The sequence below is a fragment of the Gavia stellata genome, chromosome 9 (genome assembly GCF_030936135.1).
Source record: "Gavia stellata isolate bGavSte3 chromosome 9, bGavSte3.hap2, whole genome shotgun sequence".
In the NCBI taxonomy this organism is placed as follows: Eukaryota; Metazoa; Chordata; class Aves; order Gaviiformes; family Gaviidae; genus Gavia; species Gavia stellata.
In genome coordinates, this window is record NC_082602.1 from 25,505,628 (window position 1) to 25,785,060 (window position 279,433).

The following is a 279,433-nucleotide window of genomic DNA, read 5'->3' on the forward strand; positions in this document are numbered from 1 at the left end:
CTGGGGGCTGTTGGGGCTCGGGGGGACCACCCGGAGCTGGGGGCTGTTGGGGCTCGGGGGGACGACCCAGGCTGGGCTCTGGGGTCCTGGGTCGTGTCCCTGCTGCCTGTGGGCTCTCCAGCTGGGTTGGGAGCATAGGTCTGTGCCGGTCTGATTTGCCAGGGCAGGGAGCAGGAGCTCGCAAGGGGCAGGTGTGGGGCAAAGGGGGAATGGAGAAAGTGGGATTTTTTGTAATGGAAATTTCATAATGGAATTTTTTTACAAATACGGAATTTTTTGTTAAAACTCCTAATTGGAAAAGGTTGGAGTTTCATCAAGGAAAGGACACCCTTTGGGTCTGCTGGCAATTGCGAAGAGCGGCACGTTTTATTTTTAATACCCCCTCCCAAACGAAGTGTTTGTATTTTTTTTCCTTGCTAGAAACTGGGGAAAAGGGAAACAAGTTTCAGAAAGAAAAATCCTGAAAAACTTCAAAGAAAAAGCCAAACCAAACTAGGGGAAAAGTATATTTATTTTTAAACTTTCGCCGGGGGAGGAAGCCCTTCCCCGGCTGCTGCCGAGCTCCTCAGCCGGACCCGGCTCCTGCATCCCGGGGAGCGCTGGTGCGGGAGTGGGCGGGGGGCAGCTCTCCGGGCCCCCCCTTTTGGCCGTCACTCCGGGCCCGTGGGCACCCACTTCCCCCCCCACCCCGGCAGCGAGGGGCGGGTGGGGGGGTTGGTGTGTTAGGGGGGGAGCGGTCGCCGCCGCCGCCGCAGCCATTGTGGTCCCGGCCGCGGCGCAGACAAAGGAAGCGCCCCCGCCCCGCCCCGCGCCCCGCCCGCCCCGCCCCGCCCCCGCGGCGGCCCAGCGCCCGCCCGCCCGCCGCCCGCGCCGCCGCCGGACCCCCGCCCGCCGCCAGCGCCGTGAGTCACCCCGCCCCCCCCCCCGCGGAAGTTTCCCGGTCCCGGGCCCCCTCCCCTCCCCGGTGGCGGCCCCGCTCGGGCGGCGGAGGGGAGGGCCGGGGTCCCGCCCGCGCCGCCCCCGCGCCTGCGAAGTTGTGCGCGGCCGCACCGCGCCGCCGCTCCCCGCCCGGCCCCCCGTACAGCCCGGGATCCCCGCTGCAGCCCCCCGCCTGCCTGCCCCCTCCGCTTCCCCCTGCCCGCCCGCCCCTTCTCCCCCCGCCCGGCTCCATCCCTGTCCCCAGCTCCCCTCTCCCTCCCCGGCTCCCCTGTCCATCCCTACCTAGCTCCCCCGTCCCTCCTCTCGCCCCAGGGTCCCCCCTGCATCCCTGGCCCCCCGGCTTGTTCCCTTCCCACCAGCTCCCCTGCCTGTGCCCCCCCGCTCCCCTGCCTGTCCCCTCCCACCCCGGTCTGTCCCCCCAGCTCCCCTCTCCATCCCCCAGGTCTTGGCCTTTGGAGAGGCACCCCCAGCCCCGCGGGATGCTGCCGGTAGCCCCCATGCCCCGCCGTGCCCTGCTCCATCCCAGCCCACAGCTCCCTTTGTTCTTCCCCCGGCTCCTTCCCCTGCCCCAGCCCCCTGACAGCTGCCCCGCGCCCTCCCGGTCCCCCCATGCATGCTGTCACGGGGGCCGTGGGGCCGGTGCCCGGCTCCAGGGACTGCATGCCTGCCTCCCCTCCCAGCCCGCTGCAACTTCATCCTTGCCCGTGGCTCAGAGGGTCCTGCCAGCCTCCCAAGGGTGCCTCGAAGGGAATAAAAGGTCCAAGGGGTGCAAACAGAGGGGGGCCACGCACCTTCTCGCAAGAGGTGCCCCACCGGGGGTCCGGGCTTGGGGGGTGTGGGCACAGGGGGCTCATCCTTCCCGGCAGACAAGGCATCGTTTGACCCGGGGCAGCTGGAGCGGGGGGCCGGGCTGGGGGTGGGTGCATCATCCCCTGGGCCGGGGAGAACTCAGCGCTGCAGGAACCGCCATGTGTGCCGGGGCTGCGGAGGGGTCTCTTATCCTGAGGGATGTTCCCCTGAAGCCCCCCCCGGGAGAGTGTGCTGTGGCGGGCTGTCCTGATCTTGGGTGGCTGCCCTGGCTCTGACCTCCAGCGGTCCCTGCCAGCCTGCACGCCCGGGATGGACGATAAGATAAGCACCCCAGGGCAGTGCTGCCGGGAGCTTCCTCAGCTTGGGCAGCTCCCGAGCCCCTCACTGCAGGCCTGGCTGGCAGGGGCCGGGCGCCGCGGCAGGATCTGGGGGAGCAGCCGCTGGCTCCTGCCAAGGCTGGTGCTGCAGCAGGAGCCCAAACGAGAGGCGGTGGCTGGTCCCTGGGTGAGATGCGAGCAAAGGGCTCAGAGGCTGTGGGGTCCCATGGGGAATCGCCTTCTGGGGCAGCAAGCAGTGCACCCACCCCACATCGCAAACCCCCGGCTGCTTCCTTCTCAAGAGGAGGGTCTGAGCCAGCTCATGGGTGCCCAGCAGGTCAGGCAGGCGTGGGAGTAAACACCCCTTCTCGGGGTCCCCCCAGTTCGTTCTCCCTGTGCATGCAATAGCACCTTGTTTATCCTTGGCAGTTTTGCAGCGACTCCTCCAGCACCGGTCAGGTATCAGCTCTTACCGCTTCTGTTGTAAGTACGGGCAAATTCGGATGTCCTTACTCCTTCTTTAAAGCCTCAGGTTTTGGAGTGTTCTTGTTGTGGAAGAATTGTGGTTTTCACTGAAGGAGAACCAAATGTGGTCTCTGCCCTCCTGGTTTTGTAGAAATCCCGGGTCTGTGATCTGAGCACGCCTTAAAGACTGGGGAGAGAAGCGCCGAGCAGAACAACATGAAAGCTGTGTTGCTTCAAAAAGGGAAAGAAAAGTTGTGATCCAAGGGGGAACAGGCTGGTGCCGGAGGGTTTGGTGATACAGGGTTTTTGCCGTCATTTGGCGGGGACTTTTTCGCTTGCCCACAGCAGGTCACAGTCCATGTAAAGTAGGAAGAGGCCAGTGAATAGCTGCAGAAGTTCACTTGTGAGCAAAGGTTCCCTGGGCTGGGGACCTGGAGCCTCTCTCAGATTCTTTTTGCAGAGTGGTGAAAGCTGGCAGCCCCGAGCCTCCCCAGCCCCTCGAGATGCAGGAGCAGAGGGTGAGGTGGACCAGCCCAGCTGCAGGGCCCCGTCCCTGTCCCATGGCTGGCAGGGCGGCAGCAGAGCTTGTCCCTGAGTGGTCTTTCCCAGAGTGCTGGCCTTCCGCATGCTTGCAGCTCTGCACCGGCGTGAGCTTGAGGTCTGCGTAAAAAATACGAACCCCAGGTCCTGCGTGGTGACAGAGCAGCCGCAGTTCTTCTCCGGGCCCTCTCCTTCGGAAACCTCTCATCCGCCGAGCGACCCGGGGATGGGGTGTTCCTGCTGTTGCTTGCACTGCATGTGTGTGTGTTTGTGGGTTGCAATGCTTGCCGTGCTGAGGTTTGCTGCCCCACCGGTTTCTGTTGTTTCGGGTGGGCTGGTATTGTGACCGGGGATGCCCGGCTGAGAGGGTTTCCCCTGGGCTGTGCTGTGATGGTGGAGATGGTTTTTACAGCACTGTGCTGCTGGGGCTGGGAGCTCGAACTGGGTTGCTCGTGCCTCGGGAGCACCAGGCAGGTATGCTCGGCCATACCCTGTCCCTTCGCTCCCTGGGGTTTTGGCCCCGTCCTGTGCTGGTTGTCCAAAGCCCTGATGCCAGTGACAGCACATGCTGCCAGCGCAGCAGCACCGTGCGAGTCCAGCAACCGCAAGCATTTGCTCTGTCCCCAGCACTGCCAGCAGCCCGCCCCGTCCTTTGCTCAGCCGCTCCCGTGTTGCCTCTTAAACCAAGTCCTAAAGAGAGAGAAGTTCAGCCTGAGCCGGGGGGCAGAGGCTTGCCCTGACAGCTCGAAGAAGTGATGCAGGTACTTTGCAAGCTGCAGCGAGCAGGTTCCCACCATGCTTGCACCGTCCCTTCCCTCTGCGGGCTTCCATGAGTGGTCTGGACCTTGGGGCGAGTGCTGTACCCCCGCGTCGAGACTTGCCCCAGGACACGAGCAACCCTGGTGCAGCCAGCTGGAAGGTCCCAGCTCCCACTGCATCCTCGCATCGGGAGTTATCCAGCTTTTTCTCCCCCCCCCCCCACCCCCGGAGCGGGCGGCTGGCCGGCTGCCAGGGCTGCGGGGCTCCACCTAGGATGCAACATGGAGCGAGGCGGCTGTCGGCGGCACGCCGCCGTCTCCGGAGACTACGCGTCCCAGCGTGCAGCACTCAGTGCTGTTGGCAGCAGCAGGGAGCGAGGTGGAGCGTTGCATCCCGGGATTGCGAATCTCCATGCGCCACGTGGGGGCTGACAGCCTCCCGTGCTCCGAGGCAGCACTTGGGGGTCCTGTGGGTCTGGGGGGTCAGCCTGGGGATCCCCCTCTGTGGCTGGAGGGACAGACCTCAGCCTCTTGCTGCCGCTTCCCTGCCCTCCAGCTCTTGGCTCTAGCCCTCTCGGGTGGATCCTGTCCTTGCAGAGGGCTGCCCCAAGCAGCAGCCCCACAACGGCTTGCAGAGCCATGTGGTTTTGCTCCACCACGTGTGTGGCGGGCAAGGAGCCGGGAGCAGAAGCAGAGATGCTGGCTGCAGGCTCCGCAGGGCCGTCACCGTGGTTGGCTATGGCCGTGAAATTTTCCTTGCTGCCACAGAGCCTAAAAAACCTTTGAAGGTGAAAATCCTAGTTTGTCAGGAGGCTTTTTTTCACAGGATGCTGACAAGGTTTTTTTTTCCAGCCCCGTGGTTCCCACGCCACGTCGTTTGTTTGCTGATGCTGCCCCGGTGCGTGCTGCGGGAGGGACAGGAGCCCGACCACTGCAGGAGCCCCACAGGGTGGCAGGGCCCCAGGGCACAGGGGTCTGGGTAGGAGGGAGAGTGGCTGAAAATGTGAAAGGTGCGTTCCTGAGGCTGAAACCAGCAGCGTTTGATTACGGATCGTCTTTGAGACGGTGAGCCCAAAGGAGTAATTAGGGACAGTGGGATATTTCCCTGAGAGTCACAGGAAATGACTGCCTCGTGGTAAGTTGATAGTAGTGGAGCTGAAACTGGGTTATCTGTGGGATTGCATCTGGGGCTTGCAGCCTTGGACGTGATTCAATTTTCAGCCTGTTTTGCAATTGGCAGGGCGTGCTCTTCTCCTGTTTTCCCTCCCAGAGAAATCCCCATCCACGTGTCTGAATCATCTGAGGGCCGAAACGGGAAAGGGGAGGCTCCTGCCATCCCTAGGGTTACCGCAGGGCAGTGAGGTCCCCCAGGGCTCCCACTGAGTACCCAGCTCCTCAGGATGCCTTCCCAGGAGACCCTGAGCTCTGGCAGAGCTGAGGCTGCGGGTCTGCTCTGAGCCTTGACCCTGAAATCCATGTCCCAGCCCGGGCTCTTCTCATCCAGTGCTTTTCGGATAGCGCTGCCTCGCAGCCTGCATCAAGTTTGTCACTTTGTAGTAATTAGCTGCTGCTAATTATGACTTCTCTGGCTGTCCCCCTGCGTTTGCAAGCCAGTCAGTAGAGAGGAGCACCCTCTGATCCAGGGTGTTTTGTGTGCTGCAGTGGGGGGCTTTTGCACTAATGTTGCAGGATGTGACCTGGAGCTGGGGCACGCGTCCCTCCCCACTGCCTCACGTGCAGGGGACACTGTGCACGGCCACGTGGTGTGGGCAGGGAGGCAGCTTGTGGTCGAGATAAGCTCTGTGGTGGGCTTGGATGTGTGTCTTGAGAAAAGCGAGAGGGCAATCCCTGTGCACTGCACGAGGGCAGTGCTGCGGGTTTCACCTCTATGGGGGTCAGGGCTGGGCAGCGTGCTGGCTGGGTTTGGTCTCTGGATGCGGCTGGGTCCATGGCATCGTCCCATGGTCTCCTCCAGGAGCAGCATCTCCTCTTCCCTCTACAGCCCGGTCTTCTGGGAGCTTCAGCTGGGTCAGTCCTGCGTTTTCAAAGCAAATGGGGATGCTGCAAGTTGAGATTGTTGTTGATTATGTCTTGGGCCATGCCTTGGTGTGTGCTGCCTGGGTTCCTATCAGTTTAATAACAACATCGGGGTTTGCAACTGGCCTCGCTCCATCCCCTCCGCTCTGAAGAAGAGGAGAAAGAAGAGGTGAAGTCATGTTTGTGGGGACTGCTCCATGTGCTTCTGCCTGTCCGAGTCACTCTGGATACTTCTCTGTGTTTGTCCCCCAGCCCTACCAGCTTCCCAGACACCAGGCACCGTCGCCGGGCAAAGCCATGTGAATTATTTGAGATGCTGCCCTGCACCCGGCTCCGGGTAGCACCCTCCTGGCTAGCACCCTCCTGGCAGCCCTGCCAGCAGGGCTGGGCTGGGAAGATGGATTTCCTGCCGCTATCAGGGTTTCCACACCCCAGCAAGGCAGCCCTGCGAAACAATGCCGCTATTTACACTTTAAAGCCTCGTTAGGCAGCCAGGAAGCAGCAGGCACAGTGCATGCCGGGAAGCAGCGACAGCCTTTACGTGAAGGCTAGCCCCTCTTTGCCGCCGGGCTGTTGGGAGGAGCAGGATGCTCCCTGGCTGAGCTGTAACCCTGCGGCCTCTTTCAAGCCCTATTTCTTCATTTATTTTTATCATTTTTTTTAGCCTCTGGAGCCCCTGCCTTGTTGCTGAGCTTTGCTGCTTGCACAGAGAGTGTGCTGGCTGCCTGGCTGGGGACGGCTCCTCTCTGGGACAGGGAGCACTGATTTCTGCCCATGGTCACAGGTGTAGGAGCGAGACACCGGCGCTGCTCTGCCTTTGTCCTCAGCAGCTCTTTCCTCTCTACTGGCAAGACAGAGCGAAGGGAGTGTGGGCAGGGGCTTTTCTCCCTTCCAGACACCAGGGAGGGCTCTGTGTGTCCCCTGCCCAGGCACGCAGCTCCCTGGCCGGCGCTGGTGTCGGCTCATGGTGCCATGCCATCTCCTGGCTCTGCTGGCTCCTCGAGGTGTCCACGGTGCTCTGCTCTGCGCTTGGCTCTTGGGAAACCTGATGTTCCCCCGCTCTGGGGGCTTGGTTTGGGTTTTAACCATTCCCGCTCCAGCGAACCCGCTGGGCAGTGTACCAAAGCAGCTTTCCCTGTGGGGCTGGCAGCTCGCAGGCAGGGAAAGCGGAGGAGAAGGCAGGCAAAGGGTTGGGCAGTGCCAGGTTGTACGTGAGTCACTGACAGAGCACCTGCCTTCCCTTCTCTGGGCGCCTGCCTACCTGGAGCTGCTTCCTCATCCCAGCTCTCGCGGCAGCCCCGTGCAGCACTGGCCGGCTCCATTCTGCCCCTGGCCCGGGACCTGGCCTTGGCAGAGGATGCTGAGCCGGGGCATCCCTCCGTGGGGTTCCCTTCTCCGGCACCTCCCCGATGAGGAGAAGCTGTGGGGCCGCCCACCTGGCCATGGGCACTGCACCGTTTGCCCGGACCTGCCCGGGCCAGTAGCTCGCCAGCAGCAGCAGCAGCCTGATTTTTTTTCCCTTGCTGACCATGCACGTGTTTTTGCGGCACTGGGCAAGTGCCCGGGGATGGCCACGGGAAGCCTCTCCCATTGGCTTGGGTTCCACAGGGGCATCGCACACCCAGCTGCCAAGCGGCATCCCTGCTTGCACAGAGCCTGCTCGGATCCTGCATGGAGAGCAGAGCAGGGACGTGGGGAGACATTGGCTGCGACCAAGTGCTGGGCTTGGCTTGGGAGGGGCTGCATCCTGCAGGCCTGGGTCACTGCTCCTGGCAGGACAGGGCTTGCAGGGATCTGGGGCAGCGTCAAGGGGAGAAGTGGTGATGGAGGAATCTCCCAGACTGGGTGGTGTGACCCTTGTGTGGGTAAAAGTTGGTGTTGATGCTGCTGCTACTGTAAAGTAATTGCATTATTTCGTGTAATGCGTGTAGTGCCGTGTCTACAGTGAGTGTAGAATTTGGACAGCCTGTATCAGATCCTAAGGCTATTGTTAGTGTTACTTAAAACCACTGAATCCAGTAACGTATTTTACACTGCATTAAAAATAATACTTGGTCAGGGTGCTGGTGTTGCTGAGGTCACATAACAGGCTCCTCTCCACTCCTCTAGATCCTGAGATAGGTCATTCAGTGAAGCCCCAAAAGCAAGTTGTGTCAGTATTAACCTGCTTGGGAAGGCCCAGGATTGAAATGGATGCTTGGGTTGGAGTGGCAGGCCGGCTCGGCTGCTGTCCCACCTTCAGGAGCAGCAGGTTAGGGAAGACCACAAGAAGCAGAGCGGACGGAGAGTGATGTGTCCCCCCAAGTCTCACCACCCCAGGAGACCTTCCTGCACCCCGAGAAGTGAGATGGGAACCGAGGACAGCAAGAAACCTTGGGGGCTTTTTCCACCCATCTCTCATCGGTGAATAAAAACAAAGTGCCGGAGGATGGGACCTGCTGGGTCTGATTTTTTATCCGTCGTCCCCCCCCCAAGAACATGGTGACCAGAAACAAGCAGTTCAGCTCCCTGTCTCCAGCCGCTGCTTTCTCTGCATAATGAATTGGTTCATTTTCAAGAGAAAAGACGCATGCTTTTGGGAAGTTTCCTATGCATCAAGCACATTTCAACATTGTGTCATTTAACAGCAGCGAGGAGGAAATGGAAATACTGTATTTCTAGTGCAATTTTGGTTGAATTATAATTTCCATTAGGCACAAGTTGACAGGGATTAGGCAGAAAGCAAAAATTTCTTCGCACCAGCACCGACCTCCCTAGCAAAAAAAAAAATTTTATCTATGAAAACGTTAGGTAAGAGCACGGGGCTGGCGTTGTTAGCAGCTGTATGAGAAATTGTGCCGTGCCCCACTTATCCTCGCTGCAGGCGGGCAGGAGCGGGAGCGAGGAGCCGGAGCAGCAAGCCCCCAACGGAGCAGCCGGGCTGGCTCCAGCCCCGCAGGGCCGGTGCGTCCTGGTGGGTGCTGGGGAGAGGCTGGGTTTGGCTGCCATGGGGAAACATGGTGAAAAGGCACCGGGGCCCTAAGAAGACAAGAATCAAGGAGTAAAATGCAGATTTCCCCTGTTGCAAGTTGGATTTAATGCCGGGGAGGTGACACCCTCTGTTTTTGACCAGCCCTTGCTTGCTCATCTGCGTGTGTGACCCCTGCGACTGCGGGCTCGGGGTCCCAATCGGCTCGGCAGGGATGATGGTGATACCCTGGTCATTCAGGCTCCTGTGTTGGCTAGCAGGTTGCAACAAGCTGGACGTCTTGGCTCCCAGTGCTGGTGGCACCGCTTTCCTTAACCCTGATGCTTTTTGCTCTCCTCCTGCATCCATCGCAGCCGAGTGGCTGCTCCGATCCTGTCCCCGCGCCCTTCCCCACAGCCTGGCTGTGTGGCGGTGACCAGACGGGCTGCAGTGTGCCCGGCGCTTCCAGGACGCTTCCCTCCACCGCTGGGCTCGCTTTCTGCAGCACTGGGCGGCAATCCCGGTGGCTTGTGGGCATTGGGAAGTGCCCGGCCTGGGGCTGTGGGCAGCCGATGGGGATCCCGTCTTGGCCCTGGCTGCAGCCGGGAGCCCAGCACGGCCGGCTTCGGGGCTCCCGCCTGCAGCGTGGCGGGGAGAGACGTGCCTGCGTGCGGTGGGGCCGGCTGAGCCGGTGGAGCCGGAGCTGCCTGGCAGCCTGCCCGCCGCTGTGCCCCATCCAGGTCAGCCCGTCTGCCCGGCAGCCTGCCGGGGGGGAGCCGCGTGCCTCGGCAGCGCCTGGGCCCAGCGTGCCGAGTCCTGCCAGCCGCGGGGTGTGCCGGGGCTCCCGCGGGGCTCCGGGAGGGGTGCTGGCAGCAGCCGCTCCCGGGAACCTGCCCCAGCGGCGGGAGGGGGCCAGCGAGTGTGGGAGCCCCCGGCTGCCTCTCGGGAGCCCGCGTGGGGCTGGCTGCACCGGCGTTGCTGGATCTGGCAGGCATCCCTGTCTCCCGTTGGTGGGCCTGGGGGGGGTCCCCAGGTTGCTTTCAGGGATGGGTGCTGGCTTACACACGTTGCATGCCCCGTTGCACAGCCCGTTGCAACCCGTGGCCCTCCGTCGGGTCCTCGTCCGTTGCTCAGGTGCTGCGGGGGACAGCGAGGCGTTGGGGTGGTTTGATCAGGGCTGGGGGCTGGTGCGTGGGATCTCCCTGTCCACCTGGAGCCGGGTGGCCGCTGGCCTGCCCGAGCAGGCGGCAGATGGCTGCTGCCTGGGGACCCGCCATCCGTCCCTCCGGGCGATTATTCACCCGTCACCATGGCGATAGAAAGGTCAGCAAAAAGATCCTGTGTGATTCCTGGGTCGGGTCGGTGGGATTAGGAGCAGCGCAGGAGGGAGGGACAGGGGGAGGATAGGGCCCAGCCAGCCCCACCCCTGACTCACCAGCTGAACTGTCCCTCTCGGGCACCATCCCCAGAGCCTGGCCAGCTGAGAACTGACAAACTCTGGGCACCAGTGGGAAATCCCTGGGATGGGGCCGGGCCCCTCCAGCTGCTGGTCCTGAGAGCTCAGCCCTGACCCTGTGAGTCCCATCCCGCGTGGGGAAGGCCTGGAGCTGTGTGTCCGGTAAAGGGGCTGGGCTGGCATCGGGGCAGAGCAGAGGAGAGGTGGGGCTCTGCCGATGGGGGCTTGGCTGGTCCTGCATCTTTCCTCCTCTTCCTTCTCCTCCTCCTCGCAGCAGGGTGCCTCTCCTCGTGGGGTGCCCCCGGCTGACCCGTGTCCTCTCTTTCTCTCCAGGCTGTTCCTCTAAGTCATTCAAGCTGTACTCGCCAAAGGAGCCCCCAAACGGCAACGCCTTCCCCCCCTTCCACCCGGGCACCATGCTGGATCGAGATGTGGGGTGAGCTGGGGCCCAGGGAGGGATCTGCAAGGTTGTGGGTGCTCTGCAGTCTACGCTCCAGGGTCTCTCTGTTGTGCTCCCCAGAAGTGTACGGAGACCGCGGCACATGGAGTTGAGTTAGCACAAGGGGAGAGAGGGGATCGGAGCAGGCATAGGTGGGACTGGGTGGAGAAAGGGTGATATTTGGGATGAAGGGAGCTCCCAGGTCCCTGAGCTCTGTGGGGCCAAGCCCCTGGCCAGGCCAAGCCCCTGGGATGACCCAGGACAGGGAGTGCTCCCAGCTCCTACCAAAACAGCCCCTTCTCCAACCTCCATCCTGCCTGACACCAGCCCCAGCTGCAGAGGAGCCAGGCACATCTCCGGAGAGCCACAGGCCAGGTCCCAGGGGTGGTAGAACAGCCACTGAACAGCGCCCAGTTTCAGGGGTGCAGGTCACCCCACAGGGCAGTCAGCAGGCAGGGCGCAGCCTGTATCATGCGTGGGCTTTTGCCTCCAGTGAGCCCAATTGCCTGCTGCTGTGGGCAGGGAAGGGGGAGCTGCAGTGACAGGGAGGGAGATCCCCACCAGCGCTGACCTGCCTGTGTTTCTTTGCCCCCACAGACCTACTCCCATGTACCCACCGACATACCTGGAGCCTGGAATTGGGTAAGCGTGGGGGTCTGGCGGGGACCTTGCTGGGAGGGGAGCTCGTGCCCGTGGCAGGAATGCCTCAGTAGGGCTGGTATGCTGCTGGCTGCAGGGGTTTGTGGGGGGGGGGTTGCTTGGACTCTGCCCAGCCCTGGAGGGGCTGTGCATCCCCTGCTGCAGGCTCGGGACCCCTCCCCACCCTGTGGCTGCCTCCTCCTCTGACTGCTTGCTCTGCTCTCTGGGCAGGAGGCACACGCCGTATGGGAACCAGACTGACTACAGGATATTTGAGCTCAACAAGAGGCTGCAGAACTGGACAGAGGTGGGGAGCTGGGGGAGCAAGGGGCGGCGAGGGATGGGGGGGATGCTCCCAGGTGTGCATTTTGGGGATAGGGTCCTCTGCGCTGCCTGCTGTGCAGGTCTCCAAGCGCCTTGTCCCTCACTTGGCCGTGGGACAGGGTTCCTCATCCCCATCTCTGAGCGCTCAGCCAGGAGCACAGCCCTCCGCGGGCTGAGCACGTGGCTGCTGTGCTTGCCAGCCAGCAGCTGTCTGTCTGTCTGTCTCCCCTCCCCGTAACCTGGCATCTCTCCACCATCCCCAGGAATGTGACAATCTGTGGTGGGACGCCTTCACCACGGAGTTCTTCGAGGATGACGCCATGTTAACAATCACTTTCTGCTTGGAGGATGGACCAAAGAGATACAGTGAGTAGCTGCTTGAGCCCTCCTTCCCCAGGGCATTGCTTCTCCGTCAGGAGATGCGGCAGTTGCACTGTGCAGGGGAATGCAGGTGGGGTGTCGGAGCTCAGCTGCCTCCAGCCAGCGGGAACTGGGGAACCCTCTCCCCATGCAGCCCCAAGGCACGTCAGGGTGAGCCAGGTTTACTGACATTATCTTCCTCCTTCTCCCGCTCCAGCGATCGGCCGGACTCTGATTCCCCGTTACTTCCGCAGCATCTTTGAAGGGGGGGCCACAGAGCTCTACTATGTGCTCAAGCACCCCAAGGAGTCCTTCCACAACAACTTTGTCTCACTGGACTGTGACCAGTGCACCATGGTGACCCAGCACGGCAAGCCCATGTTCACCCAGGTACCGGCTGCATCCGCAGCTTCTCCTGCCCCTCGTGCCTTGGTCCAGTGTGCTCTCATGGTGGCTGCGGTCCCATGGGGCCGTCATGGGTTTGGCTCGTGCCGAGTCTGATTGCAGGGAGGGGCAAGCCACCGGGATCCCAGTGTGCAGCAGTGGGTTCCCAGGGGATCTGGGCTGGAGGAAGTGGGGGCAGCCTGTGCCTGACCCTGCGCTCTGCCTAGGTGTGTGTGGAGGGGCGGCTCTACCTGGAGTTCATGTTCGACGACATGATGAGGATAAAGACATGGCATTTCAGCATCCGCCAGCATCGAGAGCTCATCCCCCGCAGCATCCTTGCCATGCATGTGAGTACCGCTGTGGGCATGAGTGACACAGGGCTGCTGAGCTCCTCTCCCTGCTGTGCAGGTTGGGGGGACCTTAACCCTGTTGCCCCATCGCAGGCTGGGGCACGGGAGGGCTGTCCCCAGCCCAGATGCAGCTGAGCCGTCTGTCCCTCTCACTCCTAGGCACAGGACCCTCAGATGCTGGACCAGTTATCCAAGAACATCACCCGCTGTGGGCTCTCAAACTCCACACTCAACTACCTCCGAGTAAGCATGCGGGGAGAGGGTGGTGACGCAGCTCTGCTCCTGGGGGGGGGGACTAGAGTGGCTACATCTTGTGCTCTCAGCTGCCCGACGCCTGGCTGTCATGGAGTGCAGGGAGGCAGTGGGGCAGGCTCTGCAAGAGGAATATTGCAGATGGGCTGCGGAGAGCCATGGGGCAGTGGGTCTGTTGGAGCCTGCAGGCTCCCAGAGCGGCTTGGGTCAGTGCAGCGCAGACGGCTGCCCAACAGAGGGGCTTTTGCTGGGGCCTGGAGCATCGCGATCTAACCCCGCGTCTGTCTGCTCCCTGCAGCTCTGTGTAATCCTAGAACCAATGCAGGAGCTCATGTCACGGCACAAGACCTACAGCCTCAGTCCCCGGGACTGCCTCAAGACTTGCCTCTTCCAGAAGTGGCAGCGGATGGTCGCTCCGCCTGGTGAGTCTCACGCTGTCTACTGTGCTGCCCACAGGTCTGCAGGACTGTCTGCTCAGGCCCTGCCCTTGGCACAGGCTTCTCCCAGCCCCAGAGCCTGTCCCTGGCCTTGTTTTGTGAGGCTGAGGGTGACGAGTCAGGCAGGCGGCTTCCTTCTCTGCTGGCCTGCCTTCCCGCTGGGGTAGAGTGGGGCTGCAGGCAGCCAGCTCTCCCTGCCCAGGGGCTGCCAGCTGCTTGTGGAAAAAAAAGCAGGGATGGAAATCCTCCCTGCACCCTCTCCTGCCCCCTGCGCTGGGGGGACAGTGAAGCTGCGGAGGGGAGGAGGGTGGTGATGCTGCCCCAGGGGGGATGTGGTCCTTGCAGAGAAGTGGGGTTTGCAGAGACGGGGCTGGGGGGCACCATCTCCTTCTTGTCGGGACTGACCATGTCTCCCTCCTCTGCCAGCGGAGCCAGCACGGCAGCAGCCCAGCAAGCGCCGGAAAAGGAAGATGTCGGGAGGTAGCACCATGAGCTCCGGCGGGGGAAACACCAACAACAGCAACAGCAAGAAGAAGAGCCCAGCCAGCACCTTTGCCCTGTCCAGTCAGGTACCTGTAAGCATCCCGTTTCCATTCTCTCTTCCTCCCCCAGGGTGGAGGGGAGGGCTCCCTGCCCCAGCCCCCGGGAGTGGCTAGGGGGAGACCCCCAGGGACTGCCTGTCCGAGCCCCCCCCCAGCTCTCCCCAGGTGATGGGGTGAAGAAGGGGGTGTCCCAGCTGCCTTCTCTGAGCTGCTTTGCTCCCCTGAAAGGGGGTGAGGGTGTGCTGCCCCGCACGGTGCCCGAGCCTTGGGTCCTGCGATGGAGATGAGGAGGTGGCCCTGCGGCTGGAGAAAGGGGCTGTGGTGTTGGGGGGGGTCTGGCGGCCCGGGCTCCCCCCACCTCGATTATGTTTCGGGACCGTCTCCCCTTTCAGGATGTGATGGTGGTAGGCGAGCCCACGCTGATGGGGGGGGAGTTTGGGGACGAGGATGAGCGGCTCATCACCCGGCTGGAGAACACGCAGTTTGACGCCGCCAACGGCATCGACGATGAGGACAGCTTCAACAACTCGCCGGCGCTGGGGGCCAACAGCCCCTGGAACAGCAAACCGCCCTCCAGCCAGGAGAGCAAGTCAGAGAATCCCACGTCGCAGGCGTCGCAGTAACGGCCCCCCCACCACCCCGTGGACTCAGTCCCAACCGATCTACCTGTACATTTGCAACGGAGAGTGACTGGGAAGCGGCGAGGTACCGGGGGCAGATCGGCGCTGCGCGGCCAACGGGGTGCACGGCCCGGGCACCCGCCAGGCGGGCAGCCCCCAGCCCTCTCCCCCCGCCGCCTCCCCGCTCCCCCCACACCTGCCTTCCCGCCGGACCCCAGGGCAGGGGTGGGTTTCCGGGGCCGTAGCTTCATTATTCCCCTTTCTCCCTCTTTCTCCCTGCTTCCCTGAAGAGCTTCTCATCCCTGCCCTGATGTGCCCAGCCCCTGCCTGCTGAGACGGGGGAATTAGGAGGGAGGTGTTGGCAGTGGCTGGCGTGACCGGGAAGCCAGCTGCATGCAGATGCCATGTGTTGGGGTCTGGCACATCCCAGAGACCCTCCTCCTCCTCCTTCGTGGGTCCTATGGCTGGGATTTGCTGGGCAGCCACCTGCAGTGGGGTTGCACATCCCCAGCCCAACGTGGGGCTGGGTGGTGGGGGCTGGTGATGGAAAGCCTTGCCCGTGCCGCCGGCTCTGCCACGGAGCCTTCTTCGGCAAGGGTCGGATCCTGCTGCGCTGGGGTGGTGCAAGGATAGGGCCCCGTTGCATTTCCCTGCCCTCCTACACCCTCCCCTTCCCCTCGCTCCCCAGGGGTGAGAGCGCAGCAGGGCCATGGGGGGACTCTGTATATAGGAAGTGCGTGGTGGTGGGGCTTGGGGGGCTGTGAGTGGGCATGGAGGACCCACGGCTCTGGCAAAGCAGCCAGTGCCCTCGCTCCCTGGCCGCGGCCCCGGCGTTTCCCCCCATCCCGCGTGAGTCCCCCTGGGGCCCCTTTGCAACCCCTGGCTCCCGGTACCTCCTACTTTTGTCTTTTTTTTTTTTTTTTTAAATAATATTATTAAAATTGTAAGTTTAAAAAAAAGAAAGAAAAAAAAATGGGAAAAGCCCCCTCCAGCCCCCTTGCCAGTTCCCCCCTCCCTGCCCTGAGCCCTCTCACCCTGTCCTGACTTTTGTACAGGCTTCTTCTCTTGGAAGTCTCGTTTTATATCCAGTTCGGAGAGCTTCAAACCAAGGAGAGACTTTGCAGACTTCCTTTCTAATCCCTCCAGGGGCCGGGGGGGGGCAGCCCCCCGCCTCCCTCCTCAATGTAAATCTTGTGTGCTGTTGTCCCCACTCCCCTCTCCTCGGGTTCGTGTACCTCGTGCTTGTACATTTCCGCGCTGTAGACAGTGTGTACGATACTGTTCTTTCAATGTGTTATCACTAGAGCAGGTGCCTCCATTGATGTTAGGGGAAACGATGAGAAAAATAATAATTTTTGGGGGTTTTTTTGGTTTAAAAAAAAAAAAAGAAAAAAAAAAATAGTCCCTTCCAAGGCTTCTTCCAAGGAGAAGACGGGAGGTGCCGGGGGAGGGCGTTTGTGCTCGCTAGCTCACCCCAGCAGCCTCGGAGGGGGGATCTGGGTGAGTCGGGGGTCGGGTTGGGGCTGCCCATGGGCAAACAGCCCCCCCCCCCCGCCGGTGTGGCCCCGAGGTGCGGTTGCAGCAAGCGCTGCCCTGGGGGTGGTCGGGGTGGGGGGGCTACCCTGGTGGGGGGTGTGTGTGTGTGCAAGAGCGTGTGTGTGAGAGGTTTGTGTGTCTGTCTGTGTGTGTGTAAGGGAGCCCGAGGCAGGCAGAGCAGCCCTGTGGTTTGGGGGGGGGGGTGCACCCCACTCTCTGCTGCCCCCCCTGCCCCCAGCTCCCCGCAGGGGATCCCGCAGCACGTGTCCCACTGCCCCGTGGGGCTGGGGGCTGGCAGGTGTCGCTGGGTGGCTGCCCCCTCCACGGGGGCCTCTGGCTGTGGCAGGGGTGTTGCCTGCACCCTGCGTCTCGCCCACCCATGGCTGAGACTGCAGGGGATGGCTGAGGCGGGGGGACACCCTGTGTCTCCTCTCTTTCTTCTGTCCCTGGGGTTGAGAGAGGCTGGGAGAGAGGAGTGCCTTGGCTCAGCCCTGGCCTGATCTCAAGCCCAAAATCCCTGGAGAGATGCCTGCATCAGCTCCTGGGCCCCTCCATGGGCAGCCCAGAGGTGGAGGGCTCAGCCCTGTAGACCCCCAGCTGCAGGCATGGGGGGTCCCCACAGCCCCTTTGCCGGTGGGGGGAAGGTTCCCAGGATGGGAGCCTGGTGTGGTGGGGAGGGGGGGCTCTGCTTTGCAACTAAGGTACGATTCTTGCTGCCACACTGCTGGGCTCCCATGGAGGGTGTGGAGCCCCTTGCCCCCGCCCCCCCCCCCCCCCCAGGCACACTGTAATGCCTTTTTGTTTCTTTTTTTTTTTTTTTTTTTTTCCTTCCTCCCCTCCATAGTTTGTGCCATTTATGAGTCATGTATGGTACCAATAAAATGACTTTTCGGTTTGAGGCTGTCCCGAGCGCTTATTTTTGAGCATAAGACCCAGCCGACGTGGGCAAGGCAGAGGGGGGTCCCCTTGTGCCTCTGGTGCCCTGGCCAGGGGGAGTGGGCACGGGGCTTGCTGTGCTCCCAGGCTGATGCTGGCTCGCCTTGGGCTGCTGGTTCCCAGCCAGGCCCCGGCCGGCTCCCTGCCGCGCTGTGGAAAGCAGAAATCCCAGCAAGGACAGGGCACGGGCTGCTGGGAAATGGCCCTGTCCCTGAGCCAGAACAAACAAGCGGCTCAGGGCCTGTCCTGACACCAAGGTGATGGGCATGTCTCCTGGGGAGCGGCGGGGGTGGCATGGGGCCGGTGCCGCTGTGGGAACAGGGCAGCAGCAGCTGAGTGGCATGCAGGGGTCCTGGGTGGGCAAAGGAGGGGCTGTGACACCCCCCACGGAGAAGGAAGCACAGCACCAGCCTCCATGGGGGCTCCCCTGATCTTCCAGGAGCTCGGAGTCCCTATGCCAGCACTGGGGGCAAGATGCTGGTCCCTGGTTCCCCCCGCCAGCTGGCCCCAGAGATGGCATTTTGTTGTCTCCACTGGGTGGGTGGCCCAGGGTCAGCTGGGCTCAGCCCCCAGCCATGGGGACAGGGTGGGATTAAAATGCGAGTGCCTCAACCAGTGCAACCCCCCCTGCCCTGGCCAAACGTGCAGGGCAGGGAGCCTGCGGCTGTGGGCATTGCTGGGGCGAGGGCAGGTCTGGCAGTAATTGGGGAGGAAAAAGGGATGTGGGGAAAACGGGGCTTTTAAATTAGGGCTGATGCAGCAGAGGGTGGGGGCAGGATGGGCCCATGTCTTCAGAGCAGGGGGACAGGGACAGGGCTTGGGTTGACATCTGCACTGAGGGATGTCACTTTGCCATCCTTTCCCCGATGGGGCTGGGATCAGGGTGGCTGCAGGGTGCCTGTGCCTTGGTGGGAGCTCATGGCATGGTGAGCCCATGGCGTGGTGGCACCCTGGGCCGAGGTGTCAACATCCTCGCTCCTCATGTGCACCGAGCTCTAACAGCCTCAGCAGGATGCACTGGGGCGAAGGGGAGTAACACCCTGGGGTGTAGGCAGGGAGGGAGGCGGGGGCCATGCCACAGCACAGAAGAAGCAGGATCAGCAGCAACCAGCCACCAATGCTCCCGGTGAAATCACCACTCCATGAAGCCCCGTGGGGATGCCCAGCCGGATCCTGCCCACATGTGGCTGTGGGAGCTGGGCGCACACTGATCTGGGGGAGCGCAGCACTGGGGGCAGCTGGCGAGTTCCACGTGGGGTCCCTGGTGCCCAGCTGCCCCCAGGAGCTGGCAGAGGGCCCTGATGCAACTCTTCATGATCATCTGAGCTGGAAAGCTCAAGAATGCCTGTGAAACCCCCAAACCTCCCTTCCCACGTCAGCCCTAGTGTTGTGAGAAACTTGCTGAAGTTTGGTTTTGGTTTTTTTTTTTTTCCTTTTTTGAGGAGGGGGCATCTGTGTCCTCCGCTGCCGTGCCTTGGTGCCAGTGCTGGCTCCCACACAGCTCCCTGGCACCCGGCATGGGCCAGGCCAGGAGGAAACCCCGAGGCAGAGCTGCCTTCCTCCCCATGCCACCTTCGCCCAAGGTCACGGAGAGCAGTGGCTCCTGCTTGTGCTGGGGAAAGTTAAGCAGTAACCTGGGAGGTGGCAGCCAGCAAACCATCAGTGCTGGGGCGCCAGAAGCCTGGCCGTGCGAAGGACATACGGGTATGGCTCACCCGGACTCCCCCCTGGTGCCCATCCAAAAGCACATGGTGCCCCATGCGGGAAGAGGGGGCTGGGGCAGGGGCCAAGGACCATGCTGGGGGCACTGGCTGCCCCGAGGAGGGAGACAGGGAGGTGCAGGGCATGGCTGAGGGCTGGCATGGAGGCAAGGTGGGCAGTGTGGGGGCCTCTGGGCATGGGAGCTGTGGCAGGGTGGGCTGCTGAAGAGGCCAGAGCTGGGTCTCTGTGGGGCAGAGGGGGAGCATCACCTGGGCATGGGGCAGGGGCTGGGCACCGGGGACAGGGGGCTCTCCCGGGTGGGACGGGGCAGGGGCTGGGGTCCTTGGGGCAGATGCAGGGTACTGGGGGGGGGATGCGGCAGGAACAGGGGTCCCTCCGGGGGCAGCCGCAGGGTGCTGGGGTAGTTTGGGGCAGGCGCAGGGGTCCCCCGTGGCGGAGGCGGGGTGCCAAGGCGCAGCGGGGCGGGTGCGGGGGGCTGCCTCCCGGCAGAGGCGGGGGCCGGGGCGGCCGCACGCCCCGGGCAGACCCCGGGGGGCCGGGGCGGAAGAGGCGGCCCCGCCCGGCCCTGCCCACCCGTCCCGGGGCCGCCCGTGCCGCCGTCTCGGTGCGGAGCCGCGCCGTGTCGCGGAGCTCCCGCCGCCGCCGCCCACAGGGACGCGACCCCCGGGGCAGCCGCCCCGCGCCCTCCGGGTGCGTTCGTGGCACAACCGGGAGAGACCCGCGGTCCGCCCGCCCCCGGCTGCGGCTCTCGGGCACCTGGCAGGACCGCGGCGGCGGGGCGGGGGTTGAGGAGCACGGGGCGGTGGCAGGGGTAGAACCACGCGTGGCTCCCGCGGCGTGGGGGGCCTCCTGGGCGGGCGGGGAGGGGGGGAAGGAGCCGGGCAGGCGCTGGCAGACCTCCAGCCTTGGAGGAAGAATCCCGGCTGGGGGCCCCTGAGGCTGGCCCCAGCTTGGGGGGGCTGGGGTGCGTGTGGAAAATACCGAGTTCGCTGCAGTGCCCCGTTTGGGAAGGATTTTTAAATGCAAAACCTGCTTCTGTGGCCAGAGCTGGTTTGTGCCAAAACTGTGGCCGGCGCGGTGCACCCTGTCCTGAAGGGATGCAGCTGGTGCTGGGATGGAAAAGGCGGGATGGTGGCCCTCGGGATCACCACGGGTCACCCAGCTCCTGGGTCAGGACAGGAGGAAAGCAGAAAGGGCACGGGAGCTCCGCGGAGGGCGAGGGGGGAGGCTTCTCCCCAGTGCCTGGGGTGGGGTGGGTTGGTTGTGACCCCGACCTGGGCATGGTGAGGTGGCCCGGGGTGGCTGGGTGCCAGGAGGTGGCAGGGGCAGGGAGGGGCGATCCTGGCGTCGCCACCTTCCCCGGCAAACAGCTTTTCAGCAATCGCAGCTGAAACTTAAACAAACCATAAAGCCCAGGTGCTGGCACTGTGCGGCTGGGCACTGCGGCAGACGTGGGCGCACGGAGGTGCCAGAGGACAGGGTAAGTGCTTCGTCTCCACTTCATCCCCCATAGCCCCTCTGGTCCCTCACGGGCACCTCCTGCCTGGGCCCCCACCCCGCTGCTCCCGGGACTCCCCATCCCTCCTCGGTGCTCTCCTGCAGCTCTTTCCTTCCGGGCAAGAGCTGGCAGGTACCTGTTTTTTTTCTCCACGCATTTCCTGCTCGGAAGCAGGGCAGGCGTGACCCTGTGCTCCAACGACACCGAGAGCCCCTCTCTGTGCCCAGGCACCTGCCGGAGTTGCAACGATGGAGCTGGGGAACATCTCACAGCCTGTGTACGGCCCTGGCCCCGAGGCGCCGGGGAGCAGCACGCCGGGCCTGGTAGGGATGGTGCATGGCTTCCTGCGGCTGGTGCAGCCCAACGCTCTGCCCATAGGTGGGTGCACGGTGGCGGGGGGCTGGCGATGGGGTGGGGGGGCTGCTTGAGCTGCAGGGTCCCTGTTGAGCCTAAGCCCTCCTGGACTGGCGACTGTCCATCCAGCTTTTAAATGCTGGGGTACTGGGTTAGGAGGGGTATGGGGGGTGGAAACAGAGTGGAGTCCCGAAGGACTGCCAGCTGTGTCCTGCCTGTGTCCCATCACAACTGTGGGGCAGTCTCAGGTGGGCCCCAGGACAGGTTTTGGTGGCAGTGCCACCTTGCAGAGTCCTGCCCCATCCTTCCTTCAGGTATCTTCATCCCAGGCCCCAACGAAAGGTGCAGAGCAAACCCCCCGTTGCCTGCAAGTTTGCGGGGTCCTTGACTGGCTTGCAGCCCTCTGTGCTTGCAGGTGACAAGGTGTGCTTAGGCAGGACTCAGCTTGGGGCCACCAAGAGCAGCGTGTTCCACTGCCAGTGCCTGCACGGCAGCGCTGCAGGTACCCCCTGCGCACTGCCCTGCTTGCCAGCACTTGCCCTCCCTCCTTCACCTATGAGGGGATGCATTGCTGGCATGGCTCTGCTCCAAAGTGGCTGCAGGTCAGCATGGGTGATGCCAGGACCCTGTAGCTGCTTGATGCTCCTGGGGCGAGTGCTGCCCACCTTGGGAGGCGTTGCCACTCTGGCTGCCAGCACTTGTGCTTCCTCCTTCACTGGGCTCAGCCCCTGCTCACCAGCGACTTGCAGGCTGATGCGTGGCAGGCAAACGACACAATGGCTTTGTGGCCTTGTTCGTGTAACGCAGATACTGAGGTACAATCACACAGCACGGTGTGCCGGCACGGCTTGTAATGAGGCCATGGGGCATGGGCAGGGCGAGCCCTGGGGAAGAAAGAGGCAGTGCGGCGGGGGAACTTTGCCCCAGTGCCCATCCCATGCTGGCAGTGCCGGCCAGGTGTCTGCCTGGGGCTGGGCTGCAGGACAGGAGCCCAAGGGCAGCCGAGGTGGTTGTTGGAGCATCCTTCCCCGAGCCTCCTCCTTGTGCCTGCTGGGGCAAGGACCGCATTGCTCCATGGACCCCTGAGAGCCTGGGGGCTGGCAGTGCTTTTCCCGAGTGCAAAAGGGCTGTGTGACATGATGGCCAGGGAGGGACAGCTGGAAGGGAGAAACATGCCATGCACTCTCAGCTGCTCTGAGCTGCAGCGCTGGAGGTGATGCCCGGTGCTGGAAGCCCCTCTCTGGGGTGAGCAGGGTGTGGGGCCCTCCTGGAGAGGCCCCCCCAGGGTCCAGCACCTGCTCACGGTCCTCTTCACTCCTTGTCTCCCAGAACTGATTGCAGATTTTGGGCATCCCCAGAGTGAGGAGGCCATCGGGGAACAAGTCCAGGAGGTAAGTGGGCAGCCAGGGCAGGGAGCTGGCAGCCCCAGACCGCCATGGGCTGGGGGATGCTGGTGGGTGCTGCTCTGAGGCTGAGCCCCGGGTGCTGGGCAGCAGCAAGGGGAGATGTGCAGCCCCCTGGGGGGATCCATCCTGCCCCGTGGGGGTCTGGACAGGACCCTCAGAGCTGGGGGGCCTTCAGGGATGCCAGCACTATGCTGCCTCTTGTTCTTCCTCTCCCAGCTGCTGCTCTACGAACTGGGTTTCCTGGTCTGCATGGCCATCGGGCTCCTCTTTATCATCCTTGTGCCCCTGGTGGGATGCTGCTTCTGCTGCTGCCGCTGCTGCGGGAACTGCGGTGGCCGCATGTACCAGAAGCAGGGCCGGCGGATGGGCTGCCGGCGCCGGGCACTCTGGGCCTCCGTCCTGCTGGTCTCTGCTCTCCTCCTGTGAGTGCGCTGGCCGGGAGGCTCCGGATGGGACCCGACAGTGGGTGGAAACGCCGGTGCTTGGCGGTGCTTGGCGGCCATGCCAGGAAGCTGCCATTGTTCCCAGGAGCAGATCCCAGCACGGCGGGACAAAGAGGAGGAAGCAGTGGTGGAGGGGAGTTGGCCCCGGGGGGCTGTGTGTTGGCATGGTGCAGACCCTTCCTGACAGCTTCACTGCGGGGAAATGCAGGCGCGCCAGGCACCAGGCGTCCCTGTGCCTCAGTTTCCCGTGTCCCTCCTCTCTGGTCCCTTGGCTGCGGGCAGGGCGCTCGCTGGGATGCTCTGGAAGGGGGGACTCAGCAGCGTGCTCCAGACCCTGCAGCCTGGGGTCGGTGCCGGTGGATTTGGAGGGTCCTGGGGGGGAACATTGGGACCGAGCTCCCCACATGCTGACCCTGTCACCTTTCCCTTGCAGGGCCGGCGACATCTGCGCCTTCATCAGCAACACGCGCTTCTCCCAGGCTGTGTGTGGCACCTTCCCCAACGTCAACAACACCCTGGACAATGTCCGCACCTACCTGGCCTCCATCCCCCAGGCATGCCTGGTCCTCTTGCCCCGGCTGGGGTGCCTGATGGGGGGCAAAGAGCCCCCCGGGGAAGGGTGACAGTGGGGCTGGAGGCGGGGAAGGGTCCCCACCTGCACTGACACCCCCTCTCTGTCCCTCCAGCAAATCAATTTTGTCATCGACAGCAGCGACATCCCACTGGGCCACGCCAATCACAGCCTCCAGGGTGAGGGTGTGCGGCAGAGTGGGGGCTGATGCATCCTGGGGGTTCTTGGGCAGTGGAGGTGGCTGGGGGTGCTGCAGATGGTTGCTGACCCTGGGATCCACTGGGCTGGTTCTCATGGGGATGTCTAAAAGGAGCGGGTTTGGGGGCTCCTCCAGGCTCCTGCTCTACTCCAGCTGCTGCTTTTCCCCGTTCAGCTTCGTCTCTGGGAGGGTGGTGCAGGTGTTGGCAGGGTGGGGGGGTCCCCTCTGCCCACCTTGCCTGGAGGGTGGGTGTGGGATGGGGTCCTGGGGGTGTTGTCAGTGTTTTTGGCAGCTCCCTGCAAGCCCCGAGCTGCTCAGGGCAGCCTGGTACCGCTGCTGGGGGTCCCATCATTGACACTGTCTCTCCCATCTCCACAGACATCGGGCCCAACCTGGGTGGCATGATCGTCTTGGGCATCAGGAGCAGGACGGATGGGGCTCTGGGATCCCTCCGGAGCCTCTTGCAAGGTAGCGGCCCCATCCCTGGGGGGCCAGCAGGGCCTTGGAGGGGATTCAGGGGGACACTGGGGCAGGTGCATGCCTGGAGGGCTCCAGCAGGTTTGGGTAAGGCCCCCAGGGAGGGGGTTCCATCTGGCCACTCCAGCCCCAGCCTGGGGCAAATGCTGGGACTTTGGGGGGGGTGTCCCTATGTTGCATTTTTGGATGGGTCCCCGAGGCTCAGCTGGGTGAGGACAAGCCCGTGCTGCACTGGCAGGATGAGGCCTTGAGCCCCTGCTCTCTCCCCAGGGATGGAGACGCTGGCGACCGCCTTCGGCAGCATCGCCGGCACTGGCTCACGCCTCGAGGAGCTGCAGAGCAACTACAGCCGGCGGCTGGCCAGCCTGCGGGACGACCTCAACCAGACCCTGCGGCGCTGCGGCCGCCCCTGCGGCAGCGTGTCCCTGGACGGCCTCGCCTTCAGTGCCAACTTCAGCACGGTGAGGAGGGGCAGGGTGCGGGGCGAGGGGCCCCCTGCAACCCCTTCCCCAGCCCCCTGCAGCCCCCTCACCCCAGGCTCTTCCCCACAGATCCCCGGTGTGGAGCAGCAGCTGGAGGCACTGGGTGATGTGTCTGGCTCCAACATAGCCACTGATTTAGAGAAGGTAAGGGAAGGGGTCGTCCCCCCCCCGCACCCAGGCACGGGGCTGGGTGCTCCTGGCGCTGCTGGGGCTGTGCTGTGAGAGGGTGGCTTGGGAAGAGCTCTGCCAGGAGTTAATTGCTGTTGTGTGGAGGGATGTGCTAGTCAGAGGTCTGCCTCGTCCGGAGCCTGCCCGCTGTCCCCACCACCCCCCGGGCACTGGCATGGTCAGGGCTGTCCGGTGCCACCGGGATCTGGGGATGGAGGGGATGTGCTGCTCAGCCCTGGGCTGTGGGCAGGGACATGAGCTGTATGCTGTGCCCCCCTGAATGCAGGTTAACAGCACGCTGGACACGACCCCTGCCAAGGTGCAAGAGCAGTCGCAGGACATGGTGACAAGTAAGCAGGGCTTTGTGCCTTGTGTGCCAAATTCCCCCTCTCCCAGGGCTCCATACTCCCTTCTCATTCCATCCCTGCCTGGAGACCTCCCCTGCTGCCACCCCCCTGCCTGCAGCCCTGGCTGTCCCCACGTGCCCATATCCTGATTCCATTCTTGACCAAAGCCACCCCTTTCCCATCCTCTCCCAGTCCCCGCTGCCCCAGGCTCACCTGCCCCAGACCAGCAGGACCTGGGCAGCAGTTCACAGCATCAAGCTGTCCCCGTCCCCTGCAGAGACCCAGGACCAGCTGGGCCTCATCAGGCAGGAGATCAGGAGCTTGCAGGAGCAGCTGCCGCTCCTGGATGTGGAGGAGAACGTCGGGGCCTTTGTGGACAACACTACGTCAGTGCTGGAGGAGTACAGGGAGCCTGTCATTGCCTTGGATGGGCTCAGGTAGGCGAGGGGCTGCTGCATACCCTGGCTGCCTTGTTCGGGGAGGCTCAGGCTCTCAATCCTCCAGTTGCTGGGGAGCTGGGGGCTTGCTCGGTGGTGGGGCTGTGGGTGCAGGGTAGCCTTGCAGCCACCCATGCCCCTTCTCTGCCAGGATGCCTTGGGGCTTTTTCCTGCCCGAGGAGGCAGCTGGTGGGTTGCCGGGAGCTGCTTGGGGTGCCAGGTCCTGCTGTCTGACTCCTGCCCCTCCTCTTTTCCCAGGTGGAGTGTGTGTGTCCTCCTGTGCTGCATGGTACTGCTGGTGGTCCTCTGCAACGTTGTCGGGCTGCTCCTGGGGCCCCTGGGGCTGAAGGAAAGCGTGCTGCCCACGCAGCGCAGCAGCCTCTCCAATGCCGGCGGGAACTTCTTCATGGCGTGAGGCTCCCTTGGCTGCCGAGGACACGTGCGGGAGCGATGGGACGGGTGGGCAGGGCTGGCCTGGGGGTGCTCAAGCTCCTAAATGAGCAAATTACTGTGCCTTAATGGCCTGCCCCATGGTAGCTCAGTGTGCAGGTGGTAAACGCGAGGGTAAAACATGGTGCCGGTGAAAAGCGTTCGAGCAGAGCTTGTTCACGCCTTGCCAGTGGGGGCCTGGCAGTGTGTGCGTGGTCCCCTGGTTCTGCAGGTGGCTGGTGGCTTCCCAAGCTGGGGGAAGCCATGCCGGGGTCCGAGACCCAGGGTGCAGCCCAGCTGTGCTCCGGGGGCTGAAGACAGAGCGGAGATATGCTTGTGGGAATGGTGGTGCTTCCCAGCATTGCTGGGGGGGGCAAGGGGTGTGCAGGCTTTGGGCTTTCTGAGCTGGAGGTCATGCTGGGCAATGCCGCATAGGGCAGTGCCCCATTGATGCCAGGGCACAGGGCCCGGGGTGCTGATGGCATCTCTGTTGTGGCAGAGGGGTTGGCTTCTGCTTCATCTTCTCCTGGTTGCTGATGCTGCTGGTGCTGATCACCTTCGTGCTGGGGGGGAACATCTACGTGCTCGTCTGTGAGTCCTGGCGCAGCCAGCAGCTCTTCCAGGTGAGCTCCCCGTGGGGACACACCCCTGCCTATAGCCACTACTGCTTTTCCAATGGCTGCTGGTGGAGAGGAGGCAGCGCTGGCTGGTTTGGGATGCTATTCCCAGGTGTCCTGCCCTGCACCGTGTCTAGTTCCTCCATCTCTTCCCTTGCTCTCAGCTCCTGGACACCCCCGGCCTGATCCCTGGCTTCAACCTGTCGGAGTTGCTGGGCCAGGAGAGCGGCGCAGTGAACTTCTCGGAGATGTACAGGTGTGTCCCAGCCCCAGTGCCCTGTCTTTGGGGAGGAGTACGGCTCCTCGGTGCCCTCGGGTGCTCCTCAGGATGGGGGCAGCTTGTCCTACCTGCCCTGGCTGCGGGCAGGCACCAGTGCCAGGGAAGGAGCAAGGTGTGACTTACTTGCCCATGCAGGTGAGGACGTGCTTCTGGGAGAGGGTGGCACTTGCCTGCCCCTTTTCAGCCCTGTGTCCCCCTCCTGTAGGCACTGCCAGCGAGACGCTGCCCTGTGGCAAACGCTGCACCTGGACCAGAGCGTGTCCCTAGATGAGCTCTTGAACATCAGCCAGGTGAGCGCAAGGGTGCCGGGGTCCAGGGCGGTTGAGGTGGGGGTGCAGGGCTGGCGCTGGGGGGACAGTGAGGGGCCGGCGCTGTGCATCATCATGGCTCCCCCCACCCTGGCAGTACACAGGAGAGATCTCCACGGCCTTCGAGAAGATGAACATCACCCTGAGCCCCATCTCGCTGCTCAACCAGAGCCAGAGAGACTTGCTGCTGAACGCCAGCCGGGCTGGGCAGCCCCCCGACTTCTCCCCCACCCTGGAGCAGGTGGGCTGGAGGAGCCTGGTGTTGGGATGGGGGGTTTCGGGTTTGTGTTGAGGGGGTCCATTACCCCCTCCCCTTTGCTACTGTGGGAGTCCCAGTTCAGGCTCCCAGGGTGTCCCCTGCCATCCATGTTACCCCTTGGGGCAACTGGGCACCTCCTCCACCCAGGAGGCCCTGGCTCCACTCTGCCCCATGGGGATGGGGTATGGCCCCCGCCATGTACCCCCAGTCTCACAGCTCTGTCTCTGCCTTTTCCAGCTGGGTCAGAACGTGACCCAGAGAAGCCTCCTGGATCTGGCCGCAGAGCTGGAGCAGCTGGCAGACAAAGCGGTGAGAGACCATGGCACCCCGGGGCCATCGCCACGCTGTCCCCAAAGCCACTGGCTGCGGGGGCTCCTCCGCAGACCTGCTTGGGTGCTGAGGGGAGGCGAAGCCCTTCACTCTAGCCCGGCCCCCCATCAGATGGCTGTGGTGGGGCAGGGACCCTGTGCTGGGGGGCACAGCTGACTGCAGCTCCTCCAGGGCACAGACGTGAAAGAAGACCTGAAGGCTGATGCTCGCAAGCTGAGGGAACTGGACAAGGAGATGCAGATGAGCTTCTCTGCGCCACTGGTGAGTGATGCTGGGGTGAGGAAGGTCCTGGGAGTGCTGGCTTGGCCTCCCCCAGATCTTGGAGCCGCCTGGCAGGGTCTTGGCTGAGCCACGGGGTCCGTGCCTCTGACACCTTCCCTCTCTCCATCTCCAGCAAAGCCTGAAGGAGAACATCCAGTCGGTGCAGAGTGGGGCTGCCCAGCTTGAGGTAAGTGGCACGGGGGGGCTTCCTGCATGCACCCTGCTCCGGGGCACCCTGGAAAGCACCCGCGAGGTCCTGCAGTGAAGATGGGCAGGGGCTAACCTGCAGTCTGGGGGGCTGCTGGCTGCTGTGGGACTCCCTGAGTGTGCAGGGTAGGGGCTGCTCATGGGGCAGAGGGAGGGGGCCTACACCAGGCACCCTGCGGGTGCAGGCTCCCTCCACCCAAGGTGCTCGGGCACTACCTGTGTGTGACTGTGGGGGACACAGCAGCTCAGAGGCACTGCACCCCAGGGATCGCTGCTGGGTGGGGTGGGGGAGATGCAGGGACCCTGCTCCCCCCATCGCACTGCTGAGAGCACCTTTCACCCCAGGCACAGACAAAAGCTGCGCTGGACACAGCCAGTGAAACCCAGGAGTTCCTGGAGAGGGAGACAGCAAACATCATCAAGAATGTGAGCTTGCCTTGCCCTGCTGCCAGGCCAGCCAGCGGGGATGTGACTGGAGCCCCACACCAAGACCTCCCTCCATGCAGGAATACCAAGCAATGTCTGGCTGCTCGCCCTGCCCTGTCATCTTCCCAAGGGGTCCCCTGCACCCTTGGGTGCCCCCTCCCCTTATAGTGCCCCAGGCAAGGGGCCGGGGCAGGTGGGGGCTTGCAGCCCCACTGCTGCTGGGTTGAGGTAGTCTGACAGCCCTGATGCCAACATGGAGGGGACATGGGGCATGGAGTGGGCTGGGGGTGCAGCATCTCCACTCTCTGTTTGCCCCCCCAGGAGACGTGGGCCTTCCTGGAGGAGCTGTTGGACTTTTTTGAGACCTATATCTCCTGGGCCAAGAGCAGGGTGAGTTGAGCCTTCCTCGGTGGGGTGGAGGGAAGGGGAGGACGGGCTGCAGGGTTTTGGGGACACTGACATGTCCTGTCCCCACCTTGTCCTCAGCTGACAGAAGATGTGGCACGTTGCAAGCCCATAGCTCAGACCCTGGATAATGTGGAGGCCATCACCTGTGACTACATCCTGGACTCTCTGGTGAGTGGGGCAGCAGTGTGTGGGGTGATGTGTGTGGGGGGTGGCAATGAGGTCCCCTTGTCTGCCTCATGCACAGGTTGAGGGGTGCCCATCTCTGTCCCAAGCAAGCAGGGCTCGGCACCTCCCTGGCGGATTGCTGTGGATAAGAGCAAAGGCCAGGCTGCAAGAAGGGGTGGGTGGGTGGTCTTTGGGGGGGGGCTGGGAGTGGAAGAGGCTCTCCCAGTCGCTGTCTGGGCCCTGATGGCTCTCCCCTGCACCCAGAATGCCTTCTGGTTCAGCCTGGGCTGGTGCACCTTCTTCCTGCTGCCCAGCATCATCCTGGCCGTCAGACTCGCCAAGTTTTACCGCCGCATGGATATCACTGATGTCTACAGGTGAGCAGCCGCCTGCCCCCTGCAACCATGCTGGGTCTGGGCTCCCCCCTGTGCGCTGCAAACCACTCCTTCATGTGCCCTGTGGCAGCCCGTGGGGCTGATCCTAAAGTAATGCAGGCTGTGGGGGACCAGGGAAGTGGCTTGGGACCTTCAGCTTCCTAGAATGGAGATGCATCGGAGAAGAGCATGGCTCTGCCTGCTCTGCAATTCCTCTTTGGGCAGCTGAAGGTGCATGAGACACCCCCCCCCACGTCAGAGGAAGGAGCCTGGTTTGCACGGCAGGGCTGCAGCCCCCAGCCCGCCTCAGAGGTCTGCCACTTGACTCGCTCTGCTTTGCACCATTTTTTGCGCTGAGGCCCCAAAACGGGAGCACAGCTGGATGCCATGCAGAATGCAATGCACTGCACGGTTGGCATCGCTGCCACGAGGGTGCAGTGCTTGCTCACACACCCATGGCCGCTGGTGCCCTGGGGCTGCCCCCCAGCCCTCGGGGACCCTTTCCCTGTCCCTCTGGGGGCCTTTGACTGGCAGCCTCTCCTCCAGTGCTACTGCCAACCCCTGAGGATAGTGAGTGGTTTCCAGTTGGATTTCTAACTGTGGAGGGCTACGGCTTGGCCCTGCAGTGCAGTCAGTTTGCTGGGGGCTCCCTGCTCAGGCCCCCCGCCTGCCATCCGGGGTCACAGCTGCCTGGGGAGCCAGGGTTTGCAGCACCCCCGTGCCCATCGCGGCCCAGCCAGCCCTTCTCCCCCTGCCTGCTCCGCTCCTCACTCTGTGCCCCGGCTCTCCCAGGACCCATGCTGGAGTTGTACATGGTGTGTGCAGGACGTGGCGCTGAGCTGCGCTGTGCCCTGCCTGCAGCATGCCTGGGGTTCCCACCGGTGGCCCCGCCGCCTTTCACTTCCCCCTGCAGCCGGCGGCTGAGCTGGCTGGAGACACGGGCTCAGCTGCCAGGGAAACTTGGGGGAACTGAAATTGTGGCATGGGGGAGCTGTGTGCCACTGAGATGGTGAGCGTGGGGCCCTGCTCTGCCTGCCTGGGGAAGGAGCAGTGATGCTCTGGGGGCAGCAACGTTCAAGGGGGCTGTAGGAGCCTGTGTTCTGTGTCCAGATGGGGCAGCCGGAATGGAGGGGACCATAGCACCCTGCAGCCCCCTGTGTCCTCCTTGTGTGCCTCAGGGGAGACCCTGTCCCAGCAGGAGATGCTGGGCTGTCGCAGGAGGCACCTTCTTGCACCACTGACACTGTCCTCTCTTTTTTTCTCCCCTCCAGGAATGAAGCCTTGGAGATGTAAGTAGCAGTGTCAGGTCTGGGGGGGGGCACAGCTCCTGTGGTATGAGGGCACAGAGGGAGGGGGGCAAGGAGGGCAAGTGTAGGTCAAGGAGGGTGCTTGTACCAGGGGAGGACTGGGAAGATGGGACCTGTACAGTGTAGACTGTTCTGGGGTCCCCCCATCATCTTCCCATACTCCTCAGTTTGGGGGTGTTGCTGCTCTCAGCTTACCTCAAGCTGGCGGGGTGGGGGGTGGAGTCTCCACACCACAGGGACCATAGGGGTGGGATGACATTTGGCTGCCTCAGCGCATCCTGGGCTGTCCCTTGCTCCCCTCTGTGGTTGGGGGGGGTGACACAAGTGACCTTGGTTTTGCAGGCCACCCACATTCAACTTCTACAAAATCCCCCGGCCGTCCACAAGGCATTAGCCCCCGTTGCCCACAGCACAGGCGAGATGGACATGGCTGCCCCGTCTGCTGCGCCTCCTCCCTGGGCACTGGGGAGCAGGTTAAGACCTCCTGGCTGAAACCCCCTCCCCAGTTCCCAATGTGTGATGATGCCCTGGTATGTGTGGGATGGGGGGCTGCCCCTTGAACTGCCCCAGGTGGGACTTCACCACCCCGCCCCCCCAGCCCCCAAGGGCTCAGGGCAGCTCGCACTGTCCATGCCACTGCAGCCTCTGCGCTGCTGGCCAGCGGGAACCTGCTCACCCAGGCCCCTCGCTCGAAAAACGCGACTATTTGGTTTTGCAGGGAGCCTGACTTTTTCCAAGGCTGTGATTTTTTGGGTGTCAAACAATAAATGGGGTGTTTGCGTGCACTGCAGGCATGCGGCTGTGCTCTTCGTGTCTGGCTGCGATGGAAGGCACAGGGGTAGGGGCAGGGATGGTTCCCTACTGCCAGCACTAGCTGGGGCTGTGTGCCTGGGACTGAGGGCTCTTGCTGCGGTCCCCAAGTGTGCTCTGCCCACAGCCAGCTCTTGGAGTCCTGACCCAGCTCATGGGTCCTCTGGCGACCCTGCTATGTGTCATCTGTGCGTGTCCAGTTAGTTTATGGGGTGCCTGCAGCTCCCTCCCTCTACTGGGTATAGTGGCATGGAGACTTTGTGTCCACCCCTGCATGTCCCACACTGCTGCATGGCCCAGATGGGCACGACAAGAGCTGCATACACAGATAAGTCAAGGACGACTTGGTCTGCAGCCGTGGTGGGGTAGGTGCAGGTGTTGCTTTGTGCTGCTCCTTGATGCAAGCGCAGGAACCATCCCGAAAGCTGGGTCAGGCATGGGGGACATATGTGAGCAGCCTGACTCTTTATCGTTTTTTCCATTTGCCTTCAGATCTTCTAATCATTATTTTTCCCTTCAGGCATTATCTGAAGCTGCACTGGCCTCACCTCCTCCTATCAACCCCCAGCACCTGTCCTGACTGCAAAGAGAGCCCCATGCTTGCCTATCACCCAGCTGAATCTGTCCTGTGTGGTGGCTCAGCCCCCGCTTCCCCCAGGGATGCCCACCCTTTCTGGTCCTTGGGGAGGGATTTCCTGGCACCCCTTTGGAGAGCATTTAGCTCAGTTTTGTCTCCCCTTGTTTTGCCTTTGCTCTCCCCAACCCTAAACCCTTAATCTCCTGAGTTGTGACTGTTTTGTGCTTTTTTAGGGGCCACGTGTGGAAGTCTCCATCCCCAAGCCTCAGGCTGTCCCCACTGCATAGCGTTGCCTGCTTCCTCTTCACTTGTTGTGCCTCGGTGACACCAGTCTGTGAAGGACTGCTGCTGGCTTCAGTTTCCGCTCGCTGGTTTTGTGGGCACTGTTCTCTTCCCGCTCCCCTCTCTGCTCAGCCTCTAGCCACGGCCTTTTCTTCTCTGCAGAGCTAGTCCTGGAAGGCAGGGAGCTTGACCCTCTTTGTTTGCTGCGTCACTGTGGCCACCTGCATCCAAACCCAGCCCTGGCAATGAAAATCCCCCCCTCAAATTACTGTACAGCCTTTGCCAAGGCATGAGGCTTGCTCTCAGCAGCTCCCCATTCAGCGCTGCCCCCGGGTGGCATCCCAGTCCCTGGACCTGTGGCTCTGAGAGGTGCCTGGGTCCCTCTTCCTCCCCCTGAGCAGCCCTGGGAGGAAGGCAAGAGCAGCATCAGGCAGGGCCAGCAGCTGCTCAGGGAAAAGGCAAGGACGGCTCATTGCAAAATGCCCACAGCAGCTGCCCCTGGCTCTCCTTTCAAGCCAGGCTCCCTCTGGTCACAGCCAGAATCCACTTCCCTTGTGGAAGAGGGAAACTTGCAGCACCCCACAGCCACAGCACAAGGCCCCCCATAAGGAAGGTCTCATTGATAACTGGCCAGCCTCTAGAGAATCGTTGCAGCAGTTCCTCTTCCCCTTTTCCAGACTTTTTTCCACCACAGGGACTTTCTGCAGCCAAGCCCTTGTCTGGGGGAGGCTCTGCTGCATCTTTACAGCGGTTTGACAAACCAGGATCCCTTCAGTGGCAGCCCTGCCCCTGCATGCCCAGGGCAGCAGGCTCCTGCGGGGACCATCCTAGTGTTCCCTGTTGCTGTTTTTTTCCGGCCAGGAACAAAGGGACAAGTAGCAGCTCTTGAGAAAAAATTTTCCATTCCTCACCCCTATCTTGGGCCCAGCTGCAACCATGCACTGCCTGGATGGCCCTTCTCTGTGGCACACGCACTCCTGCCTGCCCCTGTGGACTCCTGCCTCCATGGTTTCATAGTAGTAAGGCGCTGAGTGCCACAGGGGGAATGGGCTGTCTGGGCACAGCTCGCTCTCTGAGCCCAGCATGTACCAGCAGTGAGCCACGCTGGGCAGTACGGTGGTGAGTTGAGCTTGGCCCCTTTTCACCAGATGCAAAACAAAACTGCCCTCCTCCTGAGGGTGTGCATCCTCACAACATCCACCACCACCCCAGCACTGCTTTAGAAACCTTTATTTTTAAAAGGAGTATCTTCCACACTTAACCCCACTCTCAAGAGGACTAAATGCAGGTGAATCTCCCCTGTCCCATCCCAGCCAGGCTCTGCCAGCCCGGCAATGCAAGGGACGGTTCTTTCACATCATAGCCCGCACACAGGGGCAAAGCCACAGCCAGGGTCTCTCTCCTGGAGGAGGGGGCCAGGCAGTGAGCACCGGAGAGAGGCTGGAACCTGGATCTTCCTGCATGACTGCTCTCAAGTTACACTGACTTTGCAAACAGAGGCACAACATGAGCCAGACAACCCTGACAAAGCCCCTTTGTGTGCAAAGGGCAAAGGTAGAGGAGATGGGAACAGAGGGCCTGGGCGTCCTGCAGCATAATCTAAGCTTCCACAAAGGAAAGGGAGAGGCAGGGCCAGCCCCAAGCTCATGCAGGCTGCTGCCAGCTTCTCAGTTCAGAAGAGAGTTCGGGTACCGTCTGGGATAGAGAGATAAGGGAATTAGGCTGCTGTCTTCAGCTAAGTAGCTGCAATCAGTCACAGCTACAAGATTGATCCCAGAGGAATTGCAGCGAGAAAGCGCGCAGAGTGCTGCAGCTGCCAGTGCATGTGCTGGGACCCCCACTACCACGGAGCAGTGCCACACCGGCATTTAGCATCTAACTGAGCCCAGAACAGCAGGACTCAGTGACCCCGCTGCAAGAAACATGCACAGTTTCTCACAGGCAGAGCTTGGATGCAGCACCCAGCCCACTGAGCAGAGAATGGGCGGGGGGGGGGGGGGGGGGGGGGGGGAAGACTCTGTGCAATCCTGCCCACCACCACTCCTAGAGGATCAGGGAAGTAGAAGTGAAGTTATAAAGGAGCCAAGCAAACAAAAACCAAAGTGCTTTGGACAGGGAGCAGTTCTGTAGTCCTGTAGTGCAGCCAGCACTTTCATCTGCAAATGCATCTGGCATTTGCTCCTCCGCTGGGGCACACACAATTGCACTTGCTAGAAATAGCCAGAAAGCCTGCCCTGACTTCAGATGAGATCCCCCAGCCACCCAACGGACTTTTTGAGATGCTGCTGCAGGGAGGCTTCAGAAAGGAGCAGCCTTCTGTACTGCCAGGCAGGGCAGGATTTCCTGGGGTGGATGTGGCTTTCCCCTCCTCGTGCACCCAAGGCTTGGGATCCCAGTGTGCTTCCCCCCTTCATGCGGTGTCAGCCTGTACCAGCGTTGAGGGGGAGGAAGTCCTTGCCATGGGTGGCTGAGGGGCATCATCGGCCACTGCTTTTGAGGGGATCTTGTGCTCTCGGGGTGGGGTAGGAGGGGGGAAGGTGGGGCTCTGCAAGGCATCCAAGTACATCTCATCCTGGATGCAGGGACGCTGTACAACCCTCTGCAGCAGTGGCTTCAGCAAGCCTACAGTCAGCTGGTTCCCCTCGCTGGAGAAAGGCACTGGGTTGTCCTGGGAGCAAGGGAGGTGCTGCAGGACCACAGTGAGGATGTCCGAGGCGGTAAGCTCAGCGGGGCACAGCGGCCACAGCGTGTCCAGATATAGGTCCAGCTCCCGGTGCTGGGCAAACTCTGCCAGCAGTGTGGTGAATATCTCCTTGTTAAGCAAGGGGCTAAGCTTGGAGAACTTCTCTGCCACCTCCACCACCCGCTGCCACCGCTTCAGGCGGACGAGAAGGTGCAGAGCTTGCAGCACAGCCTTAGGCCTCTTGCTGCAGAGCAGCAGTTCGAGCTCCATCTCATCATCTGCCTCGCTGCGCTTGTTTTTCCTGGCCAGTACTCCCAGAGCTCTTTTGTACAGTGGCACCCGGCCCTCTGGGCCCTCCTTACTGCTGTATGCCCAAGAGATGCTAACATACTGCTGGGTCAGCTCCACAAAACTGGGCAGCCACTTGGGTTTGAACCTCAGGAAGGAGGCACAGATGAGCTCAAAGAGCGGGACCATCCCATTCTGACCTACCTCCTCCTGCTGCGGCCCTCCCAGGACCTTCTTCCACACTTCCGGGGTGGCCCTGGCTACCAAGAGGCCATCCCCATTCTGCTGCAGCTGCAGGCAGCTCCTCGTGGCCTTCCAGGCAGCCTTAGGGAAGGAGGCAAAGACAGAGTTCAGGTAGGCCAAGTTGTCCTTGTCCATGTCAGAGTGCAGAACACGGCTGACCTCCTGCTCCACCAGTTCCTCACAGTAGCGTTCCACCTCACTCTCTGGGGCACACACCACGCAGGTCTTGAGGAGCTCCAGGCTCATGTAGCTCTGCAGCTCGAGGCTCATTGTACTCAACAGCTTGGCATAAGTGTCTTGGAGGCCTCGGGCTGGCTTTTGCTTCTGGCAGAGGCTGTGCTGCAGGATGGCAGCGAGGGCCACAGGAGCCTGGAACGCACCACCTTTCTTCAACTTCTCCACTGTCAACTTGGAGCTGCTGAGGCTCCTCCTCTGATAGTATCTGCAGGCCTCCTCGAACACCATCTCCACCAGGCACGGCTCAGGTCTGCTGCTGTCCTCAGGTTTGGAGAAGCTAAAGCTGTAGATGCCAGTTTGAGTGAGGAGCTGGATGCTGTCCTCCTCTCCTGGGGACTCCAGAAAATGCACCTCTTTCATGCTCAGGATTTTCTTTTCTATGAGCCTTCCACTGTTCTGGTCGACAAGGTACAGGACCCCAGCCAGCACACAGCCCAAGATGCTGCCAAAGGTCTTCAGCTGGACAGGACTTCCTTGGGCCAGGGGGCCTCCATCCAAGTCAAAGATATGCCTCTGTGTCCCATCTGGCTCCACCATGTTCACTGCACCCTTCGTGCTCACCAGCAGCAGACCCCCACTGTTGGACACAGCAGAGGTGTGAATGTCCAGAGGTGCCAAACCTGAGAGATGACCCACAGAACCAAGCAGAAGCTTCCTGAAGTCTGACTCGCTGCTGGAGTGCAGCACCTTGCTGTGGACAAAGCCTGCAGAGGGGGCTGTGATGGTGAGCTTTGCCTTCTTGGGATGCCAGATGAGGAGGAATTTGGAAGTGGTGGCAAAGCTGGCAGCAGCAGGCACCAAGAAGACGTGCTGGGGGGAGGCCAGGACCTGGTACTCAGGGCTGTTGTGCAGGACTATCCCTACGGTGCCCAGCCGCACACCTTGCTCCCCCACCTCCAGAGCTCGGGTGCAGACACAGAACCTGAAGGCACACTTGCTCATGTCCGAGTGGGCATCCAGGGGAGGCCTCTCCTCACACCACACCAGGCTAGTTCCCTGGCTGCACACAGAGACGATTCGTGCCCGGGCACCCTGGCAGAGCTCCAGCGTCTGCAGCAGCTGCCAGCCCATGGCCACCACGAAGTGCCAGACCTCAGTCCGGCCGTGTTCCCACACAATGGCCAGTACCCAGGAGCCCAGTATCACAGGGCTCTGCAGGAAGAGCAGCCCAACAAGGGCTGCCTGTGGCGGCTGCCAGTTCCTCTCCAGGTCGGCTCCACCGACGCCGTGGCGCTGGAAGGCCACCACCCAGGGCAGAGGGGGCGGCCGGCTCTTCTGCAGGACCAAAAGGTGCTGCCCATCGGGGCTGAACTGGATGTGGCTGGGCTCTTCTCCATGGCACAGCAGCTCCTGCAGCCAGTGGCCTCGGCTGAAGTCACTGAAGTCGGAGACCTGCCGCAGCATCCCGGCTCGCTTCATCATGGGGCGCCCGCCCTGGTCACCGAGAGCATGCACCAGGGCGAGCAGGGGCACGGAGCTCCTGCTGCCACAGAGTCCCCTCCCAGGACCCCCTCCCCTGTTCCCCAGGGTCTCCGGGGACCCCCCGACCCCCAGGGACGGCCCGGGCACCCTCCTCCCCCGGCCAGCCGGTTCCGCGAGCACCAGCCCCCCGAGGTACCCCCCGCAGCCCAGCTCCCCGGACACCCACCTCCGCCCGAGGGGACTCCCCGCTGCCCCGCCTCCCGCCGGGACCCCGCGGGCCTACCTGCCGCGGCGGCTGCCTGCCGGGGACGGGGCGCCCCTCCGCCGGGGCCGGGCCGCTGGCGGCTCGGCTGGGCTCGGCACGACGCGGCGCTGCGCAATCACGAGGCCGCGGGCTTCCGGGCGGAGCCGCGCCGCGCCGGCCCGGGCCGCCCCTCTCCTACTTCCGTCGCCGGTGCGGGGAGGGCGGAGGGGCCGCGGCCCGGGGGCGGCCTGCGAGGCCTCGCAGGCGGAGGGGCCATTTTTTACTGGGGGGGTGGCTGTGTCAGTCTCCCCAGGGAGAGGTGAGCTCCGTTCGGTCCGTAGAGGAGTCTCCCCGCCGCTGTCCTTGCCCGCGGCTGCCGCCGGGGACCGGGGCCACCCGGGGAACGAGCAGGTGGCGAGGCCCAGCGCTGACAGTGCCCCCTGCTCACCCACCCTCGAGCGTCGGCGGCGCTAAGACCGCGCGGCGCGGCCCCCCTCGAAGCGCATGCGCGGCACAGCCGGCGGCGCCTGCGCATTGGGAAGGGGAACGGCTCGCCCGCAGGTAAGTACTGGGGATCGGGGCGGGGGGGGAACGGGACGCGGCCCCCCACCCCCGTGGGGCCAAGCCACGCCCCCCGCCGCCCCTCCTGAGCGGCCGCTCGGGCTCAGGCTCGGGTCTGGGTTTGGGCCCGGGCCCGGGTCTGGTGGGCGGCGCCGTCTTCTGGGGTTCTGCCGCCCTGGGGGGATCTCCGCGGGGCGGGGACGCGGCCCGCCGCGAGGGGCCTCGCCGGCCACCGTCTCCCGGCGGCAGAGGGACCCGCCGCTGGCCACGCCGGTGTGCCTCGCAGGCCCGGCTCGCCGGGGCGCCGCGGAGCCTTGCCCCGCCCGTTGGGCAGCCGGTGCTGGCGGCACCTTGCTGGGGGGCTCGGGGGGGAAGGGCGAAGCCTGCCTTGGCACAGCCCCTGCCGCGGGCCGGTGGCCCCGGGCTGTGTCAGGGCCCCTCACGGCCTACCCTGCCCTGCGTGGGGCCCGGCCGCCTCCTGGAAACTTTGGGCGTGCGGGAGTAGTTTTACACAAGTCTGTTGCTGGAGAAGTTGTCGGTCCGTTCCCCGCCTGCCTGCGGTGTTGCTGTTACCAATAATAAGGCGTTACCACCGCGTTGCCCAAGTGCGTGCCTTCGGTGCCCTGCGGTGAGTGCTGCCGTGCCTGAGGAGGCCTCACAGCTGGCTGGAGTTGCCCAACCCTTCAGCTCTGCTGGCACAGCTGCTCACGGGCCACAGTGTCAGCTGGCTGCTGGAGTGGTTTGGGTTCAAGATAACTCTTTCTCGAAGAAGAATGAGCAGGGTGTATTCTTTTATTATTGATCATTCTAATTATCTGGTTTACCTCACTGTCCTCCAAGCACTTGTATTGGCAAAGCAAAGGGGACGACTAAACAATGGTAAAGGAGTGGGAACTTGTTATGCTTATTATGCTTGCTACATAAGCAAGCTTGCAGCTTCAGTCAAAACCCTGTTGCGTATGCCACTGTAAGAAAGTTTGCTCTTAAGACTGTAATCTGAATTCGGGCTGAGCAGGTGGGTGGAATATGCAAAGCAATGAGATAATTTGGATCATTCCAATATGTGGTGATTGCAGTTCACCAGCTGTTTGAGCTCTAGTAGGAAGTGTGACAGACATTTTTAAGAGGAATTTCGGGGGGCGGGAAATGGACATCCGTTTGGTTTTCCAATAATAATAGCGTAATCCTCTGTCTGTGTCACTTAGGACACTTTTTGCTGTGTGCAAAGAGACTCTGCAGCGGGGGTATATATGACATAAAAATGTTGAACAGTTATTGGCTAGCATGCACAAAAGAAACACTGAGGCTTTAATGAGCTGCTAGGCTAAGCATTCATCTGCTCACCACCCCTGCTAACACACCAGGCAGCCACACAGATATCCCTCGGGAGGGGCAGGGTCAGCCTCTGCTGCTCAAAGTTGCTGAGTTGCTATGTTCTGGCTCCCTGGTATATTTGTTTGTTTGTTTTAGGACTTACGCCTTTTTATGTTTTTGTTTTTCCTCCTGAGTGCTTGTGCTACTAATGGTCCATATCTCAAAAATGTTACCTCTCTGCAGCTCTACCGTTCTTATCTTGGTGTGGCTCTACTGTGCAGCCTCTTAGAACATAGCAGCTTCCTCAGAAGTCGGAGCCAAGGTCATGCAGCTGCGCTGTATTCAGCATGGGCCTTGGATCCACACCAACAGCTGAAGCCATGAGAAAAGGGCAGGGGAAGGTTACAGGGAGAGTGTTTTTCTTCAGAAGGAAGACATCTGAAAAGGTCTCTGAGTTGCATGAGCTTTTAGGTGGGAGTGTAGAGGCAGTGCGGAATATTTCATGGTAAACTAGGTGGGATGGATTCTGAAGGGCTTGAAAAGTGAAAACCCAAAGAGACTTTGTGACACAAGAGAGCTGGGCATTGTAGCCAGGAGTACGGAAAGGAAGCGTGATGAAATGAAAAAATTTGGAAAAATGGTGTGAACAGATGGAGGTTGAAGCATGTCTAGATGGACGTGACAGGAAGAAGCCTAACTAGTCGATGGTGTGAAGTTGATGGATTGGGTGTTATTTTAACTGGACAGATAGAAATGAAAGGCAATTACGGATGAAGTGTTAAAAATGTAGCTTGGATGTTATTCTTTTATATCATTGCTAAAGCAGGTGTAGTGGGAGGCAGTCTGTGGCTGTAACTGCATTAGGAAGCTGCTTTTCCTGTTTTTCAAGGGGGGAAAGAATAGGTCAGTAGTGGTGTAACTTTAGATTGTACTATGTAGAAGCACATATACCAATACTGCTCTGAGCAGGATGGAAGGACTTGCTAGTAAAAATGCATATACTGGGACTGTGCTGGGGGTTATGTTGCTTGGTACTGCAGAAAAAGAAGTAGGATCTATGTGGGTTTTTGTCATTAGCACACCCTCAGAATGTATTCTCGTTCTATACTGCATGAAGGCACCTGGAAATTCTGCCAGATGGATCCAAGGCTTATGTGCTGTGAGTGTTACTGTTTCCCTTGTTGGTGGGTTGGGCACCTTACAGTTGTAAAGGAAGGTACAGTCTGAGCAGTTTTCATTCCAATGGACAATATACAAACAAGGTTGTAAAGAATGGATGAAATATAAAAGCAGTGTGGATGTTGTAGCACAAACCGTAACTGCCAATGCAAGAGTTGGTGGAGAATAAGCTGCAAAAGGGCAGATAGCAGGAATTTGGTCATGATACTAAAGCCTTGACAAAATGTAGCCCAACGTGTTCCTTCTCTCTCTCTTTTCACTAGTGGTCTGCCAGGCTGCTGCTGGGTGGTCCTGGGGGTTTTAATACTGTAGCTTGAACTTGGTCAAGGCACTGTCTATGCATTGGGATTCAAACTCTTGCGTTGGGTGCAGATTGTCTGTTGCTTCCTCCGATGGACAAGTGCTGGAACCTGTGTTTTAACTGCCCGTTGCTCAGGTCCAATATTGACTGCAGATTCATCACATGGAATAAGTGCAAGTTTTTCCTGGAACTTCACTGAAGAGTTTAATGACTACTTGGCTTATAATGCGTTGCTTTAGAAGCTATAGGCTAACTTTTAGGCAAGGGTTTATCCCCCTCTCTTGCATAATTGAGATAATTTTTGAACAACTTTCTTTTAGACTTGAGTGATATACCTGCAAAATACCTTGAAAAGCAAAGCGTGATCACACTGGGTCCTAAGTGCGTGCAATTGGTTGTGGTGGGGCAATTACTAGCACTGAAATAATTGAACAAGTGAGTCCTATCTTAGTAGCAGTGGCAAATCAAGGGATATTGGATTCTAAAAGCAAAAGCATCTCAGTTCGTACTCAGAGTCTTTATAAATATTGATTGAGGTCCAGGGCTTTGGCATTAACAAACTAATATAGGTCACATCATTTGCACTACCCTTTTTCAGATAGGGAATAAATGGTTTGTCAAGTCAGTCAATATGTGAAAATACCATTTTATGTCATCTGTTTGTTTTCTTTTTATTTAGCTGAGAAGTGTTACAGTGTATATATATATATATTTTTTTTTTTTAGGGGTCCACACTGAAAACAATACACTTACTCATGTTTGGTTGTACGTGGGGGTTGTGTGTATGCATCTGTAATCTTGAAAACTTTCAGGTTTGTTAGCCTAGGTAATTAAATGCAAGTGCTTGATGGGTTGCGTGCAAGATTACAGAAGTTACAAGTTTTGGATCCTGATGTCATTATAGTGTAGATGTGCATTAGTGTTATGTTCTCTACAGCAGCATTTTTGCTATTGTGAGGTGATCTATGGAATAATAAGTCTGTACAGGAGCTGAGTGACAATGTGGAGCAGCCACAGTTTTCAGTGTGCACAAGTCTGAGTAAACCTCAGACTCAAAATGTCAGGTTCATTTTTCCTGTGGATATTCTAATGAAAAGCTAACAGAGATGTGTTCATCAGAATGTCACATGTTTGGCTGGAATCTCTGCTATGAGTTCTGGAATGAAATGGAAAGGAGGTGAATGGTTGGATGTGCTCATACCTTTCTTCCTGACTGGATCAGCTGATCCTGGGGTTGATGATAGATAAAGCAAGAGTCTGCCTGAACTTCTGTCTGCCATGCCTTTTATCTTCCTGCCTTTGAGCTGCCAAGACTCGTGCTCTGTTGAGGTTTCTTTTAGTTCCAGATGAAGCATCTTGGATCTTCTGCTGCACAGCAAAGTACTTGCTGTTCTAAAAATCCACATGTGTGTGCTTCTTTTGGTCCTGAGGGGTAGTCCTCTGTGCAGTCAGTGACTACAGCAGGATTCACTCAGCAGCATGTGTTAATGGGACTGACCTATTGACGGAATAAATTATCCATTTGAAACTAAAATGTGGAAAATGCACTGATGCTTTTTAAATGTGGTGCATTTAAAGGATAATTTTTAACTATATTCAGTGTCATTTTCATAAGCTGTCACGGCATCCTGATAATTTGACACCTCTACAACTTATAAATGTTTTGTGCATTTAACTGTTGTTTTCTGCAGCTGCCTAGAAGGTCCCCATTAGCAAAATGCAGTTTTCTGTTTCTGTCTTTTGACATCTAGAAAATGTAATTGCATAAAGTGAAAAGAAAAAGCCATTTGTACAGCCTGATCATCATAGGTCATGAAACAAGCACAGCCTAATAAAGGGTTGGCATGAAAGGCGACTTACTTTTCTCCCCTTGCTCCTCCATATGCTCATTTGTAGAATAGCAAATTACAAACAAGAACATTATTTAATCCTTGCCTCTAGCAGTCTTCTTTGTATGTGCTCTGTGCAGCTTTGGTTGAGAGAATATGAATCCCAAGTCCAATTTTGACAGAGACTAGAATTTTCACATGATCATGTGATCCCTCTGATGCTCACCCAGCATCAAGCCTTTGTGTCTTGTGGGATTTAGATTTTTCTGCCTTTCTGGAAGGGTAGGAAAAGTGCTAAAATGCAGCTCTCAAAGTCCAGGGACTGAGCAGAGCATATTGATCCCTTCCCATTCACGTACACATTTGCTGTGAGACTGCTGACCTAGAAGCACTGAGAGTTAGTTTATTAGTTTTGACATTGGGATTCGTTAGCTGTAATTCAATTAGAAGCACACTGATGGATGAGTTTGTATGCTGGGGCTGGCAGCTGCTTTAGGTTCTGAAACTTACAATTCTAGTTGGGAAATTGTTTTGTGCAATCTTGGATAAGATTTGTATTGCTAGGCTAAAAGTGACGTCGCTCTTGATTTGGTTTTTAATAGATTTCTCTCTGTTTCCAATTATGTTTCTAATTAGAATAATGTCTTATTTCCCATGACAGTTTAAAAATAAGGCAAAGTCTGTAAAAGAGAAGCTATCAAGATGATTGAATAATGTTTTTTTTCATTTGTTAGACTGAAACCTTTTTCTGTCTTAATTGGATATATAGATCTACTAGGCTACAGGAATAATTTCGGTATTTACAGAAGGTTATGGTGCAGTAGTTGCTAAGCTTTCTTCTGTCAATGTGTCTTGGGGCTGTTTCCATTCTCACCCCAGCACACACACCAGCCCTTAATCAGCCAGCTGTGCATATTCCCTTTCTGGTGGGAAGACAGAACACCTCTCCACCTTTCTATATAAATCTCAGCTTTTCAGGTGTGAGATCTGCTGCTCTCTGTCCCACCTTCTGCTTTCCCATCCAGGCAAAGCTCCTTCCCTTCACACCTGGGGTAGGATCTTTTGCAGCAGTGTTGTTTCTCCAGGCCCAGAGATGTTTTCCTGCCACTTAGAGATTTATGGCTCAAGGGATGGATGTCTGAATAACTGACGCTGGGAGCCTGAGAGTCCTAGTTGAGAACATAGTTGTAGTTTAAGACAATCAAAAGCTCTCTGCAGTGGAAAGAATGTAGAAGAGATCTGGAACTGGCATTCAGTGGTTGCTGGAACTTGCTCTTTGAGGGAAAGACAGATCTAAATGTGCTGTGGTTGTGGAAGGGGTTCAGGCAGTCTGGCATGGAGGCTAAATCCAAAGCTGTCTCCATGGCTGCCAGCTGAGAAAGCTCTGGGGTCTTAGATGCTGACTGCAGTGGACTTGCCTCTCTGTGCATAATTTAGCATGGCTGAGTGCAGCTACCACAAGAGCTTGCCCATGTTTTTCTACACCATGACATAAGTCAAGATTCTGCCTGAGGTATGCTGCTGCTGTGTGTGTAATTACCTTTGGAGGTATGGGAGAAAGGTTGGGAGCTCAGGGATATGGGAAGGGATGGCATTCCCTTTCTGCTAACTACCTCTGACAGTGCCGCAGTGATAAAGGAGGTTAGAACAGTGCTAAAGCTGTGATGCTTGCCAGAAAAAATCTGTCATTGCAGATAAATACATATTTGCAAGGTTAGAGTGGTGATGTGCTTTGTAGCATCGGACATGAGGTTGAGAGCACGTGGCAAGTCGTGCGTTCTGACTCTCAGCCCCTGGAATTGGTTGAATGTCACAGAAGGTTCAGGACTATAGCTATGGCTGTTACTTTTTGTAACAGCTCATTTTGTAATAATGATACTTCCTTTTTTTTTTTTAATAGGATAACCAGTAAGCGTGAGACACCAACTAATTGTAGTAAAACCTGTTTGTGTTTCTAGAAAACCCTTTGCTTGTCGAATGGATCAGGCAATTCAGCTCGTTTTTAAAAAAAAAAAAAAAATATTCCTGCAAAGCTTCTCTCCTGTGTTCCTCCATCCTCCTCCCAAAACTGAACCACGTGTGATGCTTTTGAGGCTAGGGTTCTTCTCTGGCTTGATTTGCAGAGCAGCTGGCACAGCTGAGTGATGCCAAGGTACAGAGGTAGGCATGAGCAAGGGTGGCAGGAGTGCTTTAGGGAGGCTTTGCAGCCAAACATTTCCTCGTGTTGGATGCTGCCTCAGAGTGCAAAAGCAGAATTTGAAGTGCTTTGGTAGGCAGCAAATTAAACAGATAAGAGAAGACTTTTTCAAACAGTTTCAGGAGCTTTTTGTCACAAGATGTCCTTGAGGCTTGACCAGCATCAAAAAGGACTGGGTATCCATTTGATAACAAGTATCACAGTTCATGCAATAAGATTAAAAAATACATACTTTCCTAGATGTAAACTGCATTGTCCTGGATCACGAATCAGTTTCTAGCAGAGAAGAATTAAGAAAATTTATCTATAAGGAGCTTATTCTGTATCTGCCTTGAAGAAAAGTTCAAGGTTCCTTAGCCTTTTTTGTCTATTCTTACCTTCAGGGTATACAGTATGGCCCAAACAGAGAAGAAAGGTGGGCTGCTCCGGAAATCTTCAGCCTCCAAGAAGCCATTGAAGGAAAAAGTTGTGTTGATGTATGATGAGATTTTCATGGTAAGGACTTGAGCATCTCTTCTTTCTAAAGTGTTGTGTTAAATTTTCTTGGTTTAATTTGTGTTGAGGGCTCTGCATGGTGGATTCTTTTCCCAAGGTAAGGACTGCACAGTGTAGGCACATGCTTCAGGCTCTCCTAGTGTCATGCAGAACTCTGTATTCTGCTCTTTTCCTTAATGTCACCTTGTCCTGTTGTGTGCCAGGACTATTTGTGATCTAGGGGAAGTCACAGCTTTTCAAGTATTTCTTAAAAAATAATCCAGAAAATAAACAGAGGCTTCCCAATTGAGAGCTCCTTCTGCTTGTCTTTCTCTTTCTGGGAATCTGTGTAGGCAGAATTCTATACTGTGAGACCACTTGGTCATCCAATGGGATGATGCTGACTCTGAGCTCCTCATGATAATTTTCTTTAAATTTTGCCTGAGTGATTTCTTCTTGTTTGTTCTCATGGCTGTTCCTTTTCGTTTCAGACAGAAGACCCCAGTAAATGCAACCCTAGGTTTTGGGAGGAGCTGTTTCTCATGAAGGTAACAGGAACTGAACATCCTCTGATTTGCCGCTGTTTTTCTGCCTACGAAGTGGCAGACTGTTCTTGCAAGAACCTGTGTTTCTAAGGTGTCAGTGGTTGTGTAACATGCATGAACTGCTTCTTAACCCGATAGGTCAACTTGGAATATCTAGAAGGCAAGCTGGAGGCTCTGGATGGGGAAGAATTAATGAAGATAAAAGATAACATCAACTGCTTGTTTCAGCACTGCATCCAGGCACTGGGTGAGGAGCACCCAATCAGAGTGGTCAATGCATTACAGGTACCACACTGAGAGATAGACGACGCTTTCTTTTTTGCTTCTGATGAAGCAATATATTTGCTGCTGGTATCAAACATCGTGTGCTCATTTCTTTGCTTCTGAGGAGAAGTGATGTCTACAGAGCGGTTGCTACTTATTGTCTGTGGAGGTTACAAACATTCATCATCTCTTTAGTCTTTGAAGAACAATAGCTTGTTTCAGGGTTCAAGATGATCTGGTGATGCAGGATGGGGGGGCAAGAGGGGCTTGTTCACACTGCAGGCTGTCAGTTTGGGGGCTCAAGAGTACTCTGGGTAGCTTTGTCTGTATTCCACCTTCTCCGGTTCTCCCTCATTTCAGCCTCTTTTTTGAATTTCCATATGGGTCGAAAATGAAATTTATACAAGGGACTGTCCCTGCTGGACACTTCCTAATTGGAAGCTGTGACGAATTGTCACCCAGAATTAATAGCCATTTTCCTGCAGGTTGCTCCTTACCAAAGCTATGCTGTTCTTGTGTGGGAGACTCCCCTCCTCAGTCTTGATGTTTGATGTTATTAGTTCACAGGCTGATTCTTACAGTTTGGTGAATGCATGTGTCTCAGCTGTAGGAATACAGAATATGAATTTCAGGTTTGGAGGTGTCACCTGTAGGAGACATTGGGCAGGCACAAAGCTGGGAAAAGTTGATTTAAAACAGAATATGTACACCTCTGACATACAATCTTGCATTGTATTATTATTATTTAGAATTAGTTTGAAAGGATGCTGTTAAATATTGTGGTTATAGCTACATAGACAGTCTAGCCCAGCCCTGAATTCCCAAACTTGTATTCAGGCTCTTGGCAAAAGTTAGGCCAGGGCTCAAGTCTAGAATCCTGCTGTGTGAGTGTAAGTAGGAACCAGGTAACACATCCTGAGCTTGAGCTGGGAAAGCTTTCCCTTAATCTGACTGTGTTTGTGTGAAAAGTGATCCTGAAGCCAAAACTTACTTAAGCAATCTTTTCTTGAGAATGACCATTGTGACCAAAGGTTTGTTTAGCCCAGTATCCTGTCTCTGATGGTAACGAAAAAAGGGATGTCTACCTTACCCTTTTGCTTCTGTATGGTTCTAGAGGTCTGCTGATTCCTTGAGGTCTGCTTGTCTCCAGCTTTACATCTTCTGAAACTAATTACTTCTCACAGGTGAATTTAAGCTGTAGTCTAAAACTGCAGTGGTTATATTCCTGCTCATTCCCCTCTTCACAGGCCTGAAAGGTGTCTGATGACAAAAGTCGCCACAGACATTTCCCACTCTTGGGGCAAATGAGACATTTGCTGTCCATAAATTTTCCAGTGTCTGCTGGAAGCATAGTGTGCTGATACCTATATGTTGCCAGTGATCTCCAAGAACTTGGTATGAAACAGCTATCCAGTGCCTGCAACAAGAAACGTGAAGGAGGTTACATTTGGTGGGAAGGTTCTTGGAGCCCCTGAGGTAGTTAGGAGAAGTTAAGCTGCCTAATAGCCTTGGAGACTTTTTTTTTTGACAAAGAGACAGTTTATTGGTCAGACTTAGTGTAGCAGTGTGGTAACCAAACAGAAATTTGTGCTCTCTATAGCAAAAGCATGTGCTGTGTGGACAGGCATAATGTGATAAACTATGTTGTATGGATATTGTATGTTTTGGCATGCTTGAAATAAGAAATTAATGTGGAAGGCTCTAAGGCTTGTCTGTCCATATATTAGACACTGCTTCTGCCTTGCAGTTTCCTGATCAATATTTTTGGCTTTAAAGCCACACTTAGCCATTTTCCATAGATCATGGTCCTGTCTGGTACAAACCGTGTCTGGACAGAAGAAGCAGTAAGATTACCCTTCCTCAGACTGCTATGAAATGAAGGGGTGAACAAACAGGAAAAATAAGGACAAATACATTCTTCTCTAATTTTTTTTGTGTTTTCAGTATCCAAGATCCTCCTTAGATACAACAGAGGTGGAGGAGAGGTCAGACAAAGTGTATGGCTTCCAGGCTGGTGGTATTTATTTAAATATCTGTGCTTTGCCAGTGCTAGAAGAGAGTCTTAGGGTGGGTTTTGCTATTGAGTTGTAGGTGTTGCCTTACATCTTACCCTCTGATTTTTTCCCTTTGCAGACTTTGTGTGCATTGATTCGGGGTGTCCATCAGAAGAACAAATCCACTTCTGGGTTTGACATCATCAACATGCTTGTAGGTTTTGATAAGGCAGAGCTATGTATGAAGGTGAGGCCCTGGCAAGGGAGCGAAACAGTTTGCACAGCAGCCGTGTTGCAGGGCGGTGATTTGTAGACAGGTGTGTCTGCCAAGATGCAGCTTTTGGGGGAGATATCCCAGCCACTTACTAAAACCAGCTGTCCTATAGTCCTTTACCTGCCAGTGGCACAAAGACACTTGGGGTCCCCATGTTAGTAATATAACAGAGCACTTTTCTTCTTTTCCTTTAGTTTCATGCTGTGCAGTCACTATGGTTAAGAAGTCTTAAGGCCAGAAAAGCCTGTCACAGGCAATTAGTACCTAGTATTGAACCTCATACCTTGTGCTTAATTTTTAGCTGATAGTCATATCCTGTGTTCTCACATTTGCATCAGCACATGTACCGTTTTAATTTTATTTGATGCTCTTCACTGTAAAGATGTTGAATTTTGGGAAGTGACAAAGTAATCGGTGATAAAACTGAACTGCTGTTCTATCTTTCATCTCTACAGACTGTAGTACATCTGGGGAAAATATTAAGTAGTAGCTTGCCTATCAGAACTACATTTTTCCGTTAAGAATAACTGTATTATCTGTAACTTAGTATTTGGAAAACAATTATTTATGAATATCTGTCAAACAGCTATATAGTATCTCTTTTTAATCATAACTAATATATGTACTATTAAATTGGAGGTGTGCTGCTTACAAAAATCTCATGATGCCTGTAAGTAAAATGGAATATTGAAAAAAAAGCACTTGATATTACTGTCTTGCAAACAAAAAGGAAGATCATATTTGTAGAGCTCAGAATTACTTTTTGAATAAAATTTGTTGTATATATACAAAGAAAATCATTTGCGCATCTAGAGAAAACTCTTGGAAAATAATCATGATGTTACGCCTGTAGTTGTTAAAATTTAGTTAACACAAAACAATGTTGAGAACCAATGGTGTGAATATGGTCTGTGTAACAGTAGTAATGGCTCAATTATTGATTCTGGAATAACATGGCTTTATATTGATGCTCCTGTATTTGAATGTTCCAAAAAGCTTTTTATAACAAACATTTCAAATAATTTTAAATATTACTTCTAAATGATGTGATTGTTCTTCTTTAGAATCTGATGGAGAGCTTGGACTCGCTCCTCTGTGCAGAAGGTTCTGAAAGCCTCAAAAGCTTGTGTCTGAAGCTACTTCTCTGCTTGGTGACGGTAAATAAATACCAGCTGTACAATAACTTAAATGCTTATATGAGCCACATCTTGAGGGATGGAGCTCTCTCAAAACTTGAGCAGAATGCTGCCGTATGAAGCTTAAGAAGGGGAAAGAAATTGTGAATGAGAATAAGGGTCAGCCCAGAATTATGCATCATTGCTCTAACCACAATGCCAATACAGACTAGCAGGCTGTTTTCACCTCATAGGATAGGTGCCATCTGGGGCAAAAGGGGAGGGACACAGGAGGAAGTGTCAATTGGATTCACAGTTGGTTTTTTTTAGGGAAAAAGATATTTAAGAAGTCTCAGATAAATGGAAAGGGAGCAGAGGAGAGGGGTTGAGGAAAGACAGGAAGTGTGGAGTAGACAGGAGTGGTGAGGATGTGAAGAATGACAAAGTTGGAACACATGGCCACTCATCATCTCTTGGAGATGGTCAACTGTGAACTATTTTGGCTGCGATAAGAGATAATTGAGTGTGGGGGAGGTCTTCACTGCCCTGTTCGTGATGGGAAAGTGCTCAGTTGAGCATATGCGCCCTGTTTTTTCATTCTCTGTCTCCTGTGTAGCAGCCTGCTTCAGCTGCTGATGGCTGTTGTCATGCAGCTGTGTAAAATACCAATCTGTAGAGGAAAGGGGGAGCTCTTAGTATGTGCATCATGCTTCTTGCCAGAGAGAGGGGTGGGAGGCAGGACAGATTTCTTTTACTTCTTGTCTACCTCTACTGCTAGTCACACCTTGACTTGCTGACTAAGTGTGGGATTCTGGATAAATGTGTCCATCTCATAGTAGAACTCTTCTGTTCCCACTGTGTGCCAGAGACAGCTACAGCATCATGGGAGGCTTCAGGTGAGATTTTAAACCTTGTGTTTGTACTCAGGTGACAGATAACATTAGCCAGAACACCATCCTGGAGTATGTGATGATTAACAGCATATTTGAAGCTATTTTACAGGTAAGGGTTCTTCCTTCTACTGCAGGGGCTCTTCTTCCATAGTGAGAGCTTTCAGTGATATATTTGCTTTTCTGCTTTTTCAGTGCAGCATAGCTGACTGGCACTGTGTCTTGCTTCCATTCATAGCTCAGTCACAGGGGTTTTTTTTGTTTGTTTGTTTTGGTTTTTTTTTTTAATGCTGTCTCCTCCTTACTCTAGTCTGCTGTTTTCAGTCACTACTGAGTATTTAAAGTATTTTCACTTGAGACATTTGTGCATAGATAGAAGCTGAAAGGATTTCTGGGCTACCTTCTGTATTGGAGGAACATTTTTCAAGAGGCAGTCTGGATATATTGAGTTTTTTTCTGCTCTTTGATAAATTATGCTTTTTTAGAAGTGGAACTGGGCTTGGGGAAACCCACAAAACTTGCACAGATAATGTTGGTGATGCATGAGATACTGTCCAGGGCTGTAGAGAAATATATTTGCCCTTTATGCCCAGAAAGCCTGTGTGCATCCTGTCTGTGATAAATGAGCTGCTCTGTGTGCAGAATTTCTTGGAAGCACCAACACTCCCTCAACCATAAATATCCTCTTTCAGTTAGGACATAATTTGCTCTTAAGCATACATTTATGGCCATGCACTGTCTGAGAGTCACTACAAGCTTCCTGAAGCAGACCTGAACAGAACAGTGTGATGATTTATTCCAGATCCTGTCCAGCCCACTTAGTCGGAGGGAACATGGCTATGATGCTGTTGTCCTTCTTGCTTTGCTGGTCAACTACAGAAAGTATGAGGTAGGTATTCTTCTGGATAACAGAAACATCACTTCTCTCTGCTTTATTAATTTACACTGGCCTCTGGATTATTAAGGCAGCCTACAGTGCAGTTTTTAGCAGTACACACTATAACATTTATCAGGGTATCAGCACAGATCTACAGAAGTTTTGCAAGGCAGTCATATTATGCTAACTGTATCTCTCTCTGACGTATGTGTATAATCAAATGTGTATGACATTCATACAGCTTGTTTTGTGCAAGCATGAAAGAAACTACCTAGGGGATTTGCATTTCCTTCATGAAAGTATTCTGAGGAAGGTCCTTTTGTAAGAGTTGCTGTTGTGCCAAACTTGCATGTTTGCCTCTGTGTGTGACTGTGCGGTTATACCTAATCTTCAAAGTAAAATGAGCTGTCAGTCATCTTGGGCTTCAGACTGAATTTGTGATTCAGAACTTGACTAGCAGACTAAAAGAGCACAGATCCCCAGATGAGATGGTGAAGCTGTGACCAAAGAATGAACTGAAACATCACAGCTAGAATTTCCAAGAGAAGTCTGTCTCTATCTCTTTCACTGATTCCTCTCTGAGAAACTTCATCTTCCTTTTTCTATACTGGTTGTGCTACTTTGTGGTGTATTCCCTTTCTTTTCTGTTATTCATCACCTTGAAAAAGAAACATTTCAAATGTCAAAAACCACCTAATTGGCTTTTCTTTGCATGAGGCATGATGTTAATGATCAATCTTAGTTTTTCCATAATTAGGAATATCTTAACATACTTCGGCAAAAAATGGGAAAGTGCTGGAATACCCTCTCCTCAACAAAATTACTGGAGGCAGACTCCAAAACCTACCTGGTTTTATAATAAATCTTGTTTTGAGTTATGAATAGACCTAGAGAATAGGCAAATATAGGAGCTACACTTAGTGTCAAAGTAATCCCTGTTAATTTCTCATTCCTGTCAGAATCACGAATTACAGATTTTGTTCAGCAATTTATGCCGTGGTAGCATGGAACAGGAGCATGGAGTTTGGTTTCAGTATATGGCCATGAGGGAAAACTGTCAGGAATGGTATGGGTAGGGTTACTTATGAGGGCAGACTGGAGAAACCACAGGTGTCATTGCAACATTCAGGTCAAAAGGTGGAGAGCTGTGAAGTCCCATCCCTGAGCTATGGATCCCTGTGTACTATAGTTCACGTCCTTAGTAAGGTAGAGTGCTGTGAGTACATCAGACTTATCCTCTGCTCTTTGCAGTAGCTTTCTGTAGAGTATCGAGTTGGGGTCAAGTGCTTTGGAAAACATTGTCCCAGATGTCTTCAAACTGGGGACCCAAAAGAAATCATGCTGATGTTTAAAAAGTACAATCCAACCTGAGGCAGACATGTAGCAAGGGGAATTTCAGCTTGAGTAGTTCATCTGGCAAGGTTGGAAGCAACTTGAAGAAAGGTTTTTTTATGATGGCTGCCTGACACTGCCCTTTGTAAGCAGCGCTACAAGCAAAGCCTGTAGTAATGCAGTCATAATCTTTGTCCTTAAGTAGAGTAGCTGCTTTCATTTGCTGTTCTTTGGCCCTTAGAGTCAGTTGGGTGGTTGCCTGGTTGTCTGGTTGTCAGTGTATTGTAGCATACTTTCATGCCTCAAATCCTTTGGAATTCTCTTTTTAGTTAACTGTGCTGCAGTTGACAGATTCTCTTTTGTTCTGAACTTCATTGGTTGCTAAGTTGTGTTTCCAGCTGCTTAAGAAAATCTAATTAGATTGAAAATTCATTAGTTGACTATGATTTTGTGTCTGTCTTTAACGTGAATACCAGTGTGTTTTGCATCAGGGTGTTCGTTCGTATTTTTGTGATGTGAATTTTGTAGTCTCCTCTCAAATTCCCTGGGGAATATCTGTCTATGTTTTCATTACCAGTGTAGCAGAGATCTTGGCTTGCTCACTAACTTCCGTTCTAGGAGTAAAAATGATTTACTTGTCTTTACATGGAACCTTTAAAGGGATGTCCCTAATCTGAAATATAATAATTTTCAAAAGTTGTTCCAAGTATATACTTATTCAAGTCTTCAGCTATATTTTGGTTTTTTTTAATCCTAGTCCTGATTTCAGAGAAAATATTTTTACCGTGATACTATGTGAGAGAAACATAAACGAGTAACTAAATATTTGACTATATAAGGAAAATGGTGAAGCTAAATGTACACAAAAGCCTGCCAGATAGAGAAAATGCTGAGAGGAAGAGTATTTATTTGATCACTTTCTCAGTGTTTTAAGGGATGGCTGCTAGAATAGCAAGTTAGAACATAAAATCAGGTAGTGACTTTTAAATAGTTAGATTCCTTGATAACATCTAGGTGGAAATTTCTTTGCCTCACATTCAACCTGCTAGAATTGCATATTGTGTCTTTTGCTAGGCAGAGGTGAAAGAAATTAGTCAAAACGTGGGGTTTTCCCTTTGTGTGCTTGTCTGGCAGCATATAGTGTATCTGACAGCCCTTCATGTCTGGTTATGCGGACTTGCCCCTCCTTGATATAGTCAACTGTAGGTGCTGAAGAGACACTTATCAATACTGAAGAGTCAGAAAATTAATCTTTTCTTTTTTTTTTTTTAAATATATCTCGCACAACTCAAATTATTTTAAATTAATCTCTTTAACAAGAAGAGTAATTATTCAAGCTCCAATTCCCTGCAAGATGGCCTGCCTGCAGAGGAGATGGCCTCATCAGGGCTGGCAGCAAAGCTGCTGAATCACCCCTAATGAGCGTTCAGGGAAGAGTCTTGCGAGGGATAATCGAGTGGACTCTGGCCTTCGTTTGTGTTACAGATGTGAAGATAAGTTGAGCACCTAACTAGGGATTATACATGGTTAGCTTGGTTTTTTTCTGCTTTCTTTTCCTACCAGAAAAATTGTTTCCCATAGGTTTGTGTTGGAAGCAGAGGTACGTTTTGGGGCGTGGAGGAGATCTCACTCCCTCTGCCAGTCCTGTGTTCTTCTTCATATAATATTTTGTATGTCATGTCTCACCTGGGCATTGCTTTAAAAATTACCTGATAACGGTCTCCCCGCAGCTTTCACCTTCATTTCTATGAGATTGTTGGCATCTAATGGTGGGTAGTTCATGGAGGGCATCTTGAGTATTCCCAAGTTCAGAGTTTGTGTCTGTTCCTCATCACTGACCAGAAGACCTTAATGCTCTAGTGTTTGTTATGTGATGGCAGTGATAGGAAACAACCTGTGTATCTGAAGAGCTGAGAATCATATATTTGAGTTCTTTCTGGAGGCAGGTGGAGGCAGAAGCTATTTCTAAGTTTGTGTAACTGCTTCACTGACACACTTTGAAGTTTTCAAAATGCTTATCAACCACTTTTCAAGGCTGTTGCATGTTTCTGCATGTTGTGGAGTGGCAGGCGTAATTTAGACTTTTAAAACTTTTGCTGTGATTTCCAGTGAGAGGGGAGCTGAACTCTGAAACAGCAGGATTAGAATAGGGAAGCAGGCAGGGAGTAGGGGGTGGGCTTATGGGTGCTTGGACAACTTGCAGGTTGATGTTCATTGTAGATGTGCAGGCTAATGCTCATAGACAATAACTGGAACTGCTGGCTCTCAAGGAAGGGCAGGAGCAAACCGCACACCCTGTGGGCGGCACAGGAAATACTTTAATCATGCTGGTACAGACTTGCACACTGAAAGGCACTAGAAACTGCCTTGTCCCATATAGAATAATATGGAGTGTGGATTACACTGGCTAGTCATCTGCATGCTGCTTAAGGAGGTAGGGAAGCCTAGAGGAGGCATGGAATACTTCGGGCAAGAATTATTAAATAGACTTCTGCAGATATGGAAATGACAATTGGAAAAGATAGAGGGCAGAGATCTGTAGTAAGCTAGGCCAGCTTCATGACCCTATCAGCCATCCACTGATGACATCTTGTTGCCAAGAGGCAGGACACATGGAGCGTGCATCTTGGAAAGTCAAGGGCAATGGGGGCATGAAGAGTTGTTCATAGGCTGGGGATGACAACGAACTCACTTCCCCTCCCTTTCTGTGATGAGGTGGAGTGCATGACTAGGTCTCAGGGCGGCCTGGTGGCATCGGTCAGTGTAGTATCTCCCAGCTTACTTATTCCCCACATCTGGGAATTTGGATAACCCTGCAGCATCTAATCCAGCATAGCCCTGCTGCCCATTGCCTGGAAAAGCCCTATCACTTTTACTGGTCACGAGTCACTGGCTGGCCTCTCTTCTGTGTGTGAGCTGTGGTGTGGAGAGTTTCTCCTTGTTGTATAAGGAGAGCAAGAAAATGACTGAAATTAGCAAAACTAAGGTATATTTACAAGGATGGATTTTAGTCTATATTTAATTAAGAATTTGTAAAGCTTGCTTCTGCTTTACTGACATTGACTAAATTTAATTTCTGAAGGGGAGCATGGTTGTGCAGAGAGGACCATATATTGTTACTCAATAGGAGCCTCTACTCCAGCCTCAAGGAAATGCTTTGTGCACAGATGGGTTCTGTGTGAGTTTTCTGTCTTTTTATGAGACAGCAGACAGGGATGCATGCTGCTGGAGGCAGGCTGACAGACTGGCTGGGTGTTGGTCTGTTCTGATCAGTTTATTTTTCTGAACCAAAAAGAAAGCCCGATCCTCCCAAAGCACCAGATAATTGAGAGAGTGGTGTTTTCTGATCAGTCTTATTTTTAACTTGCTGTCAAGCCATGGGCATATCAGTCAGATAACTGTGTAACTTGTAGGGCTGCATCTCATGCATGCTTTGTGTTTTATTCTTCCTATCCACTTTGGACTTACTCCACAGATAGAGCCTTTTCTTCTCTGTCCTGGTTCTAAATCAACTTTGTTAGTTTTGCACTGACACATATAAACTAGGAAAAACAAATGTGCATTGCTAATCTAAAATGATTCTTAAATTATGAGGACTTATCTTTATAGATGGAGCCTGCGTGCTTTATTCAGCGAAGTTCAAGGAATTTATATTCTCCAGAGGCTTCTAGCTCTCAGTGGTGTAAACTGTTAAAGGGTTGAGCTCTAACCCAGCAGCAGATGAGTCTATAACATTGTCATGCCTTCCTGGGTCCTTCTTCCTTTAAGCAATCTTTGCAAGGTGTTGCAGAAGGGAGATATCAGAACACTAATGTTCAGTCCCAGCTTCACTGCTTGTTCCTGCTGCATAACAGTGTGTGTGTCACAGATAACAGGCTTGCAGGACAGCTGCTCCACTTTCAAGACTGACACATGAGCTAGCAGAGGAGAAGAAATTCACCCTCTTCTCAATAAAATCAGGAGAGTGCCTGGCTGAGCCAGTAAAGAGAAGGTGTCCCAGGCATAGCCACGTTAGTGTGTGCTGTGACTCCTGTTTCTTTGTGTGTATTCTGCCTTGTGGGACAGGAGAGAGATTCTTCCCAGGTGGCTGGGAAAACTTGGAAAGACTATACTGTCTTTTTCCTGAAGGCTGAACTTAAAACCAATTTTCTTTCTTCCTTCTCCCCCCACCCTGAGCAGTCAGTGAATCCCTACATTGTGAAGCTCTCCATCGTAGACGATGAGGCCACACTCAATGTGAGTATTTGACTTGATTCCTCTGTGCTGCTGGGGATGCTTTCAATTGTGGTGTTAGTGTAATGAATGCAATCATGGTGTCTGATAGAAAGAAGGTCTAGGAACAGTGCTACTGTGAAGAACACCAGTATAGTGGGCTTCTGCCCTAACTGCACTCTTGCAATAGGTTAGGCAGCTCATGATTTGGACAGTTTGATCACCAGTTAAATGGTGGAGGTGGTTAAAAAGCTAGGTAGCAAGGAACATGCTAAAGTTGATCTATTATAGGTTTATGAACTATCTATACATTATTTGCTGTCACGTGCCAAAGAGGCACAATATAGCTTATGCCAAAGAAGATCTCATTTCCAGTGCTGTGTCATCCAATTTTACCAGTCCACAAGTCCATTCTTATAGCTCAGTGGAAGCTTGTACCTGAGTCAAGAGTCCTGCAACATACTTTGGGTTGTAGCCACTGCCTGAGTTTTGTATCCAGGCCTGGATAGAAAGTGGCAGCAGCACACTATGGGCTATGTGAGGTCTGGACTTAGAAGCTGTTCTTTAGGCATGAAGTAAAAAGCAAGCTCCATGCTAACTGAAGGGCAAGAACAATTATTCTGAGTTAATTAAATTAGCTTGACAGAAAGGATGATCAGTAGCTGTGGAGTGGTGGAGGCTGTTGCAAGAAGTGAAAAGGTTACTCATGTTTATGGCCTTTGTTTTGAACTTTCGGATGTCTTTCCTCTGACACCAGCTTCCTTCTGAGGTTCTTGCTGCTTTATTGAGGCTTCTTGAGTGAGTAAGCTCTTTCTGGAGGTCGAAGGAGAGTGAATGTTCTCTGTTGAACTTAGTAATTAGATATTCAACTTTCAATTTTGGTGTCTTGATTTTTTTGGATGATATTTTTGTTGTATCATAGCATGTCTTAATAGTTCAAACAGCTTCCGGGGAAATTCTTCATAGCATGCTAGGTTATCTTGGAGGGGGGCAGCACTGCTATGTGTGTTCAGCGTGTGATTTCCTGCATTGAGATTTGTAATGTAAAGATTTTTTTAATGCTTTTTTTTCAGGGAATGGGACTTGTAATTGCCCAGGCTTTATCAGAATATAACAGGTAAAACCCAATTGTCTCTTGTTTTTCAAAGCATGATAGTTGCTGTACGTTTCCCCAAACCTTTTTTTGTGTTAAAGCACTTATTTATCACCTAACAGCCCTGATGCACCTGGAGAGGCAGGGAATAGTCTTATGCTTTGAGGTACTTCGGCTCACTTGTTGCTGTCATTGCAAGTGTGAATGCATCTGTACCAGCTGTGCTGATGTGCTTCAGGAGAGATCTTGCTGTAGGGGAAGATATCTATTGTATGTTTTTACTGTCATGGATTTTACCTCTGTATGAACCTTGTGTAAAATCTTAGTCCCAAGTGAAAAGATAAATGATTTGCTGAGTTAGATTTACTGTTAGAAAATTGATTTAACTGAAACACGATCTAAAACAAACAAATGTATCCAGGACTATCCATGTGCCAGATCGGAGATGATTAGGGGATGTATGTGGAAAGCATTAACTGCTTCTGAAGAAAGAGCCAGAAAGCCAGCAGTAGCCAACAGCACAAAATGTATAAGTTTTCCTAAGAAGAAAATTTCTGCTTCAGAAAAATTTGGAAACTTACAGCAATTTCACCTGAGCAACCCAAGACTTTTTTTTGTGCAGTAGGATTCTCGAAGTATCCAGAAAAATGTTATAATTCCTTTGAAGGTCTGCTATTATAGATACGCAGATGACTTGCAAGACCAGCAAATCATGTAAATGTATAAATTACTAGAGTAAAGCAGAAAAAACCTCACCCACCCAACTTGCTTCATTCTGACTCAAGCTGTCTCGGACTATGGCCTGTTTTGCTTAGCTCTTTCCTTCCTCCTTCCCAAAAAATTTAGAGTTGTTTTCTTTGCACGTTGCATTGTGTGTGATCAGATTCCTGTATGAAAGACACAATAAATGGTCATGTGAGCTTTGCTAGTCCATTTGAATGCCAAATGAAGCATCTTAGCTTAAATGTGAGGTACCCAACCTATTTGTTGACTTCACTTACTCCAGTTCCAGTCCCTTCACTTACTCCAGGAATGTGGGATCAGGCAGGATCAGGTCATGAACCATATTGGTCCTCATGGTTTCTGCTGGCCATAGGGTGATCGACTCTGGTTTAGTCTGTAGCGGATGATGATTGAAATGAAACTCTTCTGTGGTTACTGACTCTGTGTGTTCGTGTGGTTCATTACTGTTTTGCCAGTGCAGGACAAAATTTCCTAAGTCACCTGGTCCCTTTCCTTCAGTGTTTGCCCAGACTGGATGTATCCTCTATAACAGCGCAGACATTGTTCAGTCTCACATCTTTGAGCAACCCCACTTCAACTCTACACAATTTACAAATATTTTAATACCCTTTGCATCTCTTTTTGTGAGTTCTTGAAAAGGGCTTGTGAATGTTGAAGCTTTCTCCATCCTGTATCCTTATCAGATAAGACTGTCTCGTATGCATTTAGGTAAAATAACCCTAGTTCTATTTCTAACCCTGAAGATTCATCCTTATTCCTCTTTGTTCAGGCAATACAAAGATAAGGAAGAGGAACACCAGAGTGGTTTCTTCTCAGCCCTAACTAATATGGTAAGCAAGGAAGCAGTGTTTTTCTGTTTTTAATAGGTGCCTTCGTGGAAGTTCAGCAGGAGGGTGTTTCAAAAAAATTGTGAGTTTGGGATGTGCGTTCTGGAGGGGGAGGTGCATTGATCCAATCTAAACCACATACAACTGAAATAGCTGTATTCTGCGGAGCGTGTTGTTGTCTGGCTGGGAAAGCTCTTTCAAAGGATGAGATCTCTGTTCTGGTGTTGATATTTGAAATTGTTTTCCTTCATCTTCTTCATTGTAGTTGACTTTATTTTAAAAATCACAATTACTTGTTGGACACTTTTAAATGGTTACTTATTTTTAAAAGCAAGTTGCTGCTCTGCAGGAGTAGCCTAAAACAGAGAAGCTGAATATTTTTGTGGCAAAGTCTAGTCTGTCACTAGCTTTAGAGATCTGTTTCTTTACTGTCTTGTTTCTCAAGCCTGGGTGCACTGTAGCTATGAAGTAAGCTTGGATTCTGCAATGGGCAGTGCCTGCATTTTTGGAGGGGTAGCCTCCAAAGGCAGTTGTGAATTTCCTCCTTGTAAAGATTATCCACTGTTCCCCTTGTTCAGTTTGGCTTTGCTTTGGTCTGAGATTTAATTGTAGTCTGAGATCTAACTGACAGGAAAATTTCCTCTAAGTAAGGATAGTTCAGTGTTGACTCCTGTCTGTCAGGAGTGACATGGGTGAAACTGCTACCACTTTGGGGCAAGCAGATAGGAAATTATCTCTTTTCTCTTACAGAATCGTAAACTAATCCAAGTTGGGATTCAAGATGCAGTCCTTTTTCTCCTCTTTTGTGATTTGACAGGTGAAGCATTGGTCAGTGACAGTAGTGCAAAATAAAACGTGTTTGCAGATCGTCATCCTATTTTCCATTTGTATTTTACTAGTATTGGAAAGAAAGCTGCATGTGTGCCTTGGATGAGAACACCTCTCCCAGGGCACTTCTGATTTAGATAAATCCATGTCTTCTCTCTTGTCATCTAATAGTTTTCACAGATTCCTCCTATGTAATACTCTTTCTTTCCATAGGTGGGCAGCATGTTCATAGCAGATGCTGATGAGAAGATCTCAGTCCAGTAAGTGCACAGATGTTAGTTACACAATGAATGGCAACTCACCATCCTGGTCAATGTGATCAGCTCCATCATGGAGCTGTTCTAATGCAGCAAAGCAAACTAGAGACAAGTTCTCTTGTAACTAAAATGGTACCACACCCCTGCAAACAATGGATTCTCACTTAAGTGAGAAGGGTGCAGCAGGAGGAGCCACAGCTGAATTGCTTGTAATGAAGTGTATTTAAAAAAAAAACCAAAACACCTTGTGGTTTTTATGAGGTATTTTTAATATATAATAGGCATGTTGGAGGTGGCAGATGGGAAGTGATGGTTCATGTGCTCTTGTCCCCGACAAAATATTTTCTAAATCAAGGGGACAAGTGATAAATATGAGGGTTTGTGGTGTCTGTAGGAACCTCTGCCCTTAAGAGAAAGGGCTTTAAAGGGAAAACACTGTTTGAGCAATGAGGGAGACCTTCAGCAGGAAGTGGAGCTCTAAAAATAGCTATTTTTATGGATTGCTAAGTGTGACTAATAATCGGAAGAACAACTGGATTGCAGAGGCAGAGTTTTAGGCAGTTGGAAAAAAAACCCCTTCTTTCAGATGGGCCACGCTTCTGAAAAACTTTGCTCTTGGGATTCTCATCTGGTGTCAGCCCTTAACTAACTGTGCTTTTTGTCTGTATCCTTTCCACAGAACGAATGAAGCAATCCTTCTGGCCCTCTATGAAGCTGTTCACTTAAACCGGAATTTCATCACAGTTCTGGCACAAGTGAGTTTCAGTGTGATGTTTGCCCATTTCTTTGTAGAGGATGTCTTTGAAACTAGGGAGTCAGAAGTGGAATTGGTGAAAAGATGATTTTCCTTTTTTTAACCTTGCATGCTTGTCAGAGGTGTAGATGAGCATGAAAGATCAGAAGCAGGTCATTGTTATAATATATTATTATACTTTTAGGAAATGCTTTTAGGAAATGCTTCCTGCCTTGCCAGAAAATGGGTGAAGTTTTGAGGGCCACGTTGGAATGAGCCGTTCTTCCCACTGAATGGGAAGGGCTGTGTGGAGTGACTTCTGTGCCCTATTGATACTGCCTTTAGGGAGGATGGAGTGAGTGAACTGGTAGGGATAAGATTGCTGCAGCTATCAGAGCAATTCATGCTCTTGTTAAGTTAGGGTTGAGGGAAAGAGGCTGATCCGACTCCAAAGTTGGATGAATTGTCCTGTCTGGGTGTGCACAGACTGCATGTTGTTGTCTGTTTGTGTATCCTTTGCTTAGGGACTAGTCGACATGTGATGACTATTGTTTTCAATACTATTTTGTGTTCAAACTTCCTTGGAGATCCCACCCCCTTTTGCTTGGGAGACTGTGGGCGGAGCATAGCACTCCTCCTTGTGCTGTTTGTGGTGAAGAAATAGCTATAGCAGCTTTCTGAGAAGCAGTGGGCTGCTCCATATCTCTGCTCATAAACCTCTGGATGCTTTTCTGAACACTCTGTGGGTTTGCAAAGGTGGTTATTGCTGGGAGACAGATAATGAGTCTGTCTGATCTGATGATCGTGCTGTGGCTTGCTGGAAGGATAGCCTGATGTGTTTAGGAAAATCTTCAGCTTTAGGCTTTTAAATTTGGCTTGTAAGTACTGCTGGTAATCTGTGAGAAAAATGACATGATCAAAACAATTAACACCTTTCGCAAGTTATTTCAGGTCCTCAGAGTGCAGCCATACATCACAGGCTAGACAGTTGGCATGATGAAGACCTTTGGGGTCTCCTGACAGTAGTGGAAATGGAAGATGTCTGATAGGTGGATCTACTGCCTCTGAAGAAAGCTTCTGTTCCATGGGTCATTAATTTGCTGAGGTTCCCTGCCTCTTTTCCCAGGTTATTCATTCCTACCACTTGTGAGAGATTTCTGCTCTTTCAGTTCTCTGTAATACCAACTCAGGCCTTCCTGTGGTCAAGACATCTTCCCCTGAGGGAAGAGGGGCCTTTGGCAGGGAAAAGAGTAGGGCAGGAAAAGAGCAGCTAGAGTAAAAGCTCTTAAATTAAAAATAAAAGGATAAACTAGTTACTTGTGAAACTGATAGCTGAAACCCACTGATCAGTGGGTTTAATTGAAGTGGAGGCTTGATGTTCTGGGGTGGATTGTCTGTAATCCTTCATTTAAGAGAGGGCGAGGTAGGTCGTGCTGTGCTTTGAAAAAACCTTATAGAAGCTGATGAATGCTCTTGTCTAAGTTGGTGTCCATTGCTAGGGACTGCATGAATGACTATGTGCTGCTGTGTAGGCACATAGCAAGAGCAGGGATACAGTTGTGTTGATGCCTGAAGTGTTAAGGTTTTTGTATACTTACTGGCTTGTTGGTCCTCAGTTTTTGCTGATAGGTGGCACTATTATCTTTCAACTGACGGTTAGTGTTTGGGGGAAAGAAAGGTAAACCCCATAGCAAACCTGGAAGCAAACCTGTCTTATGTAAGATTTTTCAATGGAAAATTGTATTTTAAAGTTTAAATCAGTACCTGTAGTGATGTGAAATTGTCTTTGAATTGTGGTATGTGTGTCTGTGCTTCCCATAAAATACATGCCTTTATAGTTGCTCATAAAATGAGATATTCAAAGACAATGTGGAGGATATCCACTTGTGAAAAATCCTATGGAACTATCATCAAATCAGCAGTTCTGTATCCCTTTTTTTAAATTTTGAAATTGTGATGATATATTAAGGCGAATGATACATTTATGTAAAACTTGCCCTATGAAATGGACACTTTGCTTGGCAGTCAGACTTAAAATAGCATGGCAGATTGCCTACAGTCTCACCAGCGTGGATAGATCCGGAAGCTTACGAAGAGTAAAGTCAAAGCAGTAATTAGCCAGGCAACTATTAGCAAAGATGAAATGGGGAGAGTAACTGACTGATGGAAGCTGAAAAGATCGATGATGATAGTGTTATTTATATTATGCACTCTCTTCCTGCAGTGCCTGGGCTTTACAGTGAGACAGGGTAGTAATAAATTTCCATAATCTTTGAATATGAACAGGTGGAGGGCAGGAGTGAGGAAAATTTTGCTTTTAGAAAGAGAAATAAAAGGATCTTGGAGGGAGACTTCAAATGCACACCCTTGGGTTGTTTTTGGGGGGAATCGGAAGCTGTAAACAGTGTAGGCTTCTTGAGTACCTTTTGCCATTCTACACTGGGGAAGGGCATGTTATCTGTCTGCTGGGCACAGCCACCACTTTCTGATGTGTTTGTATGTTTTGTGGAGTAAAGAAATTGATGTACAGTTTAATTTTAGATGTCCAAGTCAGGAACCATAGCCTTGCTTTTTTGGAGGAGAGGTTGACATTTCTTGAGACTTCATTAGTCATGTCTATTGTGTGAGACAGTGGAACAGTACAAGCAGTGATCTGTATGACTAGTGCCTAGGGAAGCTATTGACCTGCGTGTGCCTGGGCATTTGTGTTTTCTGTTAGAGCCATCCTGAAATGGGGCTGATGACAACACCAACAAGCCCGATTCCGACAACACCTGTCACTCCACTTGGAACCACCCCGCCTTCTTCAGATGGTAAGAAATGTAATGATCTCCTGGGGAAAAACAATTAAAAACTGTAGAATAACTAGCAAAGCATTTTCTCAAGATGGCAGCTAATGAGGTCTGTCTAGAGCAGATGTAACCTGGTGGTCTCTGCCTAGAGTGACTTGCATTACTAAACACAAGTGAGATTCTTTGACTTAAATTTATTTCTGTTTCGCCTTGTATATTGCTCAATGAAATTATGCTGATATTCCTTTTGAAAAGAGTACTGTCCCAGTACCTGCATGAAGATACACCTAATAATTCTATGTAGGCTTTTACTTATGAATATTTCTAGTGTCAGGTTTCTTTGCCTGGGATTATTTGTCATTGGAACAGATTTACAGAGAATCGCAGTGGATTCTGGCTTGTCCTTAATGCACTTATCCCATCTTTGAATTAATTGCAATTTGAATCCAACCTGGATGTGGAGGTATTCCTCCCTCTTATTGCCTTCTCTGTGATAGGCTTTGTAAATGACTGCCCTGAGATCTTCTAAATGAGATGTTATGTGTCCACATAAATATGCTTTGAAATCATCTAAAATAAAACCCTTTTCTTTTAAGGTATGGATAGATATAGTTTAGTGTAAGAGAAAAAATCAAATGGCTGTTGTCACGTACTTTAATGGCATCCTCTAGATCTGAAGAAAGTGTTTAATGAAGGAACAGAGTCATTTTGAATAGAGCACAGTTTGGAAATATTTCTGGGGAAAAGCGGCCTGGGTTACTCAGTTATATCAGCTATTCAGGTCATTTGATATCCTAGTTAAGGATGATCCTCCTTGTGGATGAATTCTGTCTGGTTACCATGGATATCAAAAGCTTCAGTTAAAAAGCCCCCTATGTCTCAAGTCTCCCTGTGCATATAACGTAAAACATAGAGGGATGGGCATTTTGTGGGCTTCTGTTCAACGTGTTCGTTGCAAATGTATCCACCCACACACCATATTACACAACTGACAGAATTTATGCTTACCTACATCTACAGCTTGCTTGCACTCTTTTTTTAGTTTACCAAAAAACAAAAGCAAAACAAAAACTCCATCCTGCTTTCAGCAGAGGTAGTGCTCTTGTGAAGCTTGAGGCTTCTTGCCGCTTGTAAGCTTAGTAACCTTAAGGAGAGGAGCTGATCTTAATGTGCAGCAATTACATCGGGAAGCATTCTTTATTTCTGTTTGCTGTCACCTTGCTGATCCCTACTCTCAGGGACTTCTTTTATTGAGGACTTTGGCTTGGTTCAATTTGAGTGGTGGTGCTTTAGTATTGCTGTTATTTTAAAGGTATGTCAGAATTTTCCTCATTTTCTAAGGTCTTGCAACTCAGCTGTAAAATTTGCCTATGGCTGAGAGTTAGCAAGAGGCTTTTTGGCTTTGGAATGAAAAGATTGCTTTCTTCTTTTTCCTGCATTTATAAAAAAAGTGTAGTTGAGCTATTTTCAAATTACAGCAACATGTAGAAATCCATCTATGGGTTTCAGGCACTTCTTTTTATGCTGACTGGGATTAAAAATGGGTTCAAATTCTGGTTTGAAATTTCTCTGGCTGTTAGCTTATAATGTGAATTAAGGCCTTTTAAAGTTTAAAAATGTCTATTAAAAAATCAAGTTCTGTAGCATGAACCAGGGTAAGCAGTGATGTGTTCTTCAGAGTGATTTCTTCTTTTTTTTTAAAATGAGACTTTTGCTAGAAACTGTTGATCCATAATATGTAAATCAAGTGTGCCTGTCACCATAGTTATCTAAATGTCAGTTTGCTTACTGTTGTTAAATATTCATTCACTGCATTCATTGTAACAGCTCCAGAAGGACCCACTGGGGATATAAATACATTTTTCAGACTTTTAGCTAAATCTTTGAGCTATTCATAATATTGGGGGTGAAAAAGCTTCCAGTCTCATTGCATAGACTTTGCCAACAGACTGGGCATGTTAAAAATGTGTCAGGAGCCCCAGAGCTTCAAGATTGAATGGACTAAAACAGCTCATGCTTGGGGATGTGCAGCCTTTGGAAGCTAAAAGCCCCATTATCATTTCTTTGATGTGATTCGAACAGCCAGGTTACGTTGATCTATTTGGCCTGTTGTTTCCAAGGGCTACAATTTTGTATTCAAGGTGATTGTATAATCCTGAGCTCCATGAGAACCTCTGCTGTGCTCTGGGCCTCTCAGTGCTCAGTTTGAAGAATCCTGCATTTTACTGTTGTTTAGTCTCCTTCATCCTTCGGTGCCTGTGCTTGCCCCAGTTCCGGGGTAAATAAACCTTGCTTGCCTTGTTACAGGGTTATGAGATATAAGACTTGAATTACAAAAGGCATTGTTTGTTAAAGTAGACTTTTCTCTGAACCAAAATACAGTTGCTTATAGGATCAGATCATTTCCCCTCAGGGCCCCAAACGTAGCCATCCAAAAATCAGATGTGAGTAATTCCTCACTTCTTGCAAGGTCCAATCTCATCATCAATACCCTCTTCTTTCCTCAAGAGTGAGAAAAGCCTTGAGCATTCCTGAGGATAGATGGAAAAGAGATGTGTGTCCTAGTGGTCTGCAGATATGTTTCCAGTGCAAAGGGAGCCCTATCTTACGCTATCTTAATAGCTTGAGAAGAGAGAGGGCCTTCTGGCAATCGTAATTCAAGCCACCTATGACGTCCTCCATGTGAAAACCTGCAAGTTTGAGCTCCTAGGCAGCCAGAACAGTAGTGTTATTGTCATCTCAGGAAAGGCATGTAGAGCTGGAAAAATCCCTTTTGACTCCTTGAATCCAGTGCCTCATGCTTGCAGGCACATCATCATAGAATCCCTTAAATTTATCAATCTGTCTTAATTGGTTAAATTTGTTTCCCAGTAATTCCTGTTGGAAGGCAGTTTCAGCATCTTGTTCCTTGGTTAAAAACCTTCTACTTTCCAAACTGCATTTCTTGTCAGTTTATACCCACTTATTATGATGTTAACCTTACTTTGGAACACATATAGTTCTTTTTCATACATGGGGTTACTCGCCTGTGTATTTTGCTGTCTCGTAAGAAGGACACTCTGTTCCTTTGATCAACCTACTAGCCTTTCTCAAGTATGAGTTCATCCCCTTTTGACATGGGATCAGCATAATTATGCACACAGTGTTCGAAACAAGGTCTCACCAGCATCTTTTGCAGGGCATTACTGTGTTTCTATCTCTGCTGGAAGTGCATTTCTGGATATGTTGGAGGACCATGCTTACTCTTCAGTGCTTTGTGCTGGTACTTTGTCATCTTGTGATCTGATAGTGTACCATGGTATCACAACATTTTGTTTGTAGCTGGTGAGCTCTCAGCTTGCCATGGAAATAAATCCCTGAATTCCTGACCTTACGGCTTGTACTGTTGAATTTCATCTTCTATTTATTATCTGGTCCTTGTTTTTATCCTGTTCTTTGTGCGCAGTCTGATATTCCTCTGTGTTTACATATCCCAACTTTCTGCCATTAGCAGATTCATTAGCAAACAACTGTTTCTTGTGCCCAGGTCACTCACAAAAAAAAAAACCCTATTCCCTAAACAGACACCTAAGGAATTCAAGTAGTAACTTCTTCCCAGACTAATAATTTCTCCAATTGTTTCTCCTTTGCCAGATCTTCAATATTGGTTCCCACCTATCTGCTTCGCTCCTAATTTTTCATACAGAACTGTATTAAGTGCTTTACTGGAGTCCTCCTAGACTAGCTCCATCAGTTTTGTGTTTTTTTTTTTTGTCTGAGCTAATTTATCTTAAACAATATCAGACTTATCTGGCAGGATCTGCAGGTAAATGCATGCTGCATTTTTCCCACTTATCTCCACTGCCCGCCCTGCCACTTCAATATTTCTTGTGAAGCGTTCCTGAATGAGGAGGCTGAGAATGGCCCTTGTGGATAGCTCGGTCTCAGTCATTAGTAAAAACGTGGCTCAGTCACGTGATGAGGTTTGACAGCTCATAAACTCAGTGCTTCAGATGGTACATGGGGAGTGAGCAGGAGGCACATTGTGCAATTAGCTGAGTAATTGAGATAGCTTCTTGTGAAGTCTAAGGCAGATGATGTCCAGTGTTAAGGTGTCAGAAGTACAGCTGGTGGTAACAAGGAGAGTATCGTAGAGAAATGCCAATGAAGGGCTGTTCTATTGCAGGTATGGAAAGTACATTTCTGCTCCCTGCTGTGTTGTGATTTCTCTAGCACAAGCTGTGATTGCTTCTGTTACTTGATTTTTATAAAGCTGCTCTTTCTACCTCTCCATTTTGGTCATGCAGTAATTGTTACATTACTGTCTTGTGTGTTGCTTCTGCAAGAGAGGCTGCTGTTGGGAGGGAAGAATGGAATTGATGTGGACCTTTTGGAACTAAAAGTCCAAAATTGCTGCAGCTGAGAACTGTCTTTGCTGGGCATGTTTCTTTCCAAACTGAGAATGGTGTGAATGTTAGCTGTGTTGGTTGTAAGAATTAATTGGGTATCGGTGGGAATATCTCGAGCTCCCTGGCTTGGGAATGTTGATGAGTGCTAAAACAGCAGGCTGATGTCCCTTGGGGGGATGGGGGCGTGGAGGGCAGGACAGTATCACTTTGCTGGGTACCACAACCTATACTTAGAGCAGGAGAAATGGTCTCCGGGGGAGTGGTACCAGTCTTCAAAGCAAAATCTTTGCTGAGTGGTCATGAAGGAGGAGGGGATCAGGTGACCCTGCAAATAAGCTGATCCTATCCCAGATCTGTGACTTGGTTCTCTGTATAGCTGTCTCTTGTATTTGTGGAGGGTAAACATGTCTTATCTGCTTTGTTCCAGTTATAAGCTCTGCAGAGCTACCTTTGGATGCTGATGTGCAAACTAGCAACCTGCTGATAACCTTCTTGAAGTACAGCTCGATTGTGATGCAGGACACAAAAGGTAAATAAATTCTGTTGATGCAGCTGTGGATGTAGCAAGCAGTGCTTCTTGAAGTCAGAAGGGCATAAGAACATGTCTAGTGACTCCAGAAATAGAAGTTAACTGGAGTCCCTTTAGAGGACTGAAGATTCCACCTTTTGAGAAAATGAAATGATTTCTTATTGCGAGATAAGAGTTATGAGACTAGGAGAGACCTAATGCTGGCAGGAGAGAAGTCAAATATGGAAAGAATGTAATAACAATAATACATAATAACCAAGCCTGTCCTTATGCAGGAGGTGTGAGCATATCTGATTCCCAGCTGTCAGAGGGGAAGTCATGTACCAGAGAAATGTATTTTTAAGAACATTTAGAAGCTGACACAGGAGGCAAAGCTCAGCATTAGGAGGAAATATTTGGTACTTTGGTACTTGCTGGTTAAACAGGCAGCTCTAATTATAAAGAGGACAGCAGTAACTTACAATGTACTGGCATTAATTTGCTTGAGAAGGTATATTTCTGTGTTGTGCTTTTTGTTTCTCCTGATAGTTTTGTGGGGGTTAATTTCAGCTTACTAGAGTTGAAGTATTGCTTCATCTCCTGCTCAAGGTACCCAAGGGCGCTGTTTTGCCCAGTGGTTGTATGGGCAGGACCATAGTGTGAACATAACAAGTGATCTTTGTACCATATTTCAGCCTATTACTGACTTTTGCTGTTAAGTTAGATGTAACAACTGAACAAAAATAGGAAGATATCTGCAAAGCTAGGATACATTGATTATTGAACTTCATGAATGCTTGGCACTGAATAAGAGAGCAGGCAGGAGAGTTTCCTTGTACCTATTAGCTTGCAGTGAAATTGTACCTGGCTGTCTTGGTTTTGTTCAGTATGCAAGCTAGTTGAGGAAAAAGTGAATAATTGAAATTAGGACCAAAATGCTCCCCTTAAAACCAAGGCAGAATCAGGTTTACCTGTATCTTTTCTCAGAGATGTTTCTACCAGGTTGGATAAAGACATTCTGATAATGGAGCATCATTTTTAGACTATCCATTCCAGTGTTTAACTACCCTTGTTGTGAGAAAGCTTCATGTGCATCATTCTTTGCTGTGATTTAAATTAATTACTAGTTACCTTCTCCAAGATAGATATTGAGAATGGATTATTTCTTTCTTCTTTGTGACAGCCCTTATGTATTTGAAGTCTGCTTTCATGTTTCCTCTTGCTTTTGTGTTTAAGCTAAACCACCTCAATCTTTCCTCAGTCATTTCTTACAGATTGCACACCTGAGGAGTGCTTACCAGCTCTTTCATCATTCTCATTTGCTTTTCTCAGGGTCTCTCTTGCTGATCGAAGTCTCTAATAAAACAATTTTATGTTTTTCAATTTAACTTCCGCTCTTATTAGTCACTGTAATATGGAAAGTCTGCATAGGGCCTCAGGAACTGCCAAACTGGATTAATTTCAGATGGAGTGAAATCTGATAGAGGGGATTCCTTACTAAACAAGCCAGCAAGAGATGAGTTTATTCTGGTATGAGACAGGAGTTGATGTTTCTTTCTTTACTTTGGTTCTAGCTTGTATGGCAGTTGAAAATTTGTGTGGCTTACAGACCTAATCTCCTTGCCACCGTGGTAATATGTGGCAATGAACTCCACTGACTGATCGTTTAAAAAAAAGTGTGCCTTCCAAACCAGTGCTTATTAATTCTAGTGGGTATATTCCTGTCCTTATATTTTGATGATAGATGGGGCCCTGCCTAACTTTTCTTCTTCTTGTGTAAGACCAAGCGTGTGACACCAATATAGCAACAAGAGAAGAAGAATGAATAACTCTAATTTACTCCATGTGTCTTGAGACAGGTGGGAACACTTAGAGGGGAGACTGGTTTGTTCCACATCCAGGACTAGAGAGTTGTTTTGCTTCTGTCCCAGAGAGCATAATTTCATAGATTGCATTCACTGGATCCTCCTCTTGTGTTCTCTCTTGTGTCAGTCAGAGGCAGCTGCCTTGGGAGAAATAAAAACTGCATCATTTTTTCCCATCTGTAAAATAGGGTTCATACTGCTATACCTTCCCATAGGAAGTGGTCTGCTTTGTTCCTTTAATGATGGATGCCGTGAAAGTATGAAGTGTCTGTGCGAGTCACTGCCTGCATAGCTGCCCCATAACTGCTGAAAATGGCATGATGTTCACAACATGTTGGCTGGAGGCATAGTACTTGGTGTGAAACAGGAGCCTTTACAGCATGATCCCCAGAGAGAGAAGTGGTAGCAGCACCTACAAAAATATACAGGGAGGCCTTACAATAGGAAAATAACAAGGCTCCAGTGTATCAGAGTTCTTTGAGGCCATTTCTCCTGCTTTGCTGGAGTAGAAAACTTTTTCAGTTAAACATTTCGGCTGAGGTAAGGAGACACAGGAGAGACTTTCAACTCTCCCATTCCAAAATTCCTCTTCATCTTACTTAGTGCAGCAAGATGAAATCAGCACACTTCAGGGCACATCTTGTTAGTAAATATCTGTCCCTCAGCAGCATAGAAAAGAGAACAAAAGAGGCATCAAACTAGACAGAACAGCTAGCTAAGCCCATTCTGTCTATGTAGATTACCATATACACACTAACTGGCAAAGTGTTTGTAAAAGTGACCTGCAAAGATGCAAGCAGTTTGGCTGATGCTGTCTTTTGATTTATATGAAAGTAGTCAGAGTGTTTCAGATTTCCCCCTCCTGCAAGTTTGACTCTAAGGCATATGTCTGGGATGGCATGTTTAGTAGTCTTATGCTTTAGAGAAGCTGTTGGAGGTCTCAGGAATGTGCAGTTTTAAGCTTCCTCAGAATTAAGCTATAGGTGTGTTGTGTGGTGGTTTTTTGTTTGTTTGTGGTTTTGGGGGTGTGTGGTGTGAGTGGTTTGTTTTTTAGAACAAAGATTTTTAAATTAGCTTGATTGGACAATGCCTTGAACAGCCTGATCTTGGCTGGCCCTGCTTTGAGCAAGGATTGGACCAGAGGTTTCTTCCATCCTAAATTACTCTGACTGTATGTATCTTGGTTTTTTGGTATTTCAAGGTTAAAATTGAGAGAGAAGAGTTTTAAATAATCCAAATAAAAATTGCGTTTTTCTGCCTTAGTCCCTCTCTATTTGTGTGTCTTTCAGCCCTCCAGTTGTCATTCAGTGCAAAAGTTGCTTGAAGTTGTAAATGAATAACAAGTTGCAGAACATGCTCAGGCGTAAAATGCTAAGTCTTTGCAGACTTCCTTCTTTCATGATTTCGCACAAAGCAAACTAGGTCATGTCGTCTCAGTACTGGGGTTAAAACTCAGGTCTTTGAGCATAATGTCGGGAGTCATTCTGCTACACTGTGCTGTGCCTCTACCAAAGCTTTGCTGCTTGTTTCATAACCTACAACAAAGGTGATCTTTCTCTTTCTATCTTGTCTAAGAGAGGGAAAAAAGGGTCTGCTGTGACAGAAAGACAGGGACTAACACCAGTGTTTAGAATATCTGTGGAAGTAAAACTGAATGAGACAGAAGCCCCATAGTGCTGTTGGAGGTTCAAATCAGAAACTTTGCTGTTGGTGCAGAGTGGTGAAAAATTGGTGGGATTTAGTGGTCAGGCTGGAGGGTGAGCGCTTAATGAGCGTACTTAGACTGTTAGCTATCATGGAGGAAGTAAGAGTATGAAGAATCTCCAGGGCTGGGCTTTTCTCTTGCTGCAATAGCTTTCTTACTCTTCAGCATTGCTAGGCTTGTATGGCTCATGCAGGACTTTTTTTCTTCTTTGCAGATGAGCACCGGCTACACAGTGGCAAGCTGTGTCTGATTATCCTGACTTGCATAGCAGAGGTAGGTTTCTTGTGTGACACTGTTTAACAGATGGTGTGTTACAGGGCTCTATCTGCATGCACATCCCCTGTCTCCTGTTGACCGGGAGCTGAAGATCAACAGTGGTACTGAGTAGTGAGGACCTCAGGCACTTCATGTTTTGCTAGTAAACCTGCTGCAGTACTGTTAAAATTGACTGGAAACTTGCATCATCATTTGGGTTAGCCAGCTCCCAGGGATGAAGAGAGAAAAGAGTGAACCTAAGCCTTTTCTCTCTTAGCTGTTGAGTGACCTTGTGATGCAGCTTTTAGATGAGTAATGTGCTAATGGCTTTCAGCTCTGTGCTGTTCATGGTAAACATGGGCAGTGCCATATCCCTTCTGCCTAAGAAGGGTAAGAGTCTGCAAGAAAGCTGCAAGGTTGTAGGTCCCTACAAGCAAGACAAGTAGCAAATCTGGTAGTAGGGTGAGAAAGCAGTATCAGAGTTAGGTCAGCAGTCCTGGCTGAATGTGGTCCTGTCTCATGGGAAGTATGTACTAATGGCTTGACTGATGTCCTGAATGGTGATTGAGTTTGTGTGGCATTTGCATTTTGCTTGCTTGCAAGTAAAGACCTTTCATTCTTAATAAAGAATAAAAAGCAGTGATGTTGACAGCCAGTGTAAGGATTCTGACGTAATGTTTCTTCAGGGTGCAGTCTGAAAGCTAATCATCTGCATTTCAAATATTTGTTGTTAAATATTTTTGGCACTTGAGTTCTTCAGGTGGATGCATAGGTAATACAAGATAAGAAATTCTGTTTCTATATAGCAAGGGAATGTTTTGGTTCTAGTATTTAATGGGAGGGTATATTTATTGCCCAACCTGGCTGTGTATTATCTGGAGGAATAGGACAGCTGATAAACCAGCTGTGTATTATCTGGAGGAATAGGACAGCTGATAAACCTACCTGCTAGTACTGCAGTAAGTTCTGGCATGATGGGTCCATCAAAATGCCGATAAAAACCTTTGTCCACACAGTCACGGGAACTTGCATGCTGGAGAACCACCTGTATAACACATGTTATACAGCATTTGTTAAAATCTTGACACTGTGGTGTATGCAGTCCAGAATTTGGATGAGCAAAGGAGGAGAACGGAAAATAAATTGCTAACAAAACAAGCAGTAGTGCAGATTTAACTAAAGTGGAGTTGGGATCAGGAGGGGTTTACTTTTGTGTGACTGGAGATATGGGTGGGGACACGAGGAGGTGACAGGTGGCTTTCTAACCTTATAGCTATATGTTGGGAGTTTTACACTGAAACTCATGTGATTTGAGAGGCAAGTAGAAGGTGTTGGGCACTTGCTTGGCTATTCATATCTCCTCCTTTTTCTTGCTCTTTTCAATAGGATCAGTATGCTAATGCTTTTCTCCATGATGACAACATGAATTTTCGAGTAAACCTGCACAGGATGGTGGGTCTTTTCCTCCAGATGGTCTGTTTACTCTTTGGGATAAGAACATAGAGGATTTGAGTCCCTGTATGTTGAAAACTGTGTCATAGACATCTAACCTAGATTGCTAAGGAATGTGGAAATACTGGGAGAAATGCAGTATTTGGGGAATGATTTTGAAATAGCTCTCAGAACGTGTCACTTTTTCAAAGAACAAAGAGCTGGTTGCCCTGTTGGTGAATTCAGAGGCCTGTGTAGTTGGGGAGGAGCTGTGTATTATGAGGTCTCTGAGGAAATCAGTGGCAGAGAGAATGTTCTGCCTTATTCTTCAGCAAGTATTAGCCCTCCTGTGATATATTAATAGCCAGCTGGAGTTACACTGAGTGCTCTGATTTGGCTTATGCTTCATCCTGGGTGGGGTGACTCACCTTCAAAGAGGAAAGTATTTTTTCCAGAGCTTTTTCCTATAGGTACCTGTGGAGGAAGTGTCCTTACCTGGCTCATGAAGCTCTGTAGTTACAAGTAACTTGAAAGGTTATCCTAACTTGGTGCATTCTGTCTTTGTGGTGCTGGCAAGTTCCACCTCATCTGACGGGGAAGCAGCACTTGAAAGTGTCACTAGTCCAGGACAGAAACAAACATCTTACTTTATAGTGAGCATACTGCAAGGATGCTAGTCATTTCCACTTAACAGGAAACTTGCCATTCAGTTAGCCGTTTTGGTCTGTTAGAATGAAGACCAAAGCCATTTAATACTGCACATGCTGTTAAGAACGCAGATCAGACTTGTGGGTCAGGAGCAAATCAATATGTTAACTAAGGGGGAGGACTAGCTGTGTGATTTTCATTTTCTTCTTTTTTTTTGGTTTGTTTTGTTCTTTTTTTTTTTTTTCCCCTCCACTCACCCCTGTGATATAACAGTGCCCTCCAGTTATGCAGCTAGAGAAACAAAAGCCAGGTGGTCAGCATGCTGAAAAGCATGCACAATATTGCTCCAGCCACGGCCTTTAGGATTAATATAGGTGAGATAGCAGTTGGAGAAAAAGACAAAGAGAAGCCTGTGCTGATGGTACTATTTGCCTGCAAAATACAATAATACACAGAATGTCACTTCAGGCTTCTACTGACTTCTTTTCATCTTTGTGTGTTTGAAGCCAATGAGACACAGGAAGAAAGCAGCAGACAAGAACCTGCCCTGTCGCCCGCTGGTGTGTGCGGTGCTTGGTGAGTATTGTTACAGTATGTGTGTGCATGTGGATCCCGAAGCATCTTTTGTTCTGCAACAGAAATATGACATATGTGGATTAAGGGGAGGGGTGGATGGACTTAAAAGGAGGGCAGTTACGTACTAAAGATATTTCCAGCAACGGACTGTGCATCTCTATACCTGGCTGTCTCATAGAGAAATTAAATCCAAGATTGCTGCTCTGTAGCAAGAAATCCTATATATGTTTACAGTAAGTTTTGCAGAAGCCTGTTGGCCCCCTTTACCTGAATAAGTAACAACAAGGAGAGCAGTTGATAAATAAATTCAATTTTAGTTGAGTGTAGTAACAGTTGGTCACAAGTACTTTCTAAATGATACAATGAAGGCAAAGCTACAGAAAGGACAGGTGTTTGTTGGGGGGGAAGGTGTTTTCTGGGCATTTAGTCTTTTCTGAACAAAAATCCAATAGGAATGTCAGTAGCTAGGGTTGGTTTTGCATGTGGATATGGAGGCTCAGTTGAAAGCTTTTCACACAGTGTGTGATTAGATTCTGACACTCATTGCTGCGGAGGCCAAAAGCATAAATGGGTGCAGAAATGGATGGAGCCTGGATCCTGGAATGAGTCTTAAACCTGATGATACAGGAGCAATCTCAGACTCCGGCATTTTCAAACAGGTGGTTATTGAAGCCAAGACACAACAGCTGTGTGAAGAATTTTTCTAGACTCACCAGTTTTCATGTACTCTTTCCCTAGACTGTTTTTAGTCACTATTGAGTCATATTGCTGGGCTATTAGTAACCTAGAAGGTTACATCTCGCAATTGTCACCACTGGCATGGGTTAAGCATTTTATGCTGAAGTTGTGCTGGCCAGAGAACATACACACATTCAGTTAGTGTTTATTAGCTGAACCATGGTAACTTAGCTCTTTCAATTGTATTTCTATGCTCCTTGCCTTTTACACTCACACTGGGAGCCCTTAAATGTTAAAGAGACATTGTCCCTCTTTTTTTTCTTCCCCTGAATAAGCCTTAAGCAGAAGCTTAGCCTGTGTTGAGATCAGACTAGGTTTACTTGCTTCAAGATTTATTTTAGGGAAAAATAGGTGTTCTCTGCAATGTATTCTCTCTAGACGTCTAGGTTGCACGTTTGTGTGTTGTTTCTGATAAGAATGATTTTCTAAAATGTGCTTCTCAGTGGAATTTTCCATTAGTGACAAGGCTTGAAATATGAGAGTAATTCTAAGCATCAGAATTCATGGTGTATTCTTTATTTGACTAATAGTGGGGGAAAGCATATGGGGAAGCAGTGCTTCAAAGCAAATTACATTATGTGCCCTCAGTTTCCAGTAGTAGGGTTTTTTTTTAATTCCAGAGGAGGTCTAATTCTCTTTAAAACAAACAAATAAAAAAAAAATAGGGAAATTTCTCTCATCTAAGCAGGACTATCGTCTGGTAGAGGTAGGTAGGTGGAGTAGTTTGACTTCCTCATTGTTGCCTACTGGAAGTTAACTGTAGCTAGCTCAATACTTACTTTATAATTTTCTTTTTTTGTCAGATTTGATGGTGGAGTTCATTGTAACACACATGATGAAAGAATTTCCTATGGATCTTTATGTGTAAGTGTCTGTGGGGTGACTTGTGATTTTGTTTCAAGTTTGAATTTGGGTGGAATCGTAGTCGTCATAGAGCAATCTTCTAGCTGAAATAACATTTTGTGGCTGATGAGTAGCAGGATGGCTTTTCATTAACTCTTCCAGCAACTTTTTCTACTTCTAAAATGCTCTGTGTACCAGAAAATCGAAAGTGAAATGGATGTCCACCTTTCAGGACTGATTTCCTAATCTACTTGATCAAATATAAAGAGCTTTTCAATCTGAAAGAAGTTTCATAATACACAGTCATTGCAAGAATCCCTACTTTCAGAAGCTGAATCTTGGTCTAGAAACTGAAAAGTCAGTTTTGAAAAACCAAGAACTACTGACGTGAGGCCTGGAAGGCAGTGTGGAGTGTGGGAGAGAGGTTTAAGCCTGAAATAGCCTGCTAGACAGCAAGGGGTAAAACTTAGCAATGGGGAAAAGGAGAGAAGAGGACAGGGCTACACATGAGCACTCAGTGTGTCCCAGGAGGACCCTTGAATGCTTTCTTCTGCTTCAGCCTGGAGGGCAGAAATAGGATTTAGGCAGATCATTGGCTTTGCTCTGACTGTTTGTACAGTACTGAATTTCCCCAAGGCTTGAACACCACTATATTCTGTAGAAGAGATAAAGATACATAGGCTGTTTTCCCTTAAGGTAACTTTTCAGCATGTTCTGATTTTGCCCAAATAACCCTGCAACTACAGTGCCTTTGCAAGGGTTGTACAGTTCAATTATGAGTTTGAGAGAAATGTTTTTTTTATGACAATTACAGAATTAATTGTAGTTGGGTGTAGTGCATTGGAATTTCACAATGTGAAGTGCTTGGGCTGAAAAGTAAGGCTACATCTAGAAACCCAATGAGAGTAAAAATAACGAGCAGTAGCAACCACCAGTGGACATCTGTATCCATTCATTTTGGCATGTTTTTGCAGTCTCTTCACTGCACTCCTGTCTGAAACCGTCCCATAGCTTACGCAGTTATTGCAGACAAAGTGGGTGTTCTGAATGCACAAATAGTGTCATACTTCTCTGCAATACATTTAAAAGGTGACAATATGAAGCTGCTCAAGGGAAGGCATATTAATTTTTAAAAGAGAAATCCCAGTTGCTTTGACCAAGGTGGTTTTTTTTGTCCATTATGTGTATTGTGAATCCTCAGCACAAAGTTAAAGAAAAAAGACACCCCACCACGATGGAAAACTTCATAGCTAAAGCAGTATCATAACTAAAGCAGTGTAGTTTGGAGTCTATAGGCTGGTAGCTGGTGCTCTGGCTCTTTATGTAGAGGTACTAGGACTGTTATGCCTCTCCTCATCCCTTTTCTTCCATGTCTTGATTTCACCCAGAAAGCTGCATGCTACTGTATACAACCACAAGGTTTCAATGCTGAGATACATCTGCAGAGTATTTTGCATTAACAGCTATTGTAATTCTAAAGAAATGTTTTAGCCATTGCCACATTCTCTCTGGTCAGTGCCTTAAATAGTGTTGTGGTTTTTTTTTTATTGTAGAGGCCAATTTTAGTTTTACAGCCAAGCAAATAGGTAGGTGGAAAGGTACTGGGTGTTGTCTGGTACCAGTAACATCAGAAATAGCAGGTGTCTCCCCAGACTGATTGTTGTTCCTGATCTGAAGACAGCTGTCTGTATCCTAGCTGGTTTGTTTCCTTTTAATGGTTGAATTTATGAGAATCCAATTTGAAATACAGCACTGAATGTAAAGCTCAGATATTATAGATGGTTTTACCTTTATTCGTCTAAAGTTAATTTCAGTCCTTACCCCATCGTGGTACTTCTGGGATCATCTAAGGGTCTGAAAAGAATAATGTATACCTTCTGCATAATATTTCTCAAGGCTTTTTAAAGCCTTATTTTGAACTCTTCACCCCATTTTGAGTAACTTCCCTGCAAATTTTTAAAATTTGATTTCTCTGTGTTTGTCTGATATGTAGTGTCTTTCAGTAGTGTCTTTTCAGGGAGATGTTGATATTAGACATAACATGTTTTTGAGAAATAAGGATTTGGGGAGAAAGGAATGTTTCCTTTTTGAAGTCTTCCTTTTGTTTTTTCTAAATGTGAATAACTAAAAATAGCTTGGTCTAACAAATTCAAATTTGTATAGATTTTCTGTCTTGTCCTTAATGATAGCTAGTGCTAGAGAATTTACTCATTATATTTTATATTTAGTTCTGATGTTATTTGTGAAGAATGTTTGTGCACCTAAGAGTTTGTATGAATACTAGATGCTATAGAGACCTACAGGATTCGGAGACTTCACAAGTATACTAGCTGTATGTTGGGGGATTTCAGAGCTTGTAGGTGTATTGCTTGATCATTCCAAAGCTCCTACTTAAATTATTTGTTTAAGGAGACTGGAGAACTTGACAGAAATCTCTTTCTTTTTTTATATAATTAAACTGCATGCCTCAGTCAAACTAAAAAACCTGCAGTTTGACTCTGCCATTTCCTTTAGCCTCATCATTTGGGCCAAAGAAACTGAAAAGCTCCATTGTGTCCATATTTTACAAAATCTGAGCACAGCATCTCATACATATGGAGCCTGCAAGTTAAGTAACTCCTTTTGTAGAGCTTATGAGGCCCTGTAAGGGCAGCAAAGAGTGGAAAGTATTAATTAAATATAAACAACAAACTTGCGTCTGTAATTGATCCAGTCATGTTGGCCTAAAACTGGCATAAAGGCCCCTTTCTCTTCTCATCCGGTTCTTGCGAGTGTTGCTTCCCTTTAAGAGCCCAAAACCGTGAGCCCCATCCTCCTCTGACAGGCTTTTGAGTTTGTCTGTTTCCCTGCTGCTGATTTCAGAGACATTTCCAGGTTCAATGTAGAATTGCTGGGAAATGCAATGTAATTAATCCTTTGCCCTCTCTTTTCCAGACGGTGCATTCAGATTGTGCACAAGCTGCTGTGCTACCAGAAGAAATGCAGAGTGAGGCTTCATTACACCTGGAGGGAGCTGTGGTCAGGTACATCTGCAGAGACAGTCAAATATTAAAAGCCCAGAGTGGATGGCTGTTTGGTGGCCATGACTGCTTGTTCCATTGCTACAGGGTTAAACAGCAAGCAGCAACTCTGTTAAAGCATCTTTATTTTGCTTCTTAGTTGCTAAATGCAAATTACCTCTTTTGGAAAGCCAGGGCATTATCATAATGGTAGCTAATTTACTTTCTTGTCTGGCCATGATCACCATGGTATCCAAGTGTCTTTGTTTTTCTGTTTCATTACCTGAGTTCCTCTTCACCTGATTGGAGAAATGGAGTAATATTTTATGCAGTAGTGTTTCTCTCTCTCTCTCTCACATATTTGTGAGTAGAAAGAAGGTAGGCTCTTGGGTAAAGAGAAGTGGACCTTACTTTTCCTTTTTACTGTAAGAGATGGATACACATAGAATAGTGTGTGCAGCTCCTTCTGAAAAGAGCAACCTAGAAATGTCAGTGGGAGGGAAGAGAGACTTTTAACTCTGACCTTTGCATTGATGGCGGATAGTCTGGTCCGTGCCACTGGTATCCCAAGATAGGTACGTATTACGGGGTTTGACTTGTTTCTCATAATCTAGTAGATGTGGCTTTGTAGGACTGTTTTAAGATGCCATCATTGTGTTGGAGGTCTGAGGAAGGGGGGTAGCAGAATGGATGATGAGACCTAACAGGCTGCTTTTGTGGGTATGGTGTGTGTTTCCATTCTTATCTTGCCAAGTAGTGAAGTTAGCTCAGCTAGGAAAGTACAGTTAATGCCCTAGCTGTTGTGGCTTAAACAAGAGATTTATAAAAATTCAAGGGAACATGGCCCTAATTGTGTATTCCTGGAGCTGTGCTTGAGACCTGGGATCAGCAACTTGGCTGATGTAATGCAATTCCCATCAGAAATTTGAGAGAGGATGACTTTTGAAAAAGGTGGTGATGAGTGGTTTGTGAAGCTGTTCTCAATTAACACTGAATACTTCCCTTCAGTAGCTTTGCACAGCTGAGTGTAGGTACAGAGAAAAGAACCAACAACCTGAGTCACTTTCAGTTATTAAATTTTTGCCTTGTGTGACATGTGGCCCATTCAGACTTTCTAAATATTCCTGTAGAAGGTGAAGTGGGTGCCCCTGATTAAGGGATTAGCGATTTCTTTTCAGTTGTTTTCTTCAGAACAGAGCCCCTAGAGGCATGTCTGCAGTGTAGTGCCAGTTCAGGAGAAGAGAGTGTACAATGTGGATATCTGTTGTGAATAGAAATTGCATCTGATGGTGTGTGTGGTATCTTCTCAGCAGCTACCAGTGAGCTGGATCCATTCCTATTTGGCCAGGCTGAGCTGGGTCTTTCCTACAGACTGGCCCTATGGAAGTCTCAAATATAATGCCTTCTGCTTGAAGGTACTGCTCCACAGTTCAGAGAGTGCACTCTTAGACATTTTTCAATTCTTAACTTTCCCTATTTTAGGGGGGGAAAACTAAAAGTCCTTGCTACACACTGAAATTCCATATCTTGAGATACTCTTGTTAGCTGTCTCTAATTAGCTGGTGTTTGTATAGTGCTTTGGAAACATGAAGTGCCTCGGAAGTGTTAAGTACTCCACATGCTTTGAAAGCAAAGCAATAAAGTAAAAAAGAACTCATATTGGTCAGGTTTCTGTAAAGGACCGGGAATGTCTGCACACCTGATATAGCTGAAGAGCTCCATGCTTACAGTAGATTTCTGCATGTTTAGGGAGATCCTCTCATGCAGGAGTAAATTATGATAAGAATGTTTCAAATTTTTTCTTATAGGATGTTGAGGTGAACAGAGGGATTCTTCAGTAGCTGCTAGGTGATTCATACAGACTGGAAAGACCCTGGGTTGAATGGTACATGTACCTGTAAAAGGGTGTATCCTGGCTGCTCTAAGTGTGTACTTTTAGAGTGCTAGATGTGGCAGACTAAATGCTAATTGCCAGCCCTATCTTGAGAGGTATTTCGTAATTAACTCTTAGCCCTGTCAAGGCTGCTCTTTGATTACCCAGAGTGCTGCTGCCTTTGATGTGAAAGAATGGCTGTTTTTCTGGTCTTGATCTGTCTGACAGATGATTCCAAACCAGAGCACAGGGACTTCTGAATTCATTTCTATCCTTTATGTGAGTATATTCCCCTTTGGACTTTTTATTTTGGATCGAAGAATTAGTTATTACTGCTGGATGAACAGCTAAAAGGGAGCAGCTATTCTCTGTAAGGTCTGACATCTCAGGTTTCCCTATCAGGTGTGCTTTACAGAAGGTCTTTAAGCCCACACTGCCCTTCTTGAATGACAAAGTGTGTGATGACTGAAGCAATGCCCCTGTTGTATAGCACGGATAATAGCAATGGAAGCCCACCAACAGAGCTGGAGTGAACTGGTGTAAGGAAGTATGGAAAGAAAAGGAGAGGATTCTACCTGGCATGTAAAAGGAGGAGAGTTGTTTCAGGCAGAAAATTGAGTGGGAGAAGAAGACAAAGGGAAAACTGTGGGGTAGGTAGTTGGTATAGGGTGCGGAGGAACTGAGATAAAGGTTGTAGGTGGAAGCAGTAGCAATGTATGGAGCCTTCTGTTCACTTGCCGATTCTAATGTTAGCTAGTCTCTACTTAAAGAAAGCAACTCATGTGTCATCTGATGGATAGATGCTCTTCCTTTTTGGGTGCTTTGCCTTCAGTATGAAAGGCCAGCAGCACTTTGAGAAAGTTTCTGCATGTCCTTTTTTGATTTTAAGTTGCAATGATTGCAGAGAAAAGCAGTAGAGCCAGGTGTTTGGCATCTCTCAGGACACGTATCAGGCTGTTTGTACAGTCTGTAATACTTTATCATTTTTTGGATACGCCACTATGTGGCACATTGCTTACATATGATCTTAACTTCTGTTGGATTTCCTTTTTCAACATCTGAGCTTGAGGAAGAGCAATATTGTTATTGAGTCTTTGGTTGTGATGCAGCCTTAGCTTCCCTATTAGATTAATTCTTTAATATTAAGCCAAGGGAGCAGGACCATGGCACTCAATACAGTATAAATATCTAGCTGTGCTGACCAGATGACCAAGAATGTTTAGCTGACAGAGAATAATGCAGGGGTTTGAGAGCTGGAAGCAGGACTGACAGAAAGGAAGATCTGTAGGTGGCAAAAGTATATATAAGCTGGCTCTAGCTAAAAGTAGTGTGAAAATAAATATATTACTGGTGGAGCTAGATTCTGGAATATCCTAAAAAGAGTGCTGGAGAGCAAAAAGCAATCGTAATTTGATTAGCCTATGAAAATGAATACCAAGCGCAGTTACGGATAGGTGGACCAGACATTCAGATCCAGAGATGCCTGTTGATCTTGGTTCCTCTTTAATAGACCTTTTCAGCAGATTATTAGCTTCAGTTGAATCATCTGTGGTTAGCATGTGGCTCTTCCCTCTGAACGCTGAAGAAATTCTTCAGGGTTTTTCTTCCATGACAGTGTACGATTACTGGTGAGTAGCCTGGAAATTTGGCCAAGGTCAGAAACCGTAAGTGGATATGATTGTGTTGACCTGTTCCCTTACAGGCATTCTGGCCAGTTGGAAATCTCCTGGACTGTTATGCTGGGTACCTTATACTTTTTAAACACTGATTTATTGAATGTCAAGTGTAAGGTGCTTTATAGAGCTGATAAGGAAACTTTACTTGGTAACAACCAGTTCCCTGCTCTCAGAAATAGCATGTTATGCCCAGTGTTTTTCTTAAGTTCTGCTCCTTGTTATGCGAAAATGGGGTTGATTTTGCTGGTCATAAGGGTGGGGTTTGTGTTTCAGTTGTTGAACTCTTAACTAGTTTGTACAGCACTTGAGTGATGGAAGGTGCTATATATGTTGTTGTTGTCAAGCATGTATAAGCTATGCCAAAAGAGTTTTCATGAGTCATTTAAGCTTTTTATATAAAAAGACCTAATTTCTTCAACTCCTCCCACCTCAAAATTAGTAATGCTTGAGCAATTCAGTCTGAGCTTAGGGGGTGCAGGTAACTTCTTTGCAGTTGCTATGGTTTGCTTTAAGCGAAAGCCATGTTTAAAGAAACAGAAAAGCAATTCTAATACAGACTTACAATAGCAAGAGTAGATCGTAAAAAAATCTTAAATATAATAATGAATAATAGTGAAATAGCTATTTATTAGGGCAACTGAATGCAAAGTAGGATTAAAAATAAGCTTTGCTATTAGTAAGCATTGAAGATTAGGGCTACAGTTTCCTATCTTGTAGCTTAGTTAATTCAATAGATGCTGAATGCACTGTTAAAATGAAGGTGCTTCAAATGTGTAGCACTATGAAGAAGTTAATTTTTCTCCATTTTTGTTTTATTTATCAAAGCAGTCTTTTGCAATGCTACTGGACAAAATATACTTTTTTCCTTTTTGTAAACTCCTTAGATCTTTTTGTCAGTTTTTGTATTTATAACATGAAGATAATACTGCTTTCAAAATCTTCTTGGGTGAATACTAAAGAGGCAAAAGGTTCCTCTGTGGAACATTTTAGAATAAAGAAGCGATATTTTTGAGGGGAGCAAAAAAACCCACTTCCAGTATGTGTAACACACTTGCCCTGATACAGTGCATGTTGAAGGTAGTATTGTTTAGTTCCTTGTACTTTGCTTTGTTATTTCTGTGGCTGAAATATTGATTACTGATAGTATTTGTTACCTACAGTATTTCTGGTTCTCCAACTGTTGATCAGGTCTGCTTCAGCCCTCTGATTTGTGTTGCTGAACAGATTGGAAATCAGGTGATGTTGTGTCTCCCCTTCATCTCTAATCCCATTGTCACTGTCACATTCTGCAGCAGCTACCTGGCAAGGGGAGCTTGTCATCTTGCAGCTCTTGTGGAGGCAGGATTCATATACTGGTGTACCAGACAGTCTAGTTCACTGGTAAAATGCCTGATCCCTAGGTGCCATGAGAGTTTGAAAGACTATAGAGCTGCTTGGCCAGTTAGCAAATTACTTAAAGATTTTAGGGAAAAGAATTGAAGACCTAAAATTTGACCTTCTTACAAACTCGCAGAATGTCTTATGTGGCTTTAAAAAATACTACCAAGGTTCAAGATCCAACAGCACTGTCTTCTGCATGCTTCTGAAGTCTTAAGAGTTCAGAGGAAGCAGTCATGGTCCAGCTGATGGTATAGATAAGGCTGCTGTGGTAATTTCTGTGCAGTGAAGAATTCTGTAATATAGTAACAAAGAAAGAAATGTCTTTAAGCTGTGAAGGATATTGCAAGCATAAGAGAATGGTCTCTTTAGCACAGCATTTTCAAATGTAACTGATAAAGGTCACGTGTAGGGATAGGGTGGAAGGAACAGGAGCTTATGTGTTAAGTGTAAAATGCTGTCATAAGATGAAATCTAGGGTGAGTACAAAGAAGGTCTGTTTGTCTCTGTTAAAGGGTTCTACTTGAACTTATTGTTTTGGGAAGAAAAAGAAGTCATTATGTGAGACTTGACCTTTCAAATACCTTCCGGCAGAAATGCTTTCTGACTTCACTGCACTGCTTATAGGCTGTAAAGAGAACTGTAGAACAAATGCTAGAGTTTTAACACCTTTGTAGCTCAACATACTCTACCTAATGCAGGTTTTACCTGGTGCTTACCCTCTCATTTCGCCATGCCTTTTGATAGTGGGAGGCTGGCCCAACTTTTCAAAGCTGCACATCGGAATCTCCACGTGACTGAGAGCTCCCAGCCATGTGCCATATGCCATGCTGATGACTTGGGATCTCATGAGTCGTTTGAATACAAGGTGATGCTGGCTTTTTAATGAGTGTGCCACCTCACTGAGGAATGAGGTTGGAAGTAGGAAGGATGGGCTCCATCTGCAGTTTCCAGTGGTAGTTCAGTAGGAGCACCAGGAACTGGGGGAGGAGGAGACAAGAGCCGTCCAGGCTCGTTAAAGGCGAGCTGATGAGCAGTGCAACAGGAGTGAGAGTTCTGAGTTGATGGGGTGGGTAGGTCTTTGGAGCCAGACAGGATCTCGACCTGGGAGGATGGAGAGCCTAAGGGGAATTGGAGGTGATAGTGTGTTAGGAGGAATAGGAGACCCTGAGTACAGGAGGGACTAGGTAGGATGAGGTCTGGGGTGAGAGGGTTACGGAGGCTGGGAGGTGTTACCGGATAGAAACTTTGGGTTAGAAATCATTGCATGATCTGGAAGGGCAGCTATTCAGCTTTTTTAACTCTCAGGGATGGGACTAAATATCCTTTTCCTATTCTTTTACTTGAATGCCTGCCTGGGACCATTCTTCGGTGTGGGAAACTGAGGAGTGAGAGCTAGCGTCTAGTTTAGGTGTGTATCTGGGGTATTGTTTTTTTTCTAGTGCTTCTTGATGTATTGTATGCTAGAAAGAGTAAAGGATGTTTTCTTCTCAGAATGAAGTTTTGACCGTTTGAGACGTGCTTATGACTACTTTCTGTGCTAAGAAGGACGTGGACAGGACTTCACAGGTCTCGTATTAGCACCCTGAGGGCAGAGATGCTTAGCTCTAGGATTGCAACAAATAGCAAGGTCCTTTAGTATTCTGATGAACTGGGTCATTAAGTTGAAGTCTTGGAATTAGTGTTTATTTCTAAGTGGCTCAGTAAATCAGTATTAAAATTGTGATTAACTTGCATTTTATGCAATGTCCTTGTGTATGGCAGCCTACCTCACCTTTACTTGCAGATGAGTGACCGGCAAGCTTTATCTTTGTTTCTTATCTTTGAAATGGAAAGAAAATAGATAATATTGGCCACCTGTTTAGTAGGAAGCCCAATAGGTTCACAAGCACTTGTGCTTGTTAACTCTAGTGAAGTTTCGGAGGAGGTGGAATAATTCTGAAAATCTATTGGAAAGAATATAAAAGGCTGTAACTGTTATGTGCCATGGAGTAGGTAGTGGGAGTTGGCAGCCCTTAGAGTTGCCTATTTTCTTTACTCATAGGAATGCTGGTGCTTGGTTGGACGTGACACACTGTTGGCACAAGCTTGGTACAGGAGTGCAACTGTTAGTCCTGTTAGCTATTTCAGTGAATTTAGGAAAGGTTTGAAATTGAAAGATAGTTTTATAAAATAAATTTTGTTTGTAGTTGTGATGTATGTTGTGGGTTGATATTCATTGATTTATTGAATTTGTACTTCTGGTAGCACTCTGTGTTGCCCCAAAGAAAACCCCAGTCCCATCTTACAAAGCTCACTTACAGGCAGAAGACATGTGAAGTTCAGAGGAAGACTGCAAACGTCTGCTTGTAGTCTTCTGCTACCATTCTCAGCTGGTGGTCCAGTTTCAAATTAACTTTTCCACATTACCTCCTTCAACCAAGCTAAAACACTTTTGTGGTAAGAGCACACAGCCATTTGGTGAAATGTACTGGTATAAGTCTCCTAAAGAAGATAGTGTAAGAAATGCAAAAACTCTGTGGCTCTCCTGTAAAGGAGGATGTTCTAAATTCCCTGCATGGGGCATATTTTTAGGAAGCATCTGCTTAAATCCTTCTTAGTGTTCTATTAATTAATTCTAGTACCTTTACTTTATTTTAATACTGATGATAAAGAGTTTGACCCCAGTTGCTGATGGAGAGAGAAAGAATAATACAAGATTTGTGGCTGTTATTGATCACCTGGTAAGATCAGGATGGGAATTCTTCATCAATAGAGCCTTGCTCAGATGAGCATACAGGGAATTTAGTCATTTAAGTGGATAAAAGTCTAGTAATATTTTGGTCATCCTGCCTCAGCCTGGCAGGTCTCATCCGGATATGTTGCTCTGTCCTGCAAATTACTTTTTAAATAAAGCTAGCTAACATGGGAGAATTTGGTTGTGAATCCCTAACAGTTTGCAGATCATGGTGACCTAGTGGAGATAATGTGATAATTTCTTCTGGGAAACAGTCCCATTGATGACAGAAGTGTTACAGCCAGAGCTGTTCACAGCCATTTCTTTGTCTGCACAGAGGGGTTGCAGCATTCGGAATGCAGTGACTTATCCCTGTCCCCTTTTTGTTTTCAAGAAGCAGCACTCCTTGGTCCCTTACTTTGCTGTCTTTCCATGTTCTCACACAATGTTTCTGTGCTTTCTCCAGATGCTCCTCCTTTCCTGTTTTAAACCCCCATGCAAAAATGTGCAAGCTTAACTCCCGAGACTACTATTTAATTAACAGTGTGAACCTGCACTGTCAGACAGAATAGAATTGAGCTCAATACTTCCCTCTCCTCTAAAGAGGAATGAAGCTTGTGGGTGTGTGCTTTTTTATTTTTAAGAAAAAAAGCATATTGTTCATCTGAAGTTGGAAAATTTGGTTTCTTTCTTTCTGCTTGCTGGATTGCTATCAAGCGGCATTGCTCTGGCATCAGCAATCAGCATTTCCATTAAGCTTGCAATTTTCACACCGTTGGCTGCGGTTAGGTGGGAACAGTGAGTACCAGGGATGGGGACTATATAAAGAAAAGTAAAGGATTGGAAGTGAAGTGGCCTACTCAACTGATCCTGGGAGCGGTGGGTTATGCCAGCATGTGCTCCAGCCCTCTGGCAAGCTGTTTGTTCTCATTGAGAATACAGGCTGCTTTCATGCTTATACCCTGAGAGTTATGGCAAGAAGAGGGAACAGCTGTAGAGTGGTGAGGTGGTCATGGGGACCCTGCCAATAGCTGGCTGCTGTCTGCCACAGATTTTTGGTGTCTGGCAGCAGGAATTCGGCAGTGCCTGTGGCAGCAAGCAGGGAGGCAGTGGTTAGAGGAGCCCTCCAGCCAGGTGAATTGCTACAATTATGAGTGAGGTACTCCCTCCTTATCAGAGCAGAGGGAAGGAGCTGAAGCATGTTGAGTAGTGATGTTGACAGAGCTTTTATTGCTTTCCCTGCTCCCCTGAGAGGGGACTGCAGCAATGGTGCAACAGTCTTGTTTTGAAGCACTTTGGCTGATTGACGGGAAGCTGCAAGTGCTGTCCCTGAGTAATTGGCTCACTTGTCCAAGGATGCTGGGATAGTTTGTGCCTCGGGGGGTTCTAGTGCATTAGTTTGTAATAGCAATGTAGCTATTTCTCGGACACGCTTCCTATTCCTACTGCTCTATCTGGAAACTACCTTTGTGGGTTCTTTTCTGTCAAACCCTATCTGTAGATATTCATCTCCTGCTGAGTTTGTTTTGATCACTGTTGTGCTCAGCGTCTGCCCATGCTGAACGTGGCCAGATCTGTACACTCTGAACACTCAGGTCATCTCAGTATATCATATTTGAGCCTTTTGCTTCCCTGCTACTGAATTTCTCTACGGGTACAGCATTTATTACAGGTGATTACCCTGTTCCAGGGTCTCTCCTTCTCCTCATAACAGCACAGTGGGATATATGGTTATCCAAGCTTAGCCCTTGTGACTTCCAGTCTGGAATAGGAGAGTGGACTGGTCCATGGTTATGGTATTGTCATGTTGTGAAAGTCTGTTATTTCCACACTCTGTGCTGTAGTTTCCCTCAGGTAAGGGGATCATGCTGAATTTTGGAATCTGGAAGAACGTTATGAGAAAGCATTGTTTGGCCTATTACTTTTCAACAGGCATTTGATGTTGACCAATTAGAGTTAGAATACTGAGCGTAGGTGTGCCTTCGGTCTGAACAGGTACAGCCAGGGCTGTTCTCGTTGCTCTATTTATGCTTCCAGTGCTGTTGCAGACAGAATGGTGCTGTTTTCTCTTTTATGTTGGAGGAATTGAAACACAGAAAGACCAAACTGCTGCTTTGTGAGGAATCGAATCCAGTTTCTTCTCAGTTCCAGTCTAATGCACTAATCCTCACCAGATCTGGCTTACTGTGTGCTACAATGAATGGTATGGCCCTTGCCTTGAGATTATGTTTATGAGAACAGGCTGGCTACAAGAGGTCCAGGGTAGTTACTGTGCTGCTGAAGCACTCATAGGCAGAGGATTTCTCTGCAGCATGGAAGTGTTGCCCAGATGTCATTATCAGCTGCCCTGTAGTGACATGTGGGTAGGGATCCTCCTAAGGGAATTGTGAATTGAAACACTGAAAGGAGGATACTGAATATACTGTTGGTACAATGGTAACTTCCAGAGGGAATGGGAAAATCACTGTCCTTCCCAGTGTGCCCTGAGAGTTGGAGGGTAGAAAATTGGAGGATTTTAGTAGAGTACGGGATTCTGTTAATTGATGTTATACTGCAGCTGAGGAGCCCTCACATCTCTTTTTCTCCCTTGCTCCTTTGTTGAGGGCCATTATATGCACCATTAGAAGATTTTTTGACATGTAAGTGCAGCAGATGTGGTGACAGAGGCCTCTATGCTGTGCTGAACCCATCCAAGCTCTCATTGATGTGTGTCTCAGGGCTGTTCTCTTCTGCTCTGTTGTGCAATAACACATCAGAGCCTTCTGATGCTCTTGGCAGAGTCTGTGCTACATTCTGACTTGCCCAAGGGACGGTGCTACTTCTCCTTTTTTTTTTTTTTTTTTTTCCCTTTTCTCTACTTAACCTATCTCCATGCTCCTGTTGCATTACATGTGATCCAAACAGTGAACACTGAGACACTAAACAGAACAAAAACTTTGTGTGAATCCCAGATGTGCTGGGGCTGACTATACTTGTGTTTGAAACAAGGCTTATAGGGAGAGAAAGTAAATCTGCTATGGGAGGAGGAATAGGGGAAGGAGGGAGTGAAGGGCATCTGTCCATAACAGGAATTACCTCCTTCCTGGTAGAAGAGAGGAAGAGATGCTGGCTGCCCACAGTCTTACAGAGGATTGCCTTGAAGAAGGGCGGCAAATAACTGAGCAGGAGTACTGTTGCTCCTCAGCAGACAGACTGGCCACAAGAGCTGATAAGGGAAAGTGTCCTCAAAAGCAGCTGTGCAGCAGAGGAGCTAAAAGCCTCTTCTACTGCAGTTATTTCAGTTTAAAAAGCGGGGAGGGTATCTGTAAAAGCTGGTGATGTCACTTTTCATCCTTTGGCTATAATAATCCTTGGGAGAGAAAATTGCCTAAAAACCAACCTGTATGCTTTACACCACTTTCACATACAGCCAATCATACGGCTTCATGTCCAATTTAAGTGTCCACTCAACATGCTTTTCTACTTGTTTTTGAGGCTGTAAATGTAGGTGTTGAAGGCTGCGTTCTCTTCTTGTTGATTTAAGAAGCATAGCCAGTGTGCTCAGGTCACAAAAGGAGGAGCTTGCATGCAAATACTGATGGCTGCTAGTTTAGTTTAGTTACAGCCTCCTGCTTTTGTTGCTAAAGAAGTTCTAGTGACACTATTGTATTGTGAAGTTATGGATGTTTCAAGGCTCACCGTAGTGGGAGTATTTGTGTCCTGGTAAGGGATGCCAAAGACAGGTATCTTTAGGAAAAAAAGGCCCTAGAGGCTATTGCAAAAATGGCGCTGTTTTCCAGTTAATGTTGAAATAGATCTCATGCCCAAACAATCCATCACTGTTAAACCCTGGAGCACAAATTGGGATAATGTGGCTGAGCCCAAGCAAGGGCCACAATTCTGTCTGTCTGTGCAGCTGAGAGATTGAACTGCTCCTCCATTGGGAAAAAACCTGGATAATTTCCTGGATAGTGTGAGAGTGCAGCCTGCAGATGGGATATGTGAGGCGAACAGTTGATTGCAGCAGGCAAAAAGTGACATATCTGATTTGGCTTCAGGTTGCTCAGGAGTAGCAGCAGCAGTGCCCCATTGGAGCTCAGTTGCGGAGGGGCGTTCAGCCAATTGGACCTTTGCTCTATGGATTTATTTTGTGTGTGTAATTGTCACTGAAGGGCACTGGACATATGAAGCTGGATCTAAAAGTTGTTAATCCTGAAAACTCCAGGGCATTTTCAGTGTGGGGCCTGCCTTACAAGCAAACTACGGAGACACAGATAGCCATAGATTTAAGGGCTCATTTTCCACAGTGTTCCTTTTCCTTAGAGCCACTTGAGGCTGGTACAGAATGTGCTGGTGTGGAAAAAGATTGGTTGCTCTTTGAGCATCGATGTAGTGCATATCCTAATTAGGAACACTGCAACTTTTCTAGGAATGTGTTGTTTCCAAACAGTTGGATAAATTTGTCTGTGCAGTATACACAGTGACTGTAAACCCGGTGAGATTAGCTCTTCTGACCAGCTCTGAGCCCAGCACTGAGTTTCTTCATGTGAAGCATGTCCCTCTCCTTCCTAGTCTTAGGGAAGGAACAGCATAGATCGGCTGTGAGTGGGCTATGATGCAGTGCAATTCAGGTATAAAGATTGATTCAAGCAGCGGTAATCTCTTGTCTTCTTTCTGACTGGAACAGGAGAATTAAACATGAGCAAATTCATCACAATGGCTGGAACAAACGTAGGAGCTGTTGGGGTAGAACAGAGCAACAGTTCTCCTTCAAGTGTTGTCACCAGTATAGAGCAGTGCAAGTGCTTCAGGGAGGTATCTGAGAAATACTGCAGTGGGCAGTTGTAGGGTACTTGCCCCTGTCAGTCGGTAAGTGCTTGTGCTCCAGACAATGATGGTTACGCTCATTCTTTAAAAAATAGTGTCTCCCGACCATGGGCAGCTTTCATATTCACTGTGTTTGCATGTTCAGTGGCTTCTCGTCATGCTGTGTGACCACCCTCTGCCAAAGGCCTTTCAGCAGGGTTCTGGTGAGAGAGTGAGAAGCAATGGGATGAACAAAAGGCTTCACACCACTTGTTATAGAAAATCCAGAGCTCTGCTACTCTGCTTTCAGAAGCCCCAACTGCTAGTAGTTGAACAGCAGCGCCTGGTCACGAGATGTGGCTGTGTGGACTTGTGTCACTGGGAAAGAGGTAAAACCATGCTTACATCTATTAGAACGATGGCCGATATGCTGCTGTGACAGAGATGCAGGGCAGCTGTCTTCAGTCCAAAGCACTGACTGTGGGAGACTACTTTTTTGCTGTGGAGGCTCGGTTACCTTGGAAACCTGTTTTTAGCTGGATATCTGCTTTGGTGGAGAGCCCATATGTACCTGCTACTTCTTTGTTTTGAAACAGCTGTTTTACAGAAAAATATCTGACAGGAGTATTTCCAGAGCTGGATTATTGTGGAATCCAGGCTCTGCTTTTGGTCCCAGGCGTTTGAATCTGATGAGGTGATGATGGTATGGGGAGTCCTGTGGCTGGATTGAAAAGCTATTTATATCTGCTTCTTGAGGTGGGCTGCTGTCAAGGAAGGGAGAGGTGCTGCTGCTGATTGTTAAATCCTGGAGTATCTCTGAAAGATAAATCACTTACATGTCTGGAGTTTGCAGAGAACTTTGTTCTGGTTTGCAGTTCAGCGTCAAGCCACCAGCTGGTAAATTAAACTGAAGTAGCTTCTGTCTGTGATGAATAAATACCCTCACTGGGACCGTAAGCTTCCCTTTTGTGGGGTATGTATAAATTTTTGATCCTCCTGATGAACTTCTAGTATTAGAAGGTAGTGGTTGCAGGACTGTATTCAGAATCTGACAATTTTGTTTAATTCCAGATCTTACCAGTCTCTTCACATCTGTCTTTTTACTGTAGGTCTTTTGGTTTTACCTTTTCCGAATATTGTGTAATCCTGAAGAGGGGGAGGGGAAGGCTATCTAAATTTTTGCCCTTACCTCATTCCTGTTCCCTGTGTTTCATCTGCTCCTATTTCATAGCCTGTACCTTTGAGCTGAGATGAATGGTCTGTTCTGTATTTACTGTGGGGTTCTCCCAAACTAGACTTGGTTTTCTTGCAGGGTACTGGGTAGTGTGTAACAGGGGGAAGAACAGGTTAATAAATTGTAGGGGAACCTATAACAAATCTGTTAGATGCAGTTACCAATTAGTAGGTAATTAAGAACTTTTTTTAAAAAGTCTGTATAGCATTCCAGCTTGACTTTGGAGGCCATCTAATTCAGATGTCAGCAGATTTCAAGACTTAAAACTTCAGAGCAGAGAATACATTAAGAATCTGTTCTAGGCAGGCATCAGCTTTCAGCCCTGAGCAGCTGTAATGCAGAAGAAAATAGCTTTCTTTTTTGAAATTTTCAAGAACTAGAAACAACAAGATAAAAAACTTTTCATTTTATTCAAGTGTATGGAATACAGTTGTTAATTGTAAAGTCTGCTTGATTAAAGCTCTTTTAGCCAACCTTTTTGTTAATTCCCACTATCACTAACTGATTTTGGGTGGTTACAGTAGGAGCTTTTGTTGTTTTCTTAAGACAAGTGTGAACCAGATCTGTAGTCTTTACTGCACAGCCCTAGATAACTGACACAATAAAGTACTATATCCTTCCTTGTACCATTGCAGCAGCATTGACATAGAGCTGCAGAAAAAACTATGCCATGTTTTTTTTGTATTTTTTTGTTACCTTTTTTTTAACTGCATGTATCAACAAGAGTGACAGTTTGGGGCTGACTACACATACATCATGTTGGTGATGTATGAAGCAGAAACAAGATAGTGGGATTCTCCAACCCCAAGGCTCACTTCTGCCAAGGATCTGGCAGGTAGAAAAATCTCCTGTGAACTGACTAAGCTAACAAGAGACCTACTTTGAGCCTGAGCAGATTTGATTGGGAAGTCAGTGAAGGAGAGTAAATGTGGGACAGTAAAATAGCTGTCACTTACCTGTCCAGCACAGTTTTAGCCACAAAAAAAACCCCAAACCAACCACTTGTAAACTGATATATTTCTGAGAGGTGAGCAGTTGGCATTTATGTTAGTTTATACTAGATAATGAAAATGCATCTGTATTTAAGTGGCTTGTTGAAAATGGCTTTGCTTTTAATTTTATTTAAAAAATACATACTATTTTCTCCTAGCTTTGATCAACTTGTTGAAGTTCCTCATGTCTAATGAGACGGTGTTGCTGGCTAAGCACAACATCTTCACCCTTGCTCTTATGGTGAGTAGAGACAAAGCAAATCCTCTTATTTTGAACAACTTAATTAATCTTGAATGAATCTTAGGAAGGAATCCCAGATTTCTGGCCTGGTAAGGAGATATCAGAACAAGGCCACAAAGCTGAGAAATATCATCGTGGTTGGTTTTGCTAGATGTTTGGAAAGAGCGGTGCTTGGACTCACTTGTAGCGTCTGCTCATTGAAATAAACAAGTCTTATCTGCGGAAAGGCTTAGTTTAATTTTCCACATTTGGTAATGCTTTTTCTTGTTCTGTGGCCCTTTGTGTACAAAATAATAGAAACCTGTTTTCCTGGCCCCAGATACTGTAGTATTTAAGCTTCTTGTCTGTCTCTTCTGTACTCTAAGGAAAATAATAGATAAAGCAATGAAGTAATGTAATACTGTGGAATGCAACTGAGATTTATTTATTTGAAGGTTTTAGTCATAGTTTGTATTGTTTCTGTTGCAGAGTAGATTTTGTGTAAATACTCCTGTTGTAACTTCTTTTCACTTCCTTGTATAGGTTGTGAACCTGTTCAACATGTTCATCACTTACGGAGACACCTTTCTCCCCACTCCCAGCAGCTATGATGAGCTGTATTACGAAATCATTCGGATGCATCAGAATTTTGACAACCTTTATTCTATGGGTGAGTACCTCTTGCCTGGTCAGGACTACTGTTGACTAGAAGTATGGGGGGTGGTGGAAGAATGTTTGTGTCAGGTGTTTGCTGTCCGCCTGCTGCTGATGTGTGTCTTGGTGAGTGGAGTGTTTTGTGTACTAGGACATGTTTGGTAAATTAAGAATTGAGAGAGAGATAAACTTGTTAAAGGGATACATTTTTTTTTTTTTAGTCAGAGAAAAATAGGAACAGACCCACTGCCTCTCTAGCAGCCACTTACTGTGGCTGGAAATATATATTTGTTGGCACAACTAGGTACATGGTATTTCATGCATCTTTCTATAGTTTGTATCTATCACCTTTGACAGTTTCAAGTCAGAGCACAGGTATGTGCTGTAGAACCAGCCAGCACAGAGGAGCACTCAGTGCAAACAAGAATTTGGAAAAGAATTTGAGAAACTTGTAACAAGAAGCCTGCTGTGCTAGACAAATCACATCTACTGCACTCATTGCCAAAACAAACCAAGAAAACAGCCCTCACAAACCTGCTTGCAATGACAAGCGAATCACTGGACTGAATAATGTGCCTACTGGCAAAACAGGGAGAAGCTGCCATCCTTCAAAGAGAGAGAGAGGCATGCTGGAATGCACCAAGTGACACCCAGCAGGGAAAAGAGGAACAAAGGAGAACAAGGAATGCACAGAGCCATAATCAGCCAGTGTATACACAGGAGCCAAGGGTAGCTGTAGCAGCGCTGGTGTAGTACCTACATGCTTAAAGGTGTGAAGAAAAGAATATAGCTGTGTTCTTTGTTTGCTTTGTTCTAGAAGGACTCTTCTTCCCTTCACCCCCTGCTCCCTTCTCAGCTTGATCACCCAATGAATAACAGGAGTTAATATAAGCATGTAACAGGAGTTAAAGGGCAGTGGGAGAGAGACAGTTGGCCACAGTACTCTTCTGACATGGGGGAGAACCACCCTCACCTAAAAAAATGTAGCCGAATACTCCCTGCAATTGCAAGCAAAAATTAACTGCCCTTTTGTACAAACTTTCTACAGTTTTCATCCATTATATAAAGGATCATTTGGCCATTTTTGTGCCCTCTGAGCACATAAGATTTTTTGCTAACCCATTTCCTACTCCCAAGAATTGCAGCTAGTAGGATGAGGTGCTTTTACTAGCCAGTAATTTTCCAAACCCGTCCCTTGTGGAAGCTGAAGGAAAGTGGAGTGGAAGAATAACGTACTCAAATACTCAGTTGGGCTGCAATAGGCACAACTGACCTGTTGAAACAATTCATTTGTCACATGAATGTTTTCCATCCTGCCATACAGAGCAAACCCCTTTGAATTAATGTTGTAGATGCCTGAATGGAAACTCTCCGAATACATTACTTCGGATATTCAAGTACAGTACCTACTGTTTGACAAAATAATGTTACTCAGAGCTGGCATCTTTTTTTTCTGCAGATGACATGTCACGGTAGCACTAAGAAGCGAGAAGGTAGCACTGTCTCAAGTTGATGAAAGCCACAGTTTAGCCAGGTGTCCTGACAGCTTCCCTTGGCTTGTCAATCCATCCCACTGGGACTATAGTCACCCTTCTGTCCCCTAACCTTGGGACATTTGTTAGCACAGATGCAAAAGCTACTTTATCCTTTAGTTTTCCTGTTAATGTGGCTGAAACTTTCTACGTTGGGAGTGGAGGTAGAATCTAGTTGCCTTGGTATTTATTTATTTATTTTTCTTGTCCTGAATCTGAACTTCATCCATATCTGCAGGACTCAAAGCTTCTCTCGTGCAATAATAGGCATGAGTATGCAGCCACTGTGCTTATGGATTCAACTGTAGCATCCGTGTTTCTAGATGATCCTAAATTCTGATGACGTGCTGTTCCTTGACTTCTAAGTTGAATGTGAAGTTTTCTTGTGGAATGTGACCTTCAGAAAACCCTGTCTATATAAATTCATAGAAAATTGCCTTCTATTCAGGCAATACTGAAAATTAATCCAAAAATGTGCTACAGGTTCTGTGATTGTTTTGGTACTTACCAAGAGATGTGCAGGTAGCTACCACCATAGAAACACTACAGATTCTGACCTAAATAAATATTTTGGGTGCTCTAGCAGAAAAGAATTTGATTTCCTAGAAGTTCTTCCTGTTGCAGAATGTTTTCAGATCTGCTCCCAAGTCTGTCAGAAACCATCTGTGCAACAGAACAACGCCCTCATTCCTACAGGGAGTGTTTTTCCCTAGGCTGGTGTGTAATCCCTCTTTGCAATTCCAGATAAACAGGGAGGTAAAGAATCCATCACTGCTGGGTTGGGTTTAAATCACAGCATGTGGTCTAGCTGAGACAGACCTTTGCATAAATAGGAGCTGGAGGAGAACAGCAGAATAAAAGGTATCATAGACCTAGGACACTGTCCTGTTTCTGGGGGAAATGAACTTTAATATGTGGTGATGAAAGCAGTTAGGAGGACCTAGACTTTTCTTATCCCCTCTGCTTCCTGTCTCCCAGTCATTATCTTGTTCGGCCTTTTCTATGTTCCTTATGTTTCTTAGATGGGCTTTGAAGGGAACTTCTGCCCTGGATCACAGATTGTCTCAAAGATGATCTTTGTTTTGATGTGGTTCCCGGACTGCCATCTCAACCAAAGCAGATTTTTTTTTTTTTTTTTTTTTACATTTTTGAATTAGAAAATTGCCAGTTCTGTGCCAGCACTGTTAACTATCTTTTTCCTTTCAGTTCTAAGGCTTTCTACCAATGCTGGTCAATGGAAAGAGCCTGCAAGCAAGGTGACCCATGCATTAGTCAATATTAGGTAAGGAGTAGAAGTTAATAACCATTTCAGAGATTGTTGTGTCCTATGTGACTGCATTCTTATCATGACACTTTCACGTTTGTTGTATTGAATTTGGTTTTGAATTTGTTCTCTTTGTTGGGCTAAATTGCAGCTCTAAACAGGGCCCACTGGGATAAAGGGAGGATCACCAGGGTTTGATTGTCCTCTTTCTAATAATTCTCTCAGCTCTTCTGTAGACTGAGTGCTTTCAAAGCTTTGCACAAGCTGTAATGAATTAATCCTCACAGCATTCTTGGGAGAAGTTGTACAGTAGGGAACAATGCTGTGCGGGCAGAGCAATTGTGGACCTAATGGATTTCTGTTGCGTGATTCTATTGCAATTCTATGAAGCGATGAAGGCAACTATAAACCAGCTGTAATAAGCAGATTCGAGGCCTCTTTTAACATTGCAATATTTTTGTGTGTGTTTAAAACTGATTATTTAAGGACATTTCAGTATTCTCTTAAACCTTTTCCTCCTCTTCAAGGGCAGAAGTTATGTTCTACTTGTAAGGCTAAGGAATGTCTGGGGGTGCTTTTGTGCTGTATTCCTTCATGACAGCAGCAATTTCTTTTCACAGTTTCTGAAGCAGCTAGTACGGACCAAGGTGGGTACTGGGCAAGATGCTTATGGATCTGATTGATCAGGAAATGGAAGAATGTTGAGAGAGAGAATTTACTGTTTATCTCTGGCTTATAAACAAACTATAAAAGATGCGAGTATTTATACTGAAAAAAATACCTGTCCATCACTTTGACAGTCATGCCAGACACTTGGTGTCTGTGTAACACCAAGTAGCTCAGTACTGCTACATTGCTAGTACTTGTCATTTTCCTCACTGCAAAAGAGATTGTGTAGGACAAACTCTCTGAGGGCATCTTTCAAGTCAATATACATCTTTTGTGTCTATAAACCACCTTAAAGGTTCCCTTAGTAAAGTCTGTAAGCTTAATAACATCGCGTATGGTTCCAGAAGATTTATTTTGCTACTATCCTTATTTTTATTTTTTGTAAACAGACATAAATGAACGTTTGTGGGCAGATAATGCACTTGGAGTGAAGCAGCAGAACAGATAGCTGTTGGCAAATTAATGTCATTTAATGTGACACAAAGTGTCTGCCCTGGGAATTGTCTGTAAACCCAGGGAGAGAAGTCTAAACTGGGAAGGATAAAAAAAGCAAGCGGTTGCAGAAGGTTTGTGCTCACCTCTGGTTTGTGCAACCAAGATTTTGCATTGGCTTATTTTCTGTTGGCTTAACAGCTGCTTTTGTAAATATCAGCATGCTCCTGAGGCAAGATACAACTGAAAAACTGGCATCATGATACCCCTCCCTGGACAGCCTGTATCAGACACGTTCAGTGCATAGTGCTGTCTGGAACCAGTGAAACCTCTGACATGTTTCTCTTCTAGACTTTTGGTAGCTTTCCCCTGCTCCACCCAACTGCCCATGTACGTTGAAATTTCATGTGGTCTTTCAGTAGCTTTAGAAGTTTTCGTGAATGACTTTCATGGCTTTTCACTCAGCAAAATTAGACAAGGTCTAAATTAGAGATGATTCAAGGCCTGGAGAGAGATTAGACTTCAGAGAAGTTGGTCTGTTTGACTTACCACATTTCCTCTTAAAAAAAAAAAAAAAGTACTATATTTGAAAGGTTCTTTAACTGTAGAGATTTCAGAGCAGTCACTTGTTGGAAGCTGGAGAAATCCAAAGGTACTGTGCTTTTGTGAAAGTGACTGAAACATCACACTGTCAATGTGGTGACTAGGATTAGATGCCTTTTTTTGAGAGAACGTGCTTTAGAAAGTTTCCAATGACTTGTCTCGGTACACGGAAAACAGATGAAGTGAAGGGCCTGTGATAATGTAATACTCCTTTTGGGCCTAAGGACTGAATATAGGTGTCTGAAAGTTGCAGATCGTGCAGCAGAAGGATGAGAGGAATGCCTTGAGCCTTCCAAGGTCTGAAGCTTTCTGCAGTCTCTTGGGAAACACCATTCTATCCTGGTCTGTTGGCTGTCCCACTTCTGCAGCAAGGTCTGTAGGAAGACCCTTAATACTAGGGCCACATGTTTTCTTCTGCTGTTGGACCAGGAGTGCAAACTGGAGCCTTGTGCACATGCACTTGTAGCTCTGTGTTCCAGAGTCAGGGAGGTGGTGCAAGCCCAAATCACCAGAGAAACAGGGGGAGGGGATGCTTGAGGAGAATAAACCCTTTAGGGCTGTCAGGTTGATGGCTTTATTAGAGAAACACAGTACATTAATGAATGACAATATTTTCATAAGTTGTAATTATCTTTTTATGCATTGATAAGGACATGCTGGTTTGAACCTGGCTTGGCTCCCCATTGTCTGGATTGCCTGTTTGTTTGTGCCCCTTTGGTTTCCCCTTAGAGCGGTATTAGCGTATGTTTCTTATTTGGATGCTTTTGCCATGAAGGGAACAAGTTTAGAGAAATGTGCCTCACGTTGGACTTTTCCCTCAGCTTGTTCCATCATTCTGGAAAGTTTTTATGAGCAATGATTACCTACTTTTTGCTGTAACAGTGCAGTGCAAAGTCACCCTTTGGTTTACATCTTCATCTCATTACATCAGCTATTTAAAAATAAATAAATAAAGATTGACATTTCCTTATCCTAAGGATTTTGGTGGGAAAGATTGCAAATGTAAAAACATCTGTGTGTGCATGCACGTGGTGGGCTTTAACAAGTGTCTTAAATCCTAGTGTACAATCTTAGGTGTATTTCTGCCAGGAGAGGAGTGGTGGGTTGTTTACAACTTTTCAAAGGTGCAATGCATTTGTGTTACAGGAGTGACTGTTGGGGAGACATATAAAACAGTCCTGCTTGTACCCCACAGTGCTGGATTGGCAAGGTCATCTGATTAATTCCTTTAATACAGAGTCAGGATGAGTAATACCTAGAGAATCTTTGATATGTTCTTGTTTAAACTCAGCTGCAGAGTGAGATTCCGCTTTGTGTATCCTATTATGGTGTTAACTGTACTTTTTAGTTGGACCCTGTTCTCCACTAAGCAGTCTGATTGGGTTTTGTTGTTGCTGATTATCTGATTTTTTTTCTAGTCCTTACTCCAGGGAAAAGAGCAGTCACGAATGTTCTTTTTGAATATTGAGAGATGGGGAGGCTATTCCTACCTTCTCTCCATACCTCTCCTTTTCATAGACGATTCATAATTTCTGTCCAACCTAAAGAAAATAAAAATTTGAAGACAGAACAATAATAGCCTTATCTGGCTGAAATCTTACATACCATACTGGAATGAAAGATCCCTACTGCTGTCCTATCCCATAATAGTGATTATAACTTCAGTCTGTGGATTTGTCTCTGTGGTTTACATAAACTGAGACATGATGGAGTGCAAGATACAGCTGCCACGGTGATGGGGTTGCAATAAGAAGCTGCAGCAGTTAGTGGTTTGAAAACTCGCCTTCTGACCTATGAGGAAATAAGCACATTTTGAGACAAGTAATTTTTTTTTAAGCTAATGAGCCTCTTTAAGATAACATTGTGCAGGCTTGCATTTAATGAGAATTTTATTAATGCAGGGTTCAAAGGGGCATCTTCTGATTGCTTACTCAGTGAGGAAGGTGGCAGCTGAATCCCTGTATTCTTTTAATAGACTTTCTCCTGATCAGGATTTTTTCAAGGTGAATAAATAGATTAACTCAATGATTAATAGACTGAATTTCCCCATTGTCTGAAATTCAGTCCCATCATCATTTTTAAAGTAATTTTATTTTTCTCACTGAAACACCTTTAACAAGCAGAGAGTAAGTTTGTAGTATGGAACTAGGTGATAGGATATTTTTTTAAAAGGGTGTTTTATGTGCTGTTGTAGCATACGCTGCAATCCTCGCTTGGGTGCTTTCATTCACTCTTCCATCTTGCAGCTACTTCTGTTCCACATGAGCCACCCTGTGTGATATTCTTTCTTTGTACAGGAGGTGCTGCTTCTCCCAAGGCTGCTTTTCGGGACGTAAAGGAGAGATTGGGGATTTGGGAGGAGCACTTAAAGCATTGCACGGATGTGTATAAAATAGTTACGCTTGCTGCCAGTCTGGGCAGGAGCACTCTGAAGGGACATTTACAATTTTACATAGGTGAAAGAAGGCCAAATTGGGCTGTGCTTGTTTGTTGTAGGATACCTGGCATCCCTGCTCTGAAGCTATAGCTCATGTTAAATTACCAGCACTCCGTAGAACTGCACTTATTGAAAACCTTGACAGAAGAGGAGGTTCCATTCAGATAGTTGTTGGAAAGTGAGCAGCTGCAAGCAGTCCACATAGTACCTTCAGCGTTGTTCCGCTTTATTGCAAGGAGTTTAGCATCTGTTCATGGGGAGAGAAGAGGTAAATGCTGCTGACCTAGTCATGTTGTAATGGATGGCTGTAGCATTTATGCAGGATACATGAAAGGGAACCTGCTGACAGATAAGTGCTTCTGTATAGAGTGGAGGCCTATGGATTACAGTCAGCTGAGGCGGTGTAACAGTTATATATTTATATATGTATACACACACTTCCCTCCTTCCCTCTCCCTCTCTGTACAGACATAATGGACACACACACACATTTCTTGCCAATATGAGTAAGAGAACAAAAAGGGAGGGTAAGCTTAAAGCCTGTTTATGAAAATAAATGGTCAAGAAAACCTATGTGCATATATATAAAATACGGATATCTGTGTATATTATATGTATATGAACATATATGAATGTGTGTATCCATATATGTATATATGGTTATCTGTGTATATATAAATACATATGCATACATATTAACGCACATGCATATACTTACAAATCTATATATTTATATATAAAACACACACACAAACATCTTGCCCTTGACAATGGGCTAATCTAAAGCCATAATTTCCAAGCTGAAAAAACCAAGACTCTTGCTTGTTTCCAGCTTCTCTGAGATGAACCACGAGTGTTGGCTAAGGATGCTCAGGTGTTAACTCCTTTCAGCAGTAGCTACCAGCAGCAGCGTTGCACTGGGTGTGTACGTACTGTGGGACTGACGGACTGTGCAGAACTGCTGGGCTCGGGCTGGCCGGCGGCAGCAGAGAGTACTCAGGCATGCATGTTAGCCCGGCGTGATCTGGAGTTCGTTCCCTATCGATTCTTAAACCCACTTGTGAGGGCTACCACTGGTGGGATAACAACTCCATTGAATTGTTCACTGAGGTGTGTTTAATGGTAATGACCTCTGACATACTGTCACTGCTAATCAGTCTGACTGACCTCAGATCACAGGCTAGTACAAGACAGTCAACAAATTCTTTTAAAAAAGCTACAAATCCCAAAGACAAATTCATAAATGTATTTTATTGGTTCTTTAAAATTCTAACATAATTTTGCCAAGATTAAGGATCAAATTGTTACTAAAACGCTGTAAGAGAACTTCCTAGCTTTATGCACGTAAGCTATTTGAAGAATTAGTTCACGGTTTTCAGGTGGTAGCCTGAAAAAATTATGGTGCTGAAAAACTGAAAGTGGGTTCTAGATAAGGATTCTGGCTTGGTTCTAGGTCTTTTCTAGTGAGCTGTAATCACTTCACTCTTCATTGAAGGAGCAAAGTTAGTAGACCCTTCTTGTCATTTCATGTGTTTGTTGTGTGCTTTTCTTGCTACATAGGGACTCTGGCACAACAGAACAGTTCCTGAAATACCGCAGTGGGTATAGCAGAGCTTGGTTACTCAGAGTTCATCTGCTACCACTGCTTGTTTGTCACTTGACCTTACAGTATTCTGGTATGGAAAGTTTATTTGCTAGGAGCAACAGATTTTGACGTGATCAGATTCTGGTATTAGCTGGCACCTGAACAGAAGAAGTAGATGGATTGAAAGGGCAAGACCTCACTTCCAGGCTGTTGTGACCAGCAACATCTTAACAGAAGAATAAAAAAAATAAAGACGCATTCCTATCTCAGGGTGCATTGTTTCATCTTTTCATGGCACTCTACCTGTGCTTCCAGTATTTTTATTAACGTCTAGGGTTTCCCTTAACTTGCGTAACTTCAGCAATTCATTTCTTTTACATTATTTGATTTCTTCTTGAGTCAGCGGTGTTAGTTTTCAGTTATTGCTCTTTATTTACTAGCTGATTCATCTTGGTGTGTTTCTCTTACAGAGCCATAGCCAATTTCATTCTGCTATAATTTTCCTTCATTCTTTCTCATTCATGCAGCGGCTTAATTAAATGTTGTCTCTGCCACTGGCCCAAATCCAGAAAGCAAATCTGTTAGTTGAGTGGCGCTGTATGGACCAGTTCCACTAACACAGCAGCGTGGTTCAGCAAGTCAGGTGCATCCCAGATCATCTTCCTTCTTTCTGTCAGTAACTTCCATTTCAGTCACTGCTTCCTGGGAGGGGACTGACCATGTCAAGCCTATTTTCTCTTTAAGGAACTTTTTTTTTTCTTCAGTAGGTGTTTGGGAGGATTAATTTCTTTGCCTTTTTTTTTTTTTTTTTTGTGACTTAAGGTTTCTAGAGCTGATGTTGATTTTGAGCGAAGCTGTTTGTATGGCAAAGAAATGCCTCCATCTGAGGTGCCATAGCCGTGGCTTGCTTTCTTCAATGCACTTGAAAGCCATGCTGCAGGGATCACTTTCTGTCTAAAATTTCATCTTCAAAGTAAGGAATGCTTTTTGAATTGGGGATGAACTTGATGTGACTTATTCCCAGGATGGCAGCCTCGCTTAACTGACTTTCTTAGCTTCTTTCCAATGTCTGCAATTGTATTGGCCACTTTCATCTCCTTTCCTCATGTCACAAAGTCAACAGGTTGACCTTTTAACTTGCAGAAGGATCCAGTTCTGCATTTCAGCTGCTCTGTAAGGATTGCTGTAGAGGTTAGGCATCTGTTCAAGGGAGGATTGTTTGCTGGGCAGGGAGGAAACTCTTCTGCAGCACAGCTGCTGTTTGGCAGTCTCTTCCAAAGTTCAGCAAGTATCTCTCAGTTCATGTGATTCTTGTAAGGTGAACATCTCACTGCAGAGTTTACCCACTTGTGAACCTTTGTCTTCCTGGCCATTTTGTTGGAAACATTCCTTCCTTTAGATCTGAATGTTTTGACAAGTTAGCCAGGACCTGTAGGCTACTTAGCAAAGTTTGCTGAGAAACGTTACCTCCATTACTGAGGTATTGCAACCCAGATTTCGTCTACTCTGTATCAAATGCAACTGCCCTGTGAATAGCGGAATTCCTCTCTGCGGATCTCATTTACTGGATTCACGGGTGCAGTTTGTGGGCTTACAAGATGGAGTTCGTTAAGCTGCTAGCAATTTTTTCTTGAAAGCTGTGTGTTCAGCTTTGGAAGTATAATGTTTGGCACATAGTTTCAGCTTTTGGCTAGTGAATTCAGGGTCTGGAGCTTTGGGAGAACAGTCAGTAGAGGAGAAAAGAGAGAGACTTCTCAGTGTGATTGTGGTCTCCTGTTTGATTTATGTGAGTGACTTTGCACTGCCTGCTCTGAAGAAGTGTGGCACCAGGCAAGAAATTATTTCTTGTTTTGCTTGCCGAATACCTTTCTCTGTAGAGACACAGAAGTAGTGGAGAATGTATGTTAGCATTGGGAGTGGTTTTGGTTTATTTCAGAAGTGGACATAATATTTATTGGTCAGAAGTTATTTTTCTGACTCATTTGTAGATATTTTGGTCTTGAATCCCCTTGCTGGGCACAGGCAAGTTATGTATGAATTCAGTAATACATTAAAGCATGTGCTGCAAAGCTAGGACGCAGTCTTGTAAACATCTCGGGGGTTTTTGTTGCGGCACAAAATCCAAAAAGGTCTGCTGGTTTCTCACTTTGAATGGTTATATTGTTTCATTCTGTTTACGAGAACAATCTTAATTATTTCTCTGGTACTGTGGCTGGCCTGAGTTCAATTCCTAATTGATAGATTTCAACCTTACAGTTGACATCTTTGTTGGCAGCTCTAATGCAGCCAGGAAGCAATCAGATTCTCTTGGCCCCAAGAACTGGCCCTACTGGAACATGATTGAAGCACAGTTTGAAACAGCTGTTTATAGCTTGTCGAAACTTTGCCCATGCTGTTTTTATTCTTTGGGTAAATATAAGGGACTCTGATCTCCACTGGTCTCAAATCTAGCTTTCAAGATTTGCTTTAATGGAGAGAGAACATTAAGCAGCTTTCTTCATAACCCAAACAATGTAAAAATCATTGTGAGCTTAAATAACACCTTTATCCTTTGAAAAATGATGTCGTATAATGCTGTTTTGCTCTTTCTGTTTAAAAGAAATCTGTTGTTCACAGCAGCAGCCAGAATTATTACTCCCTCTGAAAGTCTGGGCTGTGGGATGTGTACTTAAAAAAAAAAAAAAGCTTTTCAAAATCCAGTAGCGTGTATTTCTTATTATCTTATACTAGTGGGGGGGCCTAAAATTTGGTTTTGCTCTAGAAATGTAAATGCCCTATTCTCTTAATTCTTCCTTTAGGACTAAATTGACAAAGTAACTGCTCATTAAGTACATCTGCTCATTAAGGTAATGAAGTACCTACCTTATCTTGAGCTGAAAGCAAGGATAATACATTGTTAGCATGACTGCAGAACTGCAGTCTGTTTGAAGATTGCACCAGGATCTGGAGCTCAGTTCCCAGGGAACTGTGAGAGGAGGGCATCTTGTTTGTAAGACTTTGTTCATTAAAAGGAACAAGCATCTTAGCTTTCAAAGTTAAGATGCTTGTTTTCAAAGAGCTCTTCTGACTGAAGGTAGAGAAGGTTGTCTCACCCCACTAGCACAGGGGCTAGCTCCACAGCTGTCAGTAAATACCAGTTTAGCCAAGACTAAGGTGAAAGTAAAATGCTATCCAGCGGAAAAAAAAAGAAGCTTGAATGAGGGGTGTTTTTGTTGTTTGTTTTTTTTCCCCCCTCTCTTCCAAAATGTGAAAATATTTTGGGATGTAATATCTGTGCGTCCAGATAGAGACCAGAAGGTATGTCAGAGCTTCAGGTGGTCTGAATTAATGGCTGTTTGGGAATCCCAGAATGTAACCTTTTGTTATTACCTTTTTTGGTCTTTAACTTTTTTTTCCAACTCTCATAGCTAGAAGAATAATTCAGAAAATGCTTCTGAAGTAGTGATTTCTCCCTTAGCTTTGAGGTCAGATTTCTGTTGCCTGTCTCAAGGGATGCTAATTGTGAAGGCTCGGCAGTCAGAAATGCCCATGTGCTTGGCTGCTTCTCAGCTATCAAAGCCAACCAGATTAAGGTAACAGTGATCTCATGAAGAATTCATCTGTGACAGGTGTCAGATTCTGATATCTCGTGCTGATAAGGGTTTAGTTGAAGGATCTTACTCTGGCAAAACTGCCCCAGTGTGCTTCCCCAGCCTGCGCTTCTGTGATCGCTTGGAGCAGGTATAAACTGGCAGCGTTGCTGAGCAAGGAGGATTCACCTGCCATTCATTCCTGCCATCTCTTCTGTGGGCAGCAGCCTGCACTGTGCAGCTGCATGTAAAGGGGGGGAGACTGGGGACCTGACCCAGGATAAAACTGTCTAGGCAGGAAAAAAAAAAAGAATAAAACAGTGCGGTTTAGCCTGGGTCAGTCCTCAAGCCTGGTTCATCGCATACAGATATGCGAGTGGTTGTGTCAGCCCTGTAGGTGTGCGTACAAGCAGCTCGGTGTCAGGGATGACAGGACAGTCTCTCTAGTGGCATTGAACTGTTACACCAGTTTTAGGCTAATATGCTGCGAATTGTTTTTTAAGTTTGTCCACTGTCATCAGTTCACTGATGTGACTCTTTGCTGGGCTCTAAATACCTGTTCTCTTGTTTGTGCTGGTAGGGTGGTTTTTTGCAAACTGTTCTTGCCATTAAGAGGAATATCAACATAACCATTGCCTAAAGTTTCAGTTTGAGTACTGGGCTTAGGACACTACTGCCACGAGCCCAAAAGGTGAGAACTTGGATGCTACTTAGAAGGGAGTCTTGAGCAGGAGACCGCTGACGCATTGAAGGCATCTCACGGCACTGGGCTCCTGTTTGATAGGATATAAAAACATGGTTTCAAATGTGTCTTATTTTGAGGATGGCCAAAAGAGGAATGACCTTAAAAGCTCCCTGGCAATCCTTTTGCCTGATTTTGCTAGAAGACTTGGAAAGCCCAAAAGCTTTTTCATGTTGCTGCTTTAGTGATTAATTAGGTCATCACTTTGTGTGTTAATTACAGTGACATTTTTCTTCTCATTAGTTGGATTATGGAAAGTTTTTGAGTCTGTGTGGGATGGGAAGTAATGCAACCTTTGTGGCCAAGGGAAAGATGATTTCAAATTTTAGAACACTGAATTTCAATGATGGCTTTGAGTGCTGTGAAAAAATGCTTCTATCCGCTATAGAAAATGTAGCTGGTAAGTGTTTTGAGGGCAGGATAAATGCCGTTTATTCTAAACAAACTCGTGATGTTGCCCACACTTTGGATGAGGAATTTTAAACTGGATCCTTCTTCCAGAAGGTTATGTGTTGTGTTAATTAATGTAAAGCTCTTGCTGCTGACAGAGGGGCGTGAATATGGTATACCTTATCTAATGTCCTTCATGGGGTGTCTGAAAAGGCTTAACAGGGAGCAGGGCAGTGTACATGAACAAAGCCCAATTGCTTTTACTTACACTTTTTTATAATTATTTAATGTCCTTCTTATCGTTTTGCAACACTGTTTGCTTTGGAATCCGTGTTTGACATCAACTTTTAATGGACATTTGAGATGAGCTTGTCTGATGCAGACGTTCCTTTCTAAACTCAGAAAGCAATAGGTCTGCTGTATGTTCTTGATTCCTTTGTTCATTAGTGTTTGAAAGTTGTGGTTGCTTTGAGGATAGCCCATGTGTGGCATCTTGAGCCTTGTTGAAGGAGCAGACTGTGCAATTCTCACTGGGTAGCACCTATTTTTCTTCCTTGTTTGGTGGCTTCCACTCTCAGCATAAACTTCTGTCAGAAATGAAAAAGTCACAAAAAAAGACTGCTCCAAGATCTTAAATTTGGCCAGGGAATAAAATAAGTTAGATTGCAGTAAGGGAGGTTCTTCCTAAATTCTTTTCAATATGGGTGATCTAATACCGGAACAGATTGCTCAGGGAAGTTGTGCAATCTCTATCCTTGGAGTTACTCAGATTTTGCCTGGACAAAGCTGTGAGCAAACTGGCCAAACTGGCCCTATGCTGAGTAGAAAGTTGGACCACGTAACCTCCAAAGCTCCTTTCCAACCTCACCCATTTGATTTTTAAAGAGCAGTCTCTTCACTGCATGGTCAAATGGTAAAAGAAGCAAGAAAGCTTGTTTCGTTTGAGTGCACTGTGCTGTATGTTAACTCTGGGTCCAACTGGTAAAGATGCTGAGTAGAGCACTTAATTAAATCAGTGGGAGCTTGTGGTGCTTGGCATCTATTTTCTTTCACTGAAAGATTAGTAAAAGGTAAAAACTTAGAGGACTCACAGTATGTGTTGCTGCAGATGCCTGGTATTGTCTGCTGTCTGTGAACTTATCAGTAAATTGGATCATACTGATGAGATCCAACTATGCCACTCAGTCATTTGTGAGAAGAAACTATTCTCAGTGTGATTAATGCTGTGGTTGATGGGGATAGAAAGCGCTTCTTTGAATAATGCCTATAATAGCATATTCCCCCGTGTGTATGTTTAAAGGAAGAGTCTATGGTTATATGAAATTGAGGGCATTTAAGACGCAGTTAATGACAAGTGAAAATGATAGCTAGGGTAGATTAATTGTTAAATGAATTGTGCCTGCACTTGCTGTCATTTTAATGTATATTGGTCTCATTGTAAATATGACGTTACATAGCAGGAAGGCATCAGGAAACAATACTGTGCACTTAGGTTCAGGTCAGAGGAGTTTAAAGTCTTAGCCATCAGTAGATTTTTCTCAAGTGTAGACATCTTTTTGTTGTGGTGTGTGTTTTGGTTGTGTGTTTTTTGTTTTTTTTTTCCTCTGGAGTGCCAAAATCTGTATTCTAATTTTGCTTTTCTAAGCTTTTCCCCATGTTTTTTTTGACAGTGCAGTAAAGCAGTATTTACTCATAATCAGTTTAATATGAGTTTTATTTTAACTTTGTTTTGGAATGAGGTGATACTAACTGAACTTGGTCTGGATCATAGCTCATGGATTTATTTTTTTTTTCATTGCACTTTATCTCCAGGCCTATTTATTTAATTTTGATTTGGCATGGGGCTACTTTACATTCATGCCTTCAATCTGAGTGGAGCGTAAGGGAAATGATCAGGATGGCAGAGGACTGAAAGTAGCCGGGCATAGGTCTCATCCTGTCATTACTCTGAAGTAGTCTGTCTTTTGAATTGATTTGGAGTGACAGTGGGGCAGGAAGGCACTGGAGGAAACTGTATGTCTCTAGGAAGCTTTTTTCACACATGGCCCATAGTCTCACTTGAGTGAATTTTGTGTGGTTTCTAGATGAAGTGAAATGTTGCCACATATCTTTTGGTAAAATTTAGTGGTCCCTGTTAAGACTTAAATGCACTGAATGGTTCTTAGGGCCCTTTTCTCTGTCTGATAACACTTTTTTATTTTTTTAAAGCATTTGCTGTGTTTGGAGGGGAATCAGTTTGGGACCAAGGACACCTAGAGGATGTGAGCTTTGATTGCTTTCAGCCTGCTAATCTTCATGATCCAAACTGTGCACTCAAGCAGAAGAACAATAATGCCCTCTACACAGTGAGATAGGAAAATACTCAACAGAAAGCCTTTCTTAGGAAGAGAGGAGGTCTTCAAATTAATCTTCTAGAAGGGTAAACTTGGATGGGGACAGGTGCAGACACAAGCAACAAGAATCATGATTTCCTTCCAAAGGACACTTTGTGGGTGCTTTGCCCAATCCAGCAAAGTGAAAATTAGTGGTTACTAACATAATGGGAAACAGAAGTGATGTAGAACAGCTTCTGAAGCTAAAGGGCAGTTTGTAATGTGAACAAATGGGCAGGGAGTATCATGAGTAAATAAAGGTTGGAAGTGAAAGGATTTCGAACATTAAGAGCACTGAGGGTCTGGGGCAGTCTTGTAATTACTTAGAACAATGCAATCTAAACTGATCTAATTCCATTTAAAACTAGTCAGGGAAGGATTATCTTGTAGCTGAGAATATGAGACAATGGAGAGACCCATAATCCCAGACTTGCACCAGGAGGAGCCAAGGTAAGAGATGCCTACTGAGGTTCTCAATGAGCAAGGGTTGAATCTTTTTTTTTTTTTTTAATTCCCCCTGCCCCCATCAGTAATGTTATCAGCTCCAGGCATTACAGAGGTGGGTCAGATCAGATTGGTCAATGGATTAAGACATGATTCAAATAGTCTGGTAAATACCATTGTAGTGTTTTCTAAAGTATAAGGCTTGTAAAAACTTGTAGATGCTTTTTGTAAGTTGTTTGCTTCCTGCATCAGTGATTCAGAACCTATTAGTGTTAATAGGCTAGCTGCTTCAAAAAGACTGATGCCACTCCCTCCTGTCAGTCAGGGATCACTTCTCCACTAAAGGAAGACAGTAAATGTCTTCTGTAAAATTCAGGGGCTGGCTAACAAATTGCAGTTTAGAATACATTACAGATGATGAATGTGATCTCCTTAAAGGGAAATCTATTCGTTTGACTTAGTGCTCTTACGATTAATTGCTTGCCAGATTAAATTGCTCCATAAAACGCATGCTACTTTATTCGATCTCTTCATGATGAGATTAGCTAGGCCATGCTGGTTCTTTGTATGTTAATTACAATGGTATTTTCTTCTCCAATTTAATTATTAAATTGTTTAGCACAGCATGCTTTCTCCTAGCCTCAGGAAAGATGTTTGTATTTTTCTTTTGACCACTGTTTTATAATCTTACTGCCCTTTTTCCAGAAATATTCTGTGTTTCCTTTATAGAAGTATTACACACTGTAGAGGATACATTCTAAGATTTTTCTCTGTTTTCTTTGGTGTGCTGCTGAAACACAGGAATAGTACTAACCTTGCACATGTTCACCATGTGACAGTCTAGGGCAAGGAATGAGGAACATCTGAACTGAAGCTGTGGAGGCAAATTTCCAGAGTTGCCACCCAAACAGGAATTTATCCGGGTACTGAAGCTCACCTTTCTGCTTCTGTTGAAAAGTGTAAAGCTCAGCGAGTGGGCAGGATGTTTGCTTTTTGTCTCACCTGAAAATTCAACACTATAACAGTTAGTATTCTCTATGCTGCTGAAGTTTCAGGGCAGATTTGGAGGGAAGAACCATGTGTGCTTTCCTCATTCTCAGAGGCCTTCTCTGTACTCGCTGACCGTACCCAAGACTCTTTTTTTTCTGAAAATGTACAAAATGGAAACACAAGAAGCTGAACAGCACCAGAATTGTGGTAACAGCCTAAAACTATTGGAAGAGGCCAACAGTAAATAATTTAAGGAACACTTAAGAAAAGCTATTTTAAATTCTCATTATAAAACTTGCCCCAGCCTTTAGGATATTAGTTCATTCTCCCTTCATCAGTCAGGGACCCGACTACGTGTGCAACTACTCCCCACACGTATGCACAAAATAACCCCTATCCTTTTGCAACACTAAGCCTGGGATTTCCATATAACCTAATGTTCCCACAGCAACATTACAGTGGCTCTATTGTAAAGTTATTGGCTTTCTTTATTTTCTTTCTTTTTTAGCTGTTTATGCTGCTATACCACTCTAGATGAAATATTTAATATGCATCAACTAAGCTGTTAGTGGTGGTGTTTAAAATCATTCAGGTCTCTGGGTCTAAAGTGAAGCTTCTCTCTTACCCAGCTATAATATCTTTTTTTTTATTTGCTTTTCAACTTAAACTCTCTCCCTCAGTAAATTGTGTATTATCTTCTATTGGAATTGATTCCCAAAGGCAAGGCAAGTTTTTGTATTAATTAACCTGGTCTTTCATTTGCTGTGTATATCCAGAGCTTAGAAAATTCAAAAAGGTGTAACAGAACTAGGAAAGTTTCAGAAAGGGGCAGCAAGAATGACGGAAGGTATGGAACTACATGTGTTATGAAGAACATTTATATACATGACAAGACTTCAGGCTGGAAGAGAGATGGCAGAGAATATACAAGAGTTTGTAAAAAATATTAAATGTCATAGAGAAGATGAAGAGGAGCTACAAGAAGAGGGCGCATCAGAAGATCAGATAAGCTCAAACCAAAGAGATACTGCTTCGTGCAAAACTTAGTTAAGCTGTGGAATACCTAAAAGGTGGTGTGAATTTAAAGCAATGATTATACAAATGAATGGAAGAAAATTCCATCATGGCTTACTGATCATACAGATATCACCTGTGCCTCAGCTATCATCTTGAACTGTGTGTGGCTGGAAGTAAGAGTTCTTTCTGGTGCAGTATCATTTTATTCTTGTCTGCTTTTATACTGTCACCTGAGCTCACATTTCTTTTGAAGTCGGGACACTGAGCTGGCCTTTGCTACCTGACTCAGTATGGCAATTTTTAATGTTTACATAAATCTGATCTGTCAGCAGCTTCTCAGGAATCACCCATTTGCTTCAAAGCCTTTACCAAGGGTAAGGCAACATGCCAGCATGCCCATCCCACTGCTTTCAGGATTGAAGGATTACATTTTACTTACAATCACCCAACTAGGTTGTACGTGTGGTTTGTTAAATCTGTCACTACTTTCAAGTTGAGAAGGCTGAATTCCCATGTTAAGTATTTGTAAGGGGTCATTATTATGTGAAGGAGTCTCTTAACTACATTTTGACCGACATCAGCTTTGTATACAGAAGAGAAGGCCTCCAAGCCTTTCCGTGGCTTTCTGCTGCTGCTTGTGTGTGCACAGGAAATACTGTCCTTGGTAATTTAGAAGAGGGATGCCTAAGGAAGATGACTATACTCTCCTATGAGCTGGTCTCCTGTCTATCAGCTTTTTGCTCTTTTCTGGGAGTGGCAGAGAAGTGTGTAATTTTCTGGAGCACTGGTGGAGAGAAGAGTAGAATGATTTACCATGGAAGATCTTTCTTCCCTCACGGTTTTACTTTAGAATTTCAGTCATTATCTTCACTGTTCTTTTTTTCTCCAGAAAGAACTCATGGAGAGCTGTCAGGATCATGAACTCATAAATCTCATGAAAGTAAAACCCGTGCCAGTTGAGCAAGGCATGATTTTAGTTAAGACTAACAGGATTTTTTGTCTTTCCTTCTTTCTTGATAGCCCTGATTCAAAATAATGGTTGGGAAGAAAGGTCTTCATAAGTTCAGTAGCCTATTGTTTGTCAGCTAAAGAAGGCTGAGTTGGTGGGACCTTTTGAGACTTCCTTGATTTAAAAAAATAAAAAATTAAAGGCCCTAGGTTTTTTTATTTGGTTGAGGGGACAAATCCTTTTACTGAGCCTTTGTAGAGCAAGGAATTGAACGGGGACATAATCTGTTTTTTCTGTTGTAGGTTACTGTTCTAAAGGAAGTTCATGTTGGATAATTTATCATTCATTCCTTTTTCCTTCTGGCTACTGCAGATCCCCATGCACTGCTCTATAAATAGATGTCTAAAAGGTTCTTTTGCCGAAATCTCTGAAGACAGACTTCGATTTCACTAAATAAAAAAACCGAAAACCCCTATCATGAATTCTCAGTGCACAAGTTAGGTGGGTTAGGAAAACAAACAGATCAGGGTGGGAGATCAGGGTGGGAGACCTCTGCTGTAAGTGCCTCAAATAATGATCTGTTCTTTGTGAAGAGCATTTATATATGAAGACCAGTCAAGGTGAATTAAAAAAGCATTATCAGGAAACAGGCGGATGTGAAGCCATGTGTCTTACTGTCATCTGCTGTCCCATGTTGGCCCATGTGGCCTGTATCTGCATGGAGGTGGGGAGGGTCTTTCCCTCACTGAGGGAAGGCTTTGTGGCTCCGGCTGGTTCTCCTGCCCAGCGCTGGTCTTGCAGGCCACTTCTCCCCCTCCCTCTGTGCTGCCTACAACAAGCACCAACACAGGGGAGGCTGAGAAGTGTCTGCTGTGGAGTACACTGCTGACCTGACTGAGTGCCAAACTGAATTTGCCTCCCATCCGTTTCTTCCCCAGTCCATGGTGCCTCTGACAGGGAAAGCCATCTGTGTTACAGCCTTTTTATCTTAGCTTGGGGAGAGAAGTGAAACAGAGCTATTGTATTGCTTGCAGTCTGATGTTGCAAAGCAGTTTAAGTGACCTATTGCATGCAAACCTAGCCCTGACGGTTTAGCTTCTAAATGAGGCAGGTACAGTACTCGTTCAAGGGTTAGGTGCCGAGGGTGCCTCCAATTCTTGACTTTCTAAGCAAACCTTTGCTTCTGTGTTACCAGCTATTCAGCTGAAAGAGTGTGCTCGGTATGGAACAATGCTGCTGTGGAACCCTACTAAGGCCAACATCTGCTAAGAGCTTGTATTGATTTGTGTCTTAGTTTATAAAAGCCTTCAATTCTCCTTGTGTAAATGCCATAAATAATGCAGATGTACTAGATGAAATGTGCTGAAAGAACATCCCAGATATCATTTTGGTCTGGGTTGAACTGAGCTAATCTAATCACGGTTAGGAGTTTCTCAATAGCTGTGAAGCAAAAAGTATATTGTCTTATTCTACCTTAATGTATTAGTCAATACACAGGGGTAGGAAGATAGGTATTTGAAAGTGCTAATCAACTTTATAAAACAAGAGCTTTTAATGTTAAAATGTTACAGAACTTCATCTGAAACTAGTTGTAAATCATATATATACACACACAGTGGAAGTACAGTAAAATCCAGTCCTGCGCCTGGGATTTATCTGCATAATCCTCACATTTGTATGCCTCTTTGTCAGAAGGACCGCAGTGCTTTAGAGGCTATATGTATATATACTAAATAAATCATTTTGCCCACTCATAGCAAACAGCCATTTTGTGCTAGCAACATTGCAGAATGCATTTTAGGAGGGGACATTGATGAATAATTTGTCCTTTGGAGAGTCTATGGGCTTTAGGGCACCAAAATGTATTTCAGGTTGGACTAGGTCCAGATCTGTGTAACTCTTTGGCAGTCTTGTCGAAAGTATATGGGAGTTTTAGAGGTGACCTGTTTTTAGAAATTTAATTGGATTTTTTGCTCTATTTTGTCAGTTATGTGTAAGGAAAGCAAAAAGGTAGAGGGATGTGGTATTTGTTAGACTGTTCCATTAGAAATATCCAGTGTAGCACGGCTGATTTTTCTTCAAAGTGGTCTGTGGTCATAGCAGCTTGGGTTTTTCCTTTGCGTTGGAGAGCTCAACTGATGAACAGTGGTTCCTGCAGAGGAGAGAGAATGTATTTGTATGCTCATAAATTCATTCTAATCAATGTTTCCCTGGCAGTTACTTGATGTTCGTTACCACAGTTGCAAGATGAAGAATGTGTTTACACGCTATTAGCATTGTTAATTGAGAGGAAACATGGATACAGCCTATTTTCAGAGCTGAAACTTGTCTTCCTGTCACTTTTCTGCACTTGATGGCCCCAAAACTGTTGATGCGATCAAATAACACATTGCAGACTACAGCTATAAGGCAATTTCAGAAATCACTAGTTCTGTTTCAAATTCTTCAGCATAAAAAACTTCGTCTTGGCTAAAGCAGACAAACCATATGATCCAGGCTGCTCATCGACAGAGAGTTTTTAGGAATTTGCGGTCCTACGTCAGCATTCATTACCAAAGGAACTCCAGGTGCCCAGAGGAACTTGGAGAGCCCCTTGAACGTCAGAGCAGGGGGAAGTCTTCAGAAGTCATTGAGATTGCTGCTGGTCAGACTTGGCTTTAAATTTTCTCTGTTGGTTCTCCAAGTATTGTTTGCTGACGTGCATGCAATTACAGCTCATCTGCACAACTGGAAAACTTGTGATGGTAGAGAGAAGAGGTATTTAAAACCTTTGTTTGTTAGTTTTATAGCAGAGATTACTGAAGTTCTATTGACATGTGAAACTCAGTGTTCCTTTTGGAGTTAGCAGTGTGCATCAATAACAATGCTGCAGATTCCAAGAATAAGGGATGTGACAAAGCACTTGTCATGGAGCAGCCCCAGAAGGCAAGGATGTCGAGGGTGCACTTCCTTAGGTGATGAGTATGAAAATAGTGCTAGTGGTAAGTTTTCAGTGATCAGAAAGGACATAAGAATTTCTGATAAATTTTGCAATTTACTGGAAGACTGGCAGAAGGTTAAATCATGAAGTAGATGAGGCAATGTGATCTGGATTGCTTTTTAACCTCTCAGGCAGTGCAGTTCATGGAAAAAGCAAGTGCCGGTCTGCAAAAGAAGGCTGTATCTTGAAAAGCAGTGACTCAAGAAGCATTGACTGGCAGCTTTTACTCTGGGTCTCTCATGAAATGTTCAGCTAAAAAGGTTTATTTGACCCTTGAAATGTTAGCAGGAGCACGAAAGTGATTTTATGGTATATATATTTTGCAATTTTGTCTGGTGTCTGTTTCAAAAAGTATGTTGAAAAACTGGAGAAAGGACAGAGAAGCCGCAGTTATGACAGGCTGGTAAAAATGCTTTCAAGATTTCAGTATCTTAATCTCTTTAAAACAAAACCTGAGGTATGCTCTTTAGGGTGTTCAAGCATCTTTAAGAAGACAAAATGCCAAAACAGAAAGGGAACATAAGGGTAGACACTGAAACCAAATTGAAACTGCAAATTAGGTACCCATTTTTTAATAGGTAATTAACCATTGTAGTAAATGACAGAAGGGATTGGTTTTCTTCCCCTTTTCATATGTGAACAGAGTACCTTTGTGAAAGATGCTCTAGCTAGCTACTGGCATGTGACTACATAGTGCAAGGATAATGTTGAAAAATGAACAGCCTGTGGTATACAGAAGTTCAGATAAGCTGATCTACTGACTTGTTTCATGAATCAGTTAAAGACTGGATCAAAGATCTCATTTTGCATTTAAAACTTAACAGATTCACTCTGGATTCCTGTGCTTCAGGCTTGTATTTTTGCATTGAGAGAATTCTCCTGTACATCAGCCTAGACCTACTGAAATTTATCCATGCAGCAATTGAACAGAAGGGCTGTCCTGAGACTTATTTTGAGGAGTTGTTGCTCTTAAGACCGCAGGACAGTGGCGAGATTCAAGAAGACGTCAGTAGGCTGCAAGCTTTTCATTTTTCTGCAGTTTGCAGTCACCATGATGGTTATGCTCAGTGAGTATGGGCCAGGATGGAGGAGTTGTGCTGCAAGGAAGTGTGGAGAAACCGCTCACTAGCTTAACCTCCTGGAAAAATACCACATTTGTAATTTATATTTTCAGGCATACATGTTTCAATTTTTATATGGGAATGGGGATTTTGCCCATTGTGTTTCAGAATGGCAAGAGTTTTATCCTAAGTTGTAATAGCAAAAGAAAGCTAGACTGCTTCAGAGACTTCAGAGAGTCTTTTTAAGTCTATTTCTTACTTAAAAAATAAGTTTTTACTGAATGAGTTTTGCTTAGCATTCCATGTTTAGTCGTGGAATTAATGGACAGGAGCAGTAAATCATGCTGGGAATTGACCTCAAACCCAGAGAAGGGTTAAATATGCTGTTTATTTCAGCAAAGTCTCTGGGTTTGGGGTTTGTGGGTTTTGTTTTTTTTTTTTTCAAAAGTGCATACATATAGAGTAAGTGTTATTGTAGTGTTGGTGTTCTTAAACACTGTGATCTTGAGGATGCTTGAGTCTTTAGGTCAGAATGTCAAGACATCCTTTGACACAAGAAGTCCCGCTTATCAGCTTCAGGGGCTGCAGCTCGGCACTCCTAAGAGACCTCCGTCTCCATGTGTGCAGGCACTCTGCAATTTGAACCCGACTGGCACTTCCTATAGCAACGCTGTACATGTAAAGGTGGGGCAGGAACTGAATCTTAATGATGCCCACCATCAGGAGAAAGTAAACTGTGCTGAACTCTGCCCCAGTCGAGTGGGTTGTGGTGAATCCTAACTCCTGCTAGAGCTGGAAGAGAACGTGACCTTTAGAAGCTAACTGACTGCAGTTTCCCTGAAATGGCTAAGTGATGGTATGATTGATGGTATGTTGAAAACCATTTAAGGAAACAGGAAAGGCAGTCAATATTTGATGTGGCTCTGTTACTGGGTTGTGAAGAGCTGGTTTGAGGGAGGGTCTAAAAAAGCCCAGTACAACCTGTTTGGGAGCTTTCATGAGCTGCCCCAACATGTAACTGCAGAGAATCTATAGGGGCTAGAGGTCTGTCTTTGCTCTTTTCATACCACCTCTCAATTCTGCCTGTTGCATAACGGTAGAGGTGTTTTGGGGCAGGAAGTCATTAAGGTTTATTGACACTCAGATTTGCCCTTGCTATTAAGGAGGGTAAGCACTCTGTTTACTCCTGCTCTCCTGTGCCACTTGCATTGAGGGAGAGGTTCTTTGTTTCTCTGCTCACTCTCCCTGTTCATCACTATGCAGAATGAAGCCTTAGAAGTCGCCTGAATATTAATTTTTCAGGCTTTCTAAGAATTGCAGGAAGTAAAGGTCAGGGAAAGTATATTGGCTTCTATTAAGGCAGAATGGCAAACATGCTGAGCAACGAACAGGCATGCCAGCCTAGAATAATATGCCCCAAACTTGGTCCTGCTGTCAGCTCCTCTGGCCTGCCAGGGGCCCCACAGCCACATTTATCTTGCAGTGACTTTTTTGCACAGAACAGTTATACATGTGCTCCAAATGCAGAGAAGTAGCATCTGAAGACTTAGAGATCCATAGATCTTGAGCTGAGCCTCCTGCTCTGTGGCAAGAGGAGCCCCGCTAGAAAGGGGAGGCGAACAGTTAGTCTTGAGTGCCTAATGGGTCTGCTGTGTGTATACGTGCAACAAAATACTCTGTGCTAGAGCCAGTGGGTTTATTTTAGAGATAGCTTGGAAAGAACTTGCATGTAACCATTTTCCAGTGGAAGAAGGCTGAAATCAAAATACTTTTCACTAGTTGCCAATTCTTATTTTGAAATATCCTCACCTCAGTTCTTTTTTAATAGTTGGATGCTTTCAACATGGAAATTTGATTTGGCACAATTTTTCTCCCAAATCTTATATTTCAAAGTTGAACTGAAATCTTGAATTTTATCCAAAGTTTTTAATCAGTTCAAATTAAGGATAAGTATGAAATTTTAATGGAGAGGTTAAAGATCATACAGTTTCATTTGGAATTTGAAACAAAGCCAGACTTCTAAATTTGAAATCCTTTATAAGAAAGGGATCTTCAACTTGGTTCAATTTTGATCATCTATCTTGTTGAGTATCACAATGTGGCTTGTCTGTGAAGCGAATGTACTTCTGCCCTTTAGATAGCAATAGGTTTCTTTTTTTTTGTTATTTGCTTTTTGTGGGTATGTTTTGGTTTTTTCTGGAGAGAGAATTATGCAGTTTTCTCTTTTTTGTATAGTAAGCATATTGCCAAGCCTTGGCTCTCTCAAACTGATAAGTGTCGTTGCTCATTAGCATCAAATGCCACAGCCCATATCACTTTTGCTGTGTTGCTCAGCTAGCACATGTTGGCTGTTAAAGCAGCAATTAATCCCTTTGATACTGAATGGGGTCTGTAATCATCTGACCTTTTATTTAATATAATAATCAAAGTTCTTTAATGACTTGCATGGTTTAATTCCTTTAGGAGTCTTGCAACAGACAAGGAAATTTTGCCATGCAAGCTAACTTAGACGGCAGTGGAGAGCTGGTGGCGAAGAATGCTTTTTAAATATAGTCAGGAAAATGATGACTTAAGCAAGTGCAGTGTGGGTGAAGGGAAAACGGGGTTTGGTAGGTGAACAGTGAGCAGCCTGATTGCTTTATGTTGCACTAACAGGTTTTCTGCTGCAAGTTGGACTAGTATTTTTGGAGCAAGATTTTTACAGCATTTTGCCTGGCAAGAAATGTTGTATCAGTTAGGTTAGAGCAGTCTTTGCTCTGGGTTAAATTGTCAGAAACTTCTAAGTGTGTGCCTATGAATAGTAAGTAATTATGCATATGCTCAGAATGAATGCTAGCCAAGGTAATAGAAGCCATGCATTTTTTTTTTTCCTCTTTAAATGTGGGGGAATCTGCAGTATCACTCACAGAAACATGCAGTAATTATTGGCAGTTTAAAACTTTGTAATAGTGACCTGTACATATGCTGAATGCCTTTTTTGTAAGATATGCCTGTTTCTCTGTATTTCCCAAAATGCTTAAATTGAGCAGCTTTCCCTTCATAGTGTATGGCAGCACTGTTATCTCAAACATTTCTAGTACTGAGATGATAATTGTTAACACTGGTTCACAAGCAACACCAGGGAGGAGATCCTGGCCCCTTGCATGCAGACAGAAGAGTGGTGAGGTGAGGCAGGAATAGGAATCAGCTTGCTGCAGCGACTGGACCAGGAAAGAAGCGTTGCCATCAGTCTTTGAATGAAGAGCTAAAAGGAACTGAGGAAAAATCGAATATCTTAATACAAGTAGTCAGCAAGTAGTCAGCACTGCATTTTTGCCAATGTGAGTGTAATAGTAAAATGAGGATTCAAGGTTTCAACAGCCTTTTAATGATTAGAGTGTTTTGGTGTTCTCCAGAGCAATTCTGAATCCCATAGAGTTTATAGGAATTAATGCAACCAAGTGTGGTGACTTCCTTTTTGGTATTAGTTATTTTGCAAATAGCGAGAGCACATTTGGCTCCTTACATCAGGTTTGCTTGGTTTTTTCCTGCATTTTCATTTGATTATGGGGCCACATTAAAAAATGTTACCCAGTTTTGGTTGTTGAACTCGGGAAGTTGTGTGGTCTTCCCAGGCTGCTGAGTGTCTACAAACCTTGTCAGCGACAACTGAATACATGGATGCTTTGTGTTTAAAAAAGAAAAGGAAGGGAGGTGATAAAACATAGTCTGGGTTGCGCAACTCTGAGGTTGGCCCAAGGCCTGGAAGGTTTAATTGGTGGTGCTGGCTTAAGAATTGTGTAGCTTAAGCTTTGCAAAGAAGCTAGCTTGAACCATCCAAAGTTACTGCCCTGTTAGAACTGATCTACCACTCCAGTGTGTAGTTGTGTATTAGCTATTGTAAGACAAAAGCAGAGACAAACCTTTTAGCTCTCTTTTCATAAAGAAAAGTCCAGGCCTCCTTATTGCTCGCAGATCCTCTGTGCACCTGTTTTATATCACATGTAACTGATTAAAAGCAAGTGGCGCTTTTTTGCATTATGTTTTCTTAAGAGCCTTGAAAAACACTTTAAAATGTAAGACATATCAGTAACAGAACACTGTAGGAGTTGGGCTTTTTCTTTGACTTGCTTGATAGGAAAACATCAGCAATTAACTTTGAAACGTTTGGTGCTCCACTGTTTCTTAGATTGGAGAACCATACTTCATTTTTGAAATAGAAAATGCATTTCACTGGCCTTGCTTTCAGTAACACCCATACAAAGAACAGAGCAGAAAAAATAAATGTAGGTATAAATTACAAAATCAAAGCTTGGAGGGAGAGGTGAGCGGAGGTGTATGGTGGTATATGTCAGGTAGGATGGTGGGTGAGAGGGGAGTGTGGGTATTTGAAAGAAAATAATTTTCTCATCCTCTGTATGGCACTAGAATGTTTGCCACCCCAAAGCATGCTGGGGTTGTCCTTCAACGTCCAATTCAGCTGAATGGTTTTTGCCAAGATCTGACTGAAATTTGGCGCAGGATAAGGATGTGCAAAATAAAAGTAAAAAACAAAAAAACCCAAGACTGTTGAAGTGATTCTGAGAACCTTGGTGTAGGCAGGTGATTTAAAAACTTGCCACTTGTCAGTTGGGCTGTGATGAGTTGACCTCCCATTCTCCTTTTGTCTGATGAACTATAAGCGTAGGTGCACAGGCTAGCTTAAGGTATGGCATTTTACTCTGCAGTCACAATGGGTTTAATTGTTGTCAGTAACTCGACTGCTAACTTGTTCAACTGCAATAAATCACTTGCATCTGATCATCACTCCTTAGATATTGAGAAGTAGATTTGTGAGATCTGCAGATACGGGAGGGAGGAAGCTTGGCTTTCAGGGAGGCAGGTCTGGTTAAGGGAATTGAATAGGGAAGAAGATGGGTACCTATGAAGTACTTACAGCAAAGGAGTTAGATATCTATGATGAGATGAAGCTCTCCACTGGTACATAAACCAGACACCCTGTCTCAGGAAAACAGAATGTGAATCAACTACAGATCCTCCAGCCTTTCAGACATGAAATAAATATCGTAACAAGAGTACCATTCATTCGGTTGTAATGGTGTTTGGCTCTACAGCTTTCCTTGGCACTGAAAACCAACTTCACCTTGTCCCAAATGATGTGTGATGACATCTTTATTGAGGACATGGTATTTACTTGGGGGGGGTGGTGGTGGTCATCAGAGTCCATGCTTTCGTTTTGGTCCTGGATTTTGGAAGGCAAGGCATCACATCGCTTTAGTCGCTTCCATCAGACATTTCTCAGCAAATGTGATTCCATTTGCACCTGTCTGATGAGAAAATAGTGTGAAGTTTGCAGCATCTTATATTTTCAGAGGAATGGACTGTAAATAATGGGGTTTAGTCTGCATGGTAGCTGGTAGTGTCTGAAAGGTTAAGACTGTGAACTCCATTTAGACTTACATGGCTGTGCAGGTACAACCATAGCTGACACTTGGTGAAGTTAAGTTAATTAAATATCATTGTGGGACTGAACTTCATTTCCTTTGCGAAGTAGGTTTGACTGTAGTTGATTCTTGCTTAGGCAATGTTCCTTCCCCTCTCTCTCCTAATGTGATTTGATATCCAGTCTCATCAGGACTAGATTGTATTGTTCTAACCCTTTACTCGCTCAATCCAGACAAATGCTGGTGCTTCAGTGCTTTCCTTTCCCTCTGGGACTTCTGTCACAGGCACAGTTTTTACTGTGAATGGGTAGAATAAGGTTGTGTTATGTGACCTGAAGAGAGAGATTTCTGCCTTGCTGCCACAGTCTGCAAAGAGGGTGTTCAGGGCCACATGCAATACCTGCCAGCCTGCACCTGACAAAAGGGGGTAATAAGAGTCATTTCCGCACACTCGAGATAAAATGGGGTTGATGGCAAGTGTTCACGAAGTTAATTAGACTAGCAGCCATACTCATTGCTTTTCTCAGAGAGCTTTAAAAGGTCCCAGTGGGATGGTTTATAAACTTTAAATTTCACTCTTTGCTCGGTATGTTTGGAAGCTGGTGTGTGCAGTCCATATGGCATTCTGCACTAAATGCAGCATCCAATAAGCTAGACTTTCTGCTTTCCCTAAAGTTAAACATCTTATGATAAAATACTAATTAAGATACTAATGGGGATAAAAGTGATTTAAAATATTTCATGTAATTTAAAAAAAATTATCAAATTTTTGAGCATGTTTGAAGTTTTGCAATGTCTTGTGTCTCAGGAGGCTTGGATGGCAGTTTGTAATGTGAGTTATGAACCAATGGGTAGATGCTGACCCACTTATAGTGGTTGCAGAGAATAAATATTTGCCAAAAGTTCTTTACTTCAGGTCTTAACCAGAGAGGGTGGCTCTGCAAACCTGTCTGGTAAACCACTGTCAAGTGATTTTCTTTTTTCTTCTCTTTGTTTTGTGTGGGGTTTTTTTTCCTCACTTTCTTCATTAGCTGTTTCTTAATACCTTTGTATTTGTTTTAGAGAGCAGGTTGCCTTGTACGTGAGGGATTTAAAGGCAGTTGTAGCTCAGGGGCTGTACTTGGTGTTGAGGCAGTATTTTTATGAAAAATTTCATTGCTTTCAAACATCTGGCTACTAGAGAGTATCGTGCTTTTGCATCAAAGGGTGCTTAGATACTAAAAGAACCACAGCATGTTTGGTCCGTGGACTGTATTTTCTGCTTGTTTGGCACATCTGAAGAACTTTGGAGTATATATGAGATAAGACGACTGGGGAGCATGTACTGCAGAAAAGGTTGTTTAGACTCTGAAAAAGATACTTCCATATTAAAATTATTTATTATGGATCTGTGCAGATATTGAGGCAGGACTAGGGACCTAGGGCAGTAGGCACCTTCTAAAAGCATATATTAAGAAACCTTCTACGGAGGGCTTCTCATTTTAGAAGTTGGTTGAAATTTCAAAATTAGTAACGCAACTGTGGAAGCATAGACATTGTGCTGTTTATGACTAAACATTCCCTATGCCAGTGTAGGAGTCGCTCCTGGCATGGTCAGCTCTCGCATCTTGAACATGCTAGACCGAGTTGCAGGTTTTAGTGCCCAGCAGCCCAAGCCCAGAGGGCAGGCTTTATATTTGTGATGTTTCCGTATTCTGTCGAACTGCACCAATTTGTATTTGGAGGTGAGCAGGTATTAGTTCACTGCTGCTCACTGGAACTGAGGTGTAATAGAGGGTTGGCTTTTTAATGCTTTTACTTTGGTAAGAGTAAACTCTCATCATACTCTCACCGCTAGCAGCCAGGTGTTTCAGGGCAGTGAGATGTGCCATAAAATGTGTCATTTGATTTCTCTTATAAATTACATGATCGAGATGAGAAATTTATTCCTTATCAAGTCATAGCTTTGCTATAGAAGAACAGATCAGCAGAAGAATGGGAACACAGATCAGGGTAGTATCAATAGATATTTTCACTCCCAACATGTAGGCAATATCTTCTACTTTGTCATTCATATCAGTTAAACTAGCAGTGCCATTTGTTATGTATACTTAAGAATTTTGATGCCTACTTGTTCAGAAAAGGGAACAGAAGTGCATTTTGACTATGCCTGCACTGTGAGTATGTCTGGGAGTCTCACAAGAATGATTCCAGTGTTGCTCTAGCCACATGAAAATATGTGAGTGGATAAATTCCCTGAATTGTACTCTCCAGTGAGGTCGTGCAACTGTGCCGAAAGAGTTAACTGCTCACCCATGAGGACTTCCTTAGTTAAGGAGACAAATAGAAGTCCTTTAGGTGTGAGGGTGGGAGGTGTTTGGTTTGCTTGGCTTAAATGTATGGACATGAACTGTAAGAAGATAAAATTGGCATATCCCGCAAGCCATGATGGTATGAGGTTAGTATCCAGCAAACAGCGAAGTGGAAAGATGCTGCATGGTGGGTCAGAAAGCACATCCTCTGCTTCTGCCCTTGCAGAATGGGGCTTGGTGAAACAATGCCAGGAATTGCAAGATGCTCGGTTGGCACATGTGTGCTCATTTGTCCCCTCCTTATTAAATAAATAGACCATGTATCTCCCTCTACCATGGAGCCTGTCATCGCAATCGATAGTTTTCAGTATGGCAGAATTGAACAGGTGTAGCAGGCTTATTTCTTCTTTGAAATTGCAGCAGTGCTGACTCGGATATTTTCAGTGAGCTGTAAAGCAAGTGCTTTTGACTAAAATATCCTTTTTGTCTTGGATTCTCCCCTGCAGTTTATTACTGTGTCTAGAAAATGCCTCCCCCTGTGAGTTGTGGACTTTTAGCTTAATGTCAGTACTCATTAATGTGTAGGAGCAGAAGAAATTCAACAAACTGGAGTTAAACCACAGTAGAATGAAGAATTTAGTGCACCATTCCGAGGGGTTTGCTTGCTTTTAATTGATGCACACAGCTTAGGTATGGCAGGTATATGTACTTTAGAGCAATGCCTCATGGACATGTGTTAAAATAATCTAAACCCTCTCACCTTCTGCCAGGTGGGGCTGTACATACAGAGTAACTCAATCTAATTGTTGCAGGCACTGAACAGATGGGGTTTTATTGTCTTGAGTGCTGGGAGTGCGTAAGAGAGCAATGCCAGCAGGATCCTTGCCCCAAACAGCAGCTTGCTGAGATGCAGCTTGCTACAGGAAGGGTGGCTTGTGGCTGGGAGTTTTGCATGGGTCTCCAGCAACCATGATTGTGATGGCATGAACAGGGGAAGAGGATAGGTGGTTTGTATTAATTTTGGTCTCTGTATTATGTGTAATTTACTTGCTGACTTGTGCTTGAGCCATTTCCAACATATCACATAATAAAGCAGTTTAAGCTCTTTTCACTGTGTTGGTTTAAAACACTTCGTGGAGGTGATTGTTTTTATTCCCTAAACTAAGAGACTAAGGCAGGAGGGAGAGGGAAATGCTGTAGCAAATCAGAGAGAAACTGGTCACTTATTCTTCAGGAACAGGAATCAATAACTACTGTATCCCAGGTCTCCCTTGGATAGTAAAGCAGCTTTATAAAGTGGAGCGTGATAAAAGACAACTATGCCCTTTCCTGCTTCTGCCTGTTCCTAGCCTTCATTATGGTACTACAAGCTTAGTGCATGCCGGAGTATTTGTCCATCTCAGATACTGTCAGTTTTTTATTGCAGAGGGAAGGTGAACTGTCCACCTTTTGCTATGCATTCAGCTTTACTCAGTGAAGACAGGGACGCACTCACTGCTGCCCAGTGTGCTGCGCTGACATAAGCATTCAGTTGAGAAGATGAATGTGTGTAGTGGATATAAAGTCACCCTTGATTTTCTGTGAAGGGGTAAATACCAGCCAAGTGTTGCTGCTTTTCTGTTCCACTGTAACAGGATGTAGGAAGAAGTGAGCTTACAGTGCTGATTTTATTGTACAAGAAATGTTTGAGTATCCACAAGAATGTTTTATGCCAGGCACTGCATACTGGACCTGTAATGTAGGTGCGAAGACCAGGTTCATGCAGTGAATGATGACTTAGCATTCCTGTATCTATAATAAGCTTTGCAACCTTTCTGTTATTCTCATAGCCTACTTCCAGCACCTCCAGAGTGCTTAATTTCACTGCTCAGGACAAGAGGACAGCATTGTCTTATGGGACTCTGGAAACGTAGCTGCTGTCAAGCAGGAGTGGGTATTAGACAGCTCATCTGCAATAACTTGATGGGGAGAGTTTGGAGGTCAGAGAAAACGTGCTAAAGAAGTGCTGCCTGCCTGAGGATAGTGATTTTGCTTTCCCTGCACGTTGTTGGACGCAGACCAGTTTGTTGTGAGGTTAAGGCAGGCAGGGTGGTGTTCTTTGCCTTGGTAGGTGCATATGGACTGGAAGATGCTAGGAATTCAGGAACTGGTAGCTTAGTGTTGCTGGTGCTTTCACTTCTCACACATGATGTTACAACTAGTGGCAAACTAAATTGAGGAATCCAGTAAATATTTTCTTTCCATGCATGCCCTATTGGTTTTCACAGGAGTGCTTTGCTGTCCGCAGACTCTGCATCTTCAGAAGTTGTTTTACCCTGAGTTTCTCTGAAGGGCAGCACTGGTTGTTTCTGCTTATCAAGGAGTAACCCTAGGCAGTTTTTAAAGACTTCATAGAAACAATTTTTTTAAATGTTACTTAGTGGCTGGAGAGACATTGCAGAAGCAAGCCCTGTTGCAGTGAAGATGGTGAGGAGGGGAATGCAACTCACCTGGAGGTATACCTTAAGTCATCATAGCTCAAAGTGAAAGTGGCAGTGAGAGATGTCACCATTTGGGGGGGAGGGGAATAATAGGGCCCACCTGTAGATTACCCTGCTTCTCACCTTCCAGCCCGTGGGTTTTCGAAGGAGGAAGGACACTTCAGTCACTTCAGCACTGGCCAATTGTCACAGCCTCAGTAACAGCCAAAGTGGAAACTTTCCACCAGTCAGAGCTTTCCAGTTTGCAGAGGACAAGAATGCCCTGTCATCAGTTGCTGTTACTCTGATCATTTCTGTCCTGCAGTCTTTTCACCTCTGTTTTTCTTGATCCTGTCTGCCCTTCTGTCTCCTTTTCCCCTGTCTCTGTGCTTTCTTCAGTATTCTTTTTCTGTGTTTTTCTATCCTTGATTTATCTCTAACTGAATTCTTTCATGACACTCAGTAAGTAACAGCACTGTTATGTTTTCTGTTGCCACCACACTTTTTTCAGTTTCTGAGCTTTCCCTGTTCTCTTGCATTTGAGATCATTAGCTCCCTGGGACAGAGGCTTCCCACCACTCTGTATTTGTACAATACCTGTTACAGTGGGACCCATTTTTACTGTCTAATAAGGTGATTAATACAGCTAGTACAAATAAATTATTCATTGGCACTTAGGTTCCTAAATCAGGGTGGAACACTTTATATTTTTCCTGCATTCCCTCCTTCCCAAATAAATAGATAAATGAAAGTATTCTAGGTTGTTCATCCTGAAGAAAATATGAATTCATATGTGGTGTTGTATGGCTTCTGGCACCATGGTGTCTAGGTGGCTTGCTCTCTGAAGAGTTTGAAGAAGTGATGGGAGAATGTGTGTTTTTTCTGAGAGCACTGGCATGGCTAATGTGTAAATGAGTCTCACTTGGAGACAGAGGAATAAAGAATGCGGAGGTTGCTGGTGGTCTGCCTTGAGACACTACGCGTCCGTGTTGAGCCAAGCCAATAGGAACCAGTTTTTCATTCCTGAACCATTGTTTCGCCTTCTGCCTGTTCATCATCCTTCCCTTGTCCAGGAAGGATTGTCTGCTGAACTGTGGATCTGTCAAGGGAGGCAGTGTTGCTAAAGTGACGTCTCCCCAGACATCTCTCTAGTCGCTAGAGAATTGCATCCCAAAAGCACTCTGAAATTTGTATGACAAATGGCAGCCAGCCCCACTGAGAGACTTACAGTGTGGAAATATGTAAGTGTACACACTATCAAAGGCTAGTTGGGGAACTACAGTGTTTTGTCTTTCAGTTGAGACTTTACCTTTTTTTTACTTTCCAAATGCGTTGAAGATGTTAGTGCTCCAAGAATACCAAACACATGGTTTTTCTTTTCTTTTCCTTTTTTGCACAATTGATATGAAAATCTCAGTAGAGCACAGCACATCACAAATATTTTCCAAGCGCTTTAACCACTCCCTTCCCCCTCCCCAAAGGTACTGGCTGATATCCCAATAATCAAGGCAATCACAGTGTAAAAATAAAACATTGCCAAGGCTCAGCTGTTACAATCTGGTGTGTGAACTAATGATGGCAAAGCTGCTGTTCTATTGTCCGTAAGGGGGAGACTGTGCTTAAAAGCTCCAGTCCCCTGTTGTCTCCAGGAACAAATGCCTGTGGAGTGGCAGCTTTGCAAAGTGAAATTCCAGCTGTTACTCAGTAGCCCAGGAGGCCAGTTGTCTAAAAGTATGTCCCAGGGACATTTGAGAAATGGAGGAATAGACATACCAGAGTAGTTGATGCAGAAAGGCGCTGCTGTTGCACAGCAGCTTGGGCTGGGTAGCAGTGGAATTTCTTGTAGCAGATGTGTGAGGAGGAGCTGTACCACGTGCAGAGCCTGGCCTTGGTAGCGTATGCTGGGCAGTAAGAACCTGGCTACACAGAGCCAGGACTGAATCCAAGCTCTTCATGCTTCTCTGCCCCAGGCTGCCTGCGGGTTCAGGAAAACAGCTCTGCAGAAAATCAGGTTGGGAAGGAATTCTTCAAAGTGAAAGAGCTTGCTTAAATTCAACAGATGAACTTCTTTCTCTAGTCGCTGAGGAGTTGTCCATTTGCCTTTAGGGAAATGAAGAAGGAGACTTGAATTCTTTCTCTTCCTTAATGTCTGTTGAGTCTTACTGCAGTGGCAGCTGGTTGCTGGTTTTGCTTTCCCTGGGTGAATCCCAGCTGTGACTGCAGGTGCTGCTCCACTAGCTCAGATCCGAGCAGGGACTTGTGAGCAGGCAGCCCATGTTGAAGTGCTTCACAGCAGTGGATACAAATGAATGCTAAATCTGTTCCCTGGTAAATGTTGGAACCATGTGAGTGCACTGAACCCCTCCGAGCTGCCAAACCTTCTGTCAAGCCAGAAGTTAAGTTGTTGTAAGTCTGTGTTCCCTTTTCTTTCAATAGCTTGTAGTGTGTCCTGTAGGAGTGTAAATATGACTCCAGTCAGGCATGAAACATGCAACTTGAAAGCCGCAGTGTTCAAGAGGCTGGGTAATGGAGAGTGTGATTGTGACTCACAGGAGCTGCTTCTCTGGTTGGATTGAAATGGGAAGAGTCTGGGCATGTCTCTACCTGCCTGCTTGCCCTCCTTTGGAGGGAGGAGGGGTACGGGAAGCCTGGCAGGGGCCCTGCTGAATTTGCTTTACTGATGTGTAACTGTCAAGGCTGGCGAGGCTGCAGAAGCCCCCCTGTGCTAAGTACGTACTGATGCTGTAGGAGCAGCTGCTGGAGTGACTGCCCCCGCGCATGGACTGCATCTGGTGTGTTGATGAGGTGTGCAGCTGCGAATGTTGCAGTGAATCTGCAGATTCTGTTTGGGTGGAGTTTTTTTGTCTTTTTTTGTTTGTGGTTTTTTTATTCTTCTCCCACTCCCCACCTCCTCTGCACTGTTTTTCTTTATCTCTGTATTGAAAGAAGTAAGGATGCTTCCAGGCAGGTTTTCTTTCCACTAGCTCTGATTGGCACCACTGAATATCACTTATTCCTCGACTCAGGCACCGGCTCTTAGCTGTGATGAGGTCTGGAGAAAGTAGCTGAAAGCCCCTCTGCAGGGGGAGGTGTGGGGAGGAGGGAACCCATTAGAGTGCAGCAGAGGGAGCTGGAGTGAATTTTCATGTTGATGAACGTAAGAGTGAAAGTCCTGACTTGCTGCTTCGGTGTAATTTGGCCAAGCAAGTGTTCTCCAGGCACTATTAGTGCACATCTGTGCTGAGTACTTGACATGGGCTGTTCCCATTCGTGAGCATTTACCTCAGCAGTGTGTCTCATGAGTTGCAAACCCTAGTCTGGGGAGACTTTACTGTCTTGCCATTTGTCTTCTCAGTTGCACCTGACCAGCAGAAGAGAAGCTGAGGAAATATTCCAGTTTGATTTCCGCCCCCCCGCCCAGTTACTATTTTACTTTCAATTTTAGATTTCTCATACCTGCCTCTAGATCCACCTGGAAGGGAAGGGGAGTATGTTGGTGCAATCAGTGAGAGAAATGAGGCAGAGAAGTAGGAGTGATCAGTGGTTTTGCTGCCGTATCTGGGACACTGTCATAAGTTACCTCTACTGATCTAAACTGGGGCTGAGGACTAAAGTCATTATGGGAAGAAGTCGAAGTAGTGGCTTGCAATGATGGATGACGACAGGTAAGAGCCAACATAGCGGAGATGAAAAGCAGTAAACGATCAGCGTCAATGCATCAGGCAACAAAGTTCCATAGAGCAAAATGTCAGGTGATACTGATTTTGGAAGGGATGAGGAGATACAGTTCCTGAGCAGAATGGGGCAGCAATGGCCAGATTCTCTGTGTCTCTTTTTGAACACCAAGCAACTTGCAACCTGTTCCCAGCAAGGCAGTGATTCCCTCTACAGCGGTGAGCACAGCCCTGTATCTGCTGGGACAGATGCACCCACGCATAGGGCAGTGCCTGTGCTTGCAATTTCCAGTGAGCCTGTGACTGAATCTGCATTGGCCTCTCAGCAGGCAGCGTGCCTTCGGCAGAGCAAGCAATACAGTGCGGTGAGGGAGGAACTATTTCTTGCAGGACTGTGGCTCTATGTGCACTGACTCAGGCTGGTGGGAAATTTCTGCTGCATCCCTAATCTGTGCCTGAGACCTCTGAAAATTTTCCTCCTTTGTTTCAGAGCCATCATCAATCACTTCAACCCGAAGATAGAGTCTTATGCTGCGGTGAATCACATATCGCAGCTCTCCGAGGATCAGGTAAGCCGGGCGTGCGATGACCTTTTTTCATGTTGACCTCTGGAATATATGCGTTTAAGAGTACCTTATGCTCACTGGGACTGATGATGTTGCAGCAATATGAGGGGTGAAAGCGGGACTCTTGTGTTCCTTGTTCAGGTGTCGACAAAAGGAAGAGAAACAAGGCTTGCTTTAGCCAATTTTACCATCACATGCAGACCTCTTGGTCCAGCAAATGCAGAAGGTTGGGTACGAGTGATGAAAATATGCAGCACTGTCAGCAAGTGTTGTTGGAGACTGTGAGGATGCTGGCATTTAGAATGGGACAGGAAGTTTTTGGCAGCGAATTTAGTTATCGGAGAACTGTTGGGCATAGCTTGATTTTTCTATGATATTGGGGAATTAGAACTCCAGCAACAGTTGGTAGAAATTTTCTAGGGTAATTGAATTCAGTTGGTTTAGATTTTTGAAAAGAGAAGGTTTTTAATAAAGAGGGTGATAAGGTTAGGTTTCCCTTCCGTAATTTGGCCTGGTTTGCTCTCTTCATGTCCTGCTTGTATTGTATAAATGTGTAAATGTGGCTTTTTGAAAATAGGCTACTGTGCGTGGTCTCAGGAAGGGAAGAGATGGCCTATTTACCAAAATAAAATGTTGGGATTATACGTTAATCACTCTTGGAGAGGTAAATGACTCTGCAGGAGTCAGTGGTGGACAAAATACAGAGCCGCCATGCAAGCTAGGGGGGATCATCCCAGACACAGCTGTGCCAGCACCTCTGGACCTTCCAGAGAAGAAATTCTGTACGCAGTCTAGGACAGACCTCATCTGAGTCACCTTGGATTGCTCCTTCCACTGGATGGGATCCCATGCTTGTGCCTCTTAAAAGTCCTGACTGTGTCTTACTCTGCAATTCATTTCTCTTTCTGCCCATGATATTTTTACTCATTACTTGATGATACCCTTCCATGCTTCCCACTAACCTTTTCATTTATTATCCTGCTTAATCTCTAATATGTAACACCCCAAAGTCTCAGGTTGAATGCTGTACTGGTGCAGTGGGGAAAAAAATGTGGACCCTACTGCTTTTTATTCTCATCTTGATATAGGTGGCTAGAAGAACACTGGTTTTAAATTTTCTGTATTGTTCTGCCTCCTGAGAGTCACTGTACCCACAGCTATGCTTTGTGATGGTTCATGTTATCGGCCCTCATTCATTGACGATACACTGATTGCATCAATACAGGCCACTAAAAAAGAAAAGCCTTTGATAGCCCAATTTAAAAGTGGGGGTTTGGATAGAGGGGAATTTTGCATAGTGTTTGGGTTAGTCTGGGAAAGGAAACGAGCTTTTCACTGTCAGCTCTGTGTAGTGTTCATCCCCCAGCAGTTTGGGGAGGTCAGGTTAAATCTTTTCTTCCTTGTGTGTTATTCTTTAAATAAAATCTCTAGCAGTGGGCAGATAATGAAATCAGTGCTGATATATGGAGCATTTTGAGGAAGATGATTAGGAAGTTAAAAGACAGATTTCTCTTTTTTCTTTTCTCCCTTTATGCCTTCTCTCAACATAGGGAGAACATCAAACAAAGCAAAGCAATAATAGGCCCTAGTGAACTGCAGAGACATAACAGAGATGTCACTGTGGTGAGGGACTGTGTGGTCCCAGTGAGGGTGTTTTAGTCAGCGCTCTGCAATGCACTGCACAAGGAGGAGAGGGATGGAGACTTCTTGCCGCCACTTTCAATTAGCCAGTGAGCTCAGGTCTGTGTGTTGGACTGTGGTTTCTCCTCTGTCAGTAGCTGTCCCACATGGTAAGTAATGAGAGGTAATGGTAGATGGCTGAGATCAAGACCAGGGTCTGGCTTTTGTGGGGTAACAGAATTTGTTGTTTTCATTCTGTGTTAGCTGTTCAGTGGGGGGTGGGGGGTCAAGCTTGCCTTTTGGCTGCTGCAGTCTCTCTTTTTTCCTTCCAGCTGTACCTTTTGTTTTTACACGTGTGTTCACTTAATTCCCCTTCTCTCTTGTCTCCATAAATATTTTCTACACAAAATCCACCTTCCTTTCTAGCCCTGTTTTTTGAAATGTACCACATTAAAAAAATTAATGCTGACATTTAACTTGTATATCCACACACAGATACTACATTTGGGACTGGTCATTCTCTCCTTTTGAGTTATTTCAATAGTTTCAGGAGACCGGTATTTCTTCACTGGGAACATTTATTTTTACAATTTTGAGGATCAAACTTTTCTTTTAATGAGGGTTTCCTTCCCAGATACTAGCCTTTGGCCAGATTCTCATACAGCTACTCATACTCCTCTGTGGTATCTCAGAATCTCCTATTAATTAGGCAGGCATGGCTTTGACATAGCTCTATCTGAAAGGGAATTTCCAGCTGCTCCAAGTTGCTTCCAATTCACTTGAACCTACTCAGCTTGCTACTCTTATGTGAGCCTGTGTCAAATTTTCTGTGCTGCTGTTCTGGCGTCCTATTCATGTGTTAGATGATTCTTTTTTGGTTTTTTGTTTTTTTATTATTATTTTTAATATCCTTAAAAGTAGCTAAGTAATCAGCTAAAAGAGATTTTGCTCTATCTTTTTTTTTATTTTCCTAATCCTATTGAAGGCTTTATTACCTAGTTAATCACTAATGTCTGTTTATTACCATTCTCAGTCTGTCATTTCAGTGCTTTCTCCTTTTTTGTTTGTAAGCATTAATGTTAACATTATTACATGCTGAGGGGATTTGTAGGCCCTTGAAAATGATGGACATGGGATTGTTTTAAGGAATAGACTATTAATACCACTGTACATCTTCAGCCCTAAAGATCTCCAGGAGCCATAGTTTGAATATACAGATCTGTGCTCAAGGCAGGTATATTTGCAAGACTTCATGGTAACGCTTTGCTGACTGTTGTGGGATTTATCCAGTGTTCAGATCAGAAATACTGGGAAGAAACCTTTTTCTTTCCATATTCTCTTGAGCAAAGAGTGGGAGATTCCCTGGGTTGAGCAAAGCCAGGGATTTAACGATGAGCCACCTCAGTCTATCAACACCATGTGATACTTGCCAGTGCCATTCTGCAAAGAGTCAACTTGCCAAAGCAAACTCATAATCCTTCCTAGTTGTTAGCTATTTTGACCTTGCTGTAGCTCCTCACTGAAACAGGAAATGTCTTAGCCAGTTATTGGCGTCTTCCTTCACTTGCTAATTTGTTAAACTTGACTTCAGTGTTAATTTGTGGTTTTTGCACTATTCTCTCTCTCAACGCGTTCGGCTGCTGCCTGCATGTCCTTTAAGGAATTGAAAGATGCTGCACAGTCAAAAAGATAGGGTTGGCCATTACCTGCCAATGTAGTTTTAGCTCTTCTATGCAAGTGATTATTCCCATGCCTTCGAAGATGTTTGGGTCCCTTCTCAAGTCAAAGGGCAAAATAGCCTTCTGTGAAATTAATTCATAGGCTTATCTGTACTCTCCAGATGACTGGACTGCCTTGTACTTAATACTTTGGAGGCAGTAGACTTTCTCTGTGCTATATCTGATCTGAGAAGCTCCTAATGTGTTTTCCAGCAGAAGCAGTTGCAGAAAACAGGGTCAAGGCAGTGAGAAAACAGCAACGCAAGAGTTGCTCTAGAAGGGTCAATGCAGACAAACATAAAGACTGACAACGAGGGCATGAGTGATCTGGATGGGGTCTCACATCTGCCTTTTCTGGATGTGAAAGAAGAGCTGTGTGTAAGAAGGCAGGTCTCTGCCTGATGGTGATGTAGCACAATTATTCTAGAGAGGCTAAAGTGAGAGGAACCTAGTACTTCTTTTGGTGAAATCTCTTCAGAGCATGTGGTGGTCTTGTGGTGCCTTGCACACCAAGCAAGTCTTGTGCCAATCTGCTGGAGATTTAGGTAGCAAAATTGCTCACTAAGGTCTTGTTTTCTCTTTGGCACTTGTTCTCTCTGTGATTTCTGCTCTAAGGGTCTTAAAATTGAGATGGCAGGCACCTGGGACTGATGATGCTTGCTAGTCAGGAACATCAATGTGCTTTTTCTAATAGAAGCCCTTCTTTCTTCCCAGCTACAGCAGGGACACTGGGTACCCCTGGCTTGGAGGTGGCATGAAGTTCAGTGTGAAAGACTGTTGTAAACACCTGTACTGTGTGTTTTAGTCTGGTAACTGAAGACAGAAAGTGCTGGGAGCCAGAACAGAAAAAACAGGACAACTGTATCGCTTTTGAAATTAAGACGAATGTGATTCTTGGGTCGTTCCGCATTGTAATACCTTTATAACTCAGGTAACTGCAATCCAGTTTGGCCAGGCAATCTCACAAAGCCATTTCCCTTTCCTTCAGGTCATACTCCAAATATTGAATGCTTCCCCTTGCCCTGCGCCCCGCCCCCCCCCCCCCCCCCCCCCCAATCCACATGGCCTTTTGTTACCTGGTGGAGCTTTGAGGGACTAACCCAAAGTGGAGCTCAGGGACACTCCACCAGTGACTTGAACAGAAAGTCACAAAAGGATGCAGTTGGTTTTAAATGCCCTAAAGTATTCTAACTCTGAGCCATTCATGTCATGGTTTATTCAACTTGTTTTGGTTTCCATAACCAGCAGCAAAAACACTGGCAGATACAAAATGCTATGTTCTTTCTCAGCACTGCTGGCAGTGGCATTAAGAGTTAAAAGTCTGTGGGTATGTGCGTGTTTATTTTTAAAATGCCGAGTACCATCAGTGCTAGGTACTACTACAATAAATCCACCTAATCTCTTCCATTAATATAACATGTTGTGAGGGCTCCAGAAATGCTTTAAAATGGTTTTGGCATAATGCTACTTCACTTCTGAAATGCAGTGAGCTTTGGGGTAGAAAGTATCAAGCTTGCTAGTGCCGTGCTGCACACAGTAGTAGAAATCGAAACTCAAGCTAAGGGGTCACCAAGACAAAGCCCTAATTTAAAGTCATCACATCTTTGCAAATGAGGCAGGGATGTTGAGTTTCGCGGTCTCATTACAGACACCTACTCGTGATTAACGGCTTGAAACAGATTTTATTGTTTAAATAGAAAGAGCTGAGCTGCACCAGGTGAAATTGGAATCCCAGATTTAAAAGGGTCTATATAAAGTCTTCTGGAGTTGGCAAATTGCCAGTTTCCCTAGCTGATGGGGGGGTTCTCTGGTTTAGATAGCTTTCTCTCCTTTTTTTTTTTTTTTGGTTTACCAGAGAAATATCCCTGCAATTTACTAATGCCTCAGACTGCTTTATGCAGCATGCCAGACTGAATGGGTCTGAAGAGGCTTCAAGGACTGATCAGCTTTGCTGCAAGGAGATTTTGAAGCTGGAGGTGAGCTTTGGAGCAGTGACTTTGTGCTGTGTAGTGTCTTTTATTAACATGCAGAATGCAATAAACTGTGCGTCATTGGAGGGGGGGACAACGTGTGGTATGCCTTTAGAGGGACAAAAGGACTTTGTTTTTTACAACGCCTACTGCTGGAGAGATGCAACCCTATTCCTAATTCAGTCCCAGAAATCCCAATAAGAAATGGGAGAAACCCTTCAATTCCCTTCTTTCAGGCTCAACACAAAGATGCCCCGGCATCCTGCTCGTTACTAGTAGTGGCAGTTAGCTGCTCTGTGCCTCTCCGAGGCAGTGTGACCCTGGATCACCTTGACTGCTCCTGGAGCAGAGGAATCTTTCTGCTGCCCTCTGTGCATTACAAATGCTAAGGCATGTCTTACTTCCTACCACTTCTATGAGCTGTCCTCTTGGGCAGATTAGGGACTGCCTTAAAGTACAAACTAGTAACAAAGTCAGTCCATTAAACTTCAAAGCAAGGCTTGTCTTTGATTCTCACTGCTGTTTTCATATCCTTGCCTGGCTGTCACCAGTACCACAGGGACTGATAAGGGCCTGAAAACTGCTGTAGTGTAGGTGACCACTGAATGCTGCGGACCTCTTTTGGAAGAGCTGCCTTCCAGAGCTACTACTTGCTGCTGCCTGCAACAGGGTAAAGTCTCCTGGAGCTAGTTAAGTTTCTGTGCTGGGGCTAGAGACAACACTCGGGGACGCGAGTTAGGAGCCTAGCCTCATTCACAACTGAGAGTGTGCTAAGCGAGAGCCAGAGGATTAACTTCACAATAAGCTCCCAGTCCATACCGTGCAGACAAGCTGCTCTAGTTCCAGTGCTTGTGGTCACCCCGGTGAGTGTATTTCACAAAACACATCCCAGATGCCTGGTAGATTTGTTTTATATGTGGTACTTAACTAAACCTGGAAAAGGGGCTGTGGATCACTAGAGGAAGGGGCTGCAGGCTGGGGTCTGAACTCCTTCCTAGCTGTCACTGTGCTGCCTTGAGCAAACCTTGAGCTCTGTGCCCTCCTGAGTGAGAGGGCAGCTGGTGTGGAGTCCTTGGGGAGTCAGGCAGCATTTGAAGTACTGTGTGATCTGCTGGGGAAGGCAAAGCAATGTTATGGATTGCCGTCACTGATAAGTGCCTGTGTAGGGCAGGGAAAGCTCCGCAGAGGATTGCAACAGAATGATCAAAACAGTCTGCATTTATAAAGATTAAATTACAACTTTGCACATCTACGATTAAAGGAGGAGCTGTCAACGGCTGGCTTGTGCGAATGCACAATTCGATTTGCATTTTGTAAAACTTCAGATTGAGAAGGTTTTTTAATCCCTTGTGAAACAGGAACAATAGATGCTGGCTGTTGCCAGGTGCGTAATGCATATAGATACTGTGCAAATTTCTTTCATCATTCTCTGTAAAGCTGGATTTATAGCACTATACTTTGTTGCCCCAGTCCTGAGCTCCACCCCAAGGTTCCTTACACTCAGTCATCTCTCTGCTTGGGAGTCCTAAAAGCAGACAGGCTATAGCCTGCTGTGCCAGTTACAGATGGCGATGTGGCTGTGAGTAACTGTTCCTGGAGTCAAATTCTCCTCTCACAAACGGGGACAGGCTTTGCAGTGACTGCCAGCCATGCTCGTTCTGAGGCGTCTTTAGGATAAAACTCCTGCCTTCAGAGACTGCTACTCTTCCTTCTCTCTGGTAGTACCCTGCTGTAACAGATGATGTTTTTCTTCCTTCCTCCTCTGGATCCTCTAGCTGCAGCTGCAGCTGTTTCCCAAAAGTGACAAATTGGGTCATCGCTCTGATTTCAAAGTGGGAAGCAAATGGAGCTTTGCAGTCTCCACGCCTCCCAGAGCATGAGAGTAAATGCTGCTGAGCCAAAAGGTGCCGCACCTGAACAGAGCTCCACTCAGCTGGAAGATTTGTTATTTTGGCTCTCTAACACTAGGCATTTGGATGTTAAGACAGTAAGTTCAAATTTCTTGTCTGCAGTAGGGAGTTCAAAGACAAACCTTTTAATAGAGGAGAAGGTGGCATGTCTAATGTGTGTCACTCTTCCTAGCCTCATGTGAGTTCTGAGGCAGGCAGCAGGATTGCTCAGGGAGCTAAGATGTGTCATTCAAAGACAGCAGGCAGTGGAGATGGATGTCCAGAGAGGTGGAACTGGGGAAGGTGGTTCTGCATCAGCCAAGTGCCAGGGGCTACAAATCAATTCCACTGCCTTAGTCAGAGGGCACTTGGATTTCCCCCCCATGGCTCAGTTAAGGCACAAATAAGCTCCTGGGGAGCTAAGTGTGGCTAGCAGCACATGCTGTTTCAGCAGCAGCATCTGCCTCATAGCTGGCATGAGTGTCGGCCTATGGAAGGATATTAATTCATAGCCCTGTGTTGGCTTTCACCTGAGCACCTGTTTGCAGGAGTTCCTCTTTCACTTTTTCCAAACCATGGATTTATGTTCTCCATCAGTAACTGCTTGACAGCAGGAATTGCTAACAGGGGAAGTATATTCCAGCCTCCCAGAGAAGAAGCTGATGAATCAGCCTGGACCATTGTCTGAAAGTACCTAGGATTTCTGAAATAAGCTGGTGCAACCCAGGAACCATCACTTACATCAGTGTTGACAGGTGTGCCACAGTTGCATCAATATTAGTTGTGAACTGGGAAGCTTTTCTCTTCCGTGAAAACAGGTTAGTTAGGATGACCCTTGGCAGTAAAGAGAGTAAGTGTGGAAAATCCACTGATATATCCTTAACATTTGGATAACAGGGTGTAGTTTTTTGCAGACTGGCATCTAATAATGTTGTTTCCAGTAGCCCCTGCCATATGCCTTAGCCTCCTAGTTGGAAGCTTTGCCACTAAGTCTTACTGTGTGCAGAACCCCACTAAGGAAATACTGCACTTCAGGCTTATTCGTGCACAAAACCCATCTTTGTTTTCCAAGTGTATTTTCCTCAGCAGTTGTAATTCAGCAGACTGCATTTGTTTTTGAGTCGGATGTAAAAACACACACCAAATGCCATTGAAATCGTACTCTTGGACTTCCTGACTTCTCAGAAAATGCTGGGTTGGGGTCCTATGTAGAAGCCATAGAGGTGGAGAAGTTCTTGTGAGTGCTTCTCCCACTTGCGATGGCGTGAGCAAGCTCCTATCCCACTAATGGACCGATTGCGTCTCTGAGACAATGACAGCTGCTGGCAGTGAAATGTGATGACAGAGAAGGACACTGCATCTTTCTGGCAATGAGATGATGGAAGGGGAGCTGGCATGACGTGGCTAGCTAACTGTTCTTGGGGTGCTTTGGCTTTGGGAAGGCCTGTACTATCTTTTGCAGACCAAACTGAGCTGCCCTGGAGCCCCATGAGCATGTAGTGGAAAGGTGGAAATAATAGTATCATGGTGAGAATTTGTTTCTCTGGGGACTGCTATCCACTCCCCTCTGGTTATATTTCTTCAGCAACATCTGTGAATCAAACCATTGCTCTTCCTGCAAGTAAGACACCAGTCTTTTCACTTAGGTATTGCATTGTCCTTTGCAGCCTTTTCCTAGTTCTGTGAAAATTAACGTTCCAAACCCAGGACGAATCAATCCATATGTGAATATAGAGGTCACACAGAGCCTACCCTGAGATGTCTCATTCTGCCAGCGGTTCTCCTTCCAAGTGTTTAAAGGAAGAGTGTGCTCAGCTGGCTAATGACTGAGTCTCCCTTTCCAGTCCTCCTCTGCACTAGAAATGCATATATTCCTCCCCAAACCTAGATACTAGCCTTTGCTCAGCTGTGTCATATTGGTGGTTTGCTGGAGTCAGGTATCTGCCCAACTTGCGTGAAATGTTAGCTGTTACTGTCACCCTAAGGATTATCAGGGATTTTATGTAACAGGATGTAACACTGAACGTGGATCTAGATGGAGCTTCACGTGACCTGCAGGGTTTTTTTGTCCCTTTCATTTCTTAAAAAAGGTAACTGTGAGCTACAGTATAGACTTTTTAAGACTGCATTTTGTTTGCAAGAAGTACTCTTTTTGTTGAACATCTCGAAAGCCTAGGACAGGAGCAATCTTCCAGCTGATGGAAACAGAAATGTGGATTGGTGAGGGAGCCAAGATAGTCATGCTGGAACTTTAGACTTCACGACTGTTTTGGTTTTTTTGTATCCAGGCTGCTTTGCTGGGAATTTTCTACCTTGTCGTTAATCCTCCTGAAAACCAACAACTTGATGGAAGCATCTCACTACAGACTCTTAGTTCTCACCTCAGCTATAAAGATGTGCTTTTCTATTTTAAGTGATGGACCTATTTAATTACAGTACCACCTACAAGTTGCTTTGTAGGCATAGAAGGGAAACTTAGGTCTGTTGCTGAGCTGAACTCCCCTTCTCAGAAGAATAAAAAGAAAGCTACTGTAATGCCTCTTCTCAGCCTTCTTCGCAGACACCTGAGCATGACACACTTTTTACAGGGGAGAATATTAACATGATCTGAACTCAATTTCTTCAGCTGATGACAGTTTCCCACATCATTCAGTTCTTGCTGAGCTTTCCACCCTCAGCAGTGCCCAGAGGGATAATATTCCAGGACTGCTTGAGTCCTAAAGTGCGTCTGTCATTATTCAATGTGTTGACATTTCAGAACTAGGACTTAGTGATGCTAGGGCTGGGCAGTTAATGTCGTAGTGAACATCTTGGCATAAAGAAGTTGGTCGCTGTACTGGGGCCACTGACCACTCCTGTCCCAGTCACTCATCGGGAAGTTGTTTAGTTGAACCAGAAACTTGTGGTCTTGTCTCAGCTACATTTTTAGCTTGAGACATAGCCTGGTCCCTCATCCTCACCCGGAAGGCCTTCTGTTGACTGCAGCATAGTTTGAAGATGGAGGCAACTGTTCTGTTGGGAGACCTGAATTGAAGCTGCCGTGCTTTTTGTACATGAGAGCATAACTCAGTGTGACCTCAGCTTACATATGTCAGCAAGAGCTTTTTCTGTGATGAGTTTGGAAAAGGTCAGGTTAAGATGCTTAAAGAAAAATGGCCAGTTGGTTTGATCCTGATCTTCATTTAAAAAACAAAAGACACAAAAATTTCAGAAGTGAAATCTGGGGAGTGGGAGGATTTTATTTTGATAGCATTCCCCTTTAAAAAAAGGGAAGGAAAATCCCCTGCCTGTACTCTCACAAAAAAGCCTTATTTTCCAGTTCTCAACAGGGTTGTGGTTTAAAAGGTGCATCCAGACTCTGTAGTGTTAACCCTACATCCAGTAATCTTACATAGTTGTACCCAGGTGCTCACAGACAGCTGCAGATTCTTCTGCCCTGCCTTTTGATACTAAGTCAAGTAAGCAAGAACAGATGCTGCAGAAATATCTACAAAATATTTAAGATCACACCTCTCCTCTGTTACTTGCTCTAGGAAAAGGCGATCAGATCGTTCTGAAGCTGAGTGCGCTTCCTGGCAGAGGCTTTAATGCCTGCTAGGGTAACGGCGAGTGGCATTTCAGATCACAGGCTTCTCTTACTCTGTATAACTCCTACTGTTTGTTGCCTTCTGTCTGGGTATTGAATTGTTGTTCTGGCATATTATTTGACCTGGGTTTTTCCCTGCCCTTGTTTCTTCCATGGGGGGCTGTGTGCCATCACGCTGCTGACAGCACAGCAATTTGAGAGGATTCCTTTACATGTGTCTCTTTTTGGTGTTTTACAATCCTGTCTCTTTCAACATGTGATAGCAGAATCTAAAGTAGGTCACTTTATTTCCCTTCTGCTTTTCTCAGTTCTGCAGCTCTTGTGATCTTTGAATTCTTTCTGAATATCAGACAGTTTTGGAGACTTGTGACCGGGAGAGTTCAGCAGCCTCCTAAAGCCCCATTAGTCATCTTGGGATTGGGCCTTAACAGGGCACTAGGGACATCTTTCTTCATAGCCTTTGTGTGCCTTGGATACCCTGTTAATTAGTGCCCTTGACATGTTTTAGAGAGACGAGAAGAAAGAACGATGGCAGCTTTACTAATGCACAGCCATTGCTTGCTGCTATGATGCATTCTGTGCCTGCTGCCAGCCCTGCTCTCCTTTTCTCTCTGAGTTGATTGTAGCTGGCAGTTGTCGTCTAGAAGCAGTAAACCAAGTGAACAGCTCTACTTATTACCATTTATAAAAATGCACCAAACAAAAGCTCTAGGCACAGTCACAAGTCAGTCCTTAAAAAGGCATATGGAAGGAATTGAGTCTTTCCTGAGTCAGGCCAGCTCAGGCTACTGTAGATTTACAACAAACCCCAAAACTTTAAAGTACCTGATTTTTTTCAGCCTGCAGACTTGCTTTTGGGTTTTATTCATGCAGCCCAAGGTGATAGAAGTGTTGGGGTTAAATTATAGCACTGTTTCACTGAAACTCCCTCATGTGAATGGTTCTCAGAACTGTAAGATCAGAGTCTCTGCAGAGTGATGCAGAGATGTGGCCCCCTTCTACTTCTCAGTCATGAAAAGTGATAGTTTTGTATGCCCAATGCTTTATTATGCATACAAAATACATATTAGTAAACCTGATTTTTGATTCCATAAGAATGTATTTGCATGACTTTGGAGTTCGGGACATGGTTTAGTGGGCATGGTGGTGCTGGGTTGATGGTTGGACTTGATGATCTTACAGGTCTCTTCCAACCCTAATGATTCTGTGATTCTGGGAACTTGGTTTCTCAGCAGGATAAGTGCAGTACCAAATTATTCTGTGTTAACCCAGGGTGTGAATGGACCGCTATGGTTTATCCCACCTTAAAAGTGTGTTACTATGTGGTCAAATGCATGCAAACTCTGGATTTTGTAGAGCTTCGAAATGTGGGACCGAGTTGGAGATGCAGAGACACCTGGTCCTAGCTGCCTTGTAGTGGTTTTGAATTCCTGAGGGAACTGCTCAACTGATATGCCTGGTTAGTCAGGAAAAGTCAAGCAGAACTTGAACTTGTGTGTATTAAGTATTAGGTGCAGTTTCTTAAGAAATTTCCTAAGCAAGCATGAAATCCTCTTTAAATATAGTCAAAAATTCAGATGTGAGAGTAATATCAAGAGGGCAATGCAGCAGCGTTTTGGGAAGAGCAGAGTTTAAGATTCCCACTAAAACAAAAATAGTTGTGCAAATAAAACTGCCAGCTGATGCAGTACAAATTAGTGGTTTTAAAATCTGGAGAAAAAGCAGCTGAGTTATTAATCCCTGAACTGAAGCCCCTAAATCCTTTTAGTGAGTGACCCCTGCTTGTCACCTAATCCCTTTGAATCATGGAAAACATAGACCTGGAGTTGTTCTCTGCTGTGTAATAAGAGGAGATTTAACCAGTGAGCTAAATAAATAAATTGATTAATTGGCAACAATAAGGAGCTGTGTATGCACTGTATCTAATTGCTTTTTTATATTGTCTTCCTCTAACTTCTTGGAAGACACAGGTTTGTGGGTTGCATATGCAAAAATATGCTAAAACCCCACCACCTCACTAAGGCTTTGAAGCTTCAGATTCAAAGATCATTGTGTGGATCACCTTATATTGCTTTGGACAGTCTCTAATGGGGACATTGCTCAGCCAAGCTGAATTTATGCAGTAGAAATTCAAGCTGAAATTGAACACACCTCAGAATCATGGAGTTAATCAAATCTCATTTCCTTGCTTGCAGAGAACGTGGGCTGCGTGGGCTTTCTTCCTCCTCCTCTTCCTCAGTAATTTTTATTCTACCCGGTCAGAGCTACCTTTTCCTTATGAGAAATATTGAGTGAGTGGCTTCCCTGAGCCTTATTCAAAAACCCATCAGAGCTAATAGCTTTGAAAACGTTTGATATCCAGGAGGCACTTGGGAGCACTAAATCCTCACAAAGGGATTTTTAGGCTGTAGAACAATGGTGTCCTCCAAGCACTGCAGAAATTACCGTGGAGATGATATTTCCATTACAGATCCTGCAGGTACTTATCCGAGAATATCACAAAAGAGAAATTCAGAGAGAAAGCGGAAGTCTTGGCGATCAACTCCTTATCCCCAAGAGAGTGGCATTGTCTTTGCCCAAGTATTCAGTAGTCCTGTCTGTACAAATACATCCCATCCCGTCTCTATAGCCAGCTGGTTCAGTCTAGAGCTGTGACAGCAAAGGGTGCATGCTTTTTGATTCAGAGGGCAGACATTGTGGACAAGTAGTTCTCCAGCTTGCTGCTCTGCGTACTGATTAGCTCAACTTGAGAATTCAACTACTAAAGGTGCTTTGGAAAAGAAGCGTAAGTTTTGTTCTCCTCATCCTTTGGAGAGAATGGGTCCAGTGCCAGCACAAGTCACCTTCTCCTTGAATGTCAATGTCAGGCATACAGCCAACACAATAATCTTATCTGGCCCATTAGCAATAAACCTCCACTTTGTGTCATGTCCTTCCTGCCCATCCAGCACCTGAACCTCTGTGGGGATAACACCACCACTCTTATAGTGGTAAGATGCCTCTTTTCAGTCTCTTCTCAGCCATGCATTCTGAAGGGGCTTGTCCTCTGTGGTGTTTTGGGGTTGTTGCTGGAAGCATCTGAATTGTGAGAAAGCTGGTGCTGAAGAGGTGGTAGGTCTGATGCTTTAAGGATGTAAGTGGAACAAATGTTGCAGGGATAAACACTAAGTTCCCAGTCACACAAGCCCTTTTTGTCCTCCAAATATCTTTGGATTGCAAGATGCCACTTCACCGTGGCAGGAATCCTTCTTGAGAGGCATAGCTATTATCTTGGGCCCTGATTGCTTCTGTTGGGTATGAGGAGAAATGACTAGAAATAACTGAGTGTCAGCAATTTTTGGTGCCTCTGTGTTTATTTCAAAGAATGCACACAGACTTCTTTCCTTAAGGGTAGTAATAAGTGGCAGATCATTTGATTTCTCAGAAACCTCTGACTGGTTTTCTGTGTGTCATCCATGCCCAAGTCTCTGCTCCCTCTCAGATTCACCTTGCTGACTGTCTGCTGGCCAGCTATCCTGCACATCTCCATTTCAGTCAAGAAGTGTCTCGGCACACTGTGGTGGGTTGACCCTGGCTAGATGCCAGGTGCCCACCAAAGCTGCTCTATTACTCCCCTTCCTCAACTGGACGAGGGAGAGAAAATATAACAAAAGGCTCGTGGGTCGAGATAAGGACAGGGAGATCACTCACCATTACCGTCACGGGCAAAACAGACTCAACTTGGGGCAATTATTTTAATTTATTACCAGTCAAAATTAGAGTAGGATAATGAGAAATAAAACCAAATTTTAAAACACCTTCCGCCCACCCCTCCCTTCTTCCTGGGCTTAACTTTACTCCTGCTTTTCTCTACCACCCTGAATGGCTCGGGGTGGTGGGGAATGGGGGTTGCAGTCAGTTCATCACGTGTTGTTTCTGCCACTCCTTCTTCCTCACACTCTTCCCCTGCTCCAGCGTGGGGTCCCTCCCATGGGAGACAGTTCTCCATGAAATTCTCTGACATGGGTCCTTCCCACGGGCTGCACTTCAAGAACTGCTCCAGCATAGGTCCCTTCCCACGGGGTGCAGTCCTTCAGGAACAGACTGCTCCAGCGTGGGTCCCCCACGGGGTCACCAGTCCTGCCAGCAAACCTGCTCCAGCATGGGCTCCTCTCTCCACGGGTCTACAGGTCCTGCCAGGAGCCTGCTCCAGCGCGCGCTTCCCACAGGGTCACAGCCTCCTTTGGGCATCCACCTGATCTGCCATGGGCTCCTCCATGGGCTGCAGGTGGATATCTGCTCCATTGTGGACTCTGGCACCTGGAGCACCGCCTCCCCCTCCTTCTTCAGTGACCTTGGTGTCTGCAGGGTTGTTTCTCTGACATACTCTTGCTCCTCTCTTCTCCGGCTGCCGTTGCACAGTTGGTTTTTCCCCCTTCTTAAATATGTTATCCCAGAGGTGCTACCACCGTTGCTGATTGGCTTGGCCTTGGCCAGCAGCGGGTCCATCTTGGAGCCAGCTGGCATTGGCTCTGTCAGACATAGGGGAAGCTTCTAGCAGCTTCTCATAAAAGCCACCCCTCTAGACCCCCTGCTACCAAAACCTTGCCACGCAAGCCCAATACACTCACAAAGTTTAGCATCTCGTCAGGCCTGCCCTTGCTAGTGATTACCTTGGATAGTAGCCTCTGTATTTCCAGCTGTCCCACTAGCCATTTAGATCTTCCTTTAGAATTAACTTAGCAGTCAACTTTAAGCAGCTCTGTTTTCACAGGCAAAAGATGTTTTCTATGCTGGCTATGAATGCTTCCAAGCATAAACGGTCTTACTCTGTTTCAGCTCTGGTCATTGCCCAGATGGAGTTGAAAAAGAATGTCATATTCCAATAGCACAAAAGGTGATAATGTAACAAATTAAAATGTTAACAAGCTTAACTCTTTCAGCATGTCATATCAGAAATTATTTGGTTCTCTTATTTCTGCCCTCATCACAGACTCTGTCCTTTCCTTTTCTTCCAGCTGTGCAATGCAGATTAGAGTAGGATCCAAAAGCGTCTGGGATTTGTGAGGAGTCACTTGGTCGGGACAGATTTGATCCCATCTCCTTGGTAGGAATTTCATCACTACCATAATTCTTATAAACTTAACTTGCCCAGCTACATTCTCAGTTTCTAGGGCACAGTCATCTCTGTTCCTTCTTGCCTTCTCAGTTACTCCGGATGCCAGTACTGTGCCTGGTCATCAGCACCCTCAGTGCTTGTGTCCAGAATGAAGAGACTTTTGAGTCACACATTAGAATGCCTTATTTCTGCAATAAGTGCCTTTGAAGGAGAAACTCCAGGCTTTGTGTTGCAGTTTAGGTGACCCTCACTTAGATTGACTTAATCCACTTTTGGAACTGCAGCTTTAGAGCAGACATTTTGCAACTGAAGTTCCCTTTTCACTACAGGATTTTCTGTTTATAAGAATCATCCAGCAGCTCATAGCTGTCTGTTCCAAATCCAGATTTGGAAAAGCCTTAATAGCTAAAACTTTTACGTGGGTTGAGTCACACAAACTTCCAAGCACTGCCCACCTTGCCTTATTAGCTAGCTACCTTAGCATACTGCTACTACAGTTTTTTGCTAGCTATTTGTAGCAACAGCTGTTTGTAGCTAACCAATCGACTATAGATCTATTTCTTTTGAGCTGTATCTTTAGAAGAAATTTCTGCAGATTGATTTTATAAATTTCTTAAAGTCTTTAAGCCGTAGACAAGTCTTCTAGACATTGCCATGCAGGAAAGGATTCCCAGAGTCGCTGTGATAAGCCTGGAAATGTTGACTCAAAGCTCAAAAGTGGTCAGAAAGGCAAATAGAGAATTAGAAATTATTAGAGAGACAACAAAAATAAAGCAGGAGTACTGTGTTGTCACTGTGTAAGTCTGTGACAACCCATGTTTTAAATCATGTATATTGATTCCAGTGCCCTTATTTCAGAAAAGATATTGTAGAACTGCAAAATAATAGACAATCAAACAGTTATTTGCTCATCTGATTTCTTGGCTATCCAGAATTCTTGCTTGTATTCAGAACTTCTGGTTTTCCTCATCTTAGAATGGACTTGAGTTCATTTTCCACATGTGGTCAGTTAGGCACGTGAGCTCTGGATTTCCTCTTTCTTGGCCTTTTCATTGCATCTTCTCGGGCCACTGAATTACTGCCTTTTATCACTTCCATTGTGCAATTAATAGCTGGCCTTCTATTGTCACTATTTAATTGCTTAACTGTAAGTAGGAGCTATGGAACTGATCTTTCTAAGCTCTGCACCTCCAAATGCATACACCTTCCTCCCCCAGTCCTAACTGGGTGTTTCTCTGGCATGTCCTGTATTGTTTTGACTTGCTTTAAATCTACAGCATCTGCTTGGTTTGTGGCCAGTTCTTTAGTGTATTGCTATTTAGCTTTGCTGCTTCCTTTAATTACATTTATTCATGTTGTGCAAACCAAGTTTAACAAAATTTCTGATCATTTAAAAAAAAATAGTCATGAGCTAGGTGGTTAGCATCTACTTTTCTCAGCAAGTGTCAGACCCAGGGCTGTACTAGTAGCATTCATAGAGGCCGTTTGCTTGCTAGTTGCTGTAAAAGAAAAAGAAAAAAGAAGAATCAAATGTGTGGCAAGCTCCATGGCTTTTTGGAGTGCCTGTGTTCTGCTTTCTTTTGTCTTGATCTTCAAGTCAGGGTCCTGGTGAGGTTTTTTGCCTAAGTCACTCTGTAATCACTATATCCTGTAGAAGTCCTTGGTGGCTGTGTGAGGAGCACAAGCTCTCTTGGATCCCCTACTGATTTCTGTGAACCTGACTAGGTGACATAGTTCCAGAATCCTTCCGTGACTGCAGATGTTTGATTAGACCATAACCACAATAAGCCTCTGTGTTGTTTTTCCCTTGGGCACAATTAGATTTTTGGTTTCTTTGAACTGGAACAGTCCACTTCTGTTGGGGTTTGACTGAATGAAAGGGTTTTTGTTGCATACCCTCTTTTAATCTGTTCTCTAGACAGCCTTATTCCTGAGACAACTGTCTTCTGGGCAAATTTTAATTTCTTTACTAGGAATGAGTTTCCTCTGGTGTACATCAGGTATCCTATTGTCACCCTGTCAAGGCAATCTGAACTGAGAGTTGTCTATTTGAGTTTCAACATTTGCCAGGATGCTTTCTGGCTGCTGGCCCTAGAAAGATTTTATTTCTGACCATTTCTTAAAATCTTCAGCTACTCTTTCTTAGGTTCTTGCAGCTGTCTTTGATTTCAGTAACAGCTTTGTATGTCCTGGCTTCTCAGCTCAGCTGGAGCAGCAGCTCATGACTTAAACTCTTCTATCTTGTTTTGGGCGCCACGGTTACTGGTCTTACTTTGGTCAGTTAACTGGTGCTGGAGAGCTGCTGCTGACTTTTTCTCTGTGTTCAGGGGGACAAGGTGTTCTGTAAATAGAGGATTGCACCAACGGTTGTACACAAATCACAGCATTCATTTGCTGAATGCTGGTTAGCCACTTAGGCTGAACGGGTAATATGCACAATGAGCATAAGGATGCTCTCTTCCTCTTGTCTGATGTTTAGTGACAGCAGTTGATTTATTGCTGTGCTAGAATGCAGCTGGTAGATAAAAAGCTTCTCCTGGAATAGCCCATCACATTTCAGCACTTAAGTTAATTGTAAGCACAATGGGGAAATAAAAAAATTAACGGTCCGGTCCGTAGCTATCTGCAGTGCTTTTCAAACCTTGGCAGAATTGCAAGTGCTTTTACGTACCTAGCAGTGAGAAATGTTTTCGTAAATGCCACCAGCTGGAGATAAGGGTTCACAACTCCAAAATGGGCTGTAACTCCAAAATAGCAAATTTATCTATCTGAGTTTTATGCTCCTGCCATTATCCTGGCTGCTGCCTGCCTTCCTCAAAATCTCTAACAACAGGCGAGCTTAGTGGACCTCATTCAGTTTCTGGCTGATCTCCCCAACCAGATCTAAAAGTCTACTCTGGAGGGTGCTTATTTTATTAATTGGTAATTTTTAAGATAATTTGTTTCAGGATCTTTGACTTCTTTTTCCCTGCCTGGGCTTTGGAAGTGCCAGCATTGTGCAGTACATGGATGTTCGTTCTCTTGGCAGAAACCCACTGAACCCATTTTCCTCCCTTGAATGACACAGAATTGCCTCCTGTATTTCCTCTTGAGAGCCTGTCCCTGCAGTTTGGGAAAGAGAGCCCAGAGTACCACAGAGAGAGCCAGGTTCTTTATGCCAAGTGGGATATGCAGATTAGTATAAAACCACTGACCATCCATGAAACTGAGAAAAGCAGATTGGTCTTGAAAAAAAGCAGTGTGAGGCTAAGTGCATTTTTGCTCCTTGTGCTCCAAACCCAAACGGGTTGAGCAAAGTGCATTTAACATGTATGGGAGTTGTCGTGTGTGTAGACATGACTTCTTGAAATGACTCTGTAGTAAAAGGATTCCAGGCACAGGCTTTCTGGTGAGGTGAGCGGGCTTTCGGCTACCTGACTCCTGGAGCTCAGAGGGTGTATACGCCTAACACAGGACTCCCTAGCCCTAGTGATGGCTACACAGGGCTGTCAAGTGTTAACAACCACATTAATATCTTCTATTTGTCTATACCTTTTACAAATTAAGTCCTCTGCAAGCTGCGCACATAGCTGGTCTCTGTGACCCTATGTCTCTGTCATTGCTTGCCTTTGTCCTACTTTGCAGCCTTTCTGCTTCTTAAAGTAGCTGTTGAAGTCCTGACCCATGAGAGCTTGGAACGGGCACTGCATTGTGTGTTTACAGCTGCTTCTGGGTGGAGCTGGATAACGGTTTTGGCTTTGGAATGTTTCTGAAAGCTGTGTGATTTCCAGATTGGTTGGATCAGTGAGTCTTTTCCCACTGTTAAATAGAGTTGAACACCTTAGGTTTCTAATGGATTGTGGTTTTAAAACATTTCTGGAGCAGATAACTCTTGTCCCAAAAGGGGATGCCATTTTTGCTAGCAGAGTTCGGAGAACGATAGTCATTTTCTGAGTGAGCTTATAAATTTTTTGTCTTTAGAAGAGGCATCTGTGGACAGAGGAGAAAGACTGTAACCCAACCCTCCCACTCCATGGATAGAAACTGCCAACTTTGTAGGCTTGTTCCTTTAAAGATCACAGATCTCTCTGAAATCATTGAACAAACATCTGAGCTACTGTGTATCTGCGCCTGACAGAATGGCTGTATGCTGAGGTGAGGAAAAGGGGGTGTGAACTGTCCCTCCTTGATGTTGCTAAGTAGAATAACAATAATAATAATAATAACAATAATAATAACAATAATAATATTTTATATACGATCAAAACCTTTTGCCTTGTGTAGAGAAGTGGCAAGGCTTAGGTTTCAATACCACTCAAGTGCAAATGTATAAAAACAGTCCGCAGGAAGGATTTGGGATGAGGAGAGTTAGTCTTTCCACATGTTTGGCTGGGCACCGAGTAGTGCAGTGGACACAGCAGGACTGCCAGGAGTGACTGGCAGGGATGAAGGACAAAGTGATGGGCAAAGACTGTTCGCTCCCGGGCTCCTGGACACAGTGTGTCCTGGCTAATGCTTAGTGAGCTGAGCAAAGGAAGATTGGCAAACACAAACTAAAAAGCGTCTGAGTAACCTGGTGGGAACCGTGTGCAAGAGGTCCCTGCCACTTGCCTTAGCAGTGGAAAGCAGGGTGAGGCACCTTCTCTCCCTGTCTCCTGGCTCTCTCATCTTTACTATGTGCTGCTCAGCCTTGTCCATCTGTCCAGCTCCAGGCACTGAACAGGAGACTCTCTTGACTCCCATCAGCTTGTGTTTCTCCACAGTCGGGACTGGAGCACGTATTCATGGCCCTGTGCCATCCTGGGGCTCATGGGCAGCTGCGCCCACCTCTGCAGACCTTTCTCCTCCCTGTGACCTGGACAGACCTCTTGTGTCTTACCGCCCAGCATTGCTTGATGCATTCTGCATCAGTGCAGTCCTGTTTCATACCTCAGAGGAGAAATTTGCCCTTGATTGCTTTCACTTAATCTTTTGGGCTAGCTGAGCTTTTTACTATTGGAAAAATTCTCCTTCCAGGAATTTTTCCTGCCCTCAGGGCAGACAGGATGCTGCTTCCTGCCCTGAGAGTGACAGTTGTGTGAGCTGGTGGGGGCTGTCTTACAGGCTTAGTCTGAGCAGCCTCACGCGCTCAGCCTGAAGCAGGAGAGGGCCATAAATACTTCACTTGCATGTAGTACAAACAGCAGCTGCTCGATGCAGGAGACCTGGGGCACTGGAGCAGGAATGACAATGTGCTGCATATCTTGCACGTATGTGGCATGACTACACTTGCATCTCAAGCCCAGATCTTTGTCTTTCCCACAGCATGCACCAGACCCACTCTGCATCCTCTAGATCCATAGATGTGTGCTGTACACACAGCATATCTTGGGAATCTGCATTGTTAGACTGTCATAGCAACATCCTCCTTCTCTTCCTCTTAGCATTCATGAACATGGAATTAATACTCATGGCTTGATCAGCTTGGGGATGAGGGATGGTGTTGAAGCATTGGCTCTGCATTTAGCTCCAGGACAGCTGCAAAGGTAAGGTAGACAGAAGTTCTGTGCTGCTGCTTGCCCTAGGGTAGGTGCTTTTCTTGAAGGCAGTATGAATGGCAGCTGCTTCCAGCACATGTGTGTAGCACTGGCAGTCTTAGTGGATCCTCTCTCTGGACTTGGCTCCTGAAGACAGTGAAAGAGGAAAGGGAGAAGGAGATGAGTGCAGCCGGGGTCTGGGCAGAGTCTGTTGGGAAATGTGGCAGCTCTGTGTGTGTGTGTGTTTTTTTTATTTAACTTCTATTTAGTTATGTGCTTTGTCTTTGGCACTTCTGGGGATTAATTCCAGCAAAGACTCCAGCCTGTCTCAGCAACTTTTAAGTTGCTCTGTGAGAAGTGTGATGCCATTTGGAAAAAAAAAAAATCATTTTCCATATTAATTAGAAGATGCTACTGTAAAATTTATGTCAATTATCTGGCACTTTATTATGGAGAGGCAATAGGCTCTTCGTAGTCCAGGTGGCAGCAGCCTTTTCATTACGATGAGAAATGTTGATATTCAGTTGAATTAACTAGGAGAAACACTCCGGGACTATGAGTTACTTGTGGAGATTAGTTGGGGGAGAAAAAGGGGAAGATTTGTACTAAACCTGGAGTAAATAAGCCAGTTTGAGGACTCCAGCATAAAATGCACATCAGGCTTCTACTAGAATAGGGAAACCCTAATGTCTCTTCCTACAGCCTCCATCCTCTGAGCTGAGGGGACAGATTGCTGGGTTTGCTCATGGTATCTTGGGCTTTGCCTAGGTTTCGGAGTTGGGACTGCCATAATTCCCTCTGTGGTACACAGGTGGTGACAGGGACTCCACCACCTCTGTAGAGAGGACAGAAGGCACGTTTGTCTATCCCTGACTGCCCTTGGCCCCTATGCCATGTCTGTGCACCGGTTGAGGGCGTTACATGCCCCATATGCAGACTGCCCCATCCACCAACATGGGACATCTGGGACAGAAGCACCCAGCTTTTCCATCCTGTGAGGGCTTGCTAGGCTTGATCTGGAGAGCCTCCCCCAGTCCAGCCTTGTGAGCCGCATGGAGTTCGTGTGGGGACAAACGCATTTTAACATGGGAGTTGTTGGGGTTGTTTTTTTGCCTTTTGCTTGATGTGAGATCATTCAGTCAGTTCTTTTCCAACTGCTTCTGTGTGATGGTAGCTAATGACAGTCTTATGGGCATGGAGAGGCTTTAGCAAGGTACTGGTGATGCTGACTGATTGCATTCTTGTCCTTTCCTGCGCTGATTAAAAAGGCACAGTGTAGACACCTTGCTTTCTTCTTGCTTCTGTTGTTCCTTTTATGTTTTTGTCATTACCTGCGCGTGCTTCCCAGAACCTACCCACCACCAGGTCCTTTGCTGGGTGGTGTGAATCGGTGGTGCTCTCTAATTTTATATTCTTGTAAGGCAGAGACTTGCAGGTGATGAAAGATTCTGCAGGTTAAAGAGTTACTAAACAACAAAGCATACCATGTCTGCCAGATAGATGGGCCCTAGTTCTGTGTGTTGCCCATTAGATCTCATTGCCGGTGCAGTTCCCTCTCTGGCTTTGCTGCTAACAGCGGCTGTGCTCTCCTGGGCAGGGTGGGGACCAGAGACTGCTGCATGTAATCCCCTTGTTTCCCCAGGACAGGCTCTTCCAGAAGGTCTGGTCTCTCCTGGGGGAGTGCAGCAAGTTGGCTCTTGTTGAGGATCAGTCAGAGGGAACAGCTCTGGTGCAGTAAGGAAGGAGCCTGTGTGTAGAGAGTGGTACAGCAAAACATGGTCTGTTTTCAATGTGGAAGATTTCGGGGCAGGTGCAATTGGTTCTGGGGGAACTGGTTTCAGAGCCTGTGTCCACAAGAGTCCACTGACCCTTCGGAGGTTGTCCACCCAGTTCGCAAGGGAGCAGTAAGCTGGTGGATGCAGCAAAGCAAGGAGCCAAAAACTCTGTGAAATAATCTTTTTTCTCTGGGTGCAGCAGCATGGCATGGCATGGGTGGGATGCTGCAGAGAGCTGAGCCCTGCATCAGCTCCTCCACCAGAAGCCGGTCCCTCTGCTATATTACCCGGAGGGGTGCCTCTACTTACAGGTTATTGGTGTTACTGGGGGAGGAGACTTATGGGGCATTGGGCAGTTGTAGCTGCAGGAAGAAGCTGAAATCTGAGTGCCACAGAAAGCTGTTGCTGTTCAGAGCAGCTCCTGAAAGGTTGGTTTGGGGACACCTCTGCAGGGACCTGATAGCTAACATTTCTCTGGAACTTCTGGAAAGCAGTCAGTGAGTGAGTGGTTGGGCAGGGGGTTAATTTGATGGCAAATTATCTTGAAGTTACAGTGGTGCAGCTCCGCTGACTTCTGGTTTGTTGCAGCGGAGTAAATGAGCGAATGTAGCCTCTAGGGCTGACAGCAGGAAAGGAATTCAGTAGCCTTCGCTTTTCTTGTATTGACTATGTCTGAGTTGCTCACTTCTGTCATACTGCTTTTTTAAGACTCTGATCCCCCTAAGGTAACCTACAAAAAGAGATTTAGGTTGTGACTCCTCTTCACTTAATTTTTTTTCCACTGTAAAGATCTAGTAAAGCATTTCTTAAAAAAAAAAAGTAAAAAAGTTTGCCCTGCATGTTTGTCCTTGCAGTCTGAGGAGTGTCACACCAAGCTGCTTGGAAATAATCTACAGTCCATTTTTGTCTATCCTTGCCTGATACTAGAAGTGGTGTTCTTCCAGCTGCCCATGAGATCTTAAAAAACTGAATGACTATTTAAAATCTGTGTGGAAGACTCCAGCTGAAAGTCCTTTCCTTTAAGTTATTCATGCTTCACCATCTTGGAATTGATGTTTTCTAGTCTTCCATCGAGACTTGTAGGAAGACCAGGTTGGACAAGATCTTGAAGGAGAAATGCTTTAATCTCAAAGTTAAATTCCTCTTTTGTATCCGACAGAAAGGTGCAGATAAAGATCTCATGTGTTTAACACAAAAGGGCGTTCTTCCTGCAGTAGTTTTCCTGGGCAAAAGTCAAAGCAGTGTGTAAGAAGGGCAAAGGATGCTAAGACACAATCTTCTGTTACACAGAGGATGCAAGTTTTTGTCATCTGTGTAGAAAGCCGATGCCTTTCAAACCTTCATGTTAGATGCTCTTAATACCTTCTGCTGCTCTTTAACCTCTCCTCTGTCTAGCAGCTGCATCTTAAAGAGCAGATGAAATCATCTCAAGGATGGCAGATCCTAATCTCAAGTAACAGTTCCCATCCATTATAAGGTATGAAGTGAAATGATCTGTGAGTGGGTTTATCTCAGATCCCACGTAGCATTTTTTTCTCAGCAGCAGCAAGAAGGGAAATTATCAGGCAGTGAGGAGACGCTGTTTATTTTTAACTTACCCTTTCTTTTTAAGTTCTATTTCATAATTAAAGGAGATAAGAAGTGGAAGCCAATGAAAATACATAGCTGAAGGGATAAGCTGATCTCAAGTTCACTGCAGAGATTACGATAAGTAGTGGGTAACACAGTAGAGGCTTTGGGGCCTTTTGTTCCTTCCCTGTCCTCCTCCTAGAATATCAAACTGAGTTCTTAGCTGCCTTCCAAAGGTGACACAAGGAGGACTGATTTACAGGATACTGCTTACAGAGCTCGCTGCTGCCCTCGGAGTTTAGTACTCCTCACCGTGATTTGAGGATGCCTCTGTTGAGTATCTGAAGAGATCTCTACTTGGAACTAGCAAGGAGAAATCCTGATTCTTTGTGGAGAAGTGTGTACATCCATTGTCTGGGCACATCTGTCTAGCAGTATGCATGGCTGTGCATATGGGGGCATAGGGGAGTGAAGAGGAGCCCAAGGGAAGGTTCCTGGGGAGTGGGGTAGCCCTGCGTAAAATGCCTCCACTCAGAGTTACTGCTGGAGAAGCCTGTTCTACTCCTCACCTTTCAAACAAAGTTTCTCCCCTGCAGCTTATTAATCTTGGTCAACTTGGCTTCCTCAGATTGACAGGAGGATAGCCCCCTGATTCATGCAAGCTGCTAGATTCTGTATTGCTCAGAAGAAGATGCATTATACTATTACTTTCCATCCCTAGTGGATAGTTGCATCCCAGAGTAAATTACTCCTGTACCCAGGCAGCTTGCTTTCATCGTTGCTCTTGGCTCTGTGATACTTTTCGCAGCTTCTGCACACAGGAACAAGAAGGCCAGACTGAATTTGGAGATGGCTGTCATTGCAGGGAGTTCTTCCTCTCTGCCAGTGGAGCTGACAAACAGCATTAGAAGTAAGTCCTGGAGAGGAGGCTGCGTGCTCTTGCAGCAGCAGGACACTGACAGGCTGTTCTTAAATAACATTGCAAAATGCTGATTCCTACCCCTAGCTTAGCTCTGCAGTGCTGGAGGGCAGGTGAGCTGCAAAGAGACTCTGCTGTATGGCCATATCAACTGGGAACCACTTCTGGGACCCTTTTTTACGCCCAGTCTTCATTTGCATGATGCCCTGTGGCTTCTGCCATCTCAGGCCCTAGCCTGCTTCTAAGCGTTTGCATGAGTGTCTCTGTGTACCACTGCCACATGCAAAGTTTGGGGTAAACAGGCTTTTGAAGGAACCCTAAGCAAGTCTAGGTTTCTTAGAGAAAAGGATATAAGGACACGAATCAGTCCTGTAAAGGGCAGGAGCTGCCTAAAAGGGCAATTGAGGGTAGTGTTTACATTGTTGGGATGACAAGAGGAGAAGTAGAAGAGTTCCTTATTGTTCTGGTCACTGTTGTCTTAAATCCTCTGCAATGCTTTTCTTAGGATCTTTTCTGAGTTGTGATGCTTTGGGGCAGAGTCCTCTTCCTTTGCACTTTATATTATATAGTCCTCTTGGCTGAGGCTTTTCATGAGCAGAGGCTACTGTAATGCAAACCTCAGATGCTGATACTCTGTTCAGCTCTCAGATCAAATGGTGACAGCCTAAGAAAGAAGTTCATGTGTTTAAGAGAATTGTTTCAAGCATATGTTTTGCCCAGGAGTGCTGAGCTATATGGTTCCTAGTGGGAAGATTATCATTACTACCATCTCGCAAATGCTTTGAGGAATGTGTTTGTCCATGCAATGCTTTGAAGCAAAAAAGCATTGTGGGAGTCTCTCTTGGTGTTCCCTAGTTAGGAAAATGAATAGTTCAATAGGACAGAGACGTGTAACTGTGAACTTGCAAGTATAGCCCAGTGCTGGGAGCAGAGTAAGGAAGTAATGTAAGCTGGAGTGCTTTCGTTGCAGTGAAGGCAAATAATAAAATATCTCCTGGGCAGGAAGACTTGGATTCGTGTCTCCATCTGTTTCCAAAACCACAGTCTCTACCAGGGTTGGTCTTCTCTTAGAGCCTGTCAGAAGCTTGTTCCTGTCAAGAGAGAAGTGCAGTGCTCTGTATGGAAGCCGACCTGAGCAGCTGTAGAAGCTGGTGGTTTAGCAGGTTGTGAATGGTAATTAGCAAGGCAGGAGGGAGGTGTGCTGGCAAAACTAGCACTGGAAGGACCATGGGATCAGGCAAACCTGTGTTTGCATAGTGCCTACTGTGTTACATTTGTGTCTACACATGCTAATTAGCTGCTTAATTTAATGAGGTCATGTCTACTTCTCCTGGTGACATAATAGTATCTGGAAAACTGCTGCTGTCATAGATATAGGCTCATCCACTGTCCTCATGGGTGGAGAAGTTCTGTAAATTTGAGGGCTGTTCCTTACTGGCATTAGGAAGACTTTAGTGCCCACCTCTGTGGTGTTAGTCATGAGCCAAATATTGGCTGTTAAAGCCATGTATGTTGCAGAAACAGGTGCCAGAGCTGTGATCTATCTCAGCCTTGCTCCACCTATGCTGAGGTGTCTGTGGATGCTGACTCCTCTGCTGTATTTGGCTGTCTCTGGCAGGTTTTGGAAGTGGTACGGTCCAACTACGACACGCTGACCCTGAAACTGCAGGACGGACTGGACCAGTATGAGCGCTACTCAGAGCAGCATAAAGAGGCTGCCTTCTTCAAAGAGCTGGTAAGCTGCCTTGATTCTGCAGAATCAACAACCCTTTTTCAAAGCATTTGTTTACGGCCTGGGCAGTGGCATTTGGGGTATAGCTGAGCAGCCCTATTGCTTCACTGGGCTGCCTCCACAGATGCGGCAAGAATAGGATCTGAACAGACACTGTATGTCTCAACTGATACGAAAGCTCCCTGCCCTGCAATACATGGCTGGGGAGGAACCACCAGACTGCTCAGGCCAGCAACCAGTCAGTCAGTCTCTGCCCCTTCTGCCATGGGGATCCACTGTGCTTTGTCGTGGTAAATTTGCGTGGTGGAGAAGCTGAGTGCTCCCACCTTGGGTTTATCACGCAGAGCAACTTAGCCTTTTTGCTGTTGTTAAGGGGAACACAAAGTATGGGACTGAGCAGAATGTGTGATGCTGGTGAAACATGTGCCTGCTCGTTGCTTTCCTCCATCACTCACAAAATAGGGTTCCCAAGCAAAGAAAGCAAAGGCATTCCCTAGAAATGTCTCCTTTTGCCAGAGGAGAAGACTTATGGTAGGAAGCCCCACAAAAATAATATAGTAAAGACAAAACTGAGTACAAATAATTTGGGTTGGTAGTTATGTTCATCAGCAAGCCAACTTGCTCACCCTGCTCCAGAGAGCCCTGACGCAATATTTTCTTGTTCGACGGCCGCATCACCGGGGAGGCAGTGTTTTTGTAGTGGCTGGTATCTGAGGGAAGCCTGTTTTTCCTCACTTTTGAATCATTACAGCTTCAGTGAAGGGAGAGATCTCTAACTCTGGCAGCTTTCTCCACCAGTTTGAGAGCTGATTCTCGCTCCCAGCTTTGTCCTTGCTGATTGATGAGTAATTGATGCCTGCCCACTCCGTCACGAGTCTGCATGAGTTTGGGAATGTTATGCCTCCCTCTGTCTACTCTGCTGCAGAGCAAGCATGCCTGAATTTGGTTTGCTTCCTTCTACAGAATGCTTTTTAATGTTTTTTGGGTTATTCTAGCACTGCCATTGGGTAGTATATGGGCAAAAACACTAGCAATCACTTCCATGTCATTTTTCTGGGCTCTTACATGCCTGTTTTTGTCTCTCTGGTCTGCTGTTTGATGCCATATCTGGAACACATGCAAAGTAATTTGGCCATAGCTTTCCTGTGACACGAGCTTCTCCTATTACTGTACCCTGGAAATAAGCCACATTCATGTTTCTGTTGTCATCTGTTCTGTCCCAAGGGCTCCTGCCCTCCTCAGCCAGCATCTCTTTCCCCAGCCTCTTGGCCACGTGACTGCTCTGCTTCCTGCGTGCCCCACTTTCCACTTGGCCTGGCAGAAGCTCAGGCTGATCATGCCAATTGGTTAAAATGACATTCTCGGTCCGAAGATCATCACAGCTACAAAACACTTCAACTAAAATTACTTTCTTCTTAGCCCAATATTTTTTTTTTTCAAAATCCCAATTTTGTATCGTTTAAGAATCTGTTTAGCATAACCAGTCCCTTCTCAACTCCCTTCTGAAAATTGCCCATCCAGGTACCTCTGGGACCCTTTCCTCAAGAGCATATGAAAGCCTGAATAATTACTGTCTAAATGTGCTGATTTGACCCAGTTGTGAATCTGTTTAATCCACATTTCTCTAGATGCCCTGAGAATTGGGACCCTATTAAATGTTCTTTACTCACAGCTACAGAAAATCCCCTGCATTCCATTAAGCCGTTCCCTCAACACAGCGGGAAATCAACCTGATATGTTATGATTTGTCTTCAGCAAACCCAGCTGGCCTCCTGTCCTCCACGCTGTTTTTTCCTCTAGGTGCACAGTAACTGATGGCTTTATTATTTGTTCAAACAAGTCATCAAAAAGGCCCTAGTCTGCCCCGTCCTCCACATATCCTCTTCAAACCAGGTACTTGGCTTCCTTTTTGCAAGGCTTCTGAGTCTTTACTTCGGCTTCCGTTGCTGGGCTGATGTTGGGTAATGCCCTCCTACCCAATGCATTGTGTTTAACTGCTGAGGGTTGCAGGATTTCATGGAGGGGGCAGAGTGAAGTTGCTGCAATTTCCTTCATGGGCTCAGCCAAAAGAGCAGGGCTGGTGGTGAACTACAGGTTTCCAGTATGGTTTCCAAGCTCATGCTGGTCTCATCACGTCTTCCTGAACAGGATCTGTTTGCAAATAATTCTGTCCACATTCTGCCTGGTTTTCTTATCTCTATCTGTGTGATTGCATTAAAGCAAATCCTTCTTGGTGGGGAATGACACGCAGGAGCCATTTTCCTTTTCGGCTGCTTTTTCATCTCTCTGTGCTCCCATTAAGTGGGTGAGCAGAAACTTCCCCAAGCCATTCTCTTGGCTCCTTTATGCTTAGAAATCTTGTTCTCACTCCTTTGACATGCTTTGCTAATGCACTGCTTCACTTCTATGGCTTTGCCTCAGTGCTGCTCTTTCTTGCTAATCCCAAAGAAAAATCGGCTTTCTTCTCCCATTCCCTTTCAAAGAAGCTTTCAAAGGCCTTCGATACTGCAGCCACATTGTGGTGGAAGGTGATGTGCAGAGTGCTTTATCAATTGGGTTTTCTGGCCTGTTGTGATGCCTTTGAGGGGCTAAAGGAAGGAAGTTAGGAAGTTTTCTAACGCATTTTTTCTTTTCCTTTGAACCCTCAGGGATGTCATTTGAGGTCTGTGCTGCTTTGATAGACTGAATGGTTTGGATGTGAGCTTTTGGACCCTCGCATTGCAGCTGGAGGAATGTGTGGAAAGAGATGCAGCATCTTCCCAGAACATTCACTGTCGTTGCAGTTGGATAGGTTTCAGCAGAGTCTCAAAATAGTCTGATTAGGGATTGATTTCTGCAGGGGAAATTACACTAATTTGACTTTTAATTAGATGTAGTAGTCAGTGTAAACCTTCCTCCCATTGTACAAATTTCTTAAGAGCTGCTTGTTGATTGGAAACAGGTTTAATTGGTGGGACTTGTTGCGAAATAGGAGTGTCTGTACAGTGTTGCACATGTCCAGCTATAATGACACAAAACTAGAACTGAACAATGTTCTTCTCACATGGTTAATGCCACCACTTCATCCATTCTTTCATTTGCTCATTGCTCTCCAGGTGATGTCAGGCATTTCATGCATTTCCCATTTCTTCAAAGTCTGTGGGTTAAATGTGATCCAAGCTGCTAATAGGTAAAAAACAATTTTAAAAGCTCTTCTGGCCCTAGTGTGCTCCAGCGTGCTCCATACAGAAGCAAGAGAGGACACGTGCTCTGCTTTTACTTCCTTGCAGAATGACTGTTAAATCTCTGAGCTTACTTTCTGAGGCTGGTTTTCGCCCCTTGTATAAGCCACTCTAGAGAGTTCTGGTAGTTTCCAGGCTAGCAGCCAGGCCTGGGCTGCCTGCTGCACCACGAGCTAGGAGGACTCCTGGGGTGTAGCCTCGTGGATGGAGCAGCTGAGCTGGATTGCAGTAAACCTCTGAAGTTTCTCCTTGTTATAGGCTGATGCCTCCCCGTGTCACTGTCTGCTGCTGCAACCCCAAAAGGGAGATGAGCTCCAGCTCCCTGTGCTGAGCCCTGGTGCTGGAGATAACTTGATTTAACTCTAATTTGAGCTATTCTTACCTTTTGAGCTGGTTGGCTAGAGCTGCCTGCTTTCTCAGAGCAGAAGAAATGCTGGGCAGAGATTTCTATAAATGTCAGAGTCATCTTTTGTGTTGTGATTGTGCCCATTCCTCTCCCCAGCTTGTGTTAAAGCAGGTCTACATCCATCTAGACCGCTCTTGACCGAAGTTTGTGTCTAAGCTCCTCTTGAAACTTGAAGCTGTCTTTAAGGGAAAACAGCTCCACACTGGCCCCAGGTGATCTACTCCACTGCTTCACAACCCATAGGTTTAAAAGTATTTCCTCTTTTCCAGTGTAAATCTTCTTTGTCTTAAATTAACCTGAGTGTTTCTTGCCCCATCCCTGGGGAGCCAGAGAAATATTACTCACTGTTCTCTTTCTGACCTCATTTTACATATCGCAGAGTGTTTGCTCTATTCCTCCTAAACCGTCTCTTTGCAAACTAAACAGGTTTAATTTCTTGTGCTCTACCCCATAGCTACAATTTCTGCTAAGCCCTGTGTTCTCATCATGTGCCACTCCAGCCTCCCTTTCTGGGCTTGTAAAGACTGCTGCTGCATTCTTCTTGGAGACCTTGATGTGTATACAAGTTGGGCATCTTCTATTGCTGATGCCTGGCCCCTGGCAGCAGTTCCTGAGGCCAGGAGCTCATTTCTGCTTGTTCTTTCTGTTGCTGGGACCCATAGAAATGCCTCTGGTCAGAATAAGGATGCTGGCTTACACTACATGTAACATCTGCCCTTTTTCTGCAGGCTGTCACATTCCCCAGGGCAGAGGACTCTCTGCATCTGTTTAGCCATGTTGTTGCCCTCTTGTCAGAACTGAGTGGATTGCTGAGGTGGGGAGCACTCGGTAGGACTGGGACCAAACCCTGTCAGTGGGGCTCCTGTCTCCTGGCAGGGAGACACCCCAGTGCAAACCAGTGTTCTGGAGACCTCTTGCAGCAGCATTTAATATAGGCCGTAACCTGGGGTTATCTTACGAGACATGATCGCAAACTATTTCAGTATGGCGTAAGTCAAAAGACACCCAGAGAAGAGAGGTGAGGGGGTGCTCCAAGGGAATGGAGATGCATGGGGTCTCTGCCAAGCCTCCGATGAAGGAGAGTTTGTGGTTTCTGCAGACACCATAAAACTTAAATATTCTGTCTTTAAGTGTAGACATCTTTGCTAGCTTGCTCGGGTTGTTAGGGTCTGTGCAATGGGGCTCACTGAGGTTCGTTTCACAACTTCCCCTGTTAACCTTCCATATTTTAATTTGCTTCCCATTCTGACACATCCTGCCTTTTTGGGAGCTTTCTGCCCTTCCCCTCTTTCTCTCACCGGGGCAGCAAGTGGGACCCTCAGCACTGCTAACTTGTTCTTCCAGCCCCCAGTGTTGGATTCTTCATTCTGCTTCTATATAATTCATCCCCCAGTGCTTTTAAAAAGCACAAAACACTAACCAGGTCAGCAACAACCTTATTATCACAGGCTCCGAGTCTCTGGGAACTGTAATCCTGTTGTTTGGATGAGCTTGTGTCAGTTTTGCTTTCTGTCACTGCTGCACAGTCGCTGACACAGATGATGTTTGACTTTGTTTTCTCGTTGCTGAGTGCAGCTGAGACTGAGCCCAGTCTGGGGCCTGCATGTTCGGCCAACGAGTCTGCAGGCATGAAGGGGGAAGGGAAGCTGCTGTGCAACAGGGCTGCCCAGCTCTTCCTCGCAGACTCTGCGGGTGACCAGAAGTCCAGGCATCGTTAAGGGATAAAGGTGTCTCTTCTTCAGAGACAGCTAGTGAGCCAACTTCAAGTGTAAGGCACTCAGCACAGAATACACACAGCTCGCTCTGAACCCATGGTTTTCTGCCAGCTTGGGTGATAATTTGTGTTTACAGCACAGTAGCATGGCCTCTATCCTTTCCTTGACTCTGTATCTTTGGCTCTGCAGGTTCTGGAGCAGGACAGAGGCTGTGGCACTACATTCATCCAGGAGAATGCTGGCTGGCACTCCACTGGGCACTGGTAGAAAATGCTTTTCCAGCTGCAACCTGGAAGTGCTCACTTTCCCCATCACTTTGCCTCAGAACAGGAAACACATCATAGCTCACGCATCTAAACAGAGCATCCTCTTCCCATCCCTGTCTCATTTGGAATTTAGTCTCCTTGCTGGGACGTCACTATAGACATTCCTGTTATTCCAGGAAACAGCTAATCCTCAGGGATTTTTTGCTAAGCTGGAGTCTCAGTGAGAGCTGGCCACAGCAAGTTCTCTGGTGCTATAACAGCATGCAGGATGGTTTCATGCTGAACCTGGAGGTCAGCAGTGTCAAAGCTGCCACGCTCATGGGGAGCCAGGAAGAGTCCCTTGGCTAAAACATCTTGTTTTGTCTCTGTCAGGTTCGGTCCATCAGCATCAATGTGAGGAAGAACCTTGCTTTCAACACCCTGAGCCAGGAACTGCTGCTGAAGGAATTCTCTACGATCTCTTGAAGCAGGGACACAGCCGCTGCGCAGGGCTGACCAGAGATGGGCCTGTCTGGTCAGGGACACTACAGATCTGCAGCCGGTTGCCTCTTGCCTCCCGCCTGAAGAAGGGACTGCGTTTCTTCTAGGGGAGAGCCTTGCTGCTGTGTGTTTGATCCCAAAGGAATGTGTTTCAACAGGACTGGGGCTGAGGAGAGGTGATCGGAATGTTGAGGAGGGGGAGGAGGAAGCAATTTTGTAAGGGCCATGGGGGTGGGCAGCCGTTCCTGTGACATAGCAATGGGAGATTCCCTCCGCAGCCTCAGGGAAGGTGCACTGGAAACCTTTGTAGCAGAGCTGGGGAGAGCTCACAACCAAAATAATAAAACCAGTCCAGCTGTGTGAGACAGTTCTGGGTTGAGATCGCTTGCCTGCTCTACAGGTGAGGGCTGTTCTTCTCTGTCAGCCTGGATCAACCTGCCCTCCCACAATGTAGGTCAAATCCACTGCCATCCCATTGGGAATGGTGTTGGGGTATAAAACAGTTTCCCCAAAGAGCAGCCCCTGCTCACTGCTGAGTCCTGATGTCAGAAGGTGTCACTTGAACCAAGCCATCGGATTACTGGAAAAGGAGAAATTTTGCCTCCAAGGCTGTTGGCTTACAGGGTCCAGTCTGAGCCAGTATGCAAGAATATGGGTCATCAAAGAGAGCACTTTGTAACTGGAGACCAGCTCTGCTCGGGGTCACTGTTGCTTCCAGCTCATCTCTGCTGTTTCTAAGGTTGAGGGACATTTTTAGATATTGTACTTTCACGGGGCAGAGGACAGGCTGACTCCCTCCCCCCGCTCCCCTTATTGCCCATCAGAGACTGCATTGCAACAATCCTCTTCCTCACAGCAACGTCTGCCTTGCATATGTTTGCAAGTGCCTGGCGATCTTCATGCGATAAGTCGTCCCCAGTTTTGCCCTTGTGTGTAGCACGCAGTTAAAATGCAGCTGGAGTAGTTGTTACTTCACTTTCTAGCTTGCCTTCCTGTATTCACCAAGCGACTTGCAGCAACAGTCTGCTGAGAACTTCCTACAGAAGAGCTCTGGATGATGCTCCAGGGCACAGGCAGACCTTTCTGCTCCAGAGCCAGTGTTTCAGAGGTGCCCAGGTCCGGCGGAGCCGGTTCCAAGTGCTGTGTCAGGCTGCCAACTCAGGAATACGCAGCATAAACTCCCGTTCCCTGCTTGTGCATTTTCAGCTCCCAGCAGTGATGTTAGGATCTGGACTGACTTGGTGGACTGAAGTAGAGAAGTAATTTACATCCCAGATCCACTTTTTTTTTTCTCTAGAAAACATTGTTTTTTTTAAAAAAAGTGCCTAGTCCCGCTCTTAGCCTCGTAGGTTAGTGTGAGTGATGTGAATGTCGTGCTCATTCTCAGACATTTTTAGGCAAGGCTTTTTCATGCTAATGCGTGTTAAAATTGTGTTAATGTTTCATCTTTACCTGCCATGAGCGTGGGAAAACGAAAGCTGTGTCCTTGGTCACCCACTGGTCACAGCACCCAACGAAGACCGTACATTTTCCTTAGGAGCACCAGCTTCTCCCAGCAGAAGATACTTTGTCTCAGCACGGAATTGTCTGACTTTATCAGCTAAGCCAGACGCTTGCTTGCTTTCCTGCCATGCAAGTACGTGGAAATGTGTACATGTCACAGGGACAGTGCTTGGGAGAGCAAGCAGGCTGCATAAAATCACTCTGCTTGACAACAGCCCAGGGCATGTAGGAGGAGGCCTTTTCTCCAGTGAAAAATGAGTAAAAATGGTTTGCTGCACAGGGCACTTGTCTGTATGTGTGGGGAGCTCTTGCTAGACCAGCTTGCCTCTGAGGGAGGGAGTTTCTTCCCAAAGGGGGCTTGAGTTCCTTCCTTGAGGTGCAGCCCCAGCATCGCCGCTGTCAGAGCACTGAGTGCTGTCCACATGCCTCCTTTTCTCTGATGCCACTTAGGCTGAGACTGGACAGATAGGTGAGAGAGTTGGGGAAGAGTCTGCCTCAGCAGCCTCTGGCATTTTCAGCTTTTCACTCTCGGCTCAGCTGTCGAAGGTCTCATCTCCCCCATGGTGCTCCCTTGCTGGGATAAACTGAGAAGCCCAGGCTGTGACTGGGAGCAGCTCCTGACGTCAGCCCTCATCCAAGGCTGAGCTGGGGAAGACTGTGACACACGTCCTCTTGTCACGCTGTCACTGAACCAAGCACTGTAAGTGGATGTACATACAAACCTAGAGCTCAATAAATAGCAGAGCCCTGCCTGTCCAGTGTGTGCAGTGTTTGTCCTTCACAGAGGGGAGAGTGGGGTAGTTGTGGGGGTGGCCCTGTCACCATTTGGTGGCATGCAGGTTGCAGCAGGGCAGTCGCATGCCCTTGGGCTCTGTGCAGAGGGAGGTTGTGGTGCTGCTCAGCAATGCCTCCTCCTTGATCTAGGCTGCAGGTACCAGCCAGTAGTGAGCAACCCTCTGCCTCTTACGTGGCCCTGGGGCTGCCAGTAAGGAAGACAGGAGCAAGGCTGAGAGCCCGTGGATGTGAGCGAGGGACGCAGAGATCTCTCTGTGCATGGTATGATACCCTCTGTGCTGCTGGTGTCAGCAAACTCCTGCTCACAGATTCTGCTGCAGATTTGCCTGTTTTGTTAAACACTGTACAACTGCTTGTGTTTTGAGGCCAGCCTGAACTGAGCAGAAAGTCATTTAACTCTTAACATTCAGCCTCAGGATGTGGCTGATGGCCCCAAACTTTCCCATATCTGATCTGAGCAGTTGAGTGTATTTTATTATATCTAATTCATAACCCAGTCTATTATTGGAAGAGCTGTTTTTGAGGCTTGGGGAGTGTGGGGAGAAATCAGATTGCTGCCTTTAAATTAGGCAGCTGCTGCAGGGAGACAAATATTTTACAAAATAATGACCAAATTCTGGGGAAGAAAAATTGACTTTGAGCTAAACTTTGGAGGGAGTTATTAAAAATTGATTTGTAAGTGCCATTGTGATTTTTGGTATCGTCTCTTCTTCCCTAGCTCTTACAGGTCCCATTTTTCATGCAGACTGGAGAGAGAGGCAGCTTCTCAGGAGCTGAGTCTCCCCTGCCCAGGCTGCAGGTTGTCAGAGGAGCACCGTGCCTTGGGCACAGGGTACTGATGGGAGGCTGGTGGGGGGTGTCAGCTCTATATGGTGATTTGGCTGCTCTTTGGGGTGTCAGGAGCAGGTAGTACCAGACCCCTGAGTCTCATGTACAGTGGCCAGAGAGCAGGGTGCACCTTCACCCACCTGCTCCATTTGGTTTGCAAGCCTCTTCGTCCTCTCCCTTGTCATGGCCGTTACCTGCTGTGATCCCACCCATGTGTGTGGGGGCCATGCCTCTGTAGGATCGAGCTGCCCTCCATGTGAGCCTGTCCTCGTGCCCATTGGGGCTCTTTGCTCTCCCTGCCTGAAGAACTGCATGTCCTTCCCCTGCTCTGGGGTCTTGACAGGCTGTTGCATGGTGAATGTTGGAAGGAGAAGCCTGCTGTCCTGGGCAGAGCTATCTCCTAGACAGCACTTGCACAGGGATCAGCCCCAGAGTGCTCCATCTGCCTCCCCACGCTTCCCTCCTGGGATGGAACCGGTGTCCTTCCCAGCTCCTGGCCCCGTGCACGGTGAGCAGAGGGAGATGCCATTACCCTGCCGAGTCACAGCTGCCGTCGTGTGTGTCGGGGCTGGTGCGTGGCCGGCAGTCTGCGGTAAGATTTGCAGCTGGCTCTTGGCAGTCGCAAGCAGGTCTCCATCTCGGTGTCAGCACTGATGCCTCATGAATATTTATTCTCATCTCTGTGTTCTGGGCTCTGTTTTCTTGTTTGATACTTGTTGGGATGAGCAAGGGCCGCATCCTGTCTGTGCTGAGCAGGGTCGTACTGAACGGAGGCTTGTCCCCAGGGAGGTGATGGGGCTTTTTTTGGCAGATGAGGTATTGCAGTAACTCAACAGGAAAGGGGTAAAGCCCAGCTTTGGGAGCTGGACATCCAAAGGGAGAAGGTAAGATGGGGTTTTCCCCCAAAACTTGCAATGGAAACTAATTAATGCCTTTGATATTTTCACAAGGAGGGCAGACAGAAAAGTAAATGATGAATAAAAGTCTGGGCCAGGAGGCTGGGAAGGGCTGTTGCAAGGCCTGTGGGACCTGGCCTTCCTTGGGGTTGCTGGGAGTCCTTCGTGCTGGTCAGAGCCCAGGTTTTCCCCACTGCAGCATGGTGTGGGTGAGCTCAGGGGGACACCGGAGATAGCACGGAGGCAGCCCCAAATAAATGGGACAGGCAGCACCCTTGGGGGAGCATCGCTGGATGCTTGCCTCTCTCCTGTTGTCTTGTCCACATCCTGGAGGGCCAGGACAAGTGTAGGGTCCCAGCCGCTGTGGGAGCAGCCGCTGCAGCTCCACGCCACACTCCCCTCTCCCAGCTCGGCGGCTGCTGGAGCGCAGGCCAGGCCATGCTCCATGGCCTCTGCCTTCCTGTGCTTTCCCTCCAGGGCTAATTGAATCATGTGGCTGGAAATTGAATCCAATTGAATAGATTAAATGAGCCGGGCTTGCCGCTTGCTGCAGCGGAGCGCAGAGCCTTGCCAGGCTGCTGCCAGCGGCTGGGAGCTCCCGGGAGTCCCGTGGGGGTACGAAGAGGCTGGGCAGGCTGCAGGGAGACAAACCCACTGGGCTCAGCTGTTTCTCCAGCTCTGCTTTGACAGATGAACCTTCAACCATTTCTCCGTGATGGGCAGCCTGGCTGGGTCCCAGGGCCCACAGGTCACTCTTCTACAGGCATGCACAGGTTGGCTTTTGCTCCTTTCCTCTCTAAAGCAATTAATGACTAATCAGCTGGAGTTCCCCTGCTCCAGGGTTCAACCACGGCCCTCCCGGCGGCGTACAGGGGCAAGGATGCACTAATGACCCGTGTCTGTTGCGGCCATGGCTGTGTTCTGCTCAGCAGCTCCAAGCCGGTTGCTCTCTCAGCCTACAGCAAGTGATGCTGCAGCAGCACCAGTCTGCAGCACCTCGGCCCCCGCACCCTGGTTTCAGCCCCTCTGCTGTGGCCATTGCCAGAACAACGAGATGGGATGGACAACAGAGCGCAACATGCCGAGACTGTAATTGCAGCATGGACGTTCCTTCCCACAGAGATGGGGTCGGGCATGGGGCCCTGCCCTGGCAAAGCAGGAGGACACAGGTCCGCAGCATGGACTCGTTCATGACAGAGATGCACACCCATTTTCAGAGGAGACCTGAGTTCCTGAAAGGGCCCCTGGTGTGCCATCCAGCGTGGTGTAAGTGAAGGCTGGAAATACTACCTGGTTCCTCTTTAAATAAAAGCTGAGCCCACAGGCACTGAGCACACAAACACTTGTTGAGATGCTCTATAATGCTGGGAAGGCTCGTGAGACTTGGAGCACCTCCTGCGTCCAAGAATGCTCCAGTCCAGTCTCCATTCTCCAAAACAAGTGCTTTTCTTCACCCAGATTTTGCATCTGTTACGCAGAAGTGGCAGAGAAACATTCAGGGTGGGCACAGAGTCCCCCCACAGCCCACCCGGCAGTGGGGCTGTGCCAGGGAGTCCCTCCTTGCTGGAGCCGTTAGCAGAGGCAGGTGACCGGCTTTTGAGGATGCAGAGTGTGATGCAAAGTCCTTTCTCCCTCCTGCACACCCACATTTCTCCCACCTGCTGGTTTGCATTTGACAAAGGAGGTTCCCTTTCTCCTGCAGTATTCCTGCTTGCAAGGCTCGCCCAGCAGCTTGTAGGCATCTGTTCCTCCTCTAGCTTTGCAAGATTTTCAGCAGCTGAAATTCCCCCCCAGAACTGAATCTCGCCGTGGCTCCCACCTACCCGTGTGTCTCTGCGGGGTGGGTTAGCAGAGATGGGAGTTGTCCTCCCCTGTGTCCTTTCCGGGACCTGCTGCTCTGCTGTAGCTGCTCCCCCAGTCCTCAGGACACCAGGCCTACAGAGACCAAGGGGCTCGTCTAGGTCTTGTGCCATCCAGATCTATTCTGTGGATGTAGTAAATATTGCAGTTTATTCCCAGGGGAGGCCATTTGCCCGGCCTGGAGCCCCCCCAGCCGCTTGCGTGGCCGTGAGCATCCCTCCTCCAGGCTGGGGGGCTGTGTGGGCCCTGAAAGGGGAATAGCCCCCAGTGCTGAGCTGCTCATCTCCATCTAAGTCTGTTGTTTGCTGGCATTTTTGCAAGGGGTGAAGCTGCCTTAAGGAGCTCCTGTTTCTGCTCCGGTTCCTGGAACCGGCCCCTGGGTGCTGCATCCCATGTCCCAGCCTGGGAGCTGCCCGCGAGCCCTCTCTGCTGGGGGACCGGACCTGTCCCTCACCGCCCAGCGTAAATCTGAGCCCAGATGTACCAGGCAACCACAGCCAAAATAAGATTAACGGCATCTGCTGAGAGTACATCCCGAGGACTGCTATTGATGACCATGGCTTTAAAATACTGTTAACAGTGGATAAAGCACCATGATTTAGAGCACTTGGCAATTAGATCTCTGTTTGAAATTTCCCAAAGATAGGATCAGACTCCCGAGTCCTGCTCTCTGCTTTTCTGATAGAATTAATAAGAATGGAGATATGCAATTAGACAACGCACAGGCTGGTAGGGCAGATCGATGCCTTGTGGTTACCTAATGAAGTGTTAAATTGCATCTTTCCCTCTCGCTGTCCCCCTATAACAGCTGCAGTGGGCTGTTTGCAGAGGGCTTGCAGGTCTGGTGCCTGGGGGAGAGCCCCCCGCACCCCTCTACCCCAGCCTGGCTTCATGGTGGTGGGGTGAGGACCCCAGCGCTCCTGCCTGCTTTCCAGGCTCTTCTTGCTTCTGTGGATGGGAGCAGTTTGGGATCATCATGGGCTTTGTGCTGAGCCTGGGATTTTCAGCAGGGCTCCGTGGGGACACATGCATCAGTCAGCAGCAGCTGAGAGCAGGCTGCTGCCCCCAGAGCCGGGGGGGTCCCAGCGGGGAGCTGGAGGCATGGATGAGCTGAAGGGATCGGCCCCATATTGCAGGGTGGGTGTCCTGGAGAGGAACAGGGGTGATTGTGGGTGGGCTTGGCTCAGTCCAGCCTGGGTCTGGACAAGGCTGGTGGCAGCCTAGCACAGCTCTGCCTGCAGTGGGGCTCTGCATCCAGTGCTTCGGGCAACACCGGAGCGTCCCCAACCTTGTCCCCTTCCCCAGTTACTCCTGACAAGGCTGCGTTGGTGGCACGCTGACCCCTGGACAGCGTGGCCCTGTGCACACCTCCTGGCCCCTCTCACCCCGGCTCTGAGCCGTCCCGGCTGCAGCTCTGCTGCCTGGGGAGCAGTGTTAATCCCGTGCAGATGTCCTTTATCAAAGTGCTGCCGCCGCTGACAGGGTGACGAATGGGCCACTTAGGGAACGTGCCTCGCGCCCGGGCCAGTGTGAACGGGTGATTTCCATCACGGCGAGGGTGGATGGGTGGTGTCGGGGACACCCTGCCTCTGACAGGCACACAGCCGGGATGCAGCACCCCTCGTGCCCCCAGCTCGCCTCCCTCCTTGTGTCTCCCGCCTACCCCCATGTTCTCCATCCCCGTTCCGCCCTGCTGCTGGCTGTGTCAAGCCCTGGGGCTGGATTACGTGGCTGTGTTTCCCCCGTGGCTTTCTGCTGCTCTCCCAGAGATGAGCTGGAGAACCTGGGTGCTTCCACAGGACCCCAGCCCACCCAGCAGGCTGGATCCAGCCACCTGCCTGTCCTCCACACTTCCCTGGCCCTGGGCATTGGGGTATGGGCTTCACGGTGAGCTGTCCCAGTTTGCTGTGGAGCCTGTGCCACTTCTTGGCCAGCTGGGGTACGGCCCCCCACCCAGTTACTCCTTGTAACTGGGATCTGGGCTCGCAGGAGCTGCCGGAGCTCTTCCCATCCTCTGGAAACAGTTAATCTGGCGTTGTCTGCAGCAGTGCAGACCACCAGCCCTATCTGCGGACGGTTCCTGCCTGCCCCGGACCTGCTGATTGCTTTCGTGGTGGACGTGGCCAGCGGCAGCGGGGCTGCACAAGGCACGAGAGCATTGATTAAAGCCTCAGATGCTGGTTAGGTGATTCTCCTCAGCCTGGCCCAGTCTTTCTGTGTCTGCTGCACATCCCGGTGAGATGTGCCACAAAGGATGCCCTCTGCACTCCGGTGTGGCTTTGCCACTGTGCTTGTCCCTGGCCAGACGTGTTTACCGAGGCGTCTCTGCACCCAGTGCACCAGCAGCAGGGCCCCTGCCTGGGTCCGGGCAGGCAGGGAACAGACCTGTTCCTGCAGCAGAAAGGCAGCAGCAGGCAGCAGTGGGCTGCTCCCACCCTGGCATCCTGCAGACCCCCGGCTCCCAGTGCCTGGAGGAACAATTAGGAGAGGACATTGCATTTTTTCCAAGAAGAGAAAGGCTCAAAGGCTGTGATTCCTGGCAGGATGCCCAGCCCTCGTGTCTGCTAAGGAAAGGAGCCATGACCAGTGAGCAAGCGAGCCCTGTCCCCCATTTTCTACACTGCGGGGAGGGTGGGCTGTGTCAGCCTCATGCTGGAGCTGTCCCATCCTACCCTGTGGTACCCACCAACCTGCCCAACTTTCCTCCCTCTCCCCAGCCTGGCAAAGCATTTCTCGCTTGCCTGCAGGAACAGTAGCACTTAGCTGGGATAAAAATAGCCATGTTTGCCTCCCGATGGACCAGGGATGGCAGAAGGTGAAAACTTGCCCTGTGCAGCTCTGCTGGGCCCACCACGTCCGCAGCGGGATGAACCCACAGGATGCTGGAGATGGGGCAGGTGAGCCTGGGCACCACTCATGCAGCCCTCCCAACCGAGGCTACCTCCCTGGGACACTGCTGGTCCCCGGGGGCTGCCGAGTTGATGCAGCTGAGGATGTGATGGAGAGGATGAAGGAAGGAGGATGGGGAGGGCAAAGAGCAGCACGATGGACAAACCCAGCAGTGCAGGGGGCCCCTGGGCTGGCTGGGCTCCGCTCTGCTTATCAAGCTAAGTGAAGGGGACATCGCCGGGGCTGTCCTGGGAGTTTCTCTCCAGCTGGTCAGTGCATGCAGGCTCTGCGACGGTGGCCAGGCCACGGGGAGGACTGGGGGAATGTGTTTAGTTCTCCGAGCATTTCTCCACTGCGTTTTCCTCGCTAAATGGCTCTTATTTTTAGATCCAGGCAGTTGCTAAGCATCGCTGCCTCACTAAGGCAGCTTCTTTCATGGCTTGACACCAAAGCACGCTGACAACACGCTGCCGCGTGAGCATGGCCCTCCTTCCTCGCTGCACTGGATTCCCTTTCTGCCCTGCGGCTCCCGTGGGCCGGGAGGGACAGTCTGGGTGCAGGGGTCGGGACAGGATGCTTTGCCTCTCCCCTGGCTCCTGATCCCCTCTGTCTGTCTGCATAGACCAGAGGATGAAGAGCGGAGAGGTAGGAAATGCTGGGAGCTGGGTAGCCCCCCAAGATGTGCCCAGGACCCCTGGCATGATGCAAACTGGCAGCACATGGACAGTAGCGTGACAAAAGCCCCGGGGTTTTGCCCATGGCAGGGACTCTCCGGCACAGTTTGCATCCCCCGGGCTGGCGTCATGCACAGATGGCAGCAAATAACGGGGGCAGCAGCGGGACCTCCAACCCCTAGCACCAGATGTACCAGTGGGGCTGTGAGCTCCTCTCTTGGCAGCACTGTGCCCCTGGAAGCCACCCCAGCTGTGCTCCTGCTTCACCGCTTCCCCGGGGCTGCAGGAGATGGGGAGAAAATCCTGCTAAAGGCTGCAACCCTGAATGGGCAACCCGTGCTCGGTGTGGGGGGCGGTGGCGGGGACCTGTTCCTGTGCTTGGCTGCAAGCAGGTGGACCGGGACCGCCCTCCCCACACCTTTGCTGTGTCTCTTGGCCTCTGCACGTCCCCTCCGCCTCTGACCGATTTCCCATCCAGCTTGTCCCCCGAGGGTGGGGATGCAGCAGCCGCCCTGGACTGGGCAGGGCTGGGCTGCCCCTTCCTCTGTAGCTCCTGGGGGTCCCAAGGCACAGCTCGGCGTGGGCACCGACACGCGGGGCTTGGGGGGCCCTCTCTCCCCTCCAGTGGGGTGTGGGGGTCTGTGCTCCTCCTTCTGCCCCGCACCTTCTCCATCCCCGTCCCCTTCCCTGTCCCTGCGCGGTCCCTGACCGCCGGGGTTCGCCCAAACCGCCGAAGACGCCCACCTCGGTACAGCCCGGAGCATCTCCCTCCCTGCCGCTTCCCCGGAGCCCCCCCCGCCGCCCCCGGCCGTGCCTCAGTTTCCCCGCGGCGGCGCGGCGCAGAGCGGCGGGGCCGGGCCGGCGGCTCCCGGGAGGAGGCGGGGAAGGACGGGAGGGAGGGGGCGGCCGTGCCCAGCCCCGGCGGCGGCGGGGAACGGGGCGGCTGCGCGCTCCTGCCAGCCGTACCGAGCCGTACCGAGCCCAGCTCCCCGGCACCGCCGGCCCCTTCCTGCTGCCGCGGTGAGTGCCGCGGGCGGCGGGGCGGGGGGAGGCGGCGGGCGCGGGCCCCCCCTGCCCGGCGGCGGAGCCCGTGCGCCCCGTCGCGGTTCCCCCCGCCGCTCGGCGGGGCGGGAAGATGCGGAGCAAGGGCAGGAAGGAGAGCCTGTCCGACTCCCGCGACCTGGACGGCTCCTACGACCAGCTCACGGGTGAGTGCCGCCCGCCGGGGAAGGTGCAGCAGCCGCTCGGGACCACGGCGCGGGGGCGGCCCCGGGCACCCCGGCCCTGCCCCGGGCACCCCGGCCCGCCCGCTTCCAGACCCGGCTGATCCCTGGCCCCCTGCCCGCCCCGCTTCGCCGCACGCCTTGCCCGGGGGTGGGGGGCCGCCACCCCGGCGCTGGAGCAGGGGGACAGTCCCAGTCCCGGGCCCGGGGCGGGGGGGATGCTCCCGGGGGGGTTAGAGTTGGTCCCCGTCGGGCTGAGGTTGCCCCGAGGCAGGTTTGCGGGAAAAGGGCCCCCGCTGGGGGGTGGGATGCTTGAATCGCTTTTGGCTGTCCCCAAGCTCGCCCTCCCTCACCGCTGCTCCTAAGCCCCTCGGGACACCAGGGTTTGGCGCTGGGCTCTCTCCACCATGCCTTGGACCCCCCGCTGCACCCTGGGGTGGCACGGCAGCATCCCGGCATCCCGGCAGCAGGTTCCCCCGGGAACAGAGAGGCTCACCCCACTCAGCAAACCCCAGCAGCACCACAGAGTCTGGTGTCTTCTCCACCCGTCACTCGGTGTCCCCTAGAGCATCTCCAGACATGCTCTGCCCCCGGGGGATGGGGTGGCCGTGGGACAGGGAGGTCAAATATGACCCATCTGCGACCCTATTGCATCGCCCTCCATCCTTTGCCCCAGCAGGGAATTGCCTGGCATCCCGCATCCCACCACAATATCCGTCCATCCATCCCATCTCATCCCCCACTGTCCAGTAGCGAAGCAGCTGGGCTGGAGCTGCTGACACCACTTCTTCCCCACGTGCTCTCCACAGATCGGGCCAAATCCCATCCCCTTTCAGGGCCTCCATTGCAGCAGCTGTGAAATGGGGCAGCAGTTTCCACCTGCCTCCTGGGACCCACGACGGAGCCGAACCTGTCTGTAGCCGGTGGGGTTGGGTGCCCTCATGCCACAGGCACTGGGGTATGCGTGCAGGCGGCTCCCCCAAGTCCCGGTGATGCTTTTCCTGCCACGGTCTGGAGTGGATTTCAGGCTTTGCTCTGGAGTTTCGAGGAGGTGGTGGTAGCAGGGCAGGACCCCTGCTCTGCTTTCCTGAGCAGCCCCACGGGGGGAAACGCTGCTTGCTGCCTGCCCAAACGTGCTGCAGGGAAGATATTTTTGAGCTGTGTAGGAACTTGGAACCCACACACAACTTTTGGTTTCTCCGGTAACTTTAAAATGTCCATATGGATTTAAATCAAACCAAAGTTAAAAATAAATTCCAGTCTCTCCGAGGCTGAGACCTTTTATGCCCGGGCTTACCTCCGAGCCAGCCGTGCAGCAGGAACCTGGGCAGAGGGGAGCCGTGCCGCTGTGCCAGCCCCTGCCCAAGGGGACGGGGCTGCTCGGAAGGAAGCCTCCGGGGAAAAAGGCTGGAAATATCTGCCCCATTTCCCAGCATGGGAAACAGAGGCCCTGGGAGAGCATATCACTCATTTGCCATTGCTGTCAGGTCACTGACCTGGCAGGGCAGAGCCAGTGGTAATGCCAGGAAGGAGAGGGAGCTGGTCCCGGTGGCACGCATTTCCCCAGTGTTGGCTGACTGCACCAAAGCCATCCCTCCCTGCGGAGGGAAAGTTGTTTTTCTCCCAGAAAGAGTGTGGAAGTGATACAAGCAGGAGAAGCGGGGATGCAGCCTTAGCTCTAGGGAGGGTTTCATAGCTCAAGCCCCTGCCTGATAACCTGGCCTGGGCTCTCCCGGTACCCTGGGGATGCAGTGAGGAGCCGGGACCCCCGTGGGGCCGTAGCGAAGCCCCGGAGTGGAGGTGGCAGTGCCAGCATGGGCTTAGTCTCTCCCTGCATATGGGAGGGTCCCTGCCAGCACCCGCTGCTTGGTAGCTCAGCCCTGCTTGGGGACAAGCATGAGCAGTTCAGGGTGTTCCTGCAGCCTTGGGGACCCCCATCCATCAGGGACTATCAGGGTCTGGGGTTCATCTGCCATGCAAGAGCTGTTAACTGAGAGATGATTTGATGTCAGGCGATGCAACAGCCCCACAGCAGCTCCAGCAATTGCTGGTGTGCATGGGGACAGCAGTCGGTCCCGCTGCCTCCCCATCACTCCCCAAAAACAGGGGTGAGGGCAATGAGACCCCCATCTATGCATGCCCAGAGAAGGGTTAGCGATACCCCCTTCGAAAAGAAGGAGAGGGGCTAAGGGGAAGCAGGACTCCCAGCCATTCGCAGGGTAGAAACCCCCCACACCTTCCCCAGCAGCACACTGATTTTTAAATTTCAAGAGCTGTTGAAACTGGGGGTGCAGTGACAGCCCCCTCTCCCTGCGGCATCTCCAGCTGACCCAGTCCCCAGCCAGGGCAGCCGCGGGCTGTGCGGACTCGTGGCACATGGATGTGTGTGTGAGAGGCGAGAGCGCCCGAGTGAATGAAAACCGCCTGCGTGTGCGCGGCAGGGAGAGCAGGCACTGGCTCCGTGTGCCGGGGGGAACACGGGCCGGCTGCGCTGGGGTGAGCCGCGATGGACGCTGCCCATGCCTGGCCCCGGTGCGGTAGCATGGGATGTAGGAGGGCATCAGCTGTGCGCAGCTGCTGAGCCTGGGTCTGGGCGCCCGCCTGGGTGTTAAGGAGAGAAATGTTTATGTTAGGCCACTAGGAAATTAAAGTGGTCCATTTCTGGGGTATTTAGATGACGCTAGCGAGAAATAAAAGCCATCCATAAATTACATTATTCCTCCAGCCCTCTAATGACATGAGCGATTAGTGTGCAAGCAGAGCCCAGAGCCGGTGTCTCGGGACTGCTCTGGACATGACCTTCCGTGCGGGAGAAATGGGAGCCCAGTGCCGCTTTGCCCCGAGGAGCGCAGGTACTGCATCCCCAGCCCCAAATCCCGGCAGCGCGAGAGGCGAGGGGGGCTCGGAGGCAGCTTTCCCTCCTGCCCGCCCCTCCACAGGGGTGTGCGGGCAGCAGGACTGCCCCAGAGCAGGGGCGGGTGGTCCAGGGCCCCATCTCACCCTGCGGGACAAGCCCAACACAGCCATGCTGTGTCCTGCAAGCGGGACAGCATGCGCCAGCACGGGGTCAATACCTGAGCTGTTTGGGGTGGGTCAAACCCCCCAGCTGCGTTTTGGAAGGATGAGGGATTCACCTCTGGGGCTGTTGGTCCCCCAAAAGGGGTTAGGAGGCTCACTTTTCACCCCCGCTTTTTCACCCCTGCTTTCTCCCTCCTGTTGTCGTGTTGCGGGGTCTCAAGTCACCACTTTGCTCCACCCCAAAGGCAGCCACAGCGTTTGCAGTGGGTGAGCAATTGCTGTAGAGACCATCTGCAGAGCTTTGGGATCCTCCTGCTTCCCAAGGCACGGCTGATGGATGGGGACTCCCTAACTCTTAGCACTTTGACCAGCCCACCCAGTGAGATGAAAACTGTAGGTCCCAGTGTAGTGGCAGTGCAGCACCCAGCTAAGCTCTCCTCCCTACCTGGAGGGAGGGTGTTTCAGAGGCATCTCTCCCGGTGGCAGGAAGAAAGGAGAGATGGGGCCAAGCTGTCCCCTGCAAACACATTGAGGGGAGGACGGGCCAGTGGGATTGGTGGGAGGACAGTGGGAGCTGGGCTCCGGTCCCTGCTGCGGGGTAAAGCTGAAGAGCTGTGTCCTGGTGATGTGTCTGCCGCAGGCGGGTCCCAGGTGATGGGCAGATTTAGGGCTGCACCAGGGGCTTGTTCTGCTGCTGGCAAACCCGGTGGCGGCTCCGTCGTGGCTGCTCGCAGCCGTGCTCAGCCGGGCGGGAGGAAAATCTCTATGAGCTTGCCAAAGTCTAGGACTTCCACCTGCAAGGGGGATAATTTATTTCCCAGGGTGTGGAGGGGGTGTCTGTGCTAGCCTGTCCCAAATAATAGTGTGTGTAGGGGGAAGCGCTGGAACCTGCAGCTGGAGGGTGGAGTGGCTGGGCGATGGGGTGGGAGTGAGGGCGCGAGGCAGGCAGGGGCTGGCTGGGGACCCAGCTGCAATTGTGTGTGGCAGGTTTGGTGCTGTGCCTGTGGCTGCCTGCTGGGGTGGATCCTGGGGAGGGGCAGTGGGATGGGGACTGTGCCCAAGACCACGGCAGCACCTTGCCCATGCCCAGAAAAAAGCTCCTTCTCTTGCCCAGTTGCTTCCTCGAGCAGCACAGGAACACCCCTGGGTGCACAGCCCTGCCCATGAGGGTCTGGCGGGGCCGGCATCCCTGAGGTCAGCAGCACACATCGTTCGTCCCCTCCTCCTAGAAGCAGCCCCCAGGAGGGGTGACACACACCACTGTCCTTCCCCCGGGGGTTCCAGCCCGTGGGAACCGAGTGTGCTGCCTGTCCCCCTGCTCCTCCGTCCCCCTGCTCCCCCGCTAACCTGCCTCCTCCACGCTACCGCTACTGCCCCACGCATCCCCCCTCCACTTGCCACTTCTGCTCCCACTGCCTGGCGGTGAGGCTGGGCTGGAAGCCGGGCTGACCCTCAAGCCAGGTCCCCAAACTCCCCAGGAGGCCCCCAGTCAGGGTGGGGTACAGTGGGGAAAGGGCTCCCACTCATGCGCTGGGGCAGGGGGCTCCCATGGGGTCCCCTCTGTGCCAAAGCGCCCTGCCCTCGATGGATGCTGCACCTTCCCGGGGTGAGGGGAGCATTGCCTGACTCTGCCTCATCTCTGTCTGCTGTCTCCTCTCTCTGTACCCCTCTGTACCCCTCTGCCTCTTTGCTCTTTGCTGTCCTGGCTTGTCTGCAGCCCTTTGATGCCGATGAATCCCCTCTCAGGGGGTGTTGTGGCCTCTCCTGACTGGAGGCTGAGATCCTGCCAGTGGGGAGGTGGGATGCCGCTCTGAGCCCACGCCGGGGCAGAGCCGCATGCAGGGCAGGGGGCACGGGGATGATGCTACTGGGTACCGCTGGCCACGGGCAGGTTGGATTTTGCAGGTGGAGAGGCCAGAGCTGAGGTTTTGGCAGCCGCTGCTGCATCCCCGCAGGCAGAGGCAGGTCAGAGCCCATGGGGAATTGGTGGCACAGGATTAATTGACAGGAAGTTCGTGGGTTGGGTACAGGCGGTTAAATGGCTGATTTCTGCAGATGCTGATGCATCATTCATGGACTGTTGCAACTTCGGCCAAGGTGTACAGCTCCTGCTGCACGCGGCTGGCGATGCACGGGCAAGGAGGTGTTTGCTCTTTTGCCATCTCTGCGTCCGGGCACGGAGAGGAGTTTTTCCCAGTGGCTGGCTGTGTTGCAGCTGAATAAAGTGTCTGGACTTGGTTGTGCTGCTGCTTTCCTGTTGTATGGTGTGTTGGGACTAGTTGCCCCCAGAGCTTTGGGAGCTGGGACAGGAGGAGGTTTGGGAAGGTGAGCAGACCTGGTCCCTGGATTGGGCTCCGGTTTCCCCTGGGCCATACCAGGTCCATATGTCCCAGCTGGAGCTAAGTTTTATGCCCTCACCTTGTAGCCTGGGCATCAGAGGGTCACTCCAGCCCTGAAGGACAGGAGCTGCCCTCCCCCTCCCTTGTTGGCTCTGCTCATTAGTGGTGTTTTCATTAGGAGAAGTGGTTTGGTTTTGTTTAAGCCAAATTGCTCTGCTTGGGAGATGATAAATCCATCTGCTGGCGAATCGCTCTCCTGTCACGGGGATGGATCCCAGCCCTGGGCTTTAATCGTGCTGCAGATGAATGAGCCTCTAGTGAAATGAATCTCCCTGCCGTGCCCCGCTGGGGAGGGGCTGAGCTGGGTGGACTGCTTCCCTGATGCCACGGTAAAGGGCTCTGGCTTGGAGCAGGGATCAAAGTCCCCACTCCACTAAGGGGTTGTGGAGCCCCGGGAGTGGTTATTGCCAAGCAAGTGAACTGCTGGGGCTGGTGCAAGCAGCTTCCCTGGGAGCAAAGGGGGAGAGGAGCCCCTCTCCATGGGGCAGGGGTTGCGGGTGGGTGCAGGGGTCCTGTTCAACCCGCTTTCAGTGCCAGGGTGCTCTACCAGCAGCCAGGGCTGGGTGGGTGCCATGCCATGGGGGTGAGCAGCAGGATGGTGCATGGGACAGGGCTGGGGTCGGGATGCAGGGGATGGAGTGGTCTTGCTCTCAACCATATCCTACCGAGTGGCTTTGCAAAGGGGATGTGGCAGCGGGGCTGTGCCAGGCAGGAGGCTCTTATCAGGGTCCTCCCATCCCCGGGCTGCCATGGCTCAGGCTGGTTCTGGCTTTTAAGTAAATTTGCCTTCCACTTCAAATGAAGAGGCGTGGTGCAGCCCGTCGGGGAGCGGTGTGAGTAATTGGCTTGTTTGGAAACGGAGCCCTGTGGGAGGGAGGCTGGGAGCAGGATGGCTGCTGCATTCAACAGGAGCTGATGGGGATGGGGGGGTGTCACCTGCATCTGAATTTGGGTCTCCCCGAACGTTTCCTCTGGTCCAGACAGGGAGAGTCACCTATGGACACTCATGGGCAGGGGTGCCATACACACGCACAGCCACCTTCTTGCAGCATCACACCATGCTGCCTCTCTGCCTGCGGCTGATGGCAGCCCCCAGGGCTCAGCTCTGTCTGGCTCCAGGTGACTCCAGTCCTGTTTTGGCAGGAGCCACACAGCTTTTGAACCTGTCAGGTTGGGAATCCTCCTGTTCAGGTGGCCGGCATCCCTCCCGACCCCAGGATGGTGTTAGCATCACTGCTGAGGGCTCTGGGGTGCGGCAAGAGGGTCGGTGTCCCATCCATATTGCTCCTGCTCACTCCAGCTGGGGACGCTGGGGACCTGGGGATGTCAGAGTCTGGGGACCACACAAGCAGGTGCCCCAGCTCTGAGCATGGCTGCTGTGGTGCCTGTCTGATTCCTGTGCCAGCTCCATCCCCAGTGATCATGCTGCCACATGCCCCTGCACGCACGCAAGCCTGATCCACACTCCGCTCAGAGAGCCCTGGGCTGCAGCTGCGACAAGTGGCTTCATCCCAGAGGGGAGGGAGTGGTGTGGGGTCTGGCTGACCCATGGAGAGGTCCAATGAGGACCGCGCTGCAGCAGCAGTGGTGCCCACAGGCAGGCAGGCAGGGGATGCTCCAAGCCCCAAGGGCCAGTGCCAGGCTGGCAGCAGAGATAGATGGCTTTGCCTGCAGCACCTCTCATGGGAGCAGGTCAGAGACAGTGATAGAGTGACTAACTCTGCAGGCGGGCTGGTGGCACGAATCTGCTGCCCCAGCTCTGCAGTATGGAGACAGAGGGACTGACTGGGCAGGATGGGACTCCCCCTGGGCTGTCCGGCTGCCCCCGTGAGCCGCCTCCTGTGGCAGTGACGTCCCTGCTGGGAAGGGGCTTGACAGCCTGAAGCAAAGGGAGGTTTCTTGGCAAGATGCTACCATGAGAGACTGGCAGGACGCTGTCACTGAGCCTCTGTGGGGCAGAAAGGGGGACCCTGCTCCTGGCTCCAGGCACTGACCCCAGTGGCAGGGCTGGGATGCACTGGCTCCCTTACTTGCACTTTTCTCATCACCACACCCATGCATTTGGACACCAAAAAAGTGCTTTTTAGGGATGGAGCATTGGTGACAGTGTGGGCAGGATATGAGTCACACAAAAGAGGGTTTCCAAGGTTTTTCCCTTGGCCCGGCTGGGAAAGGTGCCGCCCTGCGGGATGCAGGGAAGCACTGGCAAACTCGCGCATCCATGGATCACCCTCAGACCCAGCAGGAGCTGAGGAAGAGTTATCCGGCTGCTCTCACCCGGTTACTGTGGCCCATCCAGCCACGGCGGGGTGAAATGAAAGCCAGCCTGCTCGCTAACGAGATTAGACAGGCGAGCCACTGCTCCTGGCCTGTTTGGTTAATCACTTCTTCCTAGATTGAATTTTTAAAAATTGCATTGCTTACAGAAAGCCCCTGAATGGGTTTAAAGGCAATAATCCACTCAGCCCTCTGTCACTGCAAGGGTGCCCCTGCGGCAGTGGGTTGTTGAAGTCCTCGGTGTGTCTCCACGTGTCTCTGGTGTCCCCAGGAGGTGGCTGGCTGGCCCTTGACGGCTCTTGATTTACTCCGGGAGGAAATACAGATGAATTTTTAATGGTGTGATTTAGCGAAGCCTCCTGGAGGTGAGGGAGAAGGGAGAGGGTCAGATGCCGGGCTCTGTGCTGCAGCCCGTGTGACGGGTCCTCTTTGCCCCACACTCTTGCCCCAAGGGCCGTGGCAGGCAGCTGCCCACCCTGCCTGTCCTGCTGTGCTCCTAGGGGTACGCTGGAGTTAGGGGGGGTCCGATGGTAGGGCACAGCACCCCAGCCTGGTTGCACCTGCATGGGGTCTCAGCTTCCTGTCTGACCCCGGAGCGGGGAGGGGTGGCCGCTGGCACTGGGTTTTGGGGTCACAGCACAGGTTAGCAAATGGCAGCGGAGGTCGGGCAGCGCAGTGAGGGATGCTGTAATATGCTGGGGGTTAGGGCTGATCCCAGTGTCCCTTGGGGACGTCTCAGCCCTCTCCTGGTTGGTGGGATCTGCCCTTAAGTACCTCTTTTTTCCCCCGACTCTCCTTCCAGAAGTCGCATCTGCTGAGCCCAGCCCCTGCCCTGCACTGCTCGTGTTGACCCAAATAAATTTCCCCCGGCGCCCACCCTCCCTGCTTGCCTCCCCTCCGCTGTGCGAAGTGAGTCACTCCCAGGCACCGGGAATCATTCATGTCATTTCCCCCTTTGCCGCAAAGTCATTAATGCGAGTGGAATAATTTGTTGCGTAACGGAGGGGATCAGTGGAAGCACTGCTCTGGCTGGTGACGCCTGGCCCTGGCTCCCCGCCATCCCGGCCACAGCTGCCCCAGGAGAGGGCAGCTTGGTGGGATCGCCGGCTGGGAGCATCCCCGGTCTTGCTGGGGTTGTGGTCCCACGGCCGCACTGTGCTGGCAGCGGCGATGGTGTCGGATCCATGAGATATTTTCCTGAAACTGCTGAGTCCTGCCTGGACCCCAGCTGGGTGGGATGGACATGTCTGTCGGGGCCTTGGTGTCTGCTCACCCTCACACAGCTGAAAGGGGCTCATCTCAACTGCTCCTCGGTGATGCGGGCAAGAAGTGTCCCCTGCATTGATCGGGGTGTGTGTTGTGGCACCCTGCATCCCTGCCATATCTCTGCCTTGTCCCCGCCACGTGCTGCTCCAGCTCCTCTGAGCTCCCCAAGCTGTGGGGTCACAAGTGCTTCCACCAGCAGCTGAATCCCTCCGGCCTCTTGCTTCAGAGCGGGGGACCCTGGGGTGCCCCGGCGGGGGTGCAGGCTGTGCAGGACCCTGTGTGGCTCAGGGCCCTGTGGCCCCAAAGGGCAGCTCTGCAACCCCTCGCAGCAAGGTCCCAGCCGGCTGTTGCTGCTGGCGATAGCAAACCTGTGCATGGGGTGCAAACCATGCATGGCCAGGGCTCTCTCCTGGGGACCTCACAGCCTCCCAAGCAGGGGGCTGGCTGGAGGGGGGACTTGCTGCCCTCACCCACCCAGCTCAGGACTATATGTGCTGGGACCCCTTGCTCGAGTGATGCTCGCTGTTGTTGTGGCAGATTTAGTCTCTCCCCTGCATGGCAAGGCAGGAGAAGGGCAGGGAAGAGTGCTTTAGGCGTTAAAAGGCATTGCGGAGGCTGACCCCCTGCCCAGGGTTAATTTCATTCGATCCCACGCTCGGCCGGGCATTAATTTAAAGATGCTGCAATGGGAGAGGGGGAACCTGAGAGGATTGGGCTGAGAGCAGGAGGATTTAGCAAAGGGAAGGGACATGGCTGGGGCTGGGGGCTGTGCAGGGGACGGCGGCATCCCACAGAGCAGGATGGGGAGGAGGGAGGAGGTGGCTGTGTACCCCTTGGGACCAAGCCACCCCGATGTATCCCAGCTGTGACTGCAGTGCTGCCCGGTGGCTCCCACCAGCACCTGGAAGGGGACATGGGGGTGAAGGTCTCCCCGTCCCCAGGGAGAGCACCGTGGCCGGGCAGCTGGATGGGGAGGGGGCTGGGGGCTGCTTGCTTGCAGCATGGCTGTGCCCCATGTCCCAGCCCTGCCCCTTGCTGCACGTGGGAAATGGGGCAGAAGTGGATGGCCATTGTGCCCGACTCCGTGGTGGGCAGGCAGAGCCGCTCTGGGGTGCCACGTCCCAGCAAGGACTTTGTCCCCTTGCTCCAGGTGGGCAACGAGTCCCCTCGGTGCAGAGGGCTGCCCCAGAGCAGCGTGGAGAGAGAGGAGATGGTGTTTAATATTTCAAAGAGACTCATTGAAAACCTGCTGCTCCCTGGTGCTGGTCCAGACACAGCATCCCCAGGAAGGGGCCGGGATCAGGGCCACCCCAGCCCGGTGTGAGCTGGAGGGGGAGGCTCTTGGGACCACATCCACTGGGGCAAAGGAGGCTTTCCCCAGCTCCATCGCCCTCAGACCCAAGGGTCCTGCCTCTGCCCTGGGCCATAGCTCCGGGGCAGGGATATAGTTCCTGAGGGGCCACGGTGGCTCCCCAGTCCCACGCCACCCTGTGCCTCCCTTGGCGCTGTTTGTTTTCTCAGCCTGCCCTGCTGTAATTACAACCCACTGTCACTCTCCGGATAATACGTCTTTCCTTTTATCACTGCTTAATTAAATAACTGTGGGGAAGTGAGGGGCTGGTAACCCCTTGTTTGCCGGCACGAACAACCGGGTGGCACTGGGGAGGAGAGCTGGCAGAGGAGCTGGATGGGGAGGGCTGTGCCCTGGCTCTGGGGCACGGTTGAATGCAGGGTACCTGCGTGCCCATGAGGGATAAAGCACTGATTTTGTTGTTCATGGGCACAGCATCTCTGGCACAGACATTTCCAGGCCATCCCCAAGGAGGTGCCCTGGGCACAACTGCTGTTGCCTCATCTGTAATTCTCCCCTTGGCTCGGAGCCGTGCCGTGCCCACTGCCAGGCCGGGAGGAGCATGAGGGCAAGGTGCCTGCTGCCAGGCCAGCCACTTCTGCCCGCAATTAGTCAGTGCTAATGAGTGTCCCTGGCAGCTGCTGCTGGGTCAGTGAGCTCCGGCTGAGTATCTGCCAGGTACTCCTCCCACGGGGCCAGACGCATGGGTCCTGCTCCCCGCTCAGCGGAGCATCCTCGGTTGTGCCGTTGGCCCTCAGCACAGACGTGGCTCTCTCTGCTCTCTCTCCATCCCTTCCCTCGTCCCTCCACTGTCTCTCTGCCTTTGCACCTTCCCCAGGAGGCTGGTCCCAGGTTGGGCACCGGCAGTGGTGCACCTCCAGATGCTGCCCCCGTGTCTTGCTCCCCTGGGTGCCTCTTTCTCCCCATCCCAGCCACCCCGCAAGGTGCTGTAGCACCAGGAACGGTGTCTGTTATGGCGTCCTCGGGAGCAGGATGTGGCCCTGTTTAAAAATGTGTGGGCAGGGGCGGTGGGAGCGCTCCCGGGAGCACTGCCTGTCCTGCATTGATAGATTGGGGAAAGGTCTGATCTGACGTGATTTCCATCTACCCGAGACAAAGTGCTGCACCGAGCTGCAGCAGGGCAGCCTGGCCCGGGCAGGGATTGATGAACGTCCCCAAACCATTGCCAGACCCTGAGGTTTGTGTTTGCCTGCAGTGAGGAACCGGGTTTCTTTGCAGATGCGATTCCCTCCCTCGCAGTGCACCGTGCACTGAGCACCTGCAGTTGGTTGTGCAAGCAGCATCACAAGCTACGCTTCACTTCGGTCTTGTGGAGGGTGGGGGCAGCTCTTTGCATTGCTGTTGAGACATACAAGACACATGGCTGGGGTAGATTGGAAAATGTCCCCCATTTGGGGACTGACCTCCTGGAGCTGTGGGCAGCCCTGGCTTCCAAGCCAGGACCCTGGCTTGGAAATGATTGGTTTGAGGATAGAGAGATTTCAGGGGCACTTTGTGGCTTTGTGGCAGGATGCTGTGGGGACAGGAGCTCCCTGCCCACGTAGGGGTTGCGTGCAGGCAGGGCAGCGTGGGGTGACCTGCAGGCTCGGGGCGCCTCTCCTCCTGGTGCACTGCCCATCCTCGCTGCCTGTCCTCCTGCCTGCCCTGGATTTGCAGCTCAGAAGTTGCTTTGCACAGATGAAAGCCTGGGGGCATCTCTCATCTCAGTTTACCTGGGTCCTGCCTGCCCCCCAGCCCGGAGTGCAGCGGGGATTTAGAGGTAATCCTTGCAGACGGGATGCTGCTGGCTAATTATAGCAGAGCCTCTCGCTTCGTGGGAACCACATTGAATTGTCCCTCGAGCCCAGGCAGCGATGGTACAAATCTGCTGCTAATTAGACTTGAAAGTCCTCCCGTGAGCTCAGGCGCAGGATGGATATTTGATTATTAACATATTTATTTCTGAGCCTCTCAGCAGGTCTTGCACTGGGAGACTGTACTCTCCCCCCAGGTAATTGCCAGGCACATTTATTCCTATGATGAAGAGTGCTTGGGGGCTTTGAGGGAGGAGGGCTGTTCAGCTCTGTGTGCTCAGTTTTGGGGGTGTCTCACCAAGGTGTGTGGAAAACATATCTTGCTGATGCTGGGGAGGTCCCGGGTGGGAGCACGGTCCCCAGGCTCTGCTCTGTGCCTCCTGCCAGCCCCTCTGCCAGGTGGGATGCTCCTGACCCTTGTGCCCAGGTGGGAACCCAGGGCTGCCTTTTCCCACCTGTTCCTGGGTCCATTGGCTCCAGGCACTGGGTAGGCAGCGGTGGGGGGGTGCGGATGACCCAGTGGTGCGGAGTTGGTGCTGAGCACTGCAGCCCAACACAAAGACGGCTGCCACAGCACCCCCAGGGAGAGCATCCTTCCCTCTGGCGGAGGCAGACAAACTGCGATTGAAACACTGCCTCTGAAACAACCAAAAATAGCTTTCCTGTCCCCAAAATGTCAGTTTAAAAAGGCAGTCTCTGGGGCCCCCCCTGGGCTGGCAGTGGGCTGAGCAGGTGCCCTGGAGATGCTGGGTGGGTGGCCTTGCTGCCCTGTGGGGCAGGGAGTGCTGGGCAGGGGGCCAGAGGGCTGAGGCATCACTCAGGCTACGAGTGGGGAGAGGGTCAGTGCTGGCGTGGGGGGCCATCAGCCTGGCCGTGGGGCTGTGCAGCATCTTGGGTTGAGGCTGGAGAAAGGTGCAGGTGGGCTGTGGGCTGTTGGAGGGGCAGCACTGACCCTGTGTGTGTCTCCCCTGCCTTAAGCCCCCCAGGTCCCCCCCAGCCACGTTGTCATCCATCCAGGGGTTTCAGGCCAGTGCCAGAGACTGTTGGCGTGGGAACAGGCGAGGAGCTGTGGGTCAGGACCTCAGCCGTATCTGCAGTGCTGCTTTGCCCTCCCTCCCTGCCTCTCCCCATGCAGGCAGGGTCCGAGCCAGGAATCAGGGGGCAGGAGTCTTGTTGCAGCACTGGAGTTATTAATAGCAGCAAAGACTCTTGGTGCCTTCAAGCCAAGTCCGTTTTGGGGGAGATTCCTGCCATTTGAAGTATGTTTCCCCTCCCCGGGATCCCTTGGGCGCCTTATCTCCTTCTCCCAGCTGTGCAGCCGGCGCGTGCAGGAGCTGCTGGATAAGCTGTGGTGCTAATAGCCTTTCCCCTGCTGCTCAGCCCTGCAGAGTCTGGCTCGGTGATCGAGGGTGCCCCGCCGGCTGACATGCAGGCAGCCCCACGCTGCCTGCACACGTGGGAGCCGAGGTCGCATCCCAGCCCGTCCCTGCTGCGTTTCATCCCGTCGCTGTGCCAAGCTGGAGCTGTCGGTGGCCGAGCGAGCGCTGATTGCAAGGAAATTAGCCTAGTGCCGTCTCCCATTTATTGGAGCCCAACCTGTGCATGATTGCACAGGGCTCGTTAATTTGTCGCTGTCACCATGGCTTGGTGTGGGGCAGTGAGCGTGGCAAGGCTGGAGGGGAGCACACAGAGGGGCCAGGATAGGCAGCAGCCTGCTGGGATGTCGAGGGCCATGCCCTCCCCTGGAGCAGATTTGGGAGCAGGGCCAGCATCGCTTGTGGCCAGGCTGAGATTTTTCCCAGCCTCGCAGTTCAGGAGACCCCGGTGAGGCTTGGAGTGGGAGCTGGGACAGGTCCGGGGATGCAGGGTGGTGTGCTGGGGATGGAAACCCCTGCTGCTCTCCATGGGGTGCCATGGGCACAGAGCAGGGTGGGCATCCGAGGGGCAAAAAGATGCCGGTTCAGGTTAAGGAGATGCTGTGGCTGTGCTGTGCGCTGGCACGAGCTGTGCACCCCCAGATGGCAATGTCCCCACTTGCAAAGGCTGTGCTCTTTGGAGGTCCTGGGGCCGTGCTGCTCTACTGCCCAAAATACCTTGGGTGCCCCCAGAGTTGCTGTGTTTTGCAGCCCCAACAAGCTCAGAAATGGCCCCAGATGCTCCAAGCAGGCTGTGGTGTCCTTCCTTATTGCTGCTGTCTCGACATGTCGGTTCCTATAATAAGGGCTGGGCTCAGCTCCTGGCTCTTTTCCCTTCCCCATGCCTCAGTTTCCCTGCAGATGTTGGTGTTGGTCTTTGCTCTCCCCTTTGCCCTCCCTTTGCAGGGCATGGAGGGTCTTGGTGTGCACCCCAGGAGCCTGGGTGGGGGGTGATGGAGCCTGTCCCCCCTGCCTTGTCCCCTCCTCCCTGCTGCTTGCTACCCTGTGCATGGGGGCAATGAATTATTCATGCCCCGTCAGGGGTGGGGGGGTAGACGTGTCTGCGGCTGCCTGCGTGATGCCAATGGGGCCGATGTGCTGCTAAGCACAGAGAGCTTTTCTGTGTAAATCCCTGAAATATTTAGCAGAACTGACTTAAAAAATACAGCTTGGGAGGAGTTAGTGCCTCAACGTAACCTAGAGGGATGGGGGCCATCACGGGGGGGTCATGGGGGGGATGGATGCACTGGGGTGGTCCCTGGAGGGCTCTGGCCCCGCTCGCTGACTGACACCCACCACACAAGTTGCTGGTGGAGCTTATGTCTGTCCATCCGACCACCCATCCATTGGGTCTTTCTGCTTCTCTTTGCCGTCAGATGGTGGGGGTGCCCCCACCCTTTCCCTGCATTGCAGGGGTGCTTTGGAGCCCGGTGGCGGGCTCAGCCTGCTGTCTGGGCCATGTCCCTGTTGCCAGCCTGGTGCCGCCAGAGCCAGGCTGCTGCCCCATCAACCACTGTGTGCTGGCTGCTGGCAGGTCGGCGCTGCGGGACCAGTGTACACTGATGGGCTGGGCTCCTTCCCTGGCAGCGCCTTCCCGAGCAGACGGATCTCGTCACATACATTTTTTAACAAGATCCATCGGCTGGGAATGAGCAGAGCTGTCGCCGCAGGTTTGTGATCAAAGCCAGATGTGTCCTGGCAGCCCGGGGGGATGGTGGCCCTGCACGCCACCCCTCTCCATCACATGGCCAATTTACCGGGCATTTATCTTGGCAGAGCTTCGCAGGTTGCAGGTGTGTTGCCCCTGCATCCCTGGGGGTACCAGCATGGCCAGTGTCCTCCTGACCGGCATGGCATGGTGATTCCTGAACTGAGCATCTAAGGATGGGAGCAGCCACGATGCAGAGTTCGTGCTGCCATTGGGCTTCTTGCACAGTCCTACACCCCAAAGTGGCACCTTCTGCTGGCAGCCAGGGTGAGGAAGGAAAGGGTTTGTGCTTGTCCTGGGATGTGTTTTGGGTCAGGTTCACAAGGGAGCAAGAGGAGGTAAGGGTTGCAGGGAGCTGTAGCCAGCTCTGGATGGGGAGGTGCATGGAGCCAGCTGGCTGTGCCACTGTGGGGCTGCCCCACGAGGCAGCCTGGGCTGCTGGCAGCTCTTCCTTGGCCTTCGCAAGCTCGCCCTTTCATGGATGCTCTCTGTGCACCTCAGCAAGGTAGCAGCCGTGTGCTGCCCCATGGTCTGTACATCGAAGGGCCAAGCCCCAGGGCGTACGGCTGAAGGCAACATGGGCTCACGGTTAGAGCACATCGCTCCTCCCAGGCTGTCTGCCCCACTCTGAGCCTTCCTCCCACCTCCTTGCTCGGTTTGCTCCTGTCCCTGTTGCTTCCCCGGCCCGGGAGGCAGGTGGGGTGGGGTGGCGGGTGCCTGCGGTGGGCCTATGCAGCATGGTTGTGGCTGTGTGTTTCCCTCTGCAAGCTCCAGCAGAGCCCCCGGGCTGCGCTTTGCCATGACAGCACATCCCATGTCACAGCCGCTGCAAATCCTGCCTGCTAATAGCTATGCAAATTACCTCATTAGCTGCCTTATTTATTTTCTGTGGCATCACGTTTTCAGCACTTCCCTGAGTCCCAGAGGCTGTAGGTCCCCAGGGCTGGGAGGAGGCAGGAGCAGCAGTGGGAGCCCACGCAGGGCTGGCTGTGTTGAGCTTTCCTCTGTGGATGGCAGTGGTGTTTGGCTCCCACAGAGCCGCTCGCCCTGATGTGATGTGTCTGGGACCGGGGGCTCGCATGGCTCCTGCAGTCCTTGCTGCTGGGATGTCCTCCTCGTCCCTCCGTGTGCCCTGGCTCTGGGGTGAGTCTTGCTGAGCCCTCTCTCCAGCCAGGAGCCACTCTGTCGCCCACAAGCAGCCATGGGTCTGGCATTGCTGGGATGTGTGTGCCCTTGCTTCCCCCAAAAAGGTGACTCCTGGATTTAGGGACAGAGAGAACAGGGCGTCTGCTCAGTTCCTGTGGACCTGAGTGGTGGCTTGAGGTCTGGCACAGGGCTGCAGGGTGCCCTGCACCCTTCCCACCCTGATTGCCTTTCCTCCTTGATGGATCTGTTGTTGGCAGATGTTGTCACAGGGGTCTGCCCTCTGCCAGCCCCAGGCCGACCCCAGAGAGCCCCCAGATGCCCTGGTCAGGGTGGCCCTGGGCTGGAGCCCTGCTCTGTTCCTGTCCCTGGGGTGTGTGGCCCGGGCTGAAACACTTTGAAGCCCAGGCACCAACCAGAGCTGGCACAGGCAGGAGTGGCCCCAGGCACCAGCTCGGCATGGTGCCACTCGGGGATGTTCACGTCCCAGGGTGTCCCTGCCCTTGCTGGGTGTGCACGCACGCATGTGGCTGCCTGCAAGGATGGCTGTCTCCTGGTTGCATTTTCCAGGGGTGCTCACATGCCTATGACACCTGTGACAGTGGGACAGGCTTTGCAGGAGCACTAGGGGACCCACATACAAGTGCTGGCTCTGAAGACCTTGATGCAGGCGCACCATGGGCTTGTCAGTGCTGTGTCAAGCTGCCTGCAAGCATTGTGTCTGCTCCCCCCCTTCTGTTTATCTTTTATTTTTCCCCTTCTCTTTGTGGCTGTGCTAATGAATATTTCATGGCCAGGAACCAGCGTGAATTCCCCCAGCTGGTCCCTGCCCCCAGCACTCCTGCGGCAGGTACCAGCCCAGATGTCGGTGGCTTAGGAAGGACGTGTCTGCCAAGAAGCTCTCTCAGGAGGAGAGGACCTGGGCAGGGAAGAAAGCGATGGCTCTGGTGTGGACAGCTGTGTCATGCCCCCCGTCCTCGGTGCTCCCGTCACTGTCCCTTCAGCCTGCAAGGGACTGCCAGTGGTGCATAGTGGCCGCATGTCTGTGCACAGATTGCCTTCACGGTTCCCGTGCGTCCTTGCAGAGGTGTGCACGGCCTTGCCCAGGTGGCCATGCTTCCCTGCGTGCTCCGGCACAACTGCACGTGTCCCCTCCTGTCCCGCCTGTGCCAGCAGCCGCCACAGCCGTCTGAATGAACCATGTCCCCGGCTCACCTCCCCGTGGCCCTACCACTGCTGCTGTGCTGTACCGGGGCTCCTCTTAGCGTCAGGCAGCAGCAACGGCACCGTGGCACCGCGCAGACCGTGGGGCAGACCGTGGGGCAGACCGTGGGGCAGACCGTGGCACCGCACGGGCCGTGGCACCACATGGGCCATGGCACCGCACAGGCATTGCATGGGCTGCGCTGGGCTCCCCTGCATCCAAGCTAAAGGTGTCCCGGCACAGTCCCAAAACCTGCAGGCGGGCAGCAGGGATTGGGGTCAGGGAATTGGGGGGACAATTTTGCTCTCCAGTCTCCCTGAATTTGCCATTTATAGCCTACAGCAGGGAGCTGGGCCAGTCCCCAGTGCAGGCTTGGCACTGGGAGGTGTGGGGCAGCTGCTCCCTGTGCCAGAGCCAGAGCATGTGGCTGGGAGCAGAGCTGGAGATGGAGCCTGGAGCCATGCTCTTCTTCCTTCCCATTGCTGTGGCTCTAGCAATGCTGTGTCCCCGTTCTGGGGCCCAGCAGATGCTCCGGGGACACAGGCTGGCTCAAAATATCCCTTTGGGGGATGACATCCTTTGCCCTGCGAGGCACTGTGGGGACTGGAGTTCCCGTGGAGCTGGGGCAGGGGCTGGGGGACCACTAGCCTCCTTGTGGGGGGAACAAGTGTGGGAGAAGCACAGGTGGGGTGGGAGGCTGGTGGGGTGCACCCTGCAGTGGCACCCCTGGCGGCTGCGACCCAGGTAATGGGCTGTCAGCAAGAAAGTGTATGTAAGAAGGCTCAACAGCCCTGCTTTGTGGCTTGCTTTTGATTTCTGCTGGATTCCTGTTTGTCTTGCCAGGGGAGAGGTGGGTCAGTGACCGACTGGCTTTGCTGTCCCTCTGCTAGGGCAAGACATGCGGTCCCTCGTGCCAGCCTGGGGACCATGTGCTTGGAGGGAGCCCTGGGATGGGAGCAAGCTGACTCACGTCTCTCTGCAATGCACTGTTCTTGCAAAATACCTACTGTGGGTTGCTGCATGCAGGGGGCAGGGGCAGACAACAGTCCCCTGGCTCAGCCCGTGTGGTCCCATGAGCTTCCGTCTTGGTGTCAGTGCACGAGGGCTTCTCTGGAGAGCCAAGGGCCAACCTGGAGGGGTGCTGCTCCTTTAGAAATCACTGGCCAGTTCTGGACTGGTTGTAGCACCTGAGGATGCTGGCAGCCAAGCCTGGAGGTGGGATGGGGAACATTGGTGCTGGGCTCTTCTCTCCGGACGTGTCCCTGCAGGCTGGCGTGGGGCGGTTTACGCATGCTGATGAGGGGGGCATATGAGCTCCCTTGTCCTGCATGGCCATCACGACCAGGGTGCACAGAACAGTGCTTGCATCTCCCACCTGCCTGGGACACGCTGGGATGGAACAACCTTCCTGGCCAGGTGGGCTCTGGCTGCCAGGGAGCTGGATGGCGCTTTTGGGATGGATCCGCAAACTTTGCTGTCAGGTCCTGCGGGCTCTGGCACCCTCCTGTGGCTGTTCTGCCACCTCGTCTGTATCCCACGGGCTTTTGGGATGCTGTGGCTGCCTTGGGCCGAGTTGTGCTGGCTGGTCCCCGTGGTGGTAGAGTGGAGCTGGGTCTCTCCCCCAGCGTGGGGGGAGCTCTGCGTTTACAGGATTTGGCCTTGTATCACATAGCTCACGGGATCTGATCATTGCAAGAAACTGTCCCAGCGTGTTTGTGTTGTGCCAGGAGCAGGGGCTCCTGGATACTGTAGACAAGGACGAGGGTCCTAAACCCCTGACCTGTCCCCAGAAGGTGGCAGGAGGGGACTGGGCACCACCGGTAGCCCAAATTTCTGAGCTTTTGGCTGTGGGTAGGTGGTCTGCAGGGGGTAGGTTCAGTCGGGGTGGTGCATTCACAGACCGGCCCTGCAGCTGCACATCTGTGTCTGCTGAGCTGCCTGCTCTGCCTCAGCTGGCCTGGGCTGTCCCCTTCCTCCTGCAGGGCCGATGTCCCTTGCAGCCCTTCCCTGGCCTGGGGATTTGTGGGTGTATTATTGTAGGGTTGCAAACCCCTGCTGTGCTGTGTTGCATCTTGCTGTAGGGTCTCCCCAAACCTGGCTCAGCCCTGCAGCGAGTGGTGCAGCATCCACTGGTGCCTGTCCACCCCCCCACCCCAGGGCACTGTCTGCCATGGTTTGGGGGCTCTCTGTTGGGGGCTGCCCCCCTTTGCAGGGGCATAGCCAGCATAACAGACAGGGAGGGCCTGGTTTGGAGGGGATGGCCCTTCTTTGGGGGGGGGGGGGGGGGGGAAGGTTACCCCATACCAACCCCTGGGGGGGGTCTCCTGCTCCTTGCCTTGGGGCTCCTTGTGGAGGCATTGGTGGGCACTGGGCAGTCTGACTGATCCTGGCTGGATCACGCCTGCACCCTCTTTCCCATCCCCGGGGGAGAAGAAGCTATAATTTCCATCAGGTCGCTTTTTGTTCACTTCCTCCCTCATTAATAAGAGATGAAACTTCTGAGATGATAGAGCCTGGATGGATGCAGAGCCAAGATCCTGCTGGTGCAGGCTGTGGGTGTGATGTGGAGACAGAACTGCAGCTGGGAAAATGGGACTTGGAGAAGGGATGTGGTCACCAATCTGCACAGAGCATCTCAGGCTGGCTCTGGGAGCAGGGAAATCCCACTGCCGCCACGCGCCAGACTCTCTTCTGGCTCTGATGTACTGTGTAAGCTAGCAACTCGCTGCCAGGCTGAGCTTTGGAGCGAGCAGCTCTCAGCCCGGGCGGTCTGCGAGTCTGACTCTTCCTCCCATCCTTGTGCCGATCCTCATCTCCTCCCCTGCATGGAGCCAGTGGGAGTGGGTAGTTGGTGCCCGGGGATGCAGGACGCTCGCAGAGCTGGAGGGCTGATGCCTGGCAATGCAGGATGCTTGCAGTGCTGGAGCGCTGTTGTGACAGGGATGCAGGATACTGTCAGCGCCGGATGGTTGATGTCTGGGGATGTAGGACACTCGCAGCACCGGCTGGCCGGAGCAGATGACTGATGCCCAGGGATGCAGACTACTCACAGCGCTTGATAGTGGGAGCGGAGGGCTGATGCCCAAGAATGCAGGATGCTCTCGGTGCCGGCTCCCCTCCGGAAGGAACATCCTTCCCTGCTCTTGGAGAGAGGCGGCCCTGGGATGCAGCAGTGCCTCATTGGTCAGCGGAACCTGTGGAGTCTGCGGGTTGCCATACCAACCTGCCTCTGGTTCCCGGCCAGCCGGGGCGTGAAGTGCCGGGTCGAGCTGGTGCCAAGGGGCGGACCGGGAGCCAGGGGCAACCCGGGGCTCAGCCAGCCAGGGAGGCGTCCATCCACCTCTCCCGGAGAGCTGGCTGGCACCGCTGCGCTCCCTGGCCCCGAGCACCCCCCTGCCGCTACTCCCTGCCTCTCCCTGCAACTTTGCTGTACGGAGGGGGCCGGCGGGCTGGCACGGCACGGGGGGGTTCGCCCGGGCATCCCGCTCCCTTGCCGAGCTTGCGGTCAGCTTTTGCCTGCCTAAGCCCTGGGAGGGGCGTCGCCGCCGGCCCCTCTGGATAACAGCCAGCCTCCACAGGAGCATCCCAGCACAAACTTCCCGGCTGGCTGCCTGCCGCCTGGGAGCGGGGCCTGGCGGCAGCCGCGCTGCCGGTGCCCTCTCCGCCGGGCCGGAGCTGCCGCCGATGCCCGCAGGCTCGCTCCGGGAGAGGAAGGCTCTGCGCTCCCTCGGGCATCGCCTGCTGCTCGGAGGGGCTGGGGGGCTGTTTGCCGGCCGGGAGGGGGTGAGACTGGGTCCCTCCCCAGCGCTGTGAGCTGGAGCCATGAGCCATTGCCAGCAGCGCTGCAAGAGGCAGCTGGGCCGGGTGATCCGCTTCTTCTACCAGTTTGTCACCGGGACCCTCTCCCAAGGTAGGTGCTGCCCTGGGGGGCACGGGGGCTCTGTTCTGTGGGAGCCGGTCTCTGTCCGGTGAGCTCTGTGGGGTTATTCGGGGAAGGGGGGAAATGCTGCTTAGGTGCTGAGGAGTGCTGAGGTATTCAGCCGCAGGCAGAGGGGTTGCACTGGGCTCTGTGTGGGGCAAAGCTGAAGATGCTCACGGGAGGCAATGAGAGCTCCTGCAGGTCCCCTGTGGACCTGGGGTGAGGGGAATGTTTTATTTGGGGAGGGGGCTGGTGCAGAGTGGAGGGTGAGAAAACTGCTGTGCAAATAAATTGCAGCTGGTCCAACCCTTCCCTGCCGTCCCAGGCATCTGCCTCCTCTGGGGCTGGGGCTGTGCCCTCCATCCATCCGGCTGGAGAAGCCCTGGGTGTGCCTGTGGGCTGGGGCAGGGACACACCCTGGTGCCTGCATCCTCCCATGCTCATTATCCTGGGATGCCACCTGGTCCTGGGGACAGAGCTATGTGCCGTCACACAGTTCACTGTCACAGCTGTGGTGGGACCTGTGTCCCCCTGCCAGGCCCTGTGCAGCCCAGCCAGCTGGCCAGGACACCCTCTCCCAGGTGTGAGCCCAGAGCCACCTCCTGACCAGGAAGGGCACATCTTGGGGAGGTTGTCTTATGCCTGTGTGTGCTGGACCCTGGGTGCCCAGCCTCTGCCCCTGTCCCCATGTCCCCATGCCTGGGATAGGTTGCCCTCCCCATGGCCTGGCCCTGCTGGGGACCGCTGGGCTGCCACGCCAGGCCACGAAGGTGCTGGGGAGGGACGTGCCATGCCAGGAACATGGGGAAGGCCTTGCTGGGCCAACATGGCAGCATCACACCTCAGAGCAGGGCTGGGACTTGCTCCGCCTTCGCCTGTGTCCAGCCTGCCCAGAAAAACCCTCCCAGGCTTTGTCCCCTCCTCGCCTGGGGGAGCCACTGTGTCTCCCCAGCCTGCACCCGTCCCTGGGGCCAGGGGATGGCGGGGGCACCCTGGGGATGCTCTTGGTGCAGTGCTGGGTGCTGGGACGCTGAGCGGTATCTGCCCTGAGAGCTGTGCCCAGCGGCCATGCCACCTCCCTGCCCGCAAGGTCCTGAGCCCTGCGATGGAGTGTCGCCTGGCCCTGGGAAACCCTCCCTGCAGACATTTCCCATTGCTTCCCAGCCCTGTGGGCCCTTCAGGGCTCCATGTCAGCCCACAACAATAGGGGAAGAGGTGCCAGGGTAAGCATGGACCTGGCTGAGTGGCATATGCCAGGCTCTGGAGGCTGGGTGTGCCTGCTGGCAGTGACGGATCCATCCCTGCTAGTTGGATCCAGAGGCACTGGCCACTAGCCCAGAGCAGAGTGGGCAGAGGATGAGTCAGCTGAGTCCGACCCCGGGTGTGAGGGGCAGAGCTGCAGGTGGTGGAGCAAAATGGGGAGGGGACCTTGGGGTGCTCCCATCCCACCACTTGCAGGGATGTCCTATAGGTCCTTGTCCCGGTGTCCTGGGCTTTTCAGCTGGGCACTGTGGGGCTGGGTCTGTAGTCGGTGTCCTGCCAGGACCGGGTCTCTGGGCTGAGCCCGTGTGGTGCCGAGTGGCCCCAAGGGCTTCGCCTTGTCCTGTCCCTCCAGCCCTGCTGGGGTGTGCAGGGTGGCCATGCTGCATGGAGCAGGGCTGGCAGTGGGATGACGGCTACTGCTGCTCACCCGCTTCTTGGTGTCCTCACGAGCTGTGGCAGAAGCCGAAGCGGGGTGAAACCCAGAGCCGGGCAGGCCTGTGCCCCCCTAAGGCTTGGAGTTTGGGGCCAGGAGCAGGATGTGGCGCTTGCACAACCTTCTCCCCTCTGCAGCATCCTCTCCTCCTCAGCCACTGCTCCGGTCCATGTGGCACATGGGTCACCAGGATGCTGTGCCCCTCTCCAGCCTCTGTCCTCCCCCTTCATCCCCTTTTGAGGCGCAACGAGCCCCTCTGCCCTCCCTGCAGAAGCGAAGGAGGTCCTGTAGAGCTCACCGCAGGGGTGCCCGGCCAGGTGGGCCCTGGGTGGGGTGGTGCCCTCCCGGCTGGGTGCCCTGGGGAGCTAGCCAAGGACGGGTTGCCGATGGGGGGGAAAGAGAAATGACTCAATCAATTAACCAGATTAAAACTGTGACTTCACCTCCCAAAAATAGCGTTTCGCCAATATTTTAATGTGCTTATTAATAATCTGCTCGTGCTCTGATTAGCAGCGAGGTAATAAGGGATCAGCTGTAACCTAAATTTAACTCTCCCTAATGGATGATGGCCCCAAGAACCAAAAAAAAGGAGAGGCTCCTATCCATCAGGCTGCCCCCCCCAGCAGGTCAGCAGTGCCCAAGGCACCTGGGCAGCTGCTGCCCAGCTGTGCCCAGGGACTGTCACCTCTGCTATGGCCCAGCTGGTCCCGTGGCACATTTTGGGGGTAGTGCCCCAGCACCTTGCAGCATCGGGCTAGGAGCACCATAGGGGTAGCCACAGGGGTGGCTCCCATGCAGAGCAGAGCCTGGCTGTGGCCAGGGTCCGTGGTCCCCTCCCAAAGAGACGGGTCCCTTGGTGATGGGTGACTGCCCTGCTCCCTCCCTGTCTGTTCCTGTCCTGCAGTGGGGGACAGTCCCCTGTGCTCAGGTGCTGATGGTGCTGGGAGGATGGGGACAGGGACCAGCCACCTGGCTACCTGATGGTTCTGGATCTTGCCCGCTGCGTGCCTGTGGTGTGCTGTGTGCGCAGAGCTGCTTTCTGGGCAAGAAACCCTGCTCCCGGGCACTTCTATTTATACACAGCGGGTGGCTGGCAGGGTGCTTAATTTTAGCAGGGTGGCAGGGCTGCGCTGCTGGCAGTGCCGGCGAGCCAGGGCGGGGGTGGCTGGGCAGGGGGACGCTTCGTGGCTGTTATTGTCACAGCCCAAAGTGGGACAGGCAGCACAGACTCGGTGCCAGCCTGGGCTGCCCGTTCTGCCACGGCTGTGTCTGGGGCAGCATTACAGGGCCTGCCGCCTTCCCCAGCGCTGAGCCGTGGGCGCATGATGGGGCCACTTTGCCACCCTGTCCTGTGTCCTCTGTGGATGCTCAGAGTAGCTCGTCTTGGGGGAGAGAGAAAGGAAGGGGGGATGGACCCGAATGTCTGGGTTCTGTGCCCTGAAAGGGGCACAGCTGGGGTGACACTGTGCTCCTCACCCCATGCCTGGGTGGCCATGTCCCCTGGCTGTAGCTGCAGGGGAGGGGATGGGTCATCTTGTATGCAAAGAGGTGTCAGGGTGAAACACTTCTGTCCGGCATCTTCCCCAGTCACATGTCCCATGGGGTGGCTGATGGGGCCAAGAGTGGTCTGGGGACTGGAGGTATCTCAGGCATGGGTGCAGCTAATCCCGTCGAGTTTGGGGTCTGCCAGTCAGCATGCCCAAATTCAAAGTGGCACTGCTCGAGTGCCCCCGGTGTTGCAGAGCCGGAACCGGGCTGGTTGGCTCTGGCTCCGAGCTGAGAAAAGGGGAGGCTGATCCCGGGCATCCCCGGGGAGGTGCTGTGCTGGGGCGCAGGGGACGAGATGCCAGTGCCTCTCTGCCAGACCTAGATCTCCAGGTCAGCAGGGCTGGGGAGACACCTTCCTTCGAGGCCCAGTGTCTGGAGCAAGGACGGGCGCAGGCATCCCAGCGGAGATCCTGGCATTTGCCAATCCTGGGCTGCAGCATCTTTCCCTGGGGACCCCAGTTTCCAGGACTCCCAGCTCCTCCTGCAGGGTGGCAGCGAGGGACTGAGCCCTGAGGGTCCTGAGGTCACCGGTGAACTCAGAGCAGCCGTCAGGCGGTGGCGATGCCTTGCAAGCCCCACAGCATGGAGACTCAGCCATATGTGTAGTGAGCTCCATCTGTGCTCTGCCCCCTGCTTCCTTCTTGTGGCTGATGGTGCCACTCTCCCCCCGGGCCAGGAGGGTTATTTTTAACTGTTTGCCGTGTGCTGCCTGAGCACAATTAAGGTAATTGGTTTGGGAGCCTGGCTCTCACACGCTGCTCCCAATTACCTGCCTGCCTGCCCGCACGGCCCCCCGCCTCCCTGCCCGTGGTGGCCGGCTCCTCCGGCGGGGGGACTGCCGGGACAGGGCTGCCCCAGATAGTGTGGCGGGGCTGGGCGGGGGGTGCGAGCAGGCGCAGGGGATGGAGCCATGGAGAGGACATCCCTGCACAACGACAGCCTGCTCTATGCCTCCCTGATTGCCATCCTCCTCCTCATCTCCTATTGGTTCACCACCCGCTGCTTCAAAATCATCAGCGGCATCGAAGGTACGGGGTTGGGGACATGGGGGGACAGGGTGACGCTGGACCATCCTGTCCCCTTCCAGAAGCCAGGTGGCGAGGCAAGCCGGGCTCTTGGTGTGGGCGAGGGGGATTGGGGACGCCCCTCTCTGCCTCTCTGGGGCACCTCGATCTCCTCCTCAGTCACTTATTTCTTCTTCCTTGTCCCGGTCCTGCTCCGCTGTGTGCGAGAGCAGCTGGTGGCAGCCGCGGCCAAGGTGCAGCGGTGCCCAGGGCTGCTCTGGGGGCACCCAGCTCTGCCGTGCTGCCTGCCTCTGGGCACCACTGCCCCTCGCTGCGGGACGGGGACACAGAAGGGCTCCCTGGTGCCTTCCGCTCTGTGAGGGGTGCCTGGTGCTGATGCTGGGCCTCAACCTGCATTTTGGGGCTTGTGGTCCCTTTGGGCATGACCTACATCTTTGCTCCTCAGCTGGTGTGTTGAGGAGCTCTGGGATGTGGCGAGGGTCCCGGTTTCCCTCGTGAAGGGTCTCTCCAAGCCCCACTGCAGTGGGATGTGTGTGCTGGGGGCTTTGCAGAATGAGACCCCCAAGGCAAGGAGCAGGACAAGAGGGGTTCCACTGGTGCCACTTGTCTGGGGACGTGCAGGGCCTCTCCTGCCTGGGACATACATTTCTTCATCCATCTGTGTGACCTCTTCCCGCACAGCTCAGCCAGAGCCTCGTGGCTCTTCCCATGGCATGGCCAAATGCTGGCTGGCTGCAGCGGCAAGGAGCCACCCCTGGGAGTCATGTCCCTTGGCAGGGTGGGGGGCAAAGCCCTGTCCCACTTCTGGCAGGGTCTGTATGTTTTGGATGGCCCTTCGAGCATCCCTTACAGGCAGCTGTCGGTCTGGTTCTGTGGGTAAAGCCCCACATGTGAGCCCATGTGTCTCCTCCACCCTTGGGGCAGCTCCACATGGAGGACCATGCCTGGGGACCAGGGTGAGCCAAGGGGGTGGTCCCCTGACACCCCCAGCCCATCTGGAGCTGTCCTTGGTGGGAGGGGATGTGCTCTGGGTAAGCAACCCCAATGAGTTTGGGGGTGCTGGGAGGTGGGCTCTGGTGCGGTGTGTGGCACTGGGACATGGGACCGGCGCTGGGTGCTTCTGCTGGTCCTGGTGGGATCCTGCATCATGATGGCAATGAACAGCGGAGGGCTTTTATTAATGGCTCCAGCACGGAAATGAGTAATCCTGACACGGTGGCTGGCGGGTGATCTATTGGTGCTCCGCCGGGGAGGCCGGCTGGCACAGGATGGGCACGAGGGCAGGCGGGGAAGCTCTTGCTCCATGGCTGACCTGCCACTGCGCCCTTCGGCCCCAGCATCCCATGACGCCGGCAGAGATGCATGAGTGGCCGAGAATGGTCACCTCAGGTGGGCCGAGCAGGTTTGCTTTGCAGAGGAGCTGCCCCAAACCCTCTTTGCTGGGACAAATCCTGGCTCAGGCTGGAAGGGCTCCTCTAAGGGCTGTTTCTGGCCAAAATCAGGTTGCATAAATAGCCCCATGGCGTGCAGGATAAGCATCAGCCCTGGGAACAGCGGGAGGCTCAGGGAGAGGATGGGTTGCAACCGGGGCTGAGCAAGAAAAATGGCTTTAAAAATGCAGTTGCCGTCAGTTAGAAACTTCCTCTCAGAGTGCAACAGGTCTGTGCCACCCCATCCCCAAAGAGATGACTCGGGGCAGGGGTGAGGCCGGGAGCCAGCCGGGTGAAATCCAGGCTCAGTGCCTGAAAACTCACCTCTTTCCAAGAAAAGGAAATGTCAGGTCTGAAAACTTCCAGCCTGAGGGATGTTTCCCCGGGGAGGACTTTCATCACTCTCCCCAAGCCGCCTCTGATGCATCGCTGGCATCTTCTGCTGGCATCAGAGCCTTGGGAGTGTGCCCCAGGCGGGCAGGAGAGGCCAAGCCTGGTGGCATGGAGCTGTGAGATAGCCCGGCCATGCCGTGACCTGGGATTGAGCCACCAGCCCTCTCCGTCCCCTGCCAGGGGACAAACCTGCAGCCTCCTGGGCTGTGAGCGGGGGCCTGGCTGGCAGTTCTAGGCCTGGGGGGGTTGGCGTGGGGCAGCCCTGCTGGGAGCTTTTGCCAGCATCAGCCAGCACCTCTGCCACCCCCCTGCCCCCACACGTGTCCCAGGGTGACATTTCTTTCCCTGGTGACATATTTCCCCCCCAGCACAAAGCCAACAGGGAGGAAAAGGGGCTTTCTGCACCAGACCCATCTGCAGGGCCCTTTCTGGGGGCAGGAGGACCCTAGAGCTGGGCAGGGGGTCTGCCCCATAGCCTGGGCATGGCCACCCCACCTGTACCTGGGGCAGCTGGCCTTGCTCCTGGGAGGGACAAGGCAGGGTGGGGGCCAGTGGTGGCATGGGGGCAGCCCTACTCCCTGCCTGCCACACCGGTGCTGGAGCTGGGACTGGTCTTGCTTCATGCCCATATGGGACTTGTCTACCCGGGGATAGGCAGTGCCAGCGGTGTCCCTGTGGGAAGCCGTGCAACCCAAGGGGTGCTGAACCCTGGTGATGAGGCAGGTATCAGTGGGTACCTGGATCCCCAGTGGTCCCTGTGGCCTGTGATCGAGCAGCCAGGCAAGAGCTGGGATTCTGTTAAAAAAAAACATGGGAGCTAAATATAGCCCTGTTGGCTGTGCGTGGATGTGTGCTTGAGGCACGTGGATGCCTGGGTTTGCCCTCTGCCTCCAGCTGCTGTGTGACCTTGGCTGGGTCCATTGGTCCCGCTGGGTCCCCAGCCCCTGCATCCCCCCCTCTTCTACCTGTGCTGTGCTGCCTGTGTGTCTGGCAGCGTCTCAGGCATCCTGCATCGCAGTCCCCACTCCCGGCCTGTTCTCTCAGCCCTGCTCTCCATCTCCCCTTTGCTCTCCCAGCGAGACAGCCAGACCCATCCACCTGCTTGGAAATGGGGCAGCTGGACCTGTTGCCCCAGACCCTCCCCAGGAGAGTGTTGTGGTGACCTTGGGGTGCTCAGCCATGGTGGTCCCCATGGGGCAGGCACTCATGCGGGGCACAGAGGACAAGTCTGAGTCATCCCCATCCTGGATGTTTAGCCAGTGCCCAGCGTCCTGTCCCTCCCCATGTACCCCCCCGGGAACCGAGTGCCTTTTAATATCTGTGGCCCGTTTCCTTAGCAACTGCATTAAGCAAATCGATGGAGGTGGTGTCATTGGAATGGTAGGGCATGCCTCCTTCCCCCCTGGCCCCCCCATCCCCGCCACCCCCCTACGCCTCCCTCTGCTTGGCCTCTCTCTGCTCTTACGCACAGGCACGGCCCTGTTCCGCCTGGGCTCTCAGCTGTCAGCTCCTCGAGCCGCCCGCCACAGCCCTGTGCTGACCCCTTGCTCACCCACGGCTGATGGCGGGTGCCCCCGAGTAGAGGGGTGACAGCTGATCCCCCCTTGGGGACAGCGGCAGGGGTCCCTGGGATGCGTGGTCTGGCAGCCGTGGCACTGGGGTGAGGGGGCTCCGAGACGGCGGTGGGGAGCGGGTGGGGGGGTGGGGGGCCATGAGACACCCCCACCATGAACCTGGAAGGCCTTGAGATGATCGCGGTGCTGGTGGTCTTGGTCCTCTTCATCAAGGTGCTGGAGCAATTTGGCCTCTTCGAGCCCGTGTCCTTGGAAGGTAATGGGCGCGGGCGGTACTGGCTCCTCCAGGGACACGGGGGGCAGCCGGTGGGTGTCCGGAGCTGCCCCCAAGGATGCTCTGAGGCTGCTGCATCCACAGGAGAGTCCTAGGACATGGTGTCCGTCTGCTGCTCGTAGGGGTGAGCAAGGGGGTCCTGGTGTGGGGAGCGGGGTGTCCTGCCTACTCCGTGCAAGGTCCCAGTGGCTGGGGACGTGGGGAGGGGACAGGGCTGGCAGGGTGGCTGCTGCACGGTGGTGACTGGTGTGTGCTGGGGTGCTGTGGGCTGGGGCTGTGTGTGAGCATGCAGGTGGGCACCAGGGCGTTTTCCAGCACCTCTACAGGAGCAAGGTGTCCCCAGGGGCTGTAGTCACCTCACCCTGAACAGTGTGCACATGAGGTGTCAGACTCAGCACCAGCCTGCAGGGCAGCCAGGGCCTGGGCAGGATGGGTCCCTGCTGCAATCCCTGCTCCTGGCTCTCCCCAGAGCCCCTCCATGGCCCTTGGGCGCTGGGGGGGGCACAGGGGGTGCTGCCCGGCTGGGGAGGGGCCGTGCAGGTGCTGAGCGGTGTGTGTGGGGCACACTCGGCAGAGCTCAGATCTACTAAGAGGCCTTGCTGTGTGGTGGGAAGGAGGTCAGGACGGATGCTCCCTGGACTCCCAGGGGTGATGGTTGTGTGAAAGGTCCACCCAGCCCTGCCTAGCCCCTGCCCATGCCTGCAGACACCCATCTGAAGGATGCTGCAGCCTGCCCATCCCTGGGCCATCAGGGCACGCACAGGGTGAGGAGGTGACAGGCAGTTTGCATGGTCCACTGGTGCCCCGGGGTGCTCCGCTCCAGTTCTGCAGTGCTGGCTCTCACACAGGCTGGGTGCAGCAGTGAACGCTGTCTCCCCTCCATGAACAGTGCTGGGGCACCCCTGGGTGGCACCCCTGGCCTGGACCCACGACTGGGCTGTGCCTAGGGGGTGGGGAGGGAGGGGGCAGATGGGGGGATCTCTCCCTCTGGGCCTGCGAACCTGCTTGCAGGGCACAAAAATTTTCATTGCTGCTTAACTACGTGCTTTGTCCTGTGCTCCAGAGCAGCACTCCTAGGTGGATCATGCCAGGAGGGAAACTGAGGCAGGGGCTGAGTTAACTCCCAGGCATCCTGCCTGTGAGCCCTAGGGGCGGGCAGGCTGACTGTGCCCAGATTGGACCCCCCATCTGCTGGTGATTTGGGGGGGTGCCTCCCCAGACCCTGGTTTTCCCCCTCCCTGTGCTTTTGCTTCCCCATGCAGCTGCTCAAAGCTTTGGACCAAAGTCAGTGGCATCGATTGTGGCTCCCTGCAGCATGCTGGCTTCTAGCTGCAGTGGAGAGGGGGGAGGCAGAGAGCCCCCTGGCCCCGGCAGCAACCTTGCTGGGGGGCACAGGACAAGGCAGGGGCCACCCCTTGGCCTGTGTGGCTGCTCCTTGCCTGAGCTCTGCTCTTCCATCCCCTGGGGCACACTCCTTGTCCCCCTGCAAGTGTCTTTGCTCTGGCCTGGGCCAGGGCAGGAGGCTGGAGATGGGATGTCCTGTGTCCAGCCTTGTCCCTGTCAGCCGGCACTCCTCCGGAGGGGACTGGGATGCACGGTGGCATGCCTGTCTCCCATGAAGGACAAGCCTTGCCACCAGTCCTCTCTTGTCCCCAGGAGGACATGGTGTCACCGTGCAGCATGGGGAGGCACAACCCACCCTGTCCCCCTCCACCGGCATCCCCACGCTGGGGAGCAGTGGGTCCCTCTGGCCTGGCTGGAGATTCGCCCCAGCTGTGGCAGTGGGAGTGGGGACCCAGGTGCCCCAGATTGGCAGCAATTGCTCCCATCGCCAAAAGGTGCCTGGAGGAGAGGGAAACGTGTTGCTTGAGGGGCAGAAATTGGCTGAGGTTGAGCTGAACCCTAGGCACCATACAGGGTAGTCCTGTGGGTGAGTGGCTGTGTGTTGGGATGGGGCTGAGATGCTGCTGCGTGGGTCACGCCCCGCCTTGGCTTGGGAGGCAGCAGGTAGGAGACTCTGCTCTCTGGGGAAGGTCCCAGGCAGTGTTTGGGGCTGGGAAATGCTGAGTCCCCTCTGGGGGTTGTTTACCAGCCATGCCTGGGCTGGCAGTGACAGCCCAGGGACCGCAAAGAGCCTGAAACTGTACACTAATAGCTCAGGTCTGCTAATGGATGTGGGGCCCCGCCACCCGCTCCGGAGACATCAATACTGCCTGCTGCGCTTCCCCTGCCCCTCCTGCCGCCCCACGCCCGCACTCTCCCTGCCCCATCCCTGCAGCTGTCTCTGCCCAGGCCGTGCTGGCAGTGTCCTGGGGACGGTCTGTGTTGGGAGGTGTTGTGCTGCCACAGTGATGGGCTGGGAATGGAGCAACTCCAGAGGAGACTGGAAAAATGCCCCAGGGAAGGGTTTGGTGGGACCATCTTGCAGCGAGACCCTGTCTGCCCCTGGGGGAGCTGTGGAAGGGAGGGGACAACGTGGAGGAACTGCAGTCTTGGTGGGTTCCCAAACTCCCCTGGATGAGGCCCCAAGCAACCCATCCTCCATTTGGAGCTAGCCCTCCTCTGAGCAAGGGCTTGGACAGGACCACTGGTTGTCTGCACCCCTTTGTCCTGTTCCCTTGCCGCTGTTCCCCCTCGGAATATGCGCAGCCTTGGTGGCCGAGCCAGAGCTGCTGTCTGGCAGCAGCGGTGGAGTATCTCCCATGGGTGCGCTGTGCTTCATGAGCTTCAGGGGCAATCAATGCTGGAGCTGGCATTGTTTATCAGCTGGTTAATCGCTGATGGGCCATGTCACCCCACTGCTGCCCTGTGCCACCGTGCCCATCCCCAGGTCTGAACATCTCCCGGCAGAGCTGCACATGCACTGCCGAGCTGCCTGGGGGGGGGTCCCAGCCCCCTGCCAAGAGCCCGCTTTGGCCAAGCACTCGAGAGGGGGCAGGTGGAGAGAAACGCTATCGATTTTGGCTCCTGAAGTGCAGCATAAATAATGCAGCGTAGAGCAATTGGTTCTGGCTGGGAGGAGGGGTGGGTGGGAGGTAAAAGGCGGGAGAGCTGCCTGTGTAGCCTGGCCTCAGATGAATATTAGATGAAGCTGCAGATTGCTATCGGCAGGATAATTGGTGCCTGTCCAGGGCTGGCAGGGCTGTCCCTGCTGCAGCCAGGTCAGGGCTCGTGTGTGGGGCAGGCAGGATTGGGGGTGTCTTGGAGAGCCCCAACACGGAGTATGTTGGTCCCTGCCTTCCCTGGGGGGCTGCTGCCGCCCCAGAGCTGAGGATGCAGAGGGGGAAGCAGGACTGGGGATGGTGTCAACCCAGCTGGGGAGGAATGGAAGGAAGCAGCAGCCTGCCTGGGTGCCACCAGCACCCCAAAGGATGCCAGGCAGGAGGATGGGGGCAGCGAGCAACTGGGCCACCTCCTGGTGCCCATCTTGGGGTGAGGGTCTCTCCGGAGAGGGGAGAAAACAATCATCCCCACAGTACTGGTAAAAGCGAAGCCCCGTGCCAAGCCCTGCTTTCCTCCTGCTTTCCAGGAATGGCTTTGGCAGGAGCACGATGTCTTGGCTGCAAGAGGGACTGGCCTTTAAGGGCGCGGTGCCAGGGGTCCCTGGGCTCAGGGCATCATCCAGCCTGGTGGCTTTGACAGACCCAAGAGGTCAAGGTGAGCTGGCTGTGGGTAGGGTAGATCTTGGAGCACCAAAATCCAGCCTGGGACAGCTGCAGGTGCTCCAGGTTTAAGTTTGGGGTTCCCTGGGCTGGGGTGCACCAGGGATTTCCCCATGTGCAGTGGGTTTAACCCTTGCCTTTCCTTTCGCAAGGGCTGGCAGGTTTTTCAGCTGGCTGTAGGGCTGGGCAGGGTCTGGTGGCTGAATCAGGAAAGAGCTGCTGGCTCATGGGAAGGGCTTGCAAAGCGGGAGGGGAAGGGGCAGAGGTGTATGGTAGTCATGGTCAGGCTCCACGTTTGGATCCTGGCATAGCCTCACACACTGAGGCATGCTGTAGCTGGGCCGCATCCTGTCAGCACTGGGTTCTTGGAGAATAAGGTCTCCTGGGGACCCTACGTTCCCTTCTGGGGAGCATCTCCCATGTGCTCCACACTGAGGGACATCAGCCCTGGTCATCGCCGTGGGCACAGGATGGACTGTGCTGTCTCACCCTGGCTGGAGAGGGTGAAGCTGGGGGAGAAGAGTACTTGCCCCTGGGTCCTCTTGGCTGTGACACCCGTGGCTGGGGCCAGGGCCAGGCAGCTCTCCCAGGCCCAAGCTCCCTGAGGACTGCAGCACCCATGGCACACACCCCACTGACTGCCACTGCGTGGTGTCGTGTCCCGCTCAGCCCAGCCAGACATAATTAGCTTGTTGAATCTCTTCTCCCTCTGGCCTCACGTTAATCACTTTTCACATTGCTTTCCTCTCAATTCCCCCCGGCTTGGCTCACTGCTTCTGTTGCTGATGTGCCTGGAGAGGAGACAAGGGGACCTGGCTGGACATGGAGGGGGGACCCTACTCTGCTGCACCCTGCCCCAGAGATGGGCTCTGAGCCAGCGGACACGGGGGCAGGGAGATCCCTCAGCCATGGGGAGGTGAGAAAATCGCAGGCTGAAGAAAAAGCAGTAAAGCTAGAGAGCAAGGGAGCCTGTTGGGAAAGCCCTTCTTTGCAGCTTTGCTACGCCGGTGGAGGATGAAACCTCCGAGTCCAATGGGAGAGGTTGGCTTGGGGCTGGCCCGGGGCTCTCTAGCACAGAGCTGTGTTGGGCTGCAGGGTGCCGTGAGATCTCAACCGGGTCTTCTTCACGTCTCCCCTGTGAGGGGCAGGGTGAGACCCCAGGGCTGGGCACAGGTGGGAATAGAGGTGCCCTGGCCAGGGCTCTGTGGGGTTGTGGTCCCTGGAGTGCAGGCAGCAGGAGGTCACACATGCCATCTGTGCTTGGCTGCAGCATCCCTTCCCTGGGATGCAGGGAAATGTCACGTTCCCTGTGGGTGCCTGCCCCAGGGCTTGCTGTGCCGCTGGAGCAGGGGGTGGCCAGGTCAAAAGCAGCTTTTAGGCGAGAGATGCATGCCCTGCTGCCCACAAGTCAGGGCTTTGGGTGGGCTGTGGGGAGCCCTCACCCTGGCTGGCTGCCCTGCCGTGCTGCCCTCCCTCCCGGCAGCACCCCGGAGTGGAGTGGGGCACATTTCCCTCCAGCAGCAAGTGAGGTACCCAGGGCTGGCAGCCCCCAGCTGCGGCTCCTCCACGTGCCACAGATCTTGCACGTGGCTGTGACTTACTTGCTGGTGGGGAGAGCTGCAGATCTTCCCCCAGGAGGTGAAGAGGGAAGAGGTGAAGGTGCAGGTGACTGGGGAGGTGATCAGCGGACGAGGCTGAGTTCTGAGGCAGGGAGCTCCTCCTGCCATGCTGTGGGTGCATACAAGGTAGGGGCACTGCTGGGGGGCAGGATGAGTGGTCTGGGATGGGACAGAGGGGCTGTCCTGGGCAGGGCTAGTCCGTGGGCTGGGTGGCAGCAGTGTCCCGAGGGGCAGTGAGCAATGAGCTCAAGGGTCCGGGCGCATGGCTCGGCTCCAGGGTCGGTGCTACCATGCGCTGCTGTTGGGGTGGGAGTCAGGGGCAGCCGAGCCTCCTCCATGCACCCATTGGTGCCAGATCTGCACCCCTCTGTGGCTTCCCAGGGCTGCAGAGTGTCTGTGCCAGGCTGTGCAGGTGCAGGGTGACAACAGTGGGGTGCCCGGGGGTACCTGGGGTGAGAGCTGGCCCCTAAGTCCCTTGGCCACACGCATGGGCTCTCTCCTCCCCTGCAGCCTGGGTGCCCCGAGGGACGCCGGAGGGTGCCGGGGCGGGAAGAGGGAGGGCCAAGGCAGGTCTCTCCTCCCCTGCCCTCCCCTCTCCTCCCTTGCTGGGTCTGTTGCTGCCAGACCAGCTGCCTGCTGGGGCTGTGCGTCTGGGGGATGTCGGTTGCTGGGGCGCCCTGGGACCCGCAGGGGCTGCAAACGGTGGGCATCATCCTGCTGCTCTGCTCCAGCCTCAAGCTACTCCATGCCTTGGGCATCATCGATCTGGCCAGGGGAGGTGGGACGGGGACAGGGACAGGGGTGGGGATGGGACTGCAATGGGATGGGGATGTTGTGGTGGAGGTGCTCCTCACCTCCTGTCCCAGGGGCTGCAGGGTGCTTGGGGGAGGTTTGGAAGGATTAGTGTGTTTATTAGGGTGTAGGGAGCTGGGGAAGTGAGGGTGTCTGGAGGTTGGGGTCTGGGGGTCTTTGGAATTGTTGGGGGTGCTTGGGGGTGCGCTGGGGTGTGGGGGTATCAGGGTTGTTGGGATGGTAATATCTGGGGACATTGGGATGTGGGGTGTTGGGGTGCAGGATGCTAGAAAGTTAGGGTGTCTGGGAGCATTAGGGTGGGGATATCTGGGTCTGGAAGCATTGGGGTGCAGCAATGTGTGGGGTGCTGGGGGACTGGACTATCTGGGGTATTGGAGTCTGGAGGCATTGGGATGCAAGGGGCTAGGCTTTGTCAGATGATGGGGAAAAGCACTGTGGGTAACTGGGGCTGGGGAGAGGGGTGGGAGCTGGGGGCAGGTAGGGATGGATGCGGGGTGCGGCACCATACAGGGAAAAGCTTTCCCCGCTGCTGCAGGAATGGGTGGCTATGGGGAAAGTGTTGCTAAAAGAGGCTGGAGCCCGCCCCCAACCCCCTTACCTTCTCTGGGGGGCTGTGCCAGGATGGGGGGGGGGGGGGGGGGAAGGGGCTGCCATGGGTGCTAAGCTCCCTGGATTGGCAGGTGGGTGCTGAGGTTGGGGCTGGATGTGTCCAGGCAAGAGGACTGACAACATGTCTGAGCAAGGAATGCAGGACCTGTTGGTTGTGCCTGGCAAGGGCAGGAGTGCAGAGAGCTGTACGGTGCTGCTGCCTTATCTGGTTTGCCTTCCTCGGCTGTGCTGCGGACGGTCCTGGCTCAGAAGAGGGCTGCCAAGAGTCTTTGCACGAGTGTGATTTGGGGTTTGTTTGCCCCCATCCCCTCTGCCTCCTGGCTAGTGCTGGGGATGCTGCGAGATGAAGCGGCTGCAGATTGCATCCCCCCCAGGCAGCCAGATCTCGGGGTGGGAGCTGTGATGGGAGGATGCGCAGGTAGGAGTGATCAGAGGAGCAATTAGTGGCTGAGCAGAGGGACGTGAGGAGGGTGCTGTGCGCAGGAGGTGCTTTCAACCCCCTTGTGATGGAGGATGTCCCTGAGCTGCCTGGGATCTGTCTGGGCTGTGGCTGAGCCATGTCCAGGCCTTGTCCCTATGCCTTACTGGGGAGTGCATCTGGGTAATGGGTATGCAGAGCACCACCTCTCTTACAGGACACGCTGCCTGCAGCCAAGAGGAGCTGCTGCTCTGCTGAGGCATTTCTTGGTAGTTCATCTGTCACATTGGATGTGCTAGTTCCTGCTGCCAGAGATATCCCTGCCGTGGAGATGGTGCTGGGGACAGGACAGGATGTATCCCTGTGTGGGGGTTTTGCAGCAGGGCGATGCACATGGCTGTCCTAGTCCCGCAGCCTTACCTGCTCTGTTTGGGTAGACTCTGAGCTCCACTGCCCCTTGGCTTCCCATCCCATTCCCTGCTCACAACATTTTGTATGTGGTGGCCCGAGAAATTATTACTCTGCCAACATCTCCTTTGGGCACAGCCAGCATGTCTGGGAGCACTGTCACAGGCTGAGGATGGGAATGGGGGCAGCACCCGCTGTGATCTGCTGCCCTTTCTGGCCCATGCCCCGCTCTCCCTTCGGGGCCTGCTCGGCAGGAGGGTCGTGAAGCTGCTCTCCTCTCTCTGGCATGGGGAACATCCTGGCCCTGAGTCTCTGCTGTCCCACGAACTGCAGGCGTCGTGCAGCAGCATTGCGGCTCCCAGCTCCTTCAGCCCTGCTGGCTCTGGGTGTCTGGGCTGAGGCTGCCCCTGTCCCACCCCAGGACAGGGACTCTTCGCCTGTCCCCTGCCGGGGGAGATGCCAGCTCTGATTTCATTCCCCTAATGGATGACTGTCTGGTCCCAGTGGCTGCTGCAGGCACCTTGGCCCTGGTTACACTCAGCTCTGTCGCTGCTGACTGATGAGGGTCATTTGCAGAGCTGCTGCTGGCAGGACCCATCCTGACCCCCCCCCGGGGCAGCTGGGGGAGCTCGCTGTCTCTTCCTCCTGTCGGCCTTCAGAGCAGACCCCGGCGAGCTGTGGCTCCCCTGCGCAGGAGGTGGCACTGCCGGAGGCTGGGTGCTGTGGAGGGGGAGCAGAGTGGGGTGGGGGGGCAGTGGACCCTGCTTGGAGCTGAGCCGTGCACAGGGATGACTGTGAGCCGCGGGCTGTAGGGGCAGCTGGGCTTCCATCACTGCCCAGATGGACATAGAGCCGTGGCCTGGCAGGGGGAGCTTGGGGATGTGCCTCTGGCCTTCTCCCAGGGAAAGGTGGTGCTCTGGGAGGGGACACGGGCTCTTCTGAAAAGAGCATGTTCTGGGAACCACTGACCCCTTCCCTATGCTCCTCGGGGCCTGCCCTGCCCCTCCTTCTGGCTTGTCCCCCTACCCTGGCTGGGGTTTTCCCTCCTACTTCCCAGCCAGGCTATCTGAAAGGGCAGAGGGTCCCCATGCCTGGCTGCCTTCTGCTGGTCCTAGGGCAGGATGCTGGGGCAGACCACCCCTGGGGTACCAGATCCTCCTGTCCCCCACCCCTGACTGACCTGGTGTTGCCCCATGGGGCCAAGCAGAGGCTGTGGGAGCTGCATGACCCACCCCGTGGCTGCTGGTGCTCTGCTCCCATCCTGGAACAGTGCTGTGCCCGGGTGCTGAGCTGGGGACCCTGGGGCAGGTCTCGCTGCTGTGGGATGCACATCTTCCACCCATCGTGATGATGCATTTATTGACAGGTTACTGAAAGTGAGGGGGGAGTTTTGGCACTGCTTGTTGGTTTGTTATTGCAGGGCCTTTTCTAGCAGGAGGATGCTGTGGAAGGGGTGGGTTGGTCTCCCCAGCCAGCTGTCACTGGGAGGGTGCTGGTGGCTGTGGCTCTGTGGGGAGGGTAGGGATGTGCTTGTGCATCGGGCTGACCCTAGCTCCTGCTTTCTCTCTGGAGAGACCACGGAGTAGCCCAGGCTTGGGTCCTCCCTGGGAAGCAGGGTGTCAGCTCAGCAGCGTGTAACCCCCCGACATGGCGGCACTGGCTGGATCCAGCCCCCAAGGACACATCAGCTGCTGGTGGGTCAATACAAAGTGGTCCATGGCCGTCTCAGTGGCCGTCGCTGCTGGGGTCAAGGATCTGCCCACTCTGGGTCCCTTCAGAGCTGGTGTCCAGCATCCTCCAGGATTCATTTCAACAGCGTATGGAGATGGGGATGGGAAATCCTTTCCCCTTTTGGTGCTGCCCAAGGATGGAGGCTCGGTTTCTGTGTGTGTGCACGTTTCAAAGTCGCTGGGATGTGGAGTGATGCATGGGAAGCGACAAGCCTCTTAACCTGGCAGACCTCCCACCGCAGATAAAACACTGCCAGCCCTTTCTGTTGGCTTGTTTTGTGCCGGCCACTTGATGGCTTTTACAGAGGGGTGGCAGGCAGAGTGACATCTGGAAAAGGAGCTATCGCTGGCAGGGACAGGGCTTTGTGCTGTGGACATCCTGCGTGCCCAGCAGGGCAGCACGTGGCTGGGCTCCGCTCCCTGTCTTTGGGCAGAGCTGTCTCCCAGGGAGGAGGAGCCCAGTGAGACCCCAGACTTGCTCACAGTATAGATGCTGGGGACAGAAAGGGGAGGGTGCATCCTCCCCAGCAAAGCCCTTGGGTGCACCAAAGCCAGGATAGCAAAGCCCCAGCCCTGGTCACCCCTCTCCTGTTGTTAAGCTGCATGTGCTGAACGTGGTTCCTCTCCTGCCCCGGGGCCCCTGGAATCGGGCCCTCTTCGGTTTCCTCCCTAAGAAAACGCCCATGTTCTTTATTTTTTTTTTCTTTTTCCTTCTTTATAACAAACTAAAGTGTAACTTGCACCTGACCTGACCTACTGCACGTGCCTATACCTGCTGCCCCTGTGAGTCCAACCACAGTTTACTCTCTGTTGCATCTCTCTCGCTGTGTGGTTTCCCTCCCGCCCTGCTCCCTTCCCTGGTCCATCACCCTGGTGCTGGGTGTTGCTCTGCCTGCCCTGTCCCTTCCCCCTGGGCGAAGGGGCTGCTCCTGCCTCACAGGTCTGTTCCCACAGCTCAGCTCTGCCAGAGGGACCTGGCCCCAGGGCGTCCTTGGAAGGCTGAAAGGTGCGATTTCCCTTTCCCTCTGTAAATTAAAGCCCTGGAAAAGTAACTGGGCCAAAATCATATTTTATGCACAACTGATCCCTACTTCTAGGAAGGAAAAAGCCTTTTTCCTCACCTGCCTGCAAACCCTGGAGCAGACAGGAGCCAGGTTGTGCTGTCCTGCCAGCGCCAAGATCCTGGCCCTCACCCTTGCCCTGTGACAAATGTCAGGGGGTGCATTCCCTATGTGTTTTCACAGCACCCTGCTGTGGATGCCGCTTCCCTGGGGACAAGTTTGCCCTCTTTGTGTGATGTCCTGCTAGGACAAAGACCTCCTGGAGCTGTTCTCCATTGCCCCAGAGTGATGGAGCTGCCTGCAGAGCCACGTCCCCTCTCTGGGTGCTAGAGCTGGCTACCACGCAGCATCATTTCCCCAGCACCTGAGGCTCAGCTCAGCCCCACAAGGCTGAGAAAGCTGCTGCAGAAGTCCCATCTGCTAGTGCCCTAAAGAAAAAAAAACAAAACCAAGGCTCAAGATGCACAGGCATCGTGACCTGCTGTGTGTAGACGTCCAGGGTGCTTGGAGCAAATGCGGTGTCAGCAAAGCCCCAAAGGGACTTTGCACCTTTCATCCCATTGGTGCCCTGTGCCACTGTCTGCCTCCCTTTGGGGGCTGGAGCCTGGCATGGCCTTCATCCCCTCCTCTTCCTCCCCTCCCCACCTGCGGTGTTAGTCCTGTGCTGAGTTTGCTGGCTTGAGGCACTGTGGGGCCCTGCAGAAAGGGAGGGAGCGGGTCTGCAGCCATGGGGCAGTGCCAGCTGGGAGAGATGGGGCTGAGCAAAGCCAATGGGGTCTGGATGGGGGGATAGGGGGTGGAGGGGTTTTGTGCAGTGAGGGGACCTGCAATTTATGCAAGGCCACTTGGAAGCGATGGCCGTGGGCCAGGCTGGCGTGGGGACCCCCTCACCTTGCCACATAGCCTGGCCAAGGCAAAGACCTGAGCCTCGTTCCCCTTCTGGCTGTCCCAAAGCAGGGCCCCGGGCTCGGATCCCAGTGCTGTGCTGGGGCAGGGGTGCATGCTGCAGGCTGGGCTGCATGGCTGGGTTTGGCACACGCTTTGCATTCAGCTGTTGGGTGCCAGCAGGATCAAACCCGGCCCCGAGCTCTGGGGAGGATGCAACACCCTGGCTCAGATGCAGGGTGTTTCTTGGGCTCCCTGCCTCCCTGCACAGCCCCTCGGGGAGGGTCAGGTCCCTAGGGAGCAGGTATTTGGCCTCAGGGCTAAAGGGGAGAGTCCAGCCCTGCCATCTCCTGGGTCTCTGGGCTGCTGGGTGTCTCCGGTGCACCCTGGCATGCTCTGATGGTGGGGTGCAGAGGTGCTGGGTGTGGGTAGCCCAGCAAGATTGCCCCTTTGCCATCCCCAACCTTCCCAAGGAGGGAAACTCCAGTGCCGAGTTTGTCCTGGGATGAAGCAGAAAGGCCGAGCAGAGCCCAGGCTGGGCTTTGCCTTCCTGCTCCTCTGGCCCTACGCTGCATGTGCTGCCTCTGGCCCTGCTTGCCACGCGCCGGGTGCCCAACCCTGCTGCCCACCAGTCCGGTGGCCGCTGCTCTATTAACTCTTCTTCTGCTTGGTGACTCCTTCTTTCTTCCAGGCAACCCGCCGGGCCAAACTAAAAAAGCGCTGAAGCAGCGATTCCTCAAACTGCTGCCCTGCTGCCGGCCCAAATCCATCCCCTCGCTCAGCGAAAGCAAGTGCTTCTTCTTGCCTTTGTGTGTGTGTGTCCCCAGCGGTGCTGCTGCCTGCCCTCCGCCCTGGCCCTGCCTGTGGGAAGGGGATGCCTCCACCGCTCCCCTGCCCTGGGGCTGGGGCTGTCAGGATCAGTCCTGCCCTGGAGGGGTCCGATCCAATGGGCTCTGCACCGACCTCCGTCCTCGCCTGCTTCCAGGGTGGTTTTCCCCCTCTCCAGCTCTCTGGAGCAGATCCCACAGGATGCACAGTGGCAAGACCCGCTTTGGAGCTGGCTTGGGGCAGCGGGACCCTCCCGGCTCTGGTTTAAGGGCTGGGGGGTTGTTGCTCAAATCTCGGTGTCAGTTTGGAGATGGAGGTGTAATGGGGGGAAGGGGCTGAGCAAGGAGTGAGCACAGAGCTTCCCAGAGCCCCCTACCCCCCCTGCACTGGGTGTGCTTGACCCCTCGGTGAGTCTGAGCCCCTGGCCGGGGTCTCCCCTGCCCCGCGGTACAAGCTGATCCCCCTGGGAGAAGAGGTGAGTATGGAGAGGCAGGGGCTGAACCGCCCCACAGATGGGGGGTGCCCGCTGTGGGGCCACAGCCCCTCTCAGTTGCAGTGGGATCTGGGAGTGCTAGCTGCTGCGGGCACAGGTCGGTCATGCAGCTTGCCAGATGGTGGGGAGAAGCCGTCAATGAAAGCGGGGCACAGCAGGCAGGACAGGCTCTAGACAAAGCCAGGGGGGCACTGGGGGCTGGGGGTTCTGGGGGGCAGCTCTCCTGCTAGACACAAGCCCCGGTGCAGCACAGGCCTGCAGGATGCCCGGGATCTCATCTCCATGGGGCAGATGCCTGTGCCGGGGGGAGGAGAAGGGCAGGTAGGGGGGCTCTCAGCACTGGGGGGTGGTTCACACCCCTTTCTGCCCAGCCTGGGCTGTACCAGAGGCTGGGAGGGGGCTGTCGCCTGGTGCCAGCCGCTGGTCTGCCCCTAGGGTGTCTCCGAGTGTCCCCTGCTGGCATATACCCAACTCCCGCTGAGCAGGGCACCCGAAAAATTTGTCACCCTGGGCAAGTGTGAGAGGACGGGGTGTGCTGCACAAGGTGCCTCTCCTGCCCCCTGGCACGGCATGGCAGGGCAGGGCGGGACGGTGCTGGCCTCAGCCGCCCTCTCTTCCCCTGGGTTCCTTGCAGACAGCGTTGAGGATGAGTTTGAGCTCTCCACCGTCTGCCACCGCCCCGAGGGGCTGGAGCAGCTCCAGGAGCAGACCAAGTTCACCCGCAAAGAGCTGCAGGTCCTGTACCGAGGCTTCAAGAACGTGAGTACCCCTCGACCAGCTTTGCTAGCCCCACCTCCGCTGCTATATCCACCTTGGAGGGCACTTTACACCCGGTGGTGCCCAGGGTTTGCAAAGGCTTTTGGGACCTTGGGGTTGAAGTTTATATCAGGCTACGGCCTGATCCCACCTCCAGGGAGCTCAGTGGGGAGGCCTGATCCTGTTCTCCATCCCTTGGGTGCAGAGAGCTCCCTCCCTGGGTGCTGGGGATGCAGTGGGATGCAGCCCACAAAATCAGGGAGATGCTCCAAGCAGCCTCACCAACCACCCCACCAGGCAGTGCAGGGCTGGGGGGCGAGGCAAGCGAGCTGCAGAGATTTAGGAGGGTGCTCAGCCGCTCTCCGCATTGTGGAGATGACGCTGCGGTTTGCCCTGGCAGGAGTGCCCGAGTGGCATCGTCAATGAAGAAAACTTCAAGCAGATCTACTCACAATTCTTCCCACAGGGAGGTGAGTTCCCATCCCCATCCCTATCCCCATGCCTGCATGGGTGCCTCCGCAGAGCGGGGTGTCACACAGCACCCCCTCACACTGTCTGCCTCCCCCAGACTCCAGCACGTACGCCACCTTCCTCTTCAATGCCTTTGACACTGACCACGATGGCTCTGTCAGCTTCGAGGTGAGCTGTGGCCGAGGAGTGGATGGCAGCAGGGCAGGGAGGGCACGTCCCTTCAGGTACCATGGGCTGGGCTGAGCAGCGTTGCTGTTGCAGATGGATGGAGAGCTTCGCAAGGGCTGATGGGGTTTATTAAATTCCCAGAGGTGGTGGAAAAACAGTGAAAAGCAACAAAAAAGGGGGATTTCTGTATTTTCTGGCTAGCGTCTTGTAGGCAGCCAGACTGGCAGGCACAGCCATGGCTGGGTCTTGTTCAGGCTTTGGCTGAACAGCAGGTCCTGATGCACATTGTCCTCTTGGGTGCTGTGACCCAAGGGACTAGTGTGGGACATATTTGGGGACAAGCAATCGGTTTTCCCCAGGCTCTTTTTGATACTCAATGTTTCCCTTGTCAGCCCAGCCCTGGAGCACATCCACTTTGGGGCTGAGTTCCCCCTCTGCGGGAGGGACAAGCAGGGCTGTGCCCTCTGTGTCCATGAGACCCTTTGTGGCCATAACTTTGTCTGCCTGCCTTGCCCCTCCTTGCAGGACTTTGTGTCTGGGCTATCCATCATCCTGCGGGGCACCATTGATGACCGCCTGAACTGGGCCTTCAACCTCTATGACCTGAACAAAGATGGCTGCATCACCAAAGAGGTGGGATGGGGGGGTCCACGTTTGTCTCCGGGGCCAGTGCAGGTCTGTGCCCGGCAGGGACAAGGGCAGGACTTGGGGGTATTTGGCTGAGCTCTGGAGGAGAGCTGGGGGTGTGTGTCAATATGACACTGAGTGCAGCTTTGCAAACAGGTCCCTCCTGGCCCCCTGGCACTGGTGTGTCTCTGGGGTGGAGGGTGGATGAGGGGTGTGCTGCTTTGGGGCCCCATCACACATGCAGGCAAACACACGGCCCCACACCATGCATGGAGCCGGCAGGAACACACCTGTGCATCCCACAGGTCCTTTAGGAGCATCATGAAAAGGGTGTGGGTTGGGGACAAGGCAGAGGTAGAGCCCCGTGTCGACCCTGCAATGCCCTTCCCTCCAGGAAATGCTGGACATCATGAAGTCCATCTATGACATGATGGGCAAATACACCTACCCAGCCATGCGGGATGAAGCACCCCGGGAGCACGTGGAGAACTTCTTCCAGGTGAGCTGAGCACGTCCTGGGGGAGCAGAGCCCCAGCATGGAGCCAGTGGTGCCCAAAACCTGGCACGGTGCAGGAGAAAACACCCCACACTGGGGATGAAGCAGGGCTGTGCTGGAGCCAGGGAGAGAAAAGGCCATCCTGGTCCTGCTGGGTGCTTGGGGATGGCTGCAGCAGGGGTGTGCTGTATCCAGCCCCTGTGGGACCCGGGCAGGGGGTGCTGGGCTCTCCCTGGGGCTGGGGCTTCTCTGCCATGTCCCCCCTGCTGTCTTGTCTGCAGAAAATGGACCGAAACAAGGACGGCGTGGTGACAATCGAGGAGTTCCTGGAGTCCTGCCAGAAGGTAAAGCCACCAGCAGCTTTGCTCTGGGGCTGGGCCACCTCCCTTTCTCTTGGGGACATCCATCCCTCCACCTCCCTGTCCCCTGGGGACCTCTGTCCCCCCACTGCCCTCCTGGCAGAGACAGGGTGAAGGCAGGGCTCCCAGGGGCAAAGCTGGGGCTCTGCTTTGGGAACTGTATCCATGCTGGCATCCCTGTGCAGATGAGGAGAGCCGTGCATACCAGTAGGGCTTGGAATCTGCCTGTAATCCCTGGGGCTCTTGTCCCATGAGTCAGAGCTGCCAATGAGGGTAAAGCCTGGTTTGGGGGGAGCTGCCCAGATTGCTGTTCCATGCCCAGCCCGCCTGCTTCCCACCTCCTTCCCGCAGGATGAGAACATCATGCGGTCCATGCAGCTCTTCGACAACGTGATTTAGCTCCCGGACCTGCCTCCAGCCAAGCTGTCCTGCCACCGGGCCCAGAACCTGCTTCTCTCTCGACTTTTCCTTCGAGCCTCCCCACTGCCGGCTGCACAGACACCCCCGCGGGAAGGGGCCTCCCATCCTGGAGACGTGATCAGCACCAGGATCTTCCCTTCCCCCTGGGCTGGCTCCGCTTTCCTCAGGGGATCCCAAGCAGGTGCTCCCAGACGTCGGAGCGTGGGCACAGCTGGCACAGGGCGAGCGTTTGGCCCGGATGGACCTCCCTGCACCCATTCCCGGAGGGGAAGCCACAGCCTCAGGCTGCAATAGAGGCTTCCCCCGTGCACAGCACCCTGTGCAGCCATGACTCCCCTGATCCTCCCCAGCCCCACAAGCCCCCAGCACTGGCTCCAGCCCAAACCCTCCAGCAACGCTGTCTAGAAACCAATAAAGTCTTGCAAAGGGCACCAGTGCCTCGGCTTCCTCCCCTGCCGCGGCCATGCCCTGCCGTGGGGAGTGTGTCCAGCATGTCAGCCGTGAGCCACCAGCCGCCCTCCTTGCCCGGCCCCCGGGCCGGTGGGTGGGCAGAGGGGCCGTGCCTGGAGAAGGCAGCCGTACAGGCACTCGGGGTTCACTGCTGCATGAACTGTGGGGAGCAGGCCCTGGTGCCGGGGCGGGGGGTTGGGGGAGCAGTTAGACCTAGGAGGCTGATTCTGACTTGGGGAGAGGGGAGACTAAAGGGACCCCAAGGTGCCTTCTTGTGTCACTGGTCCCCCAGGATGGAGGATGCTGGGCTGGGAGGGGAGCTGCAACCTCAACCCCTGTCCTCAAGTTTGGGGTGCTGGCACACGGGGAGCCTCGGAGACCCACTTTGGGGCTCTGATGGAGAGACACCCTTCCCACCCCTCCCCAAGGACACGGTAGCCAGGGCATGGGGACATATGGAGGAGGGAGGTGGGCTGGGCTCTGGCAGCCACCCTAGCCCTTGGGCCCCACAGCCATGCTCCCCGCATCATTTGCTGCTGACCTTCCCCTGCTCCGGTGCCCTGGCCTGTCCCAGCCCACCCACTGCCCGGGGGGGGCAGGGAGTGAGCAATGGGGCAGAGAGGTGTCCCAGCAGGCATAGCCCTGTGCTGGGAACACGGCTGAGCTGGCAGCTCCTCGGGCAGAAAGTTGAGGCTGGGGCCGGCCAGGGGTTGTTGCTGTGCTGCTGGCGGGCTGGAGGGTCGGTCACCTTGGGGCAGGGTGATCTCAGCCCCTTCTCCTGGCACGACCATGCGAGAGCCTCCCTGGGGATGGAGCCAGCACCCTGGGGCTCCCCACGTCTTTGTCAGCAAAAGCTCCTCGGAGCTGGGTGTGTGCAGGCAGGCCTGTCCTACCCGCATACCCCTCTGAGCCGTAGCTGGGACAGTGGTGCCCATGGGCTAATGTCTCCATGCCAACCCCAGAAGCCCCTCTGTGCAATCCCACAGGCATTGGGAATATACCCAGCCCCAGCAGCCTGCGGCTCTGCTGCTCTAGCCTCCACATCCTTAGCAGCCAAGGGCAATCAGGGCTGGCCTGAGCTGCGGTGTCTGGGATCAGTGGGGAAGGGATGAGCAAGGCCAGTACCCGTGCTGGGCCAGGCCCCAAACCCAGGCTGAGCCCCTGGTGTCGGAGCTGTTAGAAACCTCCTCCCCAGGCCCCTGAGCCAAAGCTAGGGTGTTACTCCCCAGCGGGACTGTCCCTGGCCCAGCCCTTGCAGACATGATTTGTTTTTTAGGTTCATTCAACACATTGTTCATCCCACAGTCCTGTTCATGGGTTTGCCGTGGGGCTGAGCTCCCACTTGCAGTCTCCCAAGGGTGGGAGGGCAGGTATCCCGACCCTTACCCCTCCCGTCTCCTTCTTCCTCCTCCCAGGCTCTCTGGGGTATCCACTGTCCCCCGTGGAGCAGATGCCGCCTCCTCCTTCACGCTGCAGGTCGCATGGTGTGACCCCCCACCCCAGGGCATGGTGACCCACAACCCGCTTGGCATCTCCAGTCTGTATATTTTGTATTATAACAATAATATGGGTTAAAAAAACCCCAATCAAACAAAAAAACCAATAAAATCTAACCACAATCGCTATGCACACCACTGTTATGTCTTTGCATCTGTCAGCTGTCTGGGGGGGGCGGGTCAGGTGAAATAGGGGCTGAGGATCTCTGCAGAGGGTTGGCAGCCTTTTTGGGGTGCTGCAGCTGCAGGGTGCTCTGCATGGTGCTCTGGGTGGTTGCATGGGGGACAGGGTGCGCGTTGAGCTGGCCAGGGTCCCAAACAGCCTGGCCATGCCATTGATGGCCCCGTAAATACGGTCTTTCCCCTGCTAAGAGGCTGTAGGCTTTAGGCTATACACCAAGTGTGTCAGGTCTTAGGAGTGGGGCTGTCAGGTGTGTTTTCAGCTTGTCATGAGATGCTGCTGGGTGAACCCGAGCTTGGGACCAGGTGGCCCTTGTTAGGATGTGGCATTTAAGGCTGAGCTAACAGAAAACAGTCAGCTACCACCTTGAAGAGGTAGGTAGGGACCAGAAGGGGGTTTATCTTAGAGACATGAACTCATGGGCAATCACTGGTCCTTGGAAAAATGCAGCTTTGAGAACTGGGAAAAATGGCTTGAGGCAAAACAAAGAGCAGGTAAGTAAAAAAAAAAAAAAAAGCAGCAGGTAAGTAAGAAAACAGTAGAACAACAGGATAATGGACCTGATGTGAGACAGTGACACCCTCCAGCATTATGCAGTCTGTGGTCCAGGAACTGAAAGTTGAATGCGAAGAGCTGCCTGGAGACCCAAACATCTTAAAAGGATGGGCTCTGGCTACAGTAGAAATTGCCATCGTGGGACTGGGAAAGCTGTGAGTCTGCTCTTTCCAAATCCTCTGACTCCCCAAGGACCTTTTTGACCTGCTGCCAATCACCTGGGTCTGTGCACAGCAGTATGAATGGGCCTGTGTTTGCTGCTCTAGCCCACCTTTCCCAGTATATTCTATCCCCTGCAAGCTCTGCTTGCCTGGTTGCTATTTTGGGTGATGCCATCTGTGGGCTTGATGTGCACTCTTGCAGCACAGGGATGCTGTGAGCCACCAATGGGGTCCCTTGGGTCCCTCTCTCTAGGGTGAAGGGCAGGAAAGGGGCTGGGGTGGCAAGGGGAAAAAGGATGCTGTGGAGCTTACTCAGCCTTCAAATGCTGCCATAGCCTTTTCTCAGCAAATGGGAATAGGTTTGTGCAGGGATTGTTGTCTGCAGCTATGGGGCGGTGGGGCAGCTGGTCCCCCGGGAGCCAAAAAATAATCACTGCTTAGCTCCCCCTGGGGCAGGCCCTCAGGGGAGGGGCTGAGGGCAGGGAGGACTGGATCTGTCTCTCCAAGGGTGTCATCAGCTTGTTATGAGAAGTTACTGTGTGAAGCAGGGCTTGGGACCAGGTGTCCCTTGGTAGGATGTGGCATTTAAAGGTGGGTAACAGCAAAGTTGTTGTGGCTATGCTGAGAACAGAGGTAAGAGCTGAAGGGTCCTTGGAAAAGGGCAGCCTTGTGTTGTTTCAAACTATCTTTTTCACATCTTTTGGGGGAAAAAAGAATAGTAGCTATGTAGGAAAACAGCTGAGCAACTGGATAAGGCAGCTGATGCAGCCTGGAGCAGTGATTCCCTCCAGCATCCTGAATACTGCCTAGAGACACGAACATCTTGTAAAAGGATGAGATCCCAAAACTGGGAGAATTGTCACTGTAGGATTATTCTGGGATGACCAAAGCTGTGAATGCAAGCCTGCTTCAGGGTCCCTTCTGACCTAGCAGCCAACTGTCCAGCTCTGCATACGGTGGTATGAGAGTACTGCGTGTTTTCTACCCAAATTCTGTGGATTTCTCCTCTCTAACCCTTCCATAAAGTCTTGTTGTGTATTAACAAATTTAGCTAGTTACTATTTATGGGTAGAAGTACAATTGCTATTTTTGCTCTTTGAAAGCTTTCAATTGGATATGATGGTAACTGGAGATGCTCCTTGTCCAGGGTCTCTGCTGCAGCTTCCTGAGCATGGGTATAGATGGAGCCAGAAACACAACTGTCTTGGGTTTCTCATCATGCCAAAATACCATCAGCAGAAATAAGCTTGAAGAGCAAGAAACAGATTTCAAAAATGCAAGGGAGGGCTTTGAGAAAGCTGAGTGAGAAGGGTAGGGGTGAACAGTGTCCAAATCAGCAGGGGATGTTTTTGATCAGTTTTTATTCATTTGGTTCAGTTTTGGCTGAAATATGATGTGGCTGCCACGACATCTACAGGCTTTCTCCAGCCCTTCCTCACAAGCTGGGGTTTCCAGCAGCTTTTTGTTCCCCGCTTTCTTGTTGGCTGGCACCTGCCGCGGTCTCCCCAGTGCGGGGTGGGCTGGAAGGATTACCTCACTGGCCTCTCTACATAGCCTCAGGGGAGGTCGTCTTCTCAGCCCTGTGGTCTCCGACTCATGCTCTGGGGCCCTGTTGCTCCCAGCCCCACATGCTCCCATGCAGCTGGAGCGTCTCTCCGGAGAGATGCCGCCTGACCTCGGGCCCCTTCTCTGATGTACTGAGATGATCTCAGCTTCGTGGCCCGTCCTTCAGCAGCTTCGTAGCCCCTTCCAGACTCGGAAACGTCTGCAAGCTAAATCAGCCGGGCTGTGCGAGGAAGGAGGGAGCGCTGCACCCCCTCCGCGGCCCCTTTCCATCCTGAGGCAGGGACCCTGCAGCTCGCTCTCCCATCCGCGCCGCAGCCCCGCCGGGCCCTACTCAGCTGGCGGGGCCCTACTCAGCTCGCAGGGCCCTGGCGGCACCGCGAGAAGTAGGTCGCGGCTCAAGGGACCGCGCGCGTTCGGTTGTGCGCAGGCGCGCTCGCGCTCCCGTCCCCACGGCTTCCGCGCGCTGTCCCCCGAAGCGCATGCGTAGACCTGAAGTAAACACTTCATTTCCCACCCATCCACCCTCCCCCCTCAGCGCCGCTTCCCTACACAAAGCCCACGGCGCATGCGCTCAGCCCCACCCCGCACCTGCGTGTTGTCCTACTGCCGCCTCTCCCCTTCCCCGGGGCATCCCGCGCATGCGCTCCGGACACACGCTACCTCTCCGCGCAGGCGCCCTGGGAAGTCGCGGTCTTGCCCCTCCCCCCGCCGGCCTCCCGAGCAGGCGCAGTGCGCGCCCTTCCGCGTTCCGCGCATGCGCCGTGGGCGGTCTCCCCCCCGCCCGCCTGCCTGTTCCCTGAGGTAACTCCCTCTCCCCAGTCCGTTGTTCCCGCTCGAGTGGTGCGGTCCCAGCAGCGCGGCGGGGCCGGGGGGGGCCGTTAGGCCGCGGCGGCCCGCGTCGTTCCTCCCCGCGGAGGTAGCAGCTCCCCGGGCCCCCGCGGCGGCCTCTGCGCGGCTTCGAGCGGGGCGGCTGCGGGCAGAGCGGTGCGGACCGGTTGGGGCTGGTTCCCCGCGCAGGCGCAGGGCCCCGTAAACAGGAAGCAGCGGCGGCCCGAAGCGGCGGAGACAAAGGGGTTGTGGAGAGGGGAAAGGAGGGACTCAGGTTGGCTCGGCTCGGCCCGGCCTAGTGAGCGGGGGTCCTGGCGGCGGGCGGCAGGATGGTGCAGAAGGAGGGGCAGGCGGCGCTGGAGGAGCCCCAAGGCAGCCCCAACCCGGCCGGAGTGCCCGGCGCTCCCTTAGAGCCGCCGGGCGCCGCTACGGGGCCGGTCCCAGGGGGCGAGGAAACCGACACCGAGACGGAGACCGCGCTGGGCTCCCGCCGCTTCCTCTGCGGCGTCGTCGAAGGTAAGAGCTCTTAGAGGGGGTGTCCGATGTCCCTGTGAGACTGGGGGCGTGGAGGGACGGGTTGGTGTTCCGGGAGGGTGGGGGACACGACGGTATCCCCGGGAGACTGGGGGTGTTAGGTGGGGGTGGTATCCGCGGGAGACTCGGAGGGACTGGTCCCAGCTGGCGCTGCTGTTCCCTGTCTCCTCCTCTGGCCCAGTGCGCCGCCCGCAGGAGCCCGCTCTGCGAGCAGGGTGGTGCGCGGTTCTTGGCTGGGGCTTCCTCCGCTAGAGAGGGCTGGGGGACGGGGAGGAGCCGCGGCTCCCGGGCGGGGCTGCTGCCCCTGGGGCTTGTGCTGGAAGCTGTTCGCTAGCAGGGAGTGCTCTTTGATAGCAGCTGTTCGACGGGGTGAGGGCAGGCCTGGCACCCCCAGTGGGCTGATGATTCCTAATGGAGGCTGAGGCAGTGCTGTGGCTCGCTTGCTAGTACGTGTCTAAAGGGGGAGGTAAGAGAGAGAGAGAAGAGCTACTGTGCGATTATCCCAGCTGTGCATGCTCTTCCTGCACGCCAGAGGCTCAGATTCAGTTTCCTGGGTAGGGAATAGGTGATTCCGTAGACATCTGTTCTGGAAGTAATATTAAATGCTCCCTGTTCTCTAAAGTGTTGTAGTTTACCGTTTTAATTGCACTGTAGAACAGCCCTCTTCTGTCTTTTGGCATAGTTGCAGCATTAAAAGGTTTAAATTCTTGCAGAAGGTGCAGAATAAACGGACTCTTTGCATTTCTCAGAAACTACAGAATTTATCTGCATTTCTGACAGGTCAGTTAGGGTAGATGGTTGAAAGCCAGCAAGAAAAATGGTTTATTTGCAACATAATAGTTGGTTTGGAATTGTTCTAAATTCCTGTGGACTGCTATTATTTCTGCACCTATAATGAATCTCCAGTAGGAGAACAAAATGATTAACAGATGGAATGGAGAGTGAAACAGGCAGTTTATCAAAGTCAGTATCTGCATTGCTTGCAGAATGCCTTTTGTTCATATCTTAAAAAGAAAAGACCACTTGGCTCCTGCAAATGTCACTGTGAGAAGTGCACTAGAGCCGGTTAATGCCTTTATTTAAGCCCTAGTAAGTGCTAAAAAATACATGGAGAGAGATGTCTTTGCTTTGTTAATAGACTTAATTCTGTGATGATAGATACTAAATTGAAGGCTTTGGAAATAGATAACAGTTAACAGAAATGCAGATTTTAATAGCATGTTTTCTTATGTTCCTGCCGATACACCTTGACCATGGATCACCTGTTCATCCAGGTTTATATTGGAACCACTGTGTATACCATAATAATTTTTCTTGTCATCTTAGTTACATTGTTAATTGCCTGTGCATATATTTTGGTGCAGGTGTTCTTGACTGTACTGTGTGTAAAACAAAGTAAGAAAATGGCCTCTGCCCAATGAAGCAGTCTAACACTAGTTAGGAGTTACCAGTCTAACATTAATATGTGTAGAGGAAAAAAAGGAGTAGGGGAGTGTTTTAAAAAAAAAAAACCCCACACAAACAAAAAAACCCAGTAACAGCAACAGAAGAACAAACTGTTGTGGTGAATGAGGTAAACAGCAGTGGGTGAAAACATCTGTCTCTTTAGTGACTCAAGAGAATTCAAGGGGTAAGAGAAGAACAGGGATTAACTTCAGAAGTGTAGATAAATACTTAAACATAGTGCAGCAGTTAACACAGACTAGAGGTATGGTGAGATTAAAGCAATGAGATGGAGAGTTTGGATTTTTTGTAGAAAAGTGAGAAGGTGGATTGGCCAAATACTGGGCAAAAATACTGGGTGTGCACTCTATAAGAATGTGAAGAGCTTATGACAGATATCAAATTCACTGTTTTGGGGAGTAACAAGATCTGAGGGTACTGGATGCAAAGCTTTGGTGCTCTGCCTCCAGGATATCCTGGCTGTTAGTGATGGAGAGCGTGGGAACTGAGATGAGGTGTTTGGCATGATCTGTTGACTTTGTATTAACCTGACACACAGTCTTGAGGGAGTAATACAAAACCAGGTTGATTTTTAGTTGGACAGAAAGATCCAAGAATTGTCATCAGCTGGTGACATTAGTAATCTAAGAAATGTGGTGACAGATGGAAAAGTATTGCTTTGGATTAACTTGTTCTCTTCAGGCTTATTTAATTAGTCTTGCTATCTAATTTTTGTGTTGTTTTTTTTCTATAATAGGCCCCTGCTCTGCTTTAGGCTAGTATATCTGAAACAGTAGTATCGTAGGTAAAGCAAAAGTGTTCTGAATGAGTTATGAGACATAGGTGGTATTCATTAGGTATCAAAGTAATTTATTCCTTTTGTGGGTTGTTGAGCTTCCTCAGGGCAGCATCAGTCAGAATTAGGTAACGCTAGTGAAAATGAGAAATTTGTTCTGGGTGAAATAATCTGTGAGGTCTTCATGCCTTGCAACTGCTCTCTTGTTTGTTCCTCTGTTTAACTGTCCTCAATTTGTCACTTTGTAGTTTGTGAGGGGTAGTAGTTACGCAGCTTTGCCACTTCGTGGTGCCGGTTAGTCTAAGATCACTCTTTGAGAGACTGATTCTTAAAACTTGAGCCTGCTTTAAGCTTCTTAAAAGAGCATTGTTCACTGAAGAGGTAACTGAAATACTTGTTAATATATGGAAAATGCTTCGGTTACATCAGTTTTGAGTTTTGAAAGGTTGTAGGAGAGTGTTTTTGACCTCTGTGAGACCAAATATTTACAGATTTGCAATGGTGAATAGATCTGGAAATTAAGATATTGTCTACCTTTTGAACTGGTGTTCTGTGGGGACTTGTGAGCTTTGTGTATTAGGAGCATCATTCATCACTGAGTGGCCATGCTGTTTGAAAATAAGAGCTTATTAAATTTCAGTGTTATTTTAGTCTCTGGTCTTTGCACAGACCACCAAGCTGAAGCTTTGTTTTGAAGTGTCCACTTGTGGTTGAACTGTTTGCACATAGGTCTAAGTGAATTTACTTGACTAAGAGTGCATTGAGAGTGCTTTTTTAAGTATTATGTTTCTAAAATGGAAGGATTAGATTTAAAACCAGAAGCAGTTACAATTCCCATGGAATTCCATGACTTTGAATATACACTATTCTAAAATCACTTGTGTAGATGCTTTTATATGATTATTCAAAGACATAGCCTTAGCTTGTAAAGATGTGGGAATTGTAAGATATCAACTTGCAAGTTAATTTTGACAAGGAGCCTATTAAACTGAGTAAAAGGAATGAAATCCTAAGCATTTAGTTGACTCACTTGTGCATTTTTTTAACTACACATCATCTACCTCAGTATGTATTTATATACTCTGTGTATTTAGCATTCTAATCTGTACCACCGTTTAAGCATTTTTGAGCTGGTAAATATTTTTAAGTGTCTTCAGTGTTCACATTACAGTCAAATCTATTTTGTAGGTGCCTGGAGTGATAGTTTAATTAGGTTATGACTGTTCAGTCTTCTCTTATAATAATGCGGACTTGACTTGTCAAGGGCATGTGTTCAGGAATACAGTTGGATTCTGAAAATTAATTGCTTCAGTGGCCAAAATTATAAGACCTTAGATCATAAGAAATGAAGTAAGTTATAATTGCATTTTAAATTTAGATCAGTTTAGATTATTACACTTTCCTAATGCTGTCTAACTAGATTTTTTTTTTTTCCCTTTCTGGTTTGGGAAGCTTTTTGATGAATGTAGCAGAAGAGGAAGAAAACAGTAGATTATATTATAATATGTCATGGAGCAGGCATAATCTTAACATCTAACTGGATAATTTTAATCTTGTTTTCTATAGGATTTTATGGAAGACCTTGGGTTATGGAGCAGAGGAAAGAACTTTTTAGAAGGCAAGTCATGCTTCCTCTTACTGCAGCACATTCCATCGCAATACAATCATAATCTTCCACTTAAGCCTGAAAAGAATTATTGTTCTGACCTAGAGCAGCTTTTTGCCTAATATTGATATTTTTGGTGGCTCATATTCACCTTTCCATCTTGCCTAAACCGAATTTGTCCAATATCAGTTGTGTGTAAAGTTATTGTGACTTAATAGTATAACACAATGTTCAATGAAGAAAAAAATAAATTAGATCAAGTAAATTAGAATTAAATCAAGGAAAATGTAGATTTCCTGAATTTGTAGACTGTTCTCCCAATGAAGGCTCTTTTCCTATGTTTATAGACTTCAGAAGTGGGGACTAAATACGTACCTGTATGCTCCAAAGGATGACTACAAGCACAGGATGTTCTGGCGAGAAATGTACTCTGTGGAGGAAGCGGGTAATTGCCTTTATTTCCCCCTCTGTGTTTTCTATAAATAGACTTTTGAATGAATTGGTCATTGCTACATATGCTTGCGTGTGTTAAATCACAGTAGCCATTTTCAAAGGTGAGTGCAGACCTGTTCTTTAATACCCTGCAGATATATTTAGTGGAACTTTTGTACAAGCGTGGATTTACTTCTTTTAACTACAACTCTACAGATGATTTCTAAAACTGCTTTTAAGGCTTTGTCTTATGAGATTTACTTTTTTCCAGGGAAAGGTTGCTCAGAATTATTCCTCTGGCTCTTGAACGTCTGGGCCGTATTTTGAAGTGGAAATTATTTGCTTCAGAAAAGAAAAAAAGATTGATGAGTGAATAGCATGCCCTTTTATATGAATCATTAAGTGCTTGTCTCAATGAAAAGAATACGAGTCAGAAAAGCAGCTTCTGACTATTTAGTCAGAACATAAAAGACCTGTTTAAGCTGCTGTGAGGCTTTTTATCCACCTCTGGCATTTATGGGATCTACAGTGTTTTATTAGCCTGTGGGGATTATCATTTTCTTTGGGTGAGGGGAAAAATGATACTTGCTTGAAATTAAATAATCCTTCTTGGAGGCCACTTTGAATCACTGCAGAAACATAATCTAAAGGATACTGCACGATAATTGCCAATAACAACAAAGTTTATTAAATATTCTAAAAATAATTCTCTTTATTCGTTGTATAGAAGATTCAGGTTGAAGTTTGTTTCTTAACATCACTGTGCAGAAGCAGTTGCTTTAAAGCCCTGTTTCATATGCTCTGAGCTTCAGTCATATAAATAGTATGTGAATCAGTGTAATGCAGGGTGATACTACTACACTGAATTGTCTCTTAGTATGTGTGACAAAAGTGAGTAATAATTCTAGAACCGTTGGTGTGCATACTGTAAAAACAGACTACATCCCCATTTGTCTCACGACATTGAGATAAAGAGAATTTAAAAAATATTTTAAAGATTTTAACATGGAAAATAACAATACAAGGACAATTGTTATATTCCTTTTGGCATAATTTCTGAGAACTCTTCCAAATAATTTGGTGCTCTTTGCTGTGTTAGTTTTAAGAATTTCCGGCAAATTATTATTTTTTTTAATTATGGTAGCAGAGGCATCTACATTTTATAATTTACTTATAATGATGTATGAGATTTTTTTTAATTGTTGAATCCTTCTGAAATATTTGAATTTTATTTCCAGAGCAGCTAATGACTCTAATATCAGCTGCACGAGAACATGAAATAGAGTTCATCTATGCAATCTCGCCTGGACTTGACATCACTTTCTCCAATCCTAAAGAGGTATCCACATTGAAACGCAAGCTGGACCAGGTAAGTGTGACATCAGCTTACCACAGTTGCAGTGCTACTTAATTTGAAAACTTCAGTACCCTGCTCACTCTGGCAGCTTTTCACTAGCTTCTTTAATGTTTTCAGCACTAATGTTAGTTTGGATGCCTCTGAACAATTCCAATCAATGTGTTCAGGTTGCATTGCGGAAGTGGCCAGTGATAATCTAGATTTAAAAAAGAAGTCTCAGCTTGTATTGGATTCTGAAGGCTATTCTTGGGAGCCTGTCTTCAGAGTATTTTGGGGCCTTGAAGCCAAGATGCAGTTCCAATGCAAGAACTCTTATCCACAATAAACGCCTCTGCAGCTAGACCTGACATACACATCTTCTTTGTTCTCATAATTGACTTCTCTGTTTTGTCCAAAAGCTATTACAGAGTTAGCTTTTTTCAGGCTCTCTGTCCAGTGAGATCAGCTTTGGATTGTTAAACCTGGAACAGATTGCAGGTCTTTAGAGGTCTATTCTTTGAGAAAAGCAGAACAGTGGGTCAGAGATAGGCATTCATTGTGAATAGATACCAAAGTCTGTCTTGCCTCCCCTACCTTCTCTCCCCCATTCCTGTAGCTTTTTATTTTAAAAATTCTACAGTTTGATTTTAAAAAAGAAATAAAAATAATTTAAAATATTAAACCTTTTGCTTTTGTCTCTTCTATTAGGTTTCCCAGTTTGGCTGCAGATCTTTTGCACTGCTGTTTGATGATATTGATCACAACATGTGTGCAGCAGACAAAGAAGTTTTCAGTTCCTTTGCTCATGCTCAAGTCTCAATCACAAATGAAATTTATCAATATCTAGGAGAACCAGACACATTCCTTTTCTGTCCTACAGGTAAAATGAGAGGAATCATTTAGTTCAGCCTTAAAGGAGGGTGCCTGTTATCTTACTGGTTGAAATGCTGGTTTGATATTTAGTCACTCCTTTAAGGAGTATTTTTGGGTTGTTTGAAGAAATTGACTTATAAAGAAAGGCTCCAGTAATTAAAGTATATGCAGAGGTTTTGTCAAATCTACACATCTCTGAAAGGCTTAGTGCCAAGCAAAGAAGGCAGCTTGATAGAATGGTTTAAGAAATTTGAACTGAAAATTTGGTTAAAGGAAGACTTCTATTTGACTTGTACCAAAATCTTTTTACTTCTTGATCTGGCTAGCTGTTAGTTTCTTAGAATTTTCTTAAAGTAGAGGTACAGCGCAGTCTGTGCTCACTTCTGTCATTGGTACTTGTTTTTAATAAGATTACCCACTTCTACTAGTCACTGAGTTGCTTTATTTATTAAAAAATAAGGTGACCTGCACTCCGGTCCAGTCCTGTTTTTAAATTGCAAGCTTCCTCTAATACCTGTAAGAATATTGTAAGGGAGAGAGAATCACTATGTTCAGAGGTGTGGATTGTTGCAAGGAAAATTCAATTCAGTAGCAATGTTATCATCATTGTTAATTTGTTTATCCCCTTACACTGTAGTAGTTTGCTTCTGTTGCAGACCTCCCCTTTAACTTTAAAGAGACCTATGTTCTGGTGATAATATTTTTGTGTGTTTATACTTTGTAATCAGTCTTGGGGTTTCTAGTTCTCTTGCATATTGCCTGCTGTAACCTGCCCTTCTATTTATGGACTTCATTAGTGTTTTCCTAATTTTGACATTTGCGCAATTTTAAGTAAATTCTCTACCTTTCCTTTCTGATCTTTATGCCCAGTATCATTCATATTGTCCTTTTTATTTATACTTTAGTCTTTTGTGCCTTTCTTGATTAATTTTATAGATGTTTCTCTTATCAAATGGTAGTATTCTCTCAATGTGTTAGTGGGACAGTTGGGTATGTTGTCACATGTGTGCATCCTTCTACTAACAGTGACATTCTCTTTTCCTATGCAGAGTACTGTGGAACTTTCTGTTATCCAAATGTTGCCCAATCGCCGTATTTACGGACTGTAGGAGAAAAGCTGCTCCCTGGCATCGAGGTGTTATGGACAGGTAAAAATTGTTTGGGTTTTCTTTAATTAGCTGTTGGTGTTAAAAATATTTCTCATAAGTATTTAGTAAAATAAACTGTCCAACTACTTGGAGAGTGACTCTTCAAAGTTCTCTGATTATTCTGTTTCCCTCTTAGGTCCGAAAGTTGTATCCAAAGACATTCCAGTAGAGTCCATCGAAGAAGTTTCTAAGATCATCAGGAGAGCACCAGTTATCTGGGATAACATTCATGCTAATGATTATGATCAAAAGAGGCTTTTTCTTGGGCCTTACAAAGGTCGGTCAACTGAGCTTATCCCTCGCCTAAAGGGAGTTCTGACCAATCCAAACTGTGAATTTGAAGCCAATTATGTTGCTATTCACACACTTGCAACCTGGTACAAGTCGAACATGAATGGAGTGAGAAAAGATGTGGTGATGAGTAAGTATGTGTAGCTGTTTGCTGGGATCTATGCTTAACCATATAAGTCATACTGACTTTTTTTAATGATTCTAGCCTTTCCTTACCAACTTTTTCTTTCTAAGGTCACCTAGCATTTTCTATCCTGTAAGTAAATGGCAGTTGCCCAAAAGATAACGAGCATCTGGATTATTTCATTGACTTACTGAGAAGTATCTGTAGCACATGCTATCAGAGAATTTCTTAAGTCTTGAGAGGTATCTGTGGTTGTATAAAAAGCACTCCTAGCAAGCAATTTTAATGCCCACATTTGACATACGTGTCCATGGATTTGATTTCATTGGAATAGAAGCAGTTCAGATAAAAAGAAAAACTCTGAATGCCAGAAGGTCTAGTTTCTGCATGCTATTTCTGTGTTGACATTGATGGTGACCATAGTTTTCCATTTTGTCTAATTAGGATGTAATGCTTTGTCCTTCTTTGTGAAATAAGGCTGCTGAGTGCCTTGTCTAACATGACTTTTTTATCTTAAGTGAAACTTGCATGGTAACTTTTTAAAACTTGTCTCTAGCTGATACGGAAGACAGTACAGTTTCTATCCAGATTAAATTGGAAAATGAGGGGAGCGATGAAGATATTGAAACCGATGTTCTCTACAGCCCACAAATGGCCCTGAAGTTGGCCTTAACGGAATGGTTGCAGGAATTTGGGGTACCTCAACAATACAGCAGTGAGTTTGATTTGGTATTGTTCTGGGGTTGGTAGAAAAATGGGGTTAAATGTTCAGTACTTGCATTTAGATTAAAACTATTTTACAGATCCTGGCAATTTATATACTTTTCAGTTAGAAGTATTTTCTGCCTTACTAATTGGGGAAACAAATCTTAATAAAGAAAGAAGAATGCTTGGCATCCTGCACCATGCCTGTAATGCCCTGACTGATTGCAAAAGCAACCTTGACCGTATGATCCTTTGGCACTTCTGATACAAGACGGGAGAGTTGGGATCTTGCTAGTCCCAGTTGTTACCAGACTTCAGTGGGACCTGAGAGAATGGGAAGAATAGTCTTTTTCTGAAGTGGGTGTTAGATTATTGTAAACGTTAGTTCTGCCCCAGAAGAGCCTGCATTCTTCCAGTTGTTTTAAGATGGCTTTATTTTTCTCAGTTTCTGTGTGCAGAAACTGGCTGGGTTCCTTCCAGCATTGTACACGTTTCTGGTAGCAATGGGAGCTTGGGATCTGAGGTAAAATCTGTTTTTCTCAAATGTGGGTTTGAGGTGGTCAGAGTGCCCTTCTCTGATAACTGGTGGTGGAATGGAGGAGCCTCGTCTGCACCAGAGCAGAGTTGGGAGGAGTTAACCTTTTGAACTGCTGTAGGGTTTTGGATCCTTCTCAAACTCAGCTGCAGCAAAAACATCGGGTGAGGAGTAGTAATTAAGGTGTCATCTTCCTCCATTTTCACAGAATAGTTTAGGTTGGAAGGGACCTCTTGAGATCTCTTAGTCTAATGACCTTGCTCAAGCCGCGTGAGTTTAGAGCAGGTTGCCCAAGACTCTGTCCTGTCAGATTTTAAGTATCTCCATTTTCCCTAGGTTAAAGACATTCTTGCAGTTGAAATATTTAAGCATCATTCCTTTTATTTTGAAGTGTGCTCTATATCCAAGTAAAACTTTAAGAAGTCAGTTGATGCAGAGGAAAAAAGTTAACTTTGAGAGCTTTTTATTCTGGTGGTGTAGTCAGAAATGCTGCTGGCAGCACATAAATATTAACTGATTTTCCTAACTTTTTCCCCATCCTATCTTTGCTTACCAGTTATGTGGAGGGGAAACTTGCAAAAACAAAGTCAGTAGTTAGAATTACAATGGCAGAAGTGAACAAGCAAAGTACCAAAAGGAAGCTGTGCTGATCAGATGCCGTGGCAACAGAATCATCCATGATTTGCAGAAGTTGTTGATTTGAATTTTAGTTGGCAGATACTGAAAACTCTAAACTTGTTTCTTCTTATTCTCAGGTAGGCAAGTGGCCCACAGTGGTGCTAAAACTAGTGTAGGGGATGTGGGGCCTCTGGTGGCACCATCCTCTTTAAATGCAGCCACTGTGGTTACAACAGTTTACCAAGAACCCATCATGAGTCAGGGGGCAGCACTGAGCAGCGAGTCACCGGCCTTGGTAAAGGAGGAAGAGAAGAAGCAATCTGATGAGGAACCAATGGACATGGTGGTGGAAAAACAAGATGACACAGACAAGAATGCTAATCAGATACTGACAGATATTGCTGAAGCCAAGATGGCAGAGGAGTTGAAGCCAATGGATACCGATAAGGAGAGCATAGCTGAATCAAAGTCCCCAGAGATGTCTATGCAGGAAGACTCTGGTAGTGACATTGCTCCTATGCAGACTGATGAGCAAATTAACAAAGAACAGTTTGTGCCCGGGCCAAACGAAAAGCCTCTCTACACAGTAGAACCAGTGACTTTAGAGGACTTGCAGCTTCTCGCTGACTTGTTTTACCTTCCTTATGAACATGGGCCCAAAGGTGCGCAGATGCTGAGAGAATTCCAGTGGCTCAGAGCAAATAGCAGTGTTGTCAGTGTTAATTGCAAAGGAAAGGATGCTGAAAAAGTGAGTGTGAATCTTGTTTCTCTCCTTTTAAATCAAAATCCTGACCAATGTTTTCTGTTGTCTGTAGTAGAGATTGGTGTTCCACTTCCTAAAAGAAGGGTAGTGTGTAACTAACCACAGGTCATAGTAACTTTCATTCCTCCAGTAGAATCTACTGTTTTAAGTCCTGTAGTGCCATGTAGCTATGAAGGCAGTCTGGTGTCTGCATCTGACCAGTGATCCCCATACTGGCCTCACTTCTAACAGCCATAGAGAACACCTGTGAGTCATGTGTGGTGTACCATGCTGGTAAAATGAAGTAATAAACTGTATAGTTTTCCTCCATATTTAGAGTACCTCTCCTCCCTAGAAGGCTGTGTTTGATCTTGCGGATCTTTTGCCTCCATTCATAGATAGAAGAATGGCGTAACCGAGCAGCCAAGTTTGAAGAGATGTGCAGCTTGGTGATGGGGATGTTCACTCGTCTCTCCAATTGTGCCAACAGGACAATTCTTTATGACATGTACTCCTACGTCTGGGATATCAAGAGTATTATGTCAATGGTGAAATCTTTTGTGCAGTGGTTAGGTAGGTGCATTGGGAGCCATTATAATCCCAGCGAGTGTATCTTTTTTTTTTTGTTTTTAATTAGCCCACGGGGAAAACAAAGTATTAGGCAAATGTGTTTTCTTGGACATGGGGTCTGGTTTGACCCTGTTTTAAAGGTTTTCCTGTCTCACTATTTGAAGCAATGCTTGCTGTGAATTTGCTTTTGGTATTGTAAGTGAAGTCTGCTGGATGCTTAAGATTGGAGACCTTGATTTTCTTCTTGGGCTAATGAAACTTGAATCTCAGCTGACACGTAAGTGTTGACTTTACCTTACTCTTGACTGAATGCACACTGGACTATGCCATGTAACTCCTCGGATACCCTGGTGTATAATTGGAAATGACACTACGAAATGTGACCACGTCAGCCATCTGCTGCTTGCTCTGTCTTGATAACATTATTGCTGTCTTCAACAGAACAATTGCAGAAGTGACCTTTCAATGGGCCTGGCCAGGAGGAAGCCGATCCTCCCAGCCCTGTGCGCATGCGAGCTTTAGCGTAAGGCTATTCTGGTGCAAAATAACTTCCTTTAAACACTTTCCAAATTGCTGATTTTTTTTTAAATTTATTTTATTTTTGGTAATGGGTGGAAATTGTGGCGCTCTCTAGACAGATTTAGTCTGAGACTTAAACTGATGTTGAAACTTTTTTCCTTTTTTTAATGTGTGGCTTTTTGGGTTTTTTATTTTTTTTAATTTTTTTTTTTTTGTCCGAAAGATTTTTCAGGGATCCTAAGTTGGCAGATAGCACCAGCATGGCCTGGGTGTGACCTCGTTTCACTTTCAGGTTTCAATCCAACTGTAAGGAATATGCTGTGGACTTGCTTGATATACACAGCAGGCAGCAAAGTTGATGGTCTCATGTCACACTTTTTGTAGCTGTCACAAACTTCACAGTGGTTAACCATTACACAACCTTGGTCTAGTCCTAGTGTTTGGATTGTCTTTAAATGATATTCTTAAACACTGGCAGGTTTAAGCAGGGACAGAGAAGACCTGTTAAGTCATCAAGTCAGTCTGTACTCAACAACTTCCTGTGTCTTGTGCTTATTAAATATCTGATCCCTATAGGTATGGTTGATAAAGAAAGGGAGCTTTTAAGACTACCTTCTGCAAAGTACAGAGAAGAAAACTAGCTTGGGGGGAAAACTTGGCAGCATTGTATTATGTTAACATCTCTGCCTAATGCTGTTTAAAAGCTTTAGTTCGTCCATTTTTAAGATGAGTGTGACACAACTCCCCCAACTTTACTATTCTTGCTGTTTGTTGACCTTTAGCTAGAAAGAACACTCTTTTTGATAACTTAATCTGTTTAAAACTCCAGGCCAAAGCTCTATAAAGAGAACAGTCATTCTTGTAATCTGTAAATATTGAGGGCCCAACTTAAGACTGCATTTTAGAATTATCAAACTACCTACCGATTTCAGCTGAAACTGTCTTCAGTTTTCAATGTCCCTGTAAAGTTGGATTCAAGTCTTTAAGTGCATCAAATATTTGGAATAGTTCACATTAGAAGCCAGCTCTGTAAGTACTAGCTCTGTTAACTTTCACACTGTTCTCTTCCAGTACTTAAACTGGTATTAGATAGTTGAAAAATTTAATTTTAAAATTTCTGATAGTTTAATACTCTTATGCTAACAGTGCTTCTGTGAGAGGGGATGCTTTTGTCTTCAGCTTGCATTTTATCACTAATGTAAATACATATGGAGCAAAGGTCTTTGATAAAATACATCACTATATAAAGCTAAGTACATTACAAATCCAAACAAATTAGTTTTCACAACGGTGTGCTCAATGGTCCACTGAATGTTCACTTTCTTCACCTCTCCTCCCAAGTCCAGCTAGCATTCAGTCCCTTAAATTAGTGTGGCTGTACAGTACTATGGGTTACTAATGACTTCTATTGTCTTCTTCCCCATTGTGTACAGATGGGAGAATCCTCAGCACAAGTTTCTACTGCTATTGGATGGACAGCGCCAGATGTTCACAGCGCGTCGTCATTAATTAATTAAAATGGAAAGGTTTTGTCTGTGAGGCAGCTCAGATAGATTAGATGTGCAATAGGCATGAACTGAAGTCACATTTGCGCAGCGACTAAGGCATTAACTATGTTTTTCATTTATACAGCTCTTCATTCACGCAGCTCTTTACTGTAATATTTGGAAGTGCTAGTTAAGTTGTAGTCTCAAAGGACAGACAGATACTGTCTTCCAAGTTATTGACTAAACCTTGTGAAGGGTATCTTTTTATGTGAGAATTCTAAAATGTGGGAGTAAACCAAATTAAAATTCTGATGCTTGGATCATTTCTGAAATTTACCATACTTAGGGTAGTTTGTATTTAACACATACACCTAAACTCTCATAAATGTCAAAACTTGGCACACTTTGGGACTCTCTGACTAGCACAACATACTTGTCTGTACTGATCTGAGACTGTTACTTGAACAGGAGGTAGATTGCTGTCCACAAAAGGAAAAGAGTATTTGCGCTGCTCATCTTGTCAGAAAACTAGGCGGGTGATTGAAATCTCCACTGCAGATACCACACTTTTTTTTTTCTCCAGAGTTGTCATTTATGTCAGCTGTTGAAGGCTGTGGTGCTTTGCTGGCAGAACAGTATTAAAAGTAAAACAGCTAATGGAAGTTTCTTTTTAGAACAAGCATAAAATAAAACTGGGCACTTCAGTGGGCCTGCTGTAGCTGGTTGATCAGCAGGGACCCTTGTGCATCTGATATGCTTGAGGAGGACCAAAAAAAAAATCAAGATGCTAAAAAGCAAAGCTAGTATTATTTGTGGCCAACAGGGTGTACTAGTTAAATTGTGAGTTAATTCCAGTTAACACTACTTAGCTTTTTAAAGTGCCAGCAGCGTTGTGAAGGTATGGCCTAGATTATGTAAATCTGTGTAGTCTCTTGCAAGAATACTGTTTCATACAGCTGTCCTGGCTGTCTGAATTGTTCCAGACTGTTTGCATATATTGCCAGTCCTAGTTTTCTGACAAGATTAGAAACAATCATTACTAAAATGTGACTTCAGAAAGGTCCATTTTTTTAAGGGGCTGTGATAATGGTATTTGTTTGATCTAAAATTTACACTAGTAGCTATTGAGCCATGTAGCTTCCAAGATTTCATCTTTTCGTAGATGAAATAGATGTTTCTGCCACAAATATACAAAAAAAGAATGTATAAAATGTCTGGGAAGCTTACATAATTGTGCATGGCGCCATTCTTGTGCCTTCTGGTCTGGGATGAGGTGTTTTAGCTGAATCACTTCACCTGTTCATAGACTAGTCTGTTACAAGTAATCAAAAATTTGGAATACTGCAGTTAGTGCAGAAGCACAAAATCTTTATAAATCATACGTTATTACAGCCTTCCCCCAAGCCCTGGATTCTAGCTCAGTTAGAGAGCTTTTTCCACAAGTGTGTGTTAGCTTTTTGGACATGTTAGACACCCAGGAAATCCCCCTTCTCGTAACATTCTCCGCTTGGATCTGATCTCAACAGGGTGTCGTAGTCAATCTTCAGCACAGTTCTTAAGTGGAGACCAAGAACCCTGGGCCTTTAGAGGTGGTCTAGCAGGAGAGTTCCAGGTATCAATATGACTTCACAACTGAATGACATTTTCTTTGTTTTATGAGAAACCTTTTGTTGCACATCAGAGGTCTGGAAGGATTGGTCTGCCGAAGGCTTTCTGGTCCAAAGCCCATTAGCCTTACAGCTTGGTTTAAAATAATTTTCCTCCCCTTTCTACAGTAATTTCTCAAGGAGATGCTGCCTGTCCCACGCGCATGCGAAGCGCAGCGGCTTTAGTTGTACATTTCACATTGTTTCTTTGCAGGTCGCACAGCATTTTTATCTGCGCCCGCAATTGCACAATGCGCGCATGCTTGTCTGCCGATGGGAATTCCATGAGCAAAAGGGATAGTCATCCAAATTTTGATTCCTCTCTAAATAAAGCTGTAATGCGCTTTGTTGCAAAGATTTCAATTGGCAAATACTCTTAAAACGCTGTTTATGCCATGTTCAAATTTGTTCATGGATTTTTCAGGCGCTGTACTTTTTCCCCCCTCACAGGTGCTCTGCGCGCAGCAAATTGAATCAGCGCATTGCTTTTGGGATAAAGCGTCTCCTCTGGCCAGTTAACCCTCTTCAGACCAAACCTTTCCTCCTGACATTCTGTGTTCTTATACAGTGACAGTGTAGATATGATTGGTAAAAAGTATTTTAAAGCAGATAAGATTAACAGACTCTTAATGTGCTGTTTCAATTGCATATTTTAAAACACCAATTGGATATTATCTATTCAAATAAGGTCTTTGCATTTGTAAAGCATACCAACCCCAACTTCTTCTGGGGTGCCTGCAAGTAGCAAATGTTAATTTGGGCGTCTGCAGTGCACACCCAAGAGTGGTGGGTTTTGTTCTTCATACAGTCATATTAAGTATTTTGTTTTCACAGCGTTTGCTGCCTATTGATGGGGCAAATGACCTCTTTTTTCAACCACCTCCATTAACACCCACTTCCAAAGTGTACACCATAAGACCCTACTTTCCTAAAGATGAGGTAACTGCTTTTGACACTTGTTGCTGTTGTTGTTAGTGATGCGTTTCCTTTTGTGGCAACACTGGTTACTGCTGAGTCCCTTCATCTCCTAATGAAACAGATGTCCCAATATCTTGCACAAGGCACAAATGCAGTCTCACAGGAAAGCTGAGGTTAAGCGATGTGCCTATGATTCAGCAACGTGCTGTGCAACAGTACAGGTATACCCACATCTTGATTCCCAGTTGCCCACTCCACCTTTTTAAATCTGAGTGCCTTCCCTCTTTCTGAAAGGCAAATTAAAATTGTTCGCTGCTGGAAGAGGAATTTTTGCAGTGGGAACACATGCAATGGCTTAACCTTAGGGGGCGTGCATATACCTGTTCACTCAGTAATTATTGGGGTAACTGCTGGTATTGTCAGAGCTGTATGGGCAGAATGTTGATACTGTGTCTCAAAATGTGGTTGTAAAATGTGATGATTTCAGCCATTCTTACTGGTTTAATTATTAAACTTTTGGGTCTGGTTTTGAAAAGACTGTTGTGAAATCTGCTTCCGAGTGTTTGATACTTTGAAACCAGGAATTTTGTATTAATCTTTAGAGATTAGAGGGTTTTCTGCCCCTCCCCCCCCCCCCTTTTTTTTTCTGAACAGGTCTGTAGTGTAGCTTTCTTCCTGATAGCTTAGCAAGAAGAATATTTGAAACTAATGTATCAAACAACAGTTAACACTCTTTATGGATGCAGTTTAAACAATGTAAGGATTAATGTAGCTTGAACTTTGCATTTGTAGCCAAATTGAGATGGAAACATGTTTCCTTTGAAACATAAGTATTTAGGTTGAGTTTGCAGTAGCTCTAATTAAGTCCTGACTTGGAACCCAGTCAGACAGGGCATGTCCTTTACCTCCTAGTTTTAGGCTCTGTCCTGTGTCGTTCTCATGGGCAGTAAAGCAGCCTTTTCTATACCTTAGTGCGGGACTGTACCGAAGCTGGTTTGTCTCTTTGAAGGCAATGGGATTGATATTTCTAAGCCACCTAAACAATTGGTGATTCAGCTACATGTGCAGTCATAAAGAGTATTTCTTCTGAGGAGTTCTCTTTTTATGAAAGGAGGCTGGAGACTTGTCAAATGCAAAGCCTTTTTGTTGAAAAGTGTAAAGTGTCTCAATTAAAGTGTGACTGATACAAGTTTACTCTTTAAAGAGATTCAGCTGAAAGCCTTTTAAGATGCAGAAAGTCAGGGTGTGTCCATCCTTCACAGTGGTTAAATTGTTGCACCTGAACATTGGAGGTTTTGAAAAGGGACATTGTAGCAAGGGTATTGCTCTTCACTGAGTGTTTGGTAACTAACCCTCAGGATTGATCTTGGGCTGTTACAATGTGCAGGAGGTTGACCTCCAGCCTTTACTTCCCAGCCGTGGAACTTATCAATCCCAATGTTTTTGATGGGCAACTTTAAGAGTTCCTTGGGGGAGGGGGGGGGGGGGATATAGATCTTTTCTCATAGATGGGTACTCTTGTTCTGTGTAACTTAAATACCTGTCAATGCTAGTTTACAGTGGAGCTGTTAATGAAATCTCTCTAAAACAAAGTTGTTAGCTTTTGAATGTGACTAATAACTTGAAATCATCTCTTCTCTCCTCTTAGGCATCTGTATATAAGATCTGCAGAGAAATGTATGCTGATGGAGCTGATCAACCCTTCCATAGTTTACCAGATTTAATTGGAGACAAGTATGTATTAGGAATGAATGACCTACAGAGGTGGTTCTGAAGGATGAAGTCCTGACACTGTTTAATTTGAATTTTTAAAAGTGTGTGTGTGAAGAATGCAAAGAGCATTTGATTAAAAAAAAAAACAAAAACAACCCTGCCCTCTGCAGGCCTCAGGAAATTGGGGTTTGGTTTCTTAGTTATGTCTTAGTTTGTGCTCTGGTCACCTGTTTTGAGCTGTTAGAAAAAAGACTCTGTGCATCAGAGTATCCTATTATTTCAGATTTTGTGAAAGTATATCATGAGAGTGTTCATAGTCTGTAGTTACCCTCTGGCATTTTTTTCAACCTAGTGTAGTTCTTCAGACAATTGAAATCTTTTGAGGGCCAATCTCCCACCCAACTGCCTTGAGTTTTTTCTGAAATACATGTTATAGATTACCTGTACCAACTTTTAAAAAGAATGAGCAATGACAAGTGAGATGAAGTTAAAAAAAAGGCATTAAATCTGAGCTGTAAAATGAGCTACTGTGAGTATTGTTTTTGTCTTGAGTGTTTAATTTAGATAGAACTTTGTAAAGAGGCTGCTCTGTGAGTGACAGGAAGGTAGTTAAGAAAGGATGTGTAACTGGTATCAAAAAATACCCAAAAGAGAAGATGGAAGAACAAGGAGGTAATGGCAGCAGAGAAACGGAAGGCAAAAGGTGAAGGAAGTTTGTTTCTCTAGTGAGTCAGAAGAGCAGTGTGTATAGAATTAAGTTGTGGGATCCTGAGGTGCAGGTGATGCTCATAGCTGAGTTTTGACAGCTGATCGGTCTGTTAATGCTTTATAGGAACTAATTCTATGATTGGAGGACTCTGTTGCTTCTTGCATGACCCTAGAGTCTCCTCCAGAATACCTGAAGAGCATAGTTGTTCAAAGTGACCTTCTTTTGACTGAATTTGGACACTTCTTTCTGCAGGTTAGTGGGAGGTCTACTTACCCTCAGCCTGGATTACTGCTTTGTCTTAGAAGATGAGGATGGCATCTGTGGCTATGCTTTGGGAACAGTTGATGTGACTCCTTTCATTAAAAAATGCAAAATGTCTTGGATCCCTTTCATGCAAGAAAAATACACTAAACCAAATAGTGACAAGGAGCTGTCTGAGGCAGAGGTTGGTATAACCCACGAGATCAGAACTGTGTGCTGAACTCTCTTTCCAGAGCAGGTCTTTGTTTTTCTTTTGTATTTTGAGCTTCCGTGTAATTCAATTTTCATACCTTTCTGAAGTCTTTGATGAGCACGGTATCTGACATCTTAGAAGGTGACAGTAAAATTATTCACTGCCAGTCAGATACAGCTGTATGTTGTAATATACCCATGAGATGTACTTCAGTAGTAATCAGTGCAGCCAGCTTAATCTAGAGAAAATTACATTTTGAAAATAAAGAATTGCTTCTGCTGTGTTCTCCTGCAAAATAAGATATTAGTTTCCCCATGCTGCAGGTAAGGCTAACCCCCTGACAGTCACATCAGTTTAAGTATGGAAAACAAATTAAAGAGCACTTGGTTTTGATGTTAAAATCTATGAGCTATTTGTGGAGTGTGACAGCTGTAAATGGTGCAAAACAACATCTCACCTTTAACAAGTGCTAAAAATCAATATCTTGAATTGTTTTTGGAAGAAATTAGAAAAATTATGTCACTGAACTGTCAGAAATAATGAAAAGTTCTAGCTGATGCATTCTTGTCAAGGAAAAAAATGTGTTTAATCCTAAGAGGTGCTGATCCACACCTGCAAGTGGAAGAAGGTGTAGAAAAAGCTGTAGTAGAGGCAGGCCCAGAAACACCACTTCTTAGCCTTTTTCTTTCCCTCTCAAGAGGGAAAGAATACTTTCTGGGAAGTATTCTCCAACAAGTTGTCTGAATACAAAGGCTGGTGTCAGATTGGTGGGCCTCCTAAGGGAATCCCCAGCTGCTAAGGGCAGGGCAAAAGTGATGTATATGGCAGCGTGCCCTTGCTTTATTTGACTAGGACTTAGACAAAGCCTTAAAGGAGGTTATGGCTCTGAGAGCACAGGCCTTCCCACAAGCAAAGCTTCCTGGAAATGGAATGAAATATTTGTCACCGTGTTGTGAAAATGGCCACTACTTATAGGCATGTTTGGGAAGAAAGTGAAGTACATTTTTTAAAAAAAAAAAAAAAAAAAAAAGCCTTGCAGCAAATATCAGTGTTCTGGGGTAGGTGGGATTAGAAGGTGTCTTAATAGCTCCACTGTTACTATTGAAGTGGAGCTAATTCTGCAATCTGTAGATTTTATGACTTGCTGCTTCTACATTTGCACAGTGCTGTGCTTTCAACTCTATATGTGAATTCAGATTTTGAAGCAAAGCTAATGCATGGAAAGATAGCGGAAATTAAATACAGCAAAGCTGTAGTAGGTACAGTGAGGGAGAAGGGGCCCTGATTTCCAGAACTTTAAAGCCAAACTTCAGAGAAAAAGCAGGAGGTATTTTGTGCTGATAAACTAGTTTTTCCACTGAGATGTTTAAGAACATTTTTTGCTGTTGGTACATTGCCCCAGGATTTCTGCTGCTCGTGCAATATCTCAGAAAAAGTCTGTTTCTTGAGACTATGGGCTTGAGGGATGTTCCTGGGAGTACAGAGGAACGCTTTGTACTTTGCTCGAGATAGATGTTGTGGGATTTTATCCATTTAGCATCTTGACACTATAAAGGAATGTAGAAAATATTCAATAGTTGCTTAGAAGCCATTGTCATGGAAGGTCATCTATGGAAAAGTTTTCTCACAGAGTAAGATTCATTTGGTCTTCTTTACAGACTTCTTACCTCTTGATAATATCAGTTTCCACTTTGGTTTGAAAGGCTTCCTTTCTGTACTTTTTAGATCATTTGATTCAAATTGTTGAGTTCTAATACAGTTCAGTTGTTCTCCAGTTTACTTAAATACATCTTGAGCCCCAAACTTCATGGGATAAATAAAGTCTTTTTTTTTTTTCCACAAAAGAAAAATCCAATCCCCTGACTTTGTGTCATACTGTCGTGAGCTTGTCTTGCAGTTTTGTCTAGCTTCCTGTCAGGGAAATTTATCTGGTATCTGCTCTTCATGAGATTAGTTATTATTGATCACATGAGATGAATGCATTGTCTCTCTAACTGCTTCTTAGACCCACCCGTGCCCTACTCTTTGATAACCTGTTTTACCTCTTACAAGAGGTAAAACTTCTGTGGTTGGAAGAAAAAGTTGTTACTTTGCCTTGGTGCTTGACACGAGCATGGCTAGCTTTGAATGCTTTCTATGGGATTGTGCCTGTTGCCACTGTGATAAAGAAAAACCCAGAGGAGCAGGCGTGGTTCTGAACCTGAATAACTCAACAAGTTTGAAGTAGTAACTTTGAACAGAGATTCTCCCTGCAAGAGTTTGGGAGATGGCAGTTTATAGATTTGAGGGGATTGCATTTAAACTTGACCTGAAAAAAAATGTGGGGGTTGCTAATGTTCTGGTTCCTTGAGCAATGAAGTCCTAGTTTGGTTTGTTATGATAGTGACTTTCAGTTATACAAGAAAGGAAGTTAGTAGGCTTGTTTACTTGAGCCAGTGCTCCCTAAAGGTTTTAAAATTCAGTAACTAGCAGGGGGAATGACTTAGTATACTTCAGATTGGGCTTTGTCTATTTCTGCGTTAACTCACTTGATTGTTCCATTCCCATGAGTTGCATGAAGTTAATGTCTGATGTCACGTTCCCAAAGACCTTCCTGGGTGATTGCAATAGCCGTTAGTAATCAGCATGATCCTTTAGTGATCAGCAAGGCTTATTTCAAGCTAGAGACAAATTTGCCTTTGTTGGGGCAAGTAGTCTAAGATAATTGGTTCACAGCAGCCTGGAAGCATCTCATGTCCACGCAAAGAATACGTATGAAAGGTTAGGACACTTAAAGCTAAAACTGCCCATGTAAAATGAAAAGAAAAGGAATATCTTTGCACAAACTGTTGGTTATGGGTTGGCTTATGGTTTTTCTTGCTTGAAGTGTGGGTCACTGAGAAGCCACGCAAGGAGTCTTGCATTCCTGCTTTGACAGTCTGAGAAGCTTCTGTAGGCTGCCTTTTTATGTGGACCACAGAGAGCAATACAGCAGGTAAGGAACAAAGTGGTCATCAGAGGTGTGATTGAAAAGCATGCCGATTTGGAGGTATACTCTATGAGCAAAGCAGCCTCCCTTAATAAGGACAAATGAAAAGCTGGATAATGATTAAATGTCTGTTTCCCATATTCTTTTCAGAAAATAATGCTAAGCTTCCATGAAGAGCAAGAAGTATTGCCAGAATCATTCCTTGCTAACTTCCCATCATTGATAAAGATTGATATCCACAAAAAAGTGACAGATCCAAGTGTAGCCAAAAGTATGATGGCCTGCCTGCTCTCTTCTCTAAAGGCTAATGGTAAGCTTCTTGCACGTAAAATTCCTTGTTTCCTAACTACATGTTAGTTCTAGGGTGCAAGGCAAACTTGGGATGGTTATATTAACATACTGTATTTGCATGTCAGCCAGAAATACTTGATTCCTGACACAGTTAGCACTCTAGATTTAGGTAAATAATTGTAAAAGCTTTCGGATAGCTAACTTCTGCTGCTGTCTTCGGTAAAAGGTAGCTTTTCACTTTAGCCATTATCCTGCAAATTAGAAAACAGGAAGAACTGAGGGAGCAATTTGGCAATAGGAGCACGCGTTTTTACATCTTGAACAATGCACAAATGTTTATATTTCCCCTGCTGGCATTGGTAATGATGCTTCTTATGTGCGGCAGTGTGCACTGGGGGGTAATTACCAAAACCTTCAATAAGGGGAAGTACTTGGCTGTCTGCCTTACTGCGCACCTGAGGTTCACAGTTCCTTTGCGTGATTTGGTGCCCTCTTCTAGTGCTATTTTTTGAGCCAACATCAGAGTTTCAGGATGCTTTTACGTGAAATAAAAGGTGTGCGGAGGGTTTGTTCAGACTGACAAGACGTCTGCAGTGTGCAGCCCCTTTAGGGGATGGTCACACGTGTTGCCATAAATCTGGTCTCTTTTGGGCACTATGCTCCATATGGAATTGAATCAGTGATTTCATTGGGTTTAAGTGTTAAAATAGGTAGGGACTCTAGTAATATTTGATGTCTGTGCTTTTTACAGTAACTGTTCTCCTACAGTGTTTTGTTTCTTTCTTCCTTCTTCAGGCTCCCGTGGGGCTTTTTGTGAAGTGAGACCAGATGATAAAAGAATCCTGGAATTTTACAGCAAGCTGGGTTGTTTTGAAATTGCTAAAATGGAAGGATTTCCAAAGGATGTTGTTATCCTTGGAAGAAGCCTGTGAAGTGCTTGACAGTGAACTGTTCCAGTACTGTAGTCCCTTAACAGCTGGGCAGTTAGTGGTGGGGATCTTCATATGGTCTAGCTGCACAAAGCCAGCAATAAGCCAGCTTGGTAGAAGGGGCTATGCGAAAATCACCCATCACACATTCAGACTGTAATTTGTTGGAAGAGGATAATGCTGCTGAAAACACTGTTTTAACAAAGAGAAACCTTGTCCTCTCCTGGTCCTGTGTGAAGTGCCAAGGAATCTTGCATGGGCTATAGCTTCTCAGAGGAATCCCTCTCAGTCAGTGGTTGACGACAGTTCTCTGCGTTCACGTGTCAACAGAAAAGTGGTCTCTGGCAGAAGTATCTATAAAGATGCAGGTTTTTTCTCTGTCATAGAGCAGGATGTGCAACTCGAGGTTGCAGAAATGGGAGGGATTGCTTGTGTCAATCAGCAAATTTAAAGATAAGTAGCTACAGTTCTATTTTTGACTATCTTTATGCTTGTTGATAAGGCAATGACCCGTTGTCACTTCTAATGACCATTGGTTCAAGCTTTGTGCTTTGTTAGGGACGAATGTGCAGTGGTCTGTGGCAGAAGTCACTTAATGACAAACTTGTAAATTTCAGTGTATATAAACTTAGCCGTATGCTGACTAACTTTTTGTTTACCAGTTTTTGTAACTTTTTATTTTGAAAAGTGAAATGGTCAAGATAGCACTTTTGAATAACCTAAAACCACAACGGAGAACGAATCTGTCCTCAGCACTGACCTTTCTTATTGTGCCTCGTATCCAGGGCTAGAAACTGACCATCTTGGGTAAGGGGAGCGGATCCCAAATGATCCTTCCTTCAGACAGCAGTTTGTCACTGCTTGAGGTTATCACCATTCTCCTGGGACTGAAACAGCAATTCACAGGGTGGTCTGCTGAACCCGTTAATTTTGGTAACATTCGCAGGGGATTGTGGATGAAAGACGGTGAGAGGGAGAGAGCTGGCCCACAGCTGGGATTTGTCCTTGGAACAGTCACCATGTTTCAAAGCCTGTTCGTACTAGGTTGATTAAATCAGGGTCTTCAAGTCCTGCACATTTGTATCAAAAAACTTTTCTATAAGAAATGCCACAATAAGCACATTTTTACACATTATTTAAATGGTTACCTACTTTTAAATGTTCCGAGAGTTTAATGTTTTTACCCAGGGCTGACATGTTTGGCTATGGGATGGAATCAGCGTGGTACGGGATCTGGTAGTGAGGTAGTTGCATCATTTTTGAAATTGGTATTTCACAGAAGTCCCAGTGTCCCAGAGACATAATTGGCCAATGGTATTCACTTTGCAGTACCTTGCTTCTTTCACCTGCTGCCATCAGCTGTCTTTATCTTCCTTTTTAATTTTCCTGGGTTTTTTTCAGTGGTGCACAAAGGAAGTTCAGTTCCTTTTACAAGCCTCCAGCTACACAGAAGTTAGGCAACCTGTAATGAATGGCATTAAGACTGCAGTAATGCTGTCTGCGACCTGTAAGGAGATGCTGTGTTTGGCCTTCTGGTGCAGTCACATGCAGGATGTTTTGTTTTTTTTTTCCTTTGCAGAATGTGAACCATTTTTTAATGTGGTAGCGAAGTATTTAAGTTGAAACAAGTTCATTTCATTTTTAGAGAGAGGTACGGGTTGTGCTATGGGATTTCATGTAAGTCAGAGCTGAATGCCACTAGTTTTTATACAGCTTTGAGTGCATGTTGAGTAGCTGATACCTTGGTTTATCAGGTGGGAGAGTTTTGTTTCTTCATGGATACCAGAGTCAACTTATTTTATCTGGATGCATAACGTTACAGCATAGGATGCTTGTGGCCTTATTTCTTGGCTTTTAAGGAGTTGCCACATTTTCTCTTCCTATGACCTTGTTATTATAGAAGTTAACTGTATAAGCCTATGGAATGTCAGGCCAATACCGTCATTCTAGGATTGTAAAGTGATATGTTGACATATCTTTCATGGTTATGAATTTTCATTAAGGTTGGAATGCCACTTTCATTAATCTGTTTTTAGAGCAACAGTATCTGTAGCAGAAAAAAAGACCTGTAAAACTGTATTTGAAGACCATGCGAGAAATAGAATAAAAATTGAGAAGTGAATGTAAATAAAAAACGTGTATTTTGTGTATGAGGTGCCAGAACCAGAAGTGGTTCAGCAGTGTATGTTACGTCATGCCGTATGTGTTGGATGTCCTCGGGATCAGCTGGCAGAGAAATTTGTCTCTGGTTTTGGTGGTGGCAGCGTGTTGCGTGGTAGACGCTTACCTGTGCTGATGTTTTTCATAGGCAGGTATTCAGCGACCCTTCAGAAGTACTTGCCCCAAAGATTTTTGGGGTGGCAGTGACCTTTCTTGTTGGCCCTGGTAAAGTTGAACTTCACCTGTTTTGTAGAAAACAGTTCTTTCAAGGGTGATCTCCAGTGTCTGGCAAAGCCAGTGTGAGCTGTGTCACAGCAGTACTCGTTCACCCTTTCTTACTTTTTTGTTTTCCTCACCAGCTGCTGGGTTTAGAGGTTGCTGAAACCCAGAAGAGCCTGCCAGCAGAAGTAACTTGAGGGTCACACAGTGTGTAAGGGGAAATGTCGTAGCTCCACAGTCTGGCCTTAGTTGTACATCCACAAAATTTAACTTGTGAAGCTAAACACCTGAGATAGCTAAAGCAAGTAGCTTCCTGCTTAGAATGACAGCCAAGCAAAAGGGATGGGTCGGGGTATTAAAAGCAGCTTTTTCCTAAGGTCAGTTCACAAGGGTTCATCTGCCTGCTTTGGAAGTGCACTGGTTATGCAGTTCAAAAGGTTTGCATTGTGGAGAACATGATAACACGCAAACTAAGCAGGGAAATGAGCAGTTAAAAACTTTTCTCCTAACCCAGTAAACATGTGCTATGGTAAAATGGTAGTTTTTCTTCACAGAATCATGTGTTCTGTATAGTCGTCTTTATGTTCTTGAAGCCTGTTTCACGAAGTTACAGCAGAAATGGCAATACGACTTGTCCATGTCAAACACATCTTGGCCTGTGAGACAGGTTTGGACTCTGATGTTGTGCCGGGAACTTTTCCTTTAAGGGAGCATGAAGCAGAAATGGGCTCTTCTGCCTCCCTCGCTCCAGGGTGGTGGCTGCAGATGGGTCACGTAGGTACTGTGCTGCCGCCAGCCAGCCAGCTGTGGAGAGCAGCTACTGCAGAAGCAAATGGGTGCGCTTGTATAACCATCGCTGAGCGAGCGCTTGCCTTTTTCCGGGACCAGGATTGGCTTTTCAAACCTCTTCAGTCGTGTTTTTCTTGAACTGACTCCAGCTGGAGCAGAGCAAATGGCCAGCTAGTGGAGGTCTCCGCTGCGGTGGGAGCAGAGCCAGCTTCCAACTGAGAATGCGGTGTGAGCTCATCGCTAGAGGGGTTTGCTTTAATTCAGCTGCTCCCCCCTCCTTCAACCATGCAGCACAGACCAGGCTGCTTCCCTTTCTGCTTTGAAAGGCCAGTCCAGCTCCCTGCGATAGATTTTTGAAGCAGGATCTTGCCTTCTGCGTTCAAAGGCTCCTGCACTGCCGTCCCCAGTGTCAGATCATGCTGCTTTCGCCCACACTTAAAGGGATAGATGAGCAGGTCCCTCCTGTTGTGCCCCTGCCTCCATCCCTGTTACCTTCCTACCCCTCTGATACCCCTCTATGCCCTTGGTCTTCTGCCTCTCCTGGCTCTATCGGTGCCCTGTATCTTCTCCCCGGTGTCTGGGAAAGCTGGTGCCCTGGAGCTTGGATGGTGCCTGTGAGAAGGGCAATAGGTGGACAACTGTTTTGTGGATTTTTTTTTCCGGTGTGGCGTTTCCACAGCTGGCACTGTGGTCATAAATGTGTTGTCCTGCCCATCTGGCTTTGGCTGAATGCCCAGGATGGGCAGGAGACCTCCCAGTTAAAGGATGTGGTGGTGTCTTTCATCTCCTGGGTGGCTTTTGGGCTGTTCACCATCCTCACAATGTAAGACTCCTTCCACTGTTCCCCCTCCTGCCTACCCCCCAGAAGAACCTTCGGACGGAAGAGGTCAGTTGCCAGGAAAAGTCATTAGGATCCCGCTGGCATAATAACCCCTCCGCTTTTATTGCAAGGAAATAAAATACTACCACTACGCCATTTCACCAGGTACTCCCCCTCCCCAACAGCTGCTACATCGAGCGAGCCCTTCCAGAAGGGACCCCTCCACCTTGGGCTCCCCCCACGCAGGGTGCGGGACGATGCTGCAGGGCCCTTTGGTTTGGCCACCCCCGGACAGGAGCCGGGGACGGGCGTGGGGCGGGGCGGGGCGGGGCGGCTCGGCTCGGCTCGGCCCGCCCCACTCCGCTCCGCTCCCAGCGCCGCGCTGCTGCCTCATGGAGCCGCACGGGCCCGGCTGCCCCGGCAGCGTCCTCTTCGGTGAGCGGCACCGGGGGCCGCGGGCGGGCGAGGGGAGTGAGCACACGGGGAGGGGGCGACTGGGGTGGGGGGGAGAAGGACGTGGGGAGTAATAGGTCGGGGGGGGGGGGGGGAGACACGTGGGACGGGTAAGAGACCGGCGGCAGGAGAGACGGGGGGGTGTAAGAGGGGGGAGTAAGGAGAGACACGGGGGGGTAAGAGGGTGGTGGAGGGCGGGGGGGGGGGGGGGCAGGAGAAACACGTGGGGGCAATAAATGGTGCGCAGGAAAAAGACAGGGGGAACAGGAAGACTTTGAGGAGTAACGGGGACGGCGTGGGGCAGGAAAGACACGTGGGTGGGGAATAGACGGGGGGGGGGGAAACACGTGGGGGGCAAAAGAGAGACCTGGGGGCAGTAGGGGGGGAGTATGGGCAAGAGAGACACGTGGGGCTGGAGAGACACGTGGAGGGCATTACTGAGCCCGGGGGGGGGGGGGGGGGGGAGGAGCAGGACACTGGGGAGAGACACGTGTGTAGCCGGGGCACGGGGAGAGGGCGACCAGCGAGGCCCTGGAGTCTGGGGAGAGGGACACGTGTATGGCCGGGCTTGGGGAGGGAGCGGGCACGTGGTGGGGGTCCTGGGGCGATTTGGGGGGAGCCGCGTGGGGATTGGGGTTCTTGTAGGTGCAGGGGACTGGGAGGGGCTGGGAGTAATGGGGTGGGGGGGGTGGCAGCCCCGCTCCTGCGCCAGCACAGGCGGCACCCCCGGCTCTCGACGGCCTCTCCTGCTCCTCCGGTTAATCCCCCGCGCTCCCACGTCAGCGTTTCGTGGGTGCCTTTCGCGGGGCGGCGGAGCCGTGTCCCTCCTCGCTGGGAGGGGTTTCGGCTGGGGCTGTTAAACCCTCGCAACACGTGGCCCTGCGCTGCTCGTAAACGTGTGTGCAAGCAGGCGTGTGCACGCGTGTCCGGGGCTGCTCCCGGCCCAAAGCACCTCAAGCAGGCGCAGCGCAGCTCAGCAAGCACTGGTATTGAAAAGGGAAGCGGAGCAGCAGCCCCCAGGCCTTTTATGCACCTGGATTTCGGTCCTTGCCCCAGTGAGCTGAATACATAAGTATGGTTAGGAAGAGGTCCTGCCCTGGGCTGTCTTTACTGAGGCTAATTTCTCTCTCTCCGTTGCGAATGTCAGGTCTGGTATGCAGGGCTCAGATTTGTGTTTTTCCAATCTGCTTCACATTGGTGAATCATCCTGCAATAACCAAACACACCCAGGGCGCTCTGCCTTTCCTTCTTCCTCACGGTCAGCTGAATCCTGATCCTAAGAGCCAAGAATATAATTCTGCATGTCCCTTGTTTTTGTAGCTGTTTGGACAAGTATGTGATAAAATCTGTCTCCACACCTGTCTTGAGGGACTCCAGCTCTCTGCAGCCTGGCCCAGCATCCTCCCCTTGGGTTGTTCCTCATCACTCAGGTCTCACACTCTGTGTCTTTGCCTCCAGACTCTTGCCAGAGCAAACATTTTGCTGATGCTGGGGAGAGCAGAGCTGCCTTTCTGTCTGCTCCCTCTCCTATTGTCTAAAGCAGTGCACCCTGGCTGTGTGGCTCTCTGGATGGGATGAGCCTTGCCCTGCCTGTGCTTAGGGCCCTTGGGTGCCCCTGGGCACTGCTTCATGGCAGCCTGGTTTGGGGACACCAGTTTTTGTCCCTGTATAGTGCTGAGCCAGGTGCATCGTTCTTGGGGACACCTTATCCTAGAGCCCAGCATGCCCTGGCCTGAGCCTGCCCTTAGCATGAGAAAATAAGGTGTTTGAGGGATGCCATGTGTGTGCCCAGCCGGGGCTTGCTCTGGGAACCCTTTGCCCGTGGCGCTTGGGGCTGCGTAATGGCTGCTGCAGCTTTTCTGATCTCTTTTTTCCAGGCTGTGAGCTGACTGCCAGTACCAAATCCTACACGTTTCAGGTGGATGACTCCGATGACTCCGACCACATTTTGGCCCTGTCTGTGGTAAGAGAAATGAGAATTAACTGTGCTTGTCCTCTCCCATGGTGGCCCACAGCCACACCCCCCCTTCCCAGGCTCATTCCCCCTTCCCTGACCCAGCTGGAACAGGGGACTCCCTTGGCTGAGGTCTCAGCACTGGCTACTCTCAGGACAGGGCACAGGACTGTCATGTTTATGGAGGTGCTTGAGCAAAGCCAGTGGTGTCAGGAGGCTGCTCAGCAGAGGAATACTCCAGACGTGGGGTGAAAGAAAGTATTTTTTCCTTGTATTTGACCTTGCTGGAGCCTCCCATTAGAACATGGGCCCTCACCAGCTGGGTCTCTGGCTTGTTGCTCTCTAAGACCAGGTAGGTGCAGGGCTTCGTTCCTGGCTCTCCCTGGGGGATGCTTTCTGTCCTGGGAGCACAGGACCTGCCAGCATGGATCAGATCAGCAGAAAATGTAGCTCAGGCGCCATGTCTTGAAGTGGCTGCAGGAAGAGCTGTCCCAGATGGGAAAGGCACAGAGCCCCTCCGGAGGCGGTCAGGGGGCAATTGCTGCAGGGGTGTGCTTCTGAGCTCTCCCTGTTTTGTGGAGCAGCGTCCCCACACCTTGCATGGCAGTTGGGCTGGTAGCATTGTTGTGGGTTGCTTGCCCCATGGAGAGCCCTGGCTGTCCCTGCTGTGTCCCCTGGGAGAGCAGTAGTTCACGATATCCGCTCCCACCCAGGTCTGCCTCACGGACGGTGCCAAGGACGAGTGCAACGTGGTGGAGGTCGTTGGGCGAAACCACGAGAACCAAGAGATCGCTGTGCCTGTGGCGAATCTGAAGTTGTCATGCCAGCCCTTGGTAAGAGGTTGTTTTGAAGACTCAGGTGGGGATGGCTGCAGGGAACTGGACATCTCTGGATGTTTGCGGACCTTTCCCCTAGGATCCTGACCATGAGCTGGTTTGCAGCTTGCAGGGAAATGCCCTGGGTAGCCTTGGCCTGGCTGCAGATGCCCCCAGAAGGACATGTTTAACTGGGCCAGGCGCCGTGCTGCGGACTGCAGGACATTCTGCTTTTTGCCTCTGCCCCTAACTCAGCTCCATCGCTGTCTCTTTGCAGCTGAGTCTGGACAACTTCAAGCTGCAGCCTCCAGTGACCTTCCGCCTGGCGTCGGGCTCTGGCCCGGTACACCTCGCTGGCTGGCACCGCATCAGTAAGGACTTGTGGATGGGAAAGGCTTGGTTGGAGCGAGGGGTATGGAGGGGCTCCCTCCAGTGCGAACGGCAGCCAGGGAGCCCCTGGGAGATGCGCATGGTGCTGAACAGCACGTGTGCTCGGTGCCTCCTTTGTGCTGGTTCCCCAGGGCCATCTCCGTGCAGGGATTCCTTCCCTGCGTTAAAAAGCCTTGCATGGGAAAAGGGGTCTGCATGACCCACACTCTACCCTTTTCCCATGGCTGGCTGGCTGTCACCATTCCCCTCCAAGACCTCCCTCCAGCTGGGATACAGCTTATTGCCCACAAGCTGCTGTTAAAACTGCTTCAGTGCTCCTCAGGCTGCTCTGCTCTTGGGTCCTCTTGGGGGTCAGTTGTATTTGCAAAGAGGTACGTTGGTGAGTAACAGAGTTACTTGTGTGTCGCAGTGCACAGGGAAGATGCTTCCTTCGAGGAGGATGATGACTTGTCTGAGGAGGAGGAAGAGCTTGCTCCTATCATGCCAGCCAAGAAGTAGAGGAGGAAGCAGTAACTTATCTCCAGGCAAGGTGAGGGTCCAGGCAGCCTCAGAGGAAGTGTCTGGGTGGCTGTGACGCCGGTTTAGCAAACGTGGGTGGAAGCTGCCCTGCTGCAAGAGGCTGCTGGTCTCAGTGTGGTTCTTTTTCCAGGTACTCGCTGGGACTTCTCTCCCTGGATGGCTTTTACCTCGGATATCTCTTGCCAGGACCTCAACGTTTGCTGCTTTGTTTTTATTTTTATTTTTTTTGTTGTAACTTTTTGGGGAGCAGGGGCTGCTCCCAGCACTGGGGTGTCTCCTTTCGCACAGCCCTGGGAGGTTGATCCCAAAACTGGACGGATGCTGCTGGTATATTCTCTATCCCCCATCCCTGTGCTGGGAGTCAGGGATGGAGGAGGTGATCCTTGCCCTGTGCCTTTTTGCTGTCCTGGACCTCTGCTTTACGCACCTCCTCTGCCTAGCTCTGAAACACCCAGTCGTGGCCCCTTCCCCAGCAGATGGACGTAAAGCCAGTGGTGGGACAGGCAGTTTCACTGATTCTAGTGTGTTTGCTTTTCTTTACTCACAATTTGATGTTTTTTATACACTTAGAAGTGTGAAACTGGGGCCCAGGCTGTGTCCTCAACTGCAGTTATGGTGGGATGGGAGCTCATAGCCTATTTGTGTTTTGGGGGACATTCTGGGTCAATCTGCTTTGTAAGGAACTGTTTTTACATTCTGAATAAAGGTCTCGGGCATCAAGTCTGGAGGGGGTCACTGCTGTCTGGCAGGTTCCTCCCACGTGCACTGCAGTGGGAGATGCTCCCCTGTGTCCAGTTCCTGACACTTGCTTCTCTTGGCAATGCTGCGGAGCTCCCAGGAGTGACCTGGGGGCTCCTCTCTCTCCCTTGTGGGCTCTGCATGCTTGCGCCCTGTGAACCACCTCATTGCTGCATCCAGGCTACCGAGGGAAGGGGCAGAGGTGCAGGCGGCTGTATGGGGCAGGGACCCAGCTCCACATGTGCTCCCAAAGGTAATTCAGCTGTTAGCAACACCCCCCCTGGTTTGCGCCACATCGGCCATGGTGCTAGGTGCTGTCATGGCAAGGTGGTGAGTCCTCACTTGTGTCCTGCTCTCCGCCCAGCAGCGCCCTGTGGAGGGGTGAAACCGGTGCCTGCGGGCTGTGGGGCAGGTTTGAACTCTGACCGTTTCTGGGGAGTCGTGTCCCCCTGTACCTGGGTACCTGGAAAGGATTTGATCCTTTCTGTGCTTCAGTCAGGTGGCACTTCTCACCTCTGGGAGCTGATCCTACCCTAAAATATTTCTCTGGCCATTTCCCTGCATCCGATCTTGCATCTCTGGCCCATGGGGTGATGCCTGTCCCAGCCCTCCTTGTTTGTGACACTGGCTGTTGTCCCTGAGAAGCACCATGTACTGTCCTGCCCTGCCAGCCCTGTTGGTGCCCTGGGACAGCGAGTTTCGCAGTTGCGTGGACTCTGGTAGGAAATCCTCCAGGGCCAATCCTCAGGTCAGGCTCCATCCTAGATTGTTAGTGGGGCTCTTTCCTCTGGGCCCTGTGCTGCTCCCCTCTGCATTCCATGTCCCCGCTGTTTCCTTCTGACCCCGAACAGCCCTTGATCAGCACGGAGGGAGGCTTTGATGCCCCTTACAGCGAAGGGGAAAGGACTGCTGTCATCCCAACCCCAGGGCATGGGGCTACGTCCCGGGGGAGGCACCGGAGGACGGAGCAGAGCGGGCCGGGGGGCGATGCACCCCTTGGCTGGTGCGTGGCACCCCGCAGCAGCACGGGGGGAGGATGGCGGGGGCCTGGGAGAGGCAGCGGCGTTACCCCGGTACCTACCGGGGGACCCGGGGCGCGGGAGGCGGCGGGGGCCGGCGGGGCCGCTAGGTGGCAGGCGGGCAGCGCGGCGGCCCCGCTCCCGCCCGGCCCGTCGGGGCGTCCGGGGGCCAGACGGCCCCTGGCCTCTCCCCTTGCCCGGCCCGGCCCGGCCCGGCCCGCTGGGGCTTGCACCGCGGCATGGCCGCGCTCCCCGGGGCTGGGCAACCGGCTCCTGCTCCGTGTCCCTGCGTGGAGCGGCGGGCTGGGCTCTGGCCCCGCGGGGAGGGTGGGTGCCGGCTGGGAGAGGTCGTGTCCCCGGGGAAGTACGGTTCCTCCCGCCATCCCCGGGCAATAGGTCTGTGTCCGTGCCCACAAGCGCTGTGAGATCCCCCTGCAAATTTCATTGCCCTGGGGAGGTTTGTGGGAAGGGGGGCGATTCGTCAGCCTTGCTGAGTGAAGAGATGCAGGAGCGTCCTTCCCGAGGGCTGGATGCGTGTTTGAGAGGTGCTGGCGGGGCACCGCGTCCCGGTGCCCTGTGCCGATGGTGCGGGAGGGGAGTTCAGGGCGGTGAATGGAGCTGTGGCTGTGCCGGTGCCGGGATGGTGCCCAGCCCCTGCCAGGGCTGTCACGCACAGGGCCTCGTAGATCTCCCCGGCTGTGTGCAGGTGGAAGGGGTCAGGGCTAATTTATCTGCTGGGCCTTGGTCCCACTTGCTCTCCACGGAGGAACAACTCGGCTCGGGGGAGATATGAGCCAGTAGATCATTTTTAACAAGGTGCTCCTGGGAGGGTGGGCTGGGGGAGGCGGCTGGCTCGGGGCCTGGGGGGTGGTGATGAGGGGAGGGAGTGGGCACAACTCAGCCCTGGCAGGGTGGTATGGCTGCTTCACGGGGTGGGAGAGGCAGTGCTGGCTGATGAGAAGGAGCATTTGGCCTCTTAAAGGGTAGAAGGAGACAGTTTCATGGTGCTGGTTTCCTTAGGGGTGTCCTGGGATAAGGGGCTGTGGCAGGAGGGACAGCCCTGGCAAAGGGCAAAGGAGGCACCATGGGGGACATGGTGCTGGTGGCTGGGGGCTTGAGGAAGACCAAGCTTGTCCACCCCACTGCAGGACCAGCCCATCCCAAAGCCTTGCCACGAGTGCTGCCTGGTCCCCAGTGCTGCTGTAGGGCAATGCCAGGGGAGAGGGAACATCCCAATCCCAGAGGGGGCAATGGAGGGGCTGGGGCGTGTTGGCACTGACAGGCCCCTTTCTAAGTGACTTGGGGCGGTTTGCTCCCCCCCGCCCAGCAATGTCACAGCCTTGATGTACTCAGCTTGGGGAGAGGGAGATAAATGCTGAGATGGCAGGAGGCTGGAAGGGGGGATGCGTTCACACACAGCACTTAATGGGGAAGGATGGGATTACAGGGGTCACGCTAGGTGAGCAGCTTCTTTCGCAGAGCTGATGGTATCAAAGCAGGTGCCCCCGGCTGCAAATACCTTGGGCAAACAAACAGGGCTGTCTAAGAGCAGGTGAGCTCGGGCACAGCCGGGCTGGGGGGTGCTCTGGGTTGGCAGGGGGCAGGAGGCTCTCTGTGCACGGGGAGTGAAGCATGGGGCTCCTCGTGTGAGGCCTGCCTTGTTTTGCATGGGGTGGGGGGAAAAATGAAGTTGTTGTGTGCCTATGTACATATGTGAGCTCCCCATGCTGGAGATGCACGTAAGGGTGTGGAGCCCATTGCTCTCCCATGGGGTGGTGGAGGTGCCGGGACCCAGGGAGCCAAGTGATGCCCCAACACAGGTGATGGCTCTGAGGTTGCTCATGGACGCTGTTGGCTCTGACCATCCCTCCTCTTTGCTGTGTTTTGGGGCTCTGTATGCTGACATTGCTGGGGGTGGATCCCTCTCTATCCCAGCAGCACCGGGGAACCCTGACACTGGCTGAGCCACGCAGCAGAGAAATGTGGCCATAGCATGGCTTAATGTGGAGGCCTACATGCAAGAGCACCATGGCCATGCACCCATACTGCCATGCTCTCCATGGCCCTCCCGACCTGGCCTGCTGTGCTCAGTGAGGGGCTCGGGCTGCTCCCTGCAGGGTCTGGCCCAGGTGCAGCCCCGCTGGGCTGGGGCTTGGCTGCCTGCCTCCAGCCAGGTGGCTGGGCAGGACCAGTGGCTCCCAGAGGATGCTCTGGTTTCAGAGGTCAGGTTTGAGTTGCTTTTTCAGGGATGGAGGAGAGGGATGGGGAGCAGCTCTGCTGAGCATGGTCAGGCAGTGGTTTTCCTTGTGATGCCTCAGATGGTCCTGCCCCAACAGTTTTCTTGCTGGGTCTCAACTCTCCATGGCTGAGAACTCAGCCCCAGGGCAGCTGAGAGGCGCAGCTGTAACTGTGCTGTAGGTGGGGCTGGTCCCCTGCTCCACGAGCTCTCTGTTGCTGGTTCCCACAGTGAACTGGGCTAATACTGCTTTTCTCTGAGGCTTGGCTGCTTGGGCTATAGAGGAAGCCAGTGGGACACCCCTGGCGATGCAGCATCCCCTGTTATTCCAGGGTGCAGTGGCTCTGCGAGGTCAGGCAGAGAGCCAGGAAAAGGGCCAGCAGACCCATTCCCAGCCAGGACCATCCTGGTGGTGGGTGTGATGAGTGAGTGTCCCATTCTCTGCAGTGTTAGCTGTGCTATCCCTGTTCTCTCCTGCCGGGCAATGTGCACAGGTACCTCTGCTAATGCCCCAGGGAGCCGCTGGCACCCTAAAGTGCAGGGCTGACCCTGGCAGAGCTGAGCTGGGGACACGTTGCAATCAAGAGAGGAAGCAGCAGGATCTGGAAGGACCAGGCTGCTGGTAATTCCCATTCTCTTCCCATCAACACACCTTGCAGAGGGAAATGCTGCTGGTGCACTCTGTGGGAATAGCCCTGTCTGCTGGAGAGGCCAAAACTCAGGTCTGGGGTCATCTCCTGCTTGCTGGTGCTCGGTCATGTGCTGGGTCCTCCCCAGTGTGCCTTGAGCTGGCTGGGAGCCTGGACGTGTGGGTGTTCACCCCGCCAACCGCTCTGTGGGAGGAGAAGAGGCTCCTCCAGCTCCTGGCTCCACAACGGGTGCTGGCAGCTGATTTAGCATGGCTGCTTCTGGCTGATCCCAGCTGCACATCCCGGCACAGGAGGTTGCTTATGGCCGGGCTCTGCTCCGGGCGTTTGCAGGCTGCGATAGCTGCTCAGCATGTCTGCTTGCAGTGGGGATGCATGTCCCCAGCTCCACAGCGTTGCCCAGAATACAAGAGGGGGTTTTCACAAAGGTGCTGCTGCAACAGCCGTGGCTTTATGATCTGCAGTGGGGGCACAGCAGAATGTACTGGGGGAGCACGGAGTGATGCTGGAGCAGGGGTTGTGCCACAAGTTGGGTTTAAACTCACAAACACATAAAGCAGGTGCTAAAAGTGAACATGGTTGGGCTGTGGTAGAGAGTCTCATGCAAGACGGCCTGGGCGAGGCTCCGTTGCAGCCGTCCCGCACCGTCCCCAGCACAGCCTGCCTTGCGCCGAGGCGGCGTTAGCAGCTCTGCTCTCGGCAGCCGTGGCCGAGATACCCGGAGGTCGCAGGTGTCCTGGCCTTCGACCCCTCCGAGGCGCGAATCTAATCGCTGTGGGCTGGGCTGTCCCTGACACTGGCAGGACCGTCACCGCTGGCCGTGTGTCCCTGCCAGGGCTGGTGGCAGCTGGGAGGATGGGGTCTGCCCAGAGCGGCTGGGCTGTGCCCCAGAGGGATTTAGGATCTGCCGGAGGGATCCTCCCAGGGAGGCACCTACATGCAGGGAGTGCAGGGACCTTGTGGTCCCTTGTTTCCAGCCCCAGCGGTGGCAGAGCCCTAGACTGGATGGGCAGGATTTGGCCTCTGTGGTGTCCTTGCTGGTGATGGCTCTGCACAGGGGTTGTGGGACGCCCCATACCCCCTCCACGCCTCCAGCCCCTGCTCCCCGACAGGCTCTCAGGGGGGTGGAGACCCCCAAGCTGCAGCACACGAGGTTTTTGGGGCTGGATAAGAGGGTTGTTGCTGATGGGCAAAGCAGAGGTTGAAGAGAGCACAGGGGACCAGGGATCTCGTCTGTGGTGAGTCTGCCCTGCTAGACTTCCTGGTGCTCAGCTCATGGGGGAGGGCAGCATGGTTTAGTGGTGGGGCTGGGCCCTCAGGGGATGAGATTTTGGCTCCTGGGGAAAAAGTGGGTGCAGAGTCATTGGAGAGATCTCAGACCCCATCTGAATTCCCTAGGTGCTTGCTCCTGTGCCTAGGCTGGCTCCCTGCAGCCCTGACCCATCCCTGCACACCCTGGAGATGGTGTCTGCACCGTGATGGGAGCTCAGGCATCTCGTGCATGCCATGGCCATGTTCCAGGATGGTGTGAAGTCCCCTACCACAGCCAGTGCCTGGGAGAAACCAGTTATGCACTGTCTCCAGGCTCTGGCTGTGGTTTTGCCTGGGACCACATGCTCCCCGCCTTCCCAAAACATGAGGTGTTCAGAGTGGCACAGAGACCAAACATGGCTCTGGGCAAGAGAGCTGGAGAGCGGCATGGTTCCTGTACCAGTCGCAGTACCAGTGTGGGGTGGGGGCTGTAGGGCTGATGTGAGCTGGAGGGCTGGGCTTGGATAAAGGCTAGCAGGGGGGTTTGGGGCAGGTCTGTAGGGCTGACCAGCAAGCTGAGGGGCTGTGGCCAACCTGAGGGAGCAGCAGGTGCCATGGGGAGTGTGCCCACCTCACCACTTCTTTGGGGTTTGCTCTCGCTGGCCCCACCGCCTCCCTCCACCCCCCCCTGAGTCTTGCCAGGCCGTGTGGGGTGCCCCTGGGGCTAGCTCCCCAGGGCCGAGGTCAAGACGAGCTGTGGCTCTGCTGGGCTGGGATGTCAAAGGGGCCATAACCCTGGTGTTTTGCAAACTCCTGGGGTCAGCAGTTCAGCTGCCACTGACACAGGGGCCCAGAGACACACACGGGCATTTTGGGTGGATGCTGTAAGCAAACAAATGAAGGTAGAGTTACAGCCGACGGACAGCCCCCCCACCCCCTTCCCAGCCACTGCTGTTGGTTTTAGGCTTAACCCCCCCCACGGCTGGGCACAGGCGTCCTCTTGCTAAGAGAACCCAAACCAAAGCCGAATTGCCCGGCCTGGCTAGCTGGGAGCGAAGGCTGAAGCTGGGCAGAAAAGGGCCAGTATTTTGCTTTTCTCTCAGCTCCTTGTGGCCCTGAAGGAGCCTCTGAGTCCATGCCACGGAGAGGACAGTGACCCCCGGCATTGAGTGATGGCTTCCATCTTCCTGGGTGGCCAGTGGAGCCCTCTCCCACCCAGCCTGGCTTTGACCCCCCTTCCCAGCCCTGCCTGATGGTGTGTGGCTGGAGACCCCGAGAAAGATGCTGCTGCTTGGGCTGGGGCTATGACACTGAGGAAATTGTGCCAGCTGGGAACACCTTGGGACTAGGTCCTGGAGGTGCTGTTTGGTCTGTGCAATGGGGTCAGGAATGAAGTGGAGCTGCTTAAATGCCATGAGCATGCACATACTCATCCACATGTCTATGTGTGTCATCCCTTCCCCATGCACATGTGTCATGGCCATTCCTGGTCAGGCTGCTCATTCACTGACCCCTGTTAGAGGCAGAGCAGATTCACACAAGAATACCCAACCTTGGGTTTAAATCACTCCGGGCTGGGAATGCCACCTTCTCCCTCAACTGCTCCCACATGAACTGCCCTCACTAGGAGCCTTTGGTCTTTGTTTCTGGGTTACCTAGCTCAAGCCCAGCTGTGGGTCTCTGTATGGACCCCTTCCCAAGTTGGGTGGACACAGAGCCACCCCAGTTCTCTCTCCTTGCAGGTGGATGTGATCTGAGGTTGCACCTCCCCACCACTGCCCTCCACAAGGCTCCTGGCCTTGCTCAGCACTGCCATATCTTTACCCACGTGCCTGGCTCACCTCTGACCACCACCCCCCGCCCATGCACTGGGTGTGGATACCAGAGATGAATGCAGTGCTGGTGTTGGCAGAGGCAAACACAGCCATGAGAGGGATGCTTAACACCAGCGGAAAAATCCCTCTGTGCATCCATGGACTGCGCTGGATGAACTCCTGCTCTGCCCAGGGACCAGGAGTGAAGCTGCCACATGCTGAGCCACCCAAGCCTGCCCCTGCCACACTGATGTGGGTGGTGAGCTCTTCTCCAAATCACCCACCCTGGATGGAAAGCAGAGCCCAGCTTTGATTCCTCTGATCTAGGGGAGGTTTAGATTGGATATTAGGAAAAACTTCTTCACTGAAAGGGTTTTCAGACATTGGAACAGGCTGCCCAAGGAGGTGGTTAAGTCACCATCCCTGGAGGTATTTAAAAGACGTGTGGATGAGGTGCTAAGGAACATGGCTTAGTGGTGGACTTAGCAGTGCTAGGTTAATGGTTGGACTTGATGACGTTAAAGGTCTTCTCCAACCTAAACAATTCTATGACTCTATGATTCTATGATCGGCAGGAGCATCGCTGCCTGGGAGTCAGCACATGGCCACCAGAGGATGATGGAGCCAGTATTGACACCAGCACTTCCAGGAGCACAGCCTGAAATTATGGAAGCAAAGGCCACGTTTCCAGACAGCTCCTGGGCAGGAGGGACAGGAGGTGATGAAACCACCTCCAAAGGGCAGAGGAGTGAGCCCAGTTCCCTGAAATGAAGCCGTGAGCAGACTGCCGAAGAGGGACCTAATGGGGCCACGTCACCCAGGTTGGTCCTGCACAGGGGTGGGCACGGCTCCAGGGGGCTGTGACCAGACGCAGAGCTAGTCTCCTGGCCTGGCATTCCCACCGCCCACGAAACATGCCTCAACCCTGCTGCTAGTAATTGAATAGAGAGGAGAATTAATTGTGAGCGGGCTGTGTCTCCCCTCCCTGCTCCTTGTTTGCCCCGAGGCTGCCTTGGCGCTGTGGGTAGTGAAGACAAGGTCATTCCCATGTAACACATCCCGGTGGGGTTCGGCCAAGTTCCTTCCCTTTTGGGGGGGGGGGGGGCAGGTTAATAGCAAGCGGTGGGATCGCCCCAGGCTGCTCGGTGCTGCTCAGCCATGGAGGAGCTGCTGTTGCCTCCGAAACGCCCCATTAATGCTGCAGTCCCTTTGTGAAGGATCAGTGGGCAGGGCTGGGGGTGCTGGGCTGCGGGGCTGGGGCTGGGAAGGGTGAGAGTGGAGCGGGCTAGCATCACTCTGGCTCTGCTGGGAAGCCTCCACCTGTTTATTCTGGGGTGGCAAAAGCTGGTTTATGGCCAAGCATCCTCCAGGCACAGCTGTAAAATGTTACAGGATCCTGGTTTTCATGAGTTTTGGCTCTCCATCACATGGTGTTGGAGGGGAGGGAGACGCTCAGGTGCAGTGGTGCCTGTGCTCCGATGTCCTCGTCTTTGTATGCCCCAGCCTTTGGCTAACCCTGAGCCCTATGTCGGCTGCCCCACTGCCTACACTGTTTGTCCCCTTTCAAAGGCAACTGCTCTGCAGACTCTCCAAGCCCTCTGTGCCTGCAGAGAGATCTCTTTGCCCTCCGGCTGGCTCAGTGTTGCAGTGCGCTGTTGCAGGTGCTGCTCTCCTCCGTCAGTCAGGATTACCACTGTGGTCCTGTCTATGTCTCTGGCCCAGCAGGAGCAGGGAACCGTGCCTGTTGGCCCTTCTCTGCGAGTGGCAGCAATGTCCTGGTTGCTTCTCTGCCTGATAGTTTCCCCTGGTAAAGAGATGTTCGAGCCAAACCTCCTGCAGGTGTTTTGCTGGCTACCCCTCACCCCAAGTTCTCCCAGCTTCCTCTTCTTATGTGAACTCCCAGTTTGCTAGGAGCCCTTGTCTCTGCTTGCCCCAGTGTGGACTGGTTGCCCCTAAAGCTGTGGTTGGGGTTGCTTTTCTTGGCTCTGCCTTTCTGAAATAAGTGGTGCTAGTGGGGAGGTTTTAGGTTGATGCTCAGGGAGGAGCTGGTAACAGCGACACCTTGCTGGCTTTGACCTCTTGTGGGAAGCGGGGGCTTGCTCTGCCGTCCCTTGCCCTGCAGGAGGAGAGGGGTGTCGGTGGACCACTTCTGACCTGGACTGGGCCAGACAGGGATCATTGCCTATAAGAAGCAGGCTGGAAGCTGGAGCTGGGGCCTGGCTGTGTCCTGCAGATGCGTGAAGAGACATCCTGGGAGAGAGCAAGGACGGTGCTGCGGTGGCCCCAGGTGGTGGGGTGCAGTGCTGAGGGTCACAGGGGGAATGGGGAGAGACCCCCGCAGCACCACCTGCACTCTCTCCAGTCTCTGCTGTACAGTGGCACAGGCAGGGCACTCCCAGGGTCTCAGTCCCTTGCCTGCTGCCCCCTCCATCTCCTCAAACCCTCTCCCAGTCTGCTCACTGCCAGACTGCAGTCTAGGCTGCTCCAGGAGCTGCCTCCACGGCTCCCGGCTGCCAGGAGGATCTATGTGGGGTGCAAAGGGGAGACGGAGGTGGGGAAGTTCTGGGAGGAGGCCTGGACCCCAGTCAGGCTGGGTCAGCCTTCTCTGTGTCCTGGTTCCTCTCTCAGCTCCTGCTTCTTGGTGTTGCAGCCCTGTGGCTGCACCCGGGCACCCTCAGCTTCATGGGAAAAGGGGTGAGAAGGCTGCAGCTCACAGCTCTGGTGTTTGATGCTTCATCTGCAGCATTTAACATCCCTGAAGAACATAAAATACATAAGCTATTCTCTGAGGGAAACGCACTTCTGTGCCTGCCAGCATAAACATGGTGCCAGTTCTGCAGATCAGGGCAATGGAGTGGTGGGGCACCAGGATGGGACCTGATGGGACCATGCTGGTAGCCTCCTCCAGGGATCACAGCCTGACGGCTGCCTGAAGCACTGAGGACACAGCAGGTCCCCAAGTCTTTCTGCCGGGAGGGGATTTCTTCCACCAGCTCCATAGCAGTTTGGCCTGAGGCCCAGCTGGTCTCAGGAGTGCTGGGCTGGGGTTTCTCTGCTCTGCAGGAGAGCCAGACAAGCCATTTAGCCTCAGTGCCCGGGGATGGAGGGGACCCTCACCCCGTGGACCAGGAGGCTTAGCTCAGATAGCCTGTGAAGGAGCTGATAGGCAGGCTGATTTCCCTTGTGCTGCCTTGCACAGGAGAGAGGTTTTCCAAAAAGGTTTGTTTTTTACTTAAAAAACAAATGGGGGGGGGGATGTCATTCTTGATGCAGATATGGGTGACCCCATGGTGGGCTGGGAAGCACTGAGGGAAGGAGGCAAATGCCTCTGTGCAGGCACCCGACTTCCCCGCAAGGAGTAGATTGCGGCCATGAGCTGAGGCAGCAGCAGAGGTGGGACAAGCCCAGCAGCCGTGATGCTGCCTGTCCCCGGCTGCCACCACCAACCTGCTCATGTCTCTCCCTTGCCCAAAGGTGGGGTAGGAAGGGGGCTGTGGAGGCTTTGGCTGTGGGCCCGAGGATGGCTGGCAGGAGCATCGTCTGTCATCCGCTGTCAGGCAAAGTGTGGCCACCCCTGGGTGATCCCGCACCGGCTTGATTTTACAGCCATGACTGGCACTTGAGCCTGTTTGCTGAGGGCAGGGGGCACACGGAGCTGTCAGCTCGCGCCTGCCTCTGACCCCGTACGGGACACCATAAATCTCCCGGTTTAAGGCAGCCTGGGCTGTTCTGGACACAGTGCTGTTGAACACGGACGGCATGCAGTGTGCAGGATAACGCGTGGCCTGACCCTGCGCCCGCCGGAGGTAAAGCAGGGGTGGCCACTGGTGAGCAAGAGCAGCATCTGGGAAAGAGACAGTGCCTAAATCCCTTTAGTTGTTTAATATATAAAAAAGCGAGGATTGTCTGAATTTAGAGCATCGGGAGTATCTAGTGCTGCCTGCTCTGGTTTTGCCTGGTTTTCCTTAGGCAACCTGGAGAGGTGGATATGGGGAGCCGCCTCACCTGTGCCGTAGCACATCAGCTATTCGCACAGCTCAACACGGAGGGTTTTTTTCCCGAGCATGTGCTGGGACGATGAGCTGAGTGTGTGAGCATGTGCTACCCGTGGAAACCCTCTCTTGCTTCAGCTGAGCACCTTCAGTACCCATCCTGCCTATTCCTGTGGTGCACCTAAAGTCTTGCAGTTAAACGCACGCTTGGCCCAAGACTTCTTTCTGCATGTAGGAAGACACCTGAGAAACATTCGTCCAGCCTTTTGCATCAAGAAAAAGGGAAGGAAAATGCACAAGGGGCTGATTTTGGAGAAATTTTGACCAGAACAAGGCAGTTGGCCACCCTGCGCTGTGCTAGGTCTGACGATGCCAATGCAGTGGTTGTTTTTCTCCTTGAGCCCCGTGGGGCCAGCCCAGGGATGGGGCAGTGCCCAGGCTCCCCTGCCCTCCTGCAGCACCCCCCTGGCAGTGATGATGCTGGACAAGACCAGGTGAGACCCCTGGCACCCCTGGGAGATCCATTCCTGGGGGTAACTGTAGGCAGGGTTTTGGGGTGAAACACTGAGTGGAGAGAGGTGCAGAGGCACGTGAGTCTGGGGTTGCTGGGCTGCTGAGCAAGGGCAAAAATGCACGAGCTGGATGTCAGTGTGTGTGCGAGAGAGAGAGAAGCGTCCTGTGACTGCAGCTGGCGTGTGCCTACGTGTGCGAAGTGGGGGGGTGTGTTTTCAGGGTGGGGGTGAGCGTGAAGGGCTGTGTGGCTTTGTGCTGGGGGTCGTGTAGTGTGTGTGTACAGGGTTGCATGTGTGCAGGGGAGCTGTGCGTGTGAGGGGTGTGAGTGGGAAGGAGGGGGCTGCATGGGAAAGGCTGTATGCGTGTGCAAGCTGTGCATGCTTGAAAGGGTCTGCGCGGAGGGCCTGCATGGGCGTGCGTGTGAGGGCTGCGTGCATGCATGTGCGTGTGCAGGCGGGCTGTACAGGCGTGTGCAGGGCCGTGTGCGTGTGCAGGCGGGCTGTGCACGCGCGTGTGCGGCGGTGCAGCCCGCCGCTCTGTCACTCAGAGGCCGGCTGACAGGAGCTGCCTCTCCAGAAGCGGCAGATAGCGCTGATTGCTGATTCGAGGAAACAAAATAGCAATTGTAATTATGGGCTCTGATAAGATAAAGGAGGGCGCGGGGAGCGCGGGGACCGGCAGCGGGGCACGGCCGGCAAATTAGCAGCTGTCACTCAGCGCCGAGCAGGCGGCGCCGGCCCCGGCCAGGTACCGGCCCCGGGGGCCGCCCGCCGCAGCCCCACCGCAGCCCCCGCCCCGGTGCGCAACAGGTGGCGGGGCCGGGAGCGCCGGGGCTCGCCGGAACAATGCAGCCCTCGGCGGCCCTGCCCGGGCTGCGGGGCTGAGCCCCGTCCCGCTGCCGCCGCCCGGCCCCATGGCCCCGCACCGCCGGCCCTGAGGGCGCCCGCCCGCTCCCACCAGGTAAGCGCCCGGCGGAGATGCTCCGGGGGGGGGGTCCCCGCTGCCCGCTCCCCGCTCCCCGCTCCCCACCCCGGCTGCCGTGTTTGCTCAGCCTCGCTCCCTCTCGAAACTCCAGCCCCCCCCCCCCCCCATCCCCCCGGTAATCCTTTTAATGTCTGGCACGTCCCGGGAGGGCTCGCCCGCCCGGTCCCAATCCACAACGCGCCCGCGGAGCATGGAGCCCCCAGCGGGGGAACCGCGGCCCCGACGCCCCCTCCCTCCCTCCCTCCCTCCCAGCCCTTAAACCCCGTTTTACAGATGGGGAAACTGAGGCACGGGGTGGGGAGGGCGTCCCGCCGGCGGCTGGCCGCGGATCCCGGCCCCTAGTGCCAGCCCCGCGCCCGGCGACACCTGGTCCGCCGCCCCCTCCGCCTCGGCAGGTACCGCCGGGCTGGGGAGGGCAGCGGGCGCGGCGGTCCGGCCGGGCTTCCCCCTGCGGCGGCCGCCCCCCGGCCGCGCCCGCCCCCGCCGTCGGGGCTGCGGGCCGGCCTCGCCGCCTCCCGGGGCGGCAGCGGGGCCGCGGAGCGGGGTGGGGGGCGCCCCGCGGCGGGGGGCCGCCGGCCGTGCGCCCCGGGGGCTGGGCGGGCGGGCGGGCGGTCCGGCGGGGCCCTTTCCCCTCTGTAGCCGCTTGTGCCCTCCTTTCCTCGGGGCGAGGACGCGCCGGCAGGGCGAGAGGAGGCGAGGAGCCGAGGCAGCGCCGCGCCGCGCCGCGCCCCCCCGGGCGCTCCCCGCCGCCGCCGGGCCCCGGGCTCCCGGCCCCGCACCGGCGCCGCGATGGACCCCTGCTCCTCGCTCTTCAGCTACGTGTGAGTACCGGCAGCCCCGGCTCTCCCGCCCCGGGCCCGCAGCCCCCCGGTTCACACCTCTCTCCTGCTTTCTCTCTTCCCCCTCCCAGGTTAATGCACTTGTTCGTCCTCTGCCTGCAAGCCCAGGTAAGTGCCCGCTCGGCCGCCCGGCTTTGTTCGCCCCTCGGGGATGGGGGGTGCCCCGCCACCGAGCGCCCCGGGCTCGGGGGGGGGGAGGAGGAACAGTTTAAAACCCGAGAGACGGGAGTCGCCCGGCTGTAAAAAGCCGAGACCGAGGGGGGAGACCCCGGGCTGCAAAATAAGGTGCGGAGGACTCGGGCTGCAGGGCAGGGAGTACGCGGGGTTTCAAGGAACTCCGCGGGGTTATTTTTAAGTAGCTTTAGGTCCCGTCCCCCCCACCTCTAAATGGCACTGTGGATACCCCCGTTCCTCTTGTCCGGTTTTTTTTTTTTCCTACGCTGCTTCATCCAAAAAGTAAAGCCGAATTAAATAGGGGAAAAGAAACCCCACCAAAACCTTACTGAAAAGCGCAGGTTTTGATTCAGCTTAAAATTGTCAGACTTTAGCATCGCTGGTTTGTATCGCCAGAGACAGAAGTGTCAGGAATAGATTAAACAGCCCGGGCAGAGCTTGTGCAACACCCGCATACCAGCAGGCACGCGTCGCTGGGAGCGGTGTGCCTTCAAACCGGGGTGAAGCCCCCCTTCCCCCTGAGATCGCAGGTGCAGAAGCTTTGTTTAAAATGCCCTTTAAGCTACTTATTTTATTTTATTATTATTATTTTCCTGGAAGCTTGGGGGAAAAAAAAAAAATCGAGTTTCCAACCGAAAAGCGAAGGGAATGAAGCGCTGGGAGTGTGCAGTTGTATAAAAACATAGCTGTAATATTTTGGAGTACGAGACGGAGACCGAATAGCAGCATGGCTAATGACCTCTCCTCCACATGGTACCCTCATCAGAGCCGGGGAGAGAATCCTGCTGCATTATCCAAAACCCGTCTATAGGAAACACACATGCACAGGCAGAAGCGGAGGGAGAGAGATGACATTGTCAAGGGGAGATATCTCTATAAAGCCAGCTTTGGGAGAGCAGTGGCTTTTGCTTTTATCGGGTTTTTCTGTTGTTGTTTAAGACAGGAGGAAATCTTCCCATTTGACGTGGGGGTGGCGGGGGGTAGTCCCAGCCTTCTGATGTTGAAAGGAGCTATCTCCTAACATTTGCTCAGAATACATCTTTATAAATGTCAGGGAGCAGCGAAACTTTCCAGACTTAAAAGAGGGATTTGAGACGAGGGGGGAAAAAAGACTTCTGTGCAAGCTCGCGAGCCAGGGCTGAGGGGGGAGTGGGTTTGGCTGCTCATGAAAATCATTTAAAGCCCAGAAGCAGCAGCGTCGGGTCCGGAGGGGACAGGCTGAGCTGCGGCTCCGGGGCTAACGGGTTTGGTGTGCCGGGGCTGGGGACAACCCCGCTGCCGGCACCAAACAGCTGGCTGCGGATGAGGGATGTGTTTGCACGGGTAGCGCATTAGTATCCTTGGGTTTTTACGCCACTAAATACGCAGGCTGGGGCACGATTTTCTTATAATTCTTATACCTCATAGCTCTACCTTCTCTGGGGACTTTGTATTTAAAGAGCTCAGTAAATGGGGTGTTTGGGAGCGAATAAAGAGCCTGGGACCTGGAGGAAAGGCAGCTGTTGAAACTGATGGGGCAGCGGCAGGGGTACATGTCCAGGGCAGCCGGAGCAGCAGTGTGCTCCTGCAGAGGCGAGAGAGGTGCGGGACGAATGTGTCAGCCCCTTGGGGAGGCAACCCAGTGCCATCCTGCATGACCCCCCCGGACCTGCTCCAGCACTCAGATTTGATGCCCATCTCGGGTACTTCAGTGCCAGCCGGGACCCGCCAAGTCCTGGGGAGGCCTCTGGGGTCACCGAGCCCTGTTGCGCTCCTGAGTCACCTGCACCTCTCTGCTTAGGGCATGTCTGGAGCGGGCACAGCTCTGTAAAGGGCTCTGGTCACTGCGTCCCGGGGCTTAATGTTCCTTCTCCCGGAGAGGCTTTGCTGGCGCAGGAGGTACCACCGCGGTCCCGGCTCTGTGCCTTGCTGTAAAGCCCGGCTGGAGGCCGGCAATCTCGGCTCAGCCCATTCACCCCTCTGAGGAGTAGAGATTATAATGGTGTGTCGTATATTTTTTAATTTTCTAAAGGTAACTGTTCAGTCCCCACCTAATTTTACACAGCATGTGAGGGAGCAGAGCCTGGTGACGGATCAGCTCAGCCGGCGGCTCGTCCGTACCTACCAGCTGTACAGCCGGACCAGCGGGAAACATGTGCAGATCTTGGACAACAAGAAAATCAATGCGATGGCAGAGGATGGGGATGTGCACGGTAAGGACGCGCGATGGGGGCGGGCGGGGGGAGACGGGGAGGTGTTTGCAGCCCAGCGCGGCAATTGATGATTTCCGTCCTGTTTGTTAGCCAGAAATCATTAAAATCATTCAGCTTGCGGGGGCTTGTAAAGGGAGAACATAGGGGTCAGCGATCAGCGGCTGTGTGATTCAAGGTGAGGGCAGGTTCCCCGTGCTGAGGGAGGGGATCGGTGCTTGCAGGATGGGCTCTGCTCCTTTCTTTATCAGTCGTGGTTTGCACCTGACTCGGAGGGCTCGGGGCTGTGGCGTGCTGAGCAGCACCAATCGTTTCAGCCCAGCTCTTTGCAAAGCTGGGTGTCTCTGAGGCTTCCTTTTGGAAAAGAAATGGAAAAGAAAGTTGAAAAAGAAAAGGCGGGGGGGGAAGGTGGAATGGCTGCTTTGGAAGCCTTCCCTAAACTAGAGCTGTCCGAAGTGGCGTTTTCCCGATGTAGTCCCCGTCCCTCCCTTCTCAAAACAAATCCTGAGCGGAGGGTCAGCGAGGCAGTTGGCTGTGGGCGAAGATGCTGCGGCGTCTCCAGAGACAAAGCAGGGGGGACTCTGCGAGCGCCAGAGCCTGCGCTACGTTGCAGCCCCTCTGCCGTCACCCGGCCCTGGCACCCCCTCCCCAAAACCTCTGCGCCCCGGGCAGGGGGACTGATCCCTCCGCTGGAGACACCTGAAGCCCAAATACTTGGATCGCGTGTGCTAATCACACGTTGGAGCAGTCCAACGCCGCGCAGGGGTCAGCAGGGCCAGCAAGCCCCGGCACCACCGCGGGGCCGGCTGTGGGAGGCCTGATCCTGCACCCGGATCTGGGAAGTGCCTGTATTCATGTGTGTTGTACATAGGAATCACAACTGTTTTTCTTTGGTATTAGCTGCAATTTCCCTTTCTTGCTTGGGGAGATTAGTAGAAAGACTTTTCTTCCTTCCCCTTCTGTGTTTGTGTGTTTTGTTTTTTTTTTTTTTTAATTTCTTCCTTTTGTTTTGGCTGAAAATTTCACGCTGGACATTAGCAGTGCAAGCGCAGCGCAGATTCCATCTATGTGGTATTCCATACATCCAGCATTAATCTTCCAAACGAATTATTCCCATCCTAGAGCAGCTTTGGCTTGAAAGGGCATTAGCTAATTTCCCAAGCAAAAAATCCCATCGTGTTTTAGTCCTGTAATGCCTGGATTTTAAAAGGCAGTTAGTGCATATTTAAGTAACGACCAGGTTTAAATAAGGCCAGAAGGAGGGGACTGGTGGTGGCTTGAAAAACTCTATTAAAACGTAATAAAAAAAGGTTAAGCATTTGAAGAGCTAAGGAGGAAAATGAAGACTGATCTAAACCAGAAAGAGAACAAGCAGTTTTTCAGATGTAAAGTTTTAAAAGAGTTGCAAGTCTGTAAATGTTAAAATAGAGGTTCAGGATTGTTCTATATGAATCTCTAGGGAGGCCCCCATGTCTGGAAGAACTATTAAAACGCTTCTTACTTTCACCTTTTTTAACATTTCCTGAATACTTTCTCCTCTTCGCAGTCCAGTTGGGGGATCAAGTGTGTCTCGCTGCATTTTTTCAGCATTTACGTAGCCACTTTCCCTTCAAAGTTTGAGCATGAAACATAATTTTACTGGGATAAATCTGTCACTTAAGTGAAAGAATAGGGTTGAAAATGTTAAGCTCCCCCCACTGAAAAAGGGGGGAAAAAAGGGCTCCCCCAAAATGTTATTTAGAAATCCACTTTTAAAGAAAAGAGCCCCCCTCCCTGAGCCCTTCTGCTTTTTTTATCTTGTTTTTGGGGGTGGGCGTGTAAAAGGGGTTGATTTATTTTTGCAGATGACCCCTTTCCCCACGCTGACGTTTTTACAGCTGACTTAACATCAAGTCCGGCGTTTCCAGTTATCTGTCTTAATTGTCAATATTTGATTGACTTTTTTTAATTCTAAGGGAAAGCGGGTGGCCGGTGCAGCCCGGCTCGTCCCTCCCAGGCCATGCCTGCCACCGAGCAAGCAGCCGGTGGCTGCAGCCTGGACTAAACCCCAGGAATGGCCAGGGACGCTGATGCAGCTCCCTGCCGACTTGCCGGTTTCGTCTGCACCCGGGATTTTTCTGCTGGTCAGGGCTGGGGTTTGCGGGGTTCACGGGTCACCTGCATGGGTCTGGGTGTGCAGGTCTCCGGGGACAGGTTGTCCTCATCCTCCGCTGCCGGCGGCTGGCGGGGCCAGAGCTGTGCACTGCCGGCGGCTGTAAATCAGGGAGAGAGACAAAAAAAAAAAGGCCAAAAGAGAAGCGCTGTGCATCTTTAAAGCGGGGTTTTGTGCTCGCTGGGGCCGAGGCCTCCCTGCTCCCTCCCTTCCTCCTCCGTCCCTCCCTCCCTCCCCGCTCTTTCTATCTCTCAGAGAGAAAAATCAATTCTCCTCAAACCTTTTACTGCCTCCGAGATCAATTCCCCCCCTTTCCCCAATATAGATAAATAGGGGGTCACTGCCTCAGTGCTTCGTTTGCAGAGTGCTGCGGTGCCTGTGGCTGGTTTTGGGGATGCCGGGTGCTTGCCAGGAGCTGGGGGTTGGTGCCGGGGTGGCACAGCCCGGAGTCAGCTCTTCCTGAATTTCTTGGCTCTGAATCTGGTCTGTGCCCGGCTTGGGGGTCTGTGGGCATGGGGCAGTTTGGGGATAAGAGATGCTGCAAGGTGACGGTGGCAGAAGGGGGTGCGGGGAGGGGTGCCTCTGTGTGTGTGGAACCTGGCTTGCCTGTCAGCACTGAATCAGCCAGCCCCATTAAATTTTGGGATGCCCTTTCCTGCTGCCAGCACCGCCTGGCTGCTGTCTTGAACCTCAGTGCCACTGACCTCAGCAATGCCCATGATGCAGGATCAGGGCATCGCAGAGACAGAGAGGCAGCAGTTTGCTCATACCCCCAAATATGGCTTAGGCTCATTTTAGCTTGTGCATGTGCCCACAGCCTCCTTTTGCCATTCAAAAGCATCCTCCTGCAAAGCCACCCGTTCCAGAGCCACATCACTGCCCTCACTGGGGCTGGCTCCTGCTCCTGGCTCCAGGCTTGCTGGTTGCTGAACATCTTGGGGTGTAGACATGAGCAAGCTAGGGTGGACCACAGTCCTGAGGAACTGAGCAGACCCTGTGCAGAGGTTGGAGAGGAGGAATAAAACATTGATGGGCTTATTCCCATAATAAGGCTCTAGACTTGGAAGCCTTGCGGGCTGCGCTCTGATTACTTTGCCAAATCGAGCTTATGGCACTAGGGGCTGATGCTGGGCAAGAGGTGATGGTGGTGAGATGGGACAGTCCTGGCTGACTTTTCAGTGCCATGGAGAAATCTTTGGTGCTTGGCACAGCACAGCCCTTTTGAGGTGCAAACAGGTAGCCACCATCCCTGTCAGGGCTTGCCCTGGGGAGCGGAGCTGTCTCTGGGGACGGCAGCTGCAGGGCTGGGGAGAAGGATGTCCTGTCTTCATCTTCCCCCTTCCCTGGGGATGGATGGGCTTCGGGGCTTGGGTTCCCAGGGTGAAGGCAGGGAGGGAAGGTGACAGGTCTATTTATAGGCGGCCCATCGACCTGGCGATTTGCATAGCTCCTTCGGAAGTCGATCGATGCCTCCATTAAAAAACTGAGACCAAATCAATATGCCCTCTCGACTTGTGCAAAGGTGAAAGGCATTAAAAGGATGGCCGTACCCTTCACGCCTCCCCTGCCAGCTGCAAAGTCACTGCTCCTCCTGTAGCCCTGGCCCAGCAGAGAGACGTAGAGCCATGTCCCCTGGGCTGGGGACAGCTGGCAGCACACTGTGTGCTTCCAGAGGGTGCCTGCCTGCCTGCTTCCTGCCTGCAGGTTCACCCAGGCCTGTCTCGGTTTGCAGGGCAGCTGGCTGGTTCTCCATCGGCTGGTGTGTGCCCTGCTTGCTGCCCTGCCTCCCTTCTGGGACACCTCTGTGGCACCCGAACCACTG

General features: G+C 50.5%; 8 protein-coding genes across 13 annotated transcripts in view; 7 read left to right on the forward strand and 1 right to left on the reverse strand.

Annotated features, from left to right (window-relative positions):
* The first annotated feature begins 881 nt into the window (after positions 1-881).
* On the forward strand, positions 882-14,718 carry LDB1 (LIM domain binding 1). 2 transcript variants are annotated; one of them, XM_059821033.1, is made up of 11 exons: positions 882-902; positions 10,603-10,705; positions 11,306-11,350; positions 11,579-11,654; positions 11,935-12,037; positions 12,249-12,421; positions 12,643-12,765; positions 12,928-13,011; positions 13,319-13,442; positions 13,884-14,032; positions 14,392-14,718. In XM_059821033.1, the coding sequence occupies exons 2-11, from the start codon at positions 10,686-10,688 to the stop codon at positions 14,620-14,622; spliced, it is 1,128 nt and encodes a 375-aa protein (XP_059677016.1). In that variant the 5' UTR covers positions 882-902; positions 10,603-10,685; the 3' UTR covers positions 14,623-14,718. The 2 variants fall into 2 exon arrangements, with proteins under 2 accessions (XP_059677016.1, XP_059677017.1); XM_059821034.1 differs by having other exon boundaries at positions 13,884-14,026.
* A 5,115-nt stretch (positions 14,719-19,833) lies between these two features.
* Positions 19,834-30,960, forward strand: LOC132317531 (prominin-1-A-like). The gene is given in 27 exon segments (XM_059821349.1): positions 19,834-19,923; positions 19,925-20,065; positions 20,506-20,689; positions 21,081-21,167; positions 21,995-22,056; positions 22,288-22,493; positions 22,948-23,068; positions 23,201-23,264; positions 23,663-23,752; positions 24,032-24,222; positions 24,313-24,387; positions 24,698-24,761; positions 25,036-25,195; positions 25,454-25,606; positions 26,124-26,247; positions 26,406-26,497; positions 26,727-26,811; positions 26,927-27,070; positions 27,326-27,397; positions 27,590-27,679; positions 27,813-27,866; positions 28,232-28,312; positions 28,634-28,702; positions 28,799-28,888; positions 29,150-29,262; positions 30,531-30,548; positions 30,909-30,960. Coding segments are annotated over 27 exon segments (2,772 nt in total).
* Positions 30,961-34,260: 3,300 nt separating this feature from the next.
* Positions 34,261-37,105, reverse strand: HPS6 (HPS6 biogenesis of lysosomal organelles complex 2 subunit 3). The gene has a single exon (XM_009815742.2). The coding sequence runs from the start codon at positions 37,103-37,105 to the stop codon at positions 34,646-34,648; it is 2,460 nt and encodes an 819-aa protein (XP_009814044.2). The 3' UTR covers positions 34,261-34,645.
* Positions 37,106-45,119: 8,014 nt separating this feature from the next.
* Positions 45,120-168,598, forward strand: ARMH3 (armadillo like helical domain containing 3). The gene is made up of 25 exons (XM_059821053.1): positions 45,120-45,228; positions 45,699-45,755; positions 45,891-46,037; positions 48,150-48,257; positions 49,349-49,441; positions 50,327-50,401; positions 51,092-51,178; positions 56,678-56,734; positions 57,784-57,827; positions 59,317-59,377; positions 60,416-60,462; positions 61,139-61,214; positions 63,912-64,005; positions 68,800-68,901; positions 72,665-72,723; positions 74,092-74,157; positions 75,291-75,360; positions 76,902-76,962; positions 79,876-79,964; positions 94,752-94,834; positions 95,357-95,483; positions 98,206-98,281; positions 132,841-132,919; positions 160,174-160,290; positions 166,268-168,598. The coding sequence occupies exons 1-25, from the start codon at positions 45,127-45,129 to the stop codon at positions 166,358-166,360; spliced, it is 2,070 nt and encodes a 689-aa protein (XP_059677036.1). The 5' UTR covers positions 45,120-45,126; the 3' UTR covers positions 166,361-168,598.
* An 8,357-nt stretch (positions 168,599-176,955) lies between these two features.
* On the forward strand, positions 176,956-222,299 carry KCNIP2 (potassium voltage-gated channel interacting protein 2). Of its 5 annotated transcripts, XM_059820979.1 has the most exons (11): positions 176,956-177,028; positions 218,394-218,517; positions 219,254-219,265; positions 219,420-219,433; positions 219,658-219,782; positions 220,180-220,249; positions 220,348-220,418; positions 220,944-221,051; positions 221,440-221,544; positions 221,823-221,885; positions 222,252-222,299. In XM_059820979.1, exons 1-11 carry the CDS (start codon positions 176,956-176,958, stop codon positions 222,297-222,299), a joined length of 813 nt encoding a protein of 270 aa, XP_059676962.1. The 5 variants fall into 5 exon arrangements, with proteins under 5 accessions (XP_059676962.1, XP_059676963.1, XP_059676965.1 ...); XM_059820980.1 differs by lacking the exons at positions 219,254-219,265; positions 219,420-219,433 and having other exon boundaries at positions 218,394-218,489; XM_059820978.1 differs by lacking the exons at positions 176,956-177,028; positions 219,254-219,265; positions 219,420-219,433 and adding an exon at positions 212,436-212,556 and having other exon boundaries at positions 218,394-218,489.
* Positions 222,300-227,886: 5,587 nt separating this feature from the next.
* Positions 227,887-253,066, forward strand: OGA (O-GlcNAcase). Its single transcript, XM_059821065.1, has 16 exons — positions 227,887-228,073; positions 231,897-231,948; positions 232,284-232,381; positions 233,607-233,737; positions 234,413-234,584; positions 235,627-235,725; positions 235,862-236,146; positions 236,697-236,855; positions 238,136-238,746; positions 239,139-239,313; positions 242,843-242,928; positions 243,797-243,901; positions 245,529-245,614; positions 246,555-246,747; positions 249,875-250,034; positions 250,811-253,066. The coding sequence occupies exons 1-16, from the start codon at positions 227,887-227,889 to the stop codon at positions 250,945-250,947; spliced, it is 2,736 nt and encodes a 911-aa protein (XP_059677048.1). The 3' UTR covers positions 250,948-253,066.
* A 2,258-nt stretch (positions 253,067-255,324) lies between these two features.
* Positions 255,325-259,607, forward strand: NPM3 (nucleophosmin/nucleoplasmin 3). Its single transcript, XM_059821459.1, has 6 exons — positions 255,325-255,367; positions 257,263-257,348; positions 258,053-258,172; positions 258,432-258,525; positions 258,954-259,073; positions 259,194-259,607. Exons 1-5 carry the CDS (start codon positions 255,325-255,327, stop codon positions 259,040-259,042), a joined length of 432 nt encoding a protein of 143 aa, XP_059677442.1. The 3' UTR covers positions 259,043-259,073; positions 259,194-259,607.
* A 13,439-nt stretch (positions 259,608-273,046) lies between these two features.
* Positions 273,047-279,433, forward strand: part of FGF8 (fibroblast growth factor 8) — an 8,163-nt gene continuing 1,776 nt past the window's right edge. Inside the window, exons 1-3 of the mRNA XM_059821347.1 lie at positions 273,047-273,078; positions 273,168-273,204; positions 275,282-275,462. Of these exons, the coding sequence (XP_059677330.1) occupies positions 273,047-273,078; positions 273,168-273,204; positions 275,282-275,462 (250 nt within the window). The remainder of the gene's footprint in view (positions 273,079-273,167; positions 273,205-275,281; positions 275,463-279,433) is intronic.

Bases quoted from the DNA above. Each gene is read 5' to 3' on its own strand.
- LDB1 (XM_059821033.1), top strand. From the start codon at position 10,686: ATGCTGGATCGAGATGTGGG. The intron at 12,038-12,248 runs GTGAGTAGCTGC...CTCCCGCTCCAG, and splicing joins GGATGGACCAAAGAGATACA to CGATCGGCCGGACTCTGATT. The intron at 12,766-12,927 runs GTGAGTACCGCT...TCTCACTCCTAG, and splicing joins GCAGCATCCTTGCCATGCAT to GCACAGGACCCTCAGATGCT.
- HPS6 (XM_009815742.2), bottom strand. From the start codon at position 37,105: ATGAAGCGAGCCGGGATGCTGCGGCAGGTCTCCGACTTCAGTGACTTC.
- ARMH3 (XM_059821053.1), top strand. From the start codon at position 45,127: ATGGCCCAAACAGAGAAGAAAGGTGGGCTGCTCCGGAAATCTTCAGCC. The intron at 51,179-56,677 runs GTAGGTATTCTT...CACCCTGAGCAG, and splicing joins TCAACTACAGAAAGTATGAG to TCAGTGAATCCCTACATTGT. The intron at 76,963-79,875 runs GTAAGTGTCTGT...TCTCTTTTCCAG, and splicing joins TTTCCTATGGATCTTTATGT to ACGGTGCATTCAGATTGTGC.
- KCNIP2 (XM_059820979.1), top strand. From the start codon at position 176,956: ATGCGGAGCAAGGGCAGGAAGGAGAGCCTGTCCGACTCCCGCGACCTG. The intron at 221,052-221,439 runs GTGGGATGGGGG...CCTTCCCTCCAG, and splicing joins ATGGCTGCATCACCAAAGAG to GAAATGCTGGACATCATGAA. The intron at 221,545-221,822 runs GTGAGCTGAGCA...TCTTGTCTGCAG, and splicing joins ACGTGGAGAACTTCTTCCAG to AAAATGGACCGAAACAAGGA.
- OGA (XM_059821065.1), top strand. From the start codon at position 227,887: ATGGTGCAGAAGGAGGGGCAGGCGGCGCTGGAGGAGCCCCAAGGCAGC. The intron at 231,949-232,283 runs GCAAGTCATGCT...CTATGTTTATAG, and splicing joins AGGAAAGAACTTTTTAGAAG to ACTTCAGAAGTGGGGACTAA. The intron at 245,615-246,554 runs GTATGTATTAGG...TTCTTTCTGCAG, and splicing joins CCAGATTTAATTGGAGACAA to GTTAGTGGGAGGTCTACTTA.
- NPM3 (XM_059821459.1), top strand. From the start codon at position 255,325: ATGGAGCCGCACGGGCCCGGCTGCCCCGGCAGCGTCCTCTTCG. The intron at 257,349-258,052 runs GTAAGAGAAATG...GCTCCCACCCAG, and splicing joins ACATTTTGGCCCTGTCTGTG to GTCTGCCTCACGGACGGTGC. The intron at 258,173-258,431 runs GTAAGAGGTTGT...GTCTCTTTGCAG, and splicing joins AGTTGTCATGCCAGCCCTTG to CTGAGTCTGGACAACTTCAA.